The sequence below is a fragment of the Ictalurus furcatus genome, chromosome 28 (assembly GCF_023375685.1).
Source record: "Ictalurus furcatus strain D&B chromosome 28, Billie_1.0, whole genome shotgun sequence".
NCBI lineage: Eukaryota > Metazoa > Chordata > Actinopteri > Siluriformes > Ictaluridae > Ictalurus > Ictalurus furcatus.
Genome location: NC_071282.1, coordinates 11,341,352 through 11,590,283, shown reverse-complemented (window position 1 = coordinate 11,590,283; position 248,932 = coordinate 11,341,352). Strand labels below are relative to the sequence as shown.

The following is a 248,932-nucleotide window of genomic DNA, read 5'->3' as shown; positions in this document are numbered from 1 at the left end:
AACGAAATGAAATTTATTGTTCTATTGCACCCCTAGTGGAATAACAGAGACTAGCACTTCATATTCGAATTGATCGAGTCAGATTACAGTCCACAAGTTAATCAGAACAGGATTCTAAATTAAATTTTAAACAAATTCACTGTATCTTAACATCTTAACAAAATAAATATATGGCTCACATTTCAGTAATTTTATATGGGATAATCCATGGTTAGGTGTGCATTACATGATGTGGAGGAAAAAGAACCAGAAAGATAGTTATTTCCTCCACAGAGTGCATTAAAATCATTTATACCACAGTGCTGTTGGAGTCTCGATTCTGATTGGCTGACAGATGTTCTGAGGTGTGCAATTATTTTCCAGTAAATGCATAGCTAAAGTAGTTCCAGTCAGGTCTTGACCGCATTACAGTTCCATATCACTTTGCCAAGTGAACTGAGATAACGGAAAAGTTAGTACACAGTTCTAAAAGCACGTTTGTTTGATTTGTTCAGTTATATGCCGGTCATTTGATTTTTATTTGAAAGTTTGTTGATTGGTCTAGCATGGTTGGCAAGCCTTGCCATGTGTGACGAATGATGGCAATTAATTAGCTAAATTATATGTCAGTCATCTTGATGTGTGCTGATTGGTTATTGGTGGTTACGGCCATGTGTCGCTGTTGAAACTTGACTGTATTAGTCATTGTTATAATGGACAAACAGTATCGAAATGGCACGCTTAAAAGAAAGCTAAAAAATGAGCGACAACAACAAAGGAAGCACTCTATTAAGTAAAACGATCACTGGATTTTTCACACCTGTGACACCACAGCCTGATGTGCAAGCAGAAAATAACCTGCTGGAGGAAACCACTGGAGCTGATCTGACATCAAGAGCAGAGCAGTTCATTAATGGATCATCATCTCTTCAGTCAGAAGCCGTTAGCTCGTTGGAAGAAATGGCAACTTGTTCAGCAATGGAACCAGATAGGCCTACAACTCCTACAGATTCTTTAGCAACCGACCCAGCTCGCTGGGGTAAAATTGATGAGTGTCAGCTTACTGGTCACGGAAAGGTCCGGACTCCTGTCAAAATAATGATGAGAATGTTAAAGCCTCTGAACGCCACTACAAGCATCAGAAGAGATTGTTTTTCAAAACTCATTTCAGACGTGTTGCTATACTCACCTTCCACCGGCTGTGTATTTTGTTTTGCTTGCCGCCTTTTTGGCGAGGGTGACGGTCAATCCTTTTTTGAGTCTGGCTATAATGACTGGAAACATGTTACCAGGCGCTTTGCCGAGCACATTAATAGTGATAGTAATTGAAAGACTATGTTTAATTACATCTACAGAGCAGCATCTGATAGAGTTATAGACTCTCAACTTAAAAAAAACAGCATGAGTCACAATGCAATTATTGGAGGGAAGTTTTGCGAAGAGTGGTTGCGGTTGTAAAAGTTTCTGTCAGAGCGGGGATTGGCTGTCTGAGGCTCTAGTGAGATATTTGGTAGAGCTGACAATGGGAATTACATGAGCATCCTGGAACTGGTCTGTGAATTCGACCCATTCTTGAAATCACACATACATCGGAACCCCATCACATCTCTCATAGAAAACATGAGAACAATTTATCAAGGTAATGGGCGAGAGCATGCTTTCTGAAATCATTGCTGAAGTGAACTTGACGAAGTACTTTTCTGTTATCATTGATTCAACTCCTGACATGATGCACATTAACCAGCTTACATTCATCATAAGGTATATTTCACCCAAGGGCCTCGTTGAAGAGCTACCTGACATTACCAGTCACAAATGCAAGTGGGGAGTACAGTTTCTCCAAACTGTGACTAGTAAAAAATAGACTGAGATCCAGAACAGTACAGGACAAATTAAATCATTTCACTCTGATGTCAATTGAGAGAGACATTCTATGTAAAGTGGATTTTACCGATTTGATCAAATACTTTGCTGCAAAGAAATCCATAAAACTTCTAATAAGTATGCCAGATGATGAGATTACAGACAGTACATACATGAGGTCAAAACTTGATTACCTATTTCTCTCTAGCACATTGTTGTTTTAAATGATCAGCCTCTGGATCCTACTGTTGTATGGTGTCATGCTTGTTTAAGCTGTGTGAGAGGAATAGTGTACTATTTTTTTATTTACTATAATTTTTTTAATTGTAACTTTTAAATATTAAAAAAAACCTCACCCACTCACTTACATACTCAACACACACACACACACACACACACACACACACACACACACTCATTCATTCTTTATCTTGCACTTTGCTCACTGTGTTATTTTGATATCTTCCTGAGAGCACGTCCTGTATTATATTGTATTATAATTGCCAATAAGCTAAATAATCTAATAGTACCCCTAAAATTTTAACTAAGATAGGCATGTTACATATAACAAAAAATTCTGAAAAAGGTTTTTCAAGCTTCAATCAGTTGTCATATAAATAAATGATTGTGTTTTTGACTGGGCTTATGTATGATGCATGTTGTTCTATTTAAAATCATTTGTAGAGTAGGTAGGGTCTGAAAATGACTCAGGCCCAGGGGCTCCCATCTTCCTAAGTCCAACCGTATGTATGAATGTATGTATGTATGTATATATGTATATATTTTGGTAGGCTACACAAGCTCAAGTCTTTTCTTGCAAACCTGTTAACATTTTTTCAATGTTTTCAAACATTTTTTCAGACCCTTTTAGAAACAGTTAAGAAAGAGATCTCATCCAAAGACCAAACTCTCTGTTAGAGTAATTGTGTCAAACAAGGAAAGCCTTTATTGACAGTTAATAACAATTACTTGCATAATTATGATTCTCCAATGCACCTGTGTGAAACGTCTTTGCACAGTGATTCAATCAGCAGTCAGTTATCAGCATTGTCACCATGTGTGCTGCCATCTCCAGTGATGGTGTCCTTTGCCACATCCATCCATCCATCTTCTATACCGCTTATCCTTTTCAGGGTCACGGGGAACCTGGAGCCTATCCCAGGGAGCATCGGGCACAAGGCAGGATACAGGGTGCCAATCCATCGCAGGGCACATTCATACACATTCACACACTACGGACACTTTGGACATGCCAATCAGACTACCATGCATGTCTTTGGACTGGGGGAGGAAACTGGAGTACCCGGAGGAAACCCCTACAGCACGGGGAGAACATGCAAACTCCGCACACACAGGGCAGCAGGGCGAATCGAACCCCCAACCCTGGCAGTGTGAGGCGAACGTGCTAACCACTAAGCCACCATGTGCCCCCACTATATCTCACAAAAGTGAGTACACCCCTCACATTTTTGTAAATATTTGATTATATCTTTTCATGTGACAACACTGAAGAAATGACACAATGTAAAGTAGTGAGTGTACAGATTGTGTAACAGTGTAAATTTGCTGTCCCCTCAAAATAACTCAACACACAACCATTAATGTCTAAACTGCTGGCAACAAAAGTGAGCACACCCCTAAGTGAAAATGTCCAAATTGGGCCCAAAGTGTCAATATTTTTTGTGGCCACCATTATTTTCCAGCACTGCCTTAACCCTCTTGGGTATGGAGTTCACCAGAGCTTCACAGGTTGCCACTGGAGTCCTTTTCCACTCCTCCATGACGACATCACGGCACCGGTGGATGTTAGAGACCTTGTGCTCCTCAACCTTCCGTTTGAGGATGCCCCACAGATGCTCAATAGAGTTTAGGTCTGGAGACATGCCTGGACAGTTCATCACCTTCACCCTCAGCTTCTTTAGCAAGGCAGTGGTCTTCTTGGAGGTGTGCTTGGGGTCGTTATCATGCTGGAATACTGCATACTGATCATGCTCTGCTTCAGTATGTTGGCATTCATGGTTCCCTCAATGAACTGTAGCTCCCCAGTGCAGGCAGTGCTCATGCAGCCCCAGACCATGACACTCCCACCACCATGCTTGACTGTAGGCAAGACACACTTGCTTTGTACTCCTCACCTGGTTGCCGCCACACACGCTTGACACCATCTGAACCAAATAAGTTTATCTTGGTCTCATCAGACCACAGGACATGGTTCCAGTAATCCATGTCCTTAGTCTGCTTGTCTTCAGCAAACTGTTTGCAGGCTTTCTTGTGCATCATCTTTAGAAGAGGCTTCCTTCTGGGACGACAGCCATGCAGACCAATTTGATGCAGTGTGCGGCATATGGTCTGAGCACTGACAGGCTGACCCCCCACCCCTTCAACCTCTGCAGCAATGCTGGCAGCACTCATACGTCTATTTCCCAAAGACAACCTCTGGATATGACGCTGAGCATGTGCACTCAACTTCTTTGGTCGACCATGGCGAAGCCTGTTCTGAGTGGAACCTGTCCTGTTAAACCGCTGTATGGTCTTGGCCACCGTGCTGCAGCTCAGTGTCAGGGTCTTGGCAATCTTCTTATAGCCTAGGCCATCTTTATGTAGAGCAACAATTATTTTTTCAGATCCTCAGAGAGTTCTTTGCCATGAGGTGCCATGTTGAACTTCCAGTGACCAGTATGAGGGAGTGTGAGAGCGATGACACCAAATTTAACACACCTGCTCCCCATTCACACCTGAGACCTTGTAACACTAACAAGTCACATGACACTGGGGAGGGAAAATGGCTAATTGGGCCCACTTAGGGGTGTACTCACTTTTGTTACTAGCAGTTTAGACATTAATGGTTGTGTGTTGAGTTATTTTGAGGGGACAGCAAATTTACACTGTTATACAAGCTGTACACTCACTACTTTACATTGTAGCAAAGTGTCATTTCTTCAGTGTTGTCACATGAAAAGATATAATCAAATATTTACAAAAATGTGAGGGGTGTACTCACTTTTGTGAGATACTGTATATATACATACACACACACACACAGGACCAGTACTAAATTCGGAGGGAGGTGTATTGATAACTAAATAAATGGATTGAGACCAGTGAACAAGATAAGTACAGTTAAGTAGCCGGCTTTACTTATAAACTATTGACTAAAGTAAAGTACAGAGTCACAATAAAATGGAAATGAAATAAATGGAATAAATGGATTTACAGTTTTCTTACAAAAGGGTTCTTTCTGTTTCAATTCCTACCCACAAGCTGTATCAGTCCTGCCGCATAGGCAGGTATCCTGAGGAAGATGTTCAAATCTTCTGCATGCAATTGTTTGGGTGGCTCACCATTCCCTGATTAGAGAAATCTTGATCAAGCGATTCAAGGAAGAGGGGTTCCAGGAGCTCTGCTGGTGTCTCTTCTGTCTGGTGTCAATCCTCTGCATTAGACTGTTCATCCACACAAAAAACCTGGCCTGTTCACAAAAACCGTTCTTGATGCACAAAATGAAAAGATTATGCAGCAGTATACTGGGAAGCTTCAATGCAAAGTTTCAGTTTGATATATAAGAAATATAAACAGACAGTTCTCCAACATTGTGACAGTTACGTGGCTCAATTAAGAAGAAAAGAAAGCAGGCATCTGCCGAAAGAAATATTACGCGGAGGCGGGACTTCCGCTCCCCCTTGTCTTCCTATTGGCTCAAATCTCAATCAACAGCATCAAGACCATAATAACAAAAAATACAAATAAACCAAAATACAATAAGAAAGAATAATAATAAAGTAATCATAATAATTGGCCTATATGTCAAATCAAATCATTTCCAGAATAATTCTATAATTATATAACCTTGGCTGGGTTATAAAAAGAATTCCAAATATATAATTACATTAAATATGTAGTGTTCAATTGTGTGTTTTACAAATGAAGGAGGTGATGCAGGATGTAAATGCAGTTAAGAGCTTTATTAACTTCATTAATAAAAAATGCAGTTAGATTTATGAACTGGGCTTAAACAAGAATCAATGAATGAGGATCAAAGGTTTGGTACAGTTCTGGTGGCTAAACACAGACACACAATACTTTGCCCTGAACAAAGACACATGAGGGATTTAAATACTAAATATAATGACGGGGATAACACAAAGCAGCTAAGGCAGTAGGAAGAATGCAATTACCTAACAGGGGTGGAGACAGGACAGAAACCAAAACAAAACACATGTCAAAAGTAAACAAACTCACTGACAACCTGTAAGTGCGCGCTGTCGCGCTACAGGCTGTTGAGGGAGGAGAAATCTGTGACAGTCATAAACAGATCTATAGTGTTGTTTCTCCTGTGCTTAAAGCAGTAAGTGAGTAAGCTCAGAAGTCACTACCACTACTGATCATGACACTGTTCATTTGTAAAGCACCCAACTGAACACAGTAATTCCATATTTGCATAAAATCTAAACCTGTAACAACATGATAGATCAGAGTTCTTCAAATCTGGCCCTTGAGGTCCACTGTTCTGCAGAGTTTAGCTCCAACCTTAATCAAACACTAAAACAAACCTAAACCTAAACCAAATTTCAGGCAGGTGAGTTTGGATTTTGGAGCTAAACTCTGCAGATTTGAAGAACCCTGTAATAGATCATGCTTCACTGTTGCCAATATCAAATGTAGTAAAATTTTAGACATTATTGACAAGCTTAAACTATTGTCTGTCAATCATAAACATAATTACTGTAAAATACTGTTAATTTTAATCATGTGTTATGTTTATATTACATTTGTTCATTTCTCAAAGCTATTATTATTATTATTTTATAGGTGCCTTACATGACCCTCAAGGACACCTTACAAACACAATAAAGCAATCAACATCAAAATGCATGAATAAAGTAGGCTTTTCCCCAGATATCTACTAGCCTTAATTCTGTAATCAGTGGAAGCTCAAACTCAAAATTTTTCCATGCTACTATGGAAGACTTATTGTATGCAAAATTTCAGGTTTGTATCTGGGCCCCCACCAGAGATATTCAACATGAAATGGGAATTTTTCAAATTTGCACTTTCTCGCCCACATTAAAAAAAAGTTTCCAACCTAAAAAGTTCTGCATGCACACTATACTTACATAGATACTCCCTAAAAAAATTAAGACTGATACTCAAACTATTCCCATTATAAATTGATCCTAAATGTGAAACTGTTCGCAATCTTGAGCACTACATTTGGACTTAAGTTCTAAGTCTATGGAACAAGAATGTGCAAAATGTTCATAAAGGACACAAAGATGACCATCATAGAGAGGCAGAGTTTAGCTTGCCTTTTATCCAGCTGTCAGTGCAGACCAGGGTTGCCAACTTAACTATTTTTCAGACCCCTTTTAGCGACTTTTTTTTTCCTGTTGCAAAAAAGCGCCTAGTGACAAATCTAGCGGCTTTTTGGACAAACCTTAGTAATTTTCCAAATGTCACCAGTACTGTCCTGTAAGCGCGAGGTCTCGCTTCCCCACTGCACTCTTACCTCTCTCTGCGTCTGCTCTGTTCAGTGAGGGCATGAGAGCTAGAGATTTAACAACATCATGGATAACGAGACGCGCCCTTCGTCCTAATTCATTCGTCACATCATTCGTATGTGAATGTGGTTAGAACGCAAGACGAATGGAATGCAACATGTTTTACATGTAAAATAGTCCATTTTATTACAAACTAGTGGTTTGCGAGTTACAAAAGGTTGAGAACCTCTGTACTAATGAGAATCTTTGACAGACACACAGACGGACAATCCCAAAACACAATTCCTCCAATGACTCAGTGTAATATTGTGTCCGAATACTTTCTCCATTTCTGAATTTTCAAATTTTTAAAATATTTATGAATACATACTTTTTGATCATATTTATAAGTAAAGATACATTAAAAGTGTACATTTTAAGTCGATATATATATATAATAACAAAAATAAAAGTGTCCGGAATATTTTTTCCCCTCTCACTGTACATTATGTGCTTGTGACAGTAAAAAATATTCATTCATCAGGTGCTACAAATAACTTTAACCATTCCCCAGAATTCACCATGACGACTTCCTCTTTTTGTTATAACTAAGCAAATCACATTCATATAACTATAATAATGCTGTCATAAGATTCACACTGATAAAGACACTTCTTGGAAACTAAAACATATATAGCCTTTTTATGACACCGTCATCATAAACGCATTCTTGACGTGACTACTTTATAGATGGCCATGCAGCAAGTCGCCATGGTGAAGGAAATCGTGGGACGTTCTAAATGGGGAGAGCTGTTTGGGTATAAAAACCAGCAGTCAGAAGGGGTCAAACATCACGCCAAATACTATAGCAGAGAGGAACAAGGAAGATCTCTATCTGAATAAAAGGTAGCCATACTATTTAATTTGTTCATGTTGTGTTAAACTATAGAGTCTATTGTCATTAAGTTAGAGTTTCCTGAATTGTGCTATAATTATGCACTTTTTAAAATCAGATTCTGTGAAAGTAGGTGATTTTGTTTGCGGCTTTTTTTTGTGACTTTCAGCAAAACCTTTTGTAATCAAAGTTTAGAATTCGTATATTTCTGTTAATGGAGAATAAACATGAATGATGAGCCGAAACATTTCTTAAAATATTAACAATAAAAAAAAATTACCATCATTTTAATATTATGCAATGTTATTGTGTGTCCAGTACATGATTTTTAAAATACTTTTTTCTTAGCACTTCCCATCTCACTGAGCAATGTCTGGAAGCCTGTACATTGTTTTGATTCTACTCGAAGCAGGTATGAGAGTGGTTTTTATTTGGTCAATTATGGCTATCTTCCTAGGACTACTTTTTGACACTACCAATATTACACATTTGGTTGCCCAAGTGCTTTGTTACCATTTTTAGTCAGTTATTAAAATGGTCTATGAAACATCGATCAATTGTTTAATAAATGAAGCTAACAAAAGCTGGCAGACTTAAAATAACCCCAGACAAAGAAAGTTCAGCACTACTTTGAAAGGATTTAATGGATACCAAAAGATTAGGTTCTGGATTATAACGAACTACTCTATTCTAATATTACATCCTATTTGCTTTAATTACTTTTAGTTTTTATTGAACTGCACTTTATTCATGCTGTGCTATTCCTCTGTTTATTCAATTAGATTATATTTAATTTGACAGAACTGAAATTCGCACCCCATGCCTGTTCACAGACTGTATTGTCTTATTGTAAGGACAAGTAAAATAAATTATTAGGGTGCATTAATGGGATATTGCACACATAGAACGTTCTGTCACTGCATAAAGGCACTGAACAACAACAAAAAAAAAACCCCAAAAAACCCAGTATGAACATTTTAGTGGTAAATATTTGAAGGTCTCATACCTGGATTAATGTTACGGGACTACTTTTAAGCTAATTTTAAGTGTCCTTTTAAGTGTTTCTATGCATACATTTTTGTCAGTGATAAAAATTCTGGAAAATGCAGTATGTCTGGTGCCATCTTTGTTTATATCATTGCAAAAGTATTGTTTTCAAAATCAAATCTATTAATACATAAAAGTTTCATTGAAATGTGTATATACAATAAAACAAAACCTCAACATTTAACGTTCTGTTATCACTCCCAACGCAAAAGATGGTGACAGACATACTGCATATGGCAGTTTTTGTTAGTGTTTAAAATGCCCAAGTGTTTTAATGGCATGCATACTGCAATGAAACGAATGTATTTGTTTTCAAAATCATGGCGTAAAGTCACATAGCAAAAGTCAACTTTAATCATCTTTTTTTCTGTTACTTTCAATAGTTCTGCATGGAACAGTTTCTGGTACTGCTTCCTCTTTAACTGAACCAAGTTCTACACCAACGAATGTCCCTTCATCCAATACCTTAACTGATTCAGATACTACTGCCTCAACATATACAGAAACCTCCTCTGTGACTCCAGAGTCCATTTCTACAAACCCAGGTACAGTGAACCCTGAGACCAGCGCCCAGACCAGCAACGAAACCAGCCCCGAAACCGTCCCCCAGACCAGCCTCCAGACCAACCCCCCTGACCAAGGACAACAGGAGGGTTTAACCGCAGGCGAGGCAGCAGGAGTAGCAGTAGGCACCATTGCCGGGGTGGCTGCGCTGGGTGAGCGGCTGGAACACACGCACGCACACACACACACACACACACACACACACTTTTTGCATATGACAGATGTATTTAATTCAAATATGAAATAAAATAATACGAATAAAAAACAAAGTATGTAGATAGATAGACAAATGTACATGTACTGAAAGAGCCATTATAGATAATAATTAAAATTAAATAAAAACACAATTAGATAGATAGATAGATACTGTAGATAGATAATACAATAATACAAATAAGAAGGGAAAACAAATAAAGCATTTACCAAAAAAAAAAGCAACAACAACAACAACAAAAAAAAAATAAAATAAAATAAAAAGGGGTTTGGGAAGAAAACAGAGAAGAAGGTGTGTCTGTAAGTTTTATTACGAACCAGATGATGAACCAGGGATATAAAACAGGTACTAGGCAAATGTTCTTTAAATTTACTGTGCCATATTAAATTGTAGATTTTGTTTAATGTATGACAATAAACCCGGTCTGTCTGTCTCTCTGTCTGTAGGTGGAGGGATATATGCTGGTCTGAAGTTCACTGGGAAACTGGGCTAACCATTCACCTTTATATTCTTCATATTCATCATATCCTCCACCACCTGGAACATGCTCAGGGCAGGAGACCATCTGTTCTTCCACAGAAGAGTGATGGATTTATACAAGTTCTGTGACATGACCTGCAGTAGATATGCAGTCATACACACCTTTTAAATGAAAAATGTAATGCAATAGATTTTATACAAATTAATTTTATTTGTAACATTTTGTTTGACATATTTTATAACTGTACAGTCAACATTTTATTCATATATATATAGATATATATATATACATTTATTTCATTAGTCAGTATCAATGTTCATTATCCTTGCTTTCTCTTTGTCACCATTTCATTCTTGTTCTACTGACCGATGTCAGGTTCAAATAAGAAGTTTATGATACGGCAATTTAACCATCACACTGTCAACATGTAGCAACTGTACATGCTCCATTACGTGAACACCGGAGATAACGGCAGGAGATAACAGGGTTAATAAGTGTGTGTGTGTGTGTGTGTGTGTGTGTGTGTGTGTGTGTGTGTGTGTGTGTGTGTGTGTGTGTCCGTACAGTCATTTGAGTTTAGTGTAATGACGTATGAGCAATGATGTGAGATTAGAGCAGATGGTAGAACACATCTCTAAATGGACTGTAAATCAATAAACACTGTTCCTCTTAAACATGAAAAAAGCAGAAAACAAAAAAGGAGGGATTTTATTTCTTCTTCACTTATAAACAGATAATTTCCAAACTCTTTGTTTTTTTCTATTCTGATGAATAAGCACTAGAATAAACTAGATTAAAACCTGTGTGGCATCCTTTATTTCAAAACACCAAGGTGATGTATGTAATACCAAACCACTAGGCCCAAAATACTTAGGTCAATTAATAACGTGCAATCTAGTATTATATGATGGAGGTGTAGATGGAAGCAGTTGCAGATACTAAATCAGTAAGCAGGCAAAGGGCAGGTGATCAGCAAAGAGACTAGACTAAACTAGAAATCAAAACAAACTGTGTCAAAAACCAGTGGCACACACTTGAAAGGGGCTGACAAAAGTATACTCTACAGTCAAAGCCATTGCTGATTGGGCAGAAACTACACCAGATCAGTGGGTCCTCATGACAGTATTTGAAACAAACTACAGATCTGCTGCTTTGGTCCAATCCAATGACAAATCGGGATACAATCATGTACTTTATACCTACTTTATGGTAATTAGCCATATTGTGTCTCAATTTTTCCAGGTCAAGAATTTAATCAGGTTTGACCAGAAGCAGATATTTGGTAGTGTGAGAGATTAAATGCGATGTGAGCCCCAGTTTAACATTTAAATTAATTTTTTTTAAACATTTATGGCATTTTTGGCAGATGCCCTTATCCAGAGCGACTTACATTTTTTATACAACTGAGCAATAGAGGGTTAAGGGCCTTGCCCAAGGCAAGGTCCATGGTCCATCTGGCCTTCAAGTTCTTTTTACCTGTTCTGAGATATCCCCATGTGTTGGTTTACTCAGACAATGCAGTGATGGTCAGCTATATCAACAATGAGAGCAGTATGAGGCAGAGTGGTTGGATTTACTTTGCATGTAATCTCCTCAGTTGGGCCTGTCCATAGTCTTCGCATATGTGTGTATGCACAGGAAACATTACCCAGGTAATTCTCACCATCAAGGGTGTAGCAGACACAGGGGACTTGTGCTGATATATTCTGATATAAAAATTATATTATTTTGGATGTGTTTGGTGACAGGTGTACCTAAATGAGCTGACCACATCGTAACAAAGCTAGGATTTCAATTTCAATTCCTTCCAAACAAGCAAAGTGGTGGCCTATTTGTGGATTCATTTCATTTGTTTAGGCTAAAACATCTGTTTGGAAGTCTGTTGTTCCACAGCTGAAATATGTCATCACCTGCCTTCTGCTCAGGATTACTAACCATTTCAAAGAAAAGTAGCTAAAGCGCTCTTAAAAAGTCGCTAGAAGTCGCTATATGATGTCATGGACTAATTTTCATATGAATTATTCATCACGCTGGGGCAGTGGTGGCTTGGTGGTTAAGACTCTGGGTTACTGATTGGAAGGTTGGGGGTTCAAGCCCCAGCATTCCCAATGAGCCACTGTTGGGCCCTTGAGCAAGGCCCTTAACCCTCTCTGCTTCCTGACATGCTGGGGTATGTGAAAAGAAGAATTCCACTGTGCTGTAGTGCATATATGATCAATAAAGACTCATTATCATTATAATTGTTATATCAAACTGCAAATGCGGGTGCATGAAGAAAACAAGATCTCAACTAGATTATAAATGAATAATACATAGGTCTATAAACAACGTGCAATCTAGTGTCATATAATTGAGGCAACAGAAGCAGTTGCAGATAAGGTTGCTTTAATGACTAAACCAAATTTTATTTGATTATTTGGTCAAGGTCTAAATCGGTAAGCAGGCAAAGGTCAGGCAAACAGACTAGATTAGACTAGAAATCAGAAACAATAAACAAACTGTGTCCAAAACCAGGGAAGCATCAATAAACAAAATCTTGATAACATTAGGTGTACAAGGACAAGGTGTAAAGTGTATGTGTGTGATTAAGCAGATGTTTGCTCAGTCGGAAGCTGGGTGTAAGCGAGGGAGCTAAGTGTGGTCTGGGGACTGTAGTCCAAATAGGCCATGTTTATAGGCCGTGGTGTTTGCTGGGAATTGGAGTTTGGTTTGCTATGATATGACATCTGGAATGTGTACCAATATTTACCAATATTACCAATGTTTAGAGTGACATTACCAATATTTAGAGTAACCTGTTATACATTTCTGTGGAAAACTTCAATATTTTTCAATGTTTTTGTGAATATATATAATTATTATTATCATACATTTTCCTTCCCAAGTGTGTTACATACCGCAGAATTACAAAACATAGAAAAAGGCTGATTTATTCAAGCAAAAATTGACATTTGGCATTAATGTAAATTAAACTTTAAATATGGAGGTAAATATGGAAATATGGAGTGGGTTGTCCTGCCACCTCAGAGCTCCAAAGCCTCCAGTTTGCTGAACTTGCGTTACTGTCTGTGTGGAGCTTTGCATGTTCTCCCTGTTTCCATATGGGTTACCTCAGGGTTCTCAGATTTCCTCCCACTGTCCAAAAACATACGCTAAATTGCCCCATGCATCAATGAGTGTGGAAATGTGAGTGCATGGTGCCCTGTGATGGATTGACATCCCATCCATGGTGAATTCTCTGCACACAGTGTTACTGGGACAGGCTCTGGATCCAGTGCAAAATAAGAATAAAGCAGTTATTGACTATGAATGAATGAGTTTATTCCCTTCCATGTTCCGGCGCCCAAACCTGAACCGCCCACCATTATCTGTGTCTGAATACCCCTATCCAGCCGGTGGCCGGCCCAAGACATCACACCCTCCAATAAAGAATACTACTGGGCAAAAGGATACTCTACATTGTAAAAAAAAAAAAAAAAAAAAAAAAATCCTATTAAATTTATGTTAAAAAAAACTGGCAGCTGTGGTTGCCAGAAATTTACCATAAAAAATACAGCAGAAATGTACACTGGTTTACAGTACTCTTAAAAGTAGTGTTACTGTTACGGTTACTGGAAAGTTACTGAAAAAATATGGTACGGATGTTTCTTTTTAACAGTTTAGTGTCATATTTCACAATTAAAGGCTGTTCTATTTACATGTAAATGTAATGTAAAATGCATTTCATACTGTAATATATATAGAATTTCACTGTAGAAATGCTATACATCTGTGAATATAATTTTTTAAAATTATGCGCATTTTATTAGCTTAAAACTAAAACTGTTTGTTTAAAGAAATTTACTGTAAAAAAAAAAAAAAACCTACATGATTCTTTAATGTTAAGTACAGCATACCTGTTTAATTAGAAATGACTCACCAACAGTGTTTTTGGCCCATTGCACATTGCACCCTCATGCACACGGTAGGCATACTATGACCATACTGTAGGAACAGATCTCGGCCCTGAGCCCTTAACAAATAACAAAATTAGTTTGGTCCTATTTTGTACCTTCAGTATATCCACAACATTAATGCATATGCAGAATAATCATACTTGTTGAATAATCATACTAGTTGTTAGACTAACTAAAATGGTTTCGAATACTTACATTTATTCACAGCCAGGCTAAAAGAAAAAATGAAGAAAATATAGAAATTTGAGTACAAATCTGAGCATGTGTATTCAATACTGAATGTTTTTTTTTTTTTTAAACAGATTAAACAAAACCACATAACAACCACTTTTTATAAAACAGAATAAACATAGAACCACATTAGAAAACAATAAGTATGAATCAATCCCTAAATAACCTAACTAATTAGCCAGTTAGCTAACTACCATCCAACATTGCTTAGCCTCAGTCACTAGATAACAAGCTAACTAGTGTGTTGTTGTCGCTAACTAGCTTCCTAACGTTAGACAAAGAGAAGTTAAGTAACAGCAACACTAATGTCCTTTGAGACGTTAGTTAAAGTGTTGAATAGGTACTTACCACTGAAAATTAAGTGGACGAGGATGATGAAAACGCACTGCAGTAGAAAGAAACGGCTACATGAGTTGAAACAAACAGACTCCGCCAATAGAATGTAAATGGAGTGTCTTGATGTAAATCAATCTGATTTCAGCTGGGGTCAGTGCCTCTGTGCCATTTTCAACTGCAACACGTTTGCATCTCTCTTATCTCTTATCTATTTTGGCTTGGCAGTTAAGGCTCTGGGTTACTGATTGGAGGGTCGGGGGTTCAAGCCCCAGCGCTGCCAGGCTCTGGGTTACTGATTGGAAGGTCAGGGGTTCAAGCCCCAGTGCTGCCAGGCTCTGGGTTATTGATCAGGAGGTTGAGGTTGGGGGTTCAAGCCCCAGCACTACCAAACTGCCACGGTTGGGTCCTTAACCCTCTCTGCTCCAGGGGCGCTGTATCATGGCTGACCCTGTGCTCTGACCCCAGCTTCCGGACATGCTGGGGTATGCGAAGAAAAGAATCTCACTGTGCATATGTATATGTGATAAATAATGACTAATTATCATTATAATTTCTATTCATTCTGATCTTTTAAATTTTAATTTAGTATTTAATGCACAGTCTAAAGAGGAGTAGGCCAGGTTTTCATTTCTGCAAGTTATATACTGTGTACAATTGTGCATGTGACAAATAAAAATCTAGAATCTTGTATCTTGAAAATGGCATGAGGTTCATTGCGATGCGGTGTATTTGTAATGAGACAAGATGTTTTTGAAGTAAACAAATCATTACTTAGAATGATCAACACTCTTCATTTTAAGTTCTCTGCGAATCTTCACGAGACACTAAAGAGTCATTGTAATCTAAATAATCATGTAAGCCAATTAATGGGATAGATCATACCTAAAAGTACTGTTGTCGACCATATAATTGTGATTTATTGCAAAAAATACAAGAAAAAAATATATTTCCAACAGCATGCATCTGTAGAAAACACAGTGATTTACCGTTTAGTCTTTTTTGTGTACTTTACCATTGCTTTTGTGTTTTCTTTAATGGTAAAATAATGAATTTTTTTTTTTACAAAACAATAATGCAAAAAGTATCAACTGTTGTTGTATTTACATTAACAGCATTTAACTATTAAATCAAGGGTAATTTCATGTTTTATTATTTACAGTTTTTTTTACCTTCGCTATTTTACATTCCTTCACCATTAATACCACAGACATTTTTATTTTTATTTTTTTACAGTTAACAGTCAAAGCCATTGGTGATTGGCCAGAAACTACATCAGATCACTGGATCCTGATGACAGTATTTGAAACAAACTACAGATCTGCTACTTTGATAAAAAGCAGTGTGCCCTGCATGTGCGGAGTTTGCATGTTCTCCCCGTGCTGCGGGGGTTTCCTCCGGGTACTCTGGTTTCCTCCCCTAGTCCAAAGACATGCATGGTAGGCTGATTGGCATGTCTAAAGTGTCCATAGTGTATGAATAGGCGTATGAATGTGTATGTGATTGTACCCTGCGATGGATTGGCACCCTGTCCAGGGTGTACCCTGTCTTGTGCCTGATGCTCCCTGGGATAGGCTCCAGGTTCCGCACGACCCTGAATGATCAGTAGTATAGAAAATGGATGGATGGAATACCTCCAAGAAGAGAGTTTGAAAAGAAAAATTAAGAAGTGAGAGGGTGGAACAAACAGTGATGATCAGTGATTGGTCGTTGGGAGATACTGCTACTCACTGATTGGTCATTGGGAACATTGGTGATCACTGATTGGTCGCAAGCGCAACACAGTCTGGCTTTTACACACTGATGGTGAGTCATATGAACCCGCGCTCTCAAATCGTCTATCAGTGGTTGTGTTGTGAGTTGGAGAGACATGTCGGGTCCAGTATAGTCTCTAAGCTGTGCTCAAAAAATTGCTAGATTTGTCGCTAGGCTCTTTTTTAAAATCTTTTTTTAGTCACCAAATCTAGCCTGTCCAACTTGCAAAAAACACTTCTAATCAGAACATTGCTTGCCACCTACTGGTCAAAGTGTAAAATTGTAGAGTAGGTGAAAAAATGGTGAAAAAGAATAGTAATTGGCACAGATAAATAAGGAATGTATAAACAAATTTCATTGTGCAGTTATAGCATTCCTTCAAATATAGTTACTCAAAACTAGCATTGCACACGGTGGCTTAGTGTTTAGCACGTTCGCCTCAGGGGGTTGAGTCCCGCCGGGGCCATGTGTGTGCAGAGTTTGCATGTTCTCCCCGTGCTGCAGGGGTTTCCTCCGGGTACTCCGGTTTCCTCCCCCAGTCCAAAGACATGCGTGGTAGGCTGATTGGCATGTATAAAGTGTCCGTAGTGTATGAATGGGTGTGTGAGTGTGTATGTGATTGTGCCCTGCAATGGATTGGCACCCTGTCCAGGGTGTACCCTGCCTTGTGCCTGATGCTCCCTGGGATAGGCTCCAGGTTTCCCCGTGACCCTGAAAAGGATAAGCGGTATAGAAAATGGATGGATGGAAAACTAGCATCGCCTAATGAGTACTTATGTTCTTGTGTATTTTTGTGGGCTAAGCTAGTAATTTTTCTCTATCTACTGTATCTAGTTTTATCCATATAGTAGTTTTTCTATATCTATATTTCTGTTTAATCTCTTGCTTTGTTTATGCTCTGTGCTGATGGAGGAGGCACAAGCAGCGGCAGCCCCAGTAGATAAGGGTAGGGCATGTTCACAGGTGAGAAGTCAGTTGAAAACAGTGTAAGGGTTTCAATTTCATGTTCACACATATAAACAACATAGTTATTGATCCACATACCTCTGGCCATTATGTGTTTGTCCGCTCAGGCGAATTACTGACATCCATGTCCTTCTTACTCTTAAAATGACTTCTAAACCCCTGTTCACTGTCCCTGGTGGTTATCAGTCACAAACGTAACTACTGTTATACTGTATGTGCTTTATAGAACATCAAGAGGTTTTGAAAACTGTCTTAAAAAGTACTTGATATATAAATCCATGTTACTGTTATGTCTAAGTTTATTCTTCCAGATACACAGATCAGCCATATCATTGAAACCACCTGCCTAATATTGTGTAGGTCCATATTGTGCCACCAAAACAGCTCTGACCCATCGAGGCATGGACTCCACAAGACCTCTGAAGGTGTGCTGTGGTATCTGGCTCCAAGACGTTAGCGGCTCCTTCAAGTCCTGTAAGTTGTGAGGTGGATCAGACTTGCTTGTCCGACACGTCCCACAGATGCTCAATCGGATTGAGATCTGGGAAATTTGGAGGCCAAGTCAGCACCTTGAACTGTGTTATGTTCCTCAAACCGTTCCTGATCAATTTGTGCAGTGTAACAGCAACACTGTTGCCAATAAGGAGTGTACTTGTTCTGCAACAATGTTTAGGTAGGCAATACGTGTCAAAGTAACATCCACATGAATGCCAAGACCCAAGGTTTCTCAGCAGAACCTAGAGCATCACACTGTCATTGACAATAATAGAAAAAGGAGACCCAAATACGCTTGATTTGGTCAAATTGGTTAATTTATTCATATGTACATCTATCTGGCTTTTAAAAAGCCAAACATACTTGACATGTGGAGCCCCATGGACAGGAAGGACTCATTCTGTGTGAGTCACATGATTGTGACTCACTCACTCACTCACTTACATACATACATACATACATACATACATACACTGTACTTCATAAATAAAATATCACACCATCTGTATCTCTCTCTCACACACACACACACACACTCTCTCTCTCTCTCTCTCTCTTTCTCAAACAGACAATGCGCACAGATACACCAGGTGGCTCCTTGTGCTGTAAAACCTGCTTTCACATGAAAGTGAATCCTGTGGTCACAAAATAAAACAAAACCAGCATTGCAAAGATGAGCTCCACTAGGGGGCGACTCATCTCCTCTGTTTTGGAAAAGTAGTTAAAAAAAAAAAAAAAAAAGAAACAAAACAAAATGGAGTACAAAACATTCCATGTTCCCCAAAAGCTTGATGACATTTGCTTCTGGAGTTATAAAGCAAGTTAACAAGTAATGGATGCCTATCTAAAAAAAAAAATCTTTTCCATAAATATCCCAGAACTACATCCAGTTCTTCAGTAGTTACACAGGCATACAAAAACAAAACAAAACAAACAACCCCATCATCCATATGGTTTGGGACACAGTATGATCTAACTACAAATCATAAAGTATACAGTAAGACCCAATCATTATGAATAGGCCAGATGCTGATGATAATAAAATGCCCACCTTTTGACTTAGATTGTGTAGCTGAACAGTGCAGTGTGAAGCAAATACTGTAAATGAAGATATGGGCAGATATGTATTTATGAAAAAGATTTCGGGTGAGACATATTTTCATTAGCGCTTGTGCAAAACTAAAGATACCAAGCATGTCATATTACATTTGGGGTAAAAAATAAAATAAATAAAGACTGGAAAATTAAATTTTTACTTGAACCACTCACTGTTGTGACTCATAATCAGATCCAGAGTCTCAAAATGAAAAACATTAAAATACCAGAATAAATTAGTCACAATGCAGTCGTGATGACTGACTGTAGAGGAACAAAGAGCTCCAGGTACACAGTGCATAGTTCTTTGACATCCGTCTTCACACACACCCACACACACACCCACACACACACCCACACACACCCACACACACACCCACACACACACCCACACACACACCCACACACACACCCACACACACACCCACACACACACCCACACACACACCCACACACCCACACACACACCCGGTCCTGCTCATTGTGAGAGGTAGTGTTCCAGTTGCTTTCTTTCTTCATACAAGGAGTGTTTTCATCCCCATCCCTTTAGCAGCGGCAGTCTACATCCAGTGGAATACAGGATGAGGAAGCCCTTATACCAGAGCTTGTTTAGGGCTGTGTCTGAAATCATGTCCTAGGCAAGTGAAGTCTTAAAAACAATCTCATGTTGTGGCTCAAAGCACAGCTATTGCTGAGGTTTAGTCTCAAGTCCAGGCCAGCGTTTAGCCCCATGTTGATCCCAGAATCCTTCTTTAGGCCGGAGACGAGGCTGGATCACAAGCGCGAGGAGTTAGCAAGCTCGTAGAACAGCACGTAGGCATCACTGCTGCGCACTTGGCTGGAGGACATAGGGCTCACCCTAAAAACAAAAGAGAGAGGATATGTAAACGTGTGCATATTTTGGATGCTGAGCACAACACGTCTCTGATATCTGACGTTAAAGATGAACAGCGCTTCGGGACAGTGTGGTACTCTCAACTACTCAACTATACAATCATGAGCTTTTCGGTGAGTTACCTGGAGTCGTTGTACGAGTACCACTCTCCTGTGGAAGGGTTGCGGCAGTATGCTGTGTAATGGCCACCCAGTGTGGTGCCTGTGTGATTAGACACTGCATACAGGTTATACACGGAGTGCGCTAGACGAATAAAAGGAAAGAGAGATTAAAATACACTTCACTGAACCTCCTGAAGTACATCAGATTCTGTCTTATATACTGCTCTTGATTAAACAAAAATGCCACCGCTTATTAAATTAAAATCAAGTATAATTATGCGTTTGAATGAAGTATAAAAGGATGACGGGATACTATACGTACTGCTGTTGTCTGAAGCGAACTCGCACAGGTCCAGCTCTTTGATGGGAAAGTTGACGAACGTAGAGAGTTTGGCGGTTTTCAGGCGAGCCTCAGAGAATCGCTTTAGATCTGAACCGGCCAGAGAGTTAAGGACCAACAGGCATGTATGCAGCACATATACCAGTCCCTCCAGGATGTTGCGATCGCAGAAATGAACGCAAAAATCAAGCAAACTCCACGATATTCGGAGGAGCTTGCGATTATTCAAAAATGCTTGAGGATTTGGGCCAAGACGCTTCATGTGACGTCGTCACAGTGGACATTCAGTCAGAGCCCTGTTTGACTCGCATGCGTTGAACAGGAGTACAGATAAAAGGTCTCATTTACAGACAAACGTCGCTGCTAAAAACGTGACTACAGTTTCACCAATTCCAGTCGCTTTCCGAGAAAGAAAGAAAGAAAATAAATAAATCACCGCAAAATTTGAAAAAGAGCTGCAGAAAAATCAATCACTGTATGTACACAACTCTCACATTATTTCATGTTGGTGTGGATGTTTTATGTTAAATTATGTGCAGAACTGGTGATAATTTGCTTGGCAGAGTGATTTCAGAAAGGATACGAAGCACCAGGACTTTGGGAAATTTCTGAATGGTGAATTTCTTCGTGCATTTCCGCCTGGCTTTACACCTTTGGCATGTCTGTGTGAGAGAGAGAGAAAGAGAGAGGGAGAGAGAGAGAGAGAGAGAGAGAAAGGAAGGGAGAGAGAGAGAGAGAGAGAGATCAGGGTAAGACAACAAAAAGAGAAACTAAACATTCTCTTAGAGCATGGGATTATTTCAGTTTAGTCCTGGGCCACATCAAACTGCCTTAAACTGTATGTTAAAAAGTTCTATAGATATAACGACACATTAACATCAAATGGACATTTGCACGATTAGACACAAGTAATACCTAGAGTATTTAGTACGTACACACACACACACACACACACCGTAGTACAAACACTTACTGGTTTCTCATTCCCATCCAGTACATCTTCCTTGGTGAAAAGCCGGAGGCAGTCGATCAGCATCACCTCTCCAGAGCTCTACAGCAGGAAGAGAGTAGAGTTAAGACACACTTTGACCCAGGGAACTCCAACCTGTCTGTGTTTATGTGTCTGTGTTCGAGAGTGTGTGTTTACCTTGGCAATAGGTAGAGACAGATCCCAGAACGGATCGAATACAGTGGAGCAGAAGCCACACTCGCTGCAGGTCAGTGTACTCTTCAGCTGGCCAACAAACAGATCTGTGGGAAAAGACCAAAGCACACATTAGCAATCCACACACACACACACACACACACACACACACACACACACACACACACACACACACACACACACACACACACACCAACTTCTTTAGTCGCACTCACCAACTACTTTGCTGTCTTCTCTCTCCAGGTACTTGTTCCACATTCTCTTGGCTTTCTCGTCATCCCTGAGGAGTGCACGCGCACACGCGCACACGCACACACACACACACACACAGTAAGAATGTGATCTCAAGACTACAGTCATTAGATATAGTCCAGTCAAAGCAGGGTTCTTAGATTTTTTCTAGCCAGTGACACCATCTTGCATAATTTCCCTTCCTTTATGATCAGAACAGATGTATTTCATGTAAATAATCCAGCTGTTAAAACAGCAAATGTGTTTTGCCATATTTATCAGTCCATACAGTTTTTTTTTGTGATCGTTGTGGCCAAATATTCATGAATTTTCTGTGGCTGTTTTCAAAATTTTTACGATGCAACTTGCGGAGTTTTTTGTGCCTCTTTTGTGGAAAACTACTTGAATTGGCGAAATTGCAATCGCAGGGAATTGTTTTGCACGGCCTTTCACAGTGACGTTTGGTGGTAAATGAGACCTTTTATCTGTATTCATATTCAATGCACATGAATCGAAGAGGGCTTTGGCTGAACATGTGTTGTGATGACGTCACATGACATGTCTTGGCCCAAATCTGCAGTACTTTCGAAACATTGCAAACATAGAGTTTGCTTGAGTTTTTTTCATTTGTTCATTTCTGTGAATGCAAAAATCTTAGAGGGACTGATTTATTAATTGGTTTCACTGGAGCCTGTTATTCCCGCAATTCATCCACAGAACTTTTGCTAAAAACAATTCAGATAAATTAGATGACATACTGAAATGACATTAATTACACTTGCGTTTCATTTATTTAAAAGTTGGGCTTTCAGTTTATGTTAATTATAGCCAACTCAGTTTGGGATTAATTTTGGTTAGCCAGCTAATGCTATCACAGTCATAGTTTAACTAATATTAGCCACTAGCCATCTGTCATTACCTAGCTAAACATTATACAACCCGTACTTAAATATATCTAAATCTGCTAGCATGCTAGTGTTAGTGAGTTAGCCAACATACTGGAAAGTTTGTAAGTGAATAATTTCCTTGAAGCTAGGTCAGGTCATTGCATAAAATTGCCTTAAAATTACATAAAGTCTCTTGGGGTGTGTGTGTGTGTGTTTGTGTGTGTGTGTGAGCTAGGAAATAGTTAACTAGCTAGACTTTAACAAGAATTTTCCTTTAGCCCACGCAGGGGTTTCATCCACTCAGACTGGAGTTTTAAATTGTTGGTCTTAGGTCCTCCAGCTACATATTACTAACTGTGCATACTACATACTAAATTCGACAGTACTTGACAGTAATCTATAAACCAGTAAACCAGTAAACCAGTAAAATGTAATCTGAAAAGTATCCCTTGGCTTTATGGACCTCAGTTTAAGAACATACATTTAATACATGTCAAAATTTTGCAGCCAGGGACCTCTTTAACTGGAAAATAAATTCCCTGGACCTCCTCAGTAAAGACATTCAAAAAATTCTAATATTAGGCTGATTATTTGAATGCTTCACAGATGACTGTGGCATTGCTGAGGTTGGAAGTTGCGGTCTGACTTGTTTATGAGTTACTGAGGTTTAGATTAAACCCAGTGACCAGTCAAACTGGCTAAGAACTGCAAGAGCACAATAATACATATAATAACTCTGATAACAGTGGACTGTGATTCCAGTCTCTGTACCAAAACAAACAAACAAACAAACAAACAAACAAACAAATCAGGGAGGCCCTATCTCTGCTTCATGGACCCTGCGGACACCACTTTGAGAACCACTGGGGTGAGAGTAATCGTAGGAATCATAAGCGTGCGCTTACGAGAGGTGGTCGTAAGCATCCTCTGTGGGCGCTCTGGGCCTCAGTGACCCTCGGTTCACTTCGTTATGGAGCCCGTCCAGGAGGAAGCGCAGGAACTCCTGAGCATCCTGCTGACTGTGACGCAGAGAGAGAAAGATATGAGAAAGGAGAAGCAGTGAAATCGAACACGTTGTACTATCAGATGGATCAGTACAGGCTAATATTTCAGTTAGTTCATTAATCATTTAATTGAGGTCACAGCGAGTATAGGTAAAGCTAATTAGCGCATTCTGACGTGTCTTATCTGAAGAGTAGAGACTTACTTGTAGCCCATGAAGCGCGGAGCGTACTTCTGAATCTGAGTCTTAAAGTCAGAGGGGCTGATGGCGTCGTTGCTCGCTGATGTCCACAGTGTCTGAGTCAGCTTGGCAAACTCTGAAAACGCATAAATGAATATTATGAAAATTCAAATCGTATTTGAATACTTTCTAAATCTAAGGCTAAATCTACATTAATCTGAATAAATTTGAAAACGCAGCATTTTCTCAACGTTTTGGCCTTCTGTCCATACTTTTCGAACACACTCTCGCACGTTTGAAAACGCTGTTTTCACGTTGTAGTGTGGACTGAGAAAACGGAGGTATTCAAAAACTATGACTTAAGCTGTGTTCGACTTCGGCTGCCGCTGGATGTAACCGTTTGGCGAGAGTTGCAGCTTGCAGTCGGGGGAGCCGTCGCTTCCCATAGTGATGCTCGTGCGGCGTTTGCTTTCTTTATCGCAGACGAAGAGGATTAGACGTAATATTTCTCAGATAAACAGACGTCTGAATTTTACATGTAGCAAACAAACACTTTTCCCTGAATAAGTTAATACAGTAAGCGTACGTCAACATTAATCTGGATGAATTTGAAAAGGCATCTTTTTCTTGGAAAACACTCTCCCAAATGAATGAATCTGAAAATTTTCGTTTTTACGTTGGAGTGCAGACTGAGAAAACGGAGGTGTTCAAAAAAGATGACACATTCAACTCAAAACAAACAAGCTGGTGGACGATGTTGTACTGCAGATGTTGCACCGGCTGTCCAGTCTGATAGCTTTTTTAAACATTAATGTCACTTTGTACAACCTTCAGATTGCGTTTTTAAATAAACGCCTGGCGGCAATGACGCAGGCCAGAGCTTCTTACGTTTTTACACATGTGCAGCATAGGGATGTGAGTGTTTTCAGACATGTCAGTGTGGATGAGCAATTTTTGGAAAACGTTTGAAAACGCCAGTGTACACGAAGAGCGTTTTAAAACAAAAAGGCAGTTTTCAGATCTATCCGGATTAATCTGGAAGTGGCCTAAATCTACATCCGGAGTGCTATATACATCAAATCGAACTGAATACTTCAAAACATTTCAGGTGGAAATATATTAGGCCTCCACATCCACTGCCAAATGACTGAAAACTATATGTTTTACCAACAGAAAAAAATCCCGACATAGGCAATAAAAATTAGAATTTTTACAGGAACGTTTACGGTCCTCACGATAAGATTTCGATGAATCAAAATCTAACTGTGAGAACCCTAAAAATTCTCACCCCCTATCTGACTCCTACTGAGTGTCATGCAGCTGCATGTGCACATACCCTCCATTAGAGCCGCTTTGGCCCTGCAGTTGTTGTTGAGGTCGGTACGGTGTGTGTTGCGCAGACAGTAGTCACGCAGGTCGTGCGTGTTACTCAGACACTGCAGAATGGAGTTCATGAAGCACTGTGGAAAGAGTGAGCAATTCAGTTGTCATCAATAATCCATGTCATAAATAATCAATGGGATAATAAATGTTTTCCAAGCTAACCTTTGGGTGGTAATTTATGCAGTAATGTATGCATTCATGTTGAATACTTACAGTGTTCCCCAGGTTCCTTAGACCCACAAGTCCTTGAGCGTTCTTGGAGTTCTATGTGAGTGAGGACACAAAGAAATAGAGAGGAGGGTTACTAGTCAAGCGTAGGCAACCACAAACACTTTCCAGCCAATATAGCTTTATAACACGAAAGCTTGAGTGGATTGAGCCTACGTGTCTCAGTCAGTATGTTTACATGGACAACAATAATTTTATTGTTAAATATTAACCCGATTAAGACAATACTCTGATTAAGAAACTACAGTGTAAACAGCTATTATCGTGGGAGTGTGTGAGAGTTTTCACCGCATTTTGCGACAGGACACGTACACACACGGCAGCGCTCAGCCGTTTGACGGCAAACAAGAGAGCACGGCTGCATCCACAACCATGTACTTACCTACTATATAGTAGGAGAAATACATGCATCTCCGCTACTATATTGTAAGAAGTATGCGGTTTGGGACGCATGTGGTTTTGGCTTCAAGCAGTCGTCTATCTGCACGTACAGCATGACAAATAATTAAGTGCACTTGAAGCTTTCGTAAAATTAAAAATGAAACACCCAAAACTGTATACAGTACCATAACGAAGACGAACTGTATGTTGATATGTGAAATTCTGGAGGGAACGTCGGGCGACGTGGCGTGAGGACGTAAAGATGTGTGCTGTTAATTGATCTATGTTCTATAACATGTAAAACAAGAACATGAAAGGAGTATTCTAAAAGCGAATCATGTACACACCTTAATCAGAATATTGTCTTATTCAGAATAAGGTCAATAATTAGATTACTGCTGTCCATGTAAACATAGTCACTGAGTGCTCAGAAGTGGCCGAATGTGGTATCTCAGTAGTTAAAGATTCTACACTAGTGACTGAAAGGTTGTGCGTTGTTGCTGCTGCTGTCGGTTCCTTGAACAATGCCCTTAACCCTCAACTTATCCGCTCAATTCTTTTTGTATTTCGCGTTTGCATAAAACCGCCTCCCAACTTATAAATCTGTTAACAGAAAAACTGTTGGATACATTTCATAACCAAAGCAGATATGAGGGAAATATTGGTGTCATGTTAATAATTAGTGTGAATCGAATGCTATAAGCTTAGTGATACAGGCACTGGTGTAGGAATGAGCGTGCTTTAATGGTGATGGACATCGATGCTGGAGACAGCCTGTGTGTGAGCTGTGAGCTTTGATTGCTCCAAACAGCATGTGGGCAGATTTGAAGAGAGACCCCCCGCTGGTCATCACTTCTACTAAACAAACAGGCTCCATCTGCCGCATCACAACATGCGCGGCAACAAAAACAACAAACTGTTTATTAAACCGAGGATTAGTGTACAGTAGAAGAACGGCTGTGCCGATATAACTCTAGCTATGGTGGCAAAGCTTGTGCCGATATTCTGACAGTTAGCTGAAAACACACACACACACACACACACACACACACACACACACACACAGTGTCCAAACCATACAAAGACTTTCATGTGCATTGGTGATGCTACATTGTCAGTTCTTGCTCAAAAGAAGGAGTTTATTAGAATCTAGGGTGGACGAACCATAAATCCATTAGCTAGCCCAGTAGGCAAGTAAAAGCTCTCACATGCTGAACAGGCTTCCTGCAGAAACCTCACTGACTAGGCTAAAAAACAGTAGCTAATGTAATGGAATAATATATGGGGAGCTAGATAGTGAGTTAAGTGCATTAATACGGGTTCGGGGAAGCAGACGAGTTTACGATTGTTATCCTCTTCAAAGCAAATGCTTCAAACATGTTTTCATGCAAAATTGAACTAGCAATTCACCAATGTTTTGGCAATGAGCCTGCACTGAATGTGAATATATTATTCAAACTGGACTAGATTCGTTATGCGTACTATTTAATTAGTCTAGATCTGCTGTCAGCCAAACATCACTGCTCAAACTATACTAACAACATCAAGGTGTGTCGCACCGCTGTGAAGCACTTTAAATTTAACACATTAAACTTAACCTGCAAATAAAAAACACTTGTTTTCTAAAGGTTAATAAGGAGTATGTTTTTTTTTTTTTTGCTCTGTTTCTGGTTGTTGAACCTTGTTATCCAATGCGCAACTACAAACAGAAAACCAACAGGATCACGAACAACTGGCAGAATGTATTCTCAAGAACCGTCTGCATTTGTTTATGGACAAGATGTCAATGTACAGTTGGTTTAAAAATGTTACAGTGCAGTTCAGTGAACCATCATAATGCTACACATGATATAGTTCACAGTACAGTTCAGTGAAAATCAACCGGTTCATGCTTATCTAATATCACGTCTGGAACTACCGCAGATTTCCAGGTATAGTTCCAGTCGATTGAAAACCAACAGGTTAGGGCACTACTGCAGCTTTCCAGACAGACTCATGGCCAGTTCTAGGTATACACAGCACCTTCCTAAATACCTGCATTTTCTCTGATTAAATGCCAACGCTAATGACAAACCATGTTCATGACCTATTACAATGTGGAAAAGGTTCTCACACTTGCAGAGTAAAACACTGTGTTGTTAACTTGTTAAATTGACATTAAGCTAGTTTATTTAGATTGAACTAAACCCCCGCCCCCCCGAGCTTAATGTGTAGGATCCTGTTTGACCCTGATAGGTTTAGTCATGCAACTTAGTCACTCCATACAAACCAACAGCAACAGCTCGAGCCTCTCACACCTCCACAGTAATCAGTTGCCTCGTTCGAGCGCCTCTGGCTACTGCACCCAAACTCCCTCCCACACCCAAACTCGAATACGAGGATTTTCTGTTCATCAGGGTGGAGGTGTGTGTCAGCATGTATTCAGACCAAATGTCATCATCATGCTCATAGGAATGCATGACAATTTTCACCCTGTGGAATTGGAATGGGCTGGCCCCTGTCAAGAATGTCGCTTTCGTTTAAAAAAAAAAAACAACAAAAAAACAACTAAAAGTGCCAAAAGGCTTTCGTTTGGTCACTGAAGTAAACGTTATTGCTAAGGCTAGCAGTGGAAACACCGCACAAAGACATCACTACATTAATCCAGTATACAGAAGGATAGAAGCGTCTCACAGTTTTGAACTTGTGTGGATGTTTAGCTGGTTTCCATTACAAAACCTGCAGGGTTCCTTTTAGTTATTGAGGTTAAGGTTAGGTTTAGGCATTAATTAACTGTATTAATATTTATGTTAATAGAAGGTTCTCACAAGGATAGCAAGACAAATGTGTGTATGTGTATATTTATGTGTGTTTGTGTGTACGAGACCTAGGACTCCTTCTGCTGTATTACCCGCCAGTTTTCATGGTGTATTATGACAGAGGGCTAAGCCAAGGAGCAGCCTGTTGGCACTGCCACTGGGAGGGCGCATTGCTCCATTCTCTCATTGGGCAGTGGCAGAGTAGCGGAGAAACTGATTGGACTCGATCCTGAAAGCTGAGGGCTCTATGCAAATTGGTTGGCAAGAACCGAAAGACGGTAAGGAGGAACATTGTGTCCTTAACCTGAGATTATACAACATGTCGTCACATGTAGTCTAAAGAGGGCGTATGGTGCCAACCGGCTTCACTTTCAATCCCACACACACACACACACACACACACACACACACACACACACACACACACACACACAGAGCCAAGAGAGCATGTGGTCAAACGCTCAAACAAGTCCATGGCTGCTACTATAGCCCCATCACGAGTCATCCACATTGATATAGAAATAAAAAGAGGACGCTTTTCTTGGGCAGATTTCTGTATGAACAATGCACAACGCCATGGTGAGCAGAAAGAGCATAGATATAGAGAGATGAGTTCTATATCTAAAGAAAGTGCCTGACTAATAATGCACATTCCTCCAGAAGTGAGCCTCTCAGCTGCCCACCGAATCATCTGGATTATGTAACAGCATGCTCTCCTTGTTGCAAGAATACAGGAACAAAGCTCAGGCTTTTATGTGAAATGAAATGCTTTTTATAACTACAGCAAAGGCAAGTCAGCTTACTGCCAGGCAGCCCTGCTGATAAGACTTCCCAAATAAAAGCTTGAACATGTTCAAGCAAGGTCAAGTAATTTCTGCAATGTGAGTGTGCACAGGCAAAGTCAAACTCACGACGCGATGCAAACTGGACTGACCTTCACATCTAGTGCGTGTTTGGAAAAGGATGTTATCTGATATGGAACACAGCACATGATGTGCTATTCACAGTGAAATATTTCTGCCGTCATGTCATTACATTAAGCGTTCTCTAAGTACAAACAAACAATCAGTTCCTGTTGAGTCCTGCTCCTTTAAATCGCATTTTAGTCTTTTCCCCGCTCATATTATTCTGCTGAAAGGCTTGTTAACGAACTAATGAAGTGACTCAGATGTGTCAGAGCAGAGAGAATATTAAATGTACCATTTACGAGGACTAGTAAAAGGATAAACCTGTGCTCCGGTGTCATCATTATTAATTATCCATTAATCATCCCTGGTACAGGTACAGGTGCATTTTCTCCCTTAGGTACACACAATGTCAGCATACCCTCAAAAGTACAATGCTCGTCCATAAGGTCCAATTACGTCCCTTAATGACGTTCCCTACAATTATGTTCCCCTAACTGTAAGTATAAATGTTGTACCACTGAGGGCACCAGCCTAGCAACAAGTGTTTGTACCTTAAAATCCCAGTGTAGTAATTTTTTTCTGAAAGTACCTGCACAGCATATGTACACTGTTAGTATAAAGCTACTAAGAATTAGAATAAGAATCCCATATTTTATTTTATTTTTTAGATTTAAAACTATCGATCGCTTGCTCGTCTAAGGTGCATGCCTCTTCTTATACCAATGGTAAGGTTAATTTTTCTACTTCTGGTTAACACTGTAATAGCTCCATACACCCACACTGTCAGAAAAAAAAGTATTATGCAGTAACACAAAATAAATGTATGGTCAAACGGTACATCAGGGGTCCTTAGAGTTCAACTGTACACCTTAACATCTCATAAAATGATGAAAGTAGCGAACAATAGCGAAGTGGTTAAGATGTTGGACTTCTGGTTAGAAGGTTGTGAGTTCAAATCCAAGCACTGCCACAGTTGGGCCCTTGAGCAAGGCCTTTAACCCTCAACTGCTCAGTTGTATAAATTAGATAATTGTAAGTCATTCTGGATAAAAGCGTCTGCCAAGTGCTGTAATGTAATGTAACACTGTGACAGTGTGAAACCATCTACAGATTCTGGGGAGTTTTAAAGGTATACTTCGTCTTGATACACACAACGGCCCTACCTGATAAGAGTTTAGACCTAAGCAGCAGTTTAGGGATTGAGTTTGAGTCTCGGTTTTCTCGGCGCAGAAGGACACGCGCAGTACGCGAGCGCGCAAAGCGTTACGCAGAGGAGATGCGTAACCAAACTCGGGGTGTAGAAACACAGCGCACTAACTCTTGCGCTCTCTAGTAGGCAGACGCGTAACGCACTAGTTCGTTTCACCTAACAGCTGATCACATGTTGAGACGATAACTGGTTACAGGTAGGATACAGCGTTTATTTGCGCGCATCAGGTCTGTGGTGCTGTGGATAACACAGACAAGTTTTACGCACTTAAGCTGAAAAACAAAAATCCCAACACGACCAAAATTACTCGACTAAAGAAAGCGCACGTGTGAAGGACAGATTCGTGGATCGTGTCTTACCTTCGCCTGGTTAATGAGGAGTCCGACGAAAGTGGAGACCAGCATGGAGCGCGACACGGACGCGCTTTTCCTGCGCGCCTCCGCTTTGCTGAAGGGGAAAACGGAGGCCGGCGGCTCCTCAGGCACTGTCACCGTGTATGACTGACGCAGGCTGGGCATGACGACGACAAAACAGACCTCAAACACGAACTCGTTGAGTTTCTAAGTTCAAGACGCTGTTGCTGTATCTTCTCTTCAGACAGATGTTGCTGCTGTTGTATGCTCCTAAGATTACATGCCGAGTGTCCTTAAACTCGAATTGTAGCGAGTATGCAGCGCATTCACAAATAAATAATCAATAAATATTATAAACGTAGAAAAGATGTGAAGTCGCTCGAGTGTAGTCCGCTTCTAAGCTTGTTTCAGAGCGGTAGAGGACTAACGGACGAGTCGGTGCGCTGCGTTTTGCTCTTTACCCGGCGCGCGGACACGCCCCCTTGAGACAGACGTCACGCTGTTGTCTTGACGTCAGGAGGCGGGGGACGAGCCGAAACCTTCTCGCGTTCACTCGTTCGTCTTCCAGGTTTTATTTTCACCCGTTTGTCCGATCATCTCTCCCTCTCCATGATCTCATATGACCCCGGGGTGGTTTATTCAGTCAGTTCAGTGAAGTGTCGCTAATGCTGCATTAGTGTGTAGTGTGTAATGTGTAGTGATTTCCCTGCTCTATGCTCTGCTAATGAGCGGATATGTTACAGCAGAAAAAAAAAGAATAATCACCCAACTGTGCTGGAATCTAAACCTCCAGCACCATATTTCAGCTGCCATGGTTTATAGCTCTCTCAATAATCCGCAGACATGCACCTCGGTTTTGTGCTCTTATACAGGTGTAGGATTAAACTTGGGACAGATCAACTGTGAATGAAACACTGGTATAAGGTGGGTGTCAGGGCCAAATAAGAGCTTAAGCTTCCCTGAGAGCCATGAAAGTTTCACCGTAGGGAGGATAGCTTAACCAGTCTGCTATCAGTAGGCAATGTGAAATAGAACATTTCGAAGGAAATAAAACTCCAACGGCCCATCCCAGCTGACAAAAAAAGGTCCCCAGGACGTCCCCTAAATGGCCTCTACGAACATCCACCGAACGTCCGTGTGTATTGACCCCTTGACGTCCTTGGGACGTTAAAGGGGACGTTCACAGGTCGTCCAGCGGCCATCCGGGAAGCTTAAGGGACTTTCGCTGAAATGAACACATTCAGTAATGTTATGCTTTACGTTATGACTCTGATGTCCTTGAAATGTCCGCCAGCAAACGTTATAATGCGGACCTAAGTGGACGTTCGCAACATCCGGGGGACGTCCACTGTTTGCTTGGATCTCACGCATCACATCTCTTTCGTCACACTTTATCATCATCAGGGTAACAGTGTATCCAAAGCCTATCCTGAGAACACTGGAGTGCAAGGCAGTCTAATGCAGAGGTCCATGCATGCACACACACACACACACACACACACACACACACACACACATACATTCAAGAAAACTTATAAGCTTTTACATTATACTCTGGCCATGATTAAAAGTGTGGTGCCCTAGGGTGACCAGACTTAAAGTACCTCTGCTCCTCGTACTTTACACATAAAAAAAGTGAAACTTACTATGGCTATAACCCAATGGCTAGACTATGGCTAGACCATAGTTTTACATGAACTTATAGCTAAAGTACAGGCTCACCACACATACTACACAAAAATGTAAGAGCAAACAATAAAAACTGACACTATAGATAGACATGGGCCTATGGAAAAGTACCTCATGCCTACAGTTAAATAAGGTAGTGGCTCTTTAATGTTTTGGGGCTGTTTTTCTGCCAGAGGACCTGGACATTTTGTTAGGATACATGGCATCATAGACTCTATCAAATATAAACAGATATTAAATGAAACCCATAGAAAACCTGTGTGGTGAACTGAAGAGGAGAGTCCACCAGCATGGACCTCGAAATTAGAAGGATCTGGAGAGATTCTGTATTGAGAAATGGTGTCAGATCCCTTGCCATGTATATACCAACCTCATCAGGCATTATAGGAGAAGACTCAGAGCTGTTATCTTGGTAAAGGGAGGTAGCACAAAGTATTGACTAAAAGGGCAATTATTTGATATCCATGAGAGCAGAGTATTTTTTTGTGAATTCTTTTTTAACAAAAGATCAAAAGGTTAAACAATAAAGACAATTTTTCACAGCCTTCTTTGCTCATATTTACCATATATACAAATATTTTAAAGGTCTAGTCGTTATCTTAATCATTTGGTGCCCCTCACTGTCTGGTACCCCAGGGCACTCACCCAATCCCATATATGGATCATCCAACCTTGGTTAAACTTGACATGTTGCAAGGGTCACATGGGTCCATAGGGCCAAAACAATGTCATAGTGGCCTCATGGGCTGTCCATCAGCATGTTGTGTACAGTACACAAAATGTGTTGGGACAGATGCAGACAGTACAAAACAAACACAAGAATTTTGAAGACTGGTGACAGAAATACCAGGCAAAAAATGAATGTAAACACTGCAAAGGATGTTGATTGTTTACACTATGTGCCCATGCCATCGTCCTATAACCCTCTACTCCATGATTATTAGTGAACATATCTAATTCACAATATTGCCCAGAAAAGCACATTAAAAGACAATATGGAACAAAGTAATACAATGCCATGTCATTTCCAGTCTATGCATTACTGTAGCCTTGAAGACATGAAGTCAATTTTACCCACACAGCTTACAGTAATTGTTTTTTTTTAATTGTAATCATGACTCTCGGCCAAGAAACCTGTCTCAGAGCATCACAATCTTTGGCATCATTGTTATCGAGGCTCTTAAATGTGCTCTGGGAATGAGTGTGAGTCAGTCCTCTCAGCCGTCAACCAACTAACCTCTGCGTGCATTTCTACCTCCACAGCTTCTTAGACTTCCTGTCAGGCATGTGTGTTCATTGCTCCTTCATGGCAGGAATTCAGAATTAATGACTCTGCTCCATGTGCCCAGAGCAGAAGGCTCATTACGTTTAGCTCTTTTACCACATGGAAGAGTTGGGCTGCCTTCGTCAGGGACAATTGAAAAAGTAATTATGCACCCATCAGGAACAGGCTTACACCTTCTGTTCCTCCAGCTGTGTGGGCAGACATCAGTCTCAGGAATTTTAGATACCCAGAAGTGAATCTGTTGCATGTGTACTCTTTGTACTCAACCAACAATGAAGGGTTATGTCCATTTACTAAGCATTTGTGTTCTGCTAAATGGTGACTAGGAAGATGCAAAAGACCTGAATCTGCACTCAGATGACACCATTACATCATTTTAAAGGAACACTTCACAATTTTCTAACCTACTGTATTTGTATGTGTTTCCTACAGAGCATAAACTCAACACAAAAAATGTTGAAATCGTTCTACAAAAAATCAAACAAACAACAACAACAAAAAAAAAACGGTTCTCATAAAACTTTATTGAAGGAGGTCAATACCTGCTCTTAGACTCCCATTATAAATGAGTTTCTAAATGACTAACTCATGACACAGCTGTATATACATTACAAAAACTGGTCATTTGACCCACGAATTCTTCCTCCATTTCCCTCTCAGAAGCTTTAGTGAGCTGCCCAGCTTTGTGTGAATAAATGCATTCATTTATGAAACATCACTCAGGATTATGCTTATGTAAGGCCTGTTTGAAGCTAATGATTCTGAACGTTCTCTTCCTCATCAACGACAGATGTGGCAAAACACATCTCTGCTATGACTAAGCGGTGTAAGAGAAAAAGACATAAAGAGAGTCTGAGAGATTGAGAGACATGGAAACAAAGACCTGTGCTTTGACACTAAAGAGCTGAGTAAACTAAATGTAGACACATGTTAACCATCCCTGTGTAACAGTTACATTCTGCAGGGCTGTGCAAAGAAAAGACCAAGTAGCACTAGCTGCTTTCCCTCCCCCTTCTCTTTTCTCCATTTCTCACAGGGTGTAATGACCCTTTGAAGCAGAACAAACCCATGAGATAAATGACAGCTCTGCAGTGATATTAACCTGAGGTTATTAAATAAGTAGTGTGCCATTGACAATTGGACAACGACTGAGCGTATTTATCCCCACGTTTGACCTTGATGCAGATTTTGAGCTGCAGAACAAAAAGGCCTGGTTTTATAGCCTTGTACACATCCTTCTGTTAAACACTGACCTCTTAAAGATAATTCAATCTTTCATCTTCAGAAACTGTTTAATCTTGGTCACAACTACATTAACACTGGGCACAAGGCAGGAATACACCATTTGTGGAACGGCATTCATAGGAAGGGGTAATTCAGAGTGACTAATCCACCTACGGGCATTTGTGGGAGGTGGGAGGAAACTGTAGAACCTGGAGGAAGCCCACACAGATAAGATAAGAACATGTGAAAAGCTGCAGACAGTAACCCGAGGTCAGAATCGAACCAGTGACTCTGGAGCTGTGATGAGGCAATGCTACCTTGCCGCACTACTGTGCTGTAATTTTAATTCCATAATGTGCCGTATGTCCAGTGCATGGTTGGACTTTGACTGATTTTCAGAATATGACTGGAAAAATGGGCATTTCAAAATCAACATGGAGTCGACCCTGGTCTTCTGGAACACATTATATCATTGGATAATATTGTTATTTTTTCCCCCTGCCCTTGTCTGTGTGGAGACATAAAAAAAAAAAGAGTTTAATTAAAGACTGTGTAATGCACAATTTGACCAGGGACACAAACTAACAAGGTAAAAAAGGGTCAGTCTGAACAATCTTTAAGATAAAATTGACACTGTGGAAGTAGATAAGAAAGTGTTAATTTTGGAATTTCAGTAGATTGAGCAGTCAATACTGTGTCCGCTTTATTTAAAAAGTTTCGCAAATATCACATAGGCTACAATGGTCAAGTTAGGTTGAAACCATAACATTATGCTAAAACATTGTACTGGTTCTACTGCTTAGTAGGTTTGTAATTTCAACGATCAATCATAAAGAGGAACAATGTAGTCCATAGAGAAACAAGGAACTTTAGCGGAATGTGTTTAGCATTACTGGTTTTGCACGAGCTTTACCTTCACTCTTCAGAGAAAATGGCCAATGACGTAAATAAAGGAAGTTTTAGCTTCATATGTTTACAGACAGTATTTTTTCTTGTTTAAAGATTCTGCCAAGGTGAACATGATTTCTTTAAGGAAGTCAAATGAAGCATTGGGCAGTGGTAGCCCAGGGGTTAAGATGGTGGCCTATGGATCAGAAGGTCATGAGTTCAAAATCCCAACACTGCCAATCTGCCACTGCTGGGCCCTTGAGCAAGGCCCTTAACCCTCAACTGCTCAGTTGTATTAAAAAAAAAAAAGACAGAGAGAGAAATGTAAGCTGCTCTGGATAAGGGTGTCTGCCAAATGCTGTAAATGTAATGTAAGCAAGTGAAGCAAAATGGTTGAATATTTTGAAACACTGACCATATTCAGCTGCAGTCAACCATTAAACCCCAAAGGTGGACCTTTAGTGCATAGTTTCTACACAAAGATAACTAATGATATTAAGTCTCCATTAAAATGGGTAACAAAAGAAGAGCAAGTTCAATATTTTCAATATTTTGTTCATTAAAAAAAAAAAACTAGTTTTGGAGTGAACTTTAAAGGGCTTAGGTAACATTAGACAGCTAGGCTTAAAATAACCGTTGCATGCTCATGTAGGCTTGACTGGATGATTGCAGCTAAAGATGGCCAATGTTACACATGTTTTGGTCTGAAAGCAGGCTGATGCATCTGCAACGAATATTGAAGTACTTATAACTGGGAGGAATCATGAAACTCAGTTACCAACATGGGCTTTAAAAAGATGATGAATCACTGAGATGGTACCGCATATTTATTATTCTCAGGTTGGAAGCAGAGAGGATCCAAATAACATCTGGCTTGTGGTGGTACATTTCCACCGACGGATAGAGAGAGCAACAGGCAGAGCAACAGATGGGCTCAAGTCAATAGTTTGTACACCTACAAAGTGATCTATATGGTAGGTTTAACAAATGAAAAGGCCAATCAGTGGCAACATAATAAACTTTTTGCACATGTAGGTGTACAGAAATACTGCAGATGAACCATGCAGGTGGGGACCATGTGTGGGCTGCTCCGTTCATTTAGAAGAGAGGAAATGTGAAAACGCAGAGGATGCTGTATGTAGGCATAAAATGAAACCGTGTACCTTCACCTCGATGCTGCCAGCACACACACACACACACACACACACACACACACACGATGAGAGAGAGAAAGGGAGATATATCATGTACGCGTGTGCACGACAAGCTTAATCTATTATAAGCTGCAGCACAGAGGGTGTGATGTCACCAAGACCACTGCAGTGACTCAGTCTGGACCCGCCAGTCAAAAATAGAAACACAACATTGCACTGACCTCTAAACGATTCCACAATAGCTCATGGCGCAGGCGCTGCAACAACACTCACACAAACATCACAGTGACGTAAATTACTCGTCACGGTTGCACAGCAGCCTACAGATGTGCGACGAACAACACAAAGCATCACATTGAATTTATAGCCACGTTCCTAATAACCATACTACGCACATCTAAAAACAACATTCCCATACTCACACAAGTCACATGACTACCAGAGACACCTTGTGATGAAGAGCATTTCCCAATAAGCCCTCATCCTGCCTACAGTAGACCCATGTACACTGCAGTGCGCAGACTTCTGTCTGTGCTAAGATGCTACAGTAATTACCAGCCGGTATTGTTGTAGGTAACTAAAAGCTTCCAGAATGTATAAGTACACAGCAAAATCACCAGTGTTGATTTAACACCCACAGTGTTGAATTCACAACCTTCAGTGTTTATATAAGTCCATTGGACTCATAAAAACTCTGGGTGTTAATTCAACACTAGGGATTTTACTGTGTAGAATAATCAATGAATCAAAGTCAAATAATGAGAAGGTCAGTGATACTGCTCTTTTATTAAATTACTGTGACTTTGAGTTTATATAGCCCATGCTGTATTTCATTACATTTCCAGAGAACACAGTGTAAATTATTTATGTTTGTCTGATACCAAACATGAGTACTATATTAAACATCCAATGTAAATAAAAAAGCAAGACTGAAATATAACAAAACTCATCAAACACTAGAAAAATATGCTTCGAAACTATTAGAACGGCAAGGTCAATTCATATTTTTTTTTGCTGTAGACTGAAGACATACGGGTTTGAGATAAGAAGAGAGTTTAGAAGTTCAGCTTTTATTTCCTGGTACTTATATGTAAATGTGTTAAACGACATAGAATGTAGCACATTTTGTATCAGACCACCCAACAAAATACTGAAGACTGCATTTGTTGTTAATAAAGTTAAGCCAACATGAAGATCAGAGAGCTGTCTCTGTTGAGAAAAGCAATTTTGAAGTTGAGAAAAGAGGGAAAATCAAATCAGAGCCATTGCGAAAACATTGGGCCTAGCCAATACAACAGTTTGGAATGTCCTAAAAAAAGAAAGAAACATGATGAACATGATTTCTTTAAGGAAGTCAAATGAAGCATTGGGCAGTGGTAGCCCAGGGGTTAAGATGGTGGCCTACAGATCAGAAGGTCATGAGTTCAAAATCCCAACACTGCCAATCTGCCACTGATGGGCCCTTGAGCAAGGCCCTTAACCCTCAACTGCTCAGTTGTATTAAAAAAAAAAAAAGACAGAGAGAGAAATGTAAGCTGCTCTGGATAAGGGTGTCTGCCAAATGCTGTAAATGTAATGTAAGCAAGTGAAGCAAAATGGTTGAATATTTTGAAACACTGACCATATTCAGCTGCAGTCAACCATTAAACCCCAAAGGTGGACCTTTAGTGCATAGTTTCTACACAAAGATAACTAATGATATTAAGTCTCCATTAAAATGGGTAACAAAAGAAGAGCAAGTTCAATATTTTCAATATTTTGTTCATTAAAAAAAAAAAACTAGTTTTGGAGTGAACTTTAAAGGGCTTAGGTAACATTAGACAGCTAGGCTTAAAATAACCGTTGCATGCTCATGTAGGCTTGACTGGATGATTGCAGCTAAAGATGGCCAATGTTACACATGTTTTGGTCTGAAAGCAGGCTGATGCATCTGCAACGAATATTGAAGTACTTATAACTGGGAGGAATCATGAAACTCAGTTACCAACATGGGCTTTAAAAAGATGATGAATCACTGAGATGGTACCGCATATTTATTATTCTCAGGTTGGAAGCAGAGAGGATCCAAATAACATCTGGCTTGTGGTGGTACATTTCCACCGACGGATAGAGAGAGCAACAGGCAGAGCAACAGAGTCAATAGTTTGTACACCTACAAAGTGATCTATATGGTAGGTTTAACGAATGAAAAGGCCAATCGGTAGACTGAAGACATACGGGTTTGAGATGAGAAGAGAGTTTAGAAGTTCAGCTTTTATTTCCTGGTATTTATATGTAAATGTGTTAAACGACATAGAATGTAGCACATTTTGTATCAGACCACCCAACAAAATATTGAAGACTGCATTTGTTGTTAATAAAGTTAAGCCAACATGAAGATCAGAGAGCTGTCTCTGTTGAGAAAAGCAATTTTGAAGTTGAGAAAAGAGGGAAAATCAAATCAGAGCCATTGCGCAAACATTGGGCATAGCCAATACAACAGTTTGGAATGTTCTAAAAAAGAAAGAAACCACTGGTGTGCTGAACAGCAGACACCGAATGGATCGCCCAATGAAAACAACAATAGCTTATAAGAGAAACATTGTGAGAGCTGTGAAGAAAAACCCCAAAACAGCAACAACAAAAAAACCAAAACCAAAAAAAGAGTTAAATTCACTGCATTTTAATTAAAGATTGTGTCATGCACAGTATGACCAGGGACATACACCAACAAAGTAGAAAAGGGTCAGTCTAAAAAGAGACACTGTGCTCATGATCCAAAACGTACACACGCATCTATGAAACATGGTGGAGGTAGTGTCATGGCATGTGCTTGCACAGGTGCTTCTGGAACAGGCTCACTAATCTTGATGTAACTTATGTTGGTAGCAGCAGAATGAATTTAGAAGTTTAAAGGAACATTCTGTCTGCCAATTTACAGAGAAATGCATCCAATCTAATTGGGAGGAACTTTATCATGCAGCAAGACAATGATACATAACACAATGCCAACTCAAAAAATGACTTTATCAGGGGAAAAAGTGGAAGGTTTTAGACTGGCCAAGTCAACAACCAGACCTTAACCCGACCGAACATGCATTTTGTGTATAGCACAAACAAATTAATCGGCCTTGCCGTTCCACTAGGTTCAAAGGGGACTGTAGGTAGCTACTTGTCCTGACTGGCTGAGTATTGGTAGTTCACATCATTCGTTTTTCTTTTCAATTCAGAACCAGGGGTGTGAGAGAATTTCTCCTCTGGGCAGATATCTTATTTTAGCTGCCTGAAAGTGCAGAGAGCTTTGAGTGTTCTGACTCACGTTTAAATAGATCAGAATTTGGGGGTCTAATGGTTCACAGCCAAGTGCACTAACCTTTCTTGGGTAAACATGGCCACTTAAACAATGTAAAAAATGATTAGCGAATTCAGACTCATGGCTGGAATTAACATGTATCTGTCACTAAGTAAAATTAAACACTGTAATTAAAATGACTCACTGTAGCATAACCATTTATTTTTAACAAACCTCTCCAAGGTAATATGGTAAGGTAATATATCCAAGGCAGTCTAGGCCATAACGTATTCAATAAGAAAGTCAACAACATCTGTGCTAAGTGAGCCAGCAAATGTACATCTATCTGCAAAAACTACAGCTCTGTATTATACATGACATAATGCATGTCACAGGACAGCTGAGTATCACAGGACTCCTGATGAGTGCTACGGGTTTGATGCAATATCAGATCAGATCGAAATTATTGGAATGTGCACGCACACACACATTTGTATTAAGATCCTTGAGAGGACCTCCCATTGACGTACAGTGGATTTGGAAAGTATTCAAACCATTTGAGTTTTTGCACACTTTATTGTTTTACACATTTAACTGAAACACTTCTGAGTAAAAAGCATATGGCAGGCATACAGGCCTCTGAGAGCACGAGGAAAGATTCTCTGCTCTGGTCTGAGACAAATGCTCAGATTGCTATGTCTGGCAAAACCAGACTTAACAACTGGCTGGTACCATCCCTTCTGTGAAGCATGGTGGTGGCAGCTTCTTGCTATGGGGTGTTTCTCAGTGGCAGGGACGGGGAAACCGGTCACAATTGAGGGAAGGATGAATGCAGCCTTCAAGAAACCCTGATACAGAGTGTTACCTTTGTCAAAGGTGTCAAAGGTTCACCTTTCAGCTCGACAATGACCCAAAGCATACAGCCAAGACAACGCTGGAATGGCTTTAGGACAAGTCCCTAAATGCCCTTGAGTGTCCCAACCAAAAGAAACTGCCCAAATCCAGATGTGAAAAGCTCATAGAGACTTACCTAAGAAGATTCAAATTTGTAATTGCTGCCAAAATCTGCAATTTCTAAAAACCTGTTTTTGATTTGTCATTATGGATTAGTGTATGAAGATTAATGGGCAAAAAAGTCAGTTTAATTAATTTTAGATTTAATCTATAACACAGTAAACGGTATAAAATGTGAAGGGGTCTGATTACTTTCTCTCTCTCACACACACACACACATACACACACACACATTAATTAGTTATAAGTACTCAAATACAAAGAAACTTGCGTCAGCAGTCTTGAAGCATAGCTCTGAGTGTTTGCCCAACAGCACTCATTATTTTCACTGTATACTCCAGTATTTTGTATTTGCAATGATGCACGAACCATCTGGCTCAAATTACTGACTGTTAGTTTTAGGACTACTTCTTCAAATTTTGACTGGTGCTACAACGCTCCTGTAGCTAATGAGCAAGTGAAGCTTCAAACTGTTTACTTAAACATAATTAAACAACATTAGCCTCCAACCATGCATCTCAAACAGACTTGCTTATGTGGTTTATACCACTCACTGTATGTCATCTGTTAACTAAAAAACAGAGAAAAAGTTGTCTCAGAGCTTTAAAAAAAAAAAAAAAAGTAGTAGTGGGAGAATGTTCCTAATATACTGAATTCAAAGAATCATTCCCAAGGAGCACAGAAATTACCAAACTGTTTTCCTCTTGGAGATATGTGTAATAAGTTACTTCACACATTCTGTTTTGTTAATGTGTGTTTCAGCACATTTCCAAGGGTCTATTTCACTTCAACCCATCAGTTTCCATACCGGCTCTTACCAGATTCAGTAATAACCTTAAACCCAGTAGCAGCTGCCTAACGGTAACATATAATCCAGTGAAGACAAAGACATATGCTGTATCATAGTTGAGAAATGACTCCCTGGTAGTATAGTGGTTAGGATTCAGTGCTCCTATCGCTGCAGACCAGGGGTCTCATTTATCAAACCATGCGTAAAACAAGTACTCAATTTGTGCATAAGTAAATTGGTTTTTATCACACACCCTCACACACACACACACACACACACACACACACACACACACACATGTATGCACAGCTGTACATAATGGCCATTAATAAATCCCACACATTGTAAATTGATGTGCTTGTACACGGCTACGCTCATTTCCATAAAGAAACACCCTCAAATTGGCATATATGGTAAACAACTTCAGTTTAAAATGCACTGTAGCCTGCTCGCGATGTTCGTTTCAGATGACATGGAACATTCCAAAAGGTTTAAGAAGATGAACTTCACCGACAAAGAAGTAAAGATACTGTTGCGTGAAGTACAGCAAAAAAAAAAAAGGTTTATTTTGCACTTTTACAAGTAGTTTGTCTAACAATAAATAAATACAAGTTAAAAACACATATATTTTATGAGTATGTGTGTGTACTCTAATTTCCCCAATTTACAAACTCTGCGATGGCTTGAAAAGTCTTTTCCGCTGCTGGTTTTGGAAATGTACTTTATTGCAGTATTAGTGATATAAATAAAGATGAGATGCGTCATTACTCAACTCTTAGTTGGTTGGGAAAAGCCAGTACCCTCTGCAATTTCTCTTTGAAATTTACCCATAGGTAAAAACCATGTAATTGAGATCAACTAAAACTGCACTGGGCAAACGAAATTGACTGATGAATTACTTCTCACTCTGAGCATAGAGGTTCCAGTGGTGTTAAAAACATATTTCCTCAGCAAAGCTGCATGAGCCAAATCTCCAAACAAGGCATAATCCCAATCGATCTTTAAATGTTCCTTTTATATGATTTTACTTTACATTCTGTCTGTGTCATCTGTCTGCATCTTGTGAGCACCGAAACTAGCAATTACTCTCCCAATTATGCTGATATGATAGACAGTACATATATATAGTGAAATAGAAGATCCGCATAGTCAGTTTACCTGCTATTACACTTTTCTATCACTAGTTTCTTGCATATATACATGGTCTGGAGTGTGCATAAACAAAGCGTGAAAAATCCCATTAAATGCATAGAAACGTGTGTGAAATATACAGTTAATAAATTGATAATAATTAAGGTTGGAAGAAGTGACTGACCGTTAATGTTAACAGCCAATGAGAAAGTTATTAGTTCAAATCCCAGCTCTGCCAGAGAACTTCTGTATGCTTAGATTGTTTCCAGTTTCATTCTTACCTTGCTTTGGCTTAAAGTGTCCGCTCAATAAATAGCACATACATTGCCTAAGTAAAACATTTTAATCCATCTTTTTCAGGTAGCCAAGATTTAAAGAATGTACATTTCTGTTCAGTCAGTGCTCACTGAAAACAAAACATATAAACAACTAAACTACTTTCATTTCAATTCAATTTTGGATTTAAAAATATATTTCTAAGAGATATAAGGCATAGTAAGTGTTGTACTGAGTAGTAGGAGGGTATTCTACATTGTATGGTTATTATCATTATAATTGTTAAAAAGTTTGAATGTAATGGAACAGTACAATTTTTTAATTGAAAAATTAAACCTTAAAAATAACATGACTTTCCCCAGCACTGTCTTCATGACTCCATGATGCTCCTATTTGCCATGCATTATCAAAAACACATACATTGTTGGATAAATCAATTATATATTTCACATATTTAAACTAGCTTTGTGTTCAAAGCAGGACCAGGCCCGTGACTCAACAGGTCACAAGTATGTGTGTCCTTTGCTCTACTAGGAGGTCAGATGATTACAAAGTTCCTCAAGGTGTGATGTGTTCAAGACATTTCTGAGAAAGCAAAACTCGCCAGGTTTGTAATCTGACCTGCTCTATGGCTTTATCACAGTACAGATCTGACAGCTGAGACAGTCATGTTCTCTTTAGAGCAGAGAGACACAGAGATATGCTTAAAGAAAGACAAGTAGAAAGAGAATTAATGGAGCACATGCAAACTCCACAAGCAACATAATGCCAGTGCCAACGTCTGGCAAATAGCTGCAGTGTGCTGTGTCAGTATTCTAAAGTCATAGTTAGGCTAAGCTTGCATAGACATCTCAAGCCATAAAGCTAAGTGGGAAAAGACAGATTTGTCTGGAATACTTTATATCTGTAATATGCTTATTTTCATTATACCTGTCCACTATACAAATTTATTTTACAATTTTTCATACCACAGCAGTAATTTCAAATTATATTTCTATATGAATGTGCTCATTCTAATACATTATAATTTCTGTAGTAATCCAGTAATTCTTTAGTAACTAACTCACATGGACTTCTATAGCAGAGGCCATAATAATCATCATATAATCATAATAACCACATAATGTAATCTAACAAGAAAAAAAAGTTCATAATTTGCAAGTCAATAATTATTCCACAACAGGAAAGCCCCATGGTCTTTTTTCCACTCTTCAACTGCCCAGTTTCAGTGAGCCTGTGCCTGCTGTTGCCTCAGATTCCCTTTCATTACTGACAGTAGTAGAATCTGATGTAGTTTTCTGCTGTTGTAGCCCATTTACCTAAAGTTTTGATGTGTTGTGCATGCTGACATGCTTTTCTGCTCACCACAGTTGTATATAGTGATTATTTGAGTTACGATACAGTCTTGTGAAAAAATAAGTACACCCCATGGAAATTACTGGGTTTTTTTTGACATATCTGGACAAGCAAACACTTGATCCTGTATGAGACCTATGACCTATGTGCCTATTAATAAAGGTGATACACTAACAAATGACACATCAAATTGACATTTTGTAATAATTTTCAGAATTTAAATGAAAATAAAACAAAAAACAAAAAACAGATCAGTCACATGGAAAAAGTAAGTACACCCCTACATTTATCACACTTTCAAATACATAAAATTAGAATCAGGTGTTCAATTTGGGCGCCAGTGATTAGACTCTGCTTAGGGAGTGCAGGTGGAACCGGTCTTATTCATATCCCTCTCATATCTAGTGTCTGGTCTTCCCTTTGTTATTGAGGTATGTGGTGTCATCATGCCAAGAACTAAACAGTTCTGTAAGGTCTTCGGAAAAAAAGGTTGTGGATGCCTAGGAGTCTGGCAAGGGATTTAAAAAGATCTCCAAATTATCTGAAATACATCTCTACTGTAAGGAAAATAATCTACAAATGGTGCAGATTTCAAACGAGTGCCAGTTTGTCCAGGACTGGCCGTCCCAGCAAATTCAGCCCAAGAGCAGACCGTATGATGCAAAAAGAAGTCTCCAAGAACCCCAAAATTTCATCACAGGATCTGCTAGTAAGCCGTGCAACTGTTGGTGTCAAAGTTCATGTTTCTACAATCAGAAAGAGATTGCACAAATTTGAGCTGCATGGGAGGCGTGCCAGGAAAAATCCTTTGCTGTCTAAAAAGAACATTAGAGCAAGACTACAGTTTACCAATAAGTATATAAGCAAAGACCAGGCCTTTTGGAATAATGTGCTCTGGAAAGATGAATCACAGAGTTGTTTGGCCACAGTAACAGCAGGCATGTTTGGTGGTGACCAAAGACAGGTTTTCAGGAGAAGCACCTCATACCTCTATACTGTGAAGCATGGTGGTGGAATATTATGGCTTGGGGTTGTTTTGCTGCTTTAGGGACTGGACAGCTTGCATTCATTGATTCAACTATGAATTCTGCATCATATCAAAGAGTGCTTGAAGATAATGTGAGGCAATATGTCCAAAAGTTGAAGTTGTACTGAAAGTGGACCTTTCAACAGGATAATGATCTTAAGCGCACTAGCAAATCCACCAAGGAATGGCTCAAAAAGAAGAAATGGAGGGTTATGCAATAGCCTACTCAAAGCCTGGATTTGAATCCCATTGAAATGTTGCAGGGGGATTTGAAACGGGCAGTACATGCAAGAAAACCCTCAAACATCTTGCAACTGAAATAATATTGCATGGACGAGTGGTTAAAAATTCCAGCAAGCCAATGTCAGAGACTGGTGGACAATTATGCAAAATGCCTAAAAGAAATTATTTCTGCTACAGGGGCAATACTAGCTTCTGAGGCTAAGGGTGTACTTACTTTTTCCACAGAAGAATATTATACCTATTGATATTTCTATTGAATAAATCATTGAAAAAGATATTCCTTAGATTTTCCACATGGTTTTGTTCAAGTATATCAACTTTATAGGCACTGTTTCAAAGATGATCAAATGTATGCTTGTCCAAATATGTCGAAAAAGACAATAATTTCAATGGGGTGTACTTATTTTTTCACATGACTGTACCTTTTGTGTCAGCTTGAACCAGTCTGTCCATTCTCATCTGACCTTACTCAGCAACAAGGCATTTTTGCCCACAGAACTGACATCGACTGAATGTTTTTTTTTTTGCACCATTCTGTGTAATCTCTAGAGACTGCTATGTGCAAAAATACTAGGAGATCAGCCGTTTCTGAAATATTCAAAGCAGACTGTCTGGCATCAGCAAGCATGCTATGGTCAGTCACTCAGATCACATTTTTTCCCTTTCTGATGTTTGATGTGAATATTAACTGAAGCTCTTGACCTGTAGGATTTAATGCCTTGTGATGCGGCCACATAACTGGCTGATTGGATAACTGCATGAATGATTTGTTCCTATTAAAGTGGCAGATGAGTGGATAGTTGTTGTCTGTGTGTATGTGTATTTATGTTGAAAGTCCCAGGACTGATTTACTTAATTACGTCCCTATGCACCTTGTACATTTTGCATATAAACATTCTGAATATATCAGGATTTAATGGTACTGAAATAGCAGACATACACCTTTTCAAACCACCTATTTCCACAAACCACATGAGTAATTATTTGAATTCAGGTAATGTGATTGGAATTTCTTTCAAATATTTAATTTAAAATGCTGATTTCAACAATTTTCTCTGGAGCAGTGGAGCAAATGGAGCAAGTGGAAAAGGTCTTGATGATTTCCTCAAGCAGCTGATAAGCTCAGAAAGCTCCCAGAAGAAGCAGGCTGAGTGTCAAACTCTAAAGTTCCAAGAAAGACCTTTGCTGAAAAAAAAAAGACCAACTTTCCACACTACTGAAACATTCCAGAGCTACACGCCACACACATTGAGCCTCAGACTGCATTAGTATATAAGCTGCTAGAACATTCCTAGAGGCAGCATGGATTAATGTACTTCATATGCTCCCATATTCTCACACAGTGCAGAATTAAACAGTAACATTTCACAGTAGTGTTGCCAAAGGAAATCCTCAGGTACTTTGGCCTCAATTGTCGACTGACCTGGTAAAAGTTCAACCACATGCTGTGCACTGTTACGTAATAGCAAAGACTCAGTCAAGAGACCATGATACAGCATGAACCACCATTGTACTCCATAGTGTGTGAAATAAGTGTACTTATTAAGTGTATATTATTACATATATATATATATGGAGAGAGAGAGAAAGAGGGAGTGCCTCCCGGATTTCGCAGAATTAATGCAAAATCAAGCAAAAACTTTTTTTTGCAGATTTTCCACATAATATATTTGGGCCAAGATGCGCAATTATGACGTCATGCGATGTCATCACAACACACATTCAGTCAAAGCCCTCTTCAATTCACGTGCATCAAACATGAATAAAACTAAAAGGTCTCATTTACCAACAAACATCACTGCGAAAGGCCGTGCAAAACAATTTTGTGTAAGTGCGCTTTCTCTAATTCAAGTAGTTTCCCGCAAAAAACTCCACAAATTGCACTGCCGCAGCAAAATCAAGCATTTTTGGCCGCAACAATAAAAAAAAAAATCTGTGAAATCATGTACGTACTGATATATGTGTGTGTGTGTGTGTGTGTGTGTATTGGGGTGGGGGGTGGTGGGAGAACACTGTTGTAAAAGAAGAAAGCTAGAGGCCGAAGCCAAGTCTGTGATTTTCCACTATAACCTTCCAGGGTTAGTGAGGACTGTAGCCAGTAAAGGTGACTATCTGTTCCTTTAGAGATGTGATAAATGCTCCATGTTTGGGACACTCTCGCAATGATTCATTAAAAGCATTCAGAACATCCTACACCTTTCACAATTACTATCATTCTGGCCTTTTCCCACTGAACATACAAGATTCAATAAACTAGATAGTGAGTGTTAGCAACAATCAGAGCATATTTGTCACTTAGTATTTTAACACACACACACACACACACACACACACACACACACACACACACAAATATATACACACCTATCAGCTGTAACATTAAGTCCACTGACAGGTAAAGTGAATAACATTGATTATCTCATTACAATGGCACCTGTCAAGGGGTGGGTCCCTATTTCACCGAAAACATTACTACTTGTGCTTCTGCATTCATAAACACATCAGTGTGAAGAAGGTCCATTAACTATCCAAACAACTAGAACAGGCAGCACATACCATAAGGATAGTGAAAGGCCAGAACGAACAAATGGGTAGAAAACATATACAGCGTCTGGTGCATGATGGGAACAGAACTGGGGAAGATATGATCGTGGCACATGTTAGAGACAGAACTGGGGAAGATGTGATCATGTGATCATGGCACACGTTAGCGACAGAACTGGGGAAGATGTAATCGTGGCACACGTTAGCGACAGAACTGGGGAACATGTGATCGTGGCACATGTTAGAGACAGAACTGGGGAAGATGTGATCATGTGATCGTGGCACACGTTAGCGACAGAACTGGGGAAGATGTGATCGTGGCACACGTTAGCGACAGAACTGGGGAAGATGTGATCGTGGCACATGTTAGAGACAGAACTGGGGAAGATGTGATCGTGGCACATGTTAGAGACAGAACTGGGGAAAATGTGATCGTGGCACATGTTAGAGACAGAACTGGGGAAGATGTAATCGTGGCACACGTTAGCGACAGAACTGGGGAACATGTGATCGTGGCACATGTTAGAGACAGAACTGGGGAAGATGTGATCATGTGATCATGGCACACGTTAGCGACAGAACTGGGGAAGATGTAATCGTGGCACACGTTAGCGACAGAACTGGGGAACATGTGATCGTGGCACATGTTAGAGACAGAACTGGGGAAGATGTGATCATGTGATCGTGGCACACGTTAGCGACAGAACTGGGGAAGATGTGATCGTGGCACACGTTAGCGACAGAACTGGGGAAGATGTGATCGTGGCACATGTTAGAGACAGAACTGGGGAAGATGTGATCGTGGCACATGTTAGAGACAGAACTGGGGAAGATGTGATCATGTGATCGTGGCACATGTTAGAGACGGAACTGGGAAGATGTGATAGTGGTCAGGCTGCAGGAACAATATTCTATTGTGTGTATTTATGTACAAACAGAACTGCTCCTATTGCTTATTTAGAGAAATTTGAATTATGAAATATGACCAAATATGACACTGAGAACTTGTTCTAAGGTTTTAACATGACGTTGTGGTTATTACAGAGATTATAGAGAACAGTGTGTTAGAAAAATAGTGAGGGCGAGAGAGGGACAGAGAGTGAAACAGGCTGTCCTTTTAACGTCAGTCTTATAAAAACAAACACGTTCTGACTCAGAAATAGCAAGACACAGTGGTGTCTGAGGTTAAAGTTTTGTGCTAGGAAATGAATAGTTGTCAATTTAAATCCATAGTGTTGAGATTTAAAGTGAGATCCATTGTTCCGTTCCAGTGTTGGGTTCTTGAAAAAGGCCCTTAATCCTCATCTGGTCAACTGTGCTTAAATAAAAGTGTCTGAAAAAATGTAAATTAAGTAGTCCTGCCTGTGATGAACCATGGGGATGTGTCATCAATTACATCATGTCCAAATTTGCTATAATTTCCGCCCTGTCTGCCCTTATCCTAAAACCACTTCTACAGAATGTACACGAACACTGTTTGTGACAACAACCGGAGTGACTAGCATCACCAAAAATAGGGGTTACAAAACAGGAAAACAAATCCTCAGTGTTGTGTATATTCTTCCATTCATTGTGGCATCTTTACTACTGCATGTCAAATAAGGTATTATCCTGACAGTTAACCCAAAAATACATGGAATGATGAGAAATTTCCTGGTCTGCCATTATTTCTGAAAAAATGCAAAGATTACTAGATGCAAAATGGTAATGTGAGTTACGCTTCTGAGGAACTGATTGAAGGCAGTCAGCACCAGAAAATTGAAACGTGATCAAATGATTGTATTTAAGAAAACTAGCCCACAAACACCAGTTGTAAAAAAGTTTTATCGGGGCAAATGCGCTCATATAGTGGAAAATGCTGTCGACTTGAGAGAAAAACAGAGTGAGAAGAACAGCATGGTCCTTCTATCCCTTGCTATGCTGCATGCTAAACATATCTCTACTTGAGAGGTCCCAATTATTTGGCACACAATGGCCGAATCACAACAATATATTACAGAGTTGTCAAAGACATACAGACACTTTCACAGTGGTATTATTTATTTAACTGAAATGTATAGTAATATTAAACTTGGTATCCAAGTTAAATATTAAATCTGTATATGTAGCCAGTGATGTTGCAATAAGAATGCAAGGCTATCACATTCAGAGACTATTTTGCTGACTACAGTCATTCACAAAGTGCAGATCTACATTTATTTAAACAAGTTATTTCAAAGACATCTGCTCCACATACTTTGTGTATCAGTCGATTATTCAAAAAATGAAAAGAACGTCAAGATGCCCCCTCAGGGTGTTTTTGCCTTTAATGAACTTAAAGGAAATGTGTGCTCAAAGGTTGTTTCTTAAATCATCTGGTACTCATAAGCAGACCAGGGCTTTTGTATTTTCTCCAGTATGTAACACACCTGACCCTGAAGGGTTCACATCTGACCAGCTAATGTAGCGAGAATTAGGAAAGCTTGAAACTGTACCTGGTGGTGAATCCCCAAAACTGGAGTTGAGAAACACTGGTATACAGTTGGGTACATAAGTATTTGGACAGTGACACAATTGTTGTCATTTTGCCTCTGTACACCACAATAATGGATGTGAAATAAAGCAATCAAGATGTGATTGAAGTATAGATTTTCAGCTTTAATTCAAGACGTTTAACAAAAAAATATTGTACTAACTGTTTATGAATTACAGAAGTTTTTACATAGTCCCATTTTCACAGGCCAAAAGTAATTGGACAATTGTCTGACAAGCAGTTTTAAAAGCCCAAGTTTGTCACCTGATCTCAACCCAAGTGAGCATGCTTTTCACTTATTGAACATAAAACTGATGGCAAAAAAGACTCACAAACAAGCAGCAACTGAAGGCAGTTGAAGTTAAGGCCTAGCAAAGTATGTCAAGGGAAGAAACTCAGCATTTGGTGAAGTCCATGGGTTCCAGACGTCAGGCAGTAATTGACTGCAAAGGGTTTGTATCTAAGTATTAAAAATATTCCTTGCATTTATAATTATGTTAGTTTGTCCAATTTCATTTGAGCCTGTGAAAATGTAGGGACTATGAAAAATGGCTGTCATTCCTAAACGGTTAGTGCAATATTTTAGTTAAACCCCTTGAATTAAAGCTGAAAGCCTACACATCAATCACATCTTGATTGCTTCATTCCAAATCATTTGCGGTCCAAATACTTACGGACCCGATTATATAGCACTGTTGGTAAAAGAGCACCAGAGTGATGATTTTGACTGACAGAAGGATTCTCAGCAATGTCAGGAAAGGACCAGCAAACAAAACAGATAATGATAGTAATTAAAGAAAAGTGAATTTGATTTCACTTTTATGAGGGAAATAATGTAGTATCTAAAAAATCTATGGCATATGATAGGTCAGTAAAAAGGAGCCATGTTGTTTCAATTTCTGCATGAATTAGAAGCTAATAAGTCATATTGCAATGTTTGATAGTTATTTCTAGGAGCCAAGGCATGTCATCTAAAATTGGCAAAAGCAATTTGAGCATCGTAATTATTGAAGTACAGCAAACCTAGTCAATGATGGAAGCATCATTATATTGTTATTAGGAAACACTGCTGCATTCTAGAACGAACACCATTTTGTCAGATTATGAAGCATATGATTTTAAGAGTCCGTGTAAAATATCATTCATGGAAGCCTACTAAGGTCCAAATGCAATATTCAATGACCTTGAGTTAGACCTGTAAATGTTCTTAAAGATCAGCCAAGCTGATGATAAGACTGACATTGCGATAATGATTAGATTAGTATCCGCCCAGCAACATGCCATGCACACGTGCTATGTGCCTATGCAGTGCTGCCACGCAGAACACACAGGCGTCTGTAAAACTGGTATTTGAACTTTAGTAGATGTACAGTATGAATGGTATGGTAGGAATGCACAGCGTGGTGAATACCACAAACTCCTCATCACAAGATCTGTCAGCCGCCTGACCACCTTGTCAGCTTATTCAATCTTAGGCAATCAGAGCCAACCAAAAGTCACCATGGCTCATATTTGTAAAAGAGAAATCATAAGACTAGCTTCACATCAGCACCAGAGGCTGCCTTCTAGAAATATCAGAGCAAATCTCTGGCAGTGACATAGCAGAGACCTACTGACTTAAGGCTCTTTGCTCTAACGGCTTGCCTAATGGACCAGAAGCAGGATGGAGTGATGGAGAATGAAGCCTGTAGCGTGAACTGTTCCAGCAAAGGCCTCTGAGAGGCTGAGATGTGTTGATGCTACAGGAGTCACATGCATGCCATTATCAATAGTGCAGTTGTATTTTAAGATCAAGTGAGGCTGAAAAATATATATTTTGGGGCAGCAAAGCTACAGGGGGAACTCGTTATCATTAATGTTACAAGCAATAGGCTGCTTGAAGAATGCACCTCGGCTGCACTTTGGAGCAAATATATATGATGCGTATCACAATATATAATTTAGCTAACAATCTGTCTGCAAAACAGTAGTAAAATAAACCATAAAAAACATTAAACTGAGTTTGATGATACTTTTCTTTAATGCCTACACAGACAAATGAAAATTAAGTTTAAAAAAAAGTCAAATCAACAGCATCCATTCAGTACCATTTACTTTGTAATGATTAAAAATGTAAAAAAAAAGAAAAGAAAAATACACCACCATACCAATGATATCTCTGAAAAGTGTATCACGTAACCATCTTTCATGATATCGATATTATATCAATATATTGTCCAGCCCACTTAATTAACTTGAGTATTTCTTAGCCTATTTAAGTCCAAGGGTACAGAATATCCTTGTATTTCTATGTGTGTATACTAGGCATGAGATAGAATATCGTCTCAAACATTGCGATACAAAATACTGGCGAGCCGATTTTGCTGCTCATATTGTGTATAGTGATTATATTGTGTATTGAGTATTGTGAATTAATATTCATTGAGCACTACCTCTACATGCACACTTGCTGACAGCACCAGAGGTAGTCGCATACCGAGCATGAAGTTTGCGAATAGAAACCTGACTGCGTCGAAACATGCTTACTTACTCTGACAGTACTTAACAGTGTAGCTAAACAGAAGGAAGCTTAAGGCACAAAAAAAATGATTTTGGAGGAAAGAGATCTATAAAAATTATAATAAAATTTGCACTCATGCATTCAAGATGGATGTCACACAGCAGTAGGAGCGGTGATGACACAAATGTGTTATTTAATCATTTAAAGCACAATCTACCATCAAACAATCTCTCCATTTTAATTTTAATTACATTTGTTTACATAGCTAAAATAACATGTTAATAATAGGGGGTAACAATACTTTTTTCTTTAATAGTAAAGTGTATTGATATTGCAGTGGTTGCTCTCCAGACATTCCTGATCCACCCTGATGCTCCACTTCTGCTTGGAGCTTTTTTCACCTGAAAATCACTTACTGAATTTAGGAAGGACCCACATGGACAGCCTAAAGATCACCATGAGATTACTGTGGATGGTACCACATAGAAGCCATAAGGATGGCTGTGGATGTTCTTCCTTGGACAGCCTTAGCACGGCAATTGCTAAGGTCAGTTTGCACTCAAGTCTCCATCACTGAACAGTTAATAGCTTTAGTTTGATACAATAGTCTTTAAGTTAAAACTATAATGAATTCATAAAGGACTCTGATGCTCATACTCATAAGTTGCTCATAAGATCATAAGATTATAAGCACTATCCAGTGTCACCCATATAAGGATGGGTTCTCTTTTGAGTCTGGTTCATCTCTAGGTTTCTTCCTCATGTTTCAGGGAGTTTTTCCTTGCCGCTGTTGCCACTCATATCATTCTCTCCTCATATTGCTATTCTGAATCAGTCATCCAGTCACTTCTCTCCATGGAAGCCAATCAGGTGCTTATTCATTTTATTCTTATCCTGAAACTGGACTACTGTAACTTATTCCTGGCAGGTCTTTCCATTGTCTATCTGACAACTGATCCAGCATAAATTGTCTCAAAATCTTTCCCTTGGCTTTCTAGAGCTCTCTGCATTTAAAACAAGAACGGACATTTGTTAAATGCTGTAATGTAAATGTCAACCTATCACTTCAAAAGACCACTCACTCATTCAATTTGAACTAATCCGCAATTCTGCTAAAACCGCTTTAACATGAACCTTCACTATTCTTTTTTCTAAGATGTTATATCAGCTCTTGAAAAATGCACCCCCCTTAAACCTTATAAATTTAGAGCCGCTCCAACAAGACACCGCAGTCTGTAAAGTTTTACGGCCCTACCTTCCTCCAATCAGCTTTAGGTTTGTAAAGTTTATGGCTGATATAAGCCTGTAATAAAGTCTGCTGACATGATTAGGTTGAACTAGAGAAGTGCTGAGACAGGACTATTGCATCTTAATGTATTAATCTGTATTCCACTTTCAGACCTTTGAGATGTAGCTTAATTCATAAATGAAGAGTTCATTGCTTTGTAATAATAATTCTTCATAGATAAGTGTCTTCAGCTAACCCGAGATGTCTGAGGCTCATCTATCTATAAAAACTTCAATGGGCTAAAGTCGTTCTTAAATCATGACTAATTGAGTGGATTGGTGATGACAGGGCAAGGTGTATGAAAACTAGCCCTTCCCTTATATAATTCACAGTGACACCTTCAGTTGTCATTAAACACTTGAAGATTTATGTAGTTAGTACACATACCACTATTAGCATTTAAGACTTTGACAGGGAATCACTTCTGGAGTGACAAAATGTCTTTGGAATGCAGATGAGAGAGGGTGTTTTCTAGGAATTACGACCTGACGCAAATCAATGGAAGGGCCAGCCCACAGCTTCAGTTCAGTATGTAAATTGTGCTAATGAGCATACTGACACACATGCAGAATATCAATCCTGACTCATGAGTTAGCTCAGTTATGACGAATGGGGCATAGCACATGCACTCCGCAAACATTCTCCTAAGATTCTTCATCTCCATGAGATAATTGCCGACAATAATAGTAATAATCTACATTTTTACTGTTACTAATAGCAACCAAACATGAAACCATAACCCTTCAGATGAGTCAGTTCATCTGAGGTGTCTTCTTATCAGGGGCTCCACCCTTATGAATCTAGTTGAGGTTTGTGCTGTAAACATTGCTGTGGAAACGTTTGAAATGTCTCAAGTCTTAGTCCTTTTTAACTTCAGAATTCCTGAAGTTTCCATGCTTCCAGTGACCTGTCCAAGCACTGTGTCTGTGTATTATAACCAACTGTGTAATAACAAAAACATACAGGCTTAGGATTCCCTTGTACATTTTGTACTTCCAGATGACAAATGAGTCACTTGCCTAGGCTGTTCCTAGAAACAATATTTGCACACATAGCATATGGAACTGTAAGACGGGATTAGATATGGGCTACAATTTTTAAAAACTATTTATAATATGACTTACTGCTTTGTTTGTAGCACTTCAGAGACTTCAACCCTTGTATTCACCATTGCTTTCTCTCTGTGTGGTAGACCTCATGTGTCTGTGTTTAACTATGGATCTTTATTTTTTTTTTCTGCTCAACTGATGGAAATTCAGCCTGGGAGCATGCATATCACTGTCTGATCCCTTATAAGCTGGATGCTTGAATTGGATTCGGTCACACTTTTCATAGTACATAAAATGATATGTAGTATTCCCTCACTATTGCTGCATCCCAATTCACTAATTTGATAAGAATTACTGTGTCCCAAGTCATAGTATGTTGAAATGAATATCCCAAAAGGTACCTGGCTACTATTTCTGGTGTGGATCCGTGGACACTTTTTTTTCAGCTACTACTGCCCTCAACTACTGCCGTCCTATCACCATCCTCCGGTTTTGTGACGGTTTGCTTTGCCAAATTTGCTTTGCCAACCTGCAAACATGGCGGACGAGTGTAACGCATTTCGAGAGGTTTAAATGAACTGTGGAAAAATAAATCAAGGGAATGGTCATATAAAAGATATAGTATACATTATATAAGGAATAATGAATGAGGAGGAGTTTGTTTACGGTGACAGTGTGCATAACTAGGCAACAAAGATCTCTTCCGTTACATGACGTGCTAATATGTGTTAGTATGCATACTCTTTTGTTACACACTCAAAAGTATTTACTTTATCTTCACAAAATGTGCACACACTTAGCACATAGTATAAGTAGGCAAATTGAGATGCAGCATATTTGTGTCACAGACAGTTAACAGGCTCCTTCAGTTCGATTTTTTTTCTTCCAGAAGTTATATATTTCCATAAAGCTGCTTTGTGACATTGTCCATTGTTAAATGTGCTAGACAAATAAAATATAATTAAACTGAATTTCAACTGAAAATTTACTGAAGAATCTCTGTAAAGCTGAAACATATAAAGAAAAGGTTGAAAATGTCTATATTCAATAGACATTCAGCAGTACCGTTATTTAAGAGTTTGCTATAAAGACAAGTGAACATTTTGTAGTTACTACTAGTTACTGTAGTAACTACTAAAATTTACATACATGAACCATCCAATCAAAAACAGTCCTTTTCTGTTCATAGTCTATAGGCCTCTTTCACTAATCACTATTTCACAGTCACTGGCCACAAGACCACAATGAGCAAGAGCAATGAGCAACAAACAGTAAGTAAACTAAAATTCGAGCAACACCCATACAGATAAGTATAGTCTATTGCTCATACAAAAAAAGGCCTTAGACTACATAAGGAAAACCAGGAGAATTATAAATGCACACAGCAATGTTACGTCATACGGGTTTGACGGCATATGGATGTTGATGAAATTAAAATAAATGCAGGACTGCGGATGCTATTATACACTTTTTCCTCATTCTGATGTTTGTTGTGAACAATAACTGAAGCTCTTGACCTGTATCACGTTTCAAGATTGAGGCAGAAGCAATCGCAGATATATAACGTTTATTAAATAAACAAACAACAAATCTAAGACACTTGGCAAAAATACTGCTGCAAGAAACAAAACACAGGAATGTGGAACACGGTAGTCTAGGACAAACGAAAGACAGAAACAGTGCAGACAATGGCTATATATATACACACACACACACACACACACACACACACACACACACACACACACACACACACACACACACACACACGTGTGCTCGTTAACAAACGTGAATCAGGTGCAGGTGGTCATGTGACATGTAGTGGAGTGGATGATGGGAACTGAAGTTCAGCGTTTCCTTGATATATGACAGGACTTCCCCCCCCAAGGGCACTTCTCCCTGAGTGCCCAAACATGCACTCCCTCCATCTGGCGGTCCTGGCCCCCTGGGCAAAATTTCCCCAGAAGACTGAGCGGCCTCCACAGCAGAGCAAAAAAAAAAAAGCGCAACGTCCCTAGCGGGGCTGGAGTTCAGAGTGCTGTCCTCAGTGAGCCTGGAGCTCAGAGCGACGTCTGCATGGCAGGATAGCGGGACAACTTCCTCCACAGGACAGGAGCGGGGAGCGATGTTCTCCGCGAGGCCCGAGGGAAGCTCAAAGACTTCCGCGAGGCCATAGAGGGGAGCGAGGTTGTCCACAAGGCCAGGGAGAGGAGTGAGGTTCTCCGCGAGGCCAGAGGGAGGAACGATGCTCTCCACGGAGCATGAGGGGGGAACGATGTCCTCCGTGGAGCAGGAAGGGGGAGTGATATACTGCGCGCAGCAAAGAACATGGAGGCAGAGCGGCGTCCTCCGCAAAGCAGGATGGCAGAGAGACGACCTCAGCCGAGCAGGATGGCAGAGCGACAACCTCAGCCAAGCAGGTATGCGGAGTGAGGTCCTTAGTCGAGTAGGTAGGCAGAGCAACTTCCTCAGCCAAGCAGGAAGGCAGAGCGATGTCCTCAGCGGAGCAGGCAAACAGAGCGCCGTACTCAGCGGTGCAGGAAAGCGGAGAGACGTCCTCGGCGGGGCAGGAACGCAGAGCGACGTCCTCAGCTGACCCGAAAAGCTGAGTGGCATCCTCAGACGAGCAGGGAGGCTGACCTTCATTCTCTGCTAACTCTGTTTGCTGAGCTAGATCCATTCTGGGGGAGGGAGGGTGGGAGATGGTACTAGCCCCGACCACAGACTCCCACATGTACCCGGACTCCTCCTCCTGTTGGCGTGGCGTGGCATAGTCCTCTGTGAACATAGGAGGTAAGTTGAAGCCCGGGTAATTCCTGGCGAACTGCTGCTTGCGTAGCGCAGCTTGTTGATCCTCCGCCTCTTGGCGTAGCGTAGCGAAGTAGTCCACGAACGTTGGGAGCATCCTGACTCCCCAGTTCTCCATCCTGGTGATCTGCTGCTCCCGATTGTAGGTCTTTCGTTCTGTCACGTTTCAAGATTGAGGCGGAAGCAATCGCAGATATATAACGTTTATTAAATAAACAAACAACAAAACTAAGACACTTGGCAAAAATACTGTGGCAAGAAACAAAACACAGGAACATGGAACACAGTAGTCTAGGACAAATGAAAGACAGAGAAACAGTGCAGACAATGGCTATATATACACAAGTGTGCTCATTAACAAAGGTGAATCAGGTGCAGGTGGTCATGTGACATGTAGTGCAGTGCAGTGGCTGATGGGAACTGAAGTCCAGCGTTTCCTTGATATATGACAACCTGTATCTGCATCATTTTATGCATTGTGCTGATTGGATGAATGGCTGATTGGATAACTGCATAAAAGGCCCATACTTGCTATATTCACATATACAGTACAATTTACACGATACGTATTTCACCTAGTGCTCTAAAGACACACACGATTTCTGCTTTATTTTGGTGTCATAAAATGACTACATACTAAGTCTAAGTATGATTGTGGTTATCCTAACTGTCAACTATAGAAATCCTAGCGAACCTGGTCAGAATGTGTTCCTGATGTTATATAATACTGCACATTTCATCACAGTAAAAAAAAAAAAAAACAATGAGATGGACTGCAAAGTGGATGCCGTGCTAACAAGTAGAATAAACAATGTGTTCACTGATGATACTCATTAGCGAGAGCGGCCCCAAGCAAACTTGCAATCATGGAACTTTCTGGAACTTTAAGCCCAGTCTTTGCCTTAACATAACTACTTCTACGTTGGATTTCTCAATAATTTGACATTGAATTGAAATATGGTGAGTGGGAAAAGAAGCTCTTGCTATTTTTTTAGGAGCTAACCAGAACATCTGAGCATTACCACTTACCTCTGAGATCGCTGAAGTTTTTTCTTCTATTAAATGCCACTGTAACTGTGCTAGCAATGTCCCCCCTGTGACAATAGTGTGGTACACAATCGCTACAGTAACTTCTCACAAGAATAATGAAAATACAGCACCAACCAACAAGTTAGCACCAGAATCGCTAAACACATAAAAAATAATAGATTCAAAATAAACATATTTAAGTGCTCTTCCAAGCTTTTGAAGCCTTTGGAAATTTGCACATGAACTCTAAAGTTGCAGGGTGCCTTATACAGAACACCTCGCATAATCCATGGGTCATGTTGCAGACCCTGCTGCTTGACTTCTGGCCAGAATAAACACCCAGGTCAGACCAGTGACCTGATTCCAGATTTATTTCCACATGGCTGCAGAACACAATCTCCCCAAAATCAACACTTAAACTGCGGGCCAAATCCACAGTTGCTTTGTCTGCAAGTTTCAAGAGCGCAGTTAAAAGCCATACTAAGCTAAAAGAGTGGTAGAATTTTGCATCAGTGTCATGAAATATCACCCTATAATATTTCAAACTACAGTGCCCTCCACTAATATTGGCAACCTTAGTAAATATGAGCAAAGAAGGCAAAAAAAATATTTTTTACTCAAAAAATTCACAAAAATACTCTGCTCCCATGGATATCAAACAATTGCAAAAACCAACACAGGTTTATCAGAAATATCTTTGTTAAATATTGGTGTGTGACAATTATTGACACCCCTATGAATTCATATGATAAAAATATACTTAAAATATATTCCCTTTCACAATATTTTACTTTTTTTTTTAGTACACCTGGGTGACTAGGAACAGGAAATAGTTCAACCATGACTTCCTGTTTCACAGGGATATAAATATCAGTTAACACTCATTCATAACTATGGGTAAGACCAAGGAATATAGCTGTGATGTGTAGCAAAAGGTTATTGAGCTTCACAAAATGGGAAGTAGCTATTAGAATATAGCAAAAGCATGGAAAATGCCTATTTCCACTATCAGGGCAATAAATAAGAAGTTCCAGTCAACTGGAAATGATATGAATCAACCTGGAATTGGATGCGTGTCTATATTGTGTGAATGCACTGTGAAGAGGACAGTTCAAGCGGCCAAAAAATCTCCAAGGATCACAGCTGGAGAATTGGAGAAGTTAGTTTTGTCTTGGGGTCAGAAAATCTCCAAAACTACAATCCGAAGTCACCTACATCACCACAAGTTGTTTGGAAGAGTTTCAAGAAAAAAAAGCCTCTACTCGCATTCAAAAACAAACTAAAGTGTCTTCAGTTTCCCAGACACTACTGGAACTTCAAATGGAATTGGGTGCTATGGTCAGATAAACACCAGATCTGGTTTTGGCACACAGAGAGAGAGGTAGCTATATGGAAAAAGGCCGGCACTACCTTCATCCCTATATGCTAGTCTACCAATCAAGACAGGCAGCAAAAGTCTAGGCTCTTTGTCCATTGGATATATATGAATTGTCACTCACCTGTAGTGAAACCAATTAATGTCACTGTTTAAAAGTGGGTCCCACCCTCTGACTGTATGAAGAGATGAACAAAATGCAAAAATGCAATTTTTTATGCTGCTGACTTACTTCAGGTCAATGACTTATGATGGTGCCGAAACAAACACATCCTTCAGGGGCTGCTAAGCAAAAGGCTAAACCGGCATGCAAAGAAAGTGCACCTCATGATTCAAGTGTGTGAGTTGTCATCATCTATTTGGAGTGATTGTAATGTATTCTAAAAATTAACTGGCCTTGTTCTGTCGATCAGTCATTTCGGGATGGATCATTTGGCGGTTTATTCTGAATTCAAAAGAGCGGGAGCGCATTCGACGCATTGAGACTGCCAGACACTTTGAATTGCATGTACAGTGACGTTACTTGGGGAGCTGACTATCAAAATACTAAAGTAAAAGTAAAGAAGTCTGTAGAAGTCAATGAGCAAACACACTAGAGCATTTTTTACTGTTTCAAAAAAAAAGTACCTCAACTGTCTGTATATCTTTGAAATTCCACTGATGTGTTTATATTCCTGCTCTAACATAATACTTCATTTTAGTTTTCAAAACATAAATACCGTTGTATTTATAAAAAAAAAAAAAAAATAGCATACAATTTTATGAAGAAAGGAACTATTCTTTCTGCTTAGTAGATCATCTCTTTCACTTCCACTAGCAGTTGATTTGTGTATATAGCGCACATTTAAGGTATTGTACTTCAATACATAATATGACTCAATAGGAGGGGGAAATCCTGTCCATACCCAGCTAGGAAAAAAATGATAAAGGTACTGATGTTTATTTACTGAAGTGGTGTCCAGGGAGTGTTCATCTGTAATTATTTGTTGGCAATGTAATGTTGTCTTGTATATTTTTTCTTTTCATTTTACTATATACAGTAGGCAAAACTGTTCTTTATCCCAAATAGTGGGAGGGAAAGGTGGAGGGGAGAAGGAGAGCATGGGTCCTCCGACATAAATTTTGCCTAGAGCCTCCGAATGTCTAGAACTGGCCCTGTGCCCATGGATAAATATGGTGGTGGCTCTTTAATGTTTTGGGGCTGTTTTTCTGCCAGAGGACCTGGACAGTTTATTATGATACATGGCATCATAGACTCTATCAAATATCAACATTAAATGAAAACCTGACTGCCTCTGCCAGAAAGCTGAAAATGGGCCGTGGTTGGATCTTCCAGCAGGACAGTGATCCAAAACATACATCAAAATCAACACAAAAATGGTTTACTGAACACAAAATCAAAGTCCTGCCATGGCCATCCCAGTGTCCTGACTTGGAACCCATAGAAAACCTGTGTGGTGAACTGAAGAGGAGAGTCCACCAGCGTGGACCTCGAAATGTGAGGGATCTGGAGAGATTCTGTATGGAGGAATGGTCTCAGATCCCTTGCCATGTATTCTCCAACCTCATCAGGCATCATAGGAGAAGACTCAGAGCTGTTATCTTTGCAAAGGGAAGTAGCACAAAGTATTGAATGAAATAATAAAAGGGTGCCAATAATTTTTGCACACTTATACAAAGATTATTTGTTGAGATAAACCTGTGTTTTATTTGCAGTGTTTTGATATCCATGAGAGCAGAGTATTTTTGTGAATTTTTTTAAGCAAAAGATCAAAAGGTTCAAAAATATTAGTGGAGAGCACTGTATATAAATTAAAATATAGTATATTATTCTCTTATACAACCTTTGACAAGCCACATGGAAGCACCATAGCAATGTAAAAGTTCTTAATGCCTCAACAGACTGTTGATAGATAGCTCAAGTATTGCTCAACATCAACATTAAGCACTTTAAATGCATTAGGTAGTGATAAAATTGGTTACAAGGAGTTCAGTCTGTGTTATCACTAACTAGTATGGCTAATGTGTCAATTATTCTTTGATAAGGCTACAATAATGCATAGTATATGATAGTGAACGCCCCCGTTCAAATTGTGTACGAATGCACAAAATGTAGAAAACGGTAAAATCTATTGTTCTGGGACATTCGATTAGAGCCTGTGATGTTGACCGAGTCTTGTTTATGGCAGACTCAGCTGGACACTGCTCCTGGCACTGAACCGTGCTGAAAATGGCCAGGCCTGGCACTGTACAATAATTTCTTGCAATGTCTATAAAAGACGTAGTATCTCTGCCCAATTCAAGCTGCTTGCATGGAAGCTAATAGCACTGGATTTATTCTGTTAATTAAATGAATGATCATTTGTTTTGTAAGACAATCTATATCAGGTATACTTGCGCATACATTTTAAATGTACACTCTATTAGGTCTATTTACATGCATTATATAAATATATAGCAATACCATGCTGTATTTTCCTCTTATCTGTTTAGGTATAATTATTAAGTTCGTACAGCAATGTGTTATTACTTCCAAGAGAGGTATTACATTTGGTAGCAGCATCAGTAAACAAAGACTGCCCTCTAGTGAAGCCAGGGCCGTGATGTGCACCAACACAAAACATGTTCCTTTATTGTATCATCTGAGTAAAATGTATTCGAGTGCTCAAGGTAGTTCAAGTTCAAGAGATTTCTACTGATTTTCTGGTCTTTTGTGAACACACTGTACATACTGAAACAGTACTGAACATAACTGAAGCATACCGTTTGACAGATGTTTCTGGAATGCACTGAACCTACTGGAACAGAACTGAACATCACTGAAGCGTGCCGTTTGACAGATGTTTCTGGAATGCACTGAACCTACTGGAACAGAACTGAACATTACTGAAGCGTGCAGTTTGACAGATGTTTCTGGAATGCACTGAACCTACTGGAACAGAACTGAACGTTACTGAAGCGTGCAGTTTGACAGATGTTTCTGGAATGCACTGAACCTACTGGAACAGAACTGAACGCTACTGAAGCGTGCCGTTTGACAGATGTTTCTGGAATGCACTGAACCTACTGGAACAGAACTGAACGTTACTGAAGCGTGCCGTTTGACAGATGTTTCTGGAATGCACTGAACCTACTGGAACAGAACTGAACGTTACTGAAGCGTGCCGTTTGACAGATGTTTCTGGAATGCACTGAACCTACTGGAACAGAACTGAACATTACTGAAGCGTGCCGTTTGACAGATGTTTCTGGAATGCACTGAACCTACTGGAACAGAACTGAACATTACTGAAGCGTGCAGTTTGACAAATGTTTCTGGAATGCACTGAACCATCTGGAACAGAACTGAACATTACTGAACATTGGCATTTTGAGTATTTTTCCAGGAACCACTGGGAAAAAAAAACATAGTGGTTCTGCCAAGTTTGGGCGACTAGTGGAAAATGGTCACTGCTTTGGAGTTGCTTTAACAAACATGTTATTCATTTAGAAGCACTGCTGCTCAAAAGGACTTTCTATATATTTTCATTCTTTTGTTTTCTTAATTAAAATAAAAAAACAGAACAACAATTAAAACTCACATACTACATACTGTTTCCATTCACTGTGCAAAATGTGAGACTATACCACATAGCTCTACCTTGCTATATTTTTCTCCAGATCTCTTACCTGATTAGCTAATAATGCTATGAAAATCCCATTGCACATGTATCACTATACATTCATTCATTCACCTTTAGTAACCGTTTTATAATGGTCAGGGTCATACCTGATATGGAGCCTATCCCACGAGTACTGGGAGGAAGATGGGAGTTCATCGCAGGACACCATGCATACACAATCACATACTCAGTCACACTTATGGGCAGTTTAGTACACCTAATCTACTTCCTGGCATGTTTTTGGACAGTGGTAGGAAACCAAACACTTGCACACATGTAGAGAAAACATGCAAAGAAACCCTGCACACACACACACACACGCACACACGCACACACACGCACACACACGCACACACACGCACACACACGCACACACACGCACACACACGCACGCACACACACACACACACACAGTACTCCAAGCTTAGAACTGAACTGGAGACTGGAGTTGTGAGTTGGCAATGCTATCCAGTACACCACTGTACCACCCATGTGTAGTACAACAAATTTATACTTACAGAAGCCCAAACCTACATTCAGTGTCTACCTTAATAGGTACACCTGTATATCTGCACATTTATCCGGTTATCCAATCAGCCAATCATGTGGCAGCAGCACAATGCATAAAATCAAGAGCTTCAGTTAATGTTCACATCAAACATCAGAATGGGGAAAAAGTGTGATCTCTGTGACTTTAACTGTGGCATGGTTGTTGGTGCCAGATTCCGAGATCTTGCAGACCCTCCACAGACAGGATGTTTTTTATCGCACCATTCTGTGTAAACTCTAGAGACTGTTGTGTGTATAAATTCCCAGGAGATCAGGAGTCTCTGAAATACTCAAACCAACAACCATGCCCACGGATAAAGTCACAGAGATTACACTTTTTCCTCATCCTGATGTTTGTTGTGAACAATAACTGAAGGTCTTGACCTGTATCTGCATCATTTTGTGCATTGTGCTGCTGCCACATGATTGGCTGATTGGATAACTGCATAAATGAGCAGGTGTTGCCATTAAAGTAGATGATGACTGTAATGTCTTAGAAAATATTCACATTGATTCCATGTCACAAAACCAACATAAATGTTAATATTTACCTTAACATCAACAACATCAACAATACAATATCCATATTTAGTAAAGTGTGACACAAAAGTTTAACTTCAGTTGCAGGATACATTCATGTTCAATCAGTCAAGAAGACAGGATAATGTAAATTTTAGAATTTTAGAATGACCGCTATCATGAAGAAGCACAAAAGGGGAGAAAAAAGCATACAGACATCTTTACTAATTACATGCCATGATTTTGTCTTTTAAGTGATACACTGTTGAGCCAGCCTGTGGGCATAGGTAGGTATTATGTTTTCCTGCCGTGACATGTATTCCCCTTTCAAGAGAACATACTCATAAAACCTAGCAGGGAATACAACTGCTCTTTAACCCTATGAATGTTTGTAAATAATTTTAATGAGTAGGACAAAGTAATGATTGTACTACTATATGTTGATTAGTTCAGTGGTTTTCAAAGTGGAGGCCACCAGGGGGCGCCCAGGGGGCCTCAACAATTTGGTGTGGCCATCCCTCCCACTAGTATGTTTTCTCTTTCTCACTCTCAGACAACCACACACACACACACACACACACACACACACACACACACACACACACAATCAATTCCTAATGTAATGTAATGTAAAGATTTAAGATGTAATTATTAATTATTAATAAAAAAAGGGGGATATATTCAGAAGTCTGTATTTTTAACGTGTTTTAAAGACATCTTGCAAAAGGGGGGCCTTGGTCAAATGTTAATGCCATTTGGGGGGCCTTGCCCTAGAAGAGTTTGGGAACCCCTGACCTAGTCTGTTATAAATATCTTCCAGTTATGTAACTGTAAAAGCAGTTAAACAAGTTCACCAAGATGTACAAATTGGCCGATGTTACTATATAAGGATATACATTAAGCTGGGAACATTTGATAATTTTTCAGTATCAGTTTTGGTCAGAAATATATTTTTATTGTCAGCAAAACATTCAGGTGTGCCAAGAAAATATTTAGCAAAATTATGAAGGTTAAAAAAAAAAAAAAAAAAAAAGGATTTACTCTAAATTCCAGTTGACCAATGGACATTTAAAGTGTGTGTCTGCTTTTGAAAATGTGAGGAGAAAAATGTGCCAAAATTCAGAAAACATCCAGAAAATATATATATTTTTAATAAATCAGCAAAATTCACAAAGAATTGCATTTAAAAAAAAAAAAAAAAAAAAAAAAAAAACAGGAAAATGATGAGAATGATTTTATTTATCTCTTAATATTTGTAACACATATGTATGGAATTTGATACTTATTTTACTTGCAGATCTTTCTATTTTCTATTTGCAGAATTTTTGTTCAAACCTTTTGGCACAATCTGAACTTCATAGGATTCAACAGGATTCACAACTCATAAAAATGAGCGTCCTCTAGTGATCAGTTTGTAGCATTACAAACCTTACTGACAGTGCAACAAAATCAGAATTGTGCACAAAAATGTCTCTATCAGCACAATAAAATGTACCCCGGTGTGCCACTATAATTGCACATCAACAAATACTAGTTTTTATGTCCGAGTTTGCATATACATGTTTGTGCATGCATGTACAGTATTGAGCTTCTTATTAAAAGGTAGAAGGAAGGGCTCTGGGTGTTAATTAGAGTTTAACCCCAAGTGTGCTTGCACGAAAGTGTGACCTGCGAGTGTGAAACGAGTTGCAAGTCTAAGCTTGCTTATAATTTCTTATAGCTGTCTGAAGCCAAATTATCTTAAAGCTCTTAATCAACAAGTCTTTGAAATAAAGGGGAAAGAAACTATATGCACAAACTGGAGCTGAAGTGGCATGTTATGTAACATTAAGTTATAGAATATAAAGTAAATTATAAAGTAAACTGCATTTTAAAAGCAGTTGCTTTGTGTGGCGCCCACTACAAAGTGAGTGCTGTCTTTTCACAGCGTGTCGTGTTTTTTTTGTTTTGTTTTGTTTTGTTTTTTTAACATCAATGAACAAGGTATTTTAAGAGGCATAGTGATACTAGGGCTTTCACAGCAGTTAGAAATGTGTACAAGAAAAAATGCTCTGTAAATATTTCTGTGGCATCAATATTTACGTTTAATACTGCCTCTGCCAGGAAGTAAGGTTTTAGACTATAGATTGATCTTTCAACAACATAATGACCCAAAATATAAATCCAAATCATAGTCTGCTTTGCGACTTAAAGAAATGACTGCCACGGTCTACAACACCCAACACACACAATCTCTCGGTGTGTCTTAATCAGCTCCCTAGTTCAGTAATCCAAGCACTGATCAGGGAGTCGGCCATTTTGAGGGTTGTCTCAATTGCAAAATCTTTCCAGTGCACTGGAATGTTCACTCCCTAAAAAAAAATCCCACAATGCACCGCAAAAACTGGAGAGCACCAATGCTAGCTATGTTCCCTTACTGGAAATGACATCATATTTTTTGAAGCCTTTCAGCTCGAAAAAAAATGGCGGACGAACTCTTAGCCAACATCGTCTCTCCTATGATTACTTAGATTAGCGATTTTTTTTTACTTTAGTTGATGTTCTATATACAGTTTGCTTAAGATTTACAGTTGCAGTCGGAAGTTTACATACACTCATCATGGACATGAATGTCATGGCAATATTGGGCTTTCAATAATTCCTTTGAACTATTCTTTTTCTGGGGCAGAATGATTGCACAACATACATCTTTAATAATAATTTTAAAAATAAAGAATTTGGTTGACAAGTTTTAATTAATTTGGGGTTTTCTGTAATCAACACCGGACCAAAATTATACATACAGGGTCAAAAATATACATACAAACACTTAGATTATTAATTCAGTGGTGCTGAAAGTTTCAAAATGTCCTTTAATTTACCAAGACCAAGGCCTCTTAATTTCCTGTTAGTGAATGATTGACTACAGTTGACAGCTTCTCTGTGCCAACATAAAAAGGGTTTGTTTGACAGCACTCATTGGATTGACAAACACATAGTACTATGGGAAAGCCCAAGAAGCACAGTGCAGATCTGAAAAAGAGGATGGTGAGTGTATGTAAACTTCCGACTGCAACTGTAAGTGTCTTTACTGATTAAATAAAAAAAAAATCCACTAGCTAGCTTACAATCCTACTTGAAGTACCACGACAGAAAGGTGTGTGATTACACTAACAAATTTATATGACCTACAACTTAAATATTTGAATGTTTTTAATTTTTGGTCACGTTTTACAACACAAGTACGTAGTCATGTCATCAGAAATTGAGTTATCAGTGTCCCAATGTGTAGTGAGCCAGTGTCCTTACCAGTGTATACAATAAACCCATACTCATGTATGCAATATACTGATTCACGACCTAGGGAGCCCTCTGTCACATTCTCAATCACCATCTTACTGATCACACACACCTGGACTTAATCACACTGCATAAATACCCACACAAACCAACAGCTCTCTGTAAAGTATCAGCTCAGTGCATCCTTGCCTGACATTACCAAGCCTTATATCCTGTGTGTTATTCTGGCTTCTGGTTTTTGATTCTCATGCCTTGCCTGATTTAGTCGGTTAGTGCATCACCTGACCCTTGCCTGTTTTGTGCCTACGATCTTGCTTAACATTTAGGATTTGCTTTTCAAATAAACAATTCTAATGGTTTTAAATATTCTGACTGCCACCTGACAATATAAAGCTGAAATGTTCTGCGTGGGGGAGTTTCCCAAAAATCCACCTACAAGTGTCTCTGACACTGTAACACATTGCAGGAAGAAGCTCAGCACTAAAGAGTAGATGCTTCACAATATGTGTTCTTATGCGGTCCTGCATCCTTGTGTACTCGTTCTACGTCATCATCCACAGCTGAAGTTCAATTCCAGTACTCATGAATGCAAGTACCGAGGACGAATGAAATTACCAGGAGGTCTTGATATCAAGGATGCATCGGATGCAGACTTGAGCGCACCGAACTCACTTGAAGTCCCAGAAGTCATTGCGGCAAAACAATGGCAGGTAATGGAAGCCTGACACATGACTGTAAGTTTTATTTAAACTATGTTAGCTTCCATCCTGAGGTAACAGTAAACTTGTTAGCTTAGTTTTTAGTTAACGTGATATAAAATACAATAAGAAATAATGTTAAATAAATGTAAATAATAATGATGATGATAATGTAAATAATATTATGTTTGCCATTTTATGAACGTTGCAATGTTGAATTTATTGCCCATTCGGTGGTCCTGTCCCACTACCAGAAATGAGCTGGGTAATTCTCAGGACATGACACAAATTTTTCACTGCCATTCCAGAACACAAACCTTCTTTTTCACAAGCTGCTCCTGTGCAATTTGTGTGTTGTGGAAATGTCTTATGTTTGTACACTGTACAAAGCTATTATGTCTGGGTGTGTTTGTTTTGGTTTCTGTTGATGAGAGAGTATAGCATTTAGCAGAAAAGTCAGATGGGTGTGTGTGTGTGTGTGTGAGAGAGAGAGAGACAGCAAGAGAGAGAGAGAGAGAGAGAGAGAGAGAGAGAGTGAGAGAGAGAGAGTATATTAAAACTATTTAGGCTCATATGTGTAATTTTATATTTTCTAATTCTTACCTCGGAGCTCCAGTAGAATGGTCCTGAGCAGCTGCCAAATGCCCGACTGGTATTCTCCCCGAAAGAAACCGCCCTTAATGGTCCTTTCCCGCCCTCACTGTGCCCACACAGCTCCACCATTGCCAATTCCTGCGCCAGGTCCAACTGGTTCACCGAGCGGTGCCACCCCTGTGATGGTGATCGACGTCGTATCCCATTCGACCGTGGGATTTGACCTTTGGCCTGCATACGGCCTGAGCTCTCGCTGCGGAAAATTTCATGGGGGTTGGCACGGGGTACAGCTCGCCCTCGCTCGTTAGGGAGGGGGAGGGCTACTTGGGCTGGACATGAGTTGGGGAAAAAGTAGCGTGATGTGGAGGGCGAATATCTGGAGGGCTGAGGATGACCTTGAGAGATAAAAGTCTGGCTGTGGTCGTAGGAATTATAGGGACCATAAGGATCGTAGGGGTCATATGGCCGAAATGGGCTGAGTAGAGTGGAGCCGGTCGTGTATTTGGGAGATGAGAAAACTGGAGACATGATGAAAAGGTGGGTGGAGGGATTTAGCTGTGCAGCAGAGTGATCCAAACTGTAAGAATACAGCAAATACAGATAAGTGGATGTATTCATCTTTGCAGATATAACAAAACATATGCTATTCATTATGGTTACAACAGTTGACTATATTTTAAAAATTAAGATATGGACCTGAGGACCTATGGACCTTATCCTCTATGATATATATTCAGCTATATTATGAAATGCCCAGCAAAATGTTGTAAGTAGGAATTAGCTATTTTTAGTCATCAGCTAAGCAAGAGTCTGTGATTATGAATAGGTACATGTAAAATGATTCCTGATTTACTTAGACATCACATCAGATGGCTTCATTAGTACCTATTTACCTACTTAATTACTACCTCGTGCTAGATCATGAAGTTAACAAATGACAATTAAAATGTTTCCAAACCTTTCATCAGAATTTATGATTGTACATTAATACTGTACTGAAAAAAGTACCACATGTGTAATGTGCCTGTTCTCACTGGGCAGCATTTTAACTGGAAAAGAGCGTTATTTCTGTCTGCCATGTTTCTTCAATGGCCATGAATCGTCAGTGAGCAGAATTACCAGCATAACTTTGCTGCCAAGGGTTCATGCAATTCTGCAATGTTTTTCCAAAATAAGAAGCACTAGAAGACATCCGTCCTTATGCTGCTTTCTGAATGGGATAGCTATTAAGCCAGCATGTCAGGATGCCCACTAAGGCAGCCTCTTCCTGAACAGAAGACATTTTGAGCAGACTGTAGCCAGTACATATTTTACAGATTCGCAAATGTATTACAGAACTACAGAGAATGATGCAAGGCAGATGGTTTAAAGAAATGTTTCGATATCAATAAGAACAACAGAGACAGATATACAGAACTGCAGTCAGGGTGTGACAAATGAAAAGAAAAAAAGAAAAAAAAACTGTGTGAGTAAGATTTTCGACTTCTGAAGTCACCAGAAGAGCTTCAATGTGGTGAAGCATTGATTCTACAAGTCTCTGGAACTGTACTGGAGGAATGAACAATGCTCATTCATAAGATAGCCTAGTCCCTGATGATGGTTGTTTAGAGTGCTATCTAACACGACAATGCAAAATTTCCATAGCATTTTTTTTTTGCTGTTGTTAAACCATTCAATATGCCCACGAGGATGAGAGCATCATCGTCCTGGATGATAAGACCACTCCCAAATTTTTCATCATCGGATAAAAGTGATCAGTCAGAAGTACTATAAGGGGTCAGAGTGGGTACAAACCATATCAACTTCATTCCCAACACAGCATAACAGCCGCTGTTAATTCCTTTAATCTGTCACGTGTTTGTATACAGCAATTTGGAAATTAAAGTGAAATGCAGTACTTAAAGAGTTAATTGGATTTTTTTTTTATTTTTTTTTTTTACACAAAGTAGTTAGGAAGCTATTAAAATATTTCTAGACCTATTTCTTTTCTTCATTGGAATACAATATTCATGTAAATGCATTTAAGCCACTTACAGGAGAATTAATGATTTTATATTTATATTTATATATATATATATATATATATATATATATATGGCTAGGCTGATCGGAAGGTCAGGGGTTCAAGCTGCCACAGTTGGGTCCTTAACCCTCTCTGCTCCAGGAGTGCTGTATCATGGCTGACCCTGTGCTCTGACCCCAGCTTCCTGACATGCTGGGGTATGCGAAGGAAAGAATTTCACTGTGCTGTAATGTATATGTGATCAATAATGACTCATTATCATTATGTGTGCTCTTAAAAGGTGGGAAAAAAAAGTTTGAATCCATCAATGTCTGTGCTACAACTCTGAATCTCTCAATCTGCTTTGCTTATCACAGTCCCTTCAAAATGTATTAGAGGCAAAACTAAGGAATATAGAAATTGTTCGAAGTATCGGTTAATGTGTGCTTCTGAAATGAATCGTTTAAATGAATCACGTTGAAATGTGGTTCTCAAATGAATCACTTTGAAATGCGGTTCTCAAATGAATCACTTTGAAATGCGGTTCTCAAATGAATCACCAGAGTCTCTGTGGTCACCATATCAATATAGAAATAGTATGTAAGTATATGCGAGGAAGACAGGGTTGAAAGTTAAATTCCAGTTGAAAGAAAAGAGTAACAAAAACCGCACAAGATGTGAATATTTTCTGTAAAGATCACACGGTCGTTGTTGCTTAGTAAGCTCTGTCTGTACTGTACAGTCACAGAGGCTGGCGTTGCTATAAACACAACAAGGCTCGGAAGTTAGCTGACGCTCTCCAATTATTTCATTTCAGATTGTACACAATACTTGAGGACATTAAGGCGAGCTGATAATAACCCTAGCTGACCCTGACTATTGAGGAATAAAGCAGGTTGTATTACACGTTGTGGCCTACAAACTAATCCTGCCGCTTTCTCTTCCTCCTCTGCTCTATGCGTAACCCAATGATTCTTACCAGCAGAGCTCGGGTTCATCTCTCTGTCCTCCGCCAAAATGGATCCGTTCCTGATGAATTCCTGCAGAAACGTCAGTGCGCTGTCTGCTCGGTGTTACACAGCCGTCAGTACCGTTACAGAAGCGTGTGTTAATGAGAGAGCAGAAAAAGCTGCTGGGTTTAGCTGTAGTCAAGGCACCGCCCCCAAGCTGTCGCCATGGCGACGTGGATGACAAACGCGGAAATGAACAGACTAATGAGTTTTATCGAAACACTCGAGTGGCCAGTTTATTAGCTGTAGCAGCTTCGTACCTTTACTTATCGACTATTTTATACTGTATATTTACCCTTTTTGTTCAGGTTCTAGGAGTACACTCCCTTACTGTAGCCCATCCATTGTTAATCTGGAGAGGGACATGCATAGGACCACTACTGATCACATATTGTTTGGACGGTGGACCTTTCTGAGCACAGCAATGACACTGGCATGGGCGAGAGAGAGAGAGAGAGAGAGAGAGAGAGAGAGAGAGAGATTGACTGATTGATTGATTGATTGATTGCGCAAATGTGTCAGCAGTGTAGTGGTGGATCGGGGTAAGGCTTTGGGCTACTGAGTAGTTTATACCCCAGTACCACCAAACTCCCACAGTTGAGTCCTCAAACAAGGCCCTTAAGCCTCAACTGTTTAAATGCATCCTCTCTCAATTGTATGTCATCAGCCAAATAAGCAATTTACTAATGTGTAAGCAAGGTGTAGCAAAATAAACCATGCAACATCACGGGTGGCTGAAAATAGTCAGTACCTTAACCAAACTGTCAAACCAACAGCACTGTTGTGGTCAGAAAACCCTGATGAAGGCATAGACAACCATTTAGTTCATTTATTCATTCATTTTAAGTTACGGCTTTATCCTGATCAGGGTGGTGGTGGATCCGGGGTGTATGGCGGGAACACTGGGCATGAGGCAGGAATACACATTGGATGTGATGCCAGTTCACTGCAGGAGGAATATCCGAGGATACCAGACAATCCAAAGGGAATCCATGTGGACACAGGGAGTACATGTAGCTACAGAAACTCCACACAGACAGTGACACAAGATCAGGATGAAACTGCGGACCATTGAGCTGTGAGATCGCCAAGCAGAGAGGTGTGCCTAGCCCATCTATTGCTGAAACATAAATTTTCAGCTCCCTCTGAACAGAGAGGGACTACGATAGGATCACCAGTGATCAGATATAATTTGGATGGTGGACCATTCTAAGCACAGCAGTGGCACTGACATGGTAGTTGTACCTGTGTGTGTGTGTGTGTGTGTGTGTGTGTGAGACACTGGTGCAAGTATATCAGGTGGGGAGAGTAAACCCTTCAGTGTCACTGTTGGATTAAAAATATAAAACCAACAGCAATGCTGTAGTCATTAAATTGACAACAATGATGAAGGTATAGAGGACCATTAATAGTGTGTACTGAAAAAAAGGTGAGCCATAGTATCTAACTGTAAACTCACAATGTACTGTAGGTGTGTCTGTAGTCAGTAAGTGCATACAGTGCAGTGTTTAAAAACCCCAGCAACGCCGCTGTGTGAATACAAAGGAAAGAAACACCCTCAAGCATTCATGAGAAGAAATACACACATTGATAGAGATAGAGTTGCACTTTTGGCATGCAAACCGTCTGACTAACTAAACACCCCGAAATAGAATCAAAGTGGGCTGAATGATGTAAAGCGCTTGCTTTATTCTCAAAGAAACGTGTGATCCTAAAATTGTCCTACAATAACAGTGACATCCTCAATAAAGGAGGGTGCAGACATTTTCATTTATCAGTAATCTGGAGTTCATTTTAGTGTCCATGCATCTGATCCCAATCCTTTCTCTGCTGTTCCATCTGCTGAAGTGTTTTAATAAGTCAAGGCTAATTTGCATGTGCATATAACTTTCACCCACTGCGGTAACCTAATAAATGGTGAGTTTTCTCAAACTATTCAGCATCACAGTACAAGATAATAGTACACGTTCATTAAAAAATGGTCAGTATGTACAGGTTTAATGACTAACCCTGTAAAAACACGTCTACTTGAGGACAAATGAAATACTTGTGTTGGTTTTGTAACATATTTCCTCTCCTCCATGGGGTGCGATTTTATTTCATAATAGAGTCATGGGTATACCATACCAAGTAATATGAACGGGTCTTAATCATCTAGTACTCATCAGTGATATTTTCAATACTTCATACATAAATACTTTTCCAGCAGTGATTAATCTGAAAAATACTTCAATATGGCAAAAAGGGAAATTAAATAATTGACAAAGTTGAGAACTTGAATAGGGAGAAATTCTTAAAAAAAAAAAAAAAAAAAAAAAATCAAATATAAATATGTGGCACTGAGAGTTTTAACCACTCATTGCAACATAATCTCCCACAAAGTGGTCTACTAATGTACTAATCTGCATCTCACTAATCTCTCTATGCTAATCTGTGTATTTAGTAGCTGAGCATCTATATCTAATAAATTGAGATGGATTTTTTCTTTTCTGGGGGGCTGCGTGTGTTTGCTAATGCCAAGATTTTTTTGAACAAGGGTTTTCGAATCTATTTTACACACGCTGGTTTGCTTTTCAAGTGTCCATGCAGCAGAATGAGGAGTGTTTAATCACAGTTCTTTGCAGTGTGTGGTTGAAACATGCACTCCTCCTCTCCTTGTTTTCTTTCTATCTTGCTTTCTCAGCCCCCCCCCCCCCCCTTGTTTTTGCCGCCTCTCCTCAGCCCGGCCATGGTTTAGTTGGCGTTAAGCTTTGCTGGAGAAAAACACAGAGGCGTGTGTGTGTGTATCAGAAGCATGACGCAGATGCCAATGGCAACCAGGGGAGCGAGGGGCTGGAGAACTGTGCTGGAACTGGTAACTATGGAAAAAAGATAGAGAGGAAAAGATGTGTGGGATCAGTCAGTGCAAACTCAGAGAAAGATAGAGAGAGTCAGAGGAAAAGAATCAGAACAAGTCATAGATAGATAGATAGATAGACAGATACCTTCTGAATCTCTGATATACATGATCAAATAGATGAATAAATAAACAAATAAATAGATAGACTTCTACTGAATTTGATGGATGGGTGGATAGATGGATGGATGGTTTGTGTGTGTGTGGTGTGTATGTGTGTGTGGATGGTTGAATGGGTGAGCTGGCTGGATGGATGGATGGATGGATGGACAGATAGAACACGTGATATGTAATGCGATTTCTAGCATTTTACTCTCAGGGGTTTTTACAGGTGAACAATGTGTCTTGTCGGTGATGTTATGCATGGTGCGGGAGATGTATGGGGCGTACAAATCATGTCTTCTCTGCTTATGTCAAACTCACATGCATTTAGAATGACAGGAAATTGTCAGAACTTGATTGCGAAAGAACAATGTGCTGACATAGAATATGCCAAGAAGGTGTTTGTGTGAGTGGGTGGAATGGTTTTCTGTAGTGCCTTATAATGCTTTAAGTCAATCATGTTAATGAATAAACCGTTGTTATCATCGTTTTTTTTTGGGTTTTTTTTTGTTTTTTTTTAGAGCTCTTTTGTAGAAAACTTTTTTGTTTTGTTTTGTCTGTGTGTATGTGTGTTTGTGGCGCTCACCACGGCAACTCTTCCCGTCTCTCTGTAGCATTCCAGTCACACAGCTACACACTGGGCCTGATACCTGACTAGTGCAGATCTGCTCACAACCTCCATTTTCTTCCTCACACCAGTCTGATTCTGCAACACACACACACACACACACACACACACACACACATACAGTTTGGCTGCAAATGCAATTCCCTTGCTCAGTTCCTCACACATGCAGTATATTTCAGGCCTCATTATCATTGCCCCTAGGTGTAAATGAGTGTGTGACTGAGTGTGTGACTGTGTGTGTCCATGGGACCCCGGCATTGGATTGTCATCCAGGGTGTGTTCCTGCCGCATGACCAGTGGTCGAATCCGGAGGGGGGGGTGTCCTGGACCCCCCATAAGTGTTAAGGGACCCCATATAAGGCAAAAAAAAAAAAAAAAACCTTAGGGTCCCCTGGTGTTTCATTGAAACTAGAATACGGTAAACATAAACATTGTCTGTTATTTGTCCCAGTGAGTAATCCAAATTAGATGGGCTCAGGTGCACCAGACGAGTGGATCCTCATTTTCACCTCACGATGAAGGTAAAATATAATTCTCTTTTTTTAATTATTGTTTGGTACACCTAATTTATTAACACTGAATAAGCATTTATCTCTGAACAGTCCCTAGGTTATCATTTTAATATGCAATAGTCTATCTTTCTAGCTCACTATTAGACTGTAACTGTAATTAGTTGTAACTAGCCATCTAACATAATTAGAAGGAAAAAAAAGTAAGTACTAAAGTAGATCAAATAATTACATAATCAGGTCACTCTGGAGATTTCTTTTTTTTGTTTTGTTTTGTGAATTTTGACAGGGGTTGGGGTGCCCCAAGAACTTTGCCAGAATTCAAGCACTGCTCATGGCCAGTGTTTCAGGGATAGACTCTGGATCTAACACTTACCTTGACCAGGATAAGATGTTACTGAAGATGAATGAATGAATTAAATAAATTATCCACTTGCCATATGCTCACAAATGTTTGCATGCACACACCCACACACCCACACCCACATATGCACACGCACCCACTCACACACACAGTACCTCGTTTTCTGATTGGTCCCACGGACAGTATGTGTTCTTTTTGCTGACTGTAGTCACTGTAGCTCCTTCTGTTGTGTGGACAGTTCTAGGAATAAATATAATATATACATATAACAATAAATTGCCAGAAAAAAGCAAAGCCCTGCCCCATTTCTACCAAACCAGTTTTATGGACGTAAACTATTAATGTCACCGTGCTTTGGTATAAATAGGCTAATTACCTTGAACACTAACTAAACATAACTGACGGAATTATTATACAGTACTGTGAAAAAGTTTTATGCACATGCAAAGAAATGTTATAGAGCAAAGATGAATTCAAAATAATGAAATTAAATGTTTCTACATTTTTAAAAATACAGTAAAGAGCCGTAAACAGTAGTAAATATAACAAAGTCCATATTTGGTGTGATAAAAAATAAAATAAAAATAGTAGTCTTTGGTATAATTAGTGCAGTTTTATAAGGAAATGAGCTGTAAGTTTCATTGAGCATCTTGCAGAACCAGCCACAGTTCTTCTGGAGACTGTCATTGTTGCACTTGCTTCATATTTTTGCAGCAAAATCCAACAGCCTTCATTATGTTTTTTGTCTGAAAAGTGTCTCTTACCTAATATGCTGCTTTCTTTAATGACATACAAACATTTCTCTGTAACATTTCATTTTGTGCTAGAAATCTAATGTTTGGGAATCTAAAATGTTTTTTTGTACTGACTCGATAATGTAGAAAGAAATAAAATAAAAAAATCTATAACAAAGTTGTACTAAAAAAAATAGGGTGCCTAAAACTTTTGCACAGCACTGTATATGTAACAAATAAGAAGAGATAACTCAGTTATGGCTAGAAAATGTGAATCAGACAGTTAACAGGTAATTGTCCACTGAATATCATTTAATTAATAGTATTTATTACAATTACTGCCATCACAGAGACATGAAATAAGATGATATAAACATTATCAGGTGTAGAGGTTCACATGTGTGAGTGAAGCCCACAGAAGTGCACTGGAAATATTGACGTGGAATCTATAAGTTGAATCTAATATCACTCAGCCTGAAAGGAAATGGTTTGGGCTGATTTGATTAGATATTACACCAGAACTCACCTCAACTCTCTGTCTTTTTAAAAAAAAATTATTTTATAACTGGTCATTCTTTGATGGTTACTGCCTGTAATCGACGTCATGAAAATGCAGAGAATACATAATGGTTTTACCTTTTTTTTTTTTTTTGCTTACACTATGGTCATAAAAACAGTCGTTTCCTCACTAGTCTTTTTTTTCCCTCTCTCGTGTACTTAACAATGCAGCTGTTACTGAGGAACAGCAGTGTCCTCCTCTTGAAGACCTTCCCATACCAGAAAACCTGACTGTTACAAAGTGCTGACACTGGAGACTCCTTTCAAGCGTGCTCAACTAACATCTCAGAGAAAATTACAACATAACAATATTTGCATATGTTTATGTATAGCATCTGCCATACAAGTCCCTGTGTAAGTTGTTACTATGGAAACAGTGACATATTAGAACAGGTGTGTCTTAATATGGTTTTGTCTTGGTTTTGTCTTGCAGCCTGAACTTCTGTCAGAGCTGCTGTTATAGAAAACCAATCATGCCTTCCACGGTGCTGTGATATAATTGTAAGTATTGTATCCTTCAATAATTAGTATCATACAGGTCCATACATGTTGACCTAGTGAGGATTAAAAACAGGTCCTCTGTGTGTGTGTGTGTGTGTGTGTGTGTTCTCACCACTTTGCATGCATTGGTCTCGGAGTCACACAAGGTGACATCGCAGTGAAGGTGCACCTCATCATAATCGCCGATGAACTTAAACACAGTGACGTGAAAGCGGCAGGTCAGAGACACGCCATTCTCCGCCATGCCAATAGTGTTGTCTTTAATGTTGGGACACCTGAAACCAACATACTCTCATGGATTAGCCCATAACAGTAGAGACACATGACCCTTTCAACAATGGCTACTGTTATAGTAAGAGTATACATCACAAGGTTGTGTCTTAAGCATTTTGCGACAGTTAGTAAGTCTAGAATCCAGAAAAATGAGGTTTTTCATAAAAAGCAGAGATGTCGTCCTTTACTCTTGTTGGCTGAAGTAAGTAACAATCAGTATTGTCACACTTTTAAATTGAAACCGTGTAGTAACAGGAGATTAACCGATTATACCATTTTATCTTAGTGTTTTTCACAGATGCAATGTGATTAATTTCACATCAACTCCAGTACAATTGGCACTCTTCAGAAAAATAAGCAAAAATTAATACATAAAATGAAAATGTATGCAAGTAGTGATAGTTTGAATAAACACGAGTGGAACTATCCATTCATCCATCCATTGTCTGTACCGCTTATCCTACACAGGGTAACGGGGGAGTCTGGAGCCTATGCCATGGGACTCGGGGCACACGGCGGGAGCCACCCTGGACGTGGTGCCAATCCATCGCAGGGCACACTCGCACACACATTCACACAATATGGACAATTTAGAGATACCAATCAACCTACAACACATGTCTTTGTCCTGCGGGAGGAAACCTGAGTACCCGGAGGAAACCCCCGAAGCACAGGGAGAACATGCAAACTCTGCGCACACAGAGCAGAGGTGGAAATCGAACCCCCGACCCTGGAGGTGCGAGGCAAATGTACTCACACTGGGAACCGAATAGCTTTATTTAAACACAATATTTTACCTCTTCCTGTAATGTCAGCAAGCATAAATACACTTGTACCAGAACATTTCAAGGTCTTTTAGATTTGGACATGGGAACTTCCCTCTTCAGCCTAGGCCACAGGAATTGAAATTAGGGGTGCGTACATATAATCACCCTTTTAACTGTTTGAGGTGCTGATATTTGAATACTGATATCATTACTCAGGCATTCATTATGCTCTATGTCCACATGAAGTCATTGAGAAAATATGAAAAAGGCCAATTTAAAGAAGTTTTTCACCTCTCTGAGTAGTTAACCAAATATCTGTTCATTAACCTACCCATACTTGTACAGAAAGAACATCCCTATTTCAGGATTGCCACAACACAGTCCCAAATCATACATGTATGGGGGAATTTTCCTTGTATACAATCTTCAAAGGCATTTTTCCCTGTGCACAACCTCATATTTTTACCCCAGGGAAACAAAAAAGGAGTTCTAACACAACATCTGACTTCCGTTTTCTTTTCATCTCATTTCACAGTACACAAATGCACAGTTTTCAGCATGTCATTGCAAAGTCTTAATCTCATAGGTGTGTAAGTTCTGAGCCTAATTTATCCCTGATTGTCTCGAATGCATTTAGACCCTTTGCGTGTATACCTGACTATTCTTTGGGCATAAAACACCAAAACCAGAGGATAAGCCAATGACCCTGACCCTTGTCTGCTCTACCATTTTGGATTTTCGACGGTGTTTTGGTATTGTTAATAAAGTCTGCACATAGATTCTAAACATCTCTTGAGTATAGTATGTTACACATGGTATTGGTAGTCCTTGCTAGTGGTGTGTCCTGGGATTATTTTTTAAATTATGTGCCAAATAATGTGCCAAGGCAGGAAAAAAATGGTTCAAATACTGTAACTGTCTTTAAGCAACAATACTACTTTACCTACTATACCTACTAGGTATAGTCAATATATAGTATAACAATACTACTTTACCTACTATACCTACTATACATTATACTATACTTTACCTACTATATATATATATATATATATATATATATATATATATATATATATATATATATATATACACATTATACTATATTATACCTACTGTCCTTAAGCAACAATTAAAAACATAAATACTATAATAGTGCACGTGTGTTTGTGAGTGCTTGTTCACCCTCTCTCTATGATGATGTAGCGGAGGCGGTCACTGCTATAGCGTGATGGTGTGGCCCAGCACATATTCACTATGAGGATGAGCTGGCTGTCATCGGCTCCTTCCACAAAAACGCCCACGAATAGCACGTCTCGTGTACTGAGCACCACCTCGCCCTCACGGTACGGCTGCCGATACGAGGCGTTTTTATAAAGAGCCATCTTGGTAATGAAGTTCCCCTCCTGGGTGGGGAGGGTGAGGTTAATTACACTGTGGAATCAGAGAGAGTGAGAGTGTGAGAGAGAGAGCGAGAGAGAGCATGTTCAAACATGTTTAATGATGTACTGTAGACTGGAACAAAAACATGAATCTTCTTCAAATGTATGAGTAATACAACTATTGTTATCGCTATTTAATGCACTTTGGGCTGTAATAAGTTAGTTATTACAATTTTTTTTTTTAAATGACTGATAGTTTAAACATACATTGCAAGCTTACTTGTTAAAACAAAACAAAACTATGACAAACAGAGATTCAATGTCAAATACTGCAACTTTCCCCGATTACATCTACCAACTATAACAAATACAAGGTTAGGACTCATGAATAAGGCCTTTGTGCAATCATGGAGCCATTGTGAGATGTAGGTTAATAACCTCAATTGACCTCTGACCTCAGCATGGGCTTGAGCACTGTCTCCAGGGAGATCTTAATGTCCAGCTCGTAAGCGCAAGAGAACTCCACATTGATGGTCTTGTCACGGGTCACCACACTCCCTGTGTTATTCACGCTCTCGATCCACACCGTGTTCTTGTACATGATGTGCGTGCCATTCGACTGGACACAAAGACCCACACACAGAGCAGTCACAATGTCAGTGGTTTGGAATTGAATTACTTCCTCAGAGGAAATAATTTGCTCTGAATGAGTGCATAATGAAGACTGCATTATGAGAAACAGTCTCAAAGTCAATACAGACAAAAGAAGAAGAAGAAAAAAAAACTAATTACTGCCATATCTATTATAATAATTACAGAGTGGTTTACGGCTTACTAGATTGCTTTATTTTCAAGATGTAAATGGAAAATTTGTACACTCATAATAAAGTTCCCATGGGTTTTACATTTAAAAGTATGGTTAAGTTCATATTTTATTTATTTATTTATGTAACTACACTATTTAGAAGTCACAATCCTTTTATATACAGTAGTGTCCAGCCATAGTCAAGTACCATTAATGATTTCATTTAATTAGTTGTCTTGGAAAACAACTATGGCTTTGTCAAATTCTATTTACCAAACAAGATTACATTACTCTTCACTAATATGAATCAAAAGTTGCTCGGCTTTTACTGAAAGCAGTAGGGATTATAACACATTATGAGTAGGACTGATAATTTAGCCACTATCGGTAATAACTAACATTGTATTAAAAGCTTAAATAACACTTATACTTGAAAAATGAAGACTGAATTAGAAATTATTTTGCATTAGTTAATAATGTTAATAATGAAATGAAAGTTCTGTGTAGTGAAGGTAGACTGTTGGAACTGAAATTGTAATTCTTAAATTGCCTAGGAAATACACATTCGTTTGTAATATAAGGACATATGTCAAATGCTGTAAATGTACATATAAATATCAAGTTTTAGTTCAATTCAAACTTGTATACTTGACTAGATTGTGAAAAGCTATATCCTATTCACCATGTTCCATATGCAATAAAGAATAGCACTCTCATGTCACACTCCATTCCTGAAGAGTAAAAGCACTACTACAGTATTTAGCATTGTGTCTTATTTAATACAACTTTCAACTTATCAGCTAACTATCAAGGCGTTTGTGGACTGAATGTGGTGTGTTAGAAGCAGGAGACCACCAACTGGCTTTCTAAGACATAGAATAAATGTTATATTTATCTAAATAGGCTTGTCTGTTGGTTAGATATTTTGAAGACCTGATCGCATAATGTAGCTTACAAACTTTCCAGTGTTGCATGTATTTGCATGTCTCAAACTGTTATGCTAGGTAGTGAGAGTTGGTGCACCTGCACTATGGAGCCACAATAGCCTTTGGTGTTGTTGATGTGGAAGGAGATAAAGTCTTCACCCTCGATGCCAGAGCAACGCTGGTCATTGATACGCACATCCTCCCTCTCAAAGCCGAGCTGGAAGAGGCGACACTTTGAGATAGACACCTCCATCTGAGCATGTTTGCATGTCACCTCAGCTTGAATAATGTCATCCTCACCTGTTCAATAGAAATTACAATGAAATAAAGAGAAATTTTACCTGGTGAATGTGGTCTTGTTTTGAGGTCTTGATTATTTTCAAATATTAAAAATATATATTGCCTCTGAAAAGTAAAAAATAATTGTTGCTCCTGGCTACCCAAATGCAAATAATACAGTTATTTATATGTGGAAGATTGCCACTTATTCTATTGGTAATCTAACATGATGGTCTGTTTAATCCTAGTACTGAGAATACATCCTACTAGTCAAGTCATTATACGTAAATCTGTCCACTCACAATTATTTCCAGTTATACAGGGTCATGTTTCTATCTACATGAATAAGTATAGGCTGATGGAAAAAAATGTTGAATTCTGAAAAAAAGAGACATAAGTAGTTTGTGTTCTTTGGTGGAAATAACCAAAACAGATTTGTCAGGTTGTTTTGGCAACTACACATGTGAGTGTCCATAACCAAGTATGACTTTAATTGTCAGGAGCTTTTAACTACAGACAATGTCACAAACCAACTTTATAGAAATTGCCTTTGTGCTCTTATGCACTGCATAACAAAACAGTTATACACCCTATGCCCTATATCTGTAGAGCCCGAATCCTTAAAGTTCATCATCAGTGAATTTTTGGCTTTTACTGTTCATTTCCATGACAAGAGGTGTCTAATTTTGGGTCAAAGCTGATTTTACAATCACACGATACGAGATGATGCCAATAAAATCCTGGTTGAATACTATAACAGATAAAATGCATCCTCCATGACAGATTATATAATGAAGATCCTCTAACATCAGATCTGCAATTAAAGGATATCACTATGTTCTGCTTATAAATCAGCTCATTCCAGGGTCTGGTGCAGAAAATGAGGAAAAATATTATTCCCCCCCAGATATTACCATGTCTATAAGCATGTTCCATTTACAGTTCACCGTTTGAAGCTGGCCCCTTGAGGTTTGGTTCATCCTATGGCATCGCAGCAGCTTCCACACAGTAAAAAAAATTCTGATCATGCCAGAACTTTGTCATTTGTTGTCTTCTGTTGCAATGGCATTAAACTGTTGCAGCCATCATACACTGTACTGTGTAAGGGAGTAAAAAATTAGGGCTGCAACTAACGATTATTTATAATCGATTAATCAGCCTATTTTTTTTATGGCAAACTTTCAGTACCATTTTTTGTTATTTGAAATAAAATCAATGTTACAAATATAAGCTTCAAACTAAAACTTTACATTAACACAACTGTTTGTTAATGTAAAGATTTGGTATGTGTATATAAAAAAAATTGCTATTAGGTGAATGTGACCGTCTGTTTCTTAGGCTTAGCTTATTTGGTACATTTGTCAATGTTTTTTTTAGACATACTCTTTAATGGTTTTGCATGTAGTCTTAATACAGGCCATTCACGATGGAAATAATGATATTTAGCATGACAGTTGCATTGGCATGAGTTCCATTCAGATTTGAGCATCAGAATGGCATTTTTAGGCCCATGTCTATCTATGGTGTCAGGTTTTTTGGTTGGGTCTTACATTTTTGTGTAGTATGTGTGGTGAGCCAGAATTTAATACGGTTGAATTAAATGCAAATTAAACCTTTTTAGCCCCCAACCCCTTGTACACAGTGGAGCATTTTGGATCTAAACATAAGTTTGTGCTTGTGCAGCACTGTCGTGCTTCTGTGCTACACAAGCTCCGCTTTGGTGGGGATTTGATGGTGACTGAGGTCATGTTGGGCATAAAAGGTAACGTTGACAAACAGTAAAATGAAGAAATAAATTTTCGTTGGCTCTGGGTATTCTGCTAAAGCTAGCGGCGTTGCATTGCATGCATTTCATGTCATGTGCCATCAACTGGGAAACGGCTTCTACTTTCAGTTAGTAAAAAAAACGCTAGTGTTCCATTTGAGATGATACTACCCTTCTAAAATTCATACACGAGACAGTATAGTACATACTGCATAGTGTAAGTGTATAGTACGTCATTTGGGACACAACTTTTTTTGGTCTGTATTCTCCGATGCATGTTTTCAGAACAGAAGTAATGCAATGAATAAACATGCCCCATGCAGATGAACTCATTGATAATGACATTTGTTGACCATGATTTTCATTATCGATTTTATCGATTAGTTATTGCAGCTCTATAAACAATGCCCCATAAAAATGTCCCACCAAGCTATCTGAAGTCACAACGTATTTCTGACACGTCGCAGACAAAGATCGCTCACCAGAAAATAATTCTTTTACACTCAGAGTTGAGACTGGCAGTCGATTTTAATGCCATTGCGACCAAGACAGCCGAAAACAACAGTCTGGCTGTGTCAGTATTTTTATTTATTTATTTGTTTGTTTGTTTGGTTCTAGTCTCAGTGTAACCACTGCTAAAATGTAATAAGAAGACGACATAGGGTGATGTGAAACTCACAGGACAGCTACAACTACAGTAGTGGCAATGGCAAAACGTAAACAAAATATGCCTATGGGTAGCAAAAATATCTTTATTATCTTACCATTTTCTGTACATGCTTATTGATGATGCAAAGAGAATGTAGTAATTTTCTTTAATCACAAATTTATCATATAATCTGACATTGGCACACATTATCGCAGTCTGTTAAAGAATTTGGTCAAGAAGTTATTAGAATCATCTCATACAGTGTGACAAGTATTAGTGTTAATGACCCAATATACATAGCAGAAGCCTAGCCTTGTCTCTAGCACCTGTGGCAGCTCGCTAACTAAACTCAGCAAAAAAAGAAACATCCCTTTTTCAGGAGACTGTATTTTAAAGATAATTTTGTAAAAATCCAAATGAGCTTTGCAGTTCTTTATTGGAAAGGGTTTAACAATGTTTTTCATGCTTCTTCAATGAACCATAAACAATTATTGCACATGCACCTGTGGAACAGTCCTTAAGACACTAACAGTTTACAGGCGGTAGGTAATTAAGGTCACAGTTACAATAACTTAGGACACTAAAGAGACCTTTCTACTGACTCTGAAAAACTCCAGAAGAAAGATGCCTAGGGTTCCTGCTCACCTGCATGAACATGCCATAGGCCTGCTGCAGGGAGGCATGAGGACTGCAGATGTGGAGAGCATCAGATGTGGAGTAACATCTCACAGCAAGAACTGACAAATCTGGTGCAGTCCATGAGGATGAGATGCACTGTAGTATTTAAAGCAGCTGGTGGCCACCAGATACTGACTGTTACTATTAATATTGACCCCCCCCCCCCTTTGTTCAGGGACTCGTTATTCCATTTCTGTTCGTCAAATGTCTGTGAAACTTGTTCAGTTTATGTCTCAGTTGTTGAATGTTTTTATGTTAATACAAATATTTACACGTTAAGAAATTTGCAGAAAATAAAAGCAGTTGAATGTGAGAGGACGTTTCTTTTTTTGCTGAGTATATATTCACGTGATGAAGGCTGCATGCAGTAACCGGTTTGTATGACAAATCCAATGGTAGGGTGACCATATGTCCTCTTTTTCCCAGACATGTCCTCTTTTTCGCATCTTAAAGAAGCGTCCGGCTGGGATTTCTAAATTTGAGAAAATGTCCGGGATTTGGCTTTAGTTTCATTATGAGTACTCTGTAATTCCCACCTTCTCACACACCAATTGGTCGATTATAAAAGGCAGCAAGTTTTAGCCAAATTCCTTCCTCTCAACCATTAGCCTACTCTCAGTGAACACTTTTGTGTACAGCATCAAACAGTTGCTTGACAATAGCAGGAAATGACAGCTGTTCTGAGTCATCCCATGGCCATATAAGGTCCTTTCTAATTTCATGTTATCACATTGCTTCGTATTACATGGTCATTCAAATGTATAAATGATGGTAGAAGGTACACTAATGGACATCTAATATTTATTAGTGTATTAAAGTTTGCATTCATAGTAACACTATCTTCTTTTTGTAAAACCAGAATATGGTCACCCTATCCAATAGCAAACTTGTTTCCGGAAAGATAATCACAAAACCCATATAATGAAAGTCGCATTAATTTTACAGTGGCAAGAACATTCTCTGGGTCTTCTTGCTTCATCCTTTCCCTTTTGATGTTTCAGCATATAAAAGCTGCCTGCTTGTCATGCTTAGCCACGTCATTTGCATTTAGCTGTAATTGTATCCACAGTATAAGCACCTACGTCCTGAGGTAACAATTTAAGATGTATTAGTTAAGGTATTAACCAGCATGTTTCCTGTCCTTCAAAGAAACTAGTACGGAATACAGCGCTTATGTAGCTTGATATCCTTTGTATCCTTTGTGTTATCTTCATTGTATATAGGCGATAGGTTAAGGGTCATGAAGTCTGTCTGCTGCTTTTGGGTTGGAGAAAAGAAAATAAGGATAATGTCTCTGATATGAGGACTAATGGTCTCTGGTATTAGGGCTCAAAAATAATCATGCTGCTTACTAATTTCTGTGCTGGGAAGTTCTGGGCAGCCACACAGGTCTCCTCCATTCTCCTGCTCACATGTGTTGTTTGTGCAGATCTCCCCTGCACAGGGGTCATAGATCCATTCTGCTAAAGACATGTCCAGGCACAAAGTTAGCACACACACACACACACACACACACACACACACACTCTCTCTCTACTTTCATTGCTATGCCAAAATAGATTACAGATGGGCAGATGAGAGAAAAGATGATATTATTAATAAATCCGGTAAATAGCCAGGGTTAAACTCTTCTTTTTTCCTTGTTCATGGATTTTCTACATTAGCCAATATGACTTCACTAGAAGTTATAAGGTAATATAAGATTAAAAAAAAAAAACTTAAAAAAATATATAATAAGGTAATACTATGTTCAACATTCAAAGTTTTATTACAGTCTATGCTAATGTTAGACTAGCCCTGTTGTTACAAAGTTACAAAGCCAGAATTAAATTATTTTTGTGCACTACATAGTTAACGTAATGCTACAGGTTGCTGGCTAGTCATGCTAGTAAAAGGGGCTATGTCTGAAAAAGTTTGGAGACCCTTATCTTGGTCCACTCCTCCATGCAGAATATTTTGTACATGTGGACTTTCCTTGTTCAATTCAGAACCCAGGTTTTCAGTAGGCTTCAAATCCCGCGACTTATATAATCATTGCAAAACACTGAGTTTATGTTTCTATAGCAGTTTTTGTGTTGATTTGGAATTATATCTGGTTCATCTTCTTCTTGATTGCTCTATCTATAGCCAAGTCTGTACCTCCTGGCAGAAGCAACCAGGGTTTCAGCTTAAATATCCTGGTACTTACTAGATTGCATGATTTGTTGTTGTTTCATGCAAGTCATAAACCACCTCTGTCTTTTGTGTTGAAAGTTCTTTGTTCTTTGGTTTTGTTAATGGATTATAAAAGGGTTTTACATGTGTGCAATCTCGGGGATACTTTACATTATTAAAGGCAACAGAAAGTTTCTGGTATGTTCTATATATTTTACACAATAGTCTGCTCATTGTTATGAAGGGTCCTAATAATTCTGGAGGGCTCTGTATATATACTGAGTTTGTGATGACGTTCAATTTAGGGAGCTGTTAATGCTTTATATCAGTGATGCCAGCCTCTAGCCTATATTTCAGTCAGTTAGCTAGCATGTCTGCCCCAGTCATTATAGCATTAATGCATAATTTACTGTTAAAAAGATTGCTTCTTACAGTTATTGGGAAATTGGAAGTTTTTACTAGTCCGAGTTAAAGTAATCTTTTCATGCTTTTGTCCCACCACCCATTACCTCCCACAAACACACTTCCCCCTCCTGTCTGGTAGGTGGCAGTGTGCCCTTACAGCAGTTCTCCTGGGCAATCCACTTGGTGGTGAGTGTGCCAAAGGAGCGGCACGCCTCAGCATAGGCAGCCATGGAGCCGCAAACCTGTGCCCTGCGGTGGTTGTAGCAGCCATCAAGGTAGCAGGATTGGTAGAACGGTTGTGGGTCCAAAAGGCCGTGACACGGCTGGAAAAAGCCCTTTGGCTGGGTAAGTTTCAAACAGCTGTCTTCACCCTGCAGCTCCAAAATGTCTGTGTTATCACAGGACTGGGCCAAAGCCACATACTGAGTTTCATCACAGCTGCAAATACACACAGGTAGAGTGGGAAAGAGAGAGAAAGATTGAGAGAACGAAAGCAATTTTTAGAAAAATCTAAACAAAAAAGAGAGAGTAAGTGAGTGAACTGAGAAATAAATGATCATGAGGGTGAGAGAAAGTTTGAGAACTGATAGAAAGAATGAGAGAGAAAAATTCATAAAAAGACATTCTATTAAAAAGCCACACACCTGTTCTGCATACCATTGGTCTTCCAACTCTGTGCAAGCTCCAGTGCACTAAGTGCTGGTTTGCCACGGGAGGTGATGTAATCATCAGTGGGGTCACCATTAAAGTTTCCACACAAACCACACACCTTGTTCTGTAGCCGTGGTCCCATGGTGATACTAAGTGTGTTGAAACGGTTATAGCGGACCTGGATGTCCTGTGGCGTGTCGATCACCAGAAAACCTTCAGATGTGGAGACGCGAGTCATCAGGCCTGTTACGAAAGGCACAGACACTGGGGTACCATTTACCTAAAAAGAGATTGAGGGGCAAGGACAATTCAGTATCATAATAGACAGTTGCTCATATAATAAGTGTTAATTATGTACATAAATTTTGAAAAGAAGGTCGTCTTAGTGGGTATAAAATTCATTCTTTGATTTACACTGTCCTTTGTCCACACACACCTGGCATGAGGAAGATGAATTAGGTTTTGTTTGCCTATTTCCATAAATAGTTTAAGTTGCTAATAATTGAAGTTATATAGTGAACAGAACATCAACTTTTCCCCCATAACTATAATAATGGCAATGAGAAATGACTATGACAACCATGATTTCTTTCGAGCTGTAAGAGCAATGGACACAACATTATTAAGATTTTTAAAGTTTACGGACCTTAACAGTGTTGCCAGAGATGAGGATATTCTCCTCATTGATGTAGAGGTAGGCATGAGAGATGGTGGTAAGATTGGGTGTGCTCCACTTGTCAAAATTGGCAATGAGCTGGAAGGAGAGTTCGGGCAACTTGTGGCAGATAGTAGACAGGACAAAGGAACAGGAGGCAGGCAGGCGGAGGGAAGCACCATCGAATGTGCGGAAAACACCACCACCTGATGCCACACAGTGCTGGTTGCGACGGGCGAAGCAGCCACGGACGCCATGGCGTAATACACACTCTTCCTCAGCCTTACAGCGGCGAGGGTCACATTGGATCAAGTTGCGGCCAATGCACTGGCAACGCTTGGTGCAATCGTTGTTCCAAAACAACTGCTTAGGCTAAGGTGAGCAGGAGACAAAGGGAGAACTGTAGAGGATTGTAGAGCTTTCAGAACTTTGAACTTTGATTTTGCTATGATTTGACTATATTTTAATTGAGAAAGGCATGCCAAAAATCCTGAATTGGATTGATATAATGCACCTTCACCTAAAACTGTGATGGTCTTATATTCTTTGCCATCACAATAACATTATTGTACTTTAATACCATCTTCCAGTGTGACATCTGAAACATATAGAATCTTATACACCTGTACTGTGGCTCTTGTAACACTTAAAGCACCCATCTCAATAAGCCACAATGTTGTTCATTGTTCTGCCTGTTTGAATAATCTCTTTATGCCCTTGAAATATGCCATGCCCACCTCAAAGACCTCTCTCACCTCGTAGTACTTGCTGTCAGTATAGCAGCCACAGTTCTGGTTAAGGATGCAGCTTTTGCCATTGAGCACATAACCTTGATCACACTGGCAACCTTCCACACAGTGCTGGTTGCAGTCTCTCTGGCCTCGTGCTGGAGCACACTGGGGCTGGCATACCATCATACAGCTTGAGTAGTGGCTGTTAACTGGGCATGACAGCACTAGAAACACACGCACACAAACACACATACACAGGGATGATGGCAGAAAGCATTCAGTGCATTACTGTGTAGGGAGGTAGCCCAAAAAAAATCAAATATGTGTTTACGCAAGGTAAAGCTTCAGTCAGGGTGAAACTAAAAATTCAAAGTGTGTGTGTTTCATTGTGTACATTGTGGAAGGGCAAGTTGATTGTGTGTCTCACCACATGGAGTAGAGCTCCTCCAGCCAATCATAGACAACCCCTGGATTTGACAGGTACTAGCATATATCTGCAACCAATTACAGATGGTTTCTTGTGCTCCCTGGTCCACACATGTATCCTGCAGACAGCTCTGGTAAAAGTATGCTGGTGCCACCTTGCTGTGACACCGTGCAAACACACCACCACGGTCAATAATAAGTCCACATAGCCTCACTGCCTCTGGTTCCACATAAACGTACAAGCCCTCAGCCAAGTGGAAACGGTTTCCTGGGATAGAGTTTTCAATGTCATTGTTGCTGATGGCATCCATTGTCTGCACAGGGACATCCGCTGCCAGGCCTCTTTCAACTAATCCACAGCGTGGGCAGGAATCACCACATCCAACTTGACAGAAGGTGTCACGTTCTGCCCACATCATGCCCCATTCACTAACACTGAGGGCAGGACCAGAGATGGGCATTCCCTGGCACAGACCACATGTGGAATTAAAGATGCTCCGGGGCAGAGAAAGCAGAAGTAGTGTATTCCAGTCAAATGCCACCTAAGAAGTAAAGATGGTTAGAAACAGTCCTATGCATTTGTATTACTAGTAGACCCCATGTTTATACTACATGAAGTAGTGAATCTTAAAGTGACTCAAAGTTAAATTTTGGTTCTTTCTAAGCACAGTGATAGTAAGTAAAGATACTACTATACCTTCAGTCCAAAGTCAGTCTCCACTAGTAACTGTAATCCCAGAGTGTATATGTTGACTTTCCCTGGGCCCAATTTCAGAGGCAGGTAAAAACGCTCTTTATTTACCTTGTAGAGATAAATTGAAAGGTAGTCACATTATAAAATGTAATCATTATTTCCATTCCATTATTTCTACTGTTAGCAGTAACGTGAGCACAATTGATCAGTTTTCTTCTTTTCCCTCCATCTATTTCTCATTTCTCTGATCTTGTATTACATAGAGAGGCCCAGAGAACAATTTTCAGCATCTTTCCTCTGCTCTCTCTATCTTTATTTGATCTAAAGTCCCTCAGATCTTTAGATACTGTTGTGAACTTCTTCCAGCTATCACTCACATATGGGTTTTGTGTGACTTTACTCCAGCTTGTTAACAGACATAGATTGTAATCCGATATTCCTCATGTTCCCTCACATGTTCCTTTGTCTTCAGTTCTGTCTGCTTGATTAAAAATAACTTTGCGACATAATAAGTGCTTGACCTCCAAAAAATATGACCATTACAGACAAATTCTTGTGATTATGAAATATTTTGCCTAACAGAAGTTGTACAAATGGTCAGTATTCAATGGCTTTGTGTTCTTGTGCAGCTGTAGGGCCTGGTATAAGGGAAATTACACTGGTGAGCCTGAGAAAGAAAGGGTTTAATTCAGAAAGCTTTGATCTTATTATGACATGTATCAAAGTATAGATGTAAATCTATTCCTCACCATGACTGTATGTTTGAAGCTCCTTGACACCTCAATCACATATCCATAAACCTCCAACACAAAACCCTGCACCCAGATGGCCTGCCCTGTATCTCTCTCCTCATTCCGGGCTGAAAGCTGGAACTGAGGCAGGTCCCTTGGTCCTATCTCAGCACTGAAACTGCCATCCAACTCTCCATGTATGTCCTCATCTTCATCCAACCCCCCACACTCTGTGGTAACCAAATGAAGTGTGCAGCTGCTCTGAAGGTCAAATGGGACACCTCCAAAAGGCAAGAAATGCCCATATCCAGCTACTGCACACAGAGCCTCAGTCCGAGGCTGGCAAAAAAATAGCCCATCGGTCTCTTGGCAGTATTCCTCAGGGTGGCATGGTGAAAAGTTGCAGTAGACACTGTTGTCTGTCCCATTGCAGAAACAGCGTTCTTGACATTCCCAGTCAGTCCAAAATGTGTCATTGGTGGCTAGTTGACGTCCGAGGTAGAAGCAGCCACAGTCACTGCGGGGTACACAAAGCCCATCACGGAGCACAAAGCCTTCTTCACACTGACAGCCTTCGGAGCAAGGGTATGGGCAGGGCTCCTCTGGCTCATCCAGATTTTCACAAGTCAGTGGGCATGCTGTGGTGCACTCATCAAAGTGGCTGTTTTCTGGGCATGGCAGGGCTGGACACGAGAGAGAGAAGACAATATCAAAACTACTGCAAAACTGAAACACTACTGATATAATACTGCCTTTTGAGGTAAAATATTTCTTACGGCAATTTGTGGCACTCCTCCAGGGCCCCAAGTTGATCTGAGCATCCTGACAGGCTGAAGCATAGGCCTGCAAGGAAGAGCACAAAGCTGAGCGGTTACCTTCCTTCACGCACATGTTATACAGGCAGTTCCTGAAGAAGGGCGAGGGGTTCACAGATAAGTGACAGGCCAGGAATGAGCTGTTTCCTGGGTCATTGATGTTGCCACAGAGCCAGGGGCTCTGGTATAGCCGCAGGTCCGTACACATGCGGTAAAGATCATCACAGTCGCCATTGCATGTTAGATCATCAGCAATGGCCCTCCAGCCCTCAACAAATTGGTCAGCCGTGTCAGCCTGGCGACCACTCGGCAAACGCAAGTCATCAGCAGGATCTCCATTGAAGAAGCCACAGAGGCCACAGGTTGAGTTGTAAAACAGTGTGGAGAGGGTGATGTTGAGAAAGCCTTGGCGGGAGTAACGGGCCTGAATCAGACCGGTCCATTCCACTACAGTAGCATTGCTAGGAGCACGGTACACGATAAGTGGTTCCACTGGGTGGACATATGGAAGAACAACTTGCTCACTATTTACCTAAGGAGAGACAAGAGAGGTATCATTGTTATTTGACCTTACATGCTAAGTTTACTTAGCAGATCCTCAACTACACTGCTCACACCTTACATCTTATAAAAAGCATAGATGCTTATAATGGGTAATTGTTCAAATTAAAATATTTTAAAGGAATTTTGAATTCCACAAACCTTAACAAGGTCAAAATCAGAGCCACCAATCTGTGCCTCCAGGTATGCAACCCTGATAACCACAGGCCTCTTCCAGGTCGGACCCTTATTCACCAGCTTTCTTCCAATCTTCACCTCCACTGCTGACACATTGGCTGGCAGGCGCCCCATAGTCTTTACCAAGTAGAAGGAGCTCTCATCTGGGAATGGCATGGATGACCCATCGAAGGTAGCTAAGATGTACGTCTGAGATAATGAACACATGGCCTCTCTACGAGGATAACATCCCAGCAACCCCACTTCTGCTGTGCACACCTCGCTGTCTTGGCAGGAGTCATTAAAGCAGGAGATCTCACCTGCTGGGCCACATACACAGCGCTGGAAACAGTCGCTGCCCACCTCACCCCCCTCACCTACCCAAAAGGTTTCATTGAGAGCATAGTACAGGCCGTTGCGCTCACAACCACAATCAGAGTGACGGACGCAGTGGCTGCCACTCAGCACGAAGCCCTGGTCACACTGGCAGCCCTCTGTGCACGGATGTGTGCAGTATAGGTGGGAGGTCAGTTCGGAGCAGGAAGGGGGGCAAGCATTTGTGCAGACCTGGTAGTGGCTGTTCTCTGGGCATGTTAAAGCTAAAAACAGTGGCAGTTAAAGAATAGATATTGAAGATTTAAACCATAATGAATTTTGATAAAATAGTAAGACCAATATTTAATTTCATGAAACATTCAATACACATGAAGCATGGAATGACTTACCACAGAATGTACGTGACCTCCAGGGTCTGATGTTTACTCCCAAAGCTTGGCATGCCAAAGCATATGCCTGTATAGCCTGGCAGAGTGTTGTGATGTTGTCACGATTGCTGCACATGTCATACACACAACTGTATACAAATGCAGTGGGGTCCACCACAGCCCGACAATCTCGGAATGGCCCATCAGTCTTGTTTATGAGCCCACAGTAATCAGGACGAAAATAAAACGCTTCAGCTGCTGGTTCACACAAGCTGCAGTTCTGAGCACAACCATCTGTGCAACGAAAATCAGTGTCTTCCGCTCGCCAACTACCACCCAACTCAACAACGCTATCTGCTAAAGAACCATCTGGCAACACAGGGTCATCAGCAGGGTCATCATTATAGTTACCACATAAGCCACAAGTATTGTTGAAGTAGGAGCTGGGAAGTGAGATGGAAGCATAGTGCTGCCCATCATATGTTACCAAGAGACCAAAGTCAGTTTCTAAGACAACTGCGAGACCAGACTGGTATACCTTAATTGCCCCTAACTGGAGCTGGACAGGGAGAGTCTTCAAGAGACTGTCCACCTGAAACCATGAATGAGAACTGAGTAAATGTAACATTGATTTTGTAGGCCATTTTACCTTCTATTATGCAACTTATGACAGAAATATGAGGGACAGAAACCCACCTTTACAGTGCCCAGAGGTGCTTTTGGTAGTGTAACTCGATGGCCATACACCTCCACAGTGACATCTTTTAACCAGGACACGGAAGTCGTGCCACGATTTTCATTCTTAGCCTCAATGCTGAAAAATGGGAGACCAGGCATCTCCCAGCATGGCCGAGCCAGAAGATAAGAGCAGGTACCCTGTAGGAATGGGCACAATAAAAATGGAGATCATATCACAACATTAAGAGAATAACTTGCTTATTTTGTTGTGGTTTGCATGTGCAAATCAAAGAATATGTCCAGACCAGCACATGCACAACAACTCAGGCAATACCTTTTCCAAAATCAGGCACATTCAGTCTTACTTGGAAGTGATAGAGAAAGCCATCAAAGGTGTGATAATGGGGGTCTCCAAACACCACACAGGTGCTGGTTCGGGTGGGCTGGCAGTAGTATGCTCCCTCTTGCTGTTCACATGTCTCCAATTGGGCACATGGAGCCTCCTTGCAAATGACTTCATTGTCCAAATCCAGACATCTGCAACGTTGCGAACATTGGTCTGACAGCCAGAACACCTCTCCACGTCGATAAAACCGACCTGAATATGAAAAATGAGTTAGGGCTGATTAACACTTCTGCAAACACTGCAAAACACTTGCACAAAGTGGAAGCTTAATACTTCCACATAATGTGAGCATGTCCTCTAGGGGGCAGTGTCTCATGAACCACACCAGAATTTACTGAATTAGACAGTGATGAAAAGCCAAAACACCTTTTGTGCACCTTTTGTTTTTAATTTTAACTTTTTGTTTTTGAACCCTTCTAAACCACTCTCACTCCCCAGCTAAAACAAGCCTAGCTGGTCTACTAGCCTGGCCGAGTTGGTGTTCAGATGGTTTTAGATGGTGGGTGGGTCAGCTGGTCTCCCAGCCTGGTCAAACTGGTGTTCATCTTGCCTATTTACTAATTAATCAGATAGTTCCATCTACTGACAAAGGTAATTACAAGGGTAGTCAGGCAGGTTGGGTAGCATAACTTAACTACTTATTTTAATTGTTAATAATCTAAAATATATCTCAAAATTCTACAATAAAACTATTAAATAGGCTGCACCGATAAATTAGTTCAGTGGTTAAGACAATGGACTAATGATTGGAAGGTCATGAGTTCAAATCTAAGCACTGCCAAGTTGCCACTACTGGGTCCTTGAACAAGGACTTTAATCCTCAACTGCTCAGTTGTATAAATGTAAGTCACTCTGGATGAGGGATTCTACCAAGTTGTCTGACCAAATGCTCTTTTATTTTCAAAATTTCGGTCTGACCAACAATAACCAGCTAAGACCAGCCTGACCAACACTGACCAGCTAAGAGCAGCCTGACCAACACTGACCAGCTAAGACCAGCCTGACCAGCTAAGACCAGCCTGACCAACACTGACCAGCTAAGACCAGCCTGACCAGCCAAAAAAAAAAAACTTGTCAAAACTTGTAATTCCCCTACAACCAGTGAAAAATGCTGAAAACTCCTTCTCAATTTGCAATTTAAACTATATAACTTTGGGTAGTCTTCTCAAATCCTTCCCCACTGATAGAATAACATCAAATCAACAGGGCCACATACACTGTGAAAAAAAAAAAAAAATAAAGTGCCCCTTCTCTACTTTTAAATCCGTTAATAGTAGTATTAGCTACGAGTTATTCAGAAAGGGCTGATGTGGGTGCACATTTTCATTTTAACCAAGCAGAAGCCATATCTGATACTGTATTGAAAGCCAAGATCAACTAATTAAACAGGTGTGGCTCCTGCTTGATTGGAATGAAAACCTACCCCTACACCGGCCCTTTGCATATAAGACTGGACATCCTTGGTGTAGGTGACCACAGCAAAAAAATAAAACTAGCGCATCTGTCAATCCAATTGATATAATTGTGGATTTAAACACTATTTAAAGTGCTTCAATACAAAAGTCACTCATACTGATGGATACAGATGAGTAAAAACACTTCTGAAATATTTTCTGTGAGAATTGACTTGGTTTACTTTACCTGATGGGACTTACATTCTGACGTGCTCACAGAGACGGGCTTGTAAGCATAAATCAATCCTGAGCTATAGAATGTCTCTACACCTTAACACATAATGCCCTGCTCTATGTTGCAAAAAAAAAAAGCAAATATGAATTAAATATCAATACAGTAGTTTATACTCCTGCGTGTAATTTATTACCCTTTTGTAATGCTTGCCCTGACATTCAAAAAAAGTCTGGACTCAAGAAATAAAGGAACTGCCTTCAACAGAATACTGGAAAGGAATCATAGATCTACCCCAAGTCACCAACACTCACAATCAAACTTCACTCAAACAATTAGACACTCAAGTATTACAAAATTATAGAACATTTAATAAACAACCTAAACAAGAGGACTGTTTTTTAGACATTATGCTTTTACCATTATAGCTGCAGCCATTGGCTGGGTCAATCTGTTCTGTGTCAACACGGAAGAACCAACGACCAGGCACATTGACATTTGTAGTTTTCTCAATGTTAACCACCTCATTTGTGCGGGAACCAGGCAGGTTGAAGAAGTGACTGACATCTCCACCATTGAAACCTGACTAGAAACGTCAATAATGTCCGAGACATCAGACACAAGGCACCATGTTGTGCTTCATTAATAAAAACAGTTATTAAGTAAAACTCTGATTTACATCCAAGCAAATTCAAAAACAACGTTACCTGTGCAGTGGTTCCTCCCAAGCCAGTAAGAGGATCTCCCCCACTAGCTGTCCCTGTGCTCCATGTAATTTCTCCAAAGTTAAACATGGCAAAGTGGACCACGCCATCTGAGATTAACACTGACTGGAATGTATTCACCTGTGACAAATGCATATTTTTTTAGATTATGTAAGTGTTCATTTATATGGCACCAGATCTATATCTATGTGTCCATTCAAAATGAAATAAGGCAATGAAATAATAGAAATGTTCCTCCTTTCTTTACCGGTGTTGTCTGACTGCCGCCATAAAACGTGACCTGGTTCCAGGTGGCAATAAAAGCCCAGGTAGCAGTAAAGGATGGCATGGTCTTGATATACTTCCTGACATCCTGAGTAGCTCTTGCTAGGATCTCTGGCTCTGTGGTCTCACGATAGTACACGTCCCCACGGATACCATTATGCACATCAGCCCATAAGGGAGCAATAAATGACCGACTGTCACTGAGGGGGAAAGGCTCAGGAGTAAACTGGCTCACCTGAACGTTGAAGGAGATTACGCCATTGTTGTTTACCTGTGTGGTAGGAAGCATTGGTGGATTATAATTTTACAAAATGAGTACATATTTTTGTACTCATTTTTAGTTTTGATTACATTTGATAAGAAATGTAAGTGTTAGTGGACTGACAGTTGACTTATATATATTTCTAGGAACTATATTAAGATGTATTAAGATTATGCCTACTCACGATAACAATACTTATCTACAGTGGATGTATATTATATTAACACATTAATTTGAAGCAAGATGTATGTGTATAAAACAATTTTTCCCTGTTGCACTCACATATAGAGCACGGTAGGGGATGTTGAAGAAGATAAATGGAATTAATAGAGAAACTTCTGTCGAACTGCCATCGTCCATCTTGGGGGTTTCTGTGTCCCTATGAGCTGGTCCAAAGGGGTAAAGGATATCCTGAGAGAAAGCTAAGAAAGAAAGAAAAGAAAGCAGTGTAGTAAACACAAATTTCCTAGCTTGTTTTATTCACGCACCAAGCTAATGGTTATGCCATGCATTATGCATGCAAATTCCAGCTTATGTGTAATTATTATGCATTCAAACTATGATTGAAACGGCCTATCACAAGATTTGGTCCCTGATTGTTTTGCTAATACTTCTTGCAGTAACACATCCTGATATAAGTGATATATTTCAAGAGTTATTCCAAGAGTGTTAATATTTAGTATTACTGCACTGGTAAAGTTCACTGTATCACTCCACTTGTCTGTGTTCGCTACATAAAATTCCAATACTAGCAATACTTTGTTACATTGAAACCTTTAAACACTTACTACAGGCTGTCAGTCAGTCTGCAGTGCATGGCATTTTTGTTGATGGAACAAAAATAAGCAAAATATTTGGACATATTGTGCCTGAAATGTCTGTCTGTTACTCAATATTAAAACGATATAATTTCTTGTTTATAGAACTGTTGTATAAAAGCAATATCATACTCACAGTCATGCTGTTGTACGGAATATCATTGTCATTACCTGCGGCATTCGTGCCTGATTTTCCATACAACAACACTCTTGCTTGTGCGATATTACTTAATTATCAATAATTATTCAGATGAATATTATTCAGATGAAGCAGCAAGGTGGGTAAAAAATAAGTTAGGAGGAACTGGAATAAGCAGGATGACTCACCTCCTCTGGGAGCAAGAGTGCTGAAAAGCTGGAGAAGAGACACTAAAGTGCTTGTTTTGACCATCCTAAAGACCTAAAGCACACACATGAAATGTAGAACTGTTTGAGCTAAAAGTAGAAAGCATAAATGATCAAAATCACTAATTTATGTTATGGTAGTAGTAGCATTCCAAATGCAGATATTCTTTTTAATGACTGGTGCCAGTGATTTTCCTTTAATAATAGCTTATATGTGAATTGAACTATAAACGACAAAGCACATTAAGAAGACAAATAAGATAAGTTCAACCCGCTCTAATCTTCCCTGGTTTTAAGAGCGGTCTCCCAGGCATCCCATGGGTCTTCACCGCCTTCTCTGTTCCCTGCCATGGTGGGCCTGTTGGCCCTTTGCTGAAAAGGTCCCATTATGTGATAGTGAACAATGTGCAGGGATCACATTCACCGGCACTACTGTGTTAGTGGGCAATAGAGGAGCAGTTCTAGGCTTCTACATTGCAGGCGAGCCTGTGGCGGGGATTCAAACTCACTGCTCGCAATCATTTGGAGGGTCTGTTACCGTGTGTTTGTGTGGTATGTCTCATTGGCTTTAGAGAGGGGACGTGAGCGGTTCAGCTAATGGGTCTAATTGAGAAGGCTTAAATTGCCACAGTCAATTTGACAACCCGAGGCACTCAAGTTTGACTTTCAGTCTCATTGACATTTTCTCCCAAACCTTTTAATGGACTCCAGGACATGGAATGACAGTCCTAATACATATTCCATGACACATATCCGGATGAAGGATCCAGATCCTACTTAATCATAAATGAATAGTTGGAAACAGCAATAATAGAGGAATTCTGTTAACTCAGCTGACCAAGCCCTTTGGTGGATATTATTTTACAGTTCCATGGCTTCTTAGTTTACCACCCAGACAATAAGGAGTTAAGGGTGGTCTCACACTGAAAACACATTCACTTCACCTTTAACCCCATGATGATCAAACATGTGCATTATCTCATAAGTGCAAGCATGAATTGTTCTGTGATTTGTCTCAACTGATTACATCTTGTAGATGTAGACATTAAAGTATTTTTATATATATAAAAGTAAAATTAGAAATATGTCATTCATTTCAGGCTACAAAGATTATTTTTCCAGGAAATTATTATTATTATTATTATTATTATTATTATTATTATTATTATTATTATTTAGCTATATGCAGTCTTCCCACAAATGCACTGATTATAATTAAATGGATGTTCAGGTAATTGTTCATATTACTAGTGAATTACACAATGAAATTGGTTTTGTTATTTTCTTTCTTTTTTTGACATTTGAATATTTTTTGCATTTTTCATCATTATATCCAGCATGTTTTATATTGTAAATCTTTTCATAGTGATGCATTAAATCTGTAGTGTGCAGGGGTGCAGTAGTGGTATTTAGTGACAGATAAGACAACAGGGTTAATTCAAGGGCTGTCAAAACATAAAGTATAGCTGCATACAGACTAATTGATATACTACAATACATCTATCTATCTACCTATCTATCTATCTGTCTATCTGTCTGTCTGTCTGTCTGTCTGTCTGTATATATGTGTGTGCATGTGTGTTTATTCATTGTACATGCATTGGAAATGTGTATATATTAATTTACTATTTCCAAAGATTCAGCATCAGCATGTTTTTATACTCTATATATGTTTTAAATAATCTTTAGTCTCCAGGGCAATTGGTGAATTTTCGGCTCTAACACACACCAACCTGCTAATTAACTGGTGATAAAGTCTGTATTTGGGCAGAAAAATCTACAAACTCTACTAGACTCTAGGCACTCTGGGCCTGAAATGTCTGTAAGTCAAAGACATCACCAGACACTAGGCATCCCTCTTGGTGACCTCATGCCATGTGGCTCGGACATTTTTGGTTCTGAAAAGCATTATAGTGGGTTTTTTGTTTGTCTGTCTGTTTGTTTGTTTGTTTGTTTTTAGATCTGTCTTGCGCAAGAAAATTCTTTGTCCTGCTTCTGTACCTAAAAAAAAAATCACTTAATTTTGATTTATATGCTGTTGAATTAAACCTGACATTATGCACATTAACTTTACATTCATCATTAATGAATGTAAAGTTAAAATTACTTTCATCATCTGGTCCTATATTATGGAGTAAAAAAAATAAAGCAACAAAAAGTGTATCACTGACTAAATACATATGGCCTATAAGGCATTCTGTTATTCCTTGGTAACAGAGTATGAAAATTTGTTGATCACAATTCCTCATATATAACATGAACAACTGACATTAAATCAAATCAGATCTAAACTGCTTTTAGCCACTGGACTCATATGATTTATTACAAAAATCTCAAGGAGTCATTTTATTGATTCCAGAGTTCCTCCAGCAGGCAGAGTAGTAACTCCCCTCATTACAAATAACTACAAATCCCCACCTTCCAACATAACTGAAACCTAGTCTTCCAGAGAGCATGTGGTGTTTGGACCACATGGTCATGCGTGATGTACTCTGAGATGAAACCAACTACAGTCGAAACCAGTGTTTGGTGGAAATCCCAGGTGTACCGCAAGAGATTGTGAGAAATGTCAGAGGGGTAAATCCATCTCTTCATCTCTCAAACAGGGTTTAGTTGGCTAACCCCATGAGAAACTGATCTCTAACAAGTTGTCTTCTTGACAACAGATTAAGACCCACATCAAAGCCAGAGATAGATGTTATCAAAATCACTGGGCTTTTTATTACCAGATAAACCGATGATTTACTTATTCACACATTAAGTGTGATCCCAAACAGCAGAGAGGAAAGGGATAAAAAGCAAGGGAGATGCAGAAGCTGAGAACCTGAGTCAGGGATGAAGAATGGCGGATAATACTTCTTAGAGGCTTGTCTTAAAGGCTACAGCATCACCAGTGTACTGCTAACAAATTAACCAGCATTATGCCAGGAATAGGACAAATATTGGTATCAACTCACCTGTCTTCAGAAGACAGAAGCTCAGCACCTCACCTGTGGCATCAGCCTTCCAGTCCCATCAAACTGGGTACCATCCACACTGTTTTAGGAGTGGACAGGTTCTGTGCTGGAACCGGGGAAAGGGAAGGGGAGGGGGAAGACACCCAAGAAAGGCTTCCTTAAACCCCCTCACACAAGATTACTCTGCAAGTCCAGGTATACAGGATTACAGAGGAAAACAAGACCAGCAAATCAAGCCCAATCCGAGCCTGCGGCGTGTTTTGGCTTTTGGCTTAGAAAGTAAGAGATTTGTAAAAGTGATCTAAGATGAGAGAAGAGAGACGTGTGTGTCCCTTTAGTGGTGAGCTGGAGAAGAACTGACAGAGGCAGGCTCTAGCTTTTAGGCTGCAGATAGTGTTAAAGTTAATCCGAGAGTGTTTTTGGGGAAGGGGGGAGACAGGAGATGGAGGGGTGTGGAGAGGAAGAAATGGGTGAGACCTTTCAGATGAGGGAGGGAGAGCAAGATTGAAGAAAAAGGAGTGGTGAAGGGGGGGGGGGGGTGTTGAGTGGGTTTTTTGGGGGGGGGGGGGTCAGTGATGGTATATGATAGGTAAGCAAATAAAAGGAATATTAAAACTGTTGGCACAAATATGGTTCCTGAAAGAAATATGTCTTTTGAGCAGTGGCAGTTGTACACCATGCCAGCTGGGGGTCAGGGGGTCAGGGGGTCAGGTTGGGATGCTGACTAGTCGAAACCATTAGTTTACATTGCATCCTATTGTTCATATCCTGCAGGCGTTTTCCTTACTGCACTGTGCTTATATAGATTTATAAATTAATAAACATGTTACTATATTTCATCATCAAACAATTCATTTTAACATTTAAATACAGGCCATATTTTCCACATTATTTCACCGTACAACAAATACCTTAAGTCTACACACCTTGTAGCAGGCTCCTGGAGATTCTGATTTAACCAACACTAGTCTTGGACAGCATGCACAGGACAAAATATCATGCAAGTGAGTAGGTAATTGACTACTGCTTGCTAGCTAATTAGCAGCCATTAATAGACCGATTTTACACAAATTACAAAATTGACAAATTGTTTGAACTTTGTTTTAAAAAGTTATGGGATTTTATTTGTAGTGTTGCACAATATAGCTTTTCCATGAGCTAGTTTTTCATCCACAGTATGTAGTTGCAAAAAGTGATATTACTTTGAGTCCCTTCCCCATCAAAAATCCCTTCAGAGAAGTGTAAAGCTCTGTTGCCCACCCTTAGGTCATTTATTTACAAAAGAAAACAAGATGGGAAAAAGTCTCTTTGCAAATATAAAGGAGAGGTGGCTAGAATTACAGCATTAACATGAATCAGTCAGAACATTCAGTGTGTGCGCGTGAGTCAACGACTAAGTGTATGTAAGAGATGTGTATGAGTGCTCCCCCTTATGTTTGCTTGGTTCCCTACACTAATTAAGGACAGCCTCATTTGCAATGGCACACATTAGGCTGGGTCAGTCACCAAGGGAGCTGCTTTCCATAGATCTGGTGCTAAGATAGAACCGAAAGGCGGGGAAATAGCGGGTAAATCCATGGTGATAGGGTCTGGGAAGTAGATGGGAAAGAGATGGGAGTCAGATGCACCTTTGTTCATAGAGGGACAGTGGAGGTAACTAGAGACCCAAAAGGGGCTGGACGTGTGAAAATCTTCTGGACAGAAGGCCAAACCTGGATTCCCTATGTCCAACGTAGGAATCCCTATGGAGGATTCTGTTACACCTTGTTGCCTTGTTGTGTAAATGCACCCATATTCTTAACCAATCCATGCAAGAAGACAGAAAAGATGATAAAGAGTACAATGTGAGACGGTACGACTCGGCACTCATTCTACCCTAGTGTAACAGTATAAACAGAGGTAAGAGAAGAAGAAAGGGCACGAGAGAGAAAGACTGTGATTTCTATCTTTTCACTATCTTGTCTTCCTTATGATGTAATGAGTTTGCTAATAAGACATATCAGCCCATGTCTTTTCTCTCCATCTTCCTCCCATTCTCTTGATTCCCTTTTCAGAACATTTGCTTGGTGATTGTGCAATAGGTCAGCTCAACCGAGATGGCTCTGTGTCATCTGAACCAGTTTCTGTCTCACAAAGAAGAGACTGTGACATGCTTGGTGATAAGCACTAACACCACTGTTTGGGTATAAGAGTCAAGTGTCTGATAAAATGAAGCTACAAGTAATCAGCTTTACCAGCCACCTGCCAACCAAACCAAGCAGATTCAAATAATACTGGCTGAGTTTAGCACACAGTCACCAAGCACAACGAAGAACTACAGAGGTCCTCTGAACCATTTCCATGAGAACGTGGTCAAATGCACTCAGGTACACCAATGCTGTCAGAGAGTTCTGGTAGGTCTACCAAGCTTAAGCTTGGAAGGGGTAAAAATCCTGGCCCATCACCCTTCCCTATCCATCTGTTGCTTACTTGTTGGTTCTTTTTCTTTCCTTTCGTCCACAATGTCAAGTTCCTTTCAGGTAACCTAAACCTCCCCAAAAATTACTCCCTCTCCTGGCCACACAATGAGCCTCCTTCAGCACTCCTTGTCCTTCCCCAGCTTTGTGGTGCAGAGGGTGGATCAGGCTACCATCAGCCTAGCCAGAACATGTTTGCTCCTGGTACAGGGCAAGGCATGAAAAGCTTTCTTAAAGCCCCCACCATTTCAAAACACACCAACTCTCACAGTCACCTCCTCTGTGACCTTTCTTTTGAGATCAGCCCCTGCTTTCATGGCCTGGTAACCGCTTGTCTTACTCTTACACTTGATATCCCGGCAGTTCACCATGTTATTTGGTGTTGCCAAGCTGAGGGTGAACTCTGACTGCTGCTTTACTCAGGAAAGCTTTTGCAGCCTGAGAGTGAACCCACTACGGATGTGAGACATTTTAATCTGGGAGAATGAATGGTGTGTGTGAGCTTTGCCAAATTCAGCACGTGTGACTCTCACCTGTAGGCGTGACAGGGGTAGTCCAGCCCTTCTTAGCACCTCTCAGCTTAGTGACACCAATTAAACCTGATTATTTTTTTTCAGCCAAGTTGTTGTAGTGATCCAAGTAACAGACATGCTGGAGTACTGGACATGATCCAGTTGGATAGAGTTTGCCTGGGCTCTGGGGTAAGCTCTTTGGTGTGGATAGACTCTAAGATACTACCACAGCTAAAACCCACCTGCACTGTTGAGAAATAACCTGCGAAACCTACAACTGCTGAGACTTAAAATATATATGTATAATTACAGGTAGTATCTGGAATGATAACAGATACATTCGTCTATACGGAAATATTGATTCAGAGTGCCCATCATAGATATAAGAAACCTAGATGCTGCATTACTTACTTACTTACTTACTTACTGTAATTTGATTGAAAGATGAAAATGTTGATGGTGCCAGGCAGTCATTAAGTTGAAGTCATACCCATTAAGTTTCATTGAATTGCACTGATTTTTGAGGAATTTCTGAGACACGGTGCATCTTTTGGATGTAAGAATCACTAACAGCTCAAAGCAAGAGAAAAATGAAATACAGGAGAAAGCTCAGACAATATGTGATCAATTTTGTGAGGGACTTACAATACTGACCTTTCTGTGAGTATCTAAAAAGTGCTTCAGAATGACTTTTTAATGTGAATATTGCATTTTTTAAAATGCAACAAAAGGTGTGCACCTCCAATGCACCCGAATCAGGCTCAGGGGCAGGACAAAAAATACAATATTGAAAAAAAGAAGCGTAACGTCCGCACACTGAATTTACAGCTCCAAACAACTAATTATAGAAAGTACAACATTTTGACCATCAGGTCTTCATCAGGCACAATGTGATTGTGACAATGTGACCTGACGGTAAAAATGTTGCACTTTCAATAAATAGTTGTTTGGAACTGTAAATTCAGTGTGCGGACGTTACGCTTCTTTTTTTCAATATTGTATTTTTTCACATTTTGAAGGGCCCATATTTCAGAGAATAAGACAGATACAGCTTTGACATTATCTGGTATCCTTGAGAAGTACCTGAGCTCTGACCAGAAATTTGTACAAGAGCACAGCTTTGTTGGGTCATTGAAATAAAAGCGAAAATAGACAAAAAAAAATCATGAATAAAGTTTAAATTGTAAAAGAAATTACAAATCACAACAGCCCTTCAAAGTCAACCAGCTACACTATAAGGTCAAAAGTTTGTGGACATCTGATCATCACACCCATATGTGGTTCTTCCCCAAAACTGTTGCCACAAATTTGGAATCACAGTTAGTATTACAATTTCCCTCCACTGGAACTAAGACCTGTTCCAACATGACAATGCCCCTGTGCACAAAGGGAGGTTCATGAAGACATGGTTTACCAAATTTGGTGGTCACTTGACATCAGTGCCTGACTGAATAGGCAAATACCCACAGCCCTGCTCCAGTCTGGGTTTGGGTCAGGTGTGATGGTCAGGTGTCCACAAACTTATGGCCATATAAATATATATTTTGTGAAGTATTCATATCTGATTAGCAGTATGTTGTAATGTTCAGTTTCAAATATCAATCTTGGTCTAGAATAAGTTTGAAGTAATTTTAATACATTGATTCAACCAACTTTTTGAATTTGATTGAATTGACATGGAATGGCAAATGGAGCAAATTAACAACTGGATGTGCTGAAATTTCCTTCAACTAAATAAAGACAAAACAGAGATAATTTTATTTAAAGGTACTACTCACTTTGAGTCTAATGCCCTAGGAAGAGAATTGGGACTGAGCTACCAAACTGCATAACAAGGGCGACTCGCATAATCAAAGGATTAGGAGAACATTACTTCAGATGGAACTCAAACAGCAGTGGTAAGACATGACTCAGACATTGATGAAGCAACAAAGATGCAACACTAATGAGCTGCTTACAAAAAAAAAAAATGCACATTGTATGTGATATAGAAATGATTTATCAGTTAGACAAAAATGGTACACTAAGACCAAAGCATGTAACAATGTCCACTTTAAATTTATTCACTAACGGATAGCATACATAGTTTGTCCATATAGCATCACAGCCAGTTCATCCGGTTCAGGATTAGAGACACTTTGCTGGGAACTGATAGAGGGGCAAGGCATGATAATCCAAAACCTAAAATGTGAAGAGTCGCATGAATTGACCATTTTAAAACAGACTTTGCAGATGATTCAATTGTCAGTAATGATGTACTGTTCACTCATACATGTTCATAATATGTTCATATAGTCGCACATTATATGACAAAAGCAAGTAAAATTCCCTTACATAACAATTAGTATCATCACATGACTTGGCTCAAATGCATGTGTCTAGCCTTCTTGAACACATACAAGATAATATAAATCGTGGATTCTCTTTATATATCACAACAAAAATCATATATTCTGGATCTCTTTACATATCACAACAATAATCATATATCAAGAAAACACATATGTAAAGTTAAAAAGTTTTTTCTAAATTTAAAAAAAAACAACCCATTCAGTTCTTTAAAATCTGTTTCACATAAAATTATACCAAACCAATAAGAATCGCTTTTTGGAAAAACTCTTTTTTCCCCCTCAATATGTGACTTACCATACTGAGCCCACAGCCTAAATAAAACTGTGGATAATGTAATTATGTCAAAAACCTTAATAAATAATCTACCTGAATAGCACATTAAATACATCTGCCGAAGAATTGCAAGCCAAATTCCAGCAGTTTTATTCATGCTGGCTCATTTTTCAGTGTGAGTCAACTTTGACAAATACTAACTGGGCATATCAAGTCTTACTTGTGCACCAACATGAGACAGGAAACTGACTGAGAGGACCAACAATCGCTAAAAAGCCTCAAAGGCATTTCTGCATAAAAGGAATAAAAGCAAGGCTGCTCATGCAAATGAATATCAAATGACTAGATTCTCATGTGATGTGAAGCTGAGTTCCACCCCATTGCAAACATTAAGTGGTCTTATTAAGGGAAGCTAGGCAGGACCAACTGAACTGCATGTGAAAAGACACATGAACCCAGAGAGGGTTCAGTCTTGGGGGTGACCCTATTGTAATCTAAGCAGGGAGAAAGCTGTCCTGGCTGTGTGACTGAGATGGTGTTACCACAGCCAGGGATCAGTGTATTCTGCAGCAATCAATCACAAACACTCTGTTGACTAGGCCAGTCCTGATGCATTCATCATACGGTGCTAACCTCTAGGAAACGCCAAGGCAACATTTCCTTCTGTAACCACACTTGTAGCAGGGAAAACTGTAGCTCATAGCATGTCAGATCAGACTCACTAAGTCAATATCACTATGCAAGCTTTTATTAGCTGGATCTGAATTTCAAAATGGGTGCATTTAAAACAAGAGATTTGTGAATTCTCTATACACTGAGATATGTGGATATGTGTAAGCCTGTAATGCTTGTAATATAGGATTGTGTCTTAAAAATAATGTGTATTGTAGACCATAAGTGGTAAAAAATAATACTTGAAAGTGCATGCGATTTGTTGTTCCTGAGAAGCAGTCGCATGCACATATGCATATTGTATATGTAACACAATAAATTATCAACAGGTGAGTTAAAACTTTTGAAATCTTGGTTAGCTTTGGAAATAAAAATACACCACTGACCCATGTAACAGTGTAGCAAGAAGAGAAGAGGCTATATCCCAATTTAGAGTCTTTTTGGAAATGATTACTTCTGCTGGACAGTGTTAGATCTCCCAGGTTCAACATAGTAAATGGTCAGCTTTTAGGACACACAGCCCTTATCTCTCTGACTTTCCACAAGACAGAGTGGTTCACTGATATATAAATTGATTTGGAACTCATTGTTTACACTGGCTTTACTGGGAGATCTTTATTTGATTCTTCCATATCAACTGGCCCCTTTTTTAACTATTGTCTCTGTGATCATATCGCTTTATTCACTGACTCTTTGGCACTACCAGGATCTCATCTCCATCCCGGATGCTGTAGGAATGGAGGGCTCGGGCTCCATACTTCAGCTCTTGAGGTGCTAGTGCATAACCCAGCTGCCTGTCAATGTAGTACACACGCATCTTGTTGACTGGCAGCTGCACTATAGGCCTGAGCTGTTTCTTGAGGTCAGCCACAGTCTGCTCTAGCCGGAGCTCCAGCTGCTTGGTGTTGTCCCCAAAGTGCAGCTCAACCTGGGCACAGCTCAGTGGCCGCAAATCCACGTCTGCCAGTGGTGCCAGGCGCCCATAACAGGCCACAAGATTGTGAAACCTGTAAGAGGCAAAAGAAACAGAGCAACTTGATGAAGACATGGACTAGGACTAAGATGAATGTTAAGGCCCAGACACACTTTTCATTAAGCATTTTACAATATATATTTACAGCATTTTTCATACAGCAAAGAAAGCTTTGCATCAAATTACTTTGGCAGTGTTTATTGCTGAAGTGGCTGTTCTTCATATCGTACTACAGAAGATAAAAATTGGAAGACATTATAATTTTACCAGTGTGTATGCATCAAGCTTAATATACACTGCCCTCCAAAATTAGCAGTGGGAGGAATTAGTAACTAGTTAGGAACTATTTAGGAAAAGTAAGGAGTTACTTACTTTTTCTCTCACAAAAATGTCTCCCTTCTTCTTGTAAATAATAGTATCGTAAAACCATGTGTCAAAAGTATTAGTAAACTACATAGCCAGAAGTTTGTGGACACCTGACCATAACACCTATATGTGAATAGTTGAACATCCACTATATTTTGGAGTATGGCTGTTGGGATTTGCCCATTCAGATACAAAAGCATTAGTGACTTCAGACATGAGGCCTGGGGAGGCCTGGGGTGCAGTCAATTCATCCCAAAGATGTTCAGTGAGGTTGAGGTCAGGGCTCTGTGCCTTGTCTTGGCAAACCATGTCTTCTTGGACCTTGCTTTGTGTACAGGGCCATTGACATGCTGAAACAGATTTGGGCCTCTTAATTCCAGTGAAAGGAACTCTTAAAGCTATAGCATACAAATACATTCTATCCAACTGTGTGCTTACAACTATGGCAACAGTTTTGGTAAGAACCACATATAAGACATGTGATGGACAGGTGTCCACAAATGTTTGGGCCATATAATGTACTTCTAAGAAAATATTTCCAATATATGCAAACATACTGCCATTGTTGAAAAAAAAACCACCCTATATTATAAATTGCTGATAGAACAGAACCTGTTTTTGCTTTTGACCATTTTAGATTTTATTGGGGTATACATATGAAGTTGCTTATGTAAAATAAATTTTTCATCCACAAATATGGAGAAAACCAGAGGTCTTAGCACAAACAAAATATATGGTTGTTGACTTGCACAAGTCAGATAATAGAAATTAAAACATAAGTTGTTAAGATTAGGGATGCATCATTACCAATACTTTTTGGTGTTGAACAGTATATTTAATAGAGAGCACGAGAGTAGCTGACCAGATCATGCAGAGCAGTATCACTGTCATTGTCATTACATTAGTGCAAGGTGCCAAGAACTGTGTGTACATAAAGAATAAAAAATGGTATTGATGCATCCCTAGTTGAAATGTCATTAAACACAACTACAACCATGATAATAATATACGAATGTTGTCACAGAATTGGACTCGTGAGCATAATACACCCATACTACACCCAAACACAGTGAAGTTGATGGTGAGGGAGGCAAAAAAGAACCTACAGATTTCAACTGTCAGACTGCTACAGTTTAGTGTATTCTTGGGAATGTCAAGTTTCAGAATCAACTATTAGACGAGGAGGACAGCTGACCTGACTACGATGATGGCCGACCTGAGTGCACAGGGCAGTGCAAGCATGGTACTTAAAAATGAGCAGAAGGTGCTGAGTAACCTTTTGCCTTTTTTTGGAAGGGTTGTACACAATAAGCTCTACCTTAGAGAACCCTGTTGGTGTTGGTGGAACGAAAATGCCCACGGTAAAATGCTGAGGTAGATCATTGGATGCTTCTGTTTTGTGACTAATGGCCTAGCAGCGTCAAATTGATGCCATCCTGAATTTTGTTCATTACCAGTATATGAACTTTAAACAAGACAATAACCCAAAAGAATCCAAATCAACACACAAAGGGCTGAAGAATCATGAAATAAGTGCTTTGCAATGACCATATTAGACTGAATTAAAGAAAACAATCCACACTTAACAATATAGATGTTCTACATGTAGGGGTGGTTCAAGATTATGTTTAAACTACACATCTCTAACCTTGTTAGACTGAAAAATGCTTAGTGCTATTATTTTCTTCCGGGTAGCGTTCAGCAAATATTAATTGTAAGCTTGCTGATCATTTTCAAACCAGTGTGCACTATTTTATTTTATTTTATTTTTTTTTTACTGTTTATTGTTAGCAAGGTACAGTACAATGCTGTGAAAAAGTATTTTCCATATCCAGATTTCTTCTGTTTTTATGTGTACTTCATAGTAAATTGTTTCAGAAATTAAAACGAAATCTAACATAAAATAAAGGCAACCTGAGTAAACACGAAATACAGTTTTTAAATGATGTTATTTATTGAAGGAAAAAAGTTATCCAATACCAACTGGGCCTGTGTGAAAATGTATTTGCCCCTGTAGTTACTAATTCCCCAAATCTATGAAACTGCATTCATAATAGGGTTCAGCTGGACTAGACACAACTAGGCCTGATTACTGCAAACCCTGTTCAATCAAATCAGCACTTAAATAGAACTTTTTCAACAGCATGAAGTTGGGTAAAAGGTCTTACCCAGTAACACACTATGGCAAAATTTAAAGAAATTCCAGAAATGATGAGGAAGAATATGATTGAAATACGTCAGTCTGGGAAGGGTTACAAAGCTATTTCAAAGGCTCTGGGACTCCAAAGGACCACCGTGAGAGCCATTATCTCCAAATGTCCAAATGGAAAAACTCGGCACAGTAGTGAACCTTCCCAGAAATTTCTGACCTTCCAAGAGCACAGCAACTACTTATTCAGGAAGTCACAAAAGAGGCAAGGACAACATCTAAGAAGCTACAGGCCTCTCTTGTATCAATAAAGGTCACTGTTCCTGACTCCACTATCAGAAATACACAGGGCAAAAGTGGAGAGGTTTAAGGGGGCAATTAGTTTTTCACATAGGTAATAGGTGTTGAGGTGTTGAATAACTTTTTTGCTTCAATAAAAAAATTAATAAATAAAAACTGCCTTTGTTTTATGTTGTGTTTCGTTTGAAGATCTAAAACTATTTAGTATGTGATACACACAAATACAGAAGAAATCAGGGGAAATACTTTTTCACAGCACTGTACAAACCAATGTACAAAACTTAGCGGGTAGTTTTGCTGCCTCACAGCTCCAGGGTCCTCGGGTTCAATCCTAAGTTTACAGTCTGTGCAGAGATTCACACGTTCTCTCTGTGAACTTCCCAAAACAATGCAGATAGGTAAATAGATGACTCTAAATTGTCCCTGTGTGTTAATGGTATTGCGCATAGTACCCTGCAATGGACTGGCATCCCATCCAGCGTGTATTCCCACCTCAATGAAGTGTTCATAGGAGAGGCTCCAGATCCAATGAGTCCCTGATCATGACATTGTGGTAACTGAAGACGAATCTATGAATGATGGTATATCATTGGTCCTGCTTGTGTCCCGCTCTCAGCCATTTCGCAAAGAGATACATTTTCTTGATGTGACAACAGAGTCCGTGTTAAAAAACCAAAGGTACCAAAACTAAACAGAGATCAGAAGATAATTATTCAGACGACAATATATGAAAAGCAAAGAAATATGTCATGTATTGACGATTCATGCCAAACACAAGAAGCCACCCAAATCAACATTTTAAAATGGCTGCTTTAGATAAAAGGAAAAATGTTTTAGTATATCAGAAAATATTTATGGTGGTGTGTACTGTGTGTAGTCTATTTGTTTAACTGCTTTGCAAAGGACAATGTGTTCTTGCCATGAGAAAGTTCTCCCTCGCCCCCCTCCAAGTTACTGAAGGTTTGTGGGAAAGATAAGAGGACATCAGGCAGGAATGATTCAAAAAATCTAGGAAGGGGGGTTAGTGAGGGGGGTTCTTTTTGCTTTAAAGTGCTACAGTACCAACTATGCCAATCAAAGTAATTTCCCTCCCAGCCTGCCAAGAAAAGTGTCCCCACAAAGCGGAGGCTGAGCGTGGGTAGGTGCCTGCGGCTCCGAACCTTCACCATGGGAATACCACTCCGTCCATACAAAGTGCCACTCTGTCTAGGGAAAAAAGCAAGACTCACTCAAAGGTCTCATTTAGCCTGAGCTAAGCTCTCTTAAATGCAAGCGAAATCACATTGGCGGTGATAACACGTCCGACCTGAATTCCATCAGCACACTGTTCTCTGATCAGCCCCAGAGATGAGACTGGACAATAGTTGGTGGAAAGTAAAGCGGGTTCATAGCAGGAGATATACAGTGACTCTACTGTATGTACTGTAACACTGTAAGCAGCTGAACTTACAGAAAGAGACATAGACAGTGACTAGTCTTCTTTAATGAGGACACAACAATGACCCAAATGATGGGGTTGGTTTTCAGTAAGCTTGTCATAGCGGACTGTCTGTGTACCACTGGTTCAAAATGTAACTTGTATGGTATGGCTAGGTTAGAAAGTATGATAAACTCAATGCGATTCCTGATATTCATTACAAAATATACCATTACCATTAGCACTTTCCAGTCCTTACCAAAGCTTTACATACACAAAGTAGTTTGGCATCCTGAATAAGACTAACAATAAATTTTAGTGCATTGTGTGATGGAGTCACGTCAAGTCAATTATATTCATACAGCTCTTTTAACAATAGAAACAAAGCAGCTTCACAGGAATCCAGATGTAGATTTGGATCCCTAATGAGCAAACCAGAGGTGTCAGTGGCAAGAAAAAACACCCTAAGAAGACATGATAACCTTGAGAGGAACCAGGGTCAAACAGGAACTCCTCTTCTGGGTGACACCCAGATGTTAAGTATGAACATCAGGGTCTTTTATGATTACAACATACATTTTTAAGTACAAGTTTTCAAGTGAAATTATCCACTGAAGAACAGGTGAGTATTAGACATAAACTGTGCAATCTTCAGGGTATCCAAGTGGGACCATCCACGGTAATGATTGAAAATCTGTGTCATACATCCTTGATTTTCATGAATGGTCCAACATACACACCCTAAAGATTACCGTGCATGGTCCCACTTGGATACCCTGAAGATTTGGTTTGGAAACCACTGAGAAATCACTTTAATAATGTTGGAGGCACTGAGATTTGTTGGTGATATTCTATATTTATTGTAGACCCTATGTACACCCTAATATAAACAATCTATGAATAGTTTGTACAGACACTTTGATAAGAGAATAAAGATTTAGTAGTTATTTATCTTTCATAATAACTTAATGCACAGTGCTCTAGACCTCCCCTTCTTCTCTTCTTGCCATCTTTTTATTTCTTATCACGGTTGCTAGCCACTGCAAAGCTGTGGTTACTCAGTTGACATAAAGCCTTGAATCCTCTTTCATTTCCTTCATATTCTCCTCCCCTCATTCCTTTCTTCTTCTGCCACCTCTTCCATCTTTCATCCACCTCATCGCTCTTCTCTTTCTCTTCATGGATCTAACTGTGATGTCTATTCCCACAGCTGGGGTTTTGGGTTCTCAAAGGCTGGTGGACGTGTGGAACCCTTTATCTTCAATCTTATTAACTTCATTCAATCACTCTTTACCTCTTTCCCACCTCTATCATGCAATCAGCATTTACCATGCCGACACAAACAGGTCCTCTCTTGGACCATCTCCACTATTCTCTCTTGACAACATCTCTCTCTTTTTGTTAATACAGAGACAGGCAGCAGTAATCTGGGCAATACGTCTGGCAAGTCATATATCAAATTGCCTCTCCATTACTACTTTCACTTCTCAGTACTTGTTTTTTCCACATGGTGTAACTAAATTACTCTGCTTGAGAAATCCATAGGGCAAGGGCCTGATCTGTGCTACCAGAGCAAGTAAGTGAACAGCACAGGTTTACAATTACATGAGCCAGCACACCACTCACTATATCCCCTCAAGTTCACAGAGATAACACAGCCATGGTTATTTGGGCCCAGGCTTTGACTAAGCAACCATGGCAGAGACTGAGGTTACAGAGCGAGCCTTTCAAGTTTTCTCCATATCCTAAACAGTCATTTTTACAGCATGAGATTACAGTCCCTCCAGGATTTTGTGATCGCAGAAATGAATGCAAAATCAAACAAAATCAAACAAACTCAACCAACAGGAGCTTGCAATTTTTCAAAGTTTCCGCAGAGTTTCCGCAGATTTGGGCCAAGATGCGTCATGTGACGTCAACACAACTTGCATTCAGCCAAAGACCTCGTTGATTTACGTGCATTGAACATGAGTACAGCTAAAATGTCTCATTTACCAACAAACATTACTGTGAAAGACCGTGCAAAACAATTTTGTGCAATTCAAGTAGTTTTCTGCAAAAAAAAGCACAAAAAGTGGCAGCAAAATCGAGTATTTCTGGCCGCAACAATCACAAAAAAAACTCAACAAGATCCTGTACGGACTGAAATGTTTTTAAAAGTTTTATATTTTTAATAAATCACTGTAATGCTTTAGATTTTACTGTCTTCAGCAGCTGGTCTGTTTCGAATGTCACAGTCATACACATTACGGTTATTTTTGTAGCCAGGATGTTGCTATATTAAAGGTCAACTTGTCTTTCAATGTCAGTCTCTCTCATTTTCTCTCTTTTATCATGAGGACTGATTACTGCTTTGCCCTAAGCCCTAAGGGGAGGGCAAGATGTCTGAGTCAGTAACTCAACCTAAACTCACCCCTAGTGATTTCCCCAGTGTTACCCACTTAGTGTCTGCCATCCCTTTGCCTCTTTTACCTCTTTTGCCTTTTGCACCTGGAAACCTTTCCATGCTGTGGGTTGGAAAAGAGAGAATGTCAGAGAAAGAAAGGGAGATGAAGGCCAATCAATCTATTTCTGTGTTGAATGTCACAGAAAAGTTAACTCACAAGAAATGTGAGATTGAACTCAGCCCTTACACTGAGTTGTACAAATGACATAAAAATAGAATTAAGCTGATAAGTTTAACTGCTAAGATAAATTAAATTATATGAATAGTTGTCAATGTCGTTAATAGCACTGACTCACACAACCTTTGCTTTGTTAAATAAAACCTACTACATGCACTGTGTACAGTAAGTGGTTTAACATAACATTACTTCATAAAGATCTTTCCTTAGCACTTAGGACCATTCACAATTCCATGTCCCTCCTCCCTTTGTCCCTTTGCCTACAGGAATCCCTGTGTCAGAATGCTGAGACATCTTCGTCAATTCATTACGTGAGTGAACCATTCAAAGAACTGACAGAGAGAGAGAGAGAGAGAGAGAGAGAAAGAGAGAGAGAGAGTGATTCACTAATCCACTTTTCTTTAAAAAAAAAAAAAAACACCTGCCATTTTAGTCCCCTTAAAACCTTAGAAAAGACTGTGGAGAAGACGGAAAGGTGGACAGGAGGATATAGAGAAGGAAAAAAAAAGAATCAAGCTGCCACCTCATATATCGGTTTCCTGGCAAGAGTATTCTGGCACAAAGGCGTCTTTGAGGAGGCAGAGAGTGGATGCATTGTCTCTCAAAGGTTAGCCTCCTCTACAGGAGAGCGAGCCCGAGAAACGTCCTCTCCCAGGTTAAGCACAACACGGTGGGCTAAAGAACGTGGGGGATCCCTCGTCTTCTGGCTTGTACTGTGCATTACAAAATACCCCCAACAACAAAGAGACGGGGGAAAAAGGCTGAAAGGTCGCAGAAAGGACATACGAGGGATGAGCACCACGACATCACGAAGCTGACTGGAGCATAAGCTAGTGGTTGTAAAAGAGATGATAAGGAAGAAAAATAAGTGCAGCATACTGAATTGCAGTGATGGCAAGCATTTTTTTCAGACACAGCCAAGGAGGCAAACACACAGTCAAAGTGGTAAACGATATTGTATTTGTGTGTCTACATTACGCTTGTGTTACTGATCTCAGGCCTGCTTTGAATGGATCAGTGCACACACAGAGAGCTGTGCTGAACAATAGCTCTTAAAGCTTTCCATTTTGAGGAGATGTGGATAACTGATAGCAACTGATCCACCTGCACTTCAGCTCTTCTGGACTGGAGCTGTCACATTTATGGTCATGTGTATCTGCAAATGTATTCAAGTGCATCACGTTTGAAATAAATCAGATGTATTCAAATGTCTGGACATAAGCATAGATGACACAAAGGACCAGATTAGACTACATGATCATTGTCTCTCAAAGGAAATGTTTATTTAACATGTATGGAAGGAGTCTCCAGTGTCAGCACTTTGTAACAGTCAGAGGTAAAGCTGGTAATTTAAATTGTCTACTACGGGAAATTTTTCTGCTTTTTTGATTTCTCTGTAACATGACCAGTTGAATTTTTGTTGTTTAAACTTTCTGTAGCATAAGTGATAACAGGAACTAACTTGTTTCAAAGATGTTCCTGGAGCCTGGGGGTGCTGAAGCCTTCTCAGGCCTCCGCCTGAAGTTCAAATATAATTATAAACTGATAAAAAGTACATCTTGTAATTTATTCATAAATCATTGTTATTCGCAAATAATTGCTATAAGAGGAAAAAAACACTTCAGGATGTGCAGTTATTTGAAAATATTCAACTTTGAGTAGGCATGACATTATTTCACTTTAATAGCATTCCCCATCATGTTTTATTCTGAACATATCAGTCCATACAGGATTTTGCTGAGTTTTTTTTGTTTGTTTGTTATTGTTGCAGCCAAAAATTCTTGATTTTGCTGTGGCCTTTTTCAAAATTCGCAATGCAACTTGTGGAGTTTTATTGTGCTTTTTTTTTTTCCAGAAAACTACTTGAATTTTCAAAATCGCAATTACACGAAATTGTTTTCCACGGCCTTTCGCAATGATGCTTGTTGGTAAATGACCTTTCAGCTGTACTCATGTTCGTCACACGAATCGAAGGCGGCTTAGGCTGAATGCGTGTTGTGATTACGTCACATGACATGTCATGGCCCAAATCTGTGGAAAATAGTGGAGTTTGCTTAATTTTGCATTCATTTCTGCAATCGCAAAATCACGAAATCTTGGAGGGACTGACATATCCAGTATGGCATTACAAAACGTTTGGCTTAATTATTAGCAATATCATGTCATTTGTTAATAAAAAAAACAAAAATGTAACCGTTGTCCAACTGCTGTAGTATAACAGGAATAAAACACTTCAGGATGTGCTGTTATTGGAAAATAATCAACTTTGGGTTGACAAGAGTAACTCCAGTGGGTGCCAGGGCTCATCACACCACCCTTCATTGATTACTTTCCCTATCATGTTTGCTATACAGACAATAGCTACAAACATTAGCAATTCATAGCGGAAGGTCAGGGGCAATATCATGTATCTCAATGGATGAGAATGTTTGCTATGACTGTTTGTGTGTGTGTGTGTGTGTGTGTGTGTGTGTAATGTACCTCTGTGGTAACTCATCCTCAGGACAGTCCAGGTGATAGCGGATGTAGAAGCGTTCAGCATCCTCTCTTTCTCCATCTGTCACCACACTTCCATTCAGAACAGTGACTGACGGCAAACTGCAGTCCACAGGAGACATTCAGGCATTTCTTTATATAGATACCACTAACCAAAGTTACAGTTTGGTTTAAGTTATGTTAGTAAGCTAAGCATACCATCTTCCAAAGGGAGAATCCTATGTGAGTGAATAGGGTAATGTGTATGAGGGTGCACGTGTATAAGAGTGTACACCTACTGTGCTATCGTAAGGTATCGTCTCTCTTGGTCAGTGTACGGCTGCAGTAAGGGGATGCCCATTAGACGAACCTCCCGAAGCTTCGGGAAGTAATTGAGCTTCTCGATGTCCTCCCAGCAATTCAAACCTAAAGCACAAAAAGGGAAAACAGCACCCATCTTTAAATTTATCCAACTGCAGTTCCATAAATATGAAAAGAATGTATCTATCAAGATTCTACTCAAATTACTCACAGTTGGAATTGTCAAAAGGATTTTGTTCTACTTGGCTAGGAATTTTACTTCATTTTCCTAAACATCCCGTAAGACTTAATGTTCTTAGTTAAATTTCTCTAATCCAAAGTGATCTAAAACACCGTTTGCTTTAAATTATTATTTTTTTTAAACCTGAGAGCAGAAAGTTAAATAATTGACTAGATCACCAGTGTTTGCAAATCTGAAACAAAAAGCTGATATTTGTCTCTGTGAGATGCCCTTTATCTCTTATTTAGAATTCCAGATCAGATCTCCAAGGATGACAAGGGCCTTTTTTGTGTCCACAAATAGTCCTTACATTGTTAATAATTAGGCTGAAGATTTTGGGATGACATATTGGATATGTACAGAGTAAAACATTATGGGTTGAGCTGTTCTAGGAAAATAATCAATCACATAGTGGTGGGATGTGTCCTGACCTGAAATGGAGTTAGGTTTATTTTGCTTATAGCACAGCAATTTGCCAACAATCACAGTTTTTCTACGTATTAATGAATGAGACATTATACTATTTATCAATTTGTAGTCATATTTAGTATTGATGAAAGTTTCATCATGTTATCAGTTTAATTCATGTTATCACTTATGCTATACTGGCTATAAACAGCTGCTGCCTCATCAGTTTTTCTTTCATTTTCTGTACCACTTATCTTACACAGGGTCACAGGGAGCCTGGAGCCTATCCCAGGGAACTCAGGGACACCCTGGATGGGGGGCCAGCCCATCACAGGGCACAATCACACACACACATACACTGACACACCCATTCACATGCTATGGACAATTTGGAAATGTCAATCAGCCTACAACACCCGGAGTACCCGGAGGAAACCCCCGAAGCACTGGGAGAACATGCAAACTCCGCACACACAGGGTGGAGGTGGGATTCAAACCCCCAACCTTTGAGATGTGAGGCAAATGTGCTAAACTCTAAGCCACCCTGCCCCTCCCCCCCAGTTTTTCTTTCTCTATAAAAAACCCCTCACCTTATCATGTAATGTGAAAAAAATTGGAAAATCACAAACTCCTCTGTGCTGAAGACTTTGCAGTTACAAAGCGCTGACACTGGATGTTATATAAGTGTCACCTCACAGAAAACTTCACCATATAAATGATTCTGTATACTTTTTTGTGAAATAACGCCATGTTTATAGTTCTTCTTAGATTATGTGGAACGAAGTAGTAAAAAAAAAGAGCACATTCATATAAACCTGATGATCTCGAAGTATAGCCTGCACTACTGTGAGAGCTGCTGTTACAGAAAAATAATCAATGCCTTCTGCTCAATCAGATTTGATAATTCAACAGTGGTGTGGTATACTACTACAATATTATGTATTTCTGTAGCATGAAAAGCATTTTCAATCCATAACTGTGTTGTGAAGCTGCTTAACTAACCTGAGTTGTGCAAGTTGATACTGTGCAAGTTAGGGAACAGGCACTGCAGTGAGTCCTCAGGCTCGTGGATGGAAGAGAGAGAGTTATTAGCGAGAATGAGCGAGGTCAGACGAGGGTACAGGAGGCCCAGCTTGCGCACCTCGCTCCAGTCCTGCAGCAGATTATCAGTGATGTGCAGCAGGCGCAGCGATGGGCAGGGTACCCGTGACAAGTTCACACACTCATACTCATTCAAGCACAGGAAGAGCTCCTCCAGTCTGTGGCAGAGATAACGTGATTAAGATGCAAACAGGAAACACAGACTCACAAGGTTCCTCATACTCAGCTTCACGTACACGTACACGTGCCTGTATGCTAGTCTGAAATTGAGATATAAAGCATTCTCGTACACACTGTCTGACATACACAGACGCAAAAGAACAACCAAATACCCTGAATGGTAAGTAACATAATGTAATTAAAATAAATGCATGCATTTTCTCATCCATACACATACACATGCAGATTAGGGGCATCGATAAACACTAGAGAGCTCCTCAAATCAGCATACACACACACAAATAGGGATGGAGGTAGGATAGATGGGTGCCAATTAAATATAGAGCGCTCTACAGGTTTTTCAGCACACACACTTGTACACTTACTCAGGGATCTCTTGCGTGAGCGTGTGCACCATGGCCCAGGACACATGTGTGCTGTTGAGGACGAGGCGGCGAAGGCCTGAGAAGGCTTCAGCACCCCCAGGCTCCAGGCAGGAGCCCTTCAGAGGATTCATGCTCAAATTGAGAAAGTCCAAATGAGGGATGTTAGACAGGATCTTACTGATCTATAAAGGAAAACACATCGATAACAATAAAATCACATTTAGGATTTCTAAACTAAAATAGTCTTTCAGTTATCATGATCTTTGATGTGTGTGATCTTTATGCTCTGCTCCTGCTCCTGTTCTTCTTTGTCTTGGAGTTATTTCACTTTCCTGTTGCAGTCGATAGTGTCAACTGGAACCTCTTTTATGCTATTGTCAAGACACATGTTCACTCATACCCAACCTGTATATGTTGACTGTTTCATACCAGTTGCCAATGGCAAGTTGCTGACTTGATTCTAAATATATGTCAATATTTATGGAAATCAAAGTTTTCCATATACAGAGTCACGTTACGCACATGCTTAAATTGATTTTCTGGGTGGCCAGTGCAGAGAGTGTTAAAATGACCTGTATTTTGCTAGAGTTTTTGTTTAACAGAGGTGTCTTCAACAGCATCTACTCCACTGCCTTTAAACACAAGCATAGACTTTAAACACAAAAATGTGGATTGAAGAAGCAGATTGTGAAGGTTTTTTCAGATTGTGGAGGTGTTTAACGTACGATTTAAAAAATAAAAACAGAAAATCATACAAAAAAATATGAATGAGAAGACAGGCATTGAAAGAACCATCTAATATAAGTCTAGTGTACTGCCAATAAATTGCTGCATGAATAGTCCTAGATGTAATGATCACATTAATCACTGCAAATTTGGTTCAGTTTAATAACATTATTGTTGAGTCATATTATGGCTTCCACCCTCATTATTGAGCAGCTTATAAAATATCATTTCATTGATTATTTTTTTTTTTATATATATATATCATGCAACAGTTAACTGTGAACACAACTTAATGAAGCCATGAGATGAAACTGTAAAGTGTGTGCGCAGGATATTATTTTTGATTTTATTATTATCAATTCTATGGATGTCCGAGCTGAAAATGATCACTTCTGTGGATGTCCGCGCTAGCATGCCAGAAAACACGGGTCAAGTTGGTCAAACTGGTAGATGGTAAGAGTTTGTGAATTACCAGAACTAATACATCATAGACAAGTTGTCTTTAAGGAAATAATGCATCTAGAGGCAATTATAAATAAGTGTGATGAAATCTGCAGATGATAATAAAATGAGTTATTTGCAATTAGAGGTAATATTAGGAAGCCATGATTGAGTACGCTGAAAGAAAACCAGTGTAGTTGCATTGCTTTCAAAGAAATGTGCCATGTTTTTTTATTGTAAGTCACCACCTTTCGTATCTCATCAGAAGAAGAAAGACAGTGCAGTGCCCTTTCAGAACAGATATTAGAACACCAACAGGCCATAGACTGAGCTCCCCCTAGTGGCCACACCTTTATCAGCATCTGCCATTGCAGCAATCTGAGTACTACTCAGAACATCAGATACAAGCATATTAAGTGTATACTGCTTTGGGATCATCGGCAGTACATACACTGACTGCACTCACCTCTCCCCAATCTCTGAACTGGTTGCGAGATAGGTCCAACTCCACCACATGAGCGCAGAACGTTGCCACTTCCTCCTCATCTCCTGCGTGACTTATTCCACAGCTTTCCAGAACCAGCACACTGGGCAGATTTAGACGATCTGACATGGACAATTAAACAAAGAATGGCGTTCAAAATCATGACATTTAATAAGCTCTAATAAGTTTTGATGTGAAGTAGCAGCACTTTTCATGTTGCAGAATGCATACGTAATTTGAGATTTAAAAATTCATTAAAGATCAATAGCTCCTATTACTGATATGGTTCTGATTTTGCATAGGAGGGCAGAAGCTTCATTTGTGTATTCTGTTTTTTGTTGTTGTTTTTTTCTTTAGTGTTTCAAGTCTGTAATGCTCCAGTGACTTCACTCCATGTTTCCTCTGGATGCCAAACACAGAAAGCAGAAAAGTTGTAACTGTTTCAAACAAAAATGCTAACATTTTCGTTTTCTCCGATTGGACAATGTCTGCTTAGTCCATCTATTTTTAATTTGTGGGGAAAAGGATGATAGTGTAAATATTCCACCTTATTTGTGTTCATTACATCCATGACTATATTTCACATACATCTTCACTGCTGCTGATGTTTTACGGATGTGTCAGCGACATGTGCTGAAAACATATCCGAACACCTAGGGGCATTTAAATCTGTATAATCACCTGACATTGATAGGCTGCATGAACGTACAATCTTGGCTAGAAATAAATCATCCCCAGTCCTTTCTGTGTATTTTTCATATGACCATTGGAGGTGCTGTTTTGCTTGGTTCCATAAAAAAGACCAAAAATAATCCACTTTAACACTGTTATTAACAGCACATAATCTAATATGAGGATACCAAAAATTAAACATTATAATGATTTTTAAAAAATCAGAAGTAGGGGGGTGGTGCTTAGCCTTGAATGAATTAATAATTTTGACTGAAATGTCAAGAAGTGCTGAAAAGATATTTAGCTATCGACTGGGAATGAATTCAAATAATTCAAATGGTGAGATCAGGCAACTAAGGTATCCATCCATCTTCTACCGCTTACTTCTTCTTCAGGGTCATGGGGGAACCTGGAGCCAATCCCAGGGAGCATTGGGCACAAGGCGGGGTACACCCTGGACAGGGTGCCAATCCATCGCAGGGCACAATCACACACCCATTCATACACTATGGACACTTTAGACACGCCAATCAGCCTACCATGCATGTCTTTGGACTGGGGGAGGAAACCGGAGTACTCGGAGGAAACCCCCGCAGCACGGGGAGAACATGCAAACTCCGCACACACATGTGAGGCGAACGTGCTAACCACTAAGTCACCATGAGCCCGCAACTAAGGTAACGTTGTTTAAAAAAGAAAACAAGATTTTACACAAAGTTCAAATATCTAACCTTTGACAGGAGAACCCTGAGGACTGGTCCGGATCACCACACCGGCCCCAGGCCCACGGCAGTATGGGAAGTTGTCTGGGTTGTACTTCTCACTGATGACCTGAACCAGAGTGCGTCCCATTTCATCCTCCATGTCCATGTCCATCTTTCCTTCCGTCTCTTCACCTATGCATGTTTAAAAAGAAAATGACCACATACACTGTTTTTATTCAGAGAGTGAGTGTATTTTAGGACCTTGTCATTTACGGGAGCAAAGGTCAGGAGATGTGAACCAAGAATAATAAAGCAAGGGGAAAGGAAGGCATGGCTTTAGGACACTATGAGTAATTTGGAAAATTATTTCAATTTGGAAGTGTTACAAACTACTAAATTGAAGCTTCATTACAAGCCTAAAGGCAAGTGACTGAACTTTGTTACCTCACAGTTGAAGGTTCTAGCGCTGTCCAGCTCTGGATGCCAAACAACTGTACAACTACAATTTATGGTTCAGCCTCCAGCTGTTGGAGCAGTGGTCACATGGACACTAACAGTCACAGAATGGCCATTCTTCTTCCCTGAATTAACATGAGCAACAATGAGGTAACATCAGCATTAGAAAGAAAGGACTGTCTCTGACATGAGTGCCTACAATATTTGTCCTAGATCCTCATATGCCATTCTTTACATTGAAGCAGTGATTTAAAATATTTTAATTTACGAAACAAAAACATGTCCTTCTTTTTTTTTTAACAGGTTATAGTTACATTTAAAGTTGAGGGGCATCTGCAAAACAAGTCAATTCCTGTTATAACTTGTGTTATAGCAGCTTTAAACAATTGTTCTATCTCTAGCCTATTTTTCCTCTCTCATGAAATTAATAAGCCAAAAAAATGCAGGTTGTCATGTTACAGAAAAATAAGAAAGCACAAGGACTTTCCTGAGATGGAAAACTTGCTGACGTTTAAAGCTCACTGACACTGCAGAGTGTTACAGAAAATTAATAAACACATTCTAGCCTATCAGATTTGAGAATTCAACAGGACTTTGGTATAAATGTATATAAAAGATGTTTTCCATGTTCAATGGATTGCTGTGAAGAGACAAGAGATGCAAACAGAGGCAACAATTTTTGTGACATATATCTGTGATATGCTCTGAAAGAAAATTAATTTATCATCCACTAAAGCAACACTGTGAACTAAATTCTCAACATCTTTTGAGTGGAATCATATTGGTGCTAAAAAGTAAATATGATGGAACAGATTTTAGCAATGTGGTCATTTTAATGAACATCCTAAACTCCAAGGTCCTAATAGTTCCACATTTCTAATCTGGTGCAGATAACATAATATGAACAGAATATTTTTTCATGTATTTCTTCCAAGTAATCAAGTATTCAGAAATGTAAAGGAGGTATAAATTTATAAGTACATATATTAATTTTCTTGTTGGATGCTACATAGGGATGCATGAATACAATTTCTCCATTGTTATATGGTTATCATTTCTATTGTATTCAAAGCATTTTCTCTATATAATATGTTCTGATGTGGTTTATCGTTAAGCAACTTCTAGCAGCTTACTGAGATGGGTTTATGACTCCATTAAGCATTCAAGTCCAATAAACTGAAAGTGTCAATAATAAGTATAAACAATAGACTGGAAACTAAGTGTAATACCAATAACACAAGAAAAAATACTGGCTATATGATTTATATTATTATAAATCTATGTTATTTACCACAGAGTAGCCCGTTTGAGTTCTGTGGAACTGGAAGACATCTCTGGTAACAAAAAGTTTCAGAATTGCTGAACTCATAGTGAGCAGCATGGTAAAGGGTCATGTCACTAATAGCAAAGGGCAGGGGAATGTACTACACATTCAAAAGGGTCCTTGGCATTCTGTTATTGAACATTAAAGGATCTTGGCTGCTTAGAATATTTCAGCATGATTGTGATGAAGAGGTGTAGAGTGAGAGCAGATACTGTGTGTGTGTGTGTGTGTGTGTGTGTGTAGAGGAGGTTGTTGATAAGAACAAACTGTACAATGGCAAAACCTAGGATAAATGTGACATATTTGATATGAATAATAGAAATTTGTGATCATTGTGATCATTTTTTTAAATATACATTTTTGTTGGACCATTAAAGTGCAGCTATTATGGTTTTGAAACGTGCCTAATTTTGTTTTAAAGATCTCATACGATAGATTTACATGCATCCAAGGTCAAAAAACACTCTAATGTGCTCATAATTTAAATGGCACCTTTTTCCCCCCAGTATCAAAAACAACTCCTTAAATGATTCGTTCTAAAGGATTTATTCTAAACTCCTCCTCCTTTCAGAGAGCATACTCTAATCTGATTGGGCAGGAACGCCCACTACCATAACGAGTTTCAGCTCCATCTGTTCTTTTTGACTTTTTGTTACAAACCTAAGTAGGTTGGTACAGGAAGTAAATCTGGAATTACTAACGACTTGTTTCAGCTGTTCAGAATCGGTTCCTTCTTTAGGGAGTCAATAAATCCGTTTGTCGTGCGCTTTGATTTTTTAAACTTTGCAGACTTTTTATATTCACAAACAGCTACATAACACACTACATGCACTGTAAAACCGGATAAGTTCATTTAACTCAAAATTTTTAAGTTGATAAATCAATTTCTTTAAGCCAAATACACTTAAATATGACAAGTTTGAGTTAAATTTTGGTTTTATTAAAGTGTATTTGGCTTAAAGAAATTGATTTATAAACTTCAAAATTTGGAGGTAATTAGTTTCCTCAAATTTTTTGTTAAATGAACTATCCGGTTTTACAGTGTGAAAGGTAATATTTGAAAAAGCATAATAGGTGCACTTCAAAGTCTTAAAGTGTAACGCTTCTGTAATTACAGTATCAGCTTTACATAGGCTGCGACCCCCAGAGAATCATATGTCCCTTTAAATAGACTAAACGAGTGGCGTGTCGACTGCGCATGCGCACACTCGGAACAGCTGCGGAATGCAGGTCAGAAAGTGTTGTTGAATTTCAAATGTCCGGGTGCCATGACAACGTATGTTTGGGACTTGTCCCGTTCCTAATGGCGTACTGTGAGAATAAATATCCTTTGAAAATAGAAAACAAATTAAGATAACGTGATGTTGTTTTGTGTGAAACTGGTTTGGTTTAGATCACCGGAAGAGTCAGGCTCAAAGAATTTTTGTTTTCCCCTTGTTTTAGCTCAACTACACACAACAGTGTTTCAAGCCCTGGAAAACAACTCGCGAAATCTACTTAATAGTGCGGAAAGTGACCACTTTCTCCCACTCTCTCTCTCTCTCACACACACACACACAAAATGCTTTAAATTAGATTTTAAAACAAAGCCGTAACGTTGAATGTAATTCATAGCACGAGACGGTGAAATGAGCCAATAAGCGCCAGTGCAGCTGTTTATGTTTTGCTTTTGCAGGAAGTGAGCGTCAGACACCGTAAAGCCCAATGAAACATTTTTATATCTGTCCATATGAATAAATCTATCAACACTTTTTAAATCGGAATGTGTTTACTGTATAATAACAGATACATAATATTTTGTCGACCATTGGCTTTTTTCATTATGATTTTTAATATGTGTCAAAAAAAAAAAACCAAAACAACCCGAGATATTTTTTGTGCATGTTCAATTGATCACGTCGAATAAATATCGTGAACTGACTTGCATGCAAAGCGTGAGATTATATTGAGGACAGTTTGTTCTTACCCACACCGAGCGCTCTCCAGGTCGCCCTGCTTGTTTTTGTTGCTGATCAGAGGACAGTAGCGAATCAGATGATCAGCTAAACCCGGAAGTGACGCAAGCTTCATTACAGAACGAGGGCATTTTAAAATAGGCTGATATTTTAGGACAGGTTCTGTGTGTGTGTGTGTGTGTGTGTGTGTGTGTGTGTGTGTGTGTGTGTGTGTGAGAGAGAGAGAGTTTCCATGTTATGCTTTCTTGACATTAATAAAGCAAAATACACCTCAAGAGGTTAACCACCTAGATGTAAAGGGGGAAAAATTATGTTATATGCTAAAGAACTATGAACTGATGGCATACCATTTAAAATCACATTAGTTTTTTTTTTGTTTTTGAGATGCTGAAAATGTCATTATTAAATGATAAATATAAGAGGGTGGCATGGCTGTGTGTTGGGACCTCACAGCTCCAGGGTCCGTGGTTGGAGCCTGAGCCTGCATTACTGTCTGAGTGGAGTTTCTGTTGTGCATGTTCTTCCAATGTTTGTGTGGGTTTCCTGCAGGTTCTCCGGTTTCCTCTCACCTCGAAAAAGATGCTGGTAGGTGGATTGCCTGTGCTAAATTGCCCCTAGGTGTGCATGGTGCTTTGCAAAGTACTGGCATTCCATCATGTGTGAATTCTCTCGCCTTGCACCGGTGCAGTGTTCCCGAGATGGGCTACAGATCCACCACAACCCTGACCAGGATAAAGTGGTTACTGAAGAGGATGATAACGATATAATCATATGTACATGACGTGAACTAATTTTATGCTTAGTTTATTACAATAGTATATCTTACACATATATGCCTCATAAACATGTGTAATATATTACTCATGGCATTTTTTTTCTTTGTTTTTGTTTAAATTTTGTCAATTTTCCTGTTTGATGCTAACCACACCCCCTTGTACAATGTCACATAAATTAAGTCATGTTATTGCTATCAAACAGTTCCACAGCAAGGGATCAGTAACACAAGTTTTGATTTTCACATGATCAGGCCAGAAAATAAACAGCGATAATGTAAACTCTCCCGGTTTACCTGCTGGGGGAAGTAAGGTGGAGAGTTCATGAAACCACAAAACACAGAGAGAAACCAGCATTGGTGGTAGCTCAGTGGTTATGTTGGACTTCTGATCAGAAGGTCGTAAGTCGCAAGGGCCCTGAGCAAAGCCCTTAACCCTTAACTGCTAAATGTAAACGTTTATCGCTCTTGATAAGGGCATCTGCCAAATGTTGTAAATGTACTCAAAAAGAGTTACAATATGAACTGAAAGCAGCAGGAACAACAGTTACACAGAACTCCTTTGCTAAAAACGATTCACAGAGCATTTAGACAAATCAGATCTCAGTTGGCACAATAAGCTCTGTTCAGACAACACAAAAATAAAAAACTTATAGGAGACATTTTAGAGGAGAATTGACTCAAACAAGAAGCTGAATGTGGGCAGGAGATTTACGTTTCAACAAGACAATGACCCCAAACATATAGCCAAAATAACTAAAAAAGGCCTTGCATGACCTAAGTATATTAAATAACATAAAACTAATTGTACGAATACGTATTTCCCCTCACTGTATACTAATACCAATACTATATATTACTATTTAAATTACTTTAAATTTACAATATTAATATCTATTCTTGCTGTAATGAACAGTATTGTTTTGTTTCTTATGCAAAACCTTGTTATAAAAATACCTGGAATTGTCATGCATTTTGAATGGCTATATGAACAAAACCTAAGCAACCTGCAAACCTTTTACAACTTCACTTAAGTCTCCCATTTACATCGCTGAAAATTAGTAATGGATATTAATGTAATCATAAAAATGTTACTGCAGAAAATTTGTCAGAAGCAGTCTGAAATTTCAACTAAACTACTTAATTAAATAAATATTATCCACTGTTTTTGTTTGATGAATTGATTTTAAGAGACACTCTCTACCATGTACTATATATTGGTAATATTTGATATATTGATTCAGCTGTCATTTAAAATGTTTACTTCTGTTTAACTTTGCTCACAATTTCACTGTTTCAGAGCTGCTTTCTCAAACTCCAAAGTTTCGGGCTGGAGACTCAAAACTCTATGCCACTTACTCAGAAAAGCTTAGTTTAGATGTTACCAGCATTTTCAGAACAACTCCCATATATAGAACAAATCCCATGGTTAAATTTACTTTGGCAGTTGAACATTATTTATTTTCATTAATCACAATAGGTGTTCATTCAACACTGCAGTGTGGGTGTGTGAATGTATTCTCTTCTTTCATTACAGTCCATATATTGGAATTTTTATGTACAACCCGCCATAGTGAACATAGCAACTGTGAACTGTGAACACATATAGCAACCGATTTGTCTTTCTTCATGTTTTTCTGCATGCGTAGCTCCATCACTGGTGTACAGCGCCCCCTATTGGCGTTATTATATAATTGCATAACACTAACCGCAAATACAATTATATACAACATGCACGAGATTAGCATTGGAGGACTGCATTCATTTAAACAGTGCAGTGTGCCGCTTTTTCTGTATTAACTGTATTATCTTAGAGCTGCAGGCTATAATCAGTTGTTTGGCCATGCCATGTTTATCAAAGTGATAAAGTGAATGAGGGAAACAGAGAGGATGAGATAGGCCTAACACAGGAGATAGTAGAGAGACAGTGAGTATATTTTAAATACAGCTTTGTTTAGAGCAGGGATTACATAACATTATATGTTACAGTAATAATACCATTATTAAATGACATGATACAAGTTTTATGTGATAAATGAAACCACGTGAAAAAATAACAAATGAAAATAAATGAATTGTGTTAAAAAAAAATATGTGACACTAAAAACCTGTATACTGCATATGAAAACGTGTGAAACATAACAGTTTCTAAAAGCAAAGTGTCTAAAAACCACACGTGTATATGTTCTGTAAGGGTTCCCTGGCTCATTAGCAAATCTTCTTATATAAGGAGGAGATGAATACACTATAGCAGGGGCAATATTAAACACTAAACTATGTAGTGCACACTCTCACAAATAATGGGACCAGACCGTACTTCAGAATGTACCATCAATGGCACTTTTATTTGCACTTTTACAGTACCTTATCTTGTAGTGTCAATACAAATAGCTTTAAATGGTTCAAATTATTCAGTTGTTATTGTTGTTGTTGTTGTTGTTTTAAAGACCATTTAATATTGTTCTTCCTCACATCACTATGACTTGACGGATTTGATATGTTGTTTTACATTGATATTATCAAACCGAATGTTGTATTGTATCAGACTCCTTTACTTTTGAATGTTCAAATGCTTTTCCAGCACTTAAAATACGTCCTGCTTCTGAATGACTGAAAATTAAGCACTTTTTACGTTTTACTGCAAATTGTTTTTGCAGCTGAAGAAAAATGTGCATTTTCTATTTCACACCCACCAGTTCAGAATTCAAAAGTGTTCAAAAATGTGCATTTTCAAAAGTGTTCAAAAATGTGCATTTTCAAAAACCAGTTCAAAAATGTGCATTTTCTATTTCACACCCACCAGTTCTAGTCTAGTAGTAAATACAATAGCTAAAACATTTTGAAAAGTAAAATGACTGTCATTCATTGTATAGTATTCAGTAGCCTATAAGACCATTTATAATCGTATTATAATTCATTATACAGCGTGGAAACATTACAGTAATCAGTACTAGTTCAGTTCAATAAGTCTTGCATGTACAGTAGTATGAAGTCAGTTACTGTTGTTTTAACAATAATCCTTTTACAGTGTAGCTTTGAGAGTATAGTCCTTATGGTCCAATAATGTACCTTTCTTTTTCTTTTTTTTTTTTTTAAAGGTTTTCAAGGATAATATGCATACGAAAGGTACACACCATGTCCCCTTGATGGTATAACCCCAGCGACATTTCTGAGAGTGCAGGGGACTACATGAGCTCTATAGAAAACAACAGCGAGGATTCAGCACCAGCAGCACAGAATCATCATCATCAGAATCTCGGATCTTTAAGGTGACCGCAGCATCCCGATCAGATCCTTACAGTGCTGCGTTTCAGTTTTAAGGTAAGAGAATTGCATCTGTCATTATTTAACACTCACCTTTAAACGATGCGGATTTGACACTGTGCGACATTATTCTTACAGTATAGCTGCACGAACACAGAACATAGCGATGGTCATGTATCATCTTCATATCATGTATGTTGCTACATAGAGAATAAACAGTTACGAGGGCACCGTTACAGGGAATGACGATATTTCTAGCTCAAATGGACTTCTTTGTCCTGTTATTTTAGTCGGTGTGTGTGAGAGAGTGAGAGAGAGAGAGTGATAGAGAGAGATGCACAGGCGCACCTTGCAGTTAACTGTCGCATTTGAACAATTTAAGAATAATTTCTACAGAAATGAGTATTTTATATTTACATTTATTCATTTAGCAGACACTTTTATCCAAAGCGACTTACAAATGAGAAAATACAAGCAAAGCGATATATCAAGCAGAGAACAATACAAGTAGTGCTACCGTACAAGATCTTTCAACTGAGTTCTAGAAGAAGCAAAACGCGCAGAGTAGAGGAGTATGTGCCAGAGTAAGGTTTTATTTATTATTATTATTATTATTATTATTATTATTATTATTATTATTATTATTATTAGGGGTTGGTTAAGTGTTCACGGAAGAGGTGGGTCTTTAGCTGGGTTTTTTTTTTTTTTTAAAGATAGTGACAGATTCTACGGTCCGGATTGAGGTTGGAAGTTCATTCCACCACTGAAGGACAGATAGTAAGAAGGTTCTAGAAAGGGACCTTGTATTTTCTAACTGCATTCTTGTTTTTAGAGCAATAGAGCCGACCATGACTCTGCATTCTCCTCCACTAAGCGCATGCGCCCTGGTGGGTAAGTTGCCATATCTCCTCACTATTTACACTCTATTTCCAACGATGCTGCTTTTACACCTGTTAAATAATCATCAATTCAATGATTGATCGATTTATTACGGCTACACGGACACTAAGAGCCTTCAGTACACGGTGTCTGGAGCTATAAACATCTAAATCAGTAGCAAACACTGAAGAGCTCCAGAGGCCTTTGTTTTTGTGGCGTCACAACTAACATGTTTTAACATTTGTGTTTTCTTTTCCTTATATACAGTGGTTTCAGAAAGTATTCAGACCACTTAGAGGTTTTGCACATTTCATTGTGTTATAGATTTAATTTAAAATTGATGAAATGCCTTTTTTCTGTTTTTGGTCATGAATCTACACTACACCAGTGGTTTTCAAAGTGGGGGGCGCCCCGGGGCCTCAACAATTTGGTGTGAAAAATACATAAATACACGATCTATATATATATATATATATATATATATATATATATATATATATATATTATATGCACATTACTATAACATGTTACTTGTAACAATACATATTAAAATCACATTTGCTGTACCTAACTTTCTAATTGCTAAACAGACAAAACATCAACGTAAAAAAGGGGGATATATTCAGAAGTCTGTATTTTTAATGTGTTTTAAAGACATCTTGCAAAAGGGGAGCCTCGGTCAAATGGTAATGCCATTTGGGGGGCCTTGCCCTGGAAAAGTTTGGGAACCCCTGCACTACACATTAATCCATAGTGACAAAGCAAAAACATGTTTTCAGAAATCTTTGCAAATTTATTGAAAACAACAACAACAACAACAACATAACTAAAATCTCTCCTTTAGATAAGTATTCAGACCCCTAGGCTACGCCCAGATTAATCCGGATAGATCTGAAAAATGCATTTTCGTTTTTAAAATGCTCTCCGTGTACACTGGCGTTTTCAAATGTTTTCCAAAAATTGCTCATCCACACTGAAATGTCTGAAAACGCTCACATCCCTATGCTGCACACGTGTAAAAACCTAAGAAGCTCTGGCCTGCGTAATTTACATCAGGCATATATTTAAAAATGCAATCGAAAAGTTGTACAATGTAACATTAATCTTTTAAAAAAAAGCTATCAGACTGGACAGCAGGCACAACAACTGCAGTACAACATCATCCACCAGCTTGTTTGTTTTCGAGTTGAATGGGTCACATGGCTGCGTCACGTGACTAAAAAGACATCATTGTTGTTTTTTTTTTATAAATTTCTCAGTCCACGCTACAACGCAAAAACAGTGTTTTCAAATTTATCCGCTTGGGAAAGTGTTTTGGAAAAGCTCAGTTTCCGCTGGACAAAAACGGCGTCTCAGCGTGGACGAAAGGCAAAAGCGTAGAGAAAAAGATGTGTTTTCAAATACATCCGGATTAAAGACATAAAATAAGCCACTCCACATTGAGCTACGGTGCATCCTGTTGGCTTTGATCTTGAGATGTGTCTAGAACTTGACTGGAGTCTATCTGTAGCAAAACAACTCATTGGACATGATTAAACAAAAAAGGTGCATGCCTGTGTGTATGTGCAGTGCATTTCAGACCAAAAACCACGCCTCTCTGAGCAGTTCACCACAGACCTTCAAGATCAGATTGTGTCAAAACTAGAGGCAATTGCTTTGAGACTACAAGAGAAGCCCGGCCTCCCATAAACGTCACCCTAAATCTGTCTGTATTATTCATCACACCTGATGAAATTCAATGAAATTATCAAACATCTCACCGCTGTTCTTTCGTTTAACGCAAACTGTTTTCTGTGGACAGTGCAGCTTGCATTCGCACAGCATTGTCAGTGCAGGCAAGGCTTCTATGGCAAAGTACACTGTGTTGTAATTGGAGCAAAGATTATTATTCATTGGACAACAGGTTTTTAATGCATCATTTTGGATCTCGCTTGGATATACGGCTTCACTGAGTGTGAATGGGAATATGGATGGGTGGGTGTATTTTGCATCGAAAAAAAAATGTCTCAACATTTATTGGCACAGTGCACTCTCCACTTGTCCCGTCCAGACGCACAGCTTCTCCTGAAACAGGGCTCAGATCTGCAGTAGTTGGGTAGTAGCCAAATCCATAACAGTCTTACACAAATAGTATAGCTTTTTTTTATCACTTTAATTGGTAAATATGGTAAATAAATTGTAAGTATAAAGTTTTGTTTGGTTATTTGCATTTGTTTTTGTTTATTTATAGGTCTACATATCTATCTTCAGTGAAATTGAGCTCATTAGTTAGCAGCTTAACTGGCAGACACCACTAATTTTGTCGGCCTGATTTTGGAAATATCTTTTGATGCCTTACTTATGAGGAGAGACTGTGAATTAGACAGCAGGCCAGACCAACAGATGAAACCGTTAAAACTGAACACATACACACACGCGCACACACACACACACACATACACACACATGTACACAGTTCACACAGCAATAACAGACACCTTTGCTTCCCCTGTTTTAAAAACCGCAAGCTGTCACTGGTCCAGACCACAAGCAGTGGCTTTTGGACTTCCCTTAAAATTACATTAATATTTTATAAAACATATACTGTACTGTGCAAAAGTCTTAGGCTCCCTTTTGTTTGGTTCAAATTTTGTTATAGATGTTTATTTTATGACTTATGCATTATACAGTCAGTAAAAAAAACATTTTATATTTCCAGATATGTTACAGAAAAATGTTTGTATGTCAGTAAAGAAAGTAACATATTACGTAACAGACAAAAACCATAATAAGGGCTGCTGCGTAAAAATTATTGTAAAAGCTGGGTAAAAGTTGTATTGACAGTCAACCATACAATTTTACAGGATGCTCAGCACCAACTTATCAGATACTATGACAACTATTTAAAAAGAGCAAAAGGTTGTCCCACCAAATATTACTTTTGTTAATATATTGATTTTGTTAATTTCATTATTGTTGAGGGCATTTAAAATATATATATATTTTTAAGGAATTTGTATTGAGGCATCTTTGCTTTACAGCATTTCAATTCTTTGTTTTTATTTATTAGGGCCTACATAGCAATAGTGTGGTCCTCACCAACTTCAAACTTCACCAACAAAATTTGGTCATTTTTTCCAAAAAACTTTCCAGCATTCAGAAACCAGGTGATGGTTCACTTCATTGATGTTTGAGGGTGTTTGTTTATGCACAGCTACCTTAAGATCCCACCACAGCATCTCAATGAGGTTGAGGTCTGAACTTTGACTTGGCCATTCCAACACCTTGATTTTTTTTAATTCTTTAGCCGTCCAGATGTCGATTTGCTGGTGTGCTTGGGATCATTGTTCTGTTGCATGACCCAATTTCTCCCTGCGAATTTGGGTGTAAAGTGGAGTTCATCACTGTCTAAATGATTGCAAGTTTCCCAGATCCTGCGGCTGCAAAATAAACCCAAATCATCACAGCTCCACCACAATGCTTGATAGTTGATATGAACTGTTTGTGGTGGTATGCTGTGTTTGGTTTTTGCCAAACATGCTGCTGTGTATGAAACCAAACATCTCCACCTTTGTCTCATCAGTCCAAAGGATATTGTTCCAGAACTTCTGTGGTTTGTTCAGATGCAATTTTGCAAACCTAAGTCAGCTTGCTAGGGGCTTTTTCCTAGCCACCCTTCCATGAAAGCGATACTTGTTCAGTCTTTTTCTGATTATGCTGTCATAAACATAAACATTTAATGTGCAGAGGTCAGGTGATGTACAAACAACATTAGGGATAATCCAAAGAGCACTAGCAAGGAAACGGAACAATATAAAGAGCCGGGAAAATCAGGGCATAAAACTAAGGCTCAGTAAAGACAGGTAAATGCTGAACAATACTTAGCGATGTACAAAGACACACAAGGGTGTAAATAAACAAACTAATCAAGGGCAAACTGAAAACAGGTGAAAGTGATCATGACACATGAGGGAGACAACCAATGACAAGACAAAGGAGTAGACAGGACATGAATGAACATAAAAACACATGTGGAAATGTAAACAAAGACATGAAAACACGAAAGCGCACGCTTATGCGTGCTGAACGCTTCTATATGCGGCTTAAGGGGGAACTTCCTGACACTAAGATTGGCAACTGGGGGAGATTGGCAACTATCCTGAAGGCTCTTTATTTGTAAATAATCCTTCTCACTGTAGAATGAAGAATTTCAAATTGTTGGAGATGACCTTATAACCCTTCCCAAATTGATGAGCAGCAACAGTTTCTTCTCTGAGGTCATGGCTGATTATCTTTCTGCTTGGTATGATGTAGACACACACCTGAGTGCTCCAGAACACCAAACTACCAAAAGTTCTGCTTTTGTAGAGGTACTCACACTTCTTGATGACTAACTAATCATGTGCATTTCATTAATAACACCTGGATGCTAATTATTCTCTTAATGATTGTGTAAGTAGGAAGGGTGTACTTACTGGTTTCTGAATGTTGTTTTCCTTTTTGGGAACAAAATTACAACATTTTGAAATCTGTTGTGTTTTTTTTATCATCACCTGAGCTCATTTGATTGTTTATAGAAGTTGGTAAGGACCATACAATTGTTTTTTATTCCCGATAAAAAAAAGTAACATAGAAATGAAGAAAGGTGTACTTTCTGTTTACTTTTTTTTTTAACATCCTATGCCAGGTTTAGTTCTCATTTGCTGTTATAATAACCTCCACTCTTTATAGTTTGTGACTAGCATAGCTGAGGGGATTTGCCCATTCAGCCACAAGTTAGTGAGGTCAAGCGTTGATGTCAGGTGAGAAGGCCTTGGGTGCAATTGGCATTCAGATTCATCCCAAAGTTGTTCAGTGGGGTTGAGGTCAGGGCTCTGTGCATACCACTCGAGTTCTTCCACTCCAACCTTGGCAGTCCATGTCTTCATGGACCTCGCTTTATGCACATGAGCATTGTCAAGCTGGACCAGGTTTGGGCCTCTTAGTTCCAGTGAAGGGAAATCTAAAATCTACAGTATACACAAACATCCTACACACTTGTGTGCTTACAACTTTGCAACAAACTTTGGGGAAGGCCCAAATGTGGGTGTTATGGTCAGATCTCAGTGTGTATATATGTGAGGAAAAAGATTCTCTGGTTTGATGAGGCAAAAATGTAATGCTTTGGAATTAACTCCAAGCACTACCTCTGGCGAAAACTGCTCATCAGCTGGCTAATACCATACCAATGGTGAAACATGGTGTTGGCAGCATTATGTTATGGGAGTGCTTCTCAGGGATGGGGAGACTGGTCAGAATGGAGAGAAGGATGAACACTTCCAAATACAGATGTGTCCATGAGGAAAACCTGCCCCAGAGTGCTACCGTATTCAAATACCACAGCCAAGGGTGTGGGAGAGTAAGGCAAAGAATAATAATAAACACCCAACAAGAATAATTGTACCGAATTATTATTATTATTATTATTATTATTATTATTACAGTTATATTGCCCTGATAGCAACAACACAAGCTACTTTGCTAAAAGTAAACTTTGTAAACTTTGGGTATTTTCTTACCTTCATAGTAGTGTATTTATGATTTATAATCTCTTTTTTTCACCTTGCTAGAAGGGGCTTTGCAGGTGTTCTTACATATCTGATGAACATCATTGACATTTATCTTAAGGACCTCTTGCAGACCCCAATTGTAAAATACTGCAATTATGACTGTAGTGAATGAACTGGAAATGCAGGAGCTATGCTAAATATAACTTGGAATAATAATGTGTAAGTGTTTGTGCAAGTAGCCAATTGGATCTTATCAGAATACATATTTGGCTGTGTTACGAAACAAGATTTGGACAAGAAGTAAGCGCAGGAGTAAAGTCTTTATTTACACTTAAGTCAATGTACGAGGAGGCAGGAAACAAGGTCTAAACATAAACTTACAGCTGAAACAAGAAACATGAACTTAAACAGGGCATGGAAACACTACCACTTAACTAACTGAAACTTCTCTCATTTACCTAGAAATGAGGCATGAAACACAAAACTTAGAACACGACTATGGCATAATTCTCTCGTTGAACTATGGCCTGCAACTATCGTTCAACAATGACATAACACCCGTTTAACTATGGCATGAACACTCATTTAACTCTGGCAGGAAACACTCATTTAACTCTGGCATGAAACACTTGTTTAACTAAGGCATGAAACACTTGTTTAACTCTGGCATGAAACACTCGTCTAACTATGGCATGAACTAAGGAACAGGAAACTAGACAGAGCATGGAAACATTACCGCCTGGCACCATTACTCATTCCGTCTATACTCTAATACTGCCCAAGGCGACGGGTTTAAATAACCAGTCACAATTAACTTAATTGCTGACAGCTGGTAACACTTCAAAGCACACCCTCACACCTCCACCAATAATTGAACAGGGCGGGGACAGAACAGAAACCAAAATAAATGCACATGTCCGTTGTAAACACAGTCTTAGCATCCATGCGCACTTCAAGCACGTGCACGCACTCTCCAGCTGACTGTGCATGTTGTCACTGCAGCGCCATCTGCCGGCGAGATCGTGACAGGCTATATCTACCTTAAATATACCTGTCTTTTTTTGACAGTGTTTTTATCTATATTATCACAAATTAACCATTTTATTATTTTGAGTCACTTATTATTTGATTATTTATTTAGTATACAATATTAAGTGACTCTGCATATTTGACAGTTGTAATGTTATGCTATGAGTACCAAGTCTGCTTAATGTTACAGTGTTTTTGTCATGTATGATCGGACTGACTGCTGCATCAACGGGCTACCAGAAACCAAGCTTTCTGGATTTCGACTCCTGGTGGTATCACACGCCCCGTGGCCCTCAGATATTCTCCTGCCTCACCTACTTGGAGAGGAATGTGCGTGTGGATTGTGAGTTCCCGAAAAGCGACAAGATCCCTGGGCCGTTCTGCGAGTTCAAACAGGATGGACGCCTGATGGGCACCACGAATCCCAACAACCCAGTGCACCTCATTCCGCCCATAGAGACCAGACGTCGTGCCAATGTCACACTGGTGCCCCCCAACATCTGCCGCCTCACGTGGATGCCTATGTCAGATGACCGGGCATACGCTTACACCTGCAGGGTATATCAGGGAAGCACCTGGAAAGAGAATAGCATGTCCTTTAACCAAAGTGAGTGCAGTGTATATGAGTATTGAAACGATTGTGCATGTTCGTGAGTGTGAGAAAAAAAACATTTATGATAATGAGGTAAACTGAAAAAAGGAAATTTTATTCTGTCTGACTCCACTTCCTCTTCCTCTTTCCCAGGACATCTCCTAGTTTGCTCCGCTTTAACCGTAGTAGCTCATGCTGCACTTTGGATTGTTTCCATCACCGTTTCACTTCCTGTCTCTCTGGGGCTTCTGTCAGTGTGATCAGCAGTGTTTCTTCAACATACAAATCCTCAAACAATCATGGTGTCCTCATACAGTTCTAATGATAATCATATTCAAAACAGATAATGACACACTGGTTCTTATTTATATATTACATGTGTACCACCAACTCTTTATTTAGTCACCTACTGTGAAAAAAAAAACTCTCACTTATTCTACTCACTTTTTTTTTTTTTTTTAGATCCACAATGACATGAATCTATTTTGAAATATTCTAAGTCCATTAAGAACACATTGACAAGCTTTCACCAACTGCTTACCTGAGTCTAACTTCCATATTATATGTATTAGCCTATACTGTATTCACATTGGGCTTCATTTATCAATAATTTATTACAAATGTGTGTAAATGGTTTTGTAGGCCTAACTGAACTAAAACTTTTTACAAGATTTCTGAAAATAATGGTAACAGATTTTCTTTGTACTCAAGTAGAGATGTTGATAAATGCCAATCACCCATAAATTACGAATCGCATTCACAGCACAGCTGATTTACATTTAGTGACAGCCACAAAACTCCATAAAAGGCAAAGCTGACAGAGCTGAAAAGGACAAAACGATGATTAAACGGTTAAAAAGCACATCTAAGGCAGTGTGCGGTCAACTTTCCAGTAAAGCAGCTCAGCCATTGCAGTAAGTCGGCTACCACAGACACACTCTTCCTCCTCCTATAAGGTGCCATTTCTTTTATTTTAATTGAATAATTAGTTTTCACTTACACACTTTAAGTAACTACTTTATCTTGGTCAGGGTCATGATGGATCCAGTAGATCCAATAGACCCTAAATGGGAACGCCAGTCCTTCTCAGATAACTAGACTTATTTGTAATAATTTAGGAATTTGTTTTGGATTGCGTTAAGTCATTAATATGGAATGCGTTTCACAAAATGTTCTTTTAATTAAATTTGACAGTGTAATCCAGATATAAAATTGCAGTAACTTATCACCAATTACACGATTCGAAGCTGATCAGTCAAGGTTCATATTCGCGAGTCTCCGTAGATATTTTAGACAAACTCTGGAGCTCTGGTATGATATAAATTTTTTTCTGAACAAACAGGATTTGTATGAATAACTCATTTCTTGTTCAAATGCTCCTGTGAGTGATTTATGAAATTACATTCTTTTCTCCAGTTTGATAAATGATGCCCATTATGTGTACATTATGTATGTTGTACTTTTACTTGTAAAACCACATACAGCCTAGATTAGTTAACACTAAAGACTTTATTTAAATTGTCATCTAGCATCGTATTTCCAATGACCATATTCTATTTTTTCAAACACTTCTTTGTGTGTAGTTACAATACAGTCCTGTCATGTATTCTTGCAATCTTTTTCAGATATCTACATGGAGCTATACTTTTGCCTTTTGATATATTAATATTAATAAGAAACTGTAGAGTGAGGTCATTTTAAAGGTTACTCTCAGCTATTGCTTGTACTAATCCTTGGCATTCATTCACAGCAAAATGCATTATAATGCTTCTTGATGCTTATTCATGCTAATGCAAGTTAAATTGTCTTCCAGTTTTTCCCACTGTCCTTAGTGTAGAGAACATAACTGTCTATAGGACAGCACCCTCACAACCTAGGTGCAGCAATGCTCTTACTCATCATAACTCGTTATTAATATATTATACACAATGCAATGAATTATTAATGTATAATTATAAGAGTTACGTCTTCCACTATGTGGTCATGCACATTGAACTGCTATTGAATTCAAATGCGTTTTTGCACATGCTTTTTTGCCACATTTACGTCACTACAGAAGCTGCTGCTTTATGTTTGCAGGTAGTATTATAAGGACCAGGTGCTAGGAATGAACCCAGACTAGAATTAGGGTTAATGCAAAACTAGATGTGCTACGATTGAGCAAATGATTGAGGGAGGGTCCATTTAGTCAAATCTAGTATGATGTTGTGACCTAAAAATGGCTGGGAAGTTCCATCATTGTCTCAGGATTCTTCTGGGGTTTAACAGAACTAGGGTTTTCGGGGGGGGGGGGTGTCTTATGGGCAATGCTTATTCTGTGCAATGTTCTGTTGGTTTTAGTTTTTTTTTTTGCACTAAATCAAGTGGCATTACAACTCCAGTAAGTCTGTTTGTGTAGACATTTTCTGTTGCACTTCCTTCCCTTCCTCTCCTTCCCAAAGTCCATGTATTGGAATGCAATGAGAAATAAAGGAACGTAGATTGTGTCCTGTTCTCATCTTCTTAATGAAATCTTTCTGCATTGTGGGTGGGAAACCAACATAATATATCTGTATGAAAACTCCCCCCTAAAACACTTTGAATATGTTTAAATTGAAATATTTGTGATGTGCTTACCGATTCTGGTGCTAATTTGTTGGTTGCTGCTGTGTTTTCATCATTTCTGTGAGAAGATAGCAGTTGTCTGCCATGCTGATATCACAGGTAGACACTGCTAACACAGTTATAATGGAGTTTAATAGGATAAAATCTTGAATATCAAAGTAATAACAGTAAGGCTTAACTGTTAGTTCCTATATACTAAAGAGCAAGAGCTTCTTTTCTCACTCCATTTCACAGTACTGCAATAGAACTATATGGCACAGTCACGCTGAATTACGGCAGCGATTCGGCTTGGCTTGTTAGCAATCTATTACATAGCATGCACAATGGTGTTGATGGTGATATTAGCATGACAGCTGAAGCTTTAGAATCTGTTTGCGCAGAGTGTACAGATGAGGCAGACTAAAGGACTAAAGTGTTGCTTTATCGTTCTCGTTAGTTAGAGACGAAGCAAATTCCTACTGGCGCAACTATCAGCAGGGAGTCGAATGGCATTGTGGATAATGTAGGGAACCATTAACAAAGTCAACTCAGAATTTAATGATAAATCTTTTGCACAACTGAAGAACACATTGATTATAAATATTTATATGCAAGTTATTCAGGGTGGACTTTTTATGTTAAATGTAATGCATAGATCAAATAGAGTAGCAGAAATAACTAAAATGTACACCTAATTATAGTATCTATTAAACTAATAACGTAATAATGCAATTTTCAATTAAATTCAGTTTTATTTGTATAGTGCTTTTAACAATGGACATTGCCCTAAAGCAGCTTTACAGAAATATTTAAATTAATAATATAGATATTAAATGTATGAATTTATCCCTAATGAGCAAGCCAGAGGTGACGGTGGCCAGGAAAAACTCCCTGAGACGATATGAGGAAGAAACCTTGACAGGAACCAGACTCAAAAGACTCATCTGGGTGACACCGGATAGTACGATTATAAGTAAATCTCTTCTATAAATGTGCTAATACTACATGGTCAAATAGTGCAATTGTGTAACCAGGAAAATTCATTACAGTTTTTACATGATGTTTTGTTGAGCTTCTCCACTGTTCACTGAAGGAGACTTGAGTGCAAAAGTGTTTGTGGGAATTGCAGTCCTACAGCTATCATAGCAATTGTAGTCCTAGCCTTCATAGCAGGTCCAAAGCCATGTGGTACCATCCTCAGTAATCTCAATGATCTTTAGGCTGCACGATGTGAGGCCATCCCCACAATTCTCTGAGACTGTGGCATAAAAAGAGCTACAAGATGGAGCAGATCACTGGAATGTCATGTACAAACATGCCCCTTAGCAGAACCTTAAATGAGATGGCTCTGCTACTAGAAAATGAATGACTAACATGTTGAAATTTCCATTCCATGAGATGAGGAGCAGACATGAGTCCAAAAGAAAGTGACACTGAGAGGATCCTTATTTCTGAAAATATCCTGCACTGAGTGAGTAAAAAAAGTTTGTTTTCTCATGAAAGAAATTAATATGTTGGCACAATCACACACACACACACACAATATTAGGGAATTGGTATGTATGCTTAAGTGTGTAGGTGGAATATGTGCAGCTACAGTATGTGAAACAAAGTGCAAAAGGTAGTAAAATAAATAGTATCTGTGTGTCTGAGCAGTCATCTATTGTCAGGAGAGTATAATAAGCAGATGAAGCAGCAGTACAAAGTAGCATTTAAAAATGCACAATAAATTAGATGTAGTTTTATATATATATATATATATATATATATATATATATATATATATATATATATATATATATATATAGTGTGTAATAAATGTGATTAGTATATTGCATGGAGACTAGACGGAGTCCAGCACTAAAGTGGTAATAGTGTCCTTTGAAATATTGCCTAAAAGTGACAGAAACATGTGAAGAGATTGTCCATGAGCTGTCAGTGAGTTGATAGGTGTGTGGGAGATATTGTAGGCATGAGTGAAAGAGTGAAGCATGAGTGAATGAGTGAACAGAGTATCCCAGAGGAACTGATTCTTACCGAGATGGCACAGTTTTGCAAGACAGTGGAGCTTCAAAATCACCCCCTCAAGACAAGGTTTTCCCTAGTCCAATGGGATGATGAAGCACTTCATTCAGATTGTAACGGTAATATTCAAGGCCACATCATGGTCTGGTTACAATCCACACCTGGCACACTTACCACTTAGAAATACTCCCATCACAGGACTGAATACTCACCTCCACTGATTGGGAGTGTCTTCCACTCCCATAAGAAGCTGGATTTGTGAACTCCTGTTCACAAACACCTGGATTCAATCACACAGCCACAGTATTTACAGACTCTCATCCCACTCACCCATTGTGAAGTATACGCTCTGTGTTCATATACAAGTTGTCACCTTGTACAGTTCAGGATTTCAGCGTAGACATGACAAATATCATATTTTTTTCAAGTAATATTTCAAAGAAGACTAATATTCATGACACAAATACTAAGGCTACCTATAGCAGGTAGGCTGACATTAATGGGTTTGTTGTTAACACTGCGCAACACTGTTTTTAGTGTGTGTGTGTGTGTGTGTGTGTGTGTGTGTGTGTGTGTGTTTAGCATGTGATTATATTATTAATCTATACAATAGACCTACATCATTAAAATCCAATGATTAGAAAGTGTTTACTTTGGCTTACATGGTTTCCTGGAGCCATTCACTAACTGGAAAAAATGAATCAGTTGTTTACCGTGGCTATGCAGTTTGATGGAGAATGATAAGCTTATAGCTTACACACATACAGAGCTATAAACCAGAAGTCAGGGGAAGCTTAAAACATTTTACACAATCCTGTGTGGGTATACAGAAAACCTTTTTTTCCTTCTTATACAGAACACCTTCTTCTGCCATGGAAGTTAAACTGATCAGTTGCAAGGTGCATGACATTAATATATACATATACTTTAACAAATTATAACACTTGTAATAATGTATTCATGTGAATTTGGCTTATTCAGTCACTGAAAAAAAAGATCTATTGTGATTTGAGTTGCTTGCTGAGTTGCAGTAGATCTTATTTAATAGCATTGCTACACTGTATTTTTATCAATTCCTTTTAAGGTATCTTCTGCATGTGGCTGATAGTCTACAGTTGCAATCAAAATTATTCAACCCCCATTGCAAATCAGGTTTATTGTCAAAATTTATAGACTTTCACCTGTTTGCAATGAACAAATCAAACAACGCAATTGAAATAGTTCAACACAACAAATGCTTCAAGTGGTTTCCCCAAATACAACTGAAAATGCAACTTAATAAATTTTGATTTCTCCAGTTTCAAAATGATTCAACCTCCTGAATAGAATCCCTCACAACAGCACAAATATGCAAAACAGGTGTTGTCTCAAGCACACCTGATGCAACTAATCAAGGGCTTCATTAGTTGCACCAGGTGTGCTTCAGCTGGAACACATGAAATACCTGAACTGGCTAGGGGTAGAAAATTTATGAAATACCAGGACTGGCTAGGTTTTGTTGAGTGTACACTACCTGGACGGGGAAGAAAAAGGAAGCTATCAACAGCTGCAGCCAGATTTCTGAGAAGGCAGGTTGTGAAAAACCCTCGAGTGACTTCAAAAGACCTGCTGCAAGACTTGGTGGCAACAGGCACTGAGGTTTCAGTGAGCACAGTAAGGCGTGTACTAAATGTAGAAGGTTTCCATGCCAGAACTCCAAGACGTACAGCACTACTGACCCAAAAGCAGAAGAAAAGTTCAAAATCATATAAATAAGCCACAGAAGTTTTGGGATTCTGTTCTGTGGAGCGATGAAACAAAACTTGAACTTTTCAGCATGATGGATCAGTGGTATGTCTAGAAGAAGAAGAATGAAGAAAGAACAATCTGTCCACAGTCAAGCATGGTGGTGGATCAGTGTTGCTCTGGGGCTGCTTTGCATCCTCTGTCACTGGAAACCTGCAGTGTGTGGAAGGCAAGATGGATTCATTAAAGTATCAGGAAATCCTAGGAGAAAATGTCATGCCGTCTGTGAGGAAGCTGAAGTTTGGGCGTCACTGGACCTTCCAACAGGACAAGGATCCCAAGCATATTTCGAATTCCTCCAAGGCTTGGTTGCAGAAGAAGTCCTGGAAGATTCTACAGGGCCATCACAGTCACCTGAACCCCATAGAAAGTCTCTGGTGGGATTTGAAGAAGGTGGTTGCAGCACACAAACCCAAGAATATTACTGAACTGGGGACCATTGCTCATGAGGAATGGGCTAAGATTCCCCAGGAACACTTCCAGAAGCTGGTGTCTGGCTATGCGTCTCATTTGCTGCAGGTCATAACAGCAAAAGGGTGCTCTACTGAGTACGAAAGATGCTTGCCATGAAGGGGTCAAATCATTTTGACACTGGAGAAATCATTATAGGTTGCATTTTTCAGTTGAACTATTTCAATCCTTTTGTTTGATTTGATCATTGCAACCAGCTGAAAATTTGCAAAAGTAAATTTTGACAATAAACCTGGTTTGCAATGGGGGTTGAATAAGTTTGATTGCAACTGTATACAGCAAATGAAAATAGGAAAATAATCAATTCTGTCTTCAATGTTGAACCTTATTGGACTACTCAGGACATCAGTGATGTGATATAACATTACCTGCAAACATAACATTACCTATAAAGTCCAGAAACAATATGATATTTTACACTAATAAATGTTTGCATACCTTAGTGGGTTACTCTTAAGATTTGACTGAGGTAGCATTGTGGTGTTTCACTGTCTTTGAGAACTAATACTGGTACTAACATTCCTCTGATTAATAAATTCATGTCCCAGTAAACATCTTTATTTGAGACCCAAATGGTTGGGGAACCAAATAATGGGCTATTTAGGGTAATTAATTCATAGCCAGATGAAAGTGAGTTGTATTTGGGCTCAAAAAATCACAGTGTGGGACAATTTATGTGCAAAACATTTCAGAGTGGGTGTCTTATTACAAGGTTCAGATAAGTCTTATGTGGAGTTCATTTGTGATCCATAAGGGCCAACTATCCAGATGCCAGCAATATTTATTGGCTGGATACATAAACAAATGACATTTTGAGCAATTTTGAGAAAGACAGAAAATATTTCCTTTACATATGCACCCTATACTCTATGTTCTGAAAATGGTTTATATACTGTATACAGTGCCCTCCACTAATACTGGTACTAATATTATAAATATGAGCAAAGAAGTCTGTGAAAAATTGTCTTTATTTTTTAACCTTTTGATATTTTTTTAAATCACAAAAATACTTCCCAAAAAATATCTTTGATAAATATATGTGTACAACAGTTATTGGCACCTATGAATCCATATTAGAAAAATATATAAGTATATTCCCAATGATATTTTACATTTTCTTAGTACACCTGTGTGACTAGGAACAGGAAATTGTTCAACCAGGAGGGGTATAAATATGAGGTATCACAGAGGCCAAATTCCCTTAGTCATTCATAACATGAATGAGAGGCCGCGATGCGACAACAGGAGACCTGAGTGCGATGTTGGCAGAAGAGCTAAATTGCTTTTTTGCTCGCTTTGAAACATCACAACAACAGCACTCATCTGCTCCAGCCTTGCCTCCACCTTCATCTGGCTCCTGCACCAGTCCAGCCCTGCCTCCATCCCCTCCGGGTTTCTGCTCCACTTTATTTACTGTGAGGGAACATGATGTTAGACGGATGTTTCTGGCAGTGAACCCCAGGAAGGCTGTTGGCCCAGACAGAGTACCTGGTAAGGTGCTCAGATCGTGTGCCCACCAGCTTGCCCACATCTTTACCAGAATTTTCAATCTTTCCCTGGCCCAAGCAGTCATCCCGTCCTGCCTAAAATCAGCCACAATCATTCCAGTGCCAAAGAAGTCTCCCACCACTAGTCTAAATGATTATCATCTTGTGGCCCTCACTCCAGTTATTATGAAGTGCTTTGAGAGATTGGTTCTTCAGCACATCAAGGACTACCTCCCCCCAGACTTTGATCCCTATCACTTTGCATATCGTGCAAACAGATCCACAGAGGATGCTATCGCCATAGCTCTCCACTCCGTGTTGAGACATCTAGAGCAGCAACAGAGCTACGTCCGGATGCTTTTTGTGGATTACAGTTCGGCTTTTAATACAATCATTCCGGATATTCTCATCACCAAATTGGTCACTCTTGGCCTCCCCCCCCCCCCTCACATGTGCCTGGATTAAGGACTTTCTCACTAACCGGTCTCAGACAGTGAGACTCGGACCCCACCTCTCCTCCACTCGTACGTTGAGCACCGGTTCTCCACAGCGCTGGGTGCTGAGCCCCCTCCTGTACTGTCTCTGCACCTACGACTGTAGTCCGGTCCACAATAACAACCTTATCGTCAAGTTTGCTGATGACACCACAGTGGTCAGACTCATTTCAAAGGGAGATGAGATAGCCTACAGAGAGGAGGTCCTGAACTTGGCAGCCTGGTGTTCAGAGAACAATCTGGCTCTAAACACTAAGAAAACCAAGGAGATCATTGTAGACTTCAGGAAGCACAACACTGAGCTAGCCCCCCTTTTCATCAATGGTGAGTGTGTGGAGAGGGTCCACACCTTCCGGTTTCTTGGCGTCCTTATCTCTGCTGACATCTCCTGGACAGACAACATCACAGCGGTTATTAAGAAGGCTCAAAAGCGGCTCCACTTCCTGAGGGTTCTCAGGAAGTACAATCTGGACCCCAATCTGCTGCTGACCTTCTATCGCTCGTCCGTCGAGAGCCTGCTGACATACTGTATTACGGTATGGTACGGCAGCTGCACCGTGGCAGACAGGGAGAGGCTTCAGAGAGTAATAAGAGCAGCACAGAAGATCATTGGCTGCCCTCTCCCCTCCCTGATGGATATTTACACCTCCCGTTGCCTCAGCAGAGGAAAAACTATCATTAAGGACAGCTCTCACCCTGGCTCTGATCTGTTTAATCTGTTGCCTTCAGGGAGACCTTACAGGTGCATCAGAACAAGGACTAATAGATTCAAGAATAGTTTTTCCCAAAAGCTATAACCATTTTAAACACACACATGTACTGATTTCACAGTCTAGGTATATAGTGTCTATAGTATTTATATAGTGTCTATAGTATTTAGTATTTATTTTATGTACATGTTGACACGGAAAAAAAAGGAGTGGCTCTTAATTTCATTGTACATGTGTATAGTGACAATAAAGGCATTCATTCATTCATTCATTCATTCATAACAATGGGTAAGACCAAGGAATATAGCTGTGAAGGTTGTTGAGCTTCACAAAATGAAAAGTGTCTATAAGAAAATAGCACAAACATTGAAAATTGTCATTTCCACCATCAGGGCAATAATTAAGAAGTTCCAGTCAACTGGAAATGTTATGAATCAACCTGGACATATGGCTATATTGTCTCAACGCACTGGGAAGAGGATGGTTCGAGTGGCCAAAAAATCTCCAAGCATCACAGCTGGAGAATTGCAGAAGTTAGTTGTGTCTTGGGGTCAGAAAGTTTCCAAAACTATAATCCAAAGTCAACTTCATTACCCAAAGTTGTTTGGAAGGCTTTCAAGAAAAAAGCCCTTACTCTCATCCAAAAACAAACTCAAGCATCTTCAGTTTCCCAGACACTATTGGACCTTCAAATGGGATCGGGTTCTACCAAAATAGAGCTTTTTAGCAATAAACACCAGAGGTGGTTTTGGCGCAGACAGAGAGGTAGCCATATGGAAAAGTACCTCATCCCCACTTTTAAATATGGTGGTGACTCTTTAATGTTTTGGGGCTGTTATTCTGCAAGAGGACCTGGACATTTTGTTAGGATACATGGCATCATAGACTCTATCAAATATCAACAGATATTAAATGAAGACCTGACTGCCTCTGCCAGAAAGCTTCAAATGGACTGTGGTTGGATCTTCCAGCAGGACAGTGATCCAAAACAAAAAAAAATCAAAATCAAAACAAAAATGGTTTACTGACCACAAAATAAAGGTCCTGCTATGGCCATCCCAGTGCCCTGACTTGAAACCCATAGAAAACCTGTGGGGTGAACTGAAGAGGAGAGTCCACCAGCGTGGACCTCGAAATGTGAAGGATCTGGAGAGATTCTGTATGGAGGAATGATCTCAGATCCCTTGCCATGTATTCTCCAACCTCATCAGGTATTATAGGAGAAGACTCAGAGCTGTTATCTTGACAAAGGGAGGTAGTACAAAGTATTGACTAAAAGGGTGCCAATTATTGTTGTACACCTATATTTAACAAAGATTTTTTTGTTGATAAACCTGTGTTGTTTGAAATTGTTTGATATCCATGAGAGCAGAGTATTTTGTGAATTTTTTAACAAAAGATCAAAAGGTTAAACAATAAAGACAATTTTTCACAGCCTTCTTTGCTCATATTGACCAAAGGTGCCTGTATTAGTAGAGGGCACTATATATGTATGCGGCAGTCCAGGAAAACAAGTTGAATGTCTGGTTCTGGCAAATGACGAAAAACAATGCAAAATATGGATTTAAACCCAAATGGGATTTCTGCCAAAAACATGCTACAACACCCTTTATGAGCAAACAAATATATTTCCACACAACAATATAAAAATGCTTTCATTCGCTTTCTAAACTTGCCTAGACTTTCAGTGAAGGAACCAGTTTAATGAATGCACATGAAAAAAAAATATGCATGTTATGAATAAAGGTGGGCAAACAGTGGGTTAGCACGTTCACCTCACACCTCCAGGGTTGGGGGTTCAATTCCCACCGCTGCCCTGTGTATGTGTGCAGTTTGCATGTTCTCCCCGTGCTGTGGGGGTTTCCTCCGGGTACTCCGGTTTCCTCCTCCAGTCCACAGACCTGCATGGTAGGCTGATTGGCATGTCCAAAGTGTCCATAGTGTATGAATGGGTGTGTGAATGTGTGTGTGATTGTGCCCTGCGACGGATTTGCACCCCGTCCAGAATGTACCCCGCCTTGTGCCCGATGCTCCCTGGGATAGGCTCCAGGTTCCCTGTGACTCAGTAGGATCAGCGGTATAGAAAATGGATGGATTGATGAATAAAGGTCATTATAAAGATAGAAATACTGTAGGCTTCATGATCATATTTGATTATTTTCTGTATTACTAAATTAAATGCAAACGAAACCAATAGATAGTAGTTGCATTTAGACAAAGTTGGTGTGTGAAATCATTAAATGTAATTTTTTGCTTTTTCACTTTTGGGTATTAACCAGACTTCAAAATACTAGACCCTTACCTGAGTTATGTAATAAATAAATAAATAAATAAATAAATAACAGGGGGAAAAAAAAAAAAACTTTTCAGTCTAGACAGGGGTGGGCAATCTTATACGGAAAGGGCCGGCGTGGGTGCAGGTTTTCATTCCAACCAAGCAGGAGGCACACCTGAATCCACCTGTTTAATCAGTTGATCTTGGCTTTCAATAGATTGAGGTGTGGCTTCTGCTTGGTTGGAAAACCTGCACCCACACCGGCACTTTCCGGTTAAGATTGGACACCCCTGCTCTAGGAAGACCTGTTTTATGATACAGAACTTAGAAGTAACCCTGAAACGGGAAATAAGAGTCATGTGCTATTTTCATGAGGATATCATGAGTCTGAAATCATAAGGTGACTGAAAAACAAAAATGTTCCCATATAAGGGGACAGTGGAAGAGTCTGATGAAGATATGCGTACAGCATAATTACACCAGTTCCCAGATATGCTCCATGTAGGATTATGAGGTCGAATAAGGATATATATTTTTTGTATTGCTGCTTTGTTGTGTCTGATACACTGAAGTGTTCTGGCTGAATATGAGTGCACAGGGAGATTTGGAGATCATCATTGCAGGAAAGGCGGATAAGGGCGGGGGGTGCGGCTCAGCCTTGTGTACGATGACACAGCGCGTTACGCACGCGCTTATTTATGCCGCGCGCATCTCCATTACAGCATCATACAGTAAGCCAGGCACGGGAAGGATCACAGCTTCTCCTCTAACGCCTTCAACATCCGACACAGAAAATAAACGGTAAGAATACGTGTATACCTCATTTACCAAAAGAGCTCATCTCGAAAAGTAAGGTAGAATTGCTGTAAATAGATAATGTCCAATGGCAGGTCATCTGAGAATGCTGCGTCCTCACTCCTACTTTTCCCTTTGACTTAATGTTATGCTTTGAGAACTAATACTAATATATAATATTATGCTTATGGGCCGTTATTTGGTCATGTTGCACATTCTGACAGATTCAGTTAGCATTTTCAGCATTTTTGCTGCTTGTTATTTGCACTTGCTTAATTCTAGCTGAACAATTTTGGTTCTGAGTAATGCAGGCAAGTTCAGTCATGCCCGATAGATAAAACATGGAGAAAAATGAAAACATGTAGGAACTTCCTGACGGCTGTAAATCCATACACTTGTCAAGTATTCGCTCTTTTTTCATATATTTGTCATTCTATCTGGTACAGAAAGAAAGACGAGGGCAAAATAAAAATGCTACTGAAATGTAATTGTTGTAGTTTACACTCAGAGGTAAGACTCTGGAGCCTTGGGCGACCCCACCCATATGACACTTGGTGCTACTTTGAAGACACAGAGTGGAATCTTTCTAAAGCTGTGAGAAAACAAATCAGCCCAGAGTGACACTAAACTTCTGCCAACACCCAGCTTTTGTGCTGTTTTGTGCACATGGTCTCCCTTGGTGTTCAAATGCAATCAGGCTGTATTGATCTGAGTGTCTTGTTGTGCTTCCTCTCCAGGTTTCCGAAGTCAAAAAAATGATGTACTACAGCATCCTGGCTTCCTTCTGCCTGCTGGGTAAAAACACATTTGTATCTATACTTCAGCCCATCAAGAGGTTAAAAACGACATAGCATAAATAATACTACAGAACAGGGCTATGCAGTATAGTTTATTAAACTGTTATTGCAAACTTGCAAACGCTTTTGCAATACTGGTAACAAAATAGTGTAATCCAAATGAACAAAACGGTTGTGTAAAGCATGTTGCGGTCACAGTGTAGAAATATGTGCAGTTCTATTTCTAAACACTCTAACACAACATATAAGTTTGTGCTGATATGGGAAAATGATCAACATCAGTGGGTTGTAATGTGGCCAGACTAGACGACACTCCGAAATCCTTTCACCGTTTGTAGTGACATTACATGTTGTGCAACATCCGTGAAACAAGTTAGTAACAGATCCTGTTATAATTTATGTTATAGCAGCTATACAGTGTCTTTCCATCACCAGTTTCTATTATTTCTCTCTCTTGAAGTTAAGACAAAGAAATTAGGCTTGTCATGTCACTGAGAAACACCTCATGGCAGAAAATAAACATCTCCATTTAGAAAACCTTACTATATACTGACACGATGGTATGTTTTATAAGCCTTAGACTGCCTCACTGAGCATCCACCGTATAGTACGTTGTTACTATCAAAGTGACAGATTCAAAGTGTCAAATTACTCACCACCTTATGATCAATCAGATTCGAGAATTCAACCACCCTGCGGTATAAATAATTATAACACACAAGTTAACACCTTATAACCTATTATGGTCATGTCTACTTAAAAAAGCTGTACCAGTTACTATCTGCAAGGCCACACACATATTCTCAGCATGTACTGATATACAGCGGTAAATGCATACTATATATATAACCCCAATTCCAAAAAAAAGTTGGCACACTGTGTAAAATGTTAATTAAAAACAAAATGGTTTTGGAATGGCAATGAATGACAGAATGGCAATGGTTTGCAAATCTCATAAACCCATATGTTATTCACAATAGAACACAAAAAATATATCAAATGTTTAAACTGAGGAAATGTACCGTTTTAAGGTAACAAATAAGGTCATTTTGAATTTTATGAAATTCCCAAAGAAGTTAGGACGGGGGCAACAAAAGGCTGGAAAAGTAAGTGTTACTAAAAAGAAACAGCTGGAAGAACATTTTGCAACTAATTAGGTTAATTGGCAACAGGTCAATAACATGATTGGGTATAAAAAGAGTATCTTAGAGAGGCACAGTCTCTCAGAAGTAAAGATGGGATGGAATCTGGATGGAACAATATGTTGCTCTAAAACCTGTATATACCTTTCAGCATTGATGGTGCCTTTCCAGATGTGCAAGCTGCCCATTCCATAGGCACTAATGCACCCGCATAACATCAGAGATGCAGGCTTTTGAACTGAGTGCTGATAAAAAAGCTGGATGGTCCCTTTTCTTTTTAGTCCTTTTTAGTTTAGAGGATGCCGCGTCCATGGTTTCCAAAAATAATTTCAAATTTCGATTCTTCTGACCACAGAACAGTTTTCCACTTTGCCTCAGTCCATTTTAAATGAGCATTGGCCCAGAGAAGATGGTGGCGTTTCGGGATCATGTTCACATGTGGCTTCTGTGTTCACAGACACTGAGTTATGGAGGAGTTTCTGAGCCCATGCAGTGATTTCCATTACAGAATCATGCCTGTTTTTAATGCAGTGCTTCCTGAGTGCCTGAAGATCACGGGCATGCAATATTGATTTTCACCCTTGTGCACATTCTCCAGATTCTCAGAATCTTTTGATGATATTATGTACTGTAGATGATGAGATGTTCATAATCTTCGCAATTTTATGTTGCGGAACATTGTTCTGAAATTGTTCCACAAACTGTAGATGCAGTTTTTCGCAGATTGGTGAACCTCTGCCCATCTTTACTTCTGAAAGACTGTGCCTCTCTAAGATACTCTTTTTATATCCAATCATAACCTGTTGCCACTTAACATCCAGCTGTTTCGTTTTAGTAACACTTACTTTTACCGCCTTTTGTTGCTCCTGTCCAAACTTTTTTGTGATGTGTTGTGGCCATCAAATTAAAAATGTCCTTATTTGTTACCTTAAAACGGTACATTTACTCAGTTTAAACATTTGATATATTTTCTGTGTTCTATTGTGAATAGCAAATGGGTTTACATATTTTTATATATATATATATATATATATATATATATATATATATATATATATATATATATATAGATAGATATATGTATGTATGTATGTGTTTTTATCAGAGAACATAAAACTGCCTGTTGGAGTTTCTCTGACCATCCACAAAATAATGATGTGTCTCACTGTCCTGTAGGCATGGCCAGCTCTCAGAGCATAAACACGCTGACTGCCTGTTTGACCAAGGATCAAAACTTACAGATGGAATGCACGTTCACCCTACCAAATCAGGGCAATGCAACATGCACCTATGTAGTAGATAAGAAAGTGGTGGCTACTACTAATATCACCAATACTGTGGATCCCACCTTCCAGAACCGGGGCAGTGTCAACATGCGTAGCGATAAATGCGTGTTGACTCTGACAGGTTTTGCAGATAGCCAGCCCAAGATGTACAACTGTACCATCCAACAGGACAAATCTGTTCTAAATATGGGACTAACTGTGGACAAGAGTAAGATTTACATTTATGGACTTTACTGTCAGTTGAATGCATTCCTTTTGTGGAAAAATGATTACCTAATCCTTGTTTTTCTTTTCTTGTGACATCCTCTTGTTTCCCCTTCCTCTGCATCACCCGTCTCTTTCTCTTTCTGGCTCATGCTGTCTCTAATCTGTTGGTCTGTCTCAGCATAATTGGATTTTGCATTAATGTCATGAAAAGATGCCAATTAAAACTCACGAGTCATTCTGCATCCAGCAGGAAGTGTACTGTAAAACAAAAACACATTATTCATTGGAGTGCTTTCTTGTTGTGAATTAAGTGTGCTCAATGCAATGATGCCCTGATGTTATCGTTATTCAAACATATTTTATTTGTTTGTTCTAGAAAAAACCATGGCCTGCTCTGCTGGCAACACTCTGAAGCATGGTGGTGTGATTCTGCTGTTGGCTTTTGTCCTCCCTCTGCTGTCTGGTATGCTGTGAGCCATTAGGATGAATGTTGGAGAGAAATAAAGCCTTAAACATTCACCACTGGCCAGGCCGTGGCAATGAAGCCATAATTTCCGCCCTGCACTGAAGAAACGATCTACTCCTGCTACCAAATTTTAAGTGCTTTCAAATGATGAGGATAGTGCCTGTAGTCTTTCGTTTATATTCACTTCTGTGGTCTGTGTTGGTGACAAGTCGATGATAATGCTGGGATTTTCTGTGTTCTTTCTGTGTATTAGTCGTGACTTCCTACGGCATGCTGTATTACATCATATTACATACTATATTAGATCATACAAAACATGAAGCATGTGGGTACTATTTTAATTGTGTTCATATATTGATTACCATTGAAAGCCTAGGTTTTTTTTAATGTTTTATTACCATGATATTGTTGGTTTATTTAGATTTTTACTGAGTGCTGCATTACAGTATAAAAATTGACTGATTATATAGCTTGTCTGAACTTGATACCTTGTTTAAAGAAATAAAATGCATTTTCTGCTACATTCAAGAAATGTCTCACTATCAGTATCTAAAAGCTTAAAAGTGTACCCAAGTTTAAAAAGTAATTTGATTAAGCCCTATCAATAGAAATGGACCACTGTTGAGCTAGGGGGTGGACAAACATGCTAGGTGTGTCTAATGAAGTGGCCCATAAGTTTGTCATACCTGTCATACCTGTTCCATGACACACACACACACACAAAATATCATGCAAATAGGAAAGAATTAACTGCTTGTATATTAATCTTGTAATCTTCAGTGGCATTCAATGTTTATTTTGTAATGAAATTAAAATTCTTTGCCTTTTTAGTTTTAAACTTTTTTTACGGACATTATTTTATTTTCATGTTGGTTTCCTACATTACCCACAATGCTGTTTGACTGCCTGCTGATAGTATTCTCTACATAAGGAGAGCAATGCTGCAGCACATTAGTCCATTCGTCTTTCAGTATCTCTCACCTCCTCGTCTGTACATTCTGTACATCATGCTCGTTATCTTGTATATCGCTAATTAGCTGAGTCAATTTTCTGTTGGAACCACGAGTCCACGGTTTGTCGTCCCTACTCTCTCTACAATTGGATTTCTCATGAATATGACATAAATAAGACTCACAAAATGAGGAGTGAGAGAAGACGCTTGTACTCGTTATCACTTATTATTGAGTGTTTAATTGTTTCCTCCCATTATGATAAATTTACCGCATTTAGCAGATGCCCTTTCCAAGAGCAACTTACAGAAGTGCTTTTGTAGTTTCTATGGAAAACACATCATAATGCTAGTTCATTGGGTCAGAGACTAAGTAAGCCATCAGCCTGAAAACCCAGTGCGGGAGGTTAGTACAGTATGATGATGATGATGATGATGATGATCATGATGCTTTTGTTGTTATTATGTTTTTAAATATATTAACAAAGTGCACATTCAAGTATTTGGTGAAGACCTAGGTCTTTAGACTTCTTTTGAAGACAGACAGTGACTCATGTCTTCCAAGTACTCAGAGATTGAGGGTTGAATCGAGCCGTGCTAGATGTTCAGAGAGAGTGCTGTACAGAGTGGGGTTTTATGAATGCATTAAAGTAGGCAGATGCTGCTTCATTGTTTGGCTTGGCAAGCATTAGTGCTTTAAATTTGATGCAGGCAGCTACAGGAAGAGAATATAATTGCTGTTGTTACTTGTCCTCCTGTGATGGCACACAACCCCATCACTTCTAATGGGAATAACAAAAATACAGCATAAACTGAAAAATAAGCACCATAGGACTACTAAACACATCAGAAGTGTTTATACTGTATGTGTTGTTTGTATTTAATGTGTTTCAAGGTGGAGGTGTTCATTAACCCTCCTATTATGATGGGGGGGGGGGGGCGAGTTACATCCATTATGTTATGGATGGGGTCAAAACGACTTCCACAGTTAAATACACACAAAAACAGCAAAGAACAGCTTGAAACAGTAAATCTTTATTATGGTTTATCCAAGACAAAGATATTGTCTCAAAGCAGCTTTACAGAAATATATAAACACAGGATACAGATTTTAAGTGTGTGAATTTATCCCAATTGAGCGAGCCGGTGGTGATGGTGGCGAGGAAAAACTCCCTGAGATGATATGACCAGACTGGACTACTGTAAGTCACTCCTGCAGGTCTGTCTGTGAGTGCCATTGACCTCTGCAACTGATCCTGAATGCAGCTGTGCGACTTGTTTTCAAACTTGATAAGTTCTCTCACACAACTCCATCCTTTCACTGGTTTCTTGTAGCTGCCCAAATCAGATTTAAAACACTGATGCTTGCCTATAAAGTCAAAAAACATCAAAGCACTTATCACACCCTGCACTGCACCATGTTCCCTCCAATCCTCTAGCACTGCTAGACTGGTCCCACCATATCTCTGGGTACAAGGAAGGCATGCATCAAGTCTTCTCTGTTCTGGCACCTAGGTGGTGAAATGAACTTCCTCTGGATGTCTGAACTGTTGAGTCACTGGCAGTCTTCAAACAATATCTAAAAACCCACCTCTTCCTGCAGTACATAAATGAGTAATTAAAACAAATTGTGTTAATTAAAATAAATAGTGTTGTCTGAGTGCTTTTCTTATATATTACCTCCCCAACAAAGTTTTAGACTGATTGTGTAGTCCGTAACCTTGTGAAGGACGCATTTATTGATAGAGGCTTCAAAGCACATGTAAATTGCTGTGGATAAGGGCGTCTGCCGAATGCCATAAATGTAAATGAACCGTTAAAGATGTAATTATACAACAGGGGGTCAAACATGCATGCACCATTCTTAGTCATTTAGGCTCGACTCTTACAGTAAGAGCCATGAAACCTTGTGCCATTTTTTATGTTGAAATCCGCAGCACAGAGCACAGATGCTCAACCGATAATGTTCTTTAGATAGATAGATAGATAGATAGATAGATAATTTATTTGTCCTCAAAGAGGAAATTTGTTTACATCATGGTGCGTAGAAAACATAAACACAACAACACCATACATATTAACCATCAAAACAATCACAGACATAGAGGGAAGAAGGGGACAAAAAGAAAACATCAGGATCATACAACAAATGCCAGAGCTTAAGATGGCATCACAATGGCTCATTACCTATGTGTTTAACGCTCGTATAGCCATAGGAACAAAGCTCCTACCATAGCTGGCCTTTCTGCACATGGGTAGTCTATACTTTATTGAAGTTCATTACAGAAAATGTTTTTTCACAAATCCTATATGAGCTGCTGAATAAACAAGTATCCTCTGAGTGTGTTTTTGGGTTTGTGAACTTTGCAGGCCTAGCGTCACAGCGCCACCTATCGGACATACGTAAAATAGCAGAATTAACTCAGTGTATGAGTTAACAATAAATTGTCTTGACAGTTTTATGTTTGCCCTTGCCTAATCTTACAGTGGCCCAGTAGTATACAACGCTAAGAAATTTAAAAAGCAGACAGAAGGGATTCAAGCCAAAACAACAGAACTCATTTTGCACATACGGGCTTGTTCTTTACACTGAAAGCTCCAGAAACATCGCTTTAACCCTCTAGAGCAGAGGTGCCCAAACTTTTTACCATGAAGGGCCACAAATCAAACTTGATTGAGGGCCGTGGGCCGAAAGTAAACGTTGCATTATACCAAACTGTATTATATTAAAATTAAAGTTGCCATGGTTCTCCTCATTTATGATTTCATAATATTTACAAATAATTAAATAAATAGGAAACATTAGTCTGTAATCTGCTTAACTAATGCAGTTTTATTTTCAGAGTTTTATAGTTCAATGAAACTTATAGTATAATGAAAACATAGAAACAATCCCATTTATAGTACAACATGTTCAATGCCTAATACAACTATTCAAGCTATAAGCAACACAGCCATATTCCTGCAATATCAGTGACCTCTAATGAGAGACATGAAGCTGGTCCTTATTTTTCAAAAGTTTTTCCAAATTGGGCTGCAGCTGACTTACTGACAAATTCAGGATATTATGTAGGTGAGAGTCAGTTAGTTTGCTTCTCAGTTTACACTTGTTCAATTCATCAGACTGAAAGTCTGCTCACAGAGGTAGGTACTGCCAAACAGAGACAGCATCACTTGTGCCTGTTTGCACATCTTTGGTTACCTGTTTGCTGGGACACATTTGTAGAAGTCTGTCAAGGGAAGGGGCCTGAACTTGTGTTTGAGTTCTGAATCATACTGAAGCTCAATTAGTTCCATCTGAAGATCATCACTGACTGTGTCCACACTGATGGTGAAGGGCTGAGCAAACATCTCAAAGTCAGTAGCATTGTGTCTGAAGTCCTCAAAGCAACTGTCAAACTCCTGGATAAGGTTGCTGAGAACAGCATCATACTCGGGTACCTTCTCTTTCATCATGCCTGCTAAATTTCCTGGATTAGGGGATGAGAGAGATGAACAGTGTGAGACTGGGAGTGAAAGAAGAGCAAAGCAGGCATGTAAAAACAGAGGGAGGCAAATAGAATAAATAACTGACAAAACAAGGAAATTAATCCATGATAATTTAAGAGAACTTTGACACAAATTTTATCAGCTTGATTAACAAAACAAAACAAAACAAAACAAAAAAAAACCCCAAAGCTGACAACACTGGATATAAATGCAAATCAAATATGTGTATTAATAATAATAATAACTGCACATAAAACTATTGTGAATATTATAATTGTGAATGTTACCTGCTGAGAGATGTCTTCTGAGCAGCAGTAGTTTTTGTTTGAAGGCTGGGTGATGATCTGGTCTTTTCCCTGGAGCTGAACATTTAAAACATTGAGCAGCTCTGTGACGTCCACCAGGGAAACCAGGTCAGAAAGCCATTTCTTATCCATGAGCACTTGAATACTACCAATCTTGCTTTCCTGAAAAGCTCTGATCTCATCACGCAGATCAAAAAATCTCCTGAGAACTTTTCCTCGGCTCAGCCATCTAACCTCCTGGTGGTACAACACATCACCATATTGCGCATCCATCTCATCCAACAGTACCTTGAACCGCCGGTGAGAGAGTGCCTTGGAGCATATATAATTCACAATTTTGATGACGTCACACATCACATCCACAAGTCCGATGGATTTGGCACAAATCTGTTCTTGATGTAAAATACAGTGGTAGTTTACTAATTTCCCCCCACATTCACTGACTTTCTGAGACACCAATGTAGCAAGGCCAGATTTCCTCCCTAACATCACCGGGGCTCTATCAGCTGTAATGGAACCCATATTCTCCCACTTTAATTCATTTTTTTTAACACTCTCTCAACAGTGAAAAAAAAATCCTCTCCTTTAGTAGTACCAGAAAGAGTCTCAAAGCCAGCCAGCTCTTGAGTCACTTCAAACTTTTCATTTACTCCACGCAGAAATACCATCAGCTTTGCGGAATCAGATATATCGGTGCTCTCGTCACAAGCTATTGAAAAGGCAGTTGCTTTTGCCTTGATTTGCTCACCGATGTCTTGGGCCATGTCCTCTATGCATTGGGTAACAGTATTCCTTGACAAGCTGATTAGCGAGAACATGCGTAACTGAGAAGGTTACACTGCTTCTGCTGCCACTGCAAGGCACTCTTTGACGATCTCTCCAGTAGCGAAGGCTCTTCCATTTTTAGCAATTAGTCTAGAAATCTGATAGCTGGCCCACGTGGCACTTTCTTGAGCTGATGAAGGACGTAGCAGCGCGCTCTGCTCAGATCGGTGTTTAGCAAGCAGCTTGTTAGCCTTCTGTTTTCACGCTTCACCGCTGTACTTTGAAAAAGCTGAAGAATGTTTTGTTTCATAATGTTGACAGATATTGTACTCTTTCAAAACAGCAACTGACTGTTTGCAAACTAGACACACTGCCTTTGAATTGATTTCAGTAAATAAAAAATCATCTTGCCAAACCTTTTTAAAGCTCTTGTCTGTGTGCCACTGCATGGATCTCTCCATTATTACCCGTTTGTTGACTGTTGCAAAGCATGCTGGCCTTGAAGTACACATGTACATTAAATAAAAGTCAAACTCACTTATATTCTCTACATTTAATTTCAATTTACTTTTTGGTAGCTCAAAAAAATAAATAAAAATGTTATGTTAAATTAGAAATGAAGATCAGCATCAATGACATTACCCCCAAGCCCCCCCTTCTCACATATGGCATGGCGGGCCAAATCAAGAGTCACCACGGGCCAACTTTGGCCCGCGGGCCCTAGTTTGGGCATCTCTGCTCTAGAGCACTCGTCATTTCTTTGCCCATGATCTTGTGTCCTCGCCATGGTGACTAAGTGAAATGATCACACATACAGAGTTTATAGAGGAGTTCTTTAAGTTTAGATTCTGCAGCTATGTTCGTCCTCTTTTTGTAGCCGATGAAAAACTTCACTGAGCTGATCGCTGAAAGATTCGTTCCTGCCACAAATATGCTAATGTTCATAACACTCCTGTTTCAGCATTTGGTTTAGCTTAGCCTGACTGTTCTCTCAGACACAAGTTCGCTCAGAACTCTGCAATGACATTTTCACAATCCACACAGTTTTATTACAACATGTATTCAAAAAACACAAATTAACCAACAGTTATATAACAAAGGCATTGTGAAACACACTCCATCAGCAATTACTGTCACTTCTATTAGATACCGGGAATTTCGCCCATAATGATTTCTTAAGCGATGCATAACGCCAGAAACATCTGGTTTTCCCATGCCGACACTGCCCCCTACTGGTCGGGAGCGTTTCCATTGTGTTGTGACTTTTATTTCGTTGTGTGTAATACCTTGAGGATTTCATAAATGCATGTATTCTGCTTTTTTTTAATGGCAAGAAAGCTCAGAGAAAGTTGAAATTCAAAAACTACCCCAATATATCTGAATTCACCCTGAATATAAATCATTATATATAAGAAAACAAACGAACAAATAAATACAAAATGCATAATTAATAATAAATACAATGCATAAATAATAATAACAATAATAACAATAATATACATTTTAAATAAATAGATCTGAAACCATGGTTTGGTGACTGTGACCTCTAGTGGACTTTGTGTGTACTGCACGCTTTGTAGAACGCGCATGCGCAGCAGAAAATAAACACTCACCGGAATGTTTTGTTTCTGGAGGTCTTATGGTAATCTTGCATAATAAATTTGAAAGGAAATCCCAGTTCGGGTAAAAGTGGACGGGTTATAAGGTTATCTAACTTTTTTTTGTGAACATGTTTTTATTATAAAAAATATTTTGCCTTATGCTTGGTGCTTGCTTGGAAGATGGATAGCTTAGCTAACTAGCTAACTGCACTGCTAACTGTAGAAGGCTGGTTGGTTATGGTTTATATATACTTGTTGGCTTTTCCTGGACACTGAGGATTTTTAATATTCTTTTTATTTTATTTGTAGACGCTTAAAGTGCACTAATCTGTAATCTAAAGGCAATCCATGAGGGCTAACGAAACTATAGCAGAGTACAGGAGGAGCAGCATGCTAACAACCATGACATGCTAAGTGTTTAGAAGGTTTGTAGCGGTTAGTCATATTTAGTGTTTTACGTCACTAAATACTTTACACAACTTTTTAACGCAGAATAAATAAACAACAAAAAAATATATATTCAGATAAAAATCAGTGCCTGTGAAACTAAATGTGAAATTAGCTTAGATGTTTATGCTCCTTTTGCCGAATAAAATGTCTAAATAATAAAAATACATCAGTACATTATTGTTTTTGTGTTCGTGTTCATGTTAGATGTATTTAAATATGCAGATTATTCAAATGAACCAATTTGCATATTCTTTCTTTTTACTCTCAATTCTCAGACCTTTAGCTAACACATTCATCACAGGATCATTTTTAAACATATTCATGTGTTTGTATAACACGTGTGGATATTGTGCATACTGTTATGACTTGTTGTTTGATTTCATATTTTACTGATATGTTACTGATTTTTTTTTTTTTATACATGATTTCTGTCTGACCTGAAATGGAAGTTTATTAAACACACAGGGCATTATCGTTATATTTATTACTGCCTATTGATGAAAGTACTTAGAGAAATGACCGTTCTTGTTAACACATCAGTGCAGCTGTGTGGCAGTAAGGTTTCTAACAAGAGCCAAAGGACCGCTCTAGACGTGTGTTTCATAACAAGTCTCCATGATGTCTGTGCTTTCACCAGGAGCTGTATGTGAACGCAGAAGAGTGACTAAACCTGCTGAAGTTTGAGAAGGACCTGAACATTGCAGGGCAGACTTGACACCAATGAAGGGGTGAGTTTCTCTGGCTGACCCACACATACAGAAGTACACTGTGTGTGAAATGGTCCCTTACTCTCACAGAGCGAGTCTAGGGTTTTAACCCTTAGAGGAACTCGGCCACCAATAATCTGCTGGTTCTCATCAGACTACTTACAAGGTCCCTCTTAGGGTTTTGGCTATTTTCTCTTGACCTGGTGCTTGGTTGGGCTTTTTTTGTTTTTGTTTTGCTTTCTCTCTTTGTTATGAACCCATAGATATCACCAGACACTGGGTTTCTTCTGTGGTGATGCTCTGCCATGTCTAACTGCAGTTGTTTTCAGTTCCTGCTTGCTCATAGGGTGTTTTGCCTTCAGCAAGAGAAATGCATGCCCAATTGGATTCAGGTCAGATGATTGATTGGACATTTTGTCCATCAAGATCATTTTCACAAAGGAACACAACTTTTATGAAGTTTGAAGCCTAAATACAATCTGCAGAAATAAACAGCTAATCGTATGCTATATACAAACTACACCACCGTCGCTCGACCGTCACCATCACCAAGCTTCCGACAACTTTTCCAGACTTTATTTAAAACATTTTCCATAATACAGATTTACTCTGTGGATGAATCTTCATCTACCTTTTTTGGGAATTGTGCACAGCATACCTGAACCAGTTTATCTACAAAGACTTTTCCTGTTCGGTGTGATGACATTGATGTCCCTGATGACGTCCGTAGTACCATTTAGCAAGTTGTTAGCGTCATGATTTCCCCGCACGAAGCGAAGCTCGCAGCGAAGCTTGCTAAAATGCTAACCCGTTTCCGGGTTTTGGCGTACAAAATGACATCATCCCTGTGCTGCTCTTTGGTGATTGGCTGTAAGTTTAGGAAGTGCTTGATTTGATATGCAGCGGACTTTTCTATGAGCGGAGGACAAAATTTAAATGTCAATATCGCAGTCGATCATGTTCATGTAATCGTAGGCAGTCAAAATCGTAATCGAGATCGATATTTGATTAATTGTGCAGCCCTTGTACGAGAGCTTCAGTGAATGTTCCAAAAAAATTACAGTTTTTTTTCTTTAGCTGTCCAGTTTTGATGAGTCCGTGCCCAGGATAGCCTCAGATTCTTGTTCTTGGCTGACAGGAGTGGAACCCAATGTGGTCTTCTGCTGTTGTGGCCCATCCACCTAAAGGTTTGATGTTTTGTGCATGCTGAGATGATGTTCTCCTCATCACGGTTGAAAAGAGTAATTATATGACTTACTATATCCTTCCTGGAAGCTCAAACTAATCTTGCCATTTTCTGCTGACCTCTCTCATCAGTATGGCCTCCGAACTGTGTGAAATTCCCAGGAGATCAGCAGTTTCTAAAATACTAAAACCAGCCCATCTGGCACCAACATCCATGCCACAGTTAAAGCCACAGAGATCACACTTTTCCCCTATTCTGATGTTTGATATGGACACTAACTGAAGTACTTGACCTGTACCTGCATAATTTTATGCATTGTCCTACTGCCACATGATTGGCTGATTAGATAACTGTACGAGTGGGCAGGTGTTCCTAAGAAAGTGGACGTTGAGTGTATTACAGGTTCAATAGCCATTTTTTTAAATAGTTATAATTACTTGGATATGGATAAGATATAAAATCCACAAAGCCCGAAACCTTATTGCATTTTGCAGGTGATGTAAATTTGTTTTGTAATTGCTTGATCACTCATGGTGTAAATCCAGCACATAAGGGAGCGCATACAGTGTGCAGAGTATTCAGTCTATTGGGTTCCAGGATCATTTTTGGACAAGACATGCATGCCCTAGCATGCAGGTTGCCAACCTAAAAGTAGGTTTGCACTTAATGTTTTATATTTGTGTTTCACATTCACCTGCCAACACAGGCATCTCACTCACGTGGTTTCTAAATCCACAATTTCAATGGAATAACTTATGAACTCTTGTTAGATGGTGCAGCCTAAAATTATTAGATTTAATACCCAGAATTCCTCCTGTTCTGTAGTTTGGACATAGCCTATGCAAGAAAGGAGAGTGTATAGTGTTTGACCATCTGTTATTATTTAAGCACCTCTAAATGATTGGAGCAATATTTTCTTACACATTATTTTGGCTTTTTTATATATATATATTTTTTTTTTACCAGACAGCTTTTAGGGCTTTGTTACTGAATGACTTAATAAAAATTATAGTCATTTTTATGCTATATACTACAGTGTGTCCCAAAAGTCTCCATACATAGGGGATTATGTTTGACTAGCACCACGTTGGTACTTTGTCAGTGGATGCTGGTGAACGTCCACTTCTTGGTTGGTCCATAACACTTCTAGTCATTTTGAATTTGTAAATAAGTTTGGCAACACTGACTACGTTTACATGGACAGCAGTAATGTAAGTATTGACCTTATTCTGAATAAGACAATATTGTGATTAAAGTGTTTACATGAGTCACTTTTAGGATACTCCTTTCATGTTCCCGTTTTACAGGTTATAGAACATAGATCTATTAATGGCACACGCCACACCGTCCGACGTTCCCTCCAGAATTTCAGGTATCGACATACAGTTTGTCTTCGTTATGGTATCGTATACAGTTTTGGGTGTTTCAGTTTCAATTTTACGAAAGCTTCAAGTGCAGTTAATTATTTGTCATGCTATACATGCAAATAGACGACTGCTTGAATCCGTGGGCTGCGTCCCAAAAAACGTATTTACCTACTACATAATAGCTGAAATGTGTTTCAGCTACTATATTTGGACGCAGCCGTGCTCTCGTTTGCCATCAAACGGTTGAGCATTGCCGTGTGTGATCGTGTCCTGCCGCAAAATGTGGTGAAAACTCCCACACGACGTTAATAGTGTGATTAAGGTCTGTACGTGTCTGTAATACATGTCGATAATGTGACTAAAACAGGAATATTCCACATGTTTTAATTCGATTTGTGTTTACTTTGAGTATGACTTTAGTTGGATTAAGGTAATCGGAAATCTGTTTACATGATAGTTTCTTAATCAGAGTATTGTCTTAATCAGGTTAATATCAGATTATTGTTGTCCATGTAAACGTACTGAGTGTTTGTGTGTGTGTGTGTTTGATATACTTGTCATATTTCCTGTTAAAGTCCATCGCAACCATGCAACAGCTTCTCGAACAATCCATGAGAATGACTTCTTAAAGGCTAAATATATATATAAGCATGACATTTTTTTAGAAGACATTTTGCTAAAAAGTGTTCATTTCCCCTGTGTATGGAGACTTTTGGGACACCTGGTATATTTATAGTATTTAGTAATTGTGTCTTTGTAGTACTGGCTCTTTAAAGCGTGTGTCAAGAAGCTAGGGCTCTAGAAACACTGTCACTGTTCAGCTGAAACACAGTATTCTTTTTTTTTAGATTTGAATCTTACTGGTATGATTACATTAACGATCTATAAAAGTAAAAAATGCAACAGCATTATAAGCTTTAGAAGTGAGCTCACGCAACACAGTCACAAGCCTTGCCTAACACCACAGGTGCCATGAGGTAGTGTGTCCTCTTATGATCCTAACAGTGACTCAAAGCCTTGCTATGTGCTCAAACACTTTCTTCCAAAGGACTGTAATGTGAAAATGAGGCGTGTACTTAAGTTTGCATAATTCCCCCACTGTTTGTTATTGCATCGTTTGAAAAAAAAAAAAAATACCTGGAGCATACAAATGACAACGTAAACAAAATGCTTTTTTTAAATTATGAGCACAACTAAAAATTTTAAATAATTTTGGCCAAGTTAACACAAGTATATTTAATTGTGACCTATAACAGGTTCTCCTGTTTGTTCTGATTTCTAATTAATGTCATTGTGCTATGGTGCAGCCATAATCTGCACCATGACAACATTACGAGAAAGTAAAGTTTCAGGACTTGTTTGAAACAAACCTCCAACAAACTAGGTGTGAAAACACCCTAACACACCTGATCCAGCTAATTAAGGTGTTAAGTAGCATTTAACTATTTGAGCCAGGTGTGCTGGAGCTGATCTGCAGAGTGGTAGATCCCCGAGAGCTGGCTTTGGCATTCCTGCTTGATTCAGTGTTTCTGTTCATTTCAGCTCGAGTTTTTCTTAGGGTTCACAATGCTTGATTCTAACAGTAAACTTTTTATGGTCATTTGAGTCCCTGATTGTGTCATTGATTTCACATATTTATGTGGCAAGAGAAATGCAGCACTTTAACTTCATCCATCAACAAAGATGCACCAGCTGTTTCTATGGGTGTGGGTAAGTTCATCACAGGCTAGCCATAGGTAGTAATACTAAAGAAGTGAGGTGTCAATAGGTGCACTATTTATCCTGCACTGAAAGTCTGATTCTCATAATTTACACTGCACCCATCACTCTCTGTGTGTGTGTGTGAGTGAGTGTGTGAGTGAGTGTGTGAGTGAGTGTGTGAGTGAGTGTGTGAGTGAGTGTGTGAGTGAGTGTGTGAGTGAGTGTGTGAGTGAGTGAGTGAGTGAAAGAAAAAAAATTGCAGTAAACCGAGACACTTGCATCTTCTTGCTCACACTCTGATAATAAAGCAGAACATATTATGTCAACATAGCATGACTTGCAGCTCCAATTTTTTAAAGTTTGTTTTAAATGATTTCCTGGTTTTCTGGTTAATTTTGTTATGAATGATGCTTTCATTGGATTTGTTGCAGATGTTTAAATGTGTATTAGTATCATTTGAATATCCATGATTATTTTCACTGTCTTAAGATTTTGAGAATCTGTATATATTAGTTTTGGTTACTCTTTTTGTCTGTATTTACGCACCGTAATAAACCAAACCATGTTAAAACTGACACGTTGGTGTATGTGATTGAGGATGTTTACTCTTGTTACTCTTACAGGCAACAGAAAAGCCCTGATCCACAGGTGGATATGCCCATCATGGAGGAAGGTATGCCATTTAAAAGAGAAATACACTTCCATCATATTTAGGTTTGATTTGCATCATATTTTGTCTGTAATGCACCCCAGAGAATTATGAATTCTCATTTCACTGTGCTACCCAAAAAGGTGCACCTTTTTAAAATTAATTAATTTATTTAAAAATATATAAATAGAGCTTCTTTGATCTAAACTGACTACCCATAATACATGCTTCATTTAGGTGGAAGACTTGCTGTACTTGACTGACTGGTTTGGCAACTCTAACCCACTCTGTGTGTTTTTGTGAAAGGAGCTACTACTACAGCTGTTGATCCATCTGAGGTTGCAATTCAGTCAGCTGCTACGTTTTCTGCTGAACAGCCAATAAAGTACGTTTTCAAAACGGAGGGAAATTCAGGACAGGTATGGTATTAAACTGCGCACAAATTAAGCACTGCTTTGTCTTTACTGTTCAAGCTAAAGGACAAGATCTGATGCACTACCAATTTACCATTGATATTGACTTTTGCTATCTAGAGATTTATTTATTTTTTTTAAATATAAAACCAACTCAATTCTAGCTGAACTGTTTGGCTGCTTCAGTTTTCCAGAGGTAATCCATGCCTCACAGAGGTTAACCTTTTGGCCTCTGTGCTGCAGGTGACGTATCGAGTGATCCATGTAGCTGAAGGGCAGATGGAGACTCAGGCAGATGGAACTGCAGCTGTTAGTGTTGTGACTGGCTTCCCTGCAGCCTCGCAGGCCGGGACACCCCCCGTAACACGGGTAACTAGATCTATTCCTGTTCTCTCATTAGTACTGGGTGATTAGCCTTAGAACAAAGTATTGTTACTATGTGGCATTAGAACAGTTCAGTTTTATTACTAGATGTACACAACTTTGTTAGGTTGATTGGCCTAGAACCATGTTCTTTTCTTATCATTGGGTGATGGGCCTTTGCACCATGCTGCCTCATGATTGGTTTTAGAACATTGTTTGCATCATCGATACTAAACGAATGCCTTTAGTACTCATTATTACAGTGAGTGGTCTTCGAACACATTCTCATCATTTCTTTTTGACTGACCCTTACTCATATTGTTTATTACAGAGAGATTGCTGTTAGAATGACATTGTTTCAGTATTCCTGGATAACTGCCCATTATTAGAGTGATTGGCTATAGAATCACGTTGTCCCGTGAATATTGGACAGTTGGCTTTAGAACAACATTGTCTTATTGGATGACTTGCTTTAGAACCATGTTGTCTCATTATTGCTAGATGATTAGCCTTCGGTTTCCTCCACCAGCTGATGAGGTAAAAATGACGGATGTGAAATTACAATGTATAAAAATTAAGTGAAAAATTTTTTAGGAAAAAATAAAAGCATTATGATAACCTTTTTTACATGAGTGTGCACACCCTTTTATATTGTAATTGGGGATGTGGCTGTGTCCAGAATGAACCAAGTACATTCAGTATCTTGTTCAAAAGTATATATCATACAGCTGTCATCAATGAAATTAGTTTGATTAACCCCTAATAAAAACCAGCTGTTTCGGTAGTATTTTCTTGACATCAACTTGGTTTCAACTTACTGCTGCAAAGAGCTGACAAAGCCTGTACAGGGTCTTACTGTTGAAAGGTATCAATCAGGAAAGGGCTACAAAAAAAAATTGTAAAACATTAAATGGAACACTGTGGAACAATGTGAAGGCCATCATCAACAAGTGGAGTAAATGGAGCACCACAGTGACATCACCCAAGAACATGATGTCCTGCCAAAATTTACAAAAGGACAAGACAAATACTTACCAGGGAGGCTGCCAAGAGATCTACGGCAACATTAAAGGAGCTGCAGGAACATCTGACAAATAATGATTACTCTCTGCATCTGACAACAATCTCTCATATTTTTCAAATGTCTGGGCTATGGGGTAGGGTGACTAGAAAAAAGCCAATTCTTACCAAAAAAAAAAACATCCAAGTCCAACTAAATCATCCAAACCATGTGGGGAAAATGTTATGGTCTGATGAGACCAACTAAGATACTGTAAGTTGTGGTCCCCCACCCCCTTTTTGTGTTTATTTATTTATTTATTTATTTATTTAATAAATATATTTGGGAAATTTCCTTTTATTAATTAAGTGTTTGGATGGGAATATGTTTAACGTGCGTGCAGGCTGTATATGCCCAGGCTGAGGGTCTTGAGATGGAGGCCACTGAGGGTCACTACTACTATCCATCAACTATCAGTGACACTACCCCAGCCACCATAGTAACCAATGTCCATGCGGCTGATTCGCTACTCACTCAACCTACATCTGCAGGTGAGTAAGTGGTATTTGCATACTGAAGTCAGGGCTCAGCCCCTTATTTGCTTACGGGCATTTGTTGGAGAGTTGGAGCTGTGCATGGCCATTTTTAGTTAACATATTCAACATTTCATCCAATCAATTGTATTTTTAATCGCTGGATCTCTTTTATTTCCACCACATCATTACGTGACTTTTGTATGTTATGTATGAGCTGTGGAATTTATTCTTTTGTTCTCAGGCCAACTTTATGTGATGATGTCACCACAGGAAGTGTTAGGCACAACCAATCAGAGGTACATATCTTCACTGGCTTGGATATATGCCATCTAATATAGGTATGAATTTTTCCTTATTTTTCTAATTTTACCTAAACTTTATTCTCCTCTTGATTCCACAGTAAGTCCGAGACACCTTGCACTTCAAGAGACGACAAGAGGAGAGCACAGCACAATGAAGGTAAGGGAGCACTCAGAGTTGAATAACATAGAAACTAGTGTGATGTATCCAGTCTTAGCCGTTCTCTGTATTAGAGGCTCATTTGAATAGGATTCTCTGATTTACAACCCTTCATCCTCCACATACACATTGGCTTAGCATTAGAGTCCGAACAGTTTCCTCGGCTACGTATACATCCCTTCGACATGACGTCTGTGAATGTGGCTTGACCATTCTGAGGCAGCGACTGCCTATCGGAGACCTCACAGAAATATTCTCCTGTCTGCCTTAGTCATGCTTGGAAACTCCTGTTTTACAAAAACATGTACTGTTTTGTAAACATCACGGATTTGCTCTTAGCAGTTGGTCTAAGGCCTTATCAACTTTGAACCCCCCCCCCTTTAAAAAAGGAACAACAGGGATGCAGACTGACTGACTGTTCATTTTGTGTGTTCTTGAAACTGGTATGTTCTGGTGTGTGAGACGGGTGGTGTAGGGGTTACACTAGAGCCAGCTAGCCTTAGTGGTCAAACACCTCATGGAATTTGCAACTCTGATAATGTTCCTAAGAGGTAACCCAAGAACCAGACCTTTTACAGGTACAGGGGTGATACACATGTAATATTTTTATCTCATTTGTTTAATTGGGTTTTCTTGGTCTACATTTAGAACTTGTGTGAAAATCTGATGATGTTTTGGGTCATATTTATTCAGAGATATAGTAAATCTTAAAGGGTTAACAAACTTCCAAGCACCACTGTAACTTGAAGTGGAAATCGTAACATTACTTCTGTAATACGTCGTGAAACATGCTGCGCCTCAATATTAACTGGTGGGGTGAAAGGGTTGGGTGGGGGGTAGATATGATGTTATATTTATGGTTATTCAGTTGTACCCTGCCCGCGGATCGATAGTGATGTTAAAAATCCTAAAATGTTCAGAGGCCGTTCATTTTGATGGAAGATGTATCGTATTGGTACATCGTTAGACATTTTAACATTTTTCTCCAAAGATGTATTTAAAATGGCTTTTTAAAATAAATACATCTTTTTAATATTGACCTGTGATTTGATTCCCGCCTTCCAGTTGAACGCAGACGCAGGGACAAAATAAACAACTGGATCGTCCAGCTGTCCAAAACAATCCCTGATTGCACCGTGGACGCGGCCAAAACGAGCCAGGTGAGCATGAATCACTACATCAGTGGTCACCAACCCTCTTCCTTGAGATCCACCTTCCTACAGAGTTCATCTCCAGCCAAAATCTAACACACACGTTTTAGTTGATCAAGAACTACTAAAGGCAATGATTAGATGGTTAGGTGGGCACGATTATATTTGGAGCTAAAGTCTTCAGGAAGGGAGATCTCCAGGAACAGGGTTGGTGGCCACTGCTCTACACAGTCACAGGAGAAAGATTCTGTGGAAAGATGTGGCTGATGCATGCACAGCGCACGGTCAGTGTAATGAGTCGGTCCGTGTTTGCTTTTTCTCTTTTCCTCACTGGGATTCTCCGTCTTTTTCAGAGTAAAGGTGGGATCCTATCAAAGGCCTGTGATTACATTCAGGAGTTGCGCCAAAGCAATGCTCGATTATCAGAGGAGCTGGAAACACTGGAGAGACTGAGGCTGGACAATCAGCTCCTCAGACAAGAGGTGACAAGATCCTGCTTTACTACTTTAACATGATACACTGCATGTTTGGAGCCCATTTTAAACTTGCTTTGACTATTTTAATGAACCTGTGTGTCACGAGTGAGCACTCGTACTGATAGATCCACCAAGGCTGAGGGAATAAAAAAATCGTTCTCGACTTTTAAGCTATTGCAGTGGTTCTCAACCAGGGGCTGTGGAGCAATCAGAAGGGGGGCGCAAATTGTTTTCAAGAAATAATCAGACAGGGCATCATTTTGGTCCTTGGTGTATTTTATTGCTTTTCAAATATAATGTGCATAAATGGAAAAACTCTGTGTTCCTGCTCACTCTGTATTTTCGTTTTTGCTGGGGAGAGGTGGAGCTTAGCCTGCCTTTTATCTAGCTGTCAGTGTAGACGAGTGTTGCCAACTTAACGACTATTTAGACCCTTTTAGCGACTTTTTGGACAAACTTTAGCGATTTTTCCAATTGTCGCCAGTACTCTCCTGTAAGCGCAAGGTCTCGCTTCCCCGCTGCACTCGCACCTCTCTGCGTCTGTTCTGTTCAGTGAGGGGCTGAGAGCCGGAGATTTAACTATGTCATGGATAACGAGACGCGCCCTTCGTCCTAATTTACATAATGTGAATGTGTTTTAGAATGCAAGATGAATGGAATGCAACATGTTTTACATGTAAAATAGTCAATTTTATTACAAACTAGTTCTCTTGTTCAAAGTAGTTTAGTGTTCAGAAACATTTTTGTTCATTCATGTTCCATACCTGTCCATTATATAGTTTTATAAAAGTTATTTAAAAAGTCATGTTATGAAAAGTAACTGAAGTTCAAAAACACAAAAGCAAAAAAAATCCATCTATCAAAACACATTATAGATTGTGTGTGTGTGTATTATATTATATATATATTATATATATATATATATATTAATTATATAATATATATAATTATATATTATGTATAAATATATAAATATATAAATATATATATATATATATATATATATATATATATATATATATATATATATATATATATAAAAAATTTACACACAGGTACATTGTGGTATGTCAGTCCGAGGGAAACGTGTGTACAGAGTAAATAAATTCAGAAAATATTGTGGGCAGGTACAAAAATAAACAAATAATTCAGTCTTGTACACACTTTGACTTGGTTACACACAATGGGTGATTCAAACATGCAGTGTCAACAAGTAAGAATATTTTAAAAGATGTGTATTCTTCACCTTGGAGCAAGTTTTTACACACTTCGCATATTTTATACTTCTTCACACCTCACTTCACTTTGCATATATTATATATACACACATGCACAGGTGGAAGACTGGAAATCTAAGAATCAGATGCTTAGAAGCCAGTTAAGGCATCATGGTATTGTCGCTGCCTCAAGCATGGACCCTCAGTGAAGCCCTGCACATCCTCGAATGCTTCTCATCCCACCACAGGCTTATAATGAATTAAGCTTAAGCAACGCTGCACTCAGCAATCTTTAAAGAGCACTCTTTGAAGGCTGCCTGGCAGAATGTTTCTGGACTTGATTTTGAGCCTGATTTGCCTTATGGTTGAGAGTGTTGGGTAAGGCCATGAATTATAGAGGAGATAATTGATTTTAGATAAGCTGGTAAAAGCTCTGTGTTCCCTGTGTGCTCCTCCTAGTAAACAATTGATGGACAGATAACGCACGGGTATCTGAACCGCACTAAACTACATTGTTTTTGAGTAAGATCAATAGTGTCTAAAGAATCCTTTATTTTTGTGTCGTACTGGATAATAGGTTAGTTTGGTGAAAGGAAGTCATGCTCATTTTATGGCTTCTGAATCAAAAGCAAAAGCATTTGTGCTACGGAAATAGTCTTGAGTTACGGGAATCAGAGCCGTTTATCAGCTTTATGTTGATGGTTATTGAGGTAATTGAACATTTTGTACTGGGTAACAGGGTCAAATTTCCTTCTGTGAAATAATGTGTGAAATAATGGATTGTACACAATATAAACCATACCGGCGTTCAGAAAATATTCTCTAAAAGGTTTGATAATTTTTTTCATCTGTACAAATATGCTGTTGAGTCATATGGGATAGTTTAGCATCACTATAATTAAATTTCTTTGTACGGTATATATTTTGGCAATAGACTGTATATTGCCATATATTTAGTTAATTTAGGCTTGTGAAAAAGAATCCACGGATTTGTGTATCTCAAACCCTGTGTCTCAAATCATTTTCAATAACAATGTTATTTGTGCCAAATTTCTTAGGTTTGTATTAAATTAAAAGAAATGAGATGTGTAACAGTTTTGTATTAAAATACTTTTAAACCTGACTTATAATCTTTCTTCTAAGATACACATCAGTTTAGCTGGAATCTGAATTATTTCCTTGGCTATGCATACATTCCTTCAAACATGTACATTCATATTACGTACACGAACATAGGCTGACCACACTAGGGAGGCTCTTGCCCATTTAAAGCTTTACAAATGTATTCTTCTGTTTGCCTTAGGCATGCTGGGAAAGTCCTGTTTTACACAGACCTGTACAATCACTGATTAGCTCTTATCAGTAGATGTAATTCTAATTGCACTCCCATGACAGTGTCCGTACCTGACTCAGTTTATTCATGTGCACAGAAAAACCGATCCACAACACTACCTGGCTCGTGACATTTTTAGCACATAAATTCTTTCAGGTCTTCCTGTCAGAAGGTTTTAATGGAACAACAGGTATGCAGACTAACCACGTTGCTGTCGGGAGGTCCGTTCACGCATGCAGCGACAACATACCCGGAGACCATTCATTTTCTATGAGAGATCATGACTTCCGTTGACGAGAGTGACCGTTGGCAACTAAATGTGGGCGTGTTCAGCGACACCACAAAGTTCAGAACAGTTTAATTTTATGCAAGTTTGGAGCAACTTGGTGCAGCGACTACCAATAGGTGTGAAGACAGTAGAGCACACATGGTCTGAGATTCAGATTCTGATGCCGCCCACTGATAAATGTTGCCATGGCAACCAGTAGTAGGAACACCTACTGGCAATTTTCATAGTGCAGTGACAAAATCACTGTATGTGTGAATGTATCTTAAAGTTGTGGAACTTGCTGGGGTCCTCATGCAGATGGCTGACATTCCTGTAGCGTTTATAGGTGTATGGTGGAACTATCCTTATCGAGACAGATGAGAGACGTCATCATGATGTGCATTCAGCCCTCTTCGATTCAAGTGTGTCACAGGTAAAAGGTCTCATGTACCAACCAACATCAGTGTGAAAGACCGTGCAAAACAGTTTTGTGCAATTGCAGTTTTGCACAAGTTTTCAAAAAAAAAAAAAATACTCTAAGTTGCATTGCACATTTGAAAGAAAAAAAAAAAGCTGCAGCAGAATAAAGCATTTCTGGCTGCAACAATCACAAAAAAAAAAAACAGCAACTACCCAAAAACAAAATCCTGCATAGACGGATGAAATAGACGGTGGGGCTGACTTCTTTCTAGCCTTTGCAGGAGAAACTAGAAGTAAGTAAACAAATCAAACATTTTCCAATCAATGTATAAATTCCATGAAAGGACAAACAGCAGAATTGTAAGCTTTGTGGTGTTTGAATAATATAGCTAACTAACAACAAGTGCAACTTTTCTATTTACTATAGCCTTCCCATTCATTATCATAACCACCCATCACTGATCATGAACACAGCTTACGAACACACATTATACCTTATACAGGTATAGCACTTTATTATAATACCTTAACATTGACAAGAAATAGACTACAAGGCCTATCTTCATCTAGCTTATAGTGAGTAGTAAACAAGTCAAACATGTGCCTAAATTGTCTAGCACAGTGTTTCTTATTCTTGGCCCAGGAGAACCTTTTGGCATTGTCCCTGCTCCTTACTGAACTTATACAGTATGCTATTTAATAAGCCTAAACTCAGGACAGAAAACACCAACATGCCCAGGATACTCCAAGATCAGGATTGAGGGACACTGGTCAGGCAGTAGTAAGTCAGCTTGACTTGTATTATAATCTTTAAGGCTTTTAGCTACTTTGTGGGTCACTTTGAGTCCATCTTGATTCTGATTTTCTAATTGGCATGGTAGTTTAGTGCAGTGGTTTTCAAAGTGGGGGCCGCCAGGGGGCACCAGGGGGGCCTCAACAATTTGGTGTGAAAAATAGATAAATACATGATTTTCTCTTTCTCACTCTCAGACAACCACACACAGACACACACACACACAATCAATTCCTAATGTAATATAAAGATGTAAGATGAAATTATTAATAAAAAAGGGGGATATATTCAGAAGTCTGTATTTTTAATGTGTTTTAAAGGCATCTTGCAAAAGGGGGGCCTTGGTCAAATGTTAATCCCATTTGGGGGGCCTTGCCCTGGAAAAGTTTGGGAACCCCTGGCTTAGTGTTTAGCATGTTAGCCTCACACCTTCAGGGTTGGGGGTGTGTGTCCCACCTTTGTCCTGTGTGCGCAGAGTTTCCATGATCTCCCGGTGCTTTGGGGGTTTCCTCTGGGTACTCTGGTTTCCTTCCCCAGTCCAAAGACATGCATTGTAGGCTGAATGGCATTTCCAAATTGTCCATAGTGTGTGAATGTGTGTGCCATTGTTCCTTGTGATGGGTTGGCACCCTGTCCAGGGTGTCCCCCACCTTGATCCCCGTGTCTCCTGGGATAGCCTCCAGGCTCCCCGTGACCCTGTGGAGGATAAGAGGTATGGAAAATGGATGGATGGATGTTTATGTTCAGTGACTGAGCGTCCAGCTACACAAGCTAAAAATGTTCAAGAAATGTTCTTTTTCAGCTGCTTCTTTCATTCAAGAAAACTCCGAGTTACACGCACTGATACTGCACTTTAGGCTTCTGAGGTGCAGTTTAAGTATACACCTATACTAAAAACAAGTACTTTTTCATTTTCAGTGACCATGGCTTTCAGTCCAAGGTGATGTTTAGTTTGTGTCGAAAAAAGCCGACCTGTAACCACTGCATGAGTCACATAAATGAGTAGTTAGCAGACAATGCCACAGACCAATAAATGCTGTTTTGTTCAAGAGTGATTAAAGCCAGTGAGAAATTAAAGAAGTTTAAAAAAAAAATCCTGAAAGTAGCAGAAACAGATGCACTTATCATCCTGTTTGACCAAAAGGTTTTATGTTGGCGTGCTGAGAGAGAAAATACAAGGACTGTTTTTTAGCTTGTGACAAACATCCCACGTGACACTAAAGCATTTCTTGTTTTGCTTTTCTCACTTCTTGGTTGCCGATAAACATGTTTTAGCAGTGTTGTGGTCCTCCAGGATTGAAAGTGCATAGTAAAAAGGAAGGGGGAAAATCTAAATTAACATTTGCCTTTAATTATCACCAAAATGCAGGAGGCCAAACCTACCGTCAGTCATCCGTATTAATTAGTTAGTTAATTAGTTAGTTAGTTTATACGGAAGGCCTAAGCGGTCATGCATTATTATTTTTTCCAGTTGTTTTCTCGTGATCTAGACATTCGTGTGAATGGGACTGGTGTTTCATGCACGTTCGCATGAATACGTACGTACGTATCATAAATGTAATAAATGCCTGCTGCAGAGATGGACTTTATCTCCACATTAAATAAAAAAGAGAGACACACACATATACACACAAGCGTCCGACACTAATGTGGTCAATCCTGCATGGATGACGTATTTTTGTAGGCCAACCCGGAAGATAGCATCACCCTGGTACCCTCGACAAAAAGCCATTTTCCACTGTAACAACATGCACGAACTTGAAAAATTCTAAACACAAACAAGAGAGGAACTGAAACAAACTTCTTTCTTTGGCAGACTTGTACTCTCGCTACGTCACGAACTGGGCGTGTCCTCCTGCCTGAGTTCAGATACCTAGTTCCACACGGAAGGGCGTTCATTTTATTAAACGATCTCCTGTGAATATTTTAGCCTGTGAGCTGCGGACACTAATTTCTTCAGTGAAACGCCTTTATCATCTTTTCCTGTCTGTTTTAAGTGGAATATTTGGTTTAGTCGACATGTTCTTGGTGTTTGTGCTTCTCTGCTGGCAAGCAACAGGTGAGAAGGTTTCATTTCCTCAAAAAAAAAAAAAGGTGAAGCAGTTGAAACACCTTGGGTTTTAAAAAGAAGAACTGTCTGGTGGGACATGGTTTAATCTCATTTCTCATTACTAGAAAGCGTAAAGATTTTTTTTTTTAAATAAACAACTTAAATTTTAATGTTTAACAATTAATTTAGTTATCTTTTATTTTATATTTCGACAAACGACAATCGCAGAATTACAAATACTAATGATTATATCTTACTATATAATTAGTTTTTCTTTTCTACAGTAAATAAACATAGTTTGCTTCCTGGAACTGGTCGATAACACACCTGCTGGTAGATGGCCTAAACGTAATTAATTTGTAAACTTGTTGATATTGTGATATATTTACAGGCATATAACTGAATAAATTATTCTGGCGCAACAAAAAAAAATCATTTACAGATAAACGTAGAATCAATTTTTTTAAAAAAAGATGTAATTTTAATCCGAACAAGTTCGTTCGGCAGGTGTTTCCAACCCAAGCACTCGGGTTACACTTGTGCGCGTCCCAAATGACTCCCTCCTCCCTGTCTATGCGCACGACATTCGGCTTGATGTTGTGCCACTTGCACCTCACGTAGTGCTCACTAGGTTTTGATTTGGGCTCGAGCCCTGCGGTTTCACCTTGACAACCCGTATTTCTGCCCTTCCCCCCCTCGAAACTGGCTCTGTGGCAAACAAGGAAGTGACCCGAGGGCAAAAACCAACTAAACCTGAAGATTCTAGTTTTTTTTAATGGTATTTATTTTTAAAACATTATTTAAAAAATGTATTATTTAAACAAAATGTATATAATTACCTCTATAGGTCTATAAGGTCGATGTTAACGATTGTTGACATGACATTGTCACCTCTGTTGAGTTACATAAATGACGTAATTGAAACCAGAATTAAATTCCAGTGAGGGGATTTTTATTTATTTATTTATTTATTTATTTATTGAGACATGGAAGCAGATTGAAATGGAAAACATGTTGAGATATATATTGGTTAAGTTATGCAAAGATATTTTATATTATGCAAAGTAAAGGAGAAACGAGCAAACACTTGACACCCATTATAAAAGCAGTTCACTTTTTATTTGTGTAACACTTTTAAGAGCAGACAGTCATAAATCAGATTTACAGAAATCTGAATGTAGATTTAGTTTTCTAATGAGCAAACCAAAAGTGACCCAGGCAAGGGAAACTTTAAGAGGAACCAAACTCAAAATGGGAACCTGTACTCTATGGGTTGAAACCCAGTAGTAGGATTATAAATCAGTACTGTTTCAAAACACTATAAAGTGCAGCAAAACTGGCGTATTTTTGTAGACCAACCTGAAAGTTAGCATCAACCTGGTTCCATCGACAAAAAGCCAATAGGATTTTTCCATTAGCTTTTGGATTGTAGCAAAAAATAAGTTAATGATTTCTTACACGTTTTGTTCGTCAAGATAATCTTTACAAATGAACACAGCTTTTATGAATTCTGAAGCCTAAATACAATCGCCAGAAGTAAAAAGCTTAAGTTAGGCTGTAAAAGAGCTACACAATGGTCGCATGACTTCAACGTCACCATCACTAAGCTTTATAGCACTACAGTTTGAAAGAAACGCTACAATTGGAAAATACTATACATTTGCTAAATCTACAAGTTGGAACGGGTTGAGTTGGAATCGTTTGCAAGAGTGCAAGTATAAACACAGCGAGGCTGTAGTAGAGGAGCTTTCCTGTTCGGCGTGATGACGTTTACTGTCCCTGACAACCTCTGTAGTCCACTATACCACTTGTTAGCAACCACCTTTTTCAAGACATGTACAAGCTTAACAAAATCATGGGTTGGGTATTACTGGTGTATTTTACGTCGTAGAATAAAATTTATGAAAATATACTGAGCTTGTGTTAACCACAGACCTTATTTCAGGCATTTAACCAAAAGCCTCTTTAAAAAAAAAAAAAAAAAAACCCATCGAGTTCAGGACGATGGAATCGGAAGTGCTAAAAATGCTGACTCATTTCCGGGTTTTAGGACACATTTTTACAGCGTTATAAAGTCAGACATTACAGTGGGATTGAAACGATGTTCAGCATGTCAGCATATTGTTAATGAGTCCTGGGATGAGCACGGATGAGGACACTCCTTATGATTACGGCAACAGTTCTTGCGTACAGATTTATATAGTTAGTCTGTAAGGGAATAAAACTGACTTTGTTCTGTGCGAGTCTCCGTCAGAAATGAACAATGTGGATAGCACAATTACACTTAGTGTTGGATATTATATAGTACCATTCTCACATCAGCAGTTTATTTTGGGTTTTTATAGCCTCGTTTCCTGTTGGAGGTCGAAATGTATCACTGTTTGGTTTATATTACGTTTCCTGTATGACATAAGCCGACTGGTGAAGCCGGTCAATGCGTAAAGCAAACACACAAAGTGGGCAAGTTTGTTGAACCTGCTGCCTTTGTAAAATGTCCTCTGGTAAAAAATCAAAGAATGACTCATAATTCTCATTATCATCATAAGTATTACTTGTATACTGTTCTTGGTCAGTAATGTACAAAGATATGCAGAGCTGTAATTAAATACGTAATATCGTGATTTATAGCAAACAAAATCTGTATAAGTGCACACTCGCTGGCCTCCTCATGTAATTCTTCAATATTTACCCAAATCCACTGCACCTTAGACTCGCTAGAACTAAAAAAAAAAAAAAATTCTCTCTTCTACTCGCTATATTAAAACAGATTGATAATTCTGTCATTGGATTGCTGAACACACAGTCACGTTCATGCATACACCTACGCACAAGTGCAGTATTTTACACCTACAGTAAAAGCAGAGAAAGAAACAGATGTAACAATAAAAGTGCTGTGTGATTAGAGAGCTCCGCTGTGCAGTGACGATGGCCTTGTAATGCCGCTAGATTAAAGACAAATCAACCAGTGGTGAGCTAGCCACGTTATCAAAGTACAGACTGTGTACCTAAAAGATTTGTTTGTGAGCATCACCTCTAAAATCTGTTCTTGGTGTTAACAGGGTCAAGAATGTTCAAGAATTTTCCCTTGAATTAAAGAAGTAAATCAAAACACAGAAAAGAGATCCGATCTTGCATTGAGGCAAGAAGCTGTTTTGTATCGTCAGAGCTACAGTAGGGCTGTGCCATATCGTATCGTCTAGGATATAACAGTACAATTCCTCCCCGTGATAAGAATTTATCATCCCATGATAATGACGATATAGTTGATGACGTGTTTACACGCCGCAGCATGGGCATCTCGCACGTAGAACTATAACAAGCAGGGAGGAAAGTGGAGTTTCAACCCTAGACGAGGATGAAGAATTAATCCCCAACAAAGGAGCTTACTCCGTAATATGGAAGTGGTTCAGAGACAGAAGATGAGATATGAATCAAACGTCTGTGATTTTGTAAAGTGTGTCAAAAACCAGTCCTCCTCTTCCGGCAGCACGCTCGGAGAGATGAGGGGGTGCGCATGCACGAACTACGTGCACGAGTGCTCAGCGAGCGCATGCTCTTCGGATGTGGTTTACTGTGGACACGTGCGTTTGTTTTGTTTCTGTTCCGGAGTATTCGGTCACGTTGCGAGACGTAAGGGAGTAGAGTACGGAAGCAGGTAAAGACGTATTTATTTAAGGGCAGGCAGACAAATCCAAATCGTAATCCAAAAAGACTTAGTCAAGACAGGCAAAGGGTCGGGCGATCGGCAAACAGGCATAAACGGGGCAAAGCAGGAAACAAAGTTGCAGTCACAGAAAACAGGGTCAAAACACAAAACAAGAAACATGAACTAGTACTATGGACTGGGAGTGGAAAAACCAGCGGGGACTAAATGAACTAATCTATAGTTTAAACAAACTAAATCTATCAAGGAACATAACATTAACAACGTATCTACTATAATACTCCGCGAGGTGTACAGGGACGCGAGCGGTATATATCCCCAATATAATCAGCCGTATAGAACCGAATAGAACCATTTTTGCAGTCTTGTCAATGCACTTTTTGATGCACTTTTTTGTTGTAGGCTACAGAGTGTTCCATTCTTTCAGCAGTCAGTTATAGGCCTAACATAGGGTATTCAAGGGGGGCTCAAAGATGACCACATCAATATATATTTATTTTACTCATTTATTTATTTGAAGTTATATTGTGCCTTGTTGGTAGCCTATGCCTGCTGGAATGAAAAAAAAATGTTCAGTGTTAAATAAATATTTTAAAATTGTAGTTTTTGTAATTGATTTTTTTTCTTTGAAAAGCAAGACAAAATAGTTAAAAGCACATTTGACTATTTAATTTATGTAATGGTGAAAAAAAGGTAAAAAAAAAAAAAAATGGAAAAAACGCGAAAAAACGTGTTCGTATTCGGCCAAGTTTTTCATTATATTCGGCTTCAGCCAAGAATTTTTATTTGGGTGCATCCCTAGTCTGCACTTTTTTAACCTAAGTGGTTGTATAAATCTGTTTCTCATTCACACACACCCACCCACCCACCCACCCCAATGGTAGCAGAGCTGCCATGCAAGGCACGAGCTTGACATCAGGAGCAACTTAGGGTTTGGTTTGTTGCCCAAGGACATTTCGGCATGTGGAGTCATGTCGGCCGGGAATCGAACCACCAGCCCTACGATTAGTGGACAACCCGCTCTACCACCTGAGCCACAGCCGCCCAAAGATGATGTTTTGGATAAGTTCCTTCAACTCCATATGTAAAGCTGAAAGTCATAACTGTATTGGTAGATTAATCCAGTGTGAAGATAAAGTTAAAGATGGTGGATTTTTACATATCCTCTTCTCTAAGAAAGAAAAAAAACATTTGCTGGGATTAAATAAACAGAAAATAATTTGAAATAATTGGTTTGTGATGAAAATGATATTTCTGCCCTATTGTGTATGTGTTTTGTGGGTTGTTTTTTAAGAATGCTACAGGGCTTTATATAAATGCATGGTGTATTTATGTGAATATTTATGCAATGGTTGAAGTTTGCTTTGCTTGTGGCAGTGTAAAATGATACTTCAATAGTATGACAGTATAAAATTAAGTAAATCTGTCTTTCTCAGGCCTGCATGCCTTTTCTGCCAGCTCGAATACACTGACCGTTAGGGTCCCAGAGAACAGCGGTGAGTATGTCAAGTTCTTCCACTTTTCACTTTCTTTTTCTACTGCTCTTTTTTAACTTCAGTGTTTTTATGGTTCACGTTTCTGTTCTGGATTAATAATCAGCTCAGGTTTAGTGGCGTATTCAAACCTTCTAGGCAGGTGTTTTGTTGTGTCTTTTGTGTGTTCTGTTTAGACTAGGCAGGCTGAAAGTATTGGTATACTGATGAGTGCAGTTAGTGTATTTTGTTCACTGAAAGAAGCAATTGAAAAGGATCCACATGTCCTTTGTGTAACTGGAGGCATTTGCTTCAGGGCAGGTTTCATGGCTCTCAGTCACTGTACAGAAACCCTTGCATTTAGCACTGTTTGGAATAAATATCAGAATGAACTGTGAACTCATTGTGTTTGCTCAGGAGCCGATCTGAAATGTGACTACTCGGCTGATTTTGGGGCAACACCTCGAGTGGAATGGAAATTTAGTAGTATAACAGGCTCGCAGTCCTTCATCTACTTTGATGGCCAGATTACAGGTAAGAAACCCAAGTTAGAATCAATTAATCAGTTCTTAGTGTATATAAACTCAATCGTTTTGTGTGTGTATGTGTGTGTGTGTGTGTGTGTGTGTGTGTGTGTGTGTGTGTGTGTGTGTGTGTGTGTATATATATATATATATATATATATATATATATAATATACACACACACACAGTATCTCACAAAAGTGAGTACACCCCTCACATTTTTGTAAATATTTGATATCTTTTCATGTGACAACACTGAAGAAATGACACTTTGCTACAATGTAAAGTAGTGAGTGTACAGCTTGTGTAACAGTGTAAATTTGCTGTCCCCTCAAAATAACTCAACACACAGCCATTAATGTATAAACCGCTGGCAACAAAAGTGAGTACACCCCTAAGTGAAAATGTCCAAATTGGGCCCAAAGTGTCAATATTTTGTGTGGCCACCATTATTTTCCAGCACTGCCTTAACCTTCTTGGGCATGGAGTTCACCAGAGCTTCACAGGTTGCCACTGAAGTCCTCTTCCACTCTTCCATGACCACATCACAGAGCTGGTGGATGTTAGAGACCTTGTGCTCCTCCACCTTCTGTTTGAGGATGCCCCACAGATGCTCAATATTGTTTAGGTCTGTAGACATGCTTGGCCAGTCCATCACCTTCACCCAGCTTCTTTAGAAAGGTTATCGTGCTGGAATACTGCCCTGTGGCCGAGTCTCCGAAGGGAGGGGATCGTGCTCTGCTTCAGTACGTCACAGTACATGTTGGCATTCATGGTTCCCTCAATGAACTGTAGCTCCCCACTGCCGGCAGCACTCATGCAGCCCCAGGCCATGACAGTCCCACCACCATGCTTGACTGTAGGCAAGACACACTTGTCTTTGTACTCCTCACCTGGTTGCCGCCACACACGCTTGACACCATCTGAACCAAATAAGTTTATCTTGGTCTCATCAGACCACAGGACATGGTTCCAGTAATCCATGTCCTTAGTCTGCTTGTCTTCAGCAAACTGTTTTCGGGCTTTCTTGTGCATCATCTTTAGAAGAGGCTTACTTCTGGGACGACAGCCATGCAGACCAATTTGATGCAGTGTGCGGCATATGGTCTGAGCACTGACAGGCTGACCCAAACACCCCCCCTCAACCTCTGCAGCAATGCTGGCAGCACTCATATGTCTATTTCCCAAAGACAACCTCTGGATATGACGCTGAGCATGTGTCAGGGTCTTGGCAATCTTCTTATAGCCTAGGCCATTTTTATGTAGAGCAACAATTCTTTTTTTTCAGATCCTCATAGAGTTCTTTGCCATGAGGTGCCATGTTGAACTTCCAGTGACCAGTATGAGTGAGTGTGAGAGCGATGACACCAAATTTAACACACCTGCTCCCCATTTACACCTGAGATCTTGTAACACTAAAAAGCCACATGACACCGGGGAGGGAAAATGGCTAATTGGGCCCAATTTGGACATTTTCACTTAGGGGTGTACTCACTTTTGTTGCCAGCGGTTTATCCATTAATGGCTGTGTGTTGAGTTATTTTGAGGGGACAGCAAATTTACACTGTTACACAAGCTGTACACTCACTACTTTTTATTGGAGCAAAGTGTCATTTCTTCAGTGTTGTCATATGAAAAGATATAATCAAATATTTACAAAACTGTGAGGGGTGTACTCACTTTTGTGAGATTCTCTCTCTCTCTCTCTCTCTCTCTCTCTCTATATATATATATATATATATATATATATATATATATATATATAAAATAATATTATATGCATTTTTCTTTTCCTGTTTTGTCTTTAGATAAGTATAAAGGACGGATGACTCAGTACCAAGGCGGTTTGAGGATTGAAAAAGCCACCAGACAAGACACTGGCGATTATTCCTGTGAAGTGTCCGTTAATGGTGGCTATGCTGAAGTTACGATTAAACTAACCGTGCTCGGTAGGTTCCTCTTCCTTTAGTCCGAAAATCTGTTAAAAAATGTATGATTTTTAATGAAAAGAATCCAAATAAGATACAGATGTGAAGTGACTGATGTCAATCAGAAGAGTGCTGTTAGCTGTATATGCATTAACGGTGAGGTGATGACTATTATCCAATGATTATTTCTCCCTGCAGTTCCTCCTTCTGTGCCGATCAGCCGCATCCCCACCTCGGCCACAACAGGTCGCAGCGTCCTACTGACTTGTTTCGATAAGGATGGTTCTCCTCCGTCTACCTATAAATGGTATAAAAATGGCACCCCTTTGCCTGATGACCCCAGCAAGTTCCCCAACTTTAAGAACTTGACATACAAGCTGAACAGTCTGAACGGCAACCTGGTCAGTTGATGTCCTTACTCTTGCGTTTGAGTTCCCTTTACAAATAAAATGCAAGGTTTCAAATTCTAAGATTTTTTTTTACTGTTGTAGAAGTAGCACCATTGTATCTTTTTGTGAGTAACAGGAGTTTCCCAGTGTGAGTAAGGCAGACAGCGGAAGTTATTACTGTGAAGCTTCCAATGGGCAGGGGCCTGCTCAGCGTGGACCAGCTGTGGTCATGGAAGTCCGTGAGTAAACCTTTCAGTCTGTTGTGTTCTCAGTATCCTATGAAGTTCATTATATGTGACGTACTGTTCCACTGTAATTTCTGATTTCTGTTTTGATTTGTTTTGTAGGTGATTTGAACACAGGAGGTATTGTGGCCGGCGTTCTTGTAGCACTGCTTGCTATTGCGTTGCTTTGCTTTGCTGTGTGGTTCGCCAATAAGAAGGGATATCTGCCCAGTAAGTTCTCTTGGGAATTTGCAGAAAAAAAGCAGGATTTTTATTTAATTCAGATGAGAGCATTAGTCTACAATATCAGAACATGCTGTTTCGCACTGTAGCCATCAAGTCTAAGCAAGGGATCCGTACATTGTAGTTTTATATTCATTTTAGTGCGCAGTCCGTAGAGGTGGAGACAAAAGCACTCAGGTCACAAGTCTTAAACACAGCATGCAAAGGCAGTACACCATTATAGGAACCTGCCCCAGACTCAGGAGTTTCCCCAGCCTTAATCCGATCAGCATGACTATCACTCGGACACTTCATTATCAAAGAGATAAAGAAAAGCCCTCAGTTACCATGCTCATTTCTCTCACAATAAAGAGAACAGGAACTGGCAGAAACCTCCTTCTAGACACCTTACTTATCATAATCATTCAGCTCATGCTGTTGTTGCTTGAATTTCAAGCAAAATCAACATGTAAGAAAACAGTGATTCTTTAAATCTATATTCCTACAGATATATATATCTCTTGTAAATGATTATAAATTCAATCTTTTATTGACCGCACTCTTTTCCACTTTTCACCTTTCCAGAAATGTCCGAAAGGTAAGAGATACTTTTTAGCTACTGCATATTTTCATTGTACATGATCTTGTATTTTAATCTCAGTAACATTTCAGCTTATCAATTTACTGTCGGAAACATTTGTGTTCTATTACAGCAAGCCCAAAACAGCGGTGTATACACAGCCTAGACACGACTATGGTGATGGTGATGAGGATGATGTAAGCACTCTATAGTTTAACGTTCATACCTACAGTAACTCTATAAGACCTTGTATATAGTATAGTTCCATGTGTATGTGGTGTATATCCAGGGTGTTTGTTTTTTTTATATATATGAGCTTACAGTGCTTGAGAACACTGTCTACTATCAAAATTGTTAGTTTTAATTAACATTATTAGTTATTTATTTTAAATCCAATCAGCCAATCATGTGGCAGCATTGCAGTGCAAGAAATCATACAGATGCAGGTCAAGAGCTTCAGTTAACGATCATCAGAACGGGGCCGCAATGTGATCACGGTGACTTGTGTGACTGTGGCATGGTGGTTTGTGCCAGATAGGCTGGTTTGAGTATTTCAGAAATTGCTGATCTCTTCTGTGGTGTTCACACATAACGGTGCGGAAAAAAAAACACACGAACATCAGTCTGAGGCTACAGTGGGCACAGGCTCAGCAAAACTAGACAGACTAGAAAAACCATTGCCTGCTCTTTTCCTTCAACTGTCCCGTTACCCAGATTACAGTTTTTTTACTCGCGTCAGATTACAGTTTTTGCTGACAGATATGGAACCCGGTGTGATCTTCTGCTATTAGTAGCCTGAAGGTTCTGCATGTTGTGTATTCTGAGATTCTTTTTCTGCTCTGAACGGTTGTAAAGAATGGTTTTGAGTTACTGTAGATGTCCTGTCTGCTTGACCCAGCTTGCTCATTCTCCTCTGACCTCTCTCAACAACAAGGTGTTTCTGCCTGCAGAACTGCCACTCACTGGATGTTTTTTTTTTTGTTTTTTTGCACCAATTGTGTGTAAACTCTATAGACCAGTGGTTCCCAAACTTTTCCAGGGCAAGGCCCCCCAAATGGCATTAACATTTGACCAAGGCTCCCCTTTTGCAAGATATCTTTAAAACACATAAAAAATACAGACTTCTGAATATATCCCCCTTTTTTATTAATAATTACATCTTACATCTTTACATTACATTAGGAATTGATTGTGTGTGTGTGTGTGTGTGTGTGTGTCTGAGAGTGAGAAAGAGAAAACATACATTTATTTATTTTTCACACCAAATTGTTGAGGCCCCCCTGGCGGCCCCCACTTTGAAAACCACTGCTATAGACTGTTGTGTGAGGAGTTTCTGAAATACTCAAATCAGCCCATCAACAATGTCGCAGTCACTGAGCTCACTTTTATTTCCACCCGTATTCTGATGTTTATGTGAACATTAACTGAAGCTCCTGACCGGAATCTGCATGATTTTATGCATTGTTTTTGGACAACTGGATGAGCATTCCTAATAAAGTGCCAGAGAGTGTTTTTTTAATGCAGTGTAACTGGCTCGGTTCAAGTTCTGGGGTGGAAAAGGCCAAGTACAAAAAGTTTTAATCGATCTCATAATGATGAGGTTGCCTGTTGTGCATAATATTTAAACTTTTGGATTATGTTCATGAAATAAATCTCTGCTGCATTCATCAAGGGGTCTTATTTATTTATTTACTTAATTACTTACTTATTTACATATTATTTATTCATTATTGCTAGTGGTTCCTGGCTGCATATTGTTGGGGAATCTCTGGTATATATTATAGTAACCTTTTCATGTACCCTAATATTATACAATATGCTTAAAGCTTTCTGTGTATAACTAAATAGAAATTGAGTTAAATCGTGTGTGTGTGTTTCAGGGGGAGTTCAAACAGAAGCAGTCCTTCGTGGTGTAGCCTCGGTTTGTACTGGCGGAGGTGTCAATGGTTTTTCCTTATTCCATCAACTCCAGCTCTGGGATTTCTGTGTGCTTTTAAACTGCTTGTCATTCTGAACTGTTTGCACCGACTCTAAGGTAGCAGTATGCTTCAGAACCATCCACTGAATCATCTCTTTGCACCTTACCAAATGACATCACTGACCAACAATAAGATCAATACAGCTTCCCCTGGTGTAAAACGGAATTAAAATGAGAATCCTGGCTGTCACCATGAGAAAGGCGAAAAGAATGAGCTTGTTCTTTGTCATTTAGATTTGCTGTTTTATTTTGTGTTTATTTTGAATTTTTGTACATGAATGAGGTGTTGTTGTTTTTTTTTTGGTTTTTTTTGAGGCAAAACATTTTAACAAAAGAACAAATTCGTTTGGATATGAGACAAATGTGCTTGCTTTAATATGTAAACCTTTTAAACCTTGAAGTCTTTCTTGCTTTGACATTGTACAGGTGTGTGTGTGTGTGTGTGTGTGTGTGTGTGTACATTTGATTAACTACATTTGTATATCTTGTTTCTTCTTAATTTGACATAGTTGGTGTATTTAAAATGAGAGACAAGGTAGTCAACTGCAATTCTGATATTTATGTGAAGGAACATGATCTGTACTGTTTACTTGTTTAGTTAAAACTTTGGTCTAGCTTTGTTTTTCTCTCTGAAATATGTATATCCATGTTAGCCTTCTAACTTGTTTCATTTGATCCACCCAATAAGCTGTTAAACCGAGCTTGTAGCATGTGTGTCTGGACATTTGGGGCATGATAATCCATTAAGTTTAATATCTGACATGCTCTGATGTCAGTATGTACACTAACATGCAAAATAATAAATCCTGTCCAACTTGTTTATATTAAATCATAGTGTGTGTGTGTGTGTGTGTGTGTGTGTGTGTGTGTGTGTGTGGTTTTTAATTTAATTACTTTTTTCTTTTTTTCTTTTTTTAAATAAATGCCTTTATCAATAACTTCTTTTTTGTTTTATTTAAGTGTTTAATGTTCTTCACAGCCAGCAGGGAGCAGTACAGCCTCATTTTATATCTCACATAGCGGAAAGGCATTTAATGAAGGGTCAGGCTGGGACACTGGAATTGTCCAGTATTCCAAATGCTAGAATTCATGTGTAATAATGATGGCATGTTCATGATGAATGAATGAATTGAAAGGCATTTATGCAGGACCATACATAAACTAACTGCAGTGGTGCTTGAAAGTTTGTGAACCCTTTATAATTTTCTATATTTCTGCATAAATATGTCTTAAAATGTTTATCAGATTTTCACAGAAGTCATAAAAGTAAATAAAAAGAACCCAGTTAAACAAATGAGACAAAAATATTGTACTTGGTAATTTATTTATTGAAAAGTATGATCCAATATTACATATCCGTGAGTGGCAAAAGTATGTGAACTTTTGCTTTCACAAAGGGATGCGACCCCCTTGTGCAGCAATAACTGCAACTAAATGTTTCCGATAACCGTTGATCAGTCTTGCACAGCGGCTTGGAGGAATTTTAGCCCGTTCCTCAGTACAGAACAATTTAAACTCTGGGATGTTGGTGGGTTTCCTCAAATGAACTGCTTGCTTCAGGTCCTTCGACAACATTTCTATTGAATTAAGGTGAGGACTTTGAATTAGCCATTCCAAAACATTAACTTTATTCTACTTTAACCGTTCTTTGGTAGAATGACTTGTGTGCTTAGGGTCGTTGTCTTGCTGCATGACCCACTTCCTCTTGAGATTCAGTTCACAGACAGATATCATGATATTTTCCTTTAGAATTCCTTGGTATACTTCAAAATTCATTGTTCTATCAATGATGGCAAGTTGTCCTGGCCCAGATGCAGCAAAACAGGCACAAACCATGATACTACCACCATCATGTTTCACAGATGGGATAAGGTTCTTATGCTGGAATCCAAGCATAACGCTTCTCAATTAAACCAAAAATTCTATTTTGATCTCGTATGTCCACTAAACATTTTTCCAATAGCCTTCTAGCTTGTCCATGTGATTGTTAGCAAACTGCAGAGGGGAAGCAATGTTCTTTTTAGAGAACAGTGGCATTCTCCTTGCAACCCTGCTATGCACACTATTGTTGTTCAGTTTGGGACGTTGTCCTGATGGTGGACTCATGAACATTAACATTAACCAATGTGAGAGAGGGCTTTAGTTCTTAGAAGTTACCCTGAGTTCCTTTGTGACCTCACGGACTATTACACCTCTTACTCTTGGAGTGAGCTTTGTTAGTCTACCACACCTGGGGAGGGAAACAATGGTGTTGAAATTCTTCCATCTGTTTGAATGTGGATTGGAGAAGTCCAAAGTCTTTAGAGATGGTTTTGTTACTTTTTACAGCCTGATGAGCATCAACAACTCTTTTTCTGAGGTCCTCAGAAATCGCCTTTGTTCATGCCATGATACACTTCCACAAACATGTGTTGTGAAGATCAGACTTTGATAGATCCCTGGTCTTTAAATAAAACAGGGTGTTCACTCAAACCTGTCATCCCATTGATTGAAAACACCTGACTCTAATTTCACCTTCAAATTCAATGCTAATCCTAGAGGTTCACATACTTTTACCACTTACAGATATATAATACTGGATTATTTTCCTTAATAAATAAATGACCAAGTTTAATATGTTTGTCTCATTTATTTATTTGAGTTCTCTTGGTCTGCTTTTAGGACTTATGTGAAAATCTGATGATGTATTAGGTCATATTTATGCAGATATGTAGAACATTCTACTTTCAAGCACCACTGTAAATTAGTCAGTTCTGCTAAGATTTCATCTAAAAAATTAAGCTTCATTGGTCTAGAATGTTGATTGTAGGTCAATGTTCATTTTGAAATCCTTAAACTGACATTTTTTAGGTATATATAAATTCATTCCTCTTCAGTAAGCTCATTAACAATAACCTGGTCAGGGTTATGGTGAATCCAGAGTCTATCCCGGGAACACCAAGTCCAAAGCGGGAGTACACGCTGAATGGGATACCAGTAATAAATAAATGTAAATTCACATTGCAGTTATGCCATGGTGCAGGATAACTGAGACAATCATTCATTCACTCAAGAATTCACTTGAGTCTGGTCACCATCACATTGGATCTGGAGCCTGTCCCAGGAACACTGGACATGAGGTGGGAATACAGACTCACTCTCTCTCACAAACACTGGTACTGTATTGACAAACTGTTACAAATTTGATTATTAGTAAATAATTAACATATGACTTATTAGCCTTGACTTCTATTGACTTCTGTTTAGAAGACATGCAGTATATAATCATAATGATTACACTTCATACTGTTTTTCAAAGTACTTCTTCAGTTACAGTGCTGTGAAAAAGTATTTGCTCACATCCTGATTCCTTTTTTTGTGTATATCTCATACTAAATTGCATCAGAAATGAAAACAAATTGTAAGATATAATAAAGGCAACCTGAGTAAACACAAAATATAGTTTTTAAATGATAATGTTATTTACTGAAGCAAAAAAGTTTGCAAAAACCAACTGGGCCTGTGTGAAAGTATATTTGCCCCCATAGTTACTAACTCCCCAAATCATTGAAACTGCATTCAAAATGGGGTTCAGCTGGACTAGACACAAACCCTGCTCAATCAAATCAACACTTAAATAGAACTTTTTCAACAGCATGAAGTAGTCAAAAGGCATTACTCAGTAACACACTATGGCAAAATTCTAGAAAAAAATTCTAGAAATTATGAGGAAGAAGGTGATTGAAATACATCAGTCTAGGAAGGGTTACAAAGCTATTTCAAAGGCTCTGGGACTCCAAAAAACCACAATGAGAGCCATTATCTCCAAATGGAAAAACTCAACACAGTAGTGAAACTTTCCAGAAGTGCCCGACTTTCCAAAATTCCTCCAAGAGCACAGCGACAACTCATCCGGGAAGTCACAAAAGAGCCAAGGACAACATCAGTGGATCTCTTGCATTAATAAAGGTCACTGTTCATGACTCCACAATCAGAAAGACACTGGGCAAAAACAGCATCCATGGAAGAATGGCGGGGTGAAAACCACTTCTAACACAGAAGAACATTAAAGCTCATCTGAATTTTGCTGAAATACACCATGATGTTCTTCAAATCTTTTGGGAGAATGTTCTGTGGATTGATGAGTCAAAAGTGGACAGTGGTCCCATTACATGAGACGTAAACCAAACGCAAAATTCCACAAAAAGAACATCATACCTACGGTCAAGCATGGTGGTGGAATTGTGATGGTGTGGGGATGCTCTGCTGCTTCAGGGCCTGGGCAACTTGCAATAATTGAGGGAAACATGAATTCTGTTCTCTACCAGAAAATCCTAAAGGGGAATGTCCGGTCTTCAGTCCATAAATTGAAACTCAAGCACAACTGGATTATGCAGCAAGACTATCCAAAGCATAGGAGTAAGTCCTAATCCTAGAAGTGAAAGACTGATCTCCAGTGATCGGAAGTGTTTGGTTGCAGTTATTGCTGCTAAAGGTATCACAACCAGATTTTAAGTTTAAGTGGGTAATTAGTTTTTCACATTGGTGATAGGTGTTGGATAACTTTTTTTTGCTTTGATAAAATAAATAAATAAACAAAAACTGTATTGTGTGTCAGGTTGCCTTTGTTTTATGTTGTATTTCATTTGAAGATCTAAAACTATTTAGTATGAGATATACACAAAAACAGAAGAAATCAGGGGCAAATACTTTTTCACAGCACTGTGAGTACTGTACAGGAATAAAACAAACAGTAAAATTGAGTGCAGCTTACTGTGAACTGATGATGCAGACAGTGTGCACTTCAAACTTTTCTGATTCACTGCTTGAACAATAAGGGTTTTAATAGAATCGATACATTCTAGACTTTCTCATTCATTTTTACCATTTCTGTCATCACACCATGACTAGATAGTGTATTATTACTAGAATTTCAGTCACTGCCATGCGACTGACAATGATCCACCACTCAAAAAATATAATTGGAGGTCCCTTTCCATTGATGAATGGGAAAGAGATTCTAAAGTCAATAACTGTATACCTACAAAATGCAACAAATGTAGGTTTATGTGATGAACTGGCAACTCAGTGTCCATATATAGACCAGGGCTCTGGGGTTTAACTTTGCTATTGGTGAATGTCTAACCAAATGTTCTGCAAAAAATGGTTGTTGATAATATAACCTATATATTTGTTATTAATATCTGTTCTAAGCCAATCAGTGGTGTGTGGTTTCAGAAAGTGTGTGACAAGGGGAGAGTGAGAGAGAGAGACAAGAGCACATTAGCAGGTGGCTGTAAAGTTTGACTTGCAGTTAGACCAAGGAACAAATATTTGATTTGTTCCTTGGTACTAAATGAATGGTCACGTAATAACATTACTGTATAGTTTCATAATTGCTCTATAGCAGTGGCTTGCAAATTGGTGGAAATCCCAACCCTTATTAAACCTATTATATTTAGTATTAAGTTGTTAGCCTGTTTGAATGGAATTTAATGGGTTTCATCCAAACCTATATAGCCAAGACTGGCCTATTATTGTACATATTTAAACAATGATCTTAGTAGTTGGACTAATTAATAAAAACATCTGTGCTGAGGGGGTTATTTAAACCGTTAAACTGGTCTCCCCTGCTGAAAAAAACAATAGAAACCCTCAGAGAATTTGTAATGGTTTTAATGGTTATAATGGGAATTGTATTGGTTTTAATGGAAACTGTAATGGTCACTGTGGGTCTCTACTGGTAATTTGTTGACGTCTATTGATGGCATGTTATGTCCAGTGGATACCATTAAGGGCAACTAATGGTAATGGTTTGTAATGGTATTTGTAGTGGAAGCCATTAGAATTTCTGTATAGTTTTTATAGGGTCTGGCTACAAACACTTTGAGGGCTGAAGTATAGTTCTTGATAGTCAAGGGATTTGGTCAAAACATCAACACTACAATGATTATTTAAATCAAAATCAACTAAAACTCTCAAACACGTGATTAGAAGTGAGAGTGTCAAGGCTAGGTGTTAACAACTGGTATGTTCGAGTTTAGTGCATTTCAGGTATGTTACTGTATTGTAATAGTTTTGAATATCTAGTACACCCTTGAATTTAAACCATGCATTGCTCAGAGTCTGGTGTGTCAAAATAGGGTGTCAAAAGGCAGGGTGTCCAGTAGTGTACCCTGGAATTGTAGTTTTGAAAGTGGGTAGTGATGCATTGCCAGGGGGGTTGTGATTTTATTTTCATTTTATTTACATTTATTTTATATATATATATATATATATATATATATATATATATATATATATATATATATAAAATTTAATTCTGCTACTACATTAATCTGTGAGGTGTAAAAACTTCTTACAGTTAAAGATGGTTAACTCTTATTTAGCAACGTTATTAAGCTGCAACTTTAAAAATGGAGTTTGAGTGAAGCCACCGTAAACCTATCAGCGGGCAGCTCGCTCTCCACACCGCCCTTTAAAGGAATCAGCCTATCAGCAGGTAGCGTCACGCGGAGCAGCGCGATGATTGGCTGACTCCGCCTTCACTTAAACGCCCATTCATAAATAAGTCATCGCGATGAGGAAGCGAGGCGAGCAGCACGGAGGCTAGAATTCGCTTCGGAAATGATCGCGACTGTATTTTCTTCTGACGCGTTTGGCTGCTGGGGGTCGAGACAGACACACACCGCTTCCGCAGCAGTCAGCAAAATCGCGCGTATCATATAACTGACGCAAAAGTGACTCCCGAGCCGTGACCCCTTCCATTTTTATTAATGAGTGTTTTTGCAATGATGGCTTGAGCTCTCCATCATCAGGAAGCCGGATGCGCTCTTGAGAATACATCGTCTCTCCAGAACGCGCAGTTTCTCCATCCAGATCAGCGCGGACTAATGCACGCTTGTTTCTCAGTCCGGTTCGTGTTGTGATCCAGATCTGAATGTTCACCGTCTCCGGAGTCATGGCAGAGAAAGAGGAGCAGCTTTACGCCAAAGTGACTCCACGCAGGCAGCGGCAGAACCGCGCAGGAACCCTGAAACACGGCTCGAGCCTGGACGTGCTGCTCAGCATGGGCTTCCCCAAGACCCGGGCGTGAGTAACCTGTCACTCGTACTGTCATCTCTCTCCTCTGTTTAACATCCGAGTCTGCATCAAGCTCACACAAAGTAAAAACTGTCTGTAGGTCACCAGGGGAGAATACTTATCCATGTGCAGCTGCTGGGAACACCATCGATTTTACATAACCAAGTTACAGCTAGATGTATAATCGATGAATTCATTTGCCACCTCATCACAGTTCAGCAGGAGCTGTCAAACCTTTTATTACCACATTAAATATATAAATAAATATATATCTGGACGCCCTTATGTTTTTATTTTGTGAACATAATCCAACAGGTTAAATATTAGACACATTAATCAAATTCTTCCATGGTATGTATTTACAGGAGTGTTTAATTAATAAATTAATTTAATTTCTGGAATCTTCACCCACAGAACCATGCGAAAGGAAAAAAACGTATCATATAACCGTTTCATAATTTTGTTGAAACTTGTCGATCCATCTTTAGAAATTTATTAGTGTGTTTGGCATTGTTTTTCACCCCATTCGACCTGCCATTTAGGATTAGGATAATAGTAACTAGATAATAACTACAACATTAGTTCATAGTAGTTGATTGACACACCTGATCATGCACATTAAGGGTTTGCCTTGAACATATTGATTGTTGAAACTACACTTGAGGATGTTATTATTTATTATTTAATATTTACAGTTTAGCTGATAAACCCACAGAACCATGAGGACAGTGGAGGATCACAGTGGTGGTTAAGGCTTTAGGTTGCTGATCAGAAGGTTGGGGGTTCTAGCCCCAGTACAGCCAAGCTGCTGCTGTCGGTCCCTTGAGCGAGGCTCTTAACCCTCTCTGCTCCAGGGACACTGTATCATGGTGACCTTGGTTTCCTAACAAGCTGGAATATGCGTAAAAAGAATTTCACTGTACTGTGATGTATATGTCAGGTATGTTTGGGCCTGAAGGAAAACCTTTTGCAATGTGATACAAAACAAAAATTTGAACGGCACTGAAGTTAAAAATAAACAGAAAAAAAATCCACCCTCATTAAAACCACCTGAAAGAATTTAAAAGGGCAGGGGATAAGCATCAAGCTAAAGCTTATTCGTATTTACTTATCAAATGAAAAAATTAAGGCCTATAATAAAAACACGTTTTTAGATAGATCACCGGGACATGTCCTATAACTACACAGCTAATATTTACAATAAAACCAAGAATGAATCAAATTGAAATTGAAATAACTGAAAAGCTGCATGTAATAGAGTGAGGCTGAATAATATAGCCTTAAATATTTTGAAGTTATTTTAACTTGGATTTAAACCCGTTCCCCTCAGTAGTCTGTATTTTTGTTCCGTCCCGGCTCTAGACACTCCTGTGGGAGTTAATCAAGGTCTGTAAATTCGTAATTGATGGGTGTGGAAATAGACCAAATACATGGTCAACTCCTCTATAATCACACATCCATTTTCCCGACTCTCAGATAACGGAAGGAGCCCATTCCATATCACTGTCATTACTCAGCTTAAGATGAAGTGCATTAGCAGCCGACAGTGGGGGAGGAAAAAAAAGTAGGTCTATTGATGCGTCTCAAGGTTTGTTTCACTCAAGTGCAGTTTAAGTGTTTGCTCTCGGAAAAAACAGTGAATATGAATACAGACTCAGACTCGCTGTTCAAGAGTGTTCCATCAGAATGCAGCTAACACCTCTAGGGCTGAAGTTTTGTTGCCTGAGTTCTTCCACTCCAACCTTGGCAAACCATGTCTTCATGGAGCTCGCTTTGCGCACAGGGGTATTGTCATGCTGGAACACTTTTTGGCCACGGAAATTATAATGCTACAGTATACAAAGGCATCCTATACATTTGTGTGCTAACTTTGTGGCAACAGTTTGAAGATGAACCACATATGGGTGTGCCGGTCAGGTGTCCACATGTCCAACTTTAACTTTTATACCTATATAGTCACACAGACATCCCATTGCTGTTTGGCACATTTCTCACTCACCATTTTTCAGTGTAATATTAAAGAGAAATCCAACCTAGAACTAGTGTACACAGCAACTCTTGGACCCGACGTTCCAGAATGCAATGCAGCCATAGGATGCAATTACAGCAGATACTTACTTTGGCTAGTTAGAGGACAAGACAGTGATGTTGATGGTGGTATTAGCATGTAAGTTGAAGTTTTGGAAGCTGTTCTGTTTGAACAGAGTTTATACATGATGACGTGACAGAGCTCGATAGACCGAAAGATTAAAGCGCTGCTGCATTGGGATCTTTAGTTAGAGATCAAGCACAAGAAACAGTGACCAATAAAGTGAACAGAGACCAATATGTCAATGAAAGAAGTTTTAAAAAAAAAAAGGTCAACTCGGAGTTTCATTACAAAATCTAACTCATATATCATTGTAGATCACATGTTAATCATAAAGATTAATATGCAAGCCAGTCAAGGGGGGATTTTACCTTTAACTACGGAAAATTAATGTAACCCTTAATACAATATGAGATTTCTGTATCTGGGATAAATAGTAATTTTCCAGGAAGTACATAATTTAGTTTTAATAATAATAATAATAATAATAATAATAATAATAATTGATCTCATGGAGGTTAAAAAAAAACCAAACTGCTAATTGATTTTGTACTGTTTTTATTCATCCTGTTTGTATTATTCATATACAGATAGATTTGTATACTGATACGCCGTTTCATATGCAGATCGAAGCCCTAAAAATCTATGGGGGATTTACCATAAAAGGACAAATTAGTGAAATTAGTCATTGTTCTTTTATACTTTATTTTAGATTAGTCATTTCCAGACCACAGAGGGAGCTTAAGTGTCTCCCTGAGGTAAATAGTGGAAGAGAGACTACAAATATTACCAAGTTTGGGTGTTATGAATCACACAAACAGTATAACAGGGAGAGAGGCTAGTTTATTAAACATCCATGCTGAAACTCCACCCACACATCTATTTGCATCTTCCGTAGTTTAGCACTAGGAAGTGCTGTTTTGCTTATTCGATGAAACTTCAAAACGTCTCTGTCTGACTAGGTTGTCTGAGTAGACGGTGTTTTGACAGAGTTCTCCAAATGCTAGTTAACTGATGCCTGACTAGTAGCACTAAGCCATATCGTATCGTCTAGGATATACTGGTACAGTTCCTCCCTGTGGTAAGAATTTATCATCCCGCAATATTGATGATATAGTTGATGACGTGTTTACACGCGGCAGCGTGGGCATCTCGCACGTAGAACTATAACAAGCAGGGCAGAAGGTTGAGTTCCAGCCCTAGACGAGGATGAAGAATTAATCCCCAACAAAGGAGCTTCCTCCGTAATTTGGAAGTGGTTCAGATACAGAAGATGAGCTATGAATCAAACATCTGTGATTTGTCAAAAACGTGTATCGACAAAGGGTGGAAATGCATCAAAGTTCTCAAGCAAGAACACTGAGGAGAATATTTTAAGTCAGAAGTTATATTTCTGAAATGTATCGGTTGCCATGTCTGCTGATGATGTTGCTAACACTACTGTAGTAACCGTTTCAAACTAGGAAGTTGAATTTTACGTTGGGAAACTCAGATGAGTGGAGTGATATACAAAGTGAAACATCCCAGTGCGGTTATACTAAATATAAGCACTCTTGGAACACCGCTTGACCAGTCAGATTAGTGGACCGGAACAAACTGTTTTATAACAGTTAAAACCTGACAAGTTAAAAAGCTCTATTCCATTTAGTTATTTGACCATAAAATACCATCAATGACCATAAATATTGGACTTGTAGCTGATTAATTACTGATATATTACCATCTGCTAGATGCATGCTGTTAAAGGTTCTCAATCTGAGCTCAGGAAGTGCAGCTGAAGACAGGACCTGCACTTCTGTGGCGTTTTCAACAAACCCTTGTTGACATCCCCTCATGACTCAGCTGTACGATTCACCTATGCGATGTGGATGGCGATTTTGTTTATGCACACACATGCATTTCGATCAGCAGTTCTGCTGATTTGGAATGGATAGTAGTGAATTAGGTAATTATTGCGACCGTAGTCCCAGATTCAGATGCTTTGCCCGTATTTCACACTGTGCCTGATATCTATTGCACTCTTAACTGGATACAAGCTTTACAATATTAAAATTAATTCAAGAGTTTATTTTCAAACAGTTAGTTGCGGAATTAATCTTGATTAAGGTAATCTTCCCAACAAGCTCAGGAAGGGGTTGTGGTTGGCCAGTTGCAATATCAGTCAAATGTCTTCTTATTGTGCGGGTATACACTTTTATTGGCAATGTATAATGAAGAAAACAGATACTTCAGCAATAGTTGAAATCTGACTTGCAAGACTGCTGCTGCAGTGCATTTGCTGCTACTGTCCACGATGGGTATTTAGATGAAAGGTTCTGTGACCAGTCTTGTTCATTTAGCTACCTCAGGTACAGCAGGTTAGCCTTTTTAGTGTCCAAATTTTGCCTCAGCATTACAGGTGTAAGTTGCAATGGAAGTAATAGAATAGAATAGTAATGTCAACTAATTAGCTTGATGAAAACTACAACTCGCAATTCGCCTACTAGCCATCATAAATATTACCCAAGATTAGAATTAGCATAGTATGTTGAAATGAGTATCCCAGAGGTACCCAGATGGTCTACTATTTTCAGTAGATTTTTGAATTGTGCATCCATGGACACTATTTCAGCTAATATTACCCACAACTCCTTGCCCGAGGGACTACTCCTTTTCTGTGACTGTTTGTATTGCTGAATTCGACCTGCAAACATGGCGGATCAGTGTAACGTCGGTGATACGTCTTCAGTTTTCAAAACTTAAATGTCAAGCACTAACCAAAGTTGTTTTTATTGTCAAGATTAATGATTGAATGTTGTGTAAAAAGAGTACCATGTTTGTACCATCTTCTAGGGTCAGACGAAGAGACAGAGCAATGACTTTCTCTTCCGTTACATGACTTATTAGTATAACTTACATAATCTTTTTGCTACACGCTCAAAAGTTTGCACTTGTTCTTTACAAAATAAGAGTACATACTTTTTAGTTCATAGTATAAGTAGGCGAATTGGGACACGGCAACACACTTTCTTCCACACCTGTTGAGTTGTTATTATCTAGCAAGAGAAAGAGTTGATTATATGTGTTTTATAAGTTCATTTACTATTTATTTGTTTTTTTACCATTTTGAAAAAGAAATTGAAGACCTCACAATGCCTTCTGGTTAAGTGCTGCTAGAGGTTATATAGACTCCTAAAAGAACACTCGCATCAAAAACCGTATTGGTACGCAGTTGTCTCTTTCAGAGCCACTCCATCTTCATCCTCTTTGCCATCTCCAGCTAACCATGAACACACCATTATGTTACTGTCAGTGAGGAACTGTGTGCTCATTTATCAAAATCACTGAAACACACACACACTTCTGTGCCATTACCTTTGTCTTGGTTTAATCCTATCGTGGGCATAATCTAGTTGAATCCTGCTTATAGCTTTTCTTATTTTATTTCTGACCTCAGATGATTGAATGTTAGTCTTTGGATTATAATGCCAGAGCAGAGCACAAATTCAGCACCTGATCACAGATGTGTTTTCTCAGCTCTTGTTTCGTTTAGAATTGAGTCATTGCGGACATTTATAGATGTACAGTAGGGATGTAGCACAAATATCCTGTGGTACAAGCAGGAGGTTTTTACTTCCATGTGAATATATGAGATGTAAAGATTTAAAGCTTATGGGAACAAGAAAACATGAATGATACATTTACACTGTTCATTTATTCAAACTTAGTACCTGCCTGGTCAGGGACATCGAAAAGAAAAAAAAAAAAATACATACATACATAGATACATACATACATACATACATACATACATACATATAGGGGGCAATGTGGCTTAGTGGTTGGAACGTTTGCCTCACACCTCCAGGGTTGGGGGGTTGGTTCGAGTCACACCGCCACCCTGTGTGTGCGGAGTTTGCATGTTCTCCCTGTGCGGTTTCCCACGGGGACTCCAGTTTCCTCCCAAAGTTCAAAGACATGTGTTGTAGGCTGACTGTCATTTCCACATTGTCCGTAGTGTGTGTGTGAATGTGTGTGCCATTGTGCCCTACGATGGGTTGTCACTCCATCCAAGGTGTTCCCCACCTTATGCCCCGAGTCCCCTGGTATAGGCCCAGGCTCCCCGCGACCCTGTGTAAGATAAGTGTGTGTGTATATATATATATATATATATATATATATATATATATATATAGATATATATATATATATATATATATATATATATATATATATATATATATATATATATATATGTATATGTATATATATGTATATATATATATATATATATATGTATATATATATATATATACGTATATATATATATATATATGTATATATATATATATATATATGTGTGTGTGTGTGTATATAATGTATATAATATATATATATATATATATAATATGTATGTGTGTGTGTGTGTGTGTGTGTGTGTGTGTGTATATATATATATATATATATACACACACACACACACACATTTATTCAAACCTGAGACAAATGAATACTTTTTAGCTGTTTGACAAGTTCTCAGACAGTTCTCATAACATACAACGTTAATTGTTATCATAATGGCTAATACCAAGATGAACTTGATTTACTGCAAATGTATTGCTACTATTTTATTTTAATGAATAGATTATATGTTGAGATTAATTGCGAACCGAAATGGGAACATTTAGCATACCGTAGCGCCTGAGCGAAAAATCTGTGACGGTCACATTAAATTTGTTGCATCAAACAGTTTGAAGCTTGTGCGTCTGTGTGTTAAATAAGTTCATGTGCTTCACATAGCCCCTTGGCTAAGATTACTTCTTAAGGAAGTGTGCATCAATTTAGGAATGAAAATTTAGTCACTTAAGCAACAGAATGAAGTAAAACTTAACACGCTAGGAACTGTACCTGTTGTCGGCTAAATATGTGACCCTGTTTACACTCGGCCATTTAATGCAGTTTGAGTATCAGGATTATGCCCAGATATTTTCAAATAGACATAAAAAAATTAATCAGTTGTAAATGCACCCAATACACTGATTTAAATCCAGTCACTCAAACCACTTCAGTGAGGTCTGGAACCCCACTTTGAGATCCATGGGGTCTAATGCACCTTTGGTTAAGCTGGATTGAAATACAGTTGCTAAGCTGCAAATCAGCTCATTACATTCAACCACCGATGTCTTCATGTGTTGCGTGTTGTTTTCAGTTGTTTTATGTAAAACATGGTTTTAAGTCAAGAATTTGCATGCCTTTTTGTATGTTATTAAAGGCTGATGGATTGTGAAGTAATTTTCCTGATTTTCTTCTTAATAAGGATGCAAGCAGGCATAAACTTAGAGAAGAGGAGTAGTTTTTTATTGAAGCTTCATATACATACACAGGTATTGTACTTTCAAGGTTCAGTCCTCAACTGCCCACATACCAAAAAGCCATTCCCAAAACATCCTACCTAGGCTGGTCAAGGTCAGAGATAAAACGTTCTCCTGGGCCCAAACACATTCCTGTTCACAAAATAAGCTCAGTGAGGAGCTTCATTAGCACAGGAATCTCGAGAAATGTTTAACATACTCCAGTAAGCCTTGTATTAGTTTCCATACTGTTCTGATACTATCAATAGTTAAGAATAGCTGTAATAAAAAACGCATAACTATTCTTCAAAGGTGCAATAGTGGATTGCATGTGATATTAATGTGATATTTAAGGCATATTAACTAGATTTCATACAAATCCCACATAATAAATATCTAGCTCATGTCTTCCATGTCATCCAAGGAAATTAAAAACAACATGCAAACTCATGGTCTTTGATGATGATGTGCATATTTTGCCTTAAATGGCTGGAAACCAGGAACAAAGAGGAAATTGGTTATGTAGTAAAATGAGCTAATTTGCATGTTACATGTGATATTGTGATCAGAGAGAAAAATTCAGCGTTAAACTCCTATCATGATACAACCAAGATATAAAATGTATCAAGCAAGTGTAAATAGAGTTTATTTATATATTTTGTGCTACAAGTGTCTAATCAGAGTGATAAAAATCTGTGTTTTTCAATTAGATTTACAATATTTTTTTTTTTTACAAATAAAAAAGTATGGACCAATTATGAATTTATTTTTAACACTTCCTTCATTTGATTTTCTAATTTTAGACTAAACTGAGCCTAAAGTCAAATTCATAACATGTAGGGTATGAATTTATAATTCACACCCTCAGCCATAATTGAACAGTTTAACTAAAAATAAATCGTACCAACAGCCAGAATGAATCATTGGTTGATATCCGTTGTGTGGTGAAGATGGCGGGATTTTAACGAGTCGTGACGTAACGCCATCAAGTAATGCATAAAGCAACTGAACAATGTTGTAGAAAATAATCTGGAGCAAATAAAAGAAATTGTGTTTATCAGCAAAAGTCAATATAGAGTAGTGTTTTTTTTTTTTTTTTTTTTTTAAATTCAGTTTTTTTTCTCTGGTTAATGGATGTGACCTATAGGAAGGTACTGAGACATTTGTCCACCAGGCAACGACTAATGGAACAACAAGATTAACCCGACACATAAACTGCTTGGCTCAGGTGCCCAGGTTAGTGATTAGTTTTTCAACCTCAAGGCATCAAATCCCTCCTCCTCTCCACTTTATTGGTCGTTGCACACATCATGATCCGTTCTGTCCTGAGAAGATCTACAAGGAGCTACAACCAGCATGCACTAAAGTCTTTTTCATAACCAAAGTATGGAAAAGGGCAGTGTGTGTACAATTTTTTTTATTTTTTATTTTAAGAAACACACACCCAAACACTGGAAACACTGAGTTTCCTGTAATTGGGCCAGCAGTTACATAATGTTTCAGAAGAGCATGCTCATGTAAAGTTCAGGGAAACCATGAGTAAGCCTTGAGATGGAAGTGTTTGAGTTTAGAAATGGCTCAGTTATTTCATTTAAATATTTTACACAAGTCAGTATGCTTGACTGAACCCTGGTCCATGCCTGTGTAGGCCTTTAAAATTTTCCGGTAACCCTTTTTTTTTTCTTTTTTTTTTAAGGGGTTGCATAATTATTAATGTTTTACTAGTCGAGCCATAATTAGTGAACTGTGCACAGCACATAAGCTCATGTCGATCAGCAGAGCCTTCCTTACAGCTCAATGACCAGTATCTATGAACGGGGAAATGCTGTGTCTACAGGAATGTCTGGGAGGTTTTCCCACACTGATGACCCGAAAGGTGAATTGCATCTCTGATGATATTCACTATACCACAGTGTGAGGATTGTGTTTAAATTGTATTTAGATTTAAAGGCAACAGAAATAACTGCTAGAGCAGGATGGATTGGTCAGAATTCCTTTGGGAGTAGGAGGAAGTGGGATTTAAAAAAAAAAAAAAGACCTTTCTGAGTGTAGTCTTTCACACTGTGTAGTTAACTGTAGAAATGGTATCATTTAGTCTAAACTATTTTCAGACTAACAAAATACATTTAATGTGCTTTCTTTACTGTTGGCTGGCATTTCTTTACCACCTGCTACAGCTCTGAATAATGAATGTATTCCTCTACATGTTGACTGATCTATGGCACTAGCACATTGAGCTTCATAATATGGTACATTCATAATCATTGCATAAATCCATCATAAAACAATGCTGAAGGGTGTACAGTCTGGCAAACTTATGTGATAATATAAAAGAGAAGAGAAGAACCTTCAGTTAGCAGTATGGATGTACTTTAAGCATTTCATTGTTGCTGTTTTTTAAACTTTATCTTCGTGTTGTTAGTAAAGACAAATGAATGCTTTCAATCACAAAGCTTTCAGACACTGTCTATGAAGTTTCTGTTTTCATTCAGTGGCCAGGCATCTTGAAAAACAGGTCCCAGTACCTGTTCACATTGTCCAGAGTTATAAGCATAAAATATACGGTGAAGGGGAATTATGGAATTGCTTCTCCAAGAGGGCTACACCTGGTGTTTTTTTTCAAATTTGTCTACAATTGGGAACCTTAGAAGCCTGATGTCAATTTTCCCAACAAGTTTCCTACCTACCCTGCTGAAAAAACCCCAATAGAACCCATGATAGAATTTGTAATGGCTTTTGTGGTTATAATGGGAGTTGTATTGGTTTTAATAGAAACTGTAATGGTCCCTGTGGGTCTCTACTGGTAATTTGTTACCTTCAATTGGTGGCATGTTATGTCTAGTGGATAACATTAAGGACCAGTAATTATAATCGTTTTAATGCTTAGCTGATGGTTTGTAATGGTATTTGTAGTGGAAACCATTAGAATTTCTGTGATTTGTTTGAAGATTTACAGTCATTCAGCCTCAGGTTTAGGTCTCATGGTGATCCGGGGCAATGACTTGGTTCTTCCTGTTAATGCTGAGACAGTTGATGTGTTTTTTTTTTAATCACATGACGTGTTTCAGAGGAAGTATATGGGGAAGTGGGAAAACCAAAGCAGGAATCATACAGAAGGCATGAGGCTAGTGGGTGGGTGTAATGTTGTAGTTGAGTACTCAAGCATGTAAAGAAAAAAAAAAAAAACATGAATAAATTTAAAAAGACAGTCTGACTCTAGTGGAATTATTTTCATTTAACAGCAACAATTTTAGCATAACATTTTCCATTTTATGTGAAGTGGACAAAAGTAGGTAGCTGATTCTAATGCATTAGAATTTTAATGGGTGAAGTTATGTTTTTTTTTTTTTTGTCATCCTGTCCATATGTATGTGTTTACAATGGTATAAAATAATCCATGTCCTTAAACAAAGTGCAACATACAAGACAATGCAGAAGCTCAGAACTAGTAAATGTATATAGAGATGAGTGACAGTAACTACAAGCCACTACAAGCTGCCAGAACAGCTTGATTCTGCAAGTCTATATAACTGTACTGGATGGATGATCATCAGTCTTCCGAAAGCTATCGCTGTAATTAGTCTTTTGATGTTGATGTGAACTAACATGGCAGTCCTCAGGTTGAGATCTGGTGACTTATGTAGACCATAACATATGATCTACATCATTTTCCTACTCATTAAACCTTTCAGTAAGCGCTCATGCTTTGTGGATGGGAAATGTTTCATCATAGGCCAGCATATAAGACAGCTTTCAGATAAGTGTTTTGTGCTTAGATCACTGCAGCATTCTAGCAGTGCATCATCATATACTTATTGTAGATGGGTAAAGTGAGTCCCTTCCTACTACATCATCTGCAATAGTTTGTATCATTGACATTGTTTTAAAAGGTCAGTGGTAAACTGGGTCTAAGTTCAAATTGATTATCATAGCGTGACTTCAAGGTAATGCGGCGACACTCTCTCCATAGGAAAACAATAGCCTTGTAGGCACTTATCATCTGGAAGCAGCCTAACAGAACCAACAGCTTTCCTTTCATTATTTGCCATTCCATAAACCAGTGTGATTAGAATATTATTTCAGTTTCCAAAAACCATAAAAGCTGATTTATTGATTTACACTGATGTGTTTCACATGAACTAAATAGCATTCCTTTGCCTTTTTTTTTTTTTGCATGTTTGACTTGATAAATATGCAGTTAGGGAGGTTTCTGCCTAAAGGTGCAAAATGTAGTCAATTCAAGTCTATACATTGTGCACTTGGTATGAAAAGGCTTTTCATTCAGATGAACGTTACTGATGTTATTAACAATGAAAACACTGCAAAAATGATAATGATATCATAGCAAGGATAAATAACTTTAATATAGTCAAATTTATCTAAAATTTCCTATAGTAAGATTACAGTAAATCAAATATAAGATTTTTAAACCTATACTACCAGTCAAAAGTTTAGAGACACTCGACTGAAATGTTTCTCATGATCTTAAAAAAAACTAACATTTTATTTACAATAATAATTTTTTTTTAACGGATGACTTGGAGTGAAATATTCTGAAAAGCAGACAGTAAGTGTGTAGTATAGGTGGGAACTCCTTTAATACTGTTTAAAAAGCATCTCAGGGGGATTCCTCAAGAAATCGGTTGAGAAAATGCCAAGAATACATTTCTGGAAATTCTAGGCAAAAAGGTGTCAACTTTGAAGATGCTAAACTGTTAAATTATGTTGATTTATTTTGGATTTTTTTATCCCAACATAATTCCCATAATTCCATTTGTGTTATTCCAGAGTTTTGATGACTATTATTATTATTATTATTATTATTATTATTATTATTATAAAATGTGGAAAAATAAAAATAAAGAGTGTGTCTAAACTTTTGAACGGTAGTGTATTTCTATTTTTTTTTTTAAACTACTATCAAGCATGAAATTTTCTCATTTTATTGGCAGATATTTTTCTTTTTCTGCATCTCGAAATAAATGCTTAAAATTAACAAACATTTCTGCCAACAGAACAAGACCGGTTCAAGTTTGAAATGTCTGGATAAATAAAAATGTCAAGAAATAGCTTTAAGTCTTATATTTGGATTATTATAATCATTTCATATGAAATACAAGATAAATTTGACTGTATTTGAGTTATTGTCATGCAAAGATGTCAGTTTTTCGCAAGTACTAGGAAATTCAACCATATGTACTGCACCATCAATTTATATGAATCATTTACTTGAACTGCTTGACACTACGTTGATCTTTCAATTTTAGCTGATTTCATGTTACAAAAGAGGCGGGGCCATCAGAAAACTTTGTGCTTTGAAGTTTTCAAAATGGCGGAAGAGCTGAGTGTGTACTTTGCTACACCACTAATGCAAATTAGGAGCAAAAACTCGGGTTACATTTTGGCTTGTAAAGTGAGCAGTTCCTGTGGAGGCTGTTTTAACAGACAGTGATCTGTCATTTGCACCTAGGTAGAAGATATGTACACACTGTTTGGTCTGAAAATAGCCATGCTTTAAAACGTGTTTGGTATTTAGGTGGAAAACTAAAAAAAAAAAAATCAAAGTAAGCATAAAAGCACATTAGAAGTAAAAATGAGAGCCTGATCTCCTGAGAAAAAATTTAGTGCGGGTGATGTGGTTGGGTTCGGGCTATTTCATGTGACATTGTAGGAAAAAGTACAAACCGTAATCCTGCCCCATAACCTTCATAACTTAAAAAAAAATTAACTGTGCAATTTTTAAAAGTAATTTCTGTGAGAATTTTTTAAATAATATATTTTTTTTATTTTTATGATAACCGATATGAGATCATGTCATTTATGTACACTTATACAAAGGGGTGCATGTAGCAGCATCAGGCTGTGCGGATTGTGCAGAGCTGATCTGCACAAGATTTTTACTCCATCAAAGGTATCAGCATATAGAATTTATAAGTATATTTAAATGTTATTGTTGAAAATGTACATTTCTGCACAATTTTGAATCTCTGTGGTTTTCATATCACACTCTACAATATAGTTTTATTTTGATCTCACACCTCTTGTGTTCTTCCTCAAAATTTATCAAAGTTCATCATCAGTAAAGATAAACCAATCACTACGTGTGCGATTTCCACTAGTCTGACTTGAAAATATGTTGTCATGCACTTTCGCTTCCTGTTGCGACACGTCTAGGTTTGTATTTTCTTGAGCGATTATCTTTGAGCGAGAATTTTATTAATGATTTGTTAATTTCCTACTTGTTAATGGAAAAAGGAAAGAACATGAGTTCTGGTGCCTAATCACACATGGACTCACACACACACAAACACATACATATATACACACACACAAACATACATAAACAAACATACAAACATGCAGTCCTCCTACGCCACCAGGCTCCCTATACACTCGCAGCAGTTTGTCCGCTGAGAGGAAGTGGCCTGTTTGAGGAAGTGGTTTGCGACCTTTCAAGTGCAACATAGCTGCTGGGACATAAAGAAACCCATATGTGCTGAGCGCCGAGATACGAGTTCATACTCTAACATGCACATGTACAGACACTCAGGCAACAACAGATGCAGGGATATATATATATATATATATATATATATATATATATATATATATATATATATATATATATATATATATATATATATATATAAATATAAATATAAATATACATATATATCCCTGCATCTGCTTGCATCTCAGCACTCAACACGATCTAATAAGCCTATGGTTAATGAGCCACTTGACCACAAATTTACTGCGTATTCTTCCCTGAAATAGGGCGCATGGTCATGTAAGTTGGGCTTGATCATTATTAGGTCACACGGCCATAACAAATGTAAGCTTTACCTATGCTAGGAACATATATATTAAACCCCCGGGGCACTCTTTCTTTGACTCGCTTTTTTAAACAGCATCTATAATTTATTGTTCTGCATATTAAATGTGGCAAATGTCTGGTTTTGTTTTCTAGTTTCGGTGTGCGACGAATAAAACAGGGGATTTCCTTAAGTGTCTTTATACTGAAGAAAAAACACACCTCCCCGTGTAAAACTAGTTCAGTCTGAAAATGGCTTGAGTAATTAAGACGTCATTGAGCTAAAGTGAATACAAAAATAATACAACGGTTAGGAAATAATTTCAGATCATTTAGCAGGTGTCAGTAGGAGAGGTCATTGGGTAGTAGACACACATGTCTGTAGATGTCGATTGTCATCTAGTTGCTGGAATGGAGGTATTTTAATAAACATTTCAAAAATATAGTTGACTTAATGGAAATAAACCACTACAGAACTAACAGAGATAGAAAAGTCTATATATTTTTTTCTTGCAGCATTAATGAAGATATTCAGTCCTCTAGGATTTGAGAGTGCATATGTATGTACTGTTATACCTAATACAGTAAGTACCTGTACATTTATTCACCTTATTGAATTAAAATGATGCTATTATGCTATTATGATTTGGATAATCATAAAGATTACAACACGTAGAATTAAATTCAATTAAAATGTTGCTGTTCCTTCCCATTGTGAGTGAAATGAATGACAGAACACAATACAACATCATAGTCAGGTGCCCGTTATCCCTCTGATATTCGCTTTTCATTTTTGATTTTATGATTGACTCAAGGTTGTCATTGCATTTTATTTTAAAATATTTATTAATTTGTTTTGAAATTTAATTTAATTTAATTTATTAAATTGTATTACATAGTTTTATTTGATTCCATGTTTTATATCTGTATTTTAGATGACCCCTTTTTAGTTTAAATATACTATTTAACCTTACCAAATTTTATTATTAATTATATAGTCATTTGTAATTTCACATACTTTATATTAGTATCTTCTCTATATGCAGAGCCAGTCTGAAAATAAGATTCTAGTCTCAGAATTAAAAAAAAAAAAAAAAGATAATAAATAAGTAATAAAATAATGATGACTGAAAGGAAAAGTTATTGTTTTTTTTTTTAAAGAGAAGTGATGAAGGAAAATTCAGCTGTGAGAGACATTTTGCTGACTTGGTTTGTGCTTACTCTTGTACCTTTTAGAGGGAAGAGTTCATGCAAATCAATAAATCAATACACAGTTATTCTGAGTAATAATTTTTAAATTCTGTTATGAAACATTTCTATCCTGATAGGAGTGGGTCTCTTCCATGTCAGCATTCTGTCCATTCAAGACAACTTGTACATGATTTTGTTTATTTCTGCTTTAATTCATTCAAGATTAGACTACAGATCCTGACTTGATCTGACTTATGTCTGTCCTGATGAGCTGGAGCTGTTCTCACATGCATAATCACACTTTTTAAATTTGAGACTAAGGTGCTGCCACGAGTTGCTAAAAAGATATAGCCGTACTAGCACCTCAGATGCTTGTGACTCGGCTTCCTCTGCATGTAGGACAGTAGTGCGTTTACACTTCTTCTCTGTCTTTCATCGCCTGCATCAGCTCGGCTCTAATCGAACTCTACTCAGCTCACCTTGTTCTGGAGATAACATTTCTACACTTAGTTCCTTATCAAACAATCTATTTAGCTTTTTTTGTGATTAAAGTAATCACAGCTTCCTTAAAATTAATTTCCTGTACATATGATTGATGCAGAATTCTATAATCAAAGATCTAGCTTAAATAAATAAATAAATAAAGAGTAGTCCCTGTCAGTATTTTTTTAACAAGATTTAGATTTTAGCTTGTTTACCAGAAACTATGGGTGCAAGCTGAAATCCTACAGGTCTTGGTAAAATTCTAAATTTAAACGCACGGTACCAGAAGAAATCATGGCACTTATACAAGAATAAAACCTCCTGATAGATGTAGAAAATTATTTGCGGAAAAATATATATTTGCGGTTTTGTTTTCAGTGTTGTCAGCTCCTGTGAAGAGCAGAGCAAGTTCAGACCTTTTCTTCAGAGAGCAAAATAGGGGACTTTCCTGTTTCTTTACTAGTTCTTTACTAACTACTCCCTTAAATGAAAGCACAGACATGTACCAAAATAGATCATGGCTTTAAAATGTTTCATTTGACTAAATAAACGAATTAAACCAAGATATACCCTGTACTTTATTGTTGCCTTATTGGGACACAATTTTTCTGATTGCCTTTATCTATCGGTTGTATTCTACTGCATGAAAATGCTGTTCAGTATTTGGTATTGAGTGTTATTGTTTTATAAGCAGCATAACTGGTGATGGTTGGACATCATCAATATGTGTTCTGTACAACTAGAAGTTACTGGACAGTAATAAAACTGTTAGGGTATTTAATATCAAGATCATATTAATAGGAAAGGAGAATGTTTTACCAGTTTTGTCTGGCTTTTATGCTGCTGTGGCTCTGGCCAGTATTTTCTTACTTTATGGTGGCTTTGTATTGCATTGTAATTGCATTTATAACATTGCTACCAAATTTATTTTATTGTGAGTGGAGTTATATTGATCTATTTACACTCTCAGATCTGAGACTTTGATAGCTGCATGTATAACAGTGTAGGATTTTCAAATTTGTTGAGAGTCATGGGACGGGTTTGGAGAGATTGCCAAGTTTGGTCATTTGCCACACACACACACACACACACACACACACACACACACACACACACACAGACTATGATTTGTGCTTAGAACAGAATGAATTAAATAGGACCGTTAAAATGTGAGCTGGGCCAGATGTATGAATGAAAAAGGAAAGGAAAAGAGAGAACTCCTTGACACTTAGCATGTGACCCAGAGAAGGTCTCCTCATAAGAGACTAGCAATTGGTGTGTGGTGTTAACTGGAGTCAGGAGCGAGCTGGTGCCAAGCAGTCAGAGATGGCACATGCTGACTTTGTCTGTAGGCAAGAAATGGCACGAGAGGAGATGGATGGAGAGTTGTGTGTGTGTGTGTGTGTGTGTGTGTGTGAGAGAGAGAGAGAGAGAGAGAGAGAGAGAGAGCGCGAGTGAGTGAGTGAGTGGGTGTGTGAGTCGGTGTGAGAAAAAATAGACAAGGTTGTGCTGGGAGAAAAGAAAATGAAAAATGGAGAGTGTGCTATTTTCATTAAAAAAAAAGAAAACAATGAATGAGTTTACAGAAATAGTCTGGCATAAAATTTCATGCAAAATCAATAAAAAAATCAATCATCCAATGTTCAGTATTAGCTGTAATAGAAGTTTAGCCAAAATTTTCATTCCGTTGTTGGCTTTCACTGCTATTTGATACGTACAAAGGAAGGATAGCTCAGTGGCATCTCCTGAACGTAACACGCTCCAGTTGCCTCATACTGTATATTTCTCTGTGCTGTAATACACCTTGTTGCTGTAACTGTAGCCTGATACCTCCTTAAATCCTGTCATCTGCTGCACTGCAGACATTTAATGTGGATGTGATCTGGCCACTGGTAAGATTTATTTGTGTTAGTTGGATAAATTCGGAATAAACACGACAGGGCGTGCTGTTATTGGAAAAAATAATCCACAATGGTGGTGGTGTGATGCAGCTCGAGTTACTGTTACCGACCTGAAGTGAAATATTTTCGTATAACGGCACATCTTGAGGTGTTTTTTTTCTTATTACGATTGAAGCCAAAAGTTTACACACGCCTAGGCTAAAGATAATTCACTCTCAGTTTTTCACAAGTCCACACATCTCATATTACCATAGATTTCTTTTAGCGAGTCAATTAGGGCATCTGCTTTGTTCACATCAAAGGTCATTTTAAAACAATCGATTAGACACAGATTTATTTCAGCTTTAATCCACTACATCTGAATTCCAGTGAGTCAAAGGTTTACATACTGCTAAGTTGGCTGTCTCTTTAAACAGTCTGGAAGATTCCAGAATTTGATGTACTGAATTTTATAAGCTTCTGATTGACCAGTTGTCATAATTAGGAGTTAATTGCCCTTGATACCATGGTAAAATCGAAACAGTTCCTCTTGAGGAGCAATTTCCAAACAATTGAAGCTACCACAAGCATCCGTACAGAAAAACTGTATGCAGATATATCAATCTTGGGACCACACAGACGTTGCATTTTTAAGGGAAAAGGCACAAAATAACACCTAGGGACGAACGAACTTCAGTCCACAAGGTTCAGTCCAAACTATGTACATCCACCATTGGCTGTTATGCTAGGAAGACGTCCCTACTCCAAGACTGGCATAAAAAAGCCAGACTGTTCGCAGGTGATCACCTGCCTTTTGAAAGTTATGACAATATTATAATTTTATTGTCGTCATGTGTGACTGAGATAGTTATTGAATACCAGATGAAAGATCAAACTCTTAGCTAATGTACCTAGCTAGCTAACATGCGTATAAATTCTAATGAAGGGAATCTTCATCATGCTGGGCTAGACCTCAGGATGAAGGTAGGGGCTTTACACGAGACTCTGGCTGAGAAATGCAGCCAGCACGCTAACTATAGCTAGCTAGCTAAAAATATATATCGTTTGTACCTAATCAGTAGTCTCAGTGTATCTTCTTATTTACCTCGTTAAACATCAGACCAGAGGATACAACTGTAACAGTATACTGAATTTGAAATACAGAAATTTGAGGAACTTGTCAGCACCTCCCCTTAGTCACAATTATGAGTTCTCCAGGTAAACAACTTCATAACTAGGAAATGATACAGATTACACAGCAAGGATAATTCGGCTGACTATCATCCATCGTTCCCTAGCTTCCCACCAAATTAGAGGACAAATGCTTCTTTTCACCAAGAAATAGCTCAAACTCCATCAGTCGTAAATCCTTTTTATTCGTATAGTACAATTTCGGACTCCTTAACACTTGCGATTGTTTGTTAACTTTCTAACTCTCATGTGCTCTCTTGACTGATTGGCTGCGAGCTCTTGTCTGTTACTGCATATGGGATGTCTGAGTCAGACAGCGTCCTTGAGATGGTCAGTTCAGAGGTATTGTGCACATAACTGGTGTCCGTCTTCACCTTACTAGAGTTTCAGACACTGGCTACATAAGTGGAGCTTTTGTAGCATGGTTATTTGTGGTTATCCACTTGGTGTAGCATGAACTACAGCAGCAATCCAACCCTGAATGTTGTGTAATGGTAATGCCCACTCCAAAACAAGGAGCTGCAAGAAATAAGCTGGAATCCAGCTGAATTAGCAGGCCCAAATGTAAATAGTGCGTGTGTTGAGGGAAACCGCCAACGATTTCAATCATTAGCCACAAACTCCACTAATCAGTTATTCAGCAGGGAATGTGGAATAAGAGAAAATGCAGAGGGTGTAAAGAGGTGAGCTGTAATTTCTGCTCACTGTGTGGTCACTGTGTGGTGTGCACACCGTGCACTCGAAGCCTGTAGAGATGAAGCACACGAAGGCATCCAGGTATACACACTGGATTTGGTGGTTTGGAGAGATTAAACAGAATAATAGCTAATTTGGTAGCAACCTAGCAATGGGTGACCACTAATGTTGCTGACCTGATTGGAGGGAGACTCAAAATAAAACAAAAAGGCACAGCAAGAGGAGGCAGTCATTTGTTTCATAATTGGGCAAAAATAAGTCCATATAGTTGCTAAAAATTTTCCCCCCAAACTAAATTTATTGTTGGCATGACAGACAATTTCTATTAAAGTAACTCCCCAAAGTGTAGAACTTAACCTTAATATTACATTAATTTTGCCATTTGCCACAAATTTCCTGAGTCTCAGAAATCACCAGCTACCACTGACACATGGGTGGGCTTAAGTCACACTGGCAGTGGTGTTGGTCTGAGGGGATTTCTCTGTGGTGTGTGTGTGTGTGAGGGAGAGTGTAGAGCCGCATGCTGACTTATTTCTCACTAAACAGGAAGTAGGTGTCTCCTCCTCGAATTTGGCAAAAGCGGTCAGACAGGCCGGAGAAAGAGACAGGGGACACACACGACGCGTACACACAGCTTGTGTGGTTAGCCACAGAAAAAGTAACCTCCTGTTCCCTCTATTTAAAAAAACAGAAACAAAACAAAACCGGTAGCTGATTTTTTTTTTTTTTTTTTTTTTTTTAAACCTGTAAGAAATGTCACAAAATACAAAACAAGTGCAAATTAACAAGTACACACACACACACACACACACACACACACACACACGAGTACACATTTCTTTTCCCTTCTAACTGCATGGGCAGGAAATGCAGTTTATAAATAAGTCATTGAGTTCCTGCTTGGAGTTCTGACTGAAGAGGAAGGGAGGGAGACTCAAACACATACACACACACACACACACACACACACACACACACACACGTTTGTCTTACTATCCTTGTGAGGACCTTCCACTGAAATAATTATTAATGCAGCTAATTAATGTTATTCCTACACTGAAACCTCAGTAACCAAAAGGATCACTTTTTAAATTATATAATCATGTGAAAAAAATAAATACACCCCATGGAAATTGTTGGCCTTTTTTATTTTATTTATTTATTTATTTTTAAACATATTTGGACAAGCAAACATTTGATCCTGCATGAGACAGTGCCTATTAATAAAGGTGATACGCTCTATCAAATGACACATAATATTGACATTTTGTAATAATTTTCACAATTTAAATAAAAAAACAAAAAACAGATTAGTCACATGGACACATGGAAAAAGTAAGTACATTTATCACACTTTCAAATACATAAAATTATAATCAGGTGTTCAAGATTGGGGGCCAGTGATTAGAATCTGCTTAGAGAGTGCAGGTCTTATTTATACCCCTCTCATATCTGGTGTTCCCTTTGTTATTGAGGTGTGTGGTGTCATCATGCCAAGATCTAAAGAATTCTGTAAGGCCTTCAGAAAAAAAGGTTGTGGATGCCTAGGAGTCTGGCAAGGGATTTAAAAAGATCTCCAAATTATTTGAAATACATCACTCTACTGTAAGGAAAATAATCTACAAGTGGCGCAGATTTCAAATGACTGCTGATTTGTCCAGGACTGGTCATCCCAGCAAATTCAGCCCAAGAAGAGACTGTTTGATGCAAAAAGAAGTCTCTGAGAACCCCACAATTTAATCACAGGATCTGCGAGTAAGTCTTGCAACTGTTGGTGTCAAAGTTCATGTTTCTACAATTAGAAAGAGATTGCACAAATTTGACCTGCATGGAAGGTGTGCCAGGAAAAATCCTTTGCAAGACTACAGTTTGCTAATGAGCATATAGGCAAAGATCAGGCCTTTTGGAATAATGCGCTCTGGACAGATGAATCAAAAATAGAGTTATTTGGCCACAGTAACAGCAGACATGGATGGCACAGAACAAAGACAGCTTTTCAGGAGAAGCACCAATTGTGAAGCACGGTGGTGGAAATGTCATGGTTTAGGGTTGCTTTGGTACCTCAGGGACTGGACAGCTTGCATTCATTAATTCAACTATGAATTCTGCATCATATCAAAGAGTACTTGAAGATAATGTCAGGTCATATGTCCAGAAGTTGAAGTTGAACTGAAAGCAGACCTTTCAACAGTATGATTATCCTAAGCACACTAGCAAATCCACCAAGGAACAGCTCAAAAAGAAGAAATGGAGGGTTATTGAATTGAAATTGGCTGTACATGCAAGAAAACCTTCAAACATCTTGCAACTGAAAGAATATTGCATGGAAGAGTGGTTAAAAATTCCAGCAAACTGATGTCAGAGACTGGTGGACAATTATGCAAAACACCTACAAGAAGTTATTTCTGCTAAAGGGGGCAATACTAGCTTCTGAAGCCAAGGGTGTGCTTACTTTTTCCACAGAAGAATCGCATCTATTGATAATTTCTGTTGACTAACTGATTGAAAAAGCTAATTTTCCTTGTGGTTTTGTTTAAGCATATCAAATTCATTAATAAGCACTGTTTCAAAGATTATTTGAAACACACACACATACACACACAACCACTGCTAAGGTTCTGTATGTGTTGCATTTGAGCATGTTGTTCTTGTTTGTGGGCCTGAAGTACCACATGGTTGAATATGTTGATTTCTGTGTGTAGTCATGTGCATGCCTCATGTGTCTGTGTGTATGTGTGTAGGCTGTGCTTGTGCTTCGCTTTTTTGTTTTGGTATGTGTTTGATGTCTTTATGGCATGTGTATACAGTGTATGTATATAAAGCAGGCACATCTCTATGCATGAGTCGTGCGTAGTGGAAATATCTCCTTGATAGGTGTGCATGTGTGTGTGTTTGTGTGGGTGGGTGGCAGGTGTGGTATGAGATCTATTCTGCCTCTCTATAATTTCTCACTCTTTCCTTGTTTCTCAACTCTACACACACACACACACACACACACACACACACACACACACACTGTTGAGCTTTAAGGTCCTTGGTAAATCCCCTAATGAAGATGTGTCAATATGGAGCAAGCTATTACTCACATTAATTCCATGGCCATAACTCAACAACATTCTTAACACAACAACATCCTTATAGTCTAGATGTTTTATTTGTGTCAGATGAAAGGAAAACCCCTTAGTCCTCCTTTATAAGAGAGGTTTGAGTAAACAGGCTTTCCCTTCTATAAGCCTGTAATGCACTGAGGTTGGCCTCTGCAAGCATTTTTGCACCATACTTGCATACCAAATCTGTCTTCAAATTTACTAGCAGTACACTGGCATTCCATTCCATCAGCAGAATGAAAATTGACTTATCAGACATTTTCAATCAGTATAAACAAATAAATTATTTTATCACTGCAAGTCTGTTATAAGATTAGTCATTACACTGTTGGGTTTCTGTATGTAGAGTATCTTGGCTCTGTGTTTAGTTGCTGGTGAGCAGGGCAATGAGAAATGGAAGGGGTATGAGCCTCCTGCTGGGCAAACAATTCATACCTCTCCACAATAACATTTAATACAGAGATAAAACGGACTGGACAAATAAAGCTTTTTTGATAGTAATACACCATATACAACTGCCACAACAAAATGATAACATTTAAACCTAGCCTACTAGGTTTAAATGTTATCATCTTAAAGCTCTAAGTGTCTATTTTCATATAAGCCACTAACTAGTACTATGGAGTGTGACATCAAGTACATTCAATACTGAACATGGGCACCCCCAAGAAAAAAAAAAAGAGTAAAAAAGAGTTCATTTCTGTAATAACATGGAGCCAGAGGCAGCTAGATGTATACAATCCCTTTATTTGGGATAATCCAATAAACACAGTTGGACTTCATATTGGGTGTCTGATCACAGGCACTCAGGGTAAGCAGAGGCAAATCCATACTCTTCCACACTCCAAGAGACAAGTTCAGCTTAAAATCAGCAATTCATCAGAACTCCAGAAATTAGGAGCTTAAGCTAGGAGCAAGGAAAGAAGGAGCCCCAAAACTGACCTCCCTGGTGCTTCATCAAAATTGCATAGGAATAACTTCCACACACCAACCTTGGTGCACTTTGTGCACAGGGGCATTGTCATACTGAAACATATTTGGACCCCTTACTTCCAGTGAAAGGAAATAGTAACGCTACAGCATACAAAGACATTCTAGACACTTGTGTCCTTCCAACGTTGTTGCACCAGTTTGGGGAAAGGTGAAGAATGTCAACGAACAAACTCACAAGGACATGAGAACGTTGTTGTTATAGTGTCAGATGTGCTGAATACTTCTGTTTTAGTGCTAACAGAGGTGTGCAGCGGGAATGAGATCCTCCATGACTCATGGGACCCAACAAAATTTGTGGGAATGGATGTTTTTTTGTTTTTTTTTAACTAGCAAGCAGCCAGATATGAAGCTTGCAATGCACAGACATATCCATTCATTCATTCATTCATTTCTCTTCTCTATCTGCTTTATTCTGGACTGGATTGTTGTGATTTTAAATGAATAAATTCTATACTTTGGGGGAAATAAAACCAACTAGAGTCATTAGAAAATAGTGCTGGCAGGTACAGACAAAAACAATAATGGGAGTAGGTAGGATCGGTCAGACTTTCTGTGGGAGTGGGATTGGTCAAAATTCCTTCCACCTCCAAAATCCATCATTATGCAAACTGAGCTATTTAGCTAAAGTTTTGACAGTGGGGGTAATTGCTAGCTAGCTAACCCAAAACTTCCCCTGACCGATAACTAGAACGAACCTCCATATTAGGTGTCGCTTATACCAATAAGCAAAATCACCAATGACTGGTTTAGTTTCTCCCAGTCAGATTTTAATGTAGTTTAGTTTACTGATTCTAGTTCTGTCAGTTGGTTTTCGCTAGCCCATCAATGGATTCTTTCTTCACATTTGAGTAGGATCACGAATGGTGACTATTTTAAATGGTTTTCGATATACTCATTCTTTAGTATTGGATCTAAACTTGGGTAGTGGACAATAATGTCATGCGAGTACACGAGAATGCATGAAAGAGAAAGAATATTGAGATGTACCCTATAATCAGACTAACTAAGAAAATATCTCAGAATTGAATCCAAGACTAACAATAGTATAAAAAAAAACCCAACAAAATTTACGAATCTGTTATTCTTTAATCATACTTCGCATTGACTGCAAATCAAAGTTCTCTGGGTTCTTCTGTACTAAGATGTGTCAACGTTGCATAACAACTTATGAATAAATTTCGACTTTGACGAAATATCCTAAGAGTGTGTATCAAGATTTGCACAGAATCTTTTTGCAAACAAGATCCTATTTGAACGTAGCAAAATAACAGCATGGTCCGGGCCGAGCTGGTGCTGCGGAGAGGAAAACCAAAAAAGGTTCTGTGACTATTTCATAAATCCAACGTCACAGTGGTCTAATTTTATTAATATATAATATTGTGATCTGCGACAAAAAGTTAATATTACCACAGTTAGCTCGTATATAATACTGTGTGCATGTGTGAAAGGTGGAGAATGTGTTAGTATGTGGGTACAAACTATTTCTCAGCAGACTTCATGTGTCATGAAGTGTATGTGCATGTTTATAATTGCACATGTTTAATAGGTTCTGAGTTTGTTTGTTTGAAGCATGGGGTTGTTTCAGTGTGCATATTTGTGTATCTGCGAGCTTGACCTTAAATGTGTCTCTTTGTATACATGTATGGCCATATGGCCAATATCAGGGGTGTTTCCCTATCCCAGAATGCAATGAGGCAGTGTGGAGTGATGTGCCTGAGGGAGAGTTGGCGAATGCCTGACTAAATATAGAACGACTGAGCATGAACTCTGACCTGAGTGGCTACAACACGCACATATATACACACACTCACACACACACAGAGACTAAGCTTCTCCCAGTGTCTGAATAAAGGCCCACACAAAATGAATCAATGGAGATCACATTCGGTGACGGCTCATGGTGTCTCGATTACAGCACTTATTGTGTTCAGAGATGAACAACATTCTGCACTTTCTTTCTAATTACGCTGAGAAAAATGGGAAGTTGGGCTTATTTAAAGAACTTGGAGAATAGTGATATTGATATTGTGGTTAATGATATTAATATTGTTTTTATTGATATTATTTATAGTGATGTTGTTGTTTTTCTTCATTTATTTAAACAAGAGACTTTTAGGGATTTAAGTTTTTTGGGGGGTCCTTTCATGTGGAAATGTTTTCACAAGCAACTATGGGAACAAAATTTTGTTCTAATCAGTTGTAAGCAGGTCAGCAAATATGAAAATGGTTGTTTTCACATATTTTGTATTTTGTTATCTGATCTAATTAGCTTTTTCCAACGTACCTTCTATCTAGAACGTTAGCTTGCCTTGAATCTGGTATTACAGAAACTCCTGATCTCCTGGAATTTTCACACGCAACATTCTCTAGAGTTTACACAGTATGGTTCAGGCGGGGTAATAAATGAGCGGCAGTTCTGTTGATGAAAGAGGTCAGAGGAGAATGGCCAGACTGGAAGGGAAGTTAGTGACTCAGTGACTCAAATGACTACTCTCTACAACTGCGGTGAGGAGGATAGCATCTCAGAATGCACAAAATGCTGAACCTTGAGGTGGATAGACAACAGCAGAAGACCACAGGGTTGGGTTCCTCTCCTGTCAGCCAAGAAACATAATTGGAATCTACAGTGTGCTCTGATTCACCAAAACTAGACAGTTGAAGATTGGAAAAACACGACCCGATCTTTTTCCAGTCTTCATCTGTATAGAGAATAAACTGAGAGACCACGTGGAGGAACCTCATTTCCACTGCCTGTATTCGAAACCTTTACTCTTTCTTTATTTACTTACGACAGTTTGTGACTATAGCTGAGGCTATAGATGTAGATTGACCAGTAAACAGAGAGCTTTGTCCAAAAATAAAGTTTCTACTTAGATCAAGTGTGTGTCTGAGGTCCAGTTCAGATCATGCCAAGAGCACAACACCATCTACAAATGACAGGGATGCTACCTCTAGCCCCACATACTGAGCACCTTTCCACTCTTCAGGCATTTAATCCAACTCTGGGGCTTTATTTGTTTATTCAATCATATATTTCAGAGAATATATACATTTATGATGAACTTGTACATTTTAAAAAATTGTTAAACCTCATGGCACTTTTGGATTTATTTAGTTTTACACAGACAAACATGCAGATTGTTTTGCATTGTTTATGATTCAGAAATAAATTTTAAAAAGTCATATATCAGTCTTTCCAGTCATATTTATTTAAAAAGTTTTGTTCAAAATTGAAGCCAGTATTGAGAATTTAATTGAATCAAAACATGACTGGAGTGAATTGTTACACCCCTACTCAGTATCCAGAAAAAACCCACACAATCCACATATAACAAGTTCTTTAACTAGCTAGCTAACCAACCTACTAATGTAATAGGCTAAGAAAAGTTCAGGCTCTTTTGTAATATTCCCTTTGTTGTTGATGAAAATGAACAATAATCATCTTCCATCAAATCATCAAAATATGGCATGAATCCCAAAGTGAAGTATTTTCAAGGAGGCAGATTTATTTATTTATTTTAATAACTATGGAGATTACATCTTGTTGTATCCTTCTCATATTGAACCTCATGGACCAAAGAGCATAATGTTCATGACTCACCATGCATTCCTGCCTGCTGCCAATGAATATATTGCTTGTGATTAAATCAATAACATGGTGTATTTTTGACAGATACCAGGCTGTGAAAGCAGCCGAAGTGCTTGTCAGGACAGTTACAGACCCTAGTCATAAGGCAGTCAGTCAAACAATGAATAATACAATCTCACAAGTAAAAGAACTTGCAGTAGAGTTTAAGCGTTAAGACTGCAGCCATTTTTTGGACTGACTCTTTGTTCAGTTGTGGTGAGAAACACTGTGAATTCGGGTGGTGTATTATTCTGATTACAAAACATTTCCTGTCTTTTGTTCTTTGCCTATCTTGCATCTGTTAGCTTGTGTGTGTGTGTGTGTGTGTGTGTGTGTGTGTGTGTGTGTGTGTGTTTTAGCGCAACGGTTAGCAGTGGTTTTCCCAGATGATTTTATTTCTGGCCTGCCTTCTTTTCTCTTGTCATTAAAGCTCATGTTACCACTCCAGATTATTGGTCCTTGGGTGGGGTGGACTGAATATTCTGCTGCTCCTTCTGCTGGTCTGCACTAAATTGTGAATGCTGGGTGGTGTAGTTCAGGATGTCATGATTGGTTTTATTTTGAAAGGACTGGGTGTTCCTGTGGAATTATGGGTAGTGTAGTTTAGACGGCAACATTGCTCACTGCAAAACTATGATTTCTGGGTAAAGTAGTCTGTAGTCTAGTTTGGGAGTGGTTTTAGTTTGCAAGACATTCTGACCTGCTTTGTCATGTGGTTTTTGTCATCATGATGTTATTGTTGTTTTTTTTGTCCTTTAACTCTGTCAGTACTGCAAGTCCTTCCATATTGTTGTTGTAAATATATTGTTCAGTTGTTCAATGAGCATTGGGTATATTTTTGCCCATATTTCTTGCAATGCATTATGGGTAATGTATTTTTTCCCCTCTCCAGTCCTGTCCTATAGGCTTTATCAGATGCTGCTGCTCTGGGTGCTGGTGAGCCTACGTGATCTTTAGAGCTTTTATAAAAAGACACTAATTAGATTTGAGGCTGTAATTTCATAAGCTGCAAGTGAGGAAGAGAAAAAGACTCTCAGTGTCAGCTGACTCGTGAGCAAATGGGCAGTTTTGTGAAACCTCCTATTGGATTATATGCAATTATACTGCCCAGACAAGTACGATTATCTTTCACAGGAGAGTATTACAGGCAATTAGGCTGTACTTTTTTATGTTCACATGCTCAAGTATGATTCATATTTGTGTGACCTTTTTCCACTATAATTATGGATCTGCTAGGACTTGAGAGGGAAATGATGTGTGTGCGTGTGTGTGTGTGTGTATGTGTGTGGGCTGTGTCTTTCCCTATGGCCTTCTATGAACTGTCTCTTTGTGTGCATGTGTGTGTGTGTGTGCGTGTGTGCGAGTGTCTATTCATGCATGTGTCTCCCTAATGTGGGCCATATGTGTCACATCAGTCCTAATTAGGTCCTTTTAGGAACCCTGCTTTGCTGTACACTGAAACAGGGAGATAAAGACATCCACACTAGAGCTTATTTGATCATTTTATGAAGAAGTCTCCACTCTTTGACACATTTCCTTTGCAGTCAGCACTCTTTTCACGCCACTTAGTGCAATTTTTTTTACAGCCTTTTCACTGACCGCGCAAAAAATGCACACAGCTCCAGAAAGCTTTGAGTGAAAAAGCCTCGTGCTCAACCAATCCAATCACCTGGATCAGTTAACTCTGAAATTGGATCATTTTTCAGAGCTTGGGTTTCTTAAGTGAGTCAGCTATGTCCTCTAATGTCACGGTGCAGATTTTGAATGTAAACTGATGTTTCATTGCTGTTTCAGGTAAGGAAGTGAAAAATATGTCTTTCATACATTTTCTATATTATGTCTTTAGGTAAATAAATCTATTTATTATTATAAACCTGCTTATTTTAGGAGTCACATGTTCTCGGGTCATGTAATACAGCTTTGTATTAGAAATGACAGCTGTGTCTAGACTCAGATGATCTTAACAACTAAAAATATATACATAATAACCTCCGGAAGTGTTGACGTTCATTAAATTGAGCAAAAGTGATTGTAGAAAAAAACTGAACACAATAAAAATAATTCTAATTCAGAAGAAACAGCTTATCTTTGTTCTAACAGGAAAAGCCCCCCATTTGAACTAGGCTACATTTCTGAATAATAGCATTTTCTCTCTGTGCCAAAACTATTGATATTAAATAAATGCAAACAATTGCCATTCTTGCAGAATTCTGTTGCTCTTAATCATGTCCTTTTCCCCTGAGCTATACAGTGCATCCAGAAAATATTCACAGCGCTTCACTTTTTCCACATTTTGTTATGTTACAGCCTTATTCCAAAATGGATTAAATTCATTATTTTCCTCAAAATTCTTCAAACAATACCCCATAATGACAATGTGAAAGAAGTTTGTTTTAAATCTTTGCAAATTTATTAAAACTGAAAAACAAAAAAAGCACATGTGCATAAGTATTCACAGCCTTTGTTTAATACTTTGTTGAAGCACTTTTGGCACCAATTACAGCCTCGAGTCTTTTTGAGTATGATGCTACAAGCTCGGTAATCCTATTTTTGGGCAGTTTCTCCCATTCTTCTGTGCAGGACCTCTCAAGCTCCATCAGGTTGGATGGGGAGCGTCGATGCACAGCCATTTTCAGATCTCTCCAGAGATGTTCAATCGGGTTCAAGTCTGGGTTCTGGCTGGGCCACTCAAAGACATTCACAGAGTTGTCCTGTAGCCACTCCTTTGTTATCTTGGCTGTGTGCTTAGGGTCGTTGTCCTGTTGGATGATAAACCTTCACCCCAGTCTGAGGTCCAGAGCGCTCTGGAGCAGGTTTTCATCAAGGTTGTCTCTGTACATTGCTGCATTCATCTTTTCCTCAATCCTGACTAGTCTCCCAGTTCCTGCCGCTGAAAAACATCCCCACAGCATGAGGCTGCCACCACCATGCTTCACTGTAGGGATGGTATTGGCCAGGTGATGAGTGGTGCCTGGTTTCCTCCAGACATGACACTTGCCATTCAGGCCAAAGAGTTCAATCTTTGTTCAATCTTTGGTCTGAGAGTCCTTCAGGTGCCTTTTGGCAAACTCCAGGTGGGCTGTCATGTGCCTTTTACTGAGGAGTGGCTTCCATCTGGCCACTCTACCATTCAGGCCTGATTGATGGAGTTCTGTAGAGATGGTTGTTCTTCTGGAAGGTTCTCCTCTCTCCAAAGAGACACGCTGGAGCTCTGTCAGAGTGACCATCAGGTTTTTGGTCACCTCCCTGACTAAGGCCCTTCTCCCCGATCGCTCAGTTTGGCCAGGTGGCCAGCTCTAGGAAGAGTCCTGTTGGTTCCAAACTTCTTCCATTTACAAATGATGGAGGCCACTGTGCTCATTGAGACCTTCAATGCTGCAGAAATGTTTCTGTACCCTTCCCCAGACCTGTGCCTCGATACAATCCTGTCTCGGAGGTCTCCAGACAATTCCTTGGACTTCATGGCTTGGTTTGTGCTCTGACATGCATTGTTAACTGTGGGACCTTATATAGACAGGTGTGTGTCTTTCCAAATTATGTCCAATCAATTGAATTTACCACAGGTGGACTCCAATCAAGTTGTAGAAACACCTCAAGGATGATCAGTGGAAACAGGATGCACCTGAGCTCAATTTTGAGTGTCATGGCAAAGGCTGTGAATACTTATGCACATGTGCTTTTTTGTTTTTTATTTTTAATAAATTTGCAAAGATTTCAATCAAACTTCTTTCACATTGTCATTATGGGGTATTGTTTGTAGAATTTTGAGGAAAATAATGAATTTAATCCATTTTGGAATAAGGCTGTAACATAACAAAATGTGGAAAAAGTGAAGCGCTGTGAATACTTTCCGGATGCACTGTAAATATTGGGGTTAAATTTAGCTCTTAACTGGCCAATTTAGGAGAAATGAGTAATCCTAATATTAAGACTCGTAAAGACTTTTGTCTACAGTAATTCACAAAGCATTTTAATGCTTATGGTCACTACGACCAAAGCACAAACAGTCCGAAGCCACTGCTGGCAACAATTAACGGTGCAATCAAGATAATATGTTTAATATATTTAATGACAAAAGGTATCATTAAGAACTTATGTGACTTAGGAGAACTCTTAGTGGTAAGATGTTGTTCTTTGTAAATTCCCGCACACAGTGAGGAGGATTATGGAGAAGGGGAAAAAAGTTTTAGAATGTCAAAGTTTAGTTGATTGTTGTGGTTGTCAACTTTTAAAGGCAACTATTAAATGGCACGTTTACAACAACAAGCTGTTTGGGAGGGTTGCAAGATACAAACCCTTCCTCAGAGCATCTTACAAAATGCAACGCCTGATCCTCACAAAATCTTGTTGGAACAAGAATTGCACACTGCATGCTGTGGAGAGACAAGACCAGAACTTTCCAAACATTTTGGTCGTACACATTATCAGCATATTTGAACACAAATGTGGACTGCATAGCTGCGTAGATACCAAACGGTAAAATATGGGGATGGAACATTTGATGCTTTGCGGCTGTTTTGCGACTATGCTTCAGGGGCTTGTGTGAAAATTTGAAGACTTTATCAATTCTGCAAAATACCAGTATATTTCAGCTTAAAACCTGGTTGCGTCTGCCAGGAGCTTCAAACCTGGTCATAGAGAGAGCTTTCAAAAAAGATGATGAGCCAAACATACTTCTTAATCAACACAGTAATGGTTACTGAGCATCTCAGTCTCTGGATTTGAACAGTACTGAAAACCATAACGTCCCTTTGCCCTGATTGGTTCGAGGTTGATGGTTCATATTATTTGTTTTTCCACCTTTTTTTCCTTTTTTTTAAATCCTTGAGTCCAACTTTATATGACAAACCATGCAACGAGTGTATTATTTGAACCTTGAATATCAGTAAGTTCTTTTTCTCTGTTACTTATAAATAAATGTTCAGTACAGATCGAAGAGTATAAATGAATCCTTATACATATGTGACAGTGTGAGGATGATGATAATGATGATGCTGATGATGATGACTTCATGAATGGTTTTGTGTCTTACTCTTGCTTTGCTGAAGGCGGAGGTATGCCAGTTATCTTAACAGCCTCCTGAGCACTTGTGTTCTGATAAACATCCTCCGGAAAAGAGACTATTGATTTTGTGACCAGCACAGGAATGGAACTGATCTTGCTCTCTCTTTCTCTCTTTCCTCCCCTCAGGCTGAAAGCACTGGTTTCGACCGGTGGCAGAAATGTACAGGCAGCCTGTGACTGGTAAGTAATCACACGCGCACACACACCCATGACCTGATAAAAGTGAACATAGCTATTTGCCAGCTGCCTTTATGAGTCTATTGGGGCTCCTTCTGTGGGCGTTGAAGTTAATCACAACTAAAAACTGAGTAATGCTTTCTAACATGTGAATTACAGGGGGATTTGTGGAGTCAGAACTCTAAAAAGGCTTTAACCTCACAAAAAAAAGACTAAAGATTGTGATAGGTGTTCTTAAAAAGTATGTATATTCTTAATAATACATTTTAAACCTGTTTTTCCAACTGTCTTAGAAAGATGCAGGAAAATGACACTTTCAGACACCCCTATAATGGGCCATACCATTTATTATTACCTCAGGCTTCACTCCCTCATTTTTGCTAGTGAATTTTGCTAGCTAATTTAGCTCATTTAAATGCAACTGTACACCCTTAATACTTAATAAATTAATTTGTCACACCAATTGACTAGTCTATATACAGTACATGTGTAAGGTGTTGCTTTAATATTAATATTAGCTAGTTATTTCACCTTGCTAGCTAGCTAGCTAGCCACTACAATGCAAAAGTTTTTTCATTAAAAGTGCTTCAGAACAGGATTTTTAAATCATATCTTGGATGGTTGTTTCTGATTGAAGTTTGAATTTGGGTCAGAATTGTTTACACAGCATTACGCATGGACTTATCCATTAGCAATGAGTGTTAAGCATGCACTTAACACTAGTAAGCTGTGTCACAGTATAAACATCTCGTCTCTCCACAAATCACATCCGATATAAAAGAACAATAGCTTTTTTTTGCTGTCTGCAAAGCTATTTAGCTACACAGATCCTGCCATTCGTAATGAAATTAAAGGTGTAGAAATGTTTCTTGGTCATGAGAAGTTTAAGGAAGAAAATTGAATGAGTGTTGGATTCACTATCTAATGCACCAGCTAATTTACTCCCACATTGTATAATTTACACTCTGAAGAGTCGCTTATGAGGATTCTTTCCAAAAATCACTTTTTATCTAGGTAATCCTGTGTAATAACACTTCCTCAGAAACAAGTCCCACATCCATTTGCCCAGAACATTTTTACTAATAACTGCTAATCTCAGTGTAATTTTGAGTATCCTGTGGTACTTCACATGAGGCAGGATTTGAATCCTGTCTGTCAAACTTTTTTGGATGCTGTTGTTGAGTTCAGACCAGATTTCAGTTCTACAGAATCCAAACAAAGTCATTGTAGATGTCACAGTTCACTCTCAGGGTTCTACCTGTATTTTCTCCTTTTCCTGGCTTTCTACTGCCCCCTGCTGATACAAACAGTTTTTCTTCCATTAGTGAAATGAGTGAAAGCTAGCAAAACGGAAAGAAGTTCATGTTTCATTTATTTGTTTATGGCCAGTCAGTACTGGAAATTTATATTTTAATGTTTTCATCCAGAAGTTGCCCTTTCTCTTTCTGCTTGCAGGTTATTCTCTCATGTGGATGACCCGTTTCTTGATGACCCCTTGCCAAGGGAGTTTGTGTTGTACCTACGCCCGAGCGGGCCACTGCTCCATCAGCTTTCTCAGTTCTGGCAGCAGAGTCGCGTCATGTGTGGCAAGAACAAAGCTCATAACATCTTCCCACACATCACGCTCTGCCAGTTCTTCATGGTCAGACTCATTTACAGTTCCTTTTTTTTTAAATAAGAGTATGGCTAAAATATAGTGCAGACCACTTGAGTTCTTCCAGTCCAACCTTGTCAGAGCATGTCTTAATAGACTTCACTTTGTGCACAGGGGCATTGTCATGCTGGAACAAGTTTGGGCCTTTTAGTTCAAGTAAAGGGAAATCATTCAAAGACATTTTATACAATTATGTGCTTCAAAATTTGTGGCAGCAGTTTGGGGAAGGCCTAAATGGGTGTGATGGTCAGGTGTCCACATACTTTTAGCTATATAGTATATATTGCATCTGCGCAGTCGGTCAAATGTGTTTGTTTTTTTAAATCTTGAGTATTCATTAACTATTAAAGGGATAGTTCACCCAAAAATGAACATTCTGTCATCAATTACTCACCCTCATGTCATTCCCAACCCATAAGACTTTTGTTCATGTTCGGAACACAAATTAAGATATTTTTAATGTTCCAGCATTATGTCCGCTCTCGCAATACAAAGGGACCCGGAAGCGCTGCGCTGTTTACAGCAGATGAAGAGGGATGCTGTACACAAACTGAGTCACATAGAACAATCTTTGTAACAAAGATGTCTGCAGATTTCGACATAGAGGAGGACTTACTTTTTTTTTGTCCGGTCTCACGTCAACACAACACATGTGCGTTGTGGTTTATTTATATTTTACTTTTTAATCTCACCTCAACATCTCATAAGCAGTCATCCATGACTTCCTATTTCATTAAATATGAGGTGACCGAGACTAAAATCCCTTAGTCATTCAGCAACATGGCATTGTACTTGCCTTGAAGTACCAGGAGATTTTAAATGAAAACTTGGCTGCCTCTGCCAAGAAGCGATAACGGAGTTGTGGTTGGATCTTTGAGTGGGACAATAATCTAAAATGTACATCTAAAAAAATTGTTGTTGCTTGGCAAAGGGAGGTTGCACAATTGCAGGGGTGCCAATAATTGTAACCTATGGTTTCAATAGGTTTCAAGAAAAAAAAAAAATCAAGTAAATGTGTGTGTGTGTATGTATGTATGTATGTATGTATGTATATATATATATATATATATATATATATATATATATATATATATATAATATAAAATATAAGAGATGCACCGATGTATCGAACGATAATTGGTATCGGCTGATAAAGGCTATTTTTCCCGCTATCGGCTATCGGCCGATAGTTTAAAAACATCCGATGATCAGGGCTGATCACGGGAAAACACATCAATTTCGTGCTGTGTGTAAAGATGATGTCTCTTGTGTGAAATGACAACAAAAACGCAGTTTGTAATCTCTGTAATCTCTGCACTGCTAAAATTTTACACCGGAAGTGAGCAGCAGCGAAATCGAGTCTACTCCAAATCCCCCCCTGCGACTCGCGCGCAGCTCCCGAGCTATTCGCTCTGAATTAAAGGGCCAGTACACCGTTGAAAGATTTAAATGAAGATGAGTTGACAAAAAAAAAGGTATATATTGCACAGAAAAATATTTGTAGAGTAGTGTATTTCATATGCAGTTAGTATTAACATGAGTTAATATCTTGAAAAAAAGGGACTTAGGCCTATATATTACCAGTTTGATGTCTGTAATGAAGTAGAAATGCTTTTGTTTGTGGTGAGTGAATGTGAAGCCTAATAGGAGGTTTTTTAGAATTCAGTCAATGTTAATATGAATTAATAACATTCAATAAGTTAAGAAATCTTACTTTAATCTTCAGAATGTAGTTCATGTGTTAATGTTAATTAGAGTAATGTGTTTTCTGTTTATGAGACCAGTTACTGTGAAACAACTTGTTGAAATGGAGAGAATAAAGTTTTTATTTGCATTTATTTCAGAATTGTGGAATTAATTATTATTCATTTAAAAGTAGGCATAAAAGCCAGAACTATCGGTATCTGTTATCGGTATCAGCCGATATCACTCCGAATAATCGGTTATCGTATCGGCTGAGAAATTTAGTATCGGTGCATCTCTAATTAATGTATGTATATATATATATGTGTGTGTGTGTGTGTGTGTGTGTGTGTGTGTGTGTGTGTGTATATATAATATATATACACACACACACAAACAATTACATTAAAGGTTAGATTCATTCTATCATATTTGCAACATGAGATTAAGTGAATATTGCTTAATATAGTAAGCTAATAATGGTTATAAGAGAGCAGAACACTTTTTTGTCTGGAATTTCTGTTTCAGAAGAACTTTGTGTGCTATATACATATGCTTTTGTGTTTGTATGTTCAGTGTACGGATGCTAAGGCCGAGGCACTGTGTGAGGCTTTGCAGACTGTCGTGGGACAGTGGCGAGGCCGTTTCCCCTCCCCCCTTCCGCTGGAGCTCTACATCTCCTCCAACTTCATTGGCCTCTTTGTCGACGAGAAGGTAGCTGAGGTGCTCAAGAGCTTTGCGGCTGACTTTGCCACTGAGGCTACCGCTAAAGCAGGTGAGCGTATTTAACTGTGTAAAAGGTAGATTTTGTTGTTGTAATTCTGCGATAGTTTTAAGTCACCCAGATCATTGAAACTTGAAACTAATCACATTTGAGGGCTGTCATCAGGTATATTGATGAGTCCGTTGATATAAAATATGTCATAATATATGACATTTTCCCCCTCTCTTTACCACACAGATGTTCATGTTGAGCCACATAAAAAGCAGCTTCATGTAACTCTGGCCTATCATTTCCCAACCAATCACCTCGCCTCATTGGAAAAGCTGGCTAGAGGAGTGGACGTGTCTCTGGGCTGCGATTGGCTCGCCGTTTTGTTCTCACGGGACATCCGATTTGCCAATCACGAGGTATAACTCCTCCCACACCTGAGGCATTTATTGTAACCTTTATCTGCTATCATGAAGGTGCTTTTAGTTTGTTATCCATTTCCCCTTTGCTCAGTTCTATCTATAGATCAGCCAGGATAGACTGAAGTGGTTCGCCTTCCCAGTCAGTGTTTAGTTTCAATCAGATCTGTTTCACATCTTTTGGCAGCCTGCGCCATACATTTATAGCACTTTGATGTCTCAGTATGTCTGTGATAGCTCCAGATGAGACCATACCGTGTTTCTGAATATCGGTATTCAAGCTAGATCTTTATAATAAGAGGCAAGCTATTAGCTGAAAAAGAAAGAGTCATCAGTCTGATATGTACAGTGCTGTGAAAAAGTATTTTGATTTCTTCTGTTTTTGTGTGTATCTCATACTAAATTGTTTCAGAGATTAAAAAAAAATCTAAGATAAAACCAAGGCAACCTGAGTAAACAAAAAATACAGTTTTTAAATGATAATGTTAGCAAATACAAACTGGGCCTGTGTGAAAATGTATTTGCCCCCGTAGTTACTAATTCCCCATATCTATGAAACTGCATTCATAATGGGGTCCAGCTGGACCAGACACAACCAGGCCTGATTACTGCAAACCCGGTTCAATCAAATCTACACTTAAATAGAACTTTTTCAACAGCATGAAGTTGGTTAAAAGGTCTTACCCAGTAACACACTATGGCAAAATTTAAAGAAATTCCAGAAATGATGAGGAAGAAGGTGATTGAAATACATCAGTCTGGGAAGAGTTACAAAGCTATTTCAAAGGCTCTTGGTCTCCAAAGAACCACAACGAGAGCCGTTATCTCCAAATGGAAAAACTCGACATAGTAGTGAACCTTCCCAGAAATGTCTGACCTCCCAAAATTCCACCAAAAGCACAGCAACGACTCATCCAGTAAGACACAAAAGAGGCAAGGACAACATCAGCAGAACTACAGGCCTCTGTTGCATCACTAATGTTGTAATATAGCTTCTGCCCATAATGTTCACCCTGTTTAGCGATGACCCATGTGCTCCTTTTTGCCCCACAGACATTGCGGGTGATGTATCCATACACTCCCCAGAACGAGGATGAACTAGAACTGGTGCCTGGAGACTTCATCTTCATGTCTCCGGTGGAGCAGGGTAGTGCCAGTGAGGGATGGGTTTACGGTACATCTTTGGGCACTGGGCTTTCCGGCCTGCTGCCTGAGAACTATGTCAACCGAGCAGATGAGTGTGACACCTGGGTGCTTCATGGGTGAGAGAACCATTTTATGCACTTTCTAGAAAAAATACGAACAGATACAGAGTACTTGTATTTACTTAGTTTCTAATTTTTTGACAGGTCCCATTCTTTCCTCAACTGCACCTCCCCAACTGTAAGCATCGGAGCAGTAGGCGGGCTTTTTTTTGATGGACAGCTGGATAGACGTCTCCTTGATGACCAGAGCTCAGTGGAACAACACCCTTTGAGTGTCATAGGTCATCCGATGCAGGTAAGAAACACAAGATTCACCCTCACGGTACACAAAGAAATATAAACACAGTCAAATATGTACGCTGTAGCGTACCTACTGAGGAGCTCCATAAATCTTTCACATAAATAACTAGCTTACTAACATTAGGAAAAGTTTCTGTCTAAGGCTTTTAAAGACTGACCAAATCATTTAAATCATTTCCCTTCTTTTTAAGATGTCTGTCTTGGATTTGCACAAATTATTTATAAAAATCTATTGACTTGAATCAAGTTGATTAGGTATCAACCAGTTTAACCTGTCCTAAAACAGCGCAGTCTGAAAAATAAAACCTTTAAAAAATGTCTGTTATATAAAATGCCCTTCACTTATAGTACTGTAGAACAGCTAATGTGACTCTTTCCTTCTTCACTTTTAGATGTTGCAGACCAATAGCCAGTCTCGAATGCCCAAGAGAACACTGTTTGTGTGTCGTCATGGTGAGAGGATGGATGTGGTGTTTGGAAAACATTGGATCACCCAGTGCTTTGATGCCAAAGGTTAGAGTTCAGGGGTCAGGGAATGTTTACATGTTTTCATTTTGCAGATGAGCTTGTCCAGTGTTGACAGTTGCCCTTGCTTTGTTTCTCACATGTATGTCCCTGTCACCATTTCCTGTCCATATCCTGCTGTGTATTTCTCTAATTATCCTGTCTTAGGCTTTTGGATCTGTTTGCTTGTCTTTATATACAGTGTATGAGCCTTAGCCAGAGAAGTCGACACAGTTGTAAAGCTGAATTTAACACAGCTTTGTAAGGGCCGAGTCAGTAATGCTCAACTTAGCTTAGCTACTTAGTGTTATTACTTTGCTAGCTAGCTAAATAACTACCTTAATAATTAGTTCTAACCAGTATGTGCCAATAGTAGAAACGTAAATTTTAAAAATAGTTTGTACACACATATTGACAGTAAATTGGATCTATTTGCATCTATTTGCATATATTTTACTTGCATACAGTACATTTTTTTTTAGTAATATACTTAACAACTAGTCTATTAAAAGTCTTTTATTCCTCTTATACCACAGCAACCAATGATCGCATTTTATTAATTGAAGAAAAAAAAAAAACCCAACCAGCATATTGTAGCTTATAGTTGCATCTTGGAGAGAAAAACACACACACACACACACACACACACACACACACACACACACACACACAAAAACAGCACAGCTTGTTATATTACAAAGAAACCACAAACTTCCTTGTCCTGAAGACTCTCCCATGGTGGAAAACCATTACAAAGTGCTGAAACTTGTAGACTCCTTCTATAAATGTTAAATAAAAATCTCCTCATAGAAAACTTCACCATATCATCTAATATCTGTTTTTCTTTGTAAAACAAATAACATTGTAAAAATCTTTAAAAGTCTGTGATTGGTCTGTTACTATCGAAACAAGAAAGATAATATAAACCTATAATAAGCTGGCACAATAACTCTCCAGAGTATTTTATTAGAGTATTTAGCTTCCTGAATTTCATAGCTAACATTACTTGACTGCTAGACTCAAATGAACCTGACCATGTAATGTTGTTTCTATAACATTAACTTTAAGCTCCACTAGATTTAATTCATTTCTGAGAGACAAAGAAAAGATATACACAGCATTAACCTTGATGAGACAAACTCAGCACTGATCACCTGTAAGTCTGCACCTAGTACATTGGACACTATTCTGTTCATTGTGCCTGTTTTTAATAACGTGCGTCCTTGTGTGCAAATGCGTTCCAGGTCGTTATGTCCGATCCAACCTCAATATGCCGGGTAGTCTTCCAGCGCGGAGTGGAGGGTACAGGGAGTATGATAAGGACTGTCCTATCACTGTGTTTGGAGCCACGCAGGCTCGATTAGTGGGTCAGTATTATACAGAAACACTCGGTATCAACCTGAAAACACTTTATAATTTCTCACTGCCAATTAGTTTTGTCAAAAACTCTTGAGTAATTGTAATTTGCATGCAATAGGTGCTCTTTGTAAGACAAAACTATATAATGTAGTATTAATATCAGCATTGTATGCCAGGTGACACAGGTTGCTTGTTCGCTGATCGATGTACCCAATACCTCCTTCTTTCTCTGATCTGGTTAGCTAAACTAACGTTAAAGCTTTGTGGTTGCAGCTGCTGTTATTTTAAACTTGGTGTCATTGGCAACCTTTCTTAGTTGCAGCAACATTATTTTTGTGATAAAATACACCCCACCAAGATCACTCAACTGGAAGCGATTAATTACAGTTATGAAGTTTTTAAAGTGTAGTGAACAGTATAGTAAATGTAGTGAGCTTGGTAAAGTAATGTTAATCAGTTTTCCGCTGTAGGCACAGTGCACATTAGGAAGCCATTGACGGCAAAATGAATTTGTGAAGTGAGAGGGAGGTGGAATTAAAGATTGAAATGAATGCCTATTCAAGACGTTTGAAGACATGTACTAAAACATGTAGTTGAGTGACTAAAATTGCTGCAGTTTCTCATCAACTAAAGCTATAACTGTGTAACTAACAGTAATCAAAATACAGTGGTGTATATCTGCATAAATATGACCTAAAACATCCTCAGATGTCCTGAAAGTAGACAAAGAGGTTCCAATTAAACAAATGAGACAAAAATATTAGACTTGATCATTTATTTATTAAGGAAAATTATCCTATATTAAAATATTACATATCTGTGCGTTGCAAAAGTATGTGGATTAGCAGTTTAATCTGAAGGTGAAATTAGAGTCTCGTGTTTTCAATCAATGGGATTACAATCAGGTGTGAGTGAGCATCCTTTTTTATTTAAAGAACAGGGATCTATCAAAGTCTGAGCTTCACAACACATGTTTGTGGAAGTGTATCATGGCATGAACAAAGGAGATTTCTGAGGACATCAGAAAAAGAGTTCTTGAAGCTCATCAGGCTGTAAAGGGTTACAAAATCATCTCTAAAGAGTTTGGACTCCACCAATCCACAATCAGACAGATTGTGTACAAAGGGAAGAAATTCAAGACCACTGTTACCCTCCTGTTTTAGGTCATATTTAGGCTGAAATCTACACATTTCTAAAGGGTTCACAAACTTTCAAGCACCACTATATGACTAAAACTATTATTATTATTATTATTATTATTATTATTATTTCCAGAGACTAATACTAAATCCACTCTGTTGAAAAACTGTATGTGTATGTATTCTTTTGTTCTATTTAGGAGAGGCCCTGTTTGAGAGTCACACAGTTATCGACTTTGTGTACTGCTCGCCCTCCTTGCGATGTGTCCAGACAGCCCATAATATCCTCCGAGGTACACTTGCCATTATCTCTTTCACTCTCCATCACTCCCTTTAGCCCTCTGACCTTCACTCACAATGACCAAGCACTTTGGCTATTTCCTCTGTTACTATTTCTCCCCATTTGCTTTTAAAGGTTCTTATTTTCTACTCACTCACCTCTCTCTCGCTCTCTCTCTCTCTATTTCTTCTCCCAGGGCTTCAGCAGGATGGGAAGACTAAAATACGGGTTGAACCTGGACTGTTTGAGTGGACCAAATGGGTATCGGGTTCATCCTTACCTGCCTGGATTCCACCTGCTGAACTGGCAGCTGCTAACTTAGTTGTGGACACAACCTACAGGTTCTTATTCAAAAATATTCATTACTGATCATACACTCTGGGGCCAAAAATGGGCCAAAGAAAAAAAATGTGCATTAAGGTTAAGTGACATGAAGTAAATCCAGATTTGTGCATGAATCTTCTTGGAGTGAACGGTATCTTTACCTCTTGGTCAGACGCATGACAATCTCTGAATATCTAATGTGGCCTAGAGTAATGACTGGCGAGCTTTAAGACCAGGTAATACCGAAGTAGATCAGTTCTTTGACTGGATTACTGAGAAGTGGAAGGCATTGTGATAAAGGAGTGTTTTTTGATGTCTGGGTGAAGACTGTATCGTCTCTTGTGCCTAGACCTCATATTCCCATCAGCAAGCTGACTGTGTCAGAGTCGTACGACACTTACATCACCCGCAGTTTCCAAGTGACGCGGGAAATCCTAGCCGAGTGTAAAGCCCTGGGTAAGGAGCACTGCTGGTCTTTTCTGTCTTGGATACAGGACACAATTCATTCAGTCTTCTCGCCGTGTTCTTTGAAAAGCGATGCAAGCAAAGTCAAACCTATTAAATGCTCCATTCAGGAAATATTTCCTATTGTGTGTTCCTAATGTATTACAGGCAAAAGTATAACAGCTAAAGTAACATGAGTGCATAAAGTATATTCTCTAATGACCCGCTTTGAACTGCTTAAGTGGGTGTGTTTTCAGATTTATGTTTTCCATGTGGTTTTGTGAACAGGAAACACAGTGCTGATAGTGGCCCACGCTTCGTCTTTAGAGGCCTGTACGCGCCAGATGCAGGGCCTCAGCCCACAGAACGCCAAAGACTTTGTGCAAGTGGTCCGAAAGGTCTGTTAAATTTCTCATTTCTAAACACATTTACAACATTTCTCTGTTTTTGTTTATCATTACAAAGAAGCATTTTCTTTAACAAAATGAAGCATGCCCAATTCATTATTTTAGCCTAGATGTGCTGCTCCTGCAGTCAGACTGATTTGTGACCCATACCAGATATCCCACATTGCAAAAACTCCTTTCAGGGAGGTAGCTCCACCGTACACTTTAATGTAGTCTGGGGTGAAGTTTTTGGACACTACAGCGTTACTGAACTACAGTGGTACACTGAACTAAGAGAGGTCGACTGTAAAGCCTGCCCACAGATAAAACTGATAGGTCTAGTTAGCAGAAAGAGAGTCCAATCAGGATACACTCTCTGCCACTCTCTCGTTATGTCCTGTCACTCGCGCTCTCGTATGTCTCTCCAGAGCCCATCTACTATTAGAAATTGTCTGGTCTCTCTCTAGCTCGCTCTAAAAAATATTGATTCCCGGGATATTGTATATAATTTGCGGGTATCGGGGAAACGCTATCAATATGTGGGAGACTCCCGGAACTTCTGGGAGAGGTGGGATGTTTGCAATACTACACAGTTAGACAATGTCTACACAATACTGCATGTATCTGTATCTTATACTAAAACTCTTGCGTGTCTCAAACCAGTGTGGTGAGACAGCCTACTGATGGCTGTGAAATCTTATAAAATTCACATGTGCAGTAGTGACCAGTATTCTAGCTAATATGGAGACAAAATGAGTCTCTCTCTATCTATCTATCTATCTGTCTATCTATCTATCTATCTATCTATCTATATATATATATATATATATATATATATATATATATATATATGAGAGAGAGAGACACTATATATTGTAATATAATATTTTATTTTTAAAAAATTTGCAGGCCGAACAGATGTATTATGAACTGGGCTCTTTTCCCATTTAGTTTACAGAGGTAGCTGAAATTGATTGTTCACTACTTTTTTCTTCTTCTTGCAAAGAGATCAAGTTGGTAAGAATAAACCTGTTCAGGAAAAAAGTTAGAGAAGGCTTATGCAGTTTAAACAGGATTATATTAGGCATTTAGAAATGTTGCATATGTAAAGAATTAAACACTACTGGTCATATAATAATCCGGGGCAGGGCTGTGTGAGGCGTGTGTGTTGCGTTACCACCCTGAAGTTGAGGATTATCTTATACCTGCATGTCCCAAAGTGTTTTATTCTTCTTATAACTCATATATATTAAAGAACAACATTTTATGCAATTTTTCTGAATTCAGTTGCATTTAATGTTGTGAAACATCCATGAAACATTCCTTTTGATTTACCCTGATACTTAATGTACGACTCAAAATCCTAATGCCTGGATATAATTGACTTTTTCCTCCTCTTAATTTGCTATCCCAAGTTCTCTGATTTTCATTTGTTCTCAATTATTGTGATTACTGTTTTGGTTAATTTGAGCTGTCATCTAAAGAAAGCATGCACAAGGTTTAAAGGATAAACTGAACAAGTCGGCTCGGCTTAATTTAAGTAGGTGTAGTTTCTAAGTAACTTTATAATTAAAGTGTACTTTGGCATTGAGATGTGATACAGAGATATATGGTGATCCATTGCCTCCCATGGCATTCACATCTATCCATCCATCCATCCATCCATTTTCTGTACCGCTTATCCAACACCTAGAGGCGTGAGACAAACCGTGCCCCCATTTCTCACATATATTTTGTACATTTTTATTTCATGTAAGTCTATCTATAACAAAGACTGAATTACACCTAAATTTAGATGATCAATGAAACTGCATGTTTTCTTTATATGAGTACACAAATAAACCAAAGGAATAAAACATGAAAGGATGATGTGATACCTTACCACAAAAAAATGCAGCTGGTCACATGTTACTTTGAAACCGCAAAAGCCCTTTATACTGAAAACTTTCCCATGCCGGAAAACATACTATTACCATGTGCCTACACTGGAGAGTCCTTCCAAAACTGCTAAATATATATGTCTCATCCCCCCCCCAAAAAACATCACCATATCAACTATACACATTTTAAAATGTGTTTATGGGATAGGCTGCAATACAAATTCCTGTGCGAGTTGTTACTATAGAAATGATAACGGTGTATTACAAAGTATTATAGTGAGCACATTAATTTAAACCTGACCAATAGATATCAGCAGTTCTGTAGGAGAAATCAGACTAGCAAACTTAAAGCATGAAAACATAAAGCAATTTTTTGCATTATAATAATTATTAAGTGTGGTATAAGTCACTTTATCTTTCTTTGGCTTTGTCAAGCAACATACAAAGAAGCTGGCGCAAGACTGTGTACTGAACCACTAGGAGGCACTGTCGTACCATTTTAGAGACAGCACAAACATGGGAAATGAAAACGCCTGCTACATCAATCAGTTTATTACATGGTGTCTGCAACCAAATGCTGCTTATTTTACTGAAAATTGTGAATGATTTTTATGTAAAGCTCAAAGGAAGTTAATCTAATAATATCTAATCTGTCTACAGTCTCACTTAACGTTTCTCCATTCCTCCAGATCCCTTACTTGGGTTTCTGTGCCTGTGAAGAGATGGGCGAGACTGGGGTATGGCAACTTGTGGACCCACCCATCCTCCCACTGACTCATGGGCCCAATCACAGCTTCAACTGGAGGGAAACTCTGCTGCAGGACTGATAGGCTCCGCCTTCTTTCGGTTAGCCCACCTTTTAGCTCTTCTCGCCAAAGGCAGCTGAGAATCACGCTGTCATTCACGCTCTTCTTCCACTCAGTGCTGCTGGTGCACCATTAGATCTTACACAGAGCAAACACAAGCTTGCATACAGCAGCCTCTCTGCTGCACTATACCATTCTGATTCTGTACATCTTTGTGTGTTGCAGCAATGATGTCTGTGTCCATAACTACGCTCGTACATTTGTGTCATGCCCTTCTTACAGGGCATGTTTACTGCTTGACTGACATGGATTAGTGTGAAAGTTCAAGGCTGCTGTGTTCATAAAGTAGCTGATGACTTCCACGTGTTTCCCATCTCAGCAAGAGCACGCTAGCTGCATTGAAAGTACATCAACCGACGCTTCCAAGATGGCCACCCTCCTAAACAGCCTTGCACGCCCTTGTAAAACTGATGCAGCAAAGGGAACATGGCCGCCGCCAAACACACTGTGAGAAAAGCAAACATGTTCAGCATTTTGCACCAAGCTTCCAGGCTACTTTTCAAATATCTTGTCAACGGAAATCAAGCACAAGAGACGAAACTCAAGCATGACAATCAGAGATGAAAGAAGCTGACATGTCTTCTCAGACACCGAGTTCGCCTCAGGATGAAGTTGGTATAGGGCTTATTTTAGCAGTTCATCACTTTTGCATGAACAATATGAATAAACCAAGGGTTCTCAAACTTTTTGCAGCCAGGGTCCCCTTTAACTATAAGATACATGTCATGCCTCCTCTAAGTTTAATCCAACTATTCAAATTAGGTTAATTATTTAAAGATATACCTAATATTTTTTGCCTATTTATTACAGCCTTGGTGCTTTCTATTCCTGAAACTTGCCTTTGAGTTATTGACATTTGGTCTAAACCCATTTGATACAAATGACCAGTCAAAGAGGTTAATAGCTATAAGAACTCTATTATAAATATAATGACTTTGATAATAATGGGTTGTGATTTCCATCACTGCAAAAAAGTTAAAAATAATAATAAAATAATGGACCCCAGACACCATTTGAGAACCAGTAGTTCAAACGGTCTCGTCAAAAAGTCTGAGTCGACCATCAAGCACTGTTTTGAATTCGTCAACAATTATATTGAAACTGTTTGGGAATTCATCATAAGAAAACCCTGTTCACACACATTTACTTCAGTATATAAAGTGATGGACACTACATGGCCAGGAGTATGTGGACCATCACACCCATATGTTTTTCTTCCCCAAACTGTAGCAACAAAATTGAATTTCCCTTCACTGGAACTAAGGGACCCAAACCTGTTCCTGCATGACAGTGTTCCTGTGCACAAAGCGAGCTCCATGAAGACAAGGTTGGAGTGGAAGAACTCGAGTAGCCTGCACAAAGTCCTCAACCTCACTGAACACCTTTGGGATGAGTTGGAATACTGACTGCACCCTGGGCCTCCTCACCCAAAATCAGTGTCTGATCTTACCATTGCCCTTGTGGCTAAACGAACACAAATCCCCATAGCCATGCTCCAAAATCTAATGGCAAACCTTCCCAGAAGAGTGGATGTTATTATAACCACAGGCTAAATCTGCTAAAAGGGTGCAACAAGCACAAATGGGTGTGATGGTCACGTGTCCACATACTTTTGGCCATGAAGTGTATATGAAGCATTCAAACAGTCACTATGTACACCCAGAACACACAGGGTTAATTGTCTCTTAATACCTTAACCTCATTTTCCTCGATTACTGTTCTCTATGCGTTATACTTTATTACACTTACAGCATTCGGTTAATAAGAACCTTTTGATAAGTTATATAGCACATAATAACGTAATCCTGTCGGCTAAATATAATTTGAAGTTCTGTTAAAATGTTGAAAGCAATTCTTGGTAACAAAATCAGACTTTTTTTTTTTTTAACCTCACTATATCATGGAATGGAAATTCTTGATAAGTCCTTTACAAGCAACAGGTCATTCAGGAAGCCTTACTTTTTCGGAGAGGAACTTGGGAAGTAGTCCACAAACAAGTACACGTCTGTACATAGTAGCACACGTCAAACTATTTTATGCTTTTCATTCTCAGATGACAAGCATTTAATTGCATTTATTTATCTATTCATAGCATAACTGCTAAGAATTTTTCTGGTGCTTCATATAAAGTATTTTTTTTGCTTTTCACTCTGTTTTGCAAGCAGAGGAA

General features: G+C 38.9%; 8 protein-coding genes and 2 long non-coding RNA genes across 25 annotated transcripts; 6 read left to right on the top strand and 4 right to left on the bottom strand.

The window, feature by feature from the left end:
* Positions 1 to 8,087: 8,087 nt before the first annotated feature.
* On the top strand, positions 8,088 to 9,734 carry LOC128603903 (uncharacterized). The gene is made up of 3 exons (XR_008385102.1): positions 8,088 to 8,225; positions 8,563 to 8,626; positions 9,645 to 9,734. It is a non-coding gene; the product is annotated as an uncharacterized LOC128603903 (long non-coding RNA).
* Positions 9,735 to 18,555: 8,821 nt separating this feature from the next.
* On the bottom strand, positions 18,556 to 74,392 carry usp2b (ubiquitin specific peptidase 2b). Of its 2 annotated transcripts, XM_053618636.1 has the most exons (13): positions 74,150 to 74,392; positions 71,178 to 71,745; positions 25,750 to 25,800; positions 25,490 to 25,613; positions 24,178 to 24,289; positions 23,876 to 23,989; positions 22,068 to 22,132; positions 21,835 to 21,938; positions 21,661 to 21,738; positions 21,271 to 21,349; positions 20,670 to 20,777; positions 20,369 to 20,489; positions 18,556 to 20,210 (listed from the first exon to the last, which is right to left on the bottom strand). In XM_053618636.1, exons 2-13 carry the CDS (start codon positions 71,694 to 71,696, stop codon positions 20,126 to 20,128), a joined length of 1,560 nt encoding a protein of 519 aa, XP_053474611.1. In that variant the 5' UTR covers positions 71,697 to 71,745; positions 74,150 to 74,392; the 3' UTR covers positions 18,556 to 20,125. The 2 variants fall into 2 exon arrangements, with proteins under 2 accessions (XP_053474611.1, XP_053474612.1); XM_053618637.1 differs by lacking the exons at positions 71,178 to 71,745; positions 74,150 to 74,392 and adding an exon at positions 31,421 to 32,528.
* Positions 74,393 to 76,912: 2,520 nt separating this feature from the next.
* Positions 76,913 to 102,684, bottom strand: tecta (tectorin alpha). The gene is made up of 25 exons (XM_053618649.1): positions 101,786 to 102,684; positions 100,923 to 101,062; positions 100,362 to 100,649; positions 100,097 to 100,234; positions 99,810 to 99,975; positions 97,723 to 97,955; positions 97,376 to 97,555; positions 96,701 to 97,271; positions 95,961 to 96,574; positions 95,220 to 95,790; positions 94,462 to 95,126; positions 93,716 to 93,820; positions 93,020 to 93,560; positions 92,617 to 92,816; positions 91,853 to 92,233; positions 91,200 to 91,486; positions 90,713 to 90,993; positions 89,349 to 89,459; positions 84,723 to 84,925; positions 83,350 to 83,513; positions 82,698 to 82,946; positions 80,585 to 80,747; positions 78,835 to 78,919; positions 77,765 to 77,884; positions 76,913 to 77,038 (listed from the first exon to the last, which is right to left on the bottom strand). The coding sequence occupies exons 1-25, from the start codon at positions 101,847 to 101,849 to the stop codon at positions 76,914 to 76,916; spliced, it is 6,645 nt and encodes a 2,214-aa protein (XP_053474624.1). The 5' UTR covers positions 101,850 to 102,684; the 3' UTR covers position 76,913.
* A 6,180-nt stretch (positions 102,685 to 108,864) lies between these two features.
* Positions 108,865 to 130,780, bottom strand: tbcelb (tubulin folding cofactor E-like b). 2 transcript variants are annotated; one of them, XM_053618639.1, is made up of 9 exons: positions 130,698 to 130,780; positions 127,396 to 127,532; positions 126,979 to 127,143; positions 125,558 to 125,697; positions 123,925 to 124,106; positions 123,281 to 123,537; positions 121,629 to 121,755; positions 121,336 to 121,452; positions 108,865 to 112,032 (listed from the first exon to the last, which is right to left on the bottom strand). In XM_053618639.1, the coding sequence occupies exons 3-9, from the start codon at positions 127,121 to 127,123 to the stop codon at positions 111,708 to 111,710; spliced, it is 1,293 nt and encodes a 430-aa protein (XP_053474614.1). In that variant the 5' UTR covers positions 127,124 to 127,143; positions 127,396 to 127,532; positions 130,698 to 130,780; the 3' UTR covers positions 108,865 to 111,707. The 2 variants fall into 2 exon arrangements, with proteins under 2 accessions (XP_053474614.1, XP_053474615.1); XM_053618640.1 differs by lacking the exon at positions 130,698 to 130,780 and adding an exon at positions 128,699 to 129,489.
* LOC128603888 (uncharacterized) lies at positions 112,039 to 120,310 on the bottom strand. Its single transcript, XR_008385101.1, has 3 exons — positions 119,044 to 120,310; positions 118,644 to 118,737; positions 112,039 to 115,500 (listed from the first exon to the last, which is right to left on the bottom strand). It is a non-coding gene; the product is annotated as an uncharacterized LOC128603888 (long non-coding RNA).
* Positions 129,512 to 145,236, top strand: si:ch211-215c18.3 (uncharacterized). Of its 7 annotated transcripts, XM_053618642.1 has the most exons (6): positions 129,512 to 129,961; positions 131,236 to 131,271; positions 134,557 to 134,779; positions 135,555 to 135,613; positions 142,349 to 142,765; positions 142,904 to 145,236. In XM_053618642.1, exons 4-6 carry the CDS (start codon positions 135,571 to 135,573, stop codon positions 143,008 to 143,010), a joined length of 567 nt encoding a protein of 188 aa, XP_053474617.1. In that variant the 5' UTR covers positions 129,512 to 129,961; positions 131,236 to 131,271; positions 134,557 to 134,779; positions 135,555 to 135,570; the 3' UTR covers positions 143,011 to 145,236. The 7 variants fall into 7 exon arrangements, with proteins under 7 accessions (XP_053474617.1, XP_053474618.1, XP_053474621.1 ...); XM_053618643.1 differs by lacking the exon at positions 131,236 to 131,271; XM_053618646.1 differs by lacking the exons at positions 129,512 to 129,961; positions 131,236 to 131,271 and having other exon boundaries at positions 134,322 to 134,779; positions 135,555 to 135,609.
* A 10,035-nt stretch (positions 145,237 to 155,271) lies between these two features.
* On the top strand, positions 155,272 to 159,794 carry thy1 (Thy-1 cell surface antigen). Its single transcript, XM_053618670.1, has 4 exons — positions 155,272 to 155,381; positions 156,113 to 156,170; positions 158,491 to 158,808; positions 159,184 to 159,794. Exons 2-4 carry the CDS (start codon positions 156,131 to 156,133, stop codon positions 159,279 to 159,281), a joined length of 456 nt encoding a protein of 151 aa, XP_053474645.1. The 5' UTR covers positions 155,272 to 155,381; positions 156,113 to 156,130; the 3' UTR covers positions 159,282 to 159,794.
* A 6,549-nt stretch (positions 159,795 to 166,343) lies between these two features.
* usf1l (upstream transcription factor 1, like) lies at positions 166,344 to 179,180 on the top strand. 6 transcript variants are annotated; one of them, XM_053618361.1, is made up of 12 exons: positions 166,358 to 166,486; positions 166,692 to 166,807; positions 167,470 to 167,560; positions 172,417 to 172,466; positions 172,749 to 172,861; positions 173,099 to 173,224; positions 174,622 to 174,769; positions 174,996 to 175,050; positions 175,155 to 175,213; positions 176,279 to 176,373; positions 176,718 to 176,846; positions 178,177 to 179,180. In XM_053618361.1, the coding sequence occupies exons 3-12, from the start codon at positions 167,553 to 167,555 to the stop codon at positions 178,264 to 178,266; spliced, it is 873 nt and encodes a 290-aa protein (XP_053474336.1). In that variant the 5' UTR covers positions 166,358 to 166,486; positions 166,692 to 166,807; positions 167,470 to 167,552; the 3' UTR covers positions 178,267 to 179,180. The 6 variants fall into 6 exon arrangements, with proteins under 6 accessions (XP_053474334.1, XP_053474336.1, XP_053474335.1 ...); XM_053618362.1 differs by having other exon boundaries at positions 166,382 to 166,423; XM_053618363.1 differs by having other exon boundaries at positions 166,408 to 166,423; positions 166,724 to 166,807.
* Positions 179,181 to 182,742: 3,562 nt separating this feature from the next.
* Positions 182,743 to 194,731, top strand: f11r.1 (F11 receptor, tandem duplicate 1). The gene is made up of 10 exons (XM_053618321.1): positions 182,743 to 182,930; positions 188,022 to 188,081; positions 188,475 to 188,591; positions 190,390 to 190,530; positions 190,708 to 190,910; positions 191,035 to 191,137; positions 191,246 to 191,353; positions 191,930 to 191,942; positions 192,058 to 192,121; positions 193,805 to 194,731. The coding sequence occupies exons 1-10, from the start codon at positions 182,891 to 182,893 to the stop codon at positions 193,838 to 193,840; spliced, it is 885 nt and encodes a 294-aa protein (XP_053474296.1). The 5' UTR covers positions 182,743 to 182,890; the 3' UTR covers positions 193,841 to 194,731.
* A 5,740-nt stretch (positions 194,732 to 200,471) lies between these two features.
* Positions 200,472 to 247,114, top strand: ubash3ba (ubiquitin associated and SH3 domain containing Ba). 3 transcript variants are annotated; one of them, XM_053617994.1, is made up of 15 exons: positions 200,472 to 200,973; positions 233,557 to 233,610; positions 235,063 to 235,249; positions 237,521 to 237,719; positions 237,906 to 238,075; positions 239,129 to 239,337; positions 239,425 to 239,575; positions 239,973 to 240,093; positions 241,329 to 241,451; positions 242,783 to 242,875; positions 243,059 to 243,203; positions 243,536 to 243,642; positions 243,919 to 244,028; positions 246,586 to 246,742; positions 246,928 to 247,114. In XM_053617994.1, the coding sequence occupies exons 1-14, from the start codon at positions 200,822 to 200,824 to the stop codon at positions 246,721 to 246,723; spliced, it is 1,959 nt and encodes a 652-aa protein (XP_053473969.1). In that variant the 5' UTR covers positions 200,472 to 200,821; the 3' UTR covers positions 246,724 to 246,742; positions 246,928 to 247,114. The 3 variants fall into 3 exon arrangements, with proteins under 3 accessions (XP_053473969.1, XP_053473970.1, XP_053473968.1); XM_053617995.1 differs by having other exon boundaries at positions 246,985 to 247,105; XM_053617993.1 differs by having other exon boundaries at positions 246,586 to 247,114.
* Positions 247,115 to 248,932: the final 1,818 nt, after the last annotated feature.

Excerpts from the sequence above, each read along its gene's own strand:
- tbcelb (XM_053618639.1), bottom strand. The coding sequence starts at position 127,123 with ATGGACATGGACATGGAGGATGAAATGGGACGCACTCTGGTTCAGGTC. Across the intron at positions 123,538-123,924 it reads CTCACGCAAGAGATCCCTGA|ACTGGAGGAGCTCTTCCTGT; the intron begins GTAAGTGTACAA and ends TCTCTGCCACAG. Across the intron at positions 121,453-121,628 it reads CGATACCTTACGATAGCACA|TTTGCCGTCAGTCACTGTTC; the intron begins GTAGGTGTACAC and ends TGTGGACTGCAG.
- si:ch211-215c18.3 (XM_053618643.1), top strand. The coding sequence starts at position 135,571 with ATGACTCTGCATTCTCCTCCACTAAGCGCATGCGCCCTGGTGG. Across the intron at positions 135,614-142,348 it reads AAGCGCATGCGCCCTGGTGG|TGTTTTTGTCATGTATGATC; the intron begins GTAAGTTGCCAT and ends TTAATGTTACAG. Across the intron at positions 142,766-142,903 it reads TAGCATGTCCTTTAACCAAA|GACATCTCCTAGTTTGCTCC; the intron begins GTGAGTGCAGTG and ends CCTCTTTCCCAG.
- usf1l (XM_053618359.1), top strand. Across the intron at positions 175,214-176,278 it reads GAGAGCACAGCACAATGAAG|TTGAACGCAGACGCAGGGAC; the intron begins GTAAGGGAGCAC and ends CCCGCCTTCCAG. Across the intron at positions 176,847-178,176 it reads ATCAGCTCCTCAGACAAGAG|GTGGAAGACTGGAAATCTAA; the intron begins GTGACAAGATCC and ends ACACATGCACAG.
- thy1 (XM_053618670.1), top strand. The coding sequence starts at position 156,131 with ATGATGTACTACAGCATCCTGGCTTCCTTCTGCCTGCTGG. Across the intron at positions 156,171-158,490 it reads GGCTTCCTTCTGCCTGCTGG|GCATGGCCAGCTCTCAGAGC; the intron begins GTAAAAACACAT and ends ACTGTCCTGTAG. Across the intron at positions 158,809-159,183 it reads GGGACTAACTGTGGACAAGA|AAAAAACCATGGCCTGCTCT; the intron begins GTAAGATTTACA and ends TGTTTGTTCTAG.
- ubash3ba (XM_053617994.1), top strand. The coding sequence starts at position 200,822 with ATGTTCACCGTCTCCGGAGTCATGGCAGAGAAAGAGGAGCAGCTTTAC. Across the intron at positions 200,974-233,556 it reads GGCTTCCCCAAGACCCGGGC|GCTGAAAGCACTGGTTTCGA; the intron begins GTGAGTAACCTG and ends TCCTCCCCTCAG. Across the intron at positions 237,720-237,905 it reads TGAGGCTACCGCTAAAGCAG|ATGTTCATGTTGAGCCACAT; the intron begins GTGAGCGTATTT and ends TTTACCACACAG.
- tecta (XM_053618649.1), bottom strand. The coding sequence starts at position 101,849 with ATGGTCAAAACAAGCACTTTAGTGTCTCTTCTCCAGCTTTTCAGCACT. Across the intron at positions 100,650-100,922 it reads TCCCCTACCGTGCTCTATAT|GTAAACAACAATGGCGTAAT; the intron begins GTGAGTGCAACA and ends CCTACCACACAG. Across the intron at positions 82,947-83,349 it reads GTGCTCAAGCCCATGCTGAG|TGTAATTAACCTCACCCTCC; the intron begins GTCAGAGGTCAA and ends CTGATTCCACAG.
- usp2b (XM_053618636.1), bottom strand. The coding sequence starts at position 71,696 with ATGTCTCCAGTTTTCTCATCTCCCAAATACACGACCGGCTCCACTCTA. Across the intron at positions 24,290-25,489 it reads CAAAGCGGCTCTAATGGAGG|AGTTTGCCAAGCTGACTCAG; the intron begins GTATGTGCACAT and ends ATGCGTTTTCAG. Across the intron at positions 22,133-23,875 it reads GATGCTTACGACCACCTCTC|GGATGACGAGAAAGCCAAGA; the intron begins GTAAGCGCACGC and ends TGCACTCCTCAG.
- f11r.1 (XM_053618321.1), top strand. The coding sequence starts at position 182,891 with ATGTTCTTGGTGTTTGTGCTTCTCTGCTGGCAAGCAACAG. Across the intron at positions 182,931-188,021 it reads TCTCTGCTGGCAAGCAACAG|GCCTGCATGCCTTTTCTGCC; the intron begins GTGAGAAGGTTT and ends TGTCTTTCTCAG. Across the intron at positions 191,138-191,245 it reads AGCTGTGGTCATGGAAGTCC|GTGATTTGAACACAGGAGGT; the intron begins GTGAGTAAACCT and ends TTTGTTTTGTAG.